This window comes from Balaenoptera musculus, chromosome 1 (genome assembly GCF_009873245.2).
Source record: "Balaenoptera musculus isolate JJ_BM4_2016_0621 chromosome 1, mBalMus1.pri.v3, whole genome shotgun sequence".
Lineage (NCBI taxonomy): Eukaryota > Metazoa > Chordata > Mammalia > Artiodactyla > Balaenopteridae > Balaenoptera > Balaenoptera musculus.
Window position 1 is genome coordinate 144,169,771 of NC_045785.1, and position 233,180 is coordinate 144,402,950.

Here is a 233,180-nt window from a genome sequence, read left to right on the forward strand (position 1 = left end):
TTTAAAATGCGTGTTTTATTATTCAGCCTTCAGCAGAAATGTCACCTTTCTAAAGCAAGCTGTTATCATGCGCTCACCGTGCCAAACAGGCGCCTCTGAGGAGCAGGATTTTATCTCAACATTTCTCGTGATTTGTGTTTCTCTTTCAAGGAGCTCCATGCCTTAAGGCACCTGAAACACTAACAGCACAAGAAGGTGAGGTTACAGGAGGTGCAGACTCCAACAACATGAAACGGGGATTTTTGCAAAACAGGTCCAGGATCAGCATCAAAGCTCTAGTCTGCAGTCACCCTGCCCAATAATTCATGTCCTCTCCGCGCAGTTCATTGTTTTCTGGTGGGCTCCTTGGTTGAAACCATATTGTCAAAGAAACTCCGTTTTGTGACAGGGCCCCCATTAGCGGGCTCAGCCACGTGACAGGCCTAGAAGCAGCCAGCACAACTGCCGGCAACGCTTGCCAAGAAGCCAGATGCTGCCACACACTGGCATCTGGGTCCTGGAATCGCAACCACGCTCTCAGTCTGGCTAGGGGACTCTGACCCCAGCTACGGAAGGAGACAAAGGAAGGGAAGAAAGAGACGGAGCAAGGGGAGGGAGGGCAGGCTGGGGAAGAGTCTCCTGGTAATTTCCCTACCATGGGTTTAGAGCTTCCACAACAAAAGACTCGTTGGAAGGCTGCTACCAACGCTGCCATGGGCGGGAGAGGTAGCGATGGGGAGCATTCTAAACCCAGCGAGCTCTTCTGGCACCTGGGGAATGGGGGTGGCTGATTGTAAAGGAGACAGCTGCAGCGGGCCGCCAGCGCTCTCCCCTCGGCTCCCTCACGCCACGACAGCCCACAGCGGAAATAAGCTGCCGGACAGGGCTTCAGTCTGCAGCAGAGGGATAGACAGTGGCAACGTCAGGAGGGCTGTCGCTTTCTGCTTTCTGAGTGCCAAGACTGACCAGCGTCAGAAAGGCCAAAGAAATGGCCAGGGCGAGATCCAGACTGGCAATCTTCAGGGGATCCTTACAGTCAAGAAAGGTGTGATGGGGGTGTTTTGATCACAGGAACAAGGCGCAGGCAAAAAGAAGCCCTTTGCCTTGAAGTGGCCTTTGATGCTAGGGTAATACGAGCCTGAGTGAACTTTCAGGTCCTGCTGGAGTCACGTTAGGTGGAGGTATGACCCGGAGGGGTGAGTTGAATGAGGAAAGTTTAGGGTTTGAAGTGAGAGGTGAGAGAATAAAAAGCAGGCAGCAGATCTTCTTTCTCAAAATACCAAATTCTATCCAGCACCCCCTTTACCCACATCACGCTTGTCGGGAGTTGCTCAGGGCCTTACACTTGAAACACAGGTTAGAGGAGCAAGCGAATGAGAGAGTGACGACACGGTGGGAAGAGTCCGGCCTCTGCGGCCAGAAGACTCGGGGAAACAGCCCCAGAGGACGCTTACCAGCAGGAGGGCTGCTTCTCTCAGGGGCACAGAGGCTTTTTTCTGTTCACCAGATACTGTATTCCCTAACCACAATCGTGTGGTGTGCCTCTGCTCATAATCAGCGGGGAGAAGCAGGTGTTGGGGGAACCTCTGTCTACCAGTGAAAAGACTTGTGCAAAGCATGTCCTATCAATGGCGGCTTAAGAAATAGTGTCATTTTGGGGGATAGGGAGGGTGGGAGGGAGACGCAAGAGGGAGGAGATATGGGGATGTATGTATACGTATAGCTGATTCACTTTGTTATACAGCAGAAACTAACACACCATTGTAAAGCAATTATACTCCAATAAAGATGTTAAAATAAAATAAAATAGATAACCAAAAAAAGAAAGAAATAGTGTCATTTTTAAGAAGGATAGCACATTACTATTGAGGCTGAGTCCAGGCATAGCAAGAACACAGAGACACATGAAGCCACTGCCAACACTGAAACCCCACCTACTGAAAACATGAAATTATCTAAACATCTTGCAGATGCTCATGAGAGGTCAATATATATTTGGTCAAAATATACTTTATTAATCATCTCATCTAATAACCTTGGTACCTTATAAACAAAAGAGCCTTAATTTAAAGTGAAAAATAGGAAAATAGTGGGTCACCCACATTTCCCCCCCGCCAACACACACACACACAAAGCCTTCAGGGAACATTTCATACATTTTACTTTACTCCCGTGAAGCTTGGTGCCCATTTTCAACAGGCCAAACCAAGTCTACCGAGAAAGCATCCCAAGCTAAGTCCCTCAGTTCTAAAGAGAACACTGAGCAGCTCTGCTACCCTTCAGAATGAGATGAGAACATTCTGGCATCTTTCTCAAACTTGGTTTAGATTCTTTACATTCAGATTTTGAACGCAGGGACTAAATACTAAATTTCCACTGTGGCTCTGCTTAAGAATGAGCAAACAACCCAGCAGTATACAACAAGTAATGAAAAGAATTATGACTATAATGCTTATTCTACTTCTAAATGGATGAGTCATTTGAATCTAGTAACTATGACGGAAGTGGCTGAGTCTCTTTGGGGGGACAGAATCACTCCCCACTATGTATGCCTCCCTTTGCCCCCTCCTCTGATGTTTTCTTTATCCAACTGGCTATTCCCCTTGCCTTTTCCCTTCCTCCTTGTTGTCCTCATTATCTATCTTCTCTTGTCATCTGTTCCCATTTATGCAAAAACTGCTTGGGCCAGCCTTCTGGGAAATACGCTAAGTGTTGGGAAATGTCTTCAAACTCAAAACACACACCACAGGGCAGGATGTTTATGTTCATACAAAGCAGAGGCAATAAACTGATGTGAAACTAAGACAGTGGTTCTCAAACTTGATCATGCATCAGAATCACCTGGAAGGGCTTGCTAAATAAAACAGATTGCTGTGCCAGCCCCCAGAATTCTGATTCAGTAGATTTGGAATAGAGTTCAAGAATATGCTTTTCTAACAAGTTCCCAGGTGATGCTAATGTTGATGGTTTGGGAACCCCTTTTTTTTCACTTCCCTAAAACTTTTTTTGGGGGGAGTAATTTCAAACTTAAAGTCACAAGAAAAGTAAAAATCGCTGTATTTCCTTGACCCAGATTGGAATCATTTTTTTTGAGGCCCACTAAGCTAAGCTACAGGTAGGTCAGAGGGGAGAGCAATCACTGACAGGACGCAATGCCTTCTAAGAGCAAGAGCAGAACACCAGCCAAATAGAAAGCAAAGCCAACTGTTTAAAAGGTGGGAAGAAGTGGCACAAAATGATGAAAGAAAGTGAGATGGGACCCAGGGGTTTTAAGCTCAGAATAGTAAACACCGTTATCAACCAACGCGGGAAAAGTGTAGAAGCTCTCCTGGTTTGTCTCTCTGGTGATTCCTTGGAGGTGATTTTACAAACAACAAATCGGTATCTCCTAGTATAAACTGGCTTCATGAAAAAAGGAAAGCAATTATCTGATAGGGAAACTCTACACCTGAGAGACATGGATGAGAGGACGGTCACGTACCCCTCTTTTTTATTCTATCTCCTCAACTTAGGACTTTATCTCTTGCCTGAATTTCTGCAGTGACTCCTAACTGATCTCTCTGCCTCTTATCACTTTCTCTCCAATATTATTCTCCATTCTAACCCTAAAGTTACCTTTTTAACAGCAGGCTGCAGTAATGTCATCTCTCTAAAGTCCCCTACAACTTAGAGAACGAAGTCCAAATGTCCACGTGGCATTTAATCTGGCCCCAACCCACCCTTCAAATTCATATGCCTATGCACCAGTCCAAACACAATACGCCCAGCTTTACATTTTTCCAGCGCCATGCCTTTGTATACAACTGTTTTTTGTTCCACTGGAAACTTTCCTTCTTCCCAAACAAAATCTGGAAAAAAGAAAAGTCCTTATGTTTAAAAATACCATTCAGAGGTCAAGGTTTTGTTCCAATACAGGAAGCCTTCCTGCAGTTCCTCGGATCTCTCCTCTGTATGCTCACCATACTCTATTTGTACCCTGCAACACAACATTCTGCCCTACTTATTATTTATGCTTTATTTCCCGAGTTTTATAAGATCCTTGAAGACAGGTACCATGTCTTTTGTTCAGTGACCAGAGAAACCCATAGGAGGCAGGGTGGGTAGATGAAGAGGTGATGAAGAGAGGAAGACGGAGAAGAATGAGAAAAGAGTAGGAGAGCACAGGGAGGGGACATGTTCAGTTTTATAGTTTTCTTAGGCATTTAGAATGTTTTTGCTGAAGACAGATCCTTCAAATATCTAACACATTTTCTTTCCAGAACAACCCAGACTGAACAGTTGTATAGATTTTTTGTTTTGCCAACACTACACCTCCTTTTCTTCTTATTTTCTATCTATGTCACAACTGAGTCAATTTCATGTCTGTCTCCCATATGATAAGGGCAACATCACACTGCAGTCATTATTTGGGCACTGAAACAGGCTCAAATCCCTTTACATTTGTCAAATCCCCTTTGACATTTGCCTCTTTGGGTGGGGCTGGTCAAACTCCTGCCTTGTGGATTAGCTTTAGGAGGAATTTGATCAACATTCCCAGAAGAGTTCCCTTTTTTTTTTTTTTTTTTTGTTACTTTCTGCTTTATAACAAAGTGAATCAGCTACACATATACACACGTTCCCACATCTCCTCCCTCCCGCATCTCCTGTGCTATGCGGCTGCTTCCCACTAGCTATCTATCTTACATTTGGTAGTGTATATATGTCCATGACAAGGAGTTATCTTTTTGATATGAAAATTTTTTGAGACTTACAAAAGCAGGATGCCAACATCTCTAAGTGTGACTAAAAGCTGGTTCATTTGCCATTCTTCCTTACCCCATTCAATAAGAGGTTTTCCTGCCCAAAGGAATGAAAGCAGCTCTTCGTAGACACTCACCAGCTGTCTTCTGCAAGAAAGCAGAGCTAGAACCAAGTCTGGATAAGCGTGTCATTTAATTCTTTCCAAAAAGTTAGTTCAGCATCTTTTTTCCTGGGATAGGAGGAACAGTTTCAGTTTCTGCCTAACTCTTGCTAGGGGAAGAACAAAGAATAGCACTTTAAATCTAGCTCAAAAAAACATGCTCTCTATTGCTCCAGATACCTGGGCCAACACGCCTGACAAGTACCCTGCTTCACTTTCCTAGAGTAACACTCACTTTCTCTCTTACACCTCCACACATTTTCTCTGCCGCTATTTCTCTCTGAGATAGATCCCTGGATCAAGGGAAGAAGTCATGTGATAGGGACAAAAAATGCAATGCTATGCCATCTGACTACATATCACCACTATTGTAAATCTTCCTAAAAAAGGAAACTTGTTCTCCGGTTTCCTATTTACTGTCCTTGAGAGAATAAGTGATGCCGAGTCACAAAAACCTGTAGTACTTTGCTTCCCATTTCCCTACGGCTACTAAGTTTACAACTTTACTTAGAAATAGCTGACTTCACAGCTTTTGCCATTTAGTAACCCTTCAACATGAGGACTTGATATGAAATCCTTAAAATGAGCTGAGTAGACATCAAATACTCAAAAGTCCAAATTACCTAGACTGGTAGAGGTTAATGTTCTACATTAAATAGGAACAGAAAGTATCAATTTTGTACTCTGATTATGCCTGCCCAATAATTGAGTCAAATAAACACATAAAATATGATAGATGAGGGCAATGGGGGTAGGAAAACTACCACGGTTGTTGAGAAAGGTCTAAGAAGTGAATAAATGTAGGTGTGTCCTACCCTCCTTTCACCTCTGTGTACTTCTATCTGGACTTTCAACTCTCCTTTTCCAGCATAGAGCTGACTGAGAAATAGTCTTTTAATATTTCAATCTATTTTAAATTTTTATAGCCACATAACCACTAAGGGCTATGCTACTGAGTGGGTAAATGGCAGTAACCCAAGTATCTGGGATTACTAAAAAAAACAATGATAAGAAAACAGTTAAGTACCAATTTAAGATTTGCATTAACCTTGTATTTTTACAATGTTGGTTTATCAAATTAGTTCACTCTGAAAAAGAGAAAGGCCACCGTATACTTGGGAAGCTTAGAACTCAACTACCTTTTCATTCTATAGGTGAGGGAACAGGTCTAGAATATTGTTATTTGATTAAAGTTAAAAGAAAAGGCCAGTTAGTTACAGAGACAGGACCAGATAACACTGGTATAGTGTTTTATATAGTTTTATAGTTTTAAAAGACTAAGACTTTCTATTATATTCCACAATGCTCAGAGAAAGAACTTGAAATACGAGGCTTCATTCATTACCCAGAGCATTTAGAAATACCAAAGGTTAAATCAACTACTCTAAGAAGAAAGATAATGCATCTTATGCCTTGGCCTTTGCTATAAAGTAATCCCTAAGTGAGTCCAATAAAGATGCTAGAAAGGGCCCCCTGAGAGGCAAAGAATCTTTCAGTGCTATAGTCAGATTTCTCTCTATTTAGAGTCATAAATTATGAACAAGTGAATTCAACTAAGGCATACTATGTGTAGGGTCCTAACATAATGTTACTGGTCATAGCATGAATATTATTTATAGATTTTAAATTCTTCATTAAATGCACTATATAAAAGCCAAACTCAATCTTGGTTCACAATGACTCTGAAATAAGATAGGGTAGGAAAAGCCTGAGCATCAAAACACAACAGGAAATATAGCTGTTTAAAAAGGTTTAAAAGGCAAGTTTAAGTATGTTAACAGGAGGTCAGTTATTACAACAAGTAAGTTGAAAGGATATATGTTCCAAAAAAGTATTAATCGTATCATAGTTAAAACAAACTGCTAGAATCACGGCATTCTTTTTTACTCTTAGGGAGCTTAACTTACCCTTCTGTGAAACAGAAATGGTAGATTTTCATGCCTTGCCTGAAGATAGGTGGCATTACACCAAGTTATTGGCGACCCACTGGTAAAGCTCTCCTATAGAGAACATAGTAACATAACAGTCAAGGACACTGGTACTTTCATATAAAAGTATAAAATCAAAAGAGAGCAAGGACTCAAACAGATGTTTGAACATCAACGTTCTTAAGGACATTGTTTACGACAGCCAAAAGGTAGAAATGCCCAAATGTCCATTGACTGATGAATGGCTAAACAAAATATGATATACACATACAATGGAATATTATTCAGCCTTAAAAAGGAATGAAATTCTGATATAGGCTACAGTATGGGTGAACCTTGAAAACCTTATACCAAATAAAATAAGCCAGACATAAAAGAACAGATATTATATGATTCCACTTCTGTGAGAGACCAAGAAGAGTCAAATTCATACAGAAAGTAGAATAGTGGCTAGGGGGAGGAAGAATGGGAAGTTATTGTTTAATGGGTAAAGAGTTTCAGTTTGGGATGATTAAAAAGTTCTGAAATGCATAGTGGTAATGGTTGGGAAAAATGTGAATATACTTAATGCCACTGAATTGTATACTTAAAAGTGGTTAAAATGGTAAATTTTATGTTATGTAAATTTTACTACAATAAAAAAAATCAGATGAGAAAAAAATAAAAACAAGTTTAAAAAATCAAATGAGAAATACTAAGTGGTAAGTTCTTCTCTGATTTTGATATTTCTAATATACATCATCAAGTAAAAACAGACTAGGGGCTTCCTTGGTGGTGCAGTGGTTGAGAGTCCACCTGCCAATGCAGGAGACATAGGTTCGAGCCCTGGTCCAGGAAGATCCCACATGCCGTGGAGCAACTGGGCCCGTGCGCCACAACTACTGAGCCTGCGCTCTCAACTAGAGAAAGCCCACGTGCAGCAACGAAGACCCAGTGCAGCCAAAAATAAATAAATAAATAAATAAATTTAAAAAAAGAAAAAGCTTTTCAAAAAAAAAAAAGTAAACACAGACTTGGGTCCATCACCCCAAAGTTATTTATCCTGTGTGTTTATTACTAATATAATTCATGTCCACCATGATTATGAATGATGTATTTACATTAAGCACAATTCCAAACACAGAGAGAGAGAGAGAGAGAGAGAGAGAGAGAGAGAAACTGAAGCAGTGGAATTCTGTCAACACACTAACACAGCAACCATCTGTTAACACTGCCCTTTGAATCCAAGGGACCCAAATCATGTGGTAGGGCTGGGAGCTTCACCTTAGCTGTGAAGTCCTACTTTCATGTCATAGGGCACTTCTGGAAGGAAGCTCTGTAATGGCCAGCTCTAACTACTTACAGATTTCCTACTAGTCCTACACAGGAAGTCATTCTTGTGTCTCACCTGCATGAGTTCCTGTTATGAGGCCAGGGGGCTGGTGAGTTGAAATCCAGTTCCAGGGAGTGATGTCATCTTGACTGAGCTATGATCCTGCTGACCTGCTCCCCATCCCAGTGTTGTTGCAGCACTTCAGCTGGGGTTCAGGTTATAAGGGGACCAAAAAGGAAAATGGGGGAGTAGGATAATAGAAAAAGCAAAAATGCTTGCACATTTCCTTTGTGTCACTAAAGCATTTTCTGCTTCCATTTAATTTGATAGGCAGACCTGGCCAATGGCAGCTGGAAGCTGTACAGATGCTCTTGGAGTAGGGATAGGCTCTCACACAGATCTCAAAAATACAAAGAATTAAAACATACAGAAAACTTTCATTATGTTGTGGCTCCTAACTTGAAAATGGTGACTTATTCTTTCTTCTTTGGATAAAGTTTAAAAAGCAGACATTAACTTACAAATTTTGTAAATTGTTGTAAACAATGCATGACTACAGGAGCTATCTTAGCAACAGAAAGAAATAACGAATACAAGTGTTGGGAGATGTATAAATACTCATGTTCTTTCTATACAACGTCAAGTAGATTAGGAGGTCAAATCTGGAAATCCTGTCAATACATAATAAAAGAGGATTGCCATTCAATCCCATTTAGATGAGATCCTTTGGTTCTTAGGATACTAAGCCAAAAAACTAAAATGAAGTCAAGCATAATAAGAAGCAGAAATTGCTAACATTCCAAAATGAAAGGAAGAGAGGCCTTTGAAAAAAAAGAAAAAAAATCTTAAGCAATTAAATGAAAGAGAGATTTAAATTTTTACCACGTTTATTTTACATGATTCTTTAGTTCTTATTAAGTTGATACAATTTGGGGAAATAAATACTCCCTTCCCTTTTTTGTTGCATATGTATTAATAGGGGTAGGAAGAACAGAATATGACAGAATAGACAAAGGGTGTAGAAAGTGAAAAAATAAAGATGAAGAGAGAGAGAGAGAGAGAGAGAGTGTTCATATGAACCCTTCTGTTAGCAGTATCAACCAACAAAGTAGAAAGTTGACAACATGAAGTGTTTTCTTCTCACGTGGACTTCAGAAAGAATGACTATGGGACCATATTCGACATACATTAATTATATAGCATCGTGGTTCAGTTTTCCTATCAGACATGATGTGTATATTCTTTTTTTCTCACTTTTTAAGCTCCATAGATGACATTATTCATGAAGCACTTTTAGTATATTATTCAGCAAATATTAATTTGATCATATTAAACCAATCTTGGTTAGCAGAAAGCACTGTCAGCTGCCATGTAAAGGTCCTCCTTTCAAGTAACACTTCATTCTACACTTGGAGCTTCATATCAGAGGAAGGTCTTGAAGGGCACTCCTCTTTTAGTTGAGTTTACAACTCACCTGCAACACTAAATGCAGATAAAATAAAGATCACACCTCAGTTAAAGGTTTGTACATAACAGCCCCTTGCAAATGTAGCCAATATCTTGTCCAGACAGTAACTGTAAAGGAATTGTTCTCTCTCAGGCTTTTTCTTTCTCCATTTCCTCTAAAGATCTTCATCCCAATGCTTGGTGCCCCATAATTGAGTGTAAGGCAGAGCTACCTCTGTGCTGGAGACGCCTGTCATAGAGAAGATCAGAACGTGTGCAGAGAACCCTGCATTATGTTCATCTCATTAGTTCTGCCCAATCCACAGGGGTAAAAAATGGATGAGATTTGATATCTTCAACACCAGCAACTCCAGCACCAAGACGCTCCACAGGGTTGAACTGTAAGAGCTAAAAAAGAAGGATTTAGTGAATAGTGGGAATCCAACTAAAGAATCAAAGGAAAAGAAAAATATATGAAAGGAAAGAACTTCTAAATTCAACCCCAGTAACAAATGGACTTGACTGACAGCCAACTGACTATATTTCCTTGAAAGGGAATTATGTCTATGATACCACTCTAGCTGTGGGGTGGTGGGGAACATATCTGAATTTATGACTTTTCAACTGATTTGAAATATGACCTTGAGTAACTCACTTTGTTTCTCATCGTCATATAGTACAATAGGATAGTTACACCTATCAATTTCCTACTCCAAAAGTACAATTATGACATTAATTAGATATTGCACCAAATTCTGAGAGATCCAGTTACTCCTTTCATGATGAGAAAGTTTGGGAGGCACAATAAGTCTTTCAACCCCTAGTGAATTATATATGCACCGGGTCTAAACTTTACCTAAGGTCTGAATAAGCCAATTCATATTCCAGAATTGCTTTCTTTGAAATAGCTGACTCACATGGAACAATTTGATACAATGAGTGAAACGTGTTTCGACTTCTTCACTAATAGGAATCAGGTATAAAATAAGTTAATAAATGTTACACGCAATAGGATTGTTAAGTGTGGGAAAATAAAAGTAGTCATAAACAATTATAGACGACCCTGGGCATACTGAAAGAATGTGTCTTAAGACATTCATGCATCCCCAAATTTTTGTTTTAACAGCTTTACTGAGGGATAATTTATACAGCATAAAATTTATCTGTTGTAATTGTACAACTTAATGATTCTTAGTAAATTTAAAGAGTTGTGCAACTTTCACCACAATCCAGTTTTAGAACACTTTGATTACCCTAAAAAGTTTCCTCATCCTGTTTGCAGTTAATCCGCATTTCAGTCTCCAGCCCTAGGCAACCACTGATTTGTTTTCTATCTCTATAAACTTGCCCTTTCTGGATATTTCGTATAAATGAAATCATAAAAATATGTTGTCTTTTGCAGCTGCCTTCTTTCACTTAGCATAACGTTTTTGAGATTCATCCGTGTTGTAGCACGTATCAACAGTCTGTTCCTTTTTACTTCTGAACAGCATTCCACTATTTGGATATAACGCATTTTGTTAATATATTCACCAGTTAATGGACATATGGACTTTCCAGGTTACGGCTATAATTAATAGTATATATGACTTCCTGCTGACACATATTTTCATTTCTCTTAAGGACATTCCTAGGAGTGGGACTGGTGGGTCTTGTGTTAAGTTTATGTTTAGCTTTTCAAGAAACTACCAAACTTTTCTAAAGTATCTGTACCATTTTACGTTCCCGCCAGCAATGCATGAGAGTTCCAGTTTCTCTACACCCTCATCGATAATTGTTACTATCTTTTTTATTACAGCCCTTCTGTGGGTATTAGTGGTATCTTATTATGGTTTTAATTTATATTCCCTAATGACTAATGATGGTGAGCATCTTTTCATATCCTTCTTAGCCATTTATATAGCCTCCTTGGTGAACCTTTGCCCATTTTTACACTGAGCTGTCTGCTTACTGTGTTAAAAGGTTCTTTACACATAGTGAAAACAAATCTTTTATCAGTTGCATGATGTGCATATATTTTGTCCCAGTCTGTGGCTTGTCTTTTCATTCTTTTTCTGGTATCTTTTGAAATGCAAAAGTTTTTAATTTTAATGAAGCCCACTTTACCAATTTTTTTTCTTTTATGGATCATGTTTTGGTGTCATATCTAATAATTCTTTTCCTAACCCAAGGTCATGAAGATTTTCTCCAATTTTTTTCCTACGATTTTACAGTTTTAGCTCCCACATACAGGTTTATGAGCTATTTTGAGTTAATTTTTGCATATGATATGAATTAAGGGTCTTAGTTCATTTTGGTTTTAGCATGTGAATATTTGATTTTCCCAGTACCATTTGTTGAAAAGATTATTTTTTCATCATCGAATTATCTTGGCACCTTTACTGAAAATCAATTGACCATAAATGTAACAGTTTATTTCTGAACTCTCAAGTCCATTCCATTGATCTATATTGCCTATCTTTGTTCTAATACCACAGTAATTAAGTAGTTACTGTGGCTTTATACTGACTGGAAATTGGGAGTGTAAGTACTCCTTCTTTGTTCTCTTTAAAAATTGTTTTGGATACTCTAGGTCCCTTGCCTTTTCATATTCATTTTGAAGTCAGCTAAAGGTTTCCCAATTTTGCTGATCTTTTCAAAGAACCAACTTGTGATTTAATTTTTCTCTTATTTTTCTCTTCTATCCAATGAAGATTTTCTCTTTCACTGATTTCTGCTTGCTTTCTTTCTTCTGCTTGCTTTGGACTTATTTTGCTTTTTACAGTTTCTTTTTCTACTTTCCTCAGTTACAAGGTGAGATTTTTATGTGAGACCATTCTTTTCCTATACAGATGTCTAAAGCCATAAATTTTCCCCAAGAACTGATGTAGCTGCATCCTATAAATTTTGATATATCATGTGTTTGTTTTCATTCCATTAAAAACAATTTCTGGCTTCTCTTGGCATTTCTTCTTTGACTCAGGTTATTTAGAAGTGTGTTGTTTAATATCCAAATATCTGGTATGGATTCACCAGATCTCTTTCTGTTGATGATTTCTAATAAAAAGTTGTTATGGTCAGAGTATGCTGTATAATTTCAATCCTTTTAAATACTGAAAGTTGTTTTATGGCATAGCAAATGATCTATCATGGGGAATGTTCCATGTGCATGTGATAAGACTGTATTCTGCAATCATTGTTCTATATATGTCAGAGTTGTTTGATAATGTTGTTCAAGTCTTCTCTATATCCTTGCTGATTTTCTATTAATTATCAAGAATGGGGTACTGAAGCCTCCATTTATTATTATTGGATTATCTATTATTTCCTTCAATTCAATCAGACTTTGCTTCATATGTTTTGAAGCTGTTATTAGAGCATATACATTTATAATTGTTATATCTTTCTATGTATTGATCCTCTCATCATTATAAAACATCTTAGTCCCTGGTAATTCTCTTGTCTCCACATCTATTTTGTCTGATATTTAATAAAACCACTTCACCTCTCTTATGGTCACTGTTTGCATGGTTTATCTTTTCCCACCCTTTTTCTTTCAACCTATTTGTGTTTTTAATTGAAGTGTGTCTCTTGCACACAGATAGTTGGAACTCTTTTTTATCCAGTTAACAATCTTTGCCTTTTGTTTGGCATGTTTAGACATTCACACTGAATGTAATTATTGACATGGTGGGTTTACGTTTGCTAATTTGCTACTTGTTTTCTATGTCTACTGTCTTTTTTCATTCCCCTTTACTGCCTTCTTCTGTGCCAAATACTTCTTACTGTACTATTTCAGTTCCTCTATTAATTTTCCTTTACTATTTTTTTTAGTGGTTGCTGTCAAGATTATGCTTCTTAATTTATCACAATCTACTTCAGATTAATTCCAGTGACATGCAGAAATTTTGCTCCACTATAGTTCCATTCCTTCTGTCCTCCTTTGTCTTTTACTGTCATTAAATACTATATGTTATATCTATATACATTATAAACCTACGAGCACAGTGTTACAAGTATTGCTTTGTACAGCCTTATGTCTTTTCAAAGAAGCTGAGCAGAGAAATGAGAAAAAACATATTTAGTGTTTTCTATTAACTCATATTTATCATTCCAGCACTTTTCATTTCCTCCTATGAATTTGAGTCACTATCTGGTAACTTTTAGCCGAAGGACTTCTTGTATTATTTCTTGCAAGACAGGTCTGCTAACAATGAATTCTCTGTCTTTACTTGGAAATTTCTTAATTTCATTTTCATTTTTGAAGGATAATTTTGCTGGATATAGAACTCTTGGCTGACAGTTACTTCCTTTCAACACTTTAAATATGTCATTCCACTGTCTTCTGTCTTCCATTGTTTTTGATGAGAAGTCAGACATCAATGTTCCCTTGGATACAATGAGTTGTTTTTCTTTGGCTCCTTTCAAAATTTTCCTCTTTGTTTTTGTCTTTCAACAATTGGACTACAATATCTCTATGTGGATCTCTTTGTATTCTTCCACATAAGGTCCACTAAGCTTCTTGGATGCATTTCAATGTTCTTCATCAAATTTAGGATGTTTTCAGACATTGTTTCTTAAACATTTTTTGCTGCCCCTTTCCCTGTGTCCTCTTTTTGGAACTCCCATTATATTGGTATATTTAATATCATCTTACAGGTCTCTTTATCCCTGTTCATTTTTCTTCAAATTTTTTAATCTGTTTTTCAGATTGAATAATTTACTATCATGTTGAGATGCTCCAGTGAATTTTTTTTCCCCTACTTAATTCTTCACTTCAATTATTGTACTTTTCAACTTGAGAATTTCTATTTGGTTCTTTTTTTCCTTTTAATATAATTTCTATCTCCTTATTGAGAATCTCTATTTGTTGATTCAGTATTGTTTTATTTTCCTTTAATTCTTTACACATGATTTCCTTTAATTTTTTGAACATATTTATAATAACTGCTTTAAAGTCTTTATTAAATCCAAAAATCTGGGGACACTCAGAGTAATTTCTATTGACTGTTTTTTTCCCTGCCTATGGGTCATACTATCTTGTTTCTGTGGATATCTTACAATATTTTGCTGAAAATGAGACATTTTAGATAATATATTTTAGTGATTCTGGAGTCTTATTTTTTTCTCAAGAAGACTGTTATCAATTGCTGTTGGTTGGTTTATTCTTTGTTTGATAACTTGTTCAGCTAGATCTGTAAATCTGCTTCCCCCACCCCACTGTAACAAGCAGAGGTTGATATCTCTGCTCATTTTTTTTTCTTTTTTAAGAAAAAAGTTTTAAGTTTTCCTTTTTTAAGCTTGGTTTCCTAAGGGTCACCACTGTGTCTGCATAGCTTAGTGGTCAACCAGTGACTGAAAAGGGGTTGCATTCAAATACCTTAGCTACTAAAGCTTCCATCCTATGCCAATGGGCAGGAGAACATATTCAAAATTTAGGCCACTTTCAAGTCTGTCCTGGTTTTTACTTTCCACTGAGATCTTTCCCTGCACATGCATACAGCCTCAGTGCTGGTCTTCATGGCCTACCCCAACCTGGGAGAACCTTCACACCTGACCAAGCAGGGAAGAGAGAATGCAAGTAGCCCCAGGCAAGAATGCCACAGAGTCTCACAATTCTTTCCCAAAGTTCAGCTATTTTTCAAGCAGAAGTACTTTCCAGATTGTTGCATCCCTTTGATCAATTTCCAGAGCACAAAGATGGTTATTTTTGCCAACTCTGTCCAACTTTATAATTTCTTTTTTTGAGAAGAGAATTTTCCATATTTCTCATATGGCTATAGCCATTCAAATTTGAGAATATTCCTATAGCATATAATTTTTTCCACAGAATTTAGTCAACTGCAACTGAAATATTTGGATGATTACATTAATGGTTCTATACCTATAGGAAATCCCACTATTCAAATCAAACCTAAACTTTTATTTCTTCTTTTTCCTTTATTTCTATTTTTCTACTATTCACTAATAATTAATCATTTATATAAAAGCATCAGTTGATTTCCTATTATGTGCCAATCCACTACTTTTTAGACCTCTTCAACCTGTATCACCAGCAGTTGCCTCACTCTCATGTTAGCAGCCCTATACTATAATCCAACTATATGCTTCATCAAATTATAAATTACTACATGTCGTGAGCTTTCAACGCTGCCTTATCAATAATAATAATACAAAACATTTATGTGACACTTACTGTGTGCCAGGCATTATTCTAATTGCTTAACATAGGTTAATTCATTGAACTCAAAACAACTCTATGAATAGCTACTATAAATATCTCTGTTTTATAGATGAGAGAACAGAGACTCAGAGAAATTAAATAACTTGTTTAAGATCATATAGGTAGTAGGTAGCAAGGATATGATCTGAATTCAGGTACTCAGTCTCCAGAATCCCTGCTCTTAATCACAACATTACACTGCTTTATGAGTGCGTGATCTGCAAATGCCAAGAATCTATTACTTCACTTTGATATCACCAAATCCACAAGGGGAATGAAGCATATACTTCAAAAGACTGTACTCACAGTCTTTTCACTTGAAATTACTGTATCTAGCATTCAAAATGACTACTTTTTATCAAAGTGAACTGCTCAAAGAATTTTTATATTAGAAGTTGCTAAACTGTGTTAAGAGAAAAGCTGCTACTATAAAACAAACAGCATAAGCATACCCTAAATATATCAAATCCATTTTCAAAATCAGACAAGTCATGCCCACTGATTGAAATGTGGAAGGCATTAAACATTTGAATACAAATCTAAAATATCAAACATTGATAAGAATTAACTATAACTATAGCATGTTTTTTAATGTTTCAGGAAACATATAAACATATAAGTTCTTTCTTTCTTGTTAAAATTGGCTTTCCCACCCCCATTCTTTCCAAAACATGACCTCATTATGAAATTCCAATAAAAGTTCATATTTTGACTTTTACTAAAGTCAATTTACCTTAGTTCATGGACTCTTCGATAATTTTGCAAGTGTAAATCTATAGGCAAAAGTATAATTGTTTACCCATGACTGTCTTGCTTATTCTGCCATTTTAAATACTCTCCCAGGCCTTCTGAGAGATCACACAAAGATTCTATTGCTAAAAGAATGTGTCAGCCAGTGGCAAAACCAAGACAGTCACTGCCAACCTCCTTTTTCCTAAAGAATAGGCAATAAAGCTGAGCATTGGAGGCACAGAAATTTGTTTTGAAGGTCTTTTTCTCATATAATATCTTTCAACTGACAAAGCGATTGTGTCACAAAGAACTAAATGTCCACTGTGAAGTACAAACATCCATGCTCTGAGGATCTGTAAAATGTAAATATATTTTTTTAAAAACTGCATTTAAAATGTAACTATGTTTACTTTAGCACCATTCACTTGGACTGAGATGACTAAACCATGGGTACAGGGAATTATGAAATCTAGGAAGAAAGCAAGGAGCTGCAAAGACCAAAGAGGGGAAAATCTCCTCAAAGTGGAATAATTCTTTCCACATAAATCATTTTGTGATTTTTTAAAATAACCTTTATGAACCATGAGGTAGTGGAAGAGGAAAGTCAAAATGACAAATTGCTAATCATGCCAAGAGACCCCTTTTCCCTTTCCTGATGATGTTTCCTCAACATGAGTGGTAGTTTCCTTAGGCAGGCCAATGACAGAATGCTGCTTTAACTATATAAGCTATACATATCTGTATTTGGGAACTTAACATATCTTAAGCTCAGACTCCTTTACAACATAAATTCTGATACACAGGAGCAACAGACCTTTATTAATTAATGTGGGGAATTCTATTCTCAATATTATATAATAACAACTACTTCTTTAAGAAAGAGAAACAAAAAATAGCAGTTGCTAGCCTTCCTTAAATTAATAGCCAAAACAATACTTTGAATTTACCTTGCTGTGCCACAACAAAGAATATGAAATCAAATGAGGAGTTGTCCTTTTTGCCCATTAGAATGAAATGTTTTATGTGTCTTTGCATTACCTCTTAATCCTTTTACAAAGTGCTCAGGGTACTCTCATCTCACTATTTCCAACCTGATTATGTTTCTTTAGACTTCACATACTCTGGGCAAATTAATCTTCCTGAAGCACGACTCTGAGCCTTTCACTCTTGTGCACAAAAACTCCAAATCTCAATTTTTTACTGAATTAAATACTATCATTCTCCCCTGGTGTTCATGATAAGAGAGCCCCAACTTCTCTTTCCATTCTCATCTACTTACTATTACTCATCCTTATATTCATCCTTGTACTCTAGATAAACCAAACTTTTGATTTCCCAAATTGAGTCTTTCTGACTCCTTCCTTGCCTTTGTCCAAGCTTTTCATTCCACCCAGTTATTCCCCCACATCCAACCTTGCAATGCCAAAATTCTGGCTAAGGCTCCGCAAAAATAACACTCACTACACAAAAACTTTCCTAATACCACCACTGCATCAATTATTACACCTCTTTATCCTGACTCGCCAAAGTACTTTTTAAACCTCTCTGATAGCCTTTATTAAATCCATCTGTGATATAATTATTTGTGAATCTCAAGTTCGTAGCTTATGACACTATGCCTTACATATATTCGTTGAATGGAACAAAAATCACTGCTCAAGAGAATACTAGGTAATACTCTTCTTAATATATTCTCCCCTCCCCTTTTCTCTTTCTTTTTTTTTTTTACAAATTTTGTTTTCCCTGATTTAAAAAATAATTCATGTTTCATTAAACAAAACTTTTAGTTCTTCATCTTTTTCAAATAACTTTTCCCTTGATATTTTCCCAAAAGCATAGGGGATCACAGTCCTGACAATTCTTGCTGATTTGCTGTGAGCCTATCACACCTCAATGCTAACAACCCTCAGTGTACTCATCAAAACTTGCTCTTCAAAGCTAGATGAGCATTTTACACATGGCGAATCAATTTAAGGAGCTCACTAGAGTTCCAAGCCTACCTCTGGGATACTGAACTTTAATTATCAATAGTCTCTTTCTTCAAAGCCACCAGAAATACACCAACTGACACCAATATTCAACTTCCATGAATGGATCTACAAGTGATCTAACTTGGCAAGATTTTCTACCACTTCTCTCCTAAGTAGCCCATTCCTATGTTTATAAATATAGCCATTCACCATATACTATCTCGAGACTAGCTCTAAGGAATAAACTCTTTGAAAAGTTAAAAAAAAAAAAAAGAAAAGAAAAGAAAATAGCCATTCACATATGGTTACAAAATTTAATAGAGCAGCTCCAGACCAGCTAAAAGCAATACTTAAATCTCACACCTACACAGATATATGGAATTGACTAAACATTAGCCTGGATTTAAAATAAATAAATAAATAAATAAATAAATAAATAAATAAATAATACCAACAAGCTTTACCTATTCTCTCTGACATCACCAATACTCAGATAATAGTAGAAGCCTAAAGATATACAGTAGTAGTTCTGAATTTGTAATTAGTAAAGGGTCCTTCTTGTCCGAAACTAATTTCTTTAAGGTTTTGGAGCCGTGGGCTCTGCTAATTTGCATGGTTGATATACTTGGCCAATAGGTCAATTAAATTACCTGTTGAATGAGTGAGCGAGCCTCTTCAGAGACACATTCTGGCATGTTCAAAGTAGTGTGAGTATTTATTCCTGCTGGATGGCACTCAACCAGAGTCTGAAACAATCAATCAGGTACACTTCTTATCCCAAACAACATCATATTCTGTTCCATCACAGGGTTTATGGACAGCAAATACAGAAAGCTCAACAACCACCTTAACTGGAGGTGCAGTAATCACCACAGTACCCTCTAAGCAGTTTAGGACAAGGGCTATGAGCCCACAGAACTCTAACTGAAATACAGGCAGTCATCAAAATCACATCATAAGCTTAGGCCACTCACCCTTTTCCCTTAGTTATAAAGAGAGTGGCTCATAATAGAAAAACTTCCATTATACCCAAAAACTAAACTGGGATTTGATATCTCAAATTTTTTAATGTTCTTAAAAACCTTCAAAGTTGAAAATTTGTCAATAATAATGCTTTATATATGTATAGCACTTTATGGTTTAAATGTATGTATAGGTGACTTGTATATTCCACAACCATGTTAGGCGCTCAGTATTAACTACATATTTAAGGTAGATGACTACTTACAAAGGTATGACTGTTCATTTCCTCTGTTTTCATCCCAGGAGGCAATCTGCACAATACTCTATTAAAATCTATTAACTATTAATCTCAAATATCTTACTTAAAAGTTATTGATCAGAGAGTATAAATTCTCTCTGATCAATAACTCTCTGTTAAGCCAGAATGGACAGGAAAAATTACAGTATTGAGAAAAAAGATAATACTACCTTTAATATCTACATTAATTTTCTAAAATGATAATTCTCTCCTGGTTTCAGACAGGTATTTAAAACATACAGAGAATTTAAATACTTACATGGACCTTACAGATTTAACTCTGTTAAAACTGACTCACAGAAAAAGAAGAGAAAGAATGTGTAGTCTTATATCTCACTATGGACTAACAGTGTGACATAACAGAATTTTACCATCAATTTATTCAATGTAATAGAAGTCAACTTTTTAAAAAATCTGGAATCTTGATAAACATGCATTTTTCTGCCCATCCCCCTTTTTGGTATCAAGGTTTTCTTACTTAGTACCTGACCTAAAAACTAAAGGCAAAGGCTAAATATTCTCAATTTGAAATCAAGGTAGCATCTGGATAAACTTAATAAACCTCCAGGTCACTGCTTACCTTGCCAGTGAGAAGCTCGAAGAGGACAGCACCCAAACTCCACCAATCACAGGCTTCAGTTTCTTCCGTGATTGCTCCAACCTCTAAACACACCAAGAAAGGTTGATATTAAAATTCCAAAGGTCAATTAAACTCTCAAAATTAACATGTATTAGCAAGGTGACCTTTTTAATGCTGAGAGAGCACATACTAAATACTACTGGGTTTTCAAAATTCCTGAAAGTTACTTATCCTTTTGGTCACCTACTGTGGTTGCATTTTTTTATGCAGTCATATATTAAGCTGAGACATTTGTTCTTTAGTTGATAGAGGGACACCTTCAAGATGCTATACTTAAAAGTTACATGAATCTACTAGATCAGCATTTTGCTTAATTTTTCAAATTTGAGAATGTACAGCCAACCCCATCTCAGGGGTCATTTTTTGTTTTAGAAATAAAGACTCTAGGTTTCAGAAGGAACTTCAAAAATTATCTAAACCAGTATTAATTATCCTTTGAGTTACAGACTAGAAACCAGAGAGGTGAAATGCCTTGTCCAATGTCATATAGTAAATCAGAAGCAGAACTAGGACCTAGTTTATAGTATGATCCCTCTCCTAAATAATCAATTGTTTTCAACTAAAGAAGGAGGATGTGAAATGCAAATTTACCCATTTTACTATTTGGAAGTACAGATAGATATGGTGTTTTAAGCCACAATTGAAACTACTGGCTAAGATGAGGGCTTTTAGAATATCTCCAAATTGCAGTTTTATCTGTGTTATCCCTATCTCTCACCAGCACAAGTTCCTGAAATGTTATATGAGTTTTCAGGTGTCATCCTTCAGTTTTCTTCACAAATCAGCAATAACTCCTCATTTCACCATTTTTGAGGCTTTTAGCTCTTAAGTCATGTTTGATGTCTTCTTGTCCTTTCCTAATGACATTCAATTAGTCACTAAGCCTGAATATATCTGCCCTTTCATTTCCATTAAACTGACAAAACACGTTTATTATTTGTCTGCAGGCAGCCCAAAACTCACAACAATCATGTTGAAAAGGTTTTAAGTAGTTAGGTTGGAACTTGGACAATAATAAGTGGAAGTGGTGCTCAGGCGCCCCAGCCTTTTAACCAATACTTAGTGAATCTACTGTGTTGGAGAACCAAAAACACTCATAACAGAGCTCGAGTTTTAAGTCTTGAAGCAAAGGTCATACGGATCAGAAAAAAGAAAAAAAGAGCCATTTCTATGCAAAATACTGAAATTACTCCACTTCAGCAACCTCCTTCCTTATCCCTGCACCTACCGTATTCTGGGTTCCACAAGGCCTATGTACAACTACACCCTTCACACCAGCTCCTACCCATCTTTCCTCTCCTTATTGTGCTACCTGCCAAATCCCAACCGCCATTCTCTAACTTAGCTGCTCTCAGCTAGGTGGTAAAAAGAAAACATAGATATTTAACTAACTCATATTATTGTGTGAATGATCAAAAGTCTTCTAATCCTCCGAGAGCCACCTGCATTCATAAAATAGCAGCTTGTTTGAAAAACTGAGAACTATCTTACTATCTAACAATAGAGGTTTAATTATACATGTTTTGACACATGAATTCAATGAAATATTACTACATAAGCATTTTAAATGATGTATTCACGCAAGGTTTAGGTATGTAAGTAAATGTCTGGATATATTAAATTAAAAAAAAACAAGCTATAAAACAATAGAATCCTAATTTTAAAAATACATATATTTTTAAAAGACTGGTGAGAAAATGTAACAAAATGTTTTAGTGCTTTGCCTCTGGGATGGTGAGATTTTTATTTTCATTCTTATACTTATTAACCTACACGAATAACTAAGTGGTACAATTTTAAATGTATAGTAAGATGGCATGAAAACATTCAGGCTTGTTGGAGCAGGAAAGATGAAGCTATATAGGCCAGTCCTCCCTAAGAGTCTGTTTGCCTATAGTTTCCTCTACAACTTTACACTTGATCTTAGCCAAAAGGCCACGAAGCGATCCTCTACAACTTTAATGTATCGTATATTAGAGACAGCAGTGCACTAGGAATCAGAAGTCCTGGGTTAAGAGCCTTGAGGAATTCACTTGATCTCATCCATAACACGAGGATGAGATCTGAGGACCTCTAGGTTAAATTTAGCTCTATAATCTACGATTCTGATACTTAAGGATTCCCTAAAACAGTGATTTTCTTGAAGGACAATTCCTTGGGGGCTCTCATTCAAAGTGCTTATGTTACCCCTCCCAGATTCAAATACACTGACCCCAACCCCATTCCCAAGCTCCCCACAGAAAGCCACCATCACCTTTGGAAGTGTGCTCCAGAAACTTTAAAAAGGCTGTGTGTTCTTAGAAACTTCAGAAAAGTAGAAGAAATTTATCATAGCCCTGTCATCAAATATAACCTTTTGCACATTTCCTTCCAGTCTAAGGCAGGCAATGGATTACGTCACTTCCCTGTTCGAAATTCTGAAATGGCTTCTCACTGAACATTAAATAACATTCAGATGTCTTGCTTAACCAGGCATGTATATATATTCAGGCCTCTATAATGAGGTCTCAACCTATCAAGATTCATTCAAACACGTATAAGCAGTACAAACTAGGTCCCCTGCTAGGCACTATTCCTCCACAGAACACTATGTACTCACCACATTGCTAAATGATGTGAAACTAAAATCAGTTTTCAGAGTTAATGGCTTTATTTTTAAATATCTTGCTCAAGAATTTAAGTTATGTCATTTTCTTTAATCACAAAGCAAGCAGTATATACTCCTTAGTTTTAGAAAGCTGTTACATGTTCACAACTCAAGACCCCAGATTATTGATCAGCCATCTGTTTTGAATATGCAACCTCCAAGTCTCACTTTCCATGTCTGAAGGTCGCTAGTAGGCACATATTGTAATAATGATAGTTGCAGCAACAAAACAGTAGCTAAGATCCGTTGACTGCTTACTATACGTAAGGAACCGTGTTTAACATTGTACATGAATTATTTAAAATTTCCAAGCATCCTTACGGAGAACTTACTTGGGTAGAATGATTTTGGAGGAGAAAGAACACGTATTTGTTGTGTTCAGGGAAAAGAGGAATGCCTGACCCAGTCAGCTCAGAGAATGTTGTGAAGATCAGATGGTTTTATAGGATCTAATAACACGCCCTGAGGAGCTCTAGACTAGAACCACACCCCAAGCCCCTGCTCACAAAGGTTTCCTGTCAGAATTGAGCAAAGGGTTATTGTGATAAGTCTATGCAATGTAATCAATGACTAATATAATTTATAAAGGGAGCTTTCAAATTCACCAAAAGGTCCAAAGTGCCGTCACCAGCGTAGCCTAGACCACCAAATGCTACACGTTGTGCATGCTTCCCATATCACTGCTGGGAATGTGCGCTGGGGGTGAAATGTGTCAGAGCGAGAGAGAGCGAGAGAGAGAGCGAGAGAGAGAGAGAGAGAGAGAGAGAGAGAGAGAGAGAGCGAGAGAGAGAGAGAGAGAGAGAGAGAGGGAGTGTGTGCGCGCGCGTGCGTGTGTGCACGTGGGCGCGAGGTGGGGGGAGGTGGATCTCTGATGCTACCATAAGCACAGTGCATCCTCCTGAGCATCAAAGATTTTTATATGTGTGGGAGGTGGTAGGATGTTGTTTTATTATTAAAAGAAACACAGACCCATTATGGAACAGAACGTAAACCTTGCATGGATCTGCAAGATAAAAAGACTTCAAAGAAACTTCAGGATCATATTATTAGTCTCGGAGGTCCCCATTTCATGTCACCTCTACAGTCAGAAGTACTTTGGTAGAAAAGTTTGAGAGGCACTTCAGGAGACAGACAAGGTGTTATTCCTTTTTTGGTTTCTGTGACCTTGCTCAACTAAGGAGTCTAAGAACTAGGTTCACTGGTTTTTATGCTGCTTTGAAATCCCTCACAATTTTCTGCCAGAGTCCTTAACAGGTAGATAATGACCAACATACTGCTTCAAATGTCGATGCTACAGTGTCTGACAAGCACCAGTCTGAACGTGAGGCAACACAGACAGTAGCAAGAGACACAAGCAGGCCCTAAAGTTAATTTAATTCCCATTTTCAGTTGGCTCGCTTTCTGGTCCAGGATGCAGGGTGTACCACGTGGCACCTGATGTAACTGCTGGTGACATCCTAGCACCATCAACCTTAGTCTACTTCATCCACTCCCCATTTCTTTTCCCATCTTTCCTTGATCTTCCCCTCTTCTTTCTTCCACTGACAGCCTGCTTCTTTTCCCCTCCCCTTATTCTCTTTTTCCTCCCCACTCTTGGCTGTCATTGGTTAAGCTTTCTAATGGCACTTGGGCCTAAAGAAACTACTGATCCCATCTAAGAAAAACTGCTTCTGAAAGTCTGAAGACAACTAGGCTGAATGTCATCTTTAATCTGACTGGGCTAATAAAGAAGGATAGCAACTCTGAAAAGTTAATTTTTTTCTCATGGAAATCTGGAAGAAAGACACTGAACAAGTTTTAAATCCATCCCCTTAACAGTGCAGCTTGAATCACTTCAAAATGACTTTATATTAAGGATTCATTAATTAATGTGAAACTGACATCATGACCAACTGTCCTTGATTTTAATAGATGACTCTGAACTACAACAAAGAGTTCTATATTTAGATAAGATACAAAGAAGAACTTCCAAACGGCTAAGGAAACTTAAATATTAGAACAACTGGAAGAAGATACTTACATAATTTCTTCTTTAGGGTTTTAAAATAGAATTTCACTTTCTTTTAATAATCAGAATGAAAGATTTTGATTGTCTTTTCAACATCCCTTATAGATCAATAATTCTTAGATTAAAATTTTAAAGATATACCTTGAAATTGCATTGCCAAAAAGAAGACTGAGGTTGTGTAGCTGTCAAAAGCAATACTCTAAAACTGCTTTACTTGTAAAATCTATACAAAATTTTAAGCATAAACCAAGAGTACTGATTCATATATAAAGCTACATGATAGCTACTACAAACACCAGGTGAACAGTCAGGTATGTTGTGTCCAAAGTCAAAAGCACAGAATATAAAGAAATACCAAATAAATTTGTGAGGGTTCTTTTAAAGTATAACATAGTAAAGCTGAGAAATCCCTTTAAACTCCCTACCTTGAATTTTTTAAATCTCTGGTGGGAAAAAAAGCAGAAAAAAATTTTAAAGGATAAATTCTCCACTGCTTTGTCAATTTTCAAAATATTTCCCCTATAAAACCCAATGTATTCAGTTCCCATGCATGCCCCTTCCCCTGACACTACATTCTATACTTGCAGTTTCCAGGGTGGTAAAGCAGTATCCTTATTCTCCACAAGGACAGCAGGGCTATAAAGCATTAAGCAAAGGGATCGGGGGAAAAATAAACTATTCCCTAAGAAAACAAACAAATCCTCAGATTATTCCCACAAAAACTCAAAAAGAGACAATGATATCAAAGAATTCTGAATTTTTGTCTTTGAGTCAAAGAGATGTATTGACAGGGCTCTAGTTCTGCTACTGTTTGAGCCTGGCTGGATATTTTAGCTTCTCTGAAAATGAGGACAGCCAGACCTCTAGCATTCTTTTTACCTGTAATTTTACGATCCTGAAAGTGTTTTCAAAAGCACTCATGAGCCTTTCTCATAACTTCTTCTCCCTCCATTAACCTAAGATGCCCAAAGAGTGGGATTATGCTAAAATGAGCCAGCATTCCACATTCGTCCTTCTTCTCCTTTCCACACACAGCCACTCTTCCTTTCCCTAAGAGACCTGGTGGCAAGCAAAATGAATCAGTGTCACTAAATCTAACCGTTACCATCTTTTAATGTAATGGAGACACAAAATCAGCTCCAGATTAGATTTCAACTCATCCAAAATTTTTGGAGGACGTCAAATATGTGAGAACAGTTTAGTAAAATTCTAGAAATCCCATTTTAGCGCTATCAATCCTCATACTCTAACACAATATAGAATTTTATGGATTCATACTAATGATTCAAACTATCATAATTCACAAGTGAATAAACAAGTTTAAATAAAATAATAAAGATACCACAAGATAAAAATGTGTCTTGCCTACCTTTGTTTTACTCATGTTTAACACCTCATAGAACACTCTTCAACAAGCCAGGACACCTCTCAGAAAAATAATGCTGCCATACTGTCAAAGGGCTTGCTAAAACATAGACTAAGAGAGTTTTATAGTCCTATGATAGTCAGAGTTTACTAAGTCTCCCTCTTACAGCCAAAAATAATAATGTTAATCTGACCCCAAAACTGTACTATAATAAGCCTTGCTCCTGAAAAGTAAAAGAGCAAAAAAACAGAAAGCCTGGACTCAGGAAACCGTAAAATGTCTCTATCTGTATGAGAAGTGAAGGGAAAGAAGCAAAGTATACACTCTTAGACTTGAGAAAGTCTGAAAGACACTGGAGAGACCATTCGATCCCAGCATTACTGAGATCATGACATATACTATCTACTGGCCCAGGCCCTGCCTTTTAGGGCTATATAGTTTAAGCCACATGGATTTGTCAAAGACGTGACTCAGAAATAACTGTAGATAATACTAAAACTATGCTGGAAATTGTACAGAGAATTTTAAAAGCTAGAAAATGCGTCTCAAACTCAAGCTTTATAAATGAACACCAACCTTCCTATAAAGCTTTATAAAGATGAATCACCCAGCTCGGTGCTTTGTGACCACCTAGAGGGATGGGATAGGGAGGGTGGGAGGGAGACGCAAGAGGGGGGAGATATGGGGGTGTATGTATATATACAGCTGACTCACTTTGTTATAAAGCAGAAACTAACACACCACTGTAAAAAATTATACTCCAATAAAGATGTTAAAATAAATAAATAAAAAATAAAAACAAAGAAAAAAAAAAGATGAATCACCTTGCATTTTAAGTAACTGTGAATTCCCAAATTCAGAATTTACTTTTCTTTAAGAGACATTACTGTTATGGTGCTTGATAAATAAGGGAATATGATATTCTACATTGAGCTCTTTGATGGATTTGTTAAGGCACATTTTCAGACTGGTGACATCACTTGATTCTCCACTAAGGGAGACCCACACAGGCCCTCACATCCTTCCTCTTACCTCTACTGATCACAACAAATAGCTACCCATCCCCATTCCAAAAATCTTTAGAGACAATTCCATGACCTCCCTCTGGCAGTATGTTCTACTGTTGCTGTCTTCCTTTCAGGATATGATAGGAAATACAGTAAGTTCAGAGTTTTCTTAGAAGAGAATTTCACATATAGAGAATTTCTACTTTAATTTAGAGCAAGTATTTAAATACTTCTCTCAAACTCTTTTCCTTAACTATACTTTTTTAAATAAATAGAATCTTAGATGCCTCATTTCTCTTCACTTTCAAAGTTATAGTAACCCTGGAACTGTTATTAAGAGGTCATATAAAACTCAATGAAAAAGCAACAATTGTTGCAAATCATGTGTTTATATAAGTCAAATTAAACCAACATTTAGATGTTGAAAGAATTAGTCACATAAACGATAGAGCACTTTATCCAAATATCAGAATGACGGAACAATTTTAAAGCCACAAACCTATAGAATACATTAAAATGATAATTAGCAGTAAGTATACTTTCGGGGGGGGGCAATATAGTTTCTAAATGCACAGGGCTTTTTTTCCAAAACAATATTTAAAATTTTGATGTTAAATACCTGATCTTAAGGATTCCAACTCTCTCTTTTAGGAAAAAGAAAAGAAGTAAGAAAAATACATTAGCTTTTAGAATAAAAGAGAGCTCTTTGGTGAATAAGACAATATAAAAATTAAGCCACATTCTTATAAACCTTAAAACTAAGCACCATATACCCTTTTATAGTATCAGAAAAAAAAACTGTGGTGTCTATATCTTCCATAAATTCTGTAAGTGTTCAGTAAGATTTAAAACACTATTACAATTAGTTTGTTAACTTTCTTCCAGGGGAGTCAAGACTTCATTAATGGCCTTAGACAGTTTTTTTTTTTTTTAAATCTGATCTATCATTAGTGACATACTTGGACCAAGGGTAAAAGAACGTCTTTCTTCTGCAATGAGCATTCCATGTTAGCTAGAGCATGCAAACATTAGTCCTGTGTTCCTACACAGTCTTTCCCTGCAACATCTGTTGCTAATTGAAAGGGACTAGAATTACAAAATTCTAGTCAATTTCTCTCACCAGCTCTTGCTGTGTATAAAGATTTTCTATGCAGGGGCTGAGCATTAGTCTTCCACTACAGCTGATGACTAAAGAGCTAAGAGAAAGAAACACAGAAGAAAGCATTTCTTTTTTCTTTATATATCCAACAATACATGGAACTAAACTGTGAGAAGAGGGACAGCTAAGCATATCTTATGTTAGCTTAGTAAATTACAATTCTGTAAACATAACTATTCACCTATAAAGTCTATTAATGTCCTAGTTAACCAATTGTGTATGTCTTCTGTTTGGACAGTCTCTTCTTTTTATACACATCTTCAAAAGGAACTGTCAATATTAAACCAATTATGTCTTATTTCTAGCTCCTAGGCATAATACCTGGCACACAGAACGCACTTAATAAATGTTTGTTGAACAACTATCTCCATCTTGTGTTTTGTAGCACGGTGCAATCAAAACACCTCCAAAGGCCTCATCACATGCATTTTCTTTAAGTCTACTGAGCACAGAAATCTACATCAAGTCCTTCTTCACCTGTACATGTGGTAGGCCAGAAAGTTTTCAACATTATCTAAAGCATACTCTGGCTGCTGGATGAAACGCCAAGAATGGAGGTCAGTCAGCTGAGGACTGCAGGAGTCCAGGCAAGAGATGATGGTGGCTTAAAATGAGGTGGTCGAGTGGACACCTTCCAGGGCTCCCCTCTGCAGAGCACAATGACTGCTACAGTCTGTCCTGGCACGGATGGCATGTGGTAAAGAAAAGAAGCTGGAAAGCCCTGGGAGGAGGAAGAAGACAGGACTGGGAGATAAATCAAGGTTTCCCCTGTCCCTGTTCAATGGAAGGAATCTAGACACACAATTACATGAGATGTGCTCCAAGTGGGTAAGCTGGCGATAACATCTGAGTAACTCTAGAGCCTGGAATCTGCATTTCCTAGCCCATCCTTTCAAATGGGCATTTTGCTCCTTTTTTCTTATTTTATATTTATATTCATATAGTTCTATTTACATTTCAGAAAATGCTGGCTGCCCAGTTATCTGTTCCACATTCCATAAAGTCCTTCAGCATCGTACTCAATCGAAGATTCAAATGCTTTATTGGTCGAGTAGAGAATATGAACTGTTTAAAAGCTGCTGGTATCACATTGCTCTAACTCATGAGAGTGTTATCAGGGAAGACCAGCAACAGGGGCGAGCACTCTCCAGAGGGGAGAACCTGCAGCAGCTGGGGCTCAGCGCTCCTGCGCACGCCCCCCACGGTGATGGGGGAGAGGCGGTGCTGCCCCCCTTTCACACGCCTGCCTTCTTGGCTCATCCCAGTCTCTAGGCTTGCTTCCTCCCGCCACCACATGACTAATTCAGTTGGTTTTCAGGTAATCGAATTATATGAAACCCGGGGCCTTGGGTTGTACTGCGGAGACATGAACGTAAGTACTAATTCAGGCGAGGTTTAACAAAATTCTGCTTCTCCCACTACCCAGCTTTTAATTCCTTGTTGTCGTGGTGACCTGGCAACCATGTTCTGAGCTTTCCTGCAATTATCTGCACAACTTGGGTCAAAGATCCTTGACTTAACTAGATTCAGCATTCCAGAGCCAAAAATTACTTGTTCGAGGAAGTTTATAGGTATCATGACTATACAGTTTTCTTGTGAGATAAACTAAGAAACAGCTAACTACCATATGACTTCTGGTTGACTGATTATAATTCTGAGCTCTATACAATCTTGCTTACTCTCACCCTGCGTTTCTGGTAGGAAAAAAACCAATAGCATGCTCCATTTTCCATTGATCATATCACAACTCCATTCTGAATAGCCATCGGGTGTCACAGTGTTACCCAACCAAAGCCATTACAGTTGATTGATGAGAAAAAGGCTAACTGAAAATTGTGAAAATGACAGGCGCAGTTTTCTCTCTCTCCCCGCTGCTCTGTTGTCGTGTTAGGCAGGCTGAGCTACATGCACTGCTATTAACGGAGCTTCAGGAATTCTATTTGTTTTATCACCAATTTTTTAAAACCTTAGCATTTTTAAACATTTATTTGAAGGAAGTATTTATAAATAATTGTTTAGAAGGAGTCAGCCCTGGTTACTTCCTGGAGATTCAAACTGACAAGATTCTACATGGTATAAAAACTGATGATTTGGTCAAAGTAGCTAGCCAATAGTTCTGGTACATAATGTTGAACTCAGCATTACATCTTCTTTGTTAAATATCACAGGTAAAAGATAGTTCACTTCCTTCTTTATAATAATATGGTGGTGAGACCAATTAAGTGAACAGTTGCCAAAAATCCATTTAGACCTTAAAATTAAGAAGCATTACACTGCAGCTCTTACTTAAAACAGTAAGTATCTAATGTTGTGTTCCTCTTCTAAAAAAGAAATTTGTCCAAGATCATAAAGAAAAAGATGTAGAGTAAATAAGAAGTTAAAATTAACTTCCTTTTAACAATCTAAAGCTTGAAGTAAACCCCCTATTCCCCAATACCAGGTAGTACTAGGAAATGTACAGAGATATTGTTTTTATACAGGAGGGGTGAAATACAGTATCAATTCTTTCACCCTTATCAATTTTCTAGTTCTAACAGCTCAAGAATTTCTTCCCTTGAGAGGAATTAATGTGTTATTCACTAAGGTGCCAAATAACAAGGACTGAATACTCTATTACTCTGTCTCATTCTCACCACTAGAGACAAATCACATTCTGGCCTGATGAGAAGTATGGTTTCAGAATGGGTCTATTTCAATATGGAGTGACCTTAATGCAGAGGGGAAGGTGACTGGCCCATTTTTAGGGGGTTTGTGAGGACTCCAGGATATACCCTACCTAGGGATGGATCCCAAGGTTTCAGACCCTCAAACATGTATAAAGGAACCCTTTAATCTTCTTTCCATCAGAAGGGTCTTGCCCTTCTGGACAAGGTTAAGACTTGACTTGAACCTCTTTTTGCTTAGCCTAATATACTCATGGCACAAGCTTCATCAGTATACAGGGGTGGAGCGCAGCAGGGAATTTTCCTCAGTGTAAAATTTCCGCTATTCTATGGCAAACTTGAAAAGATACTGGTTCTCTCAAAGAAGACATAGAGTTAGTTATATAACATTAGGAACTAAAGGCAAAAGATTAAAAGTACTTGCTAATCATTCGAGGAAAACATTAAAACGTTTACTATGTACATGGGAGCTACTGTTGGAAGTTTTGCTTAAGGGTAAATCAAACAAAACAGTTCCTGTTTGAAACATAACGTTTAAATATTAACCACAAATATTTCACTCTTTTAAAATTATTTCTATAGCTCCCTCTTGCCTTTTTCTTCCTTCTCCTTTGGCGGGGGTGGGCGGGGGGGAGACTGAACCAGGGATGTAGCCATATTTCCTGGTGATAACATTATTATTTCAAAATATACATCTATATTCATTTGCTTTCTCTAACAACTTCACATGCCTAAAATTAGATTCCTCACGCATGGTGAAGTTACCCAGGACCCAGAAATTCTCAGATTTAAATGATTCTTTCTTCTTTTAAACACCTTTGTTTGTTAAAAATCTTGGCATTTAAATTTCACCCTACTCAAAAGTTGTCTTGGCTTTTTTCCTGCAAATGAAAATAGTTTCCATAAATTCCTCATTTCCATATTATATACTTTATGTACAAACTATAAATGAGTAAAAAGAGAATACTGAGAAAGTCCTCCAAGTGAAATAATTTTTTTAACCTTACTGATGTTAGACAGGAAATCAGTATTTATGTCTCGGCAGAAAAGTTCTTGCCCTTAATAAGATGGACTTGAATTTTGACATCTGTGACCTTCTTAACATTCAACAAATCTGTTTCGGATAGATATATGATAAAGCAAATATTATAGGATGTTAACTGCAGAATCTAGGTGATGGGTAAATATGGGTGTACAACTCTTCCGACTTTTCTGTATGTTTGAAATTTTTCAAAATAAAATGTTAAGAAAAAAGTTCTTAAAAATCTATTTTACTACTGGTAAATTAAGGCCTAAAAAGTCTTAAATAACTTGCCCAATGTCATGCAATGAGTTAATGGCTGATGTTAGAAAAAAATTGAGTTTTGGTAATTCTCAATTTCATCGTAACATTCTAAATCTTAAACCTACGACGCCCTCATGGTATTTTTAAACCATCCATGGTCTGAGTCCTAGATCTAATTATCAAATACATAACTATCACACAGAGCACCATGCTTAAAAAGCAACTAATCGTGTGTAAAGCATGCGTATGAAGAAAGGCAGGGGAGACTATGCCCCAAAAATATATTCATGGATTATTTGATAAAGTCAGGCTAGAAGAGCAAAGAGTAGTAGTAAATAAATGTTATGCTCTAAAACTGAATTTTGCAGACAGTTATCAGCATGATTTTTCTATGTTTCACTTTTCACCGTCAGCTGTGAGCTGTTTCCAAGTGTGAAATCGCCTAAGAGAGGAAGCAAAGCTGTCATTTGACATCTGGGAGCGTGGAGATTGGGCTGCGGTAAAAAGCACTTTGGACTTCTTCAATTTACACACATATTCACCTATAAATTCTCAAGTGTGAAAAGTATTCAATGAGAAATATCAATGTAAATTTCAAGCATTTATAAAGGCTCATAATCGGGTGGAAACTAAAGGTGAAGGACACATTCATAGGATACCATATCAACTTGTTAAGACTAGAATGGGAAACTTAAGTGATTATGTTCGCATAATAACTAACATATAAACAATTTTATTCACTTGTCTTAGATTGCATATTAAACTTTCAAATCCAGTCTTTTGTGTTTTATGTGCTTAATAAGTTCTATTTTCTAGCTGCTTTTTTATGATGAGAGACAAGACTGCTAAGAAAAAAATACTGGTAAAAGAAAAAATAAATACTTTCTTGACATTTTATTTTTCCTTTATACTTAAAATACTATAACAAAAAATTTATTCTATATTATGATAAATTAATAGTTCCAATGATAAAGCACATTAAATCTTCTAAATACATGGGTGTTTGTGTGTATATACAAATTGAAGTAAAATCAGAGTAACTACAAGGAAGTCCTCTGGAGAAGAATAACCAATTAACTCCAGTTATTCTATAATTCTCCAGATTATTCTATAATCTCTCATAACAAAAGAACAGAAGAATCTGTCTAAACATCTCTTAATAAAATATCTAAAACTCTCCTCATATGGAAACTAGACAGTGTTATATTTATATCGTCATGCTATATAATCTATTCCCACTTTGGGGACTATTTCTTTGCTCTTTCTTTCCTGAACTCCGTTCTGTGTTTCTGTGGTATGAAAGGGACCCATTTACCATGAATGATGTTTATTTAAAATAAAACCTTTCTAGAGAATCATCCTAGATAACCTAAGGATACAAAATGAACCTAAAAGGAACGGCTTCTACTTTGAAAACAGGGCTGGGTTTGATCAGTGAATTCGTATTCTCAAGACCCTCTTGATGGGTCTGCAGCTGCAGCCATTTATTTGCTGGCTTTTTCACAGATGTAGACAGAGAAAAAGCTCCATGGTTTTTGTCTTTTTGTTGTTGGATTTATTTTCCTTAATATAAAAAAGTGGCAACTTTTTTAAAAAAGTTCTTCATTTCACTGTAGAAACTTGTGAACATCGGACATCCTTGGTAGTACACATCGTTGAAATGACTATGACTTTTAAAATCTAAGATCGCAAAGTTGGCAGAAACTACACTTAAATAACAGAAGGTGATCATTTGCATTTCAAAATTTATCTATCTTGCTTTTCCCCTTAATTAGACCAAAACATGTTGATTCACAGGTTTCTGTGTGTGTGTTTTCTTTTTTAAACTTATTTATAGAGCAGAATAATGGCCCCCCTGCTAGTTTGGCATTTGCTCAAGTTTCTGTCCATGTAAATCGAATCTGTTACTGGAAAATTTTCTCAAAATATAAAGGCACATCATCCACAAGATAAAAAGATACACTGCTGATATTATAAAGTACAGGGCAGGTGGATAATGTTTTTAGGACAAATGTGTGATAAGGATTCCCAGGAGGGAGGCGTGGTAGGGGTAGAGGTTGCATGCTGTTCAAACAGAAGTGAATCGTTCTCATCATAATCTTGTGACAACTTTACTTTCTAACCAAACATCAGCTGCTTAACAGTTACTTGGACAAAAATACTAAGGTTAGAGTTGGGAAACAGGAGGGCAAGGGGATGTGGGAGGAGAATTACTTCAACCCTCAGTATTGCAAACGACAGATCAAAAGATGACTTAGTACTCTATGTCCCCGTGTGTTCATTGATTTGTGATTTTTAAGCATTGAAACATTAGCTTCTTATCATTGCTCCCACCCCTTTGAGAAGAGGAGCAAAGTCTACTTTTATTTTTATCAGTAGCACTGCTATTCAGTTTTGAAACAAACAGTAATTCACAAATTTTTGTTCCAATTCCCTTTGCATTATAAGCAATGGGCAGGAGTACACACACTTAACTGAGCTCTGCAACTCTAGGTTTAAGACCATCTAAATTAGAACACCAGCATCACTTTTCAATTAAGGTCATTACTGATTGAGTTTTATACTGTTGATAAAACAAATTAATAGGCCCAAGGAATGGAGAGACTTCCCACATTGTTCAATGTATGCCATAATACTAGAACACTTTTGTAACTCACAAAGCTTGAAAGTACAATTCTTTTATGCAAATAATTAAAACAAAGCCCTTCTTCAGACTACGGCTTTTTGCAAATGTTAGTGAAGGACAACCTGGATGATGACAGCAAAAATCCATTAATGGTAGACTGCCACCTGCTGGTAAACTATGAGAATTGTGATATCTGGGAAAAGGCTTAAAAATTAGAACTTGCAAACTGATCGCTATTAAATTCAGTACACAAAACTGTATTTCAGCACACAAAGTTGAAAGTATGTATTTGCTGATGTATGTAGTATGGTTTTATTCCACATATATTAAAATTCTCAGGAGGTCAACATGCTATGAATGTTAAAGTGAACATGCCTATAGTTTGAAGAAAAATAATCTGCTAGAAAGCCAAAGTACAACCTTACAGATAGTTTTCAACAAGAAACTAAGAAGAAAAATAGGAAAAAAAAGAGTCAGTTATAAACATTAAACTGCCCCATAAACATCTGGTTTTGATGTGAGGTTTATACTGCACTTGACTTCAGGATTTAACAGGTTTTACTTAAAAGAACTCCCAGATTTAATTTTGATCCTAAAACCCTGAAATTTATTATAATTAACATATACTTATTTACATACATTGGTACCTAAAATGTTATTTATAATCAAATTAGAAAGGGGAAGGGTCTGTTAAAAAATAAACCATAAAAAATTAAAAATATAAATAAATAAACCAGATAACCATAATAAAGTGATTTCACTATGAAATTTTTTTGTTATCCCATTAACTAAATCATACTAATAAGATTTCAAAAGCCAGCATAATATTATCTATTTGAGAAAGAAAAAAATGTAGGCATGCTCTATCACCCCTAGGAAGAAATAAAATCAAACAATCCTAATTTGGGGGACGAAAGAGGAAAGAAAAGAGTATAACAGTAAGAAGAAAATCTAAATCATTGTTTTCAGAAAATAGTTTTAGTATATTTGCTTTGCAGATTGAAAAACTGTGCTATTTCTCAATACAGAAATAATTCTTAACAATGAAAATTGTAACTAAGAACAATATAGCTCTTTGCATCCTAATTATAATCATTTCCCATTATGCAGGGAAACAATGTTAGCATCAATAATAACGCTGGTTTGCTAGTAAGCATTAAATACTGTATTAATCAACAACTAAGCGTATCATGTCAATACAATCAGCTTGAACCTCCTCTGAAAGCCAGAGGGTGACAAGTGAAGCAACTTTGGCCATTCAAAGAGGCTGAATGCTAGGCAAAAGGTGAACAAACTTTGGATTCAAACACAGCCCCATCTGCACTGATGACAGACAGAAACTAACTAAAATCCAATTCATATGCTTAAGAGACCTATAATTATCAGCAAAGGATCTAACACCCCCAGAAATAAATCTCTAATTTAAAAAAACAAAGACAATACAGTAAAAGTAAGAGAAACCTGTTGTGTCAAATATTTGGTTATTTCTAAACAAGAAGAATATGCTTCCTAAAATTTCTCAAATATGGAAAGAACTCTTTAAAATCTGCTCTAAAATGCCAGGATGGCGCATCACTGAAATCACAACATTGCATTTTTTTTTTATTTCAAATTTTATCCATTTTTAGCCTTAGGAATTTTACTCTTTTAGCCATCTACCTCTCACATCTTAAAAATCATCCATTTACTGGGTTTCCCTAGTGGCGCAGTGGTTAAGAATCTGCCTGCCAATGCAGGGGACAGGGGTTCCAGCCCTGGTCTGGGAAGATCCCACATGCCATGGAGCAACTAAGCCCGTGCGCCACAACTACTGAGCCTGTGCACCACAATTACTGAAGCCCACGTGCCTAGAACCCGTGCTCCGCAACAAAAGAAGCCACCACAATGAGAAGCCCACGCACCACAACGAACAGTAGCCCCCGCTCGCCGCAACTAGAGAAAGCCTGAGCACAGCAACAAAGACCCAACTCAGCCAAAAATAAAATAAATAAATAAGTAAGTAAGTAAGTAAGTAAGTAAGTAGACAGTCCTCTGTGACTATGAATGGATAAAGAAGATGTGGTACATATATACAATGGAATATTACTCAGCCATAAAAAGGAACGAAATTGGGTCATTTGTAGAGACGTCGATGGATCTAGAGACTGTCACACAGAGTGAAGTAAGTCAGAAAGAGAAAAACAAATATTGTATATTAATGCATATATGTGGAATCTGGAAAAATGGTACAGATGAACTGGTTTGCAGGGCAGAAATAGAGACACAGATGTAGAGAACAAACGTATGGACACCAAGGGGGGAAAGTGGCGGGGGTGGTGGTGTGATGAATTGGGAGACTGGGATTGACATGTATACACTAATATGTATAAAATGGATAACTAATAAGAACCTGCTGTATAAAAAAATAAAATTCTAAAATTTAAAAAAAAAATCATCCAATTAAAGAGGATACTTAAAGGTCCTTTTAAACACTAAGAAGTTGACATTTCTACGAATTCATGGCCAGTTCTAAGAGAAGTATAAACCCATTTAACATCATATACTAACAAATATACATACACACATATACTATGGATTATATAATGATTTTATCCCCCAAATTATCTTTTGTAAAGGGTTAAAGAGATAACCAAATCCAACATATTGTCAACTGCTAGTGAAAATACAACTTCAATAAAGAAATGAGAGCTGCCAAACTACTTTTCCAAGTGAAACATTTTAGGAGATTGCTCTAACCTGGGGCACAGTACATTCTCTCTATGGCATCGCTGTCACAGGAATCTTCAACCTCACTCCACCTGCTAAAATACGTTAGCTGAATGTGTCCTAAAAACAAAACGACAGGAGAAATCAAAACATTTTTCTCTTCCATTTTCTGCAGAAGTGAACTGTAATTACTCCTTTTGTAGCTAAAAACAGTATCATTAAGAATAATGGCATCATTAAGTACTAGAAGCTATTACTGGGGGTGAATTTGCTGCACTGATAATGAAGCTCTAGACAGGAAATGAAGATACTAATTACAAGATAAAACGCCTACTCAGTTAATTGGAAGCAACAGCGAATAAAAAGAAATGCATTTGCAAAAGTTCCTGACCTCTATCATTCAATAAGATGTTGTTTGGGTTCAAATCGCGGCACACAATTCCCTCTCTATGTAAAGCATCAAGGGCTACCACCATTTCAGCTGCCCATCTTTGAATACAGCCCTCTGGGATGTAAAACCTGGAGTTTAGTGCTAATTTTTTATCAAGGTCCTCAAAAATCTGATGTATTTCCTTGTCTCCTTCTAGTGCTAACCCACTCTCTGCCTTAGTCTCAGAGTCTCTCTGAAATACAGTCGGCTCCTCTTTAGCCAAATCATCAGTTTGATCTGTAAACAGCAATACTTCTTCAGTTTTTAAAGTGTCTGTATTTACGTTATATTCATTAGCACCTGAGAGTGGGTCAGAAATATGGAATAAGCTTTCTTTTGCGTTGTTTGTTGTTACTGCCGATGCAACCAAGCTAAGTCCTTGAAACTTAGGATCTGAACCGTGTAACAAAGACATGTCTCCCGCATCACTATGATCATCAACTGCTACAAATAACATCCCAAGATCTCCCTGTGCGTAGTGTTTCTCTGTGATACTATGGGATTTAGGCCCACAGGGATCACTCAGTTCCTCTGTGCCTTTTTCTTCACGTGCTTGGCACTGTTCAGTACTAAGCCTGAGGCATAAAACATCAGGGGTTTCCAACAGTTTACTTTCTATTATGCCTATATTAGTCTGTGTGAACTTAGTAGGTCCCATTGCTGCACCATCTTTCATTGGCTCCAATTCACCAGGTAGATTTACAAGAAGATCAGGCCTTCCTTCATCAGTACCACTGACATCATCAAAAGCAGCATCTTTAAAAGAAATAACCGGGACTGAGTCATCTGAGCCCCTGCTAATGGTGTCATGAGCTATAAACTCTACCTTGCTTTCACTAGTACTAAAACTCCTGGAAGTGCTGTCTCCATCAGAAAGAGTGAAGAATGGTTTCAAAGGTTCTGACTTTAGACTATACAATTTTTCTCCAAAATCAAGTCCTAAGAGTTCACTAGTGCTATCCTTACTATCTATTCTAAAGAATTCCATGGGGCTGTTTTTAGATCTACTGAGGGAATCTGATGTTCTTGGAGAACTAACTGCTTCCAGGCCATCATCCTCAGGAAAGAACTTCAGCTCGTGGGCTGTCAGCTGTGTGCTGGGGCTCTCACTGTCAGCAGCAAGGTGGGCTGGGAAGTTTTCTATAGCTTTGGTATCAACATCATTCCTTTCAGTCTTTATGAAAGGCTCCTCATTCAAAGACCCTGGTTCAATCTTTTCTTGCCCATATTCATTGCATAATGTTAAATAACTAGTAGTACATTCTTCTTCTGAACTTGAGCCAGAATCTGGCCATTTTGGAGAGCTGTCTTGCCCATCATCATCTTGGTTGCTATCATCTTGAGAGCTTGGAGTAAGACTGGTCTTCAAAGGCAGAACTTTAAGCATGGCTCCACCATCACTTTCTCTGGATTCAAAGCTGCTGCTGTCCTGAGGACTAGATGTTGGCTGTTGCAGCTGAACTTTAGCAAGTGAAGATTTTTTCACTGCTTCGATGTCAAAGCTTTCTTCAGGACTTCTGTTTAGAAACTTACTGATATATGACCAGAGTTTGCCACCTGTGAATAAGCATAACCAAAAACAAAAAAAATTAAGAACACCAAATTAATGGTTATTTATTGAAGCCATTATAAAAAAAAAGTATTCTAATAATCAATCAAAAGCAAGTCAATGATACCCATTAATGTCAAGTATGCTGTAAGAAGCAATTTAATAAAATGCCTTCTTGAAGAATAGGCGAGCTTGGATTTGGGATTCACGACAACAAAGAGTCTAAATAAAATTTTTGCAATTAAAAAAAGAAACTAAATAACTAAATAAAATGCTTTCTTATTATTGCTGACTGGTGAGTACAGTTTCAAGCATATCTCCTAATATCAATTATTTTTAAAATGACAACCTATTTCTTCCTTTGAAGAGAAATTGGTTATAACAAATACTAATATGAAATTTCACAGCTAAAATTCTACTTTAAAGTTAAACATAATTTACTCTAGAAAAGTCTATGTTCTGCTCTGTTTATTAATAATTTTTTCAAGCATGGCCACCGAAGCTCTACTGACTAGAAACAGTATTACAAAAAAAAAAATAAGAATAATTAAATTTGATTCAGAAATCTTAAAAACAGTAATTGTGGGAGCATACTTTGTAAAGACATAACTATTGCTCCCCAAAATAGGAAATAATACATCAAAAATGAAACCCTGTACTAATAAGGAGAAAGCAATTTTTTCCAGCACATTCTTAAATGTCATTATTAAACATCATATACCAAGGAGAACTAAATCTTAGGGGAAATAATCACTGACAGTCAATTATATGTGTAAAAAGGTCAATGGAAGCATCCAAAATATCTTTCTCTCCTTGGCATTTCATTTCATTTAGAGGAACTCAATAAATACATAAAGCGCCCAATACTGTGCCCAGCATAGACTAATGCTATAAAGGGTAACTGCATAATATTAATCCTAGGATACTCAGACATCTTCTTCTATCAGTGATCTAGCTAACAATCTTATCCCATTTTGATAATAATTAGTGGTATAGAACATTGTGGTGTTTAACTTCCCTCTTGCTTCTTCTTAGCTAACTTTCTGTCATCACTAGCTTATAGTCAGTATCTCATATTTCTCCATATTCAAACTAAAGTTTAAAGATTCATATATGGCTTTGAAATTCACTCACTCACACGCAAAAGAAGCTATGCATCGATTCCATCTTTTTTGATTCTTTTGACAACAATAACCACATTCCTCTTATCACAAATACCTCCATTGTGGCACATTAACAGTAATGCCTGCCCTGAAGCTGGGGTTCTTGTATGCAGTCCAAATAAAATGATGTATATTGTTCAACTGTCCTACTGTGAGGACAGGACTAAGTCTTTTTCATCTTTATGTATCTACTGCTTATACAGTGTGCAGGACATGATAGGCATTCACTCAATGCTTGTTAACTCAAATCATAACTTATCAGAATGGGATACTCCATCACAAAGGAGACACTATCTATAGCTATAAAGTTCCAGTGATCAGCAAGGAACAATACCTAGTAAAGTTCTAAGAAAAGTTGCATTCATTCTTAGGCTAATTCAACCTGGATGAGCTGCTCAAATCTAAAATTGAATGTGCTAAAATTCTTTATTTTTGCTCCCCAAATCACTTCTTTCTGAATTCAGAGCTACTGAGGCACAAAAACTTGGACTATTTTCTCTCCTTTGTTCTTCCTATATCTGACAAGTTTCCAAGTCCTATAAGATCTACCCATGTTTCCCACAGTCTTCCTCTTCTTTTAATTCCTTTGACCACTCTGTGTTTCTTGGAATAACGTTATAGATACAACTAGACCAGTACTTTCAGTCCTTCCTGTATCACTCTATCATACTAACTGCTGCCCAAGTAATCTTCCATTTTAGCACAGATCTTATCATGTCATTTCTCCAAGAACCCAAACCCTACCCCCACCCCGCCCACCTACTGAACAATGCACCAACTCCATATAGGCATTTGGACCCTTAGTAATACAGTATCAACCCATAATTTGTTCCTCTCCCTCAACTCATCACACATTTCACCTGAATAGAATTTCTCCACATATAACCCATGCTGGGCTTTTGCTCAAACTATACCTACCACTTAGAATTGTCTTTCTTATTAGTTTCGCCAATATCTGCTTGCCAAAATCCTACCCATTCTTGAAGGTCCTTCAGAATCTGTTTTCTTTTATCAGTTTTTTTTACATACCCTCACTGTATACAACTCCTATCTTCTCAAGAATCCTCTGTATCACTTCATCCCTCTTATGACATTTACAACATTCTATTTCATACTAATATTACTTTTATGCTTTCATTAGGTCTTTTACCATACTGCAGGGTCTTCATAACTGCAAGGAGAGGATTCTGTCTAGCATGTAAAATAATAGGAATTAAATATTTATTAAATTGAATTATAAAAAGATGACATCTTTACAAATTTTTTGAAAACCTTTCAAGGAAAAGTTTATACAAATTAAAAATGTCATTATTTTTGGTCATACTTTCTTCTTATTCTAAAACAGATACATGGTTCTATTATTTTTTTAAAATTTAATATAGAAAAGGACACAGAACAGCAAAAAAATCAGAATATATATATCACACATAAACACTATTAACCATTAGACTATTTATCTTCTGACTTTTCACAACTAACATCTTATCATAAACATTTTCTAGGGCTTCCCTGGTGGCGCAGTGGTTGAGAATCTGCCTGCTAATGCAGGGGACATGGGTTCGAGCCCTGGTCTGGGAGGATCCCACATGCCGCGGAGCAACTGGATCCGTGAGCCACAATTACTGAGCCTGCGCGTCTGGAGCCTGTGCTCCGCAACAAGAGAGGCCGCGATAATGAGAGGCCCGCGCACTGCGATGAAGAGTGGACCCTGCTTGCCGCAACTGGAGAAAGCCCTCGCACAGAAACGAAGACCCAACACAGCCATAAATAAATAAATAAATAAATAAATAAATAAATAAATAAATAAATAAATAAACTGAAGTGGAGTGATTTAAAAAAACAAAACAAAACATTTTCTAATTTCATGAGAATATGAACTTGAAAGGCTATATAGCATATCCATAAGATAGATAGATATGGTGTGTTTAAATGTTCCTCTATTGTTGAACATCTAAGTTGCTTCTAGTCTTTTACTATTAGAATTAAAATAATGTATACTTTAGCTTACAAATACTTAACACCTCTGATTATTTCATCAGGACACAATACCAGAAATGAAAGTGCTAGGTCAGGAAGTATAAATATCTTTAATGCTTCTGATATGTGTCATTAAATTGCTTTATAGAAAAGCTGTACCAGAATCCACTCCTACAAGCAACGTGTATTAGTGCCATCTTCATAGCATCTTACCTATATTGGATATTAGCAAGTTTACCAATTTGATTAATCAAACATGGCATCTTATTTAATTCCATTCTTTTCATTATTAGATTAAAAAATTTTAATGTAATTGTTGGCATTTTCTTTATGGAAATTTGTTACTAGCCTAAAAAAGTACTCTAATGTGAAGTATAAAAACTGTGCATTTTCAAGAGAGGAAAAAAAACTGTTTTAGCTCTTTCCATTCCTTTTTGGGGGCCAAGTTAGATTTAATGCTCAATGTGGAGCTATAGAAACAAAAATTTGGTCCTGTGATATACTTTTTTCAATTACAAAATCATGAAAACCACATAACTTACAAAAATACAAAATTCCCATGAAGTTTCTTTCCACAGAAGCTGAGTTCTACTTTCTACAGAGTTAAGATCAGGCCTAATACACAAACTTACACAAATGTCAACATTATTATTGTAACATTAATAATATTAACCTAAAAAAAATCCTGTTATTGCTAAATCACAAAATATAAATAGAAAATATCTAAAATATTTATAATTTTTAATACTCTAAGAATATAAATGACACTTTTCTAAGCCCTGTTGAAGCACATAAAATTGCATATATTAGCTACTTTAAGCTATGAAAATAGCAATCCATAAGGTTTAATAAAAACTCTTTTTGTCTCTCTTTAGATTTTCATCTATTGGTTTTCTGCAGGATTACAAAGAAAATTTTTTCAATTTACTTGACCAGAACTGGAATTTTAATTTAATACATATGATAAAATATTGATGGATCCATGATCAAAAATCATCTTTTGACCCAGCAATTCTACTTCAAGAAATTTGTCTTACAAATAATTCTCAAAACAAAATAAAATAAAACAAAAATGCACATATATAGGGACAAGTACTGGAAACAATTTAAACAATAGTAGACAGGGGACTACTTAAATCAATTATGGTAAATCTGCACAACCAAATACCTTGTATCTATTCAAAAATAAACAAACAGAAATATTGCAAACACTTAGTGTTTACCATGTACTAGGCACTATTATAACTGCTTTACGTATACCAACTATTTAATCTTCACGTCTACCCTCACATCTACCCTATGTAATTATTACAGTTAATTACATAATTATTATGTACTTCTTATTATCCCTGTTTTACAAATAAGGAAACAGAGGTATAGAAAGGCTAAATAATTTGCCCAAGGTCACACAACTAGTAAATTGTGAGCCAGCCTTCAAGCTAACATAGTCTGGCTCTAAGATCCTTCTTTTTTTTCCCCTTAATTTTTATTTAATTATTTATTTATTTTTGGCTGCATTGGGTCTTCGTTGTTGCTGTGCGCGGGCTTTCTCTAGCTGTGCGAGCAGGGGCTACTCTTCGTTGCGGTGCGTGGGTTTCTCATTGCCGTGGCTTCTCTTGTTGCGGAGCACAGGCTCTAGGCATGCGGGCTTCAGTAGTTGTGGCGCACGGGTTTAGTTACTCCGCGGCATGTGGGATCTTCCCGGACCAGGGCTCGAACCCATATCCCCAGCATTGGCAGGTGGATTCTTAACCACTGCACTACCAGGGAAGCCCTAAGAGCCTTCTTTTTAATCACTATACTATACCGCCTCTCTCAGTGGACACCTATATGTACTGATAAGGAAAGATGTCCAAAGTACACTGTTAGGGTGGGGGGAAAAGCAAGCTACAGAACAATATGTAAAATCCATTTATGCTTTTAAAAATCAGGGACGTTCCTGGTGGCACAGTGGATAGGACTCCGTGCTCCCAATGCAGGGGGCGCCAGTTCGATCGCTGGTCAGGGAACTAGATCCGATGTGCGTGCCGCAGCTGAGGGTTCATGTGCCACAACTAAGGAGCCCACACAACGCAACTAAGGAGCTGGCAAACTGCAACTAAGGAGCCCTGGAGCTGCTACTAAGGAGCCTGCGTGCTGCAACTAAGGAGTCTGCCTGCCGCAGCTAAGACCCCACGCAACCAAATAAATAAAAATAAATAAATATTTTTTTAAAAAATCAGACAGGTATGGGGGAGATGTATATGTTTATATACACAGGAAATTTCTGGAAACGTTCACCCTATTTCTAGAGAATAGAAATGGGCATTAAAGTGAATAACGAGGAAGAATTTTTATTTCTACTTTATATACTTCCATCTAGTATGAATTTCTTTCTATATTAGTTTTATAATTTTTTTTTAAAACTAGTTAATAAAAAGAGAATCATTTCATCCCTTTGGTCCCCTCTTAACTTGAGGAGAAACTCTTTCCCATCCCCCACCCATCTGCTTGGAAGCTTTTCCAATCACTTTCTTGTAACCTAGTCATTCATCTTTTCTTAGTCAGTATTGAGCAATTATACACTGAGCACCTTCTATGTACCAAGCATTCCTATAAATGCTGGGATATATATATATATATATATATATATATATATATATATATATATATATATATATATACATATATATATATATGATGAATCATAATCCTTAGTCTTAGGAACTTAAAGTTTTAATAACACACATAGCACATATTGACTGAATACATTTGTTTCTCCTACCTTTTCTTCTTCAAACAGAGTTAAAATAAGAAATCCATTAATAGGAACAATAAACATTTTAAACCTCTCTCCTAAAACCCTGTCTGGCATATCCAACTGACTACTCGACACCACCTGGAAATTTAATAAGCATCTCAAACTCACATGTCCAACAATGAATCTCTGGTTTTTCCCTCTAAATCTACTCCTCCCACAGTTTTCCTCATCTTAGTAAATGGAAACCATTCTTTCAGTTATTTAAGCCCAAAACCATGGAGTCATACAAGGCAGAATCATGTCAGTTCTACCTTCAGAATGCATTCAGAATCTAATAAGCATTTCTCACCACCTCCACCACTAATGCTTTGTGGAAGCCAGCGTCGATTTCACCTGGAGTGCTGCAACAACCTCCAAACTGATCTCTCTGCTTTTGCCTTTGCCCTCCTAGATTCTATTTCCCACCAAGCAACCAGAGTAATCCCTACCTTGCCACTGCTCTGCTCAATATCCCCCAGGGTCTTCCTATCCATTCAGAATAAAAACTATGTTCTTAAAGTGGCCTAGAAGACCACGCCAGATCTGCCCACCTGCCTCCCCACTTCTCTGATACCATTTCCCACCACTCTTCCCATTCTGCTCCAGCCACACTTGACCTTGCTGTTTCTTGTACAGCAAATACACTCTTGTCTCCAGGCCTATGTACTTGTTCCCTCTTGCCAAGATACTCTTCCCTCCCATGTCCACATCTGCTCTCTCTCATTTCCCTCAGGTCATTGGCCAAATGTCTCCTTCTTAATAAGGTGACCACTCTATATAAAATAACAACCCCCAACTCACCCTTCTGGCATTCCCTCATATATTTACTTATATATTTGCTTATTGTCTGTTCTGCCTCTATACTGCAAGCTCCATGTGGGCAGAGTCTTTATTTTGCTCACTGCCATGTTAGAACTAAGCCTGTATCCCAGAGAGCACTCCATATATTTCTAAATGAATGAATTAAAAATGTTACGAAAATTAGTCCAAGAGACTCATGTGAATCATGAATAGTTCTGTTAAGCAAAGGGAAGTTAAAGCCCAAATCATAAATATTCAAGGATTCATATTATGGAGAAAACAATTCTTCAGTGTTTACTTTTTCAGTAATAGCTATTCACGTATATGAAAGTGATGTTTTTATGATATATGCACAACCTCCTAATTCACAGAGGTAACAAAGAAAGTACCACTGACATGTAAAAAGATAACACACTGTCCATCAGCCAGTTCACTTGACTGCTCATGCCAAATCCAGGAAATTATCCTAGATTCTTCTCTCCCTAACCTCAAATCCATCCCAGGTCCCACTGACTACCCTCAGAGCAACTCCACAAGTAACCCAGAAGGCCATGCCATCATCATCTCTTGCCCAGACTACTTTATTACCCTTCATTGCCTCTCCTCTTGCCTTTCTATAATCCATTCCACATACAACAGTCAGAGTGATTTTCTTAAATGTAGATCAGACATCGTCACTGCTTAAAATGTCCAATGGTCTCCCAATGCACTTGAATGAAAGCCAAAGCCCTTACTGTGCTCCTGCCTGCTTCTCCAATAGCTTCATCTACCACCACTGCCTTCACCTACCAGACTCCAACTGAATGGTCTCCTTTCTTGTTCATCAAACATTGCAAGTTTCTTTTTGCCTTCGATTTCTTACACTGATCCCTATACCTAGAATGGGTTTCCCCCTTACATCCAAACGGTTATTTCTTTTGTCATTCAGAACTCCTCTTAAATGTCACCTTCTTAGAGCGGGCTTCCTTGACTAGTCTAAAGTAGTCCCCCAGTCATTCTCGATTAGAGCTCTCTGTGTTAAAGATGAGTATGGTCCCTATTATTAGCCAATATTATCACGCTTTTGTTTTTCTGTTTGACTCTCCACAAGAAGAATGTAAGTTTCAAAAAGTCAGACTCTTTTCCTGTTTTGTTCACCTAAAAGAAAGCCTAATAGATAGTACATGCTCAATAAATTTGCTGAATATTTAATGAATCCAGAGTCCCTATTTACACCATAATCCAATATATTTGTATTATAAAATCTTCTTAAAATTAAACAATAAACACCTGAAATGAGTAGTCAAAAGATATTCCTGCCCACCCCCCCCAAGTTTAAATAATCCAGGACAAATTCTATGGTCACGTAACCATTCAAAGTCAGGCATGGTCAACAATAAAGGAAAGAGACTTGGTAAAGATAATCTAAAACAGTGGAAAATTTGAAAGCCAGATGTCTATGGCTTTAAAGCATATTATAAACATTTTCTATAGTAGCAAAGTAAAATCAGTTGAAATATCAGCTTTGGGAAGTATAAGAGAAGGTGAGAAGATGGCCCAAGAAAAAATGAAGTATTGTATTTGGAGAAGGAAAAGGAAAAACAGGAAGAAGAAGCTGCAAATAGCAGAGGTACAATAGGATTGAAAATTTGCCACAGATAATCTCCAACATGAGTAATCCACACTGGGTAATAGAATATTGACTATAATTACATTCATCCTACTGACCTTGTTCTAAATTATTATGGATTATTACCACGCAAGTTATTTTGTTCCACACCAGAGGTGGCTGTATTTCGCTATCAGATGACATGACCTCTAATTCAATAATGTCTGTAATGCACTGGTATCCTCGGATAAAAGCTGTCTATAATATCTGAACAAAGGTGAATTAGTTATCCAATTCACACACGCAATTAACTCTCTTAATACCTGAGAGACCATGGAGCCCCTTCTGAATTTCCTATCAAATACTACATATGGAGGTCTTCCCTCCATCTGTAGTTATCTTGTGCTGTACTTCATAATAAACAATATTAATAGTTTATTGCCCCCGCCAAAAATCTTACATTAGTTATCATACGAGACCTCATTCCACAAAGCAATGACTCATTTTCCTGGGAAAATGCATTCAATTCAAATGTTATGCCTGTTACTAAAGCACAGTAGTTCTTTATTCTCAGTAATGTTAAAATAATAACAACACCTTCATGAAATACGGAAAATAATTTAATTTTCTTTACTATTTTAAGAACACCTCTCAAAAGCCAAAAGGCAATATTTATTTTGTGGATTAATATTTATATGCTGTGTTCATTCTACATAAAAGACTATGTATTTAAATTTAGGTGTTAAAGGGCAAAAACAAACCAAAATATAGTATTTTTTTGCCACCTGTTCCCTTTACTAAGAGCTGAAATTTCACAGTTTGAAGGCAGAGCACTGTGCCTTTGCTTTGTACCCATATGTGATGCCAATGGCTGTATTCGTAAAAACCCAGATCAGAATAACTAGGTAATGTCAAATGTTAAGCAAATACCTATGCCTTCTAAAAAAGGAGGTAATTAATTAATTCTACAGGGGATGCTCTTCATTTTGTCATCTAACATTAGTGTATCTTCTCAGCAGAAAACAAGAGAAATCCCTAAAATAAAACTTAGTTCTCTTAGCACACATTCGCATTAAAGTTCTCATCATATTGGACCAATCCTAGGAGTGAGTAAGTAGTTAAGTATATCTAAGAATGTTACTACAGTTCAAATGAAATCTGCTTCTCGCCTGGGCTTTCATTCTCCCTCACAACTCCAACTAGGGAGGGAGAGCAGAGGAATAAGGAAACAATTTCTCACACGTGTTTCCTATGTTTTATCCGCTCAAGTAATGACAGAAGTAAGAAGGACATTATAGAAACTAAAAAGCTAAGCAGGTGACATTCTTCACTCCACAAACAATTTAAACTACAAACCAACCTTCCGCATGCTGCAGCACAAGAAATACCGACTCCTCAGAAATGATGTACTTGTGCAGACACACCATGTTGGGCACACAGCGGGGGATGATGGTCTTTCTGTTCCTGCTGTATTCACTGCTTTTCCTTAGACCCTGACAGAGAACAAAAAGGTCAGTTGTACCCTCCGTTGCCTTTGGAGCCTGCTGTGCTCTGTGTTTATCAACCAAACTAATCTATCCGAGTTACCCTGGGCTTCAGAGAAACCACTCATCTGCTGCTCTATGCCCCTCAGTCCCTGGAGGCTCTGCTGATGGCATCTGGCGTGAATCCAGAGAACGGAAGATGCCACAAAGCTGCCATTAAAATCAATTACGTGGGTCAGTGTTTTTATTAGAGATGCTCTCAAACTAAGTCATCAGGATGACACACAGTTATTTCTCTATGACCTTTTCTTAAGTTTTATTTTACTTATGTATATCTTTAAAGCAGGAGACATCGTGAGATCAATTCAAATTCCTGAGACACAAAAGGCAATCCTAGATTAAACGGGCAGTTTTAAAATTCTATTCCAAAAAAGTACAAAGATCATTTTAAGTTTTCTCCAAAGGAACAAGGTATGTGTAGTTTCTGCTGTCATATCCTGGTTTAAAAATCTGAGAAAATGCCAGTGATAAAGTATACTCATAAAAATAAATTTATTTCAGTATATGTCAATGTGACCAACTGCCATGCTGATAAGTAAAAGAAAAAATATCAGAAGAATATAAAACTAATCTGAAATTCATTAATTCTGGATGCTGTGGAAATGCTTAAATTAGGATACTTTTAGAATATGTACTATCACAATCCACTTCAAATATGATTTTGAAATTACAAAATTGAGGGGGTTTTCTTCCTTTATTCATTTAATTACAAATTGAGTAATACAGAGAATCAAAATTGAATTTAGAAAAAAGACAGGGCCAGGGTTGTAGATAACACTTTCCCAAATACCTGCAACAAAGACTTTAAGGCAAAATTTCAGCTCTTAAGAACTATAATCATAATCAAAGGTATGATTGCGTGTGGTCTTCACATACTATGCAAAATGTACTAGAGATGTACTTAAATTATACACTATACATTTAAACAGCATAAAATGAGTCTTCAACTTATCCAAATTATTTCCTCCATACTCTATAACCTAAGCCTCTTTTTAAATGTATGCTATAGAGTACTTATCCACTGTGATGGAAGGACACAAAGTAAAATACAGATCACTGCAAACATAAAAGAACATTCAAACACCCAGAAAAAAATTAAATATTTTCTTTCAGAAGCATAGTTTGAAAATAAATTTCTAAATTCATTAAACAGAAAAATTCTACTTACTTTTAGAATGAATGTCTGTTCTGTCCTTGTGTCCATTACAAGTAAAACCTACATAAAAGACATGAGTAATAATCTCTTTACAATACAATGAAACATGAACTCATAACTTTTTGAAACTATACTTTAAAGGTTTGGGGGAAGTGCTGAAACTGACTCTGCCAAAATTGTTAATTTCTGAATAGATTTTTTTTTTTAAGTCGCCAAATCACAGGATTAAAACAGTCTTATCTAAAAGTGTGTTTCCTTTCTAAAAATGCCATATTTTAGAAACACTACTACATTTTCCTAAATTTATTTTAAAATATATTTCTTAAAAGGAAGAATTATTTTAGAAAAAGAACTTTTCCTCATGAAACATATATGGTTTAAAAAAAGTTAAAAAAAATTTTTTTTACAGAAATTGAAGTCTCAGTTTTCTTCCTAAAACCTATAATGTAGCAACTTGCTACAATGTGATCTCAATAACCCAGGCTCTAACCCAAGGCACCCTTCTGGTGCTACTTCTCCATCCTGGACTCATCCTTAACTCCTCTTTTCCCATCAGCAAATCCTGCCAGCTCTATCTTCAAATTGTTTCCAGAATCTGAACTCACCTCACCACTTCCACAGCTATTACCCTGAATGAAACAAAGATTTACCTGGATTATAACAATGGTGTCCCAACAGATTTCTCTCCTTCCATCTTTGCTGCCCTATGGTCTATTCTCAAAATAGCAGGCAGGGTTTTCTTTCAAAAACATAAGTTATATCATGTCACTTCTCATTCAGAGAAAAAGCACACATCCAAAACAATGACCTCAAGACCCCTCATAATCTCACACATTGCCCCCTCAAACTATCCACTCCCCCTGCACCCATCCTGGTGAAAAAAGAGTGAATAGAGATAGGGGATTATGCTACCATATTAATATTTATATTTATAGTTTATATTTTATAAACATTTTAATATTTATATTATATATTTTATATTATGTTAATCTTATCATTTTGGAGACACTATAGCAGAGGTTGGCAAACTTTTCCAGGAAAGATGCAGGTAGTAAATATTTAAGGTTTTGCAGGCCCACACGGTCTCTGTTGCAGCTATTCAACTCCGCCGCTGCAGCACAAAAGCAGCCAGAGTCCGAAATGGGCCATGGCGGGAGAATTTACACCACAGAAATCTGCAAACACTGTAAACAGGGCTTTTTTTCCCCACCCCCTCCAGAGAGCTGGGAGTCGACGGTAAAAGAAGATATTAAGCTTAGAAAAATAAAAGAATGGTTAGAAAGAGAAAAACAAATACCATATGCTAACACATATATATAAAAACAAAAAAAAAAAAAAAAAAGTGTTCTGAAGACCTAGGGTCAGGACAGGAATAAAGACGCAGACGCAGAGAATGGACTTGAGGACATGGGGAGGGGGAAAGGGAAGCTGAGACAAAGTGAGAGAGTGGCATGGACACATATACACTACCAAATGTAAAATAGATAGCTAGTGGGAAGCAGCCGCATAGCACAGGGAGATCAGCTCGAAGCTTTGTGACCACCTAGAGGGGTGGGATAAGGAGGATGGGAGGGAGACACAAGAGGGAGGGGATATGGAGATATATGTATACATATAGCTGATTCACTTTGTTATACAGCAGCAACTAATACAACAATGTAAAGCAATTATACCTCAATAATGATGTTAAATAAATACATACATAAATAAATACATAAATAAATAAATAAAAGAATGGTGAGAAGAAACGGGAGTTACAAAGAGGAACCCGTTTAAGACCTGATGAATTTGAAGTAATAGTGACAACTTCATCTTTGACCCCTCTTCTGAGTGCTTGACCTAAACTATTTAACTCCATTTAATTTCAATTGAATATTCCCACAGATACCTCCTAAACTCATCCCTTCCTCTTCCCAAAGCCCTGTCCCCACTAAAACTAAAACAAAACTCCGCTTCACCTCTTACCACATTGAATAATACCACCACCCATGGAACGCCCCAAATCAAAAAGCTCCCTAAGTCTCCGTGAATTCTCCCCTGCCCCCCACCTTCATAACCAGTGACCAAGTCCAGTCAATTCTACCTCCTAAGTATTTCTCTCCTCCACCTTCTACTCTCTTTCGCCTACCATGTTTTAAGTGTTTAATATGTGCTATGTTTTAGTCATGTGTAATCATTGTTAATTCTTTCAATTACCCAATAAGATAGTTTTACCATTCCTACTCCACATGTGAAGATACTATAACTTCATCTGTAGAAGCTATAATGGTAGATAATAATAGTATCTACCATTTGTGAGAATTTCAGTGAGATAACCTTTAAAATTGTTTGGTACAGCCAGTTATTACTATTATTGCTATCACTATTATTGCTTCTTCTCCCTGAAACGTTCACCCAGCCCCTTATCAAACAAGCACTTATCTTTCCATATTCAGCTCAAATGTTACTGACACTTTTCTTCCTTTGTTCTCCCACTGTATATGGTACCAGCCTCTTCAATTTGGTTTTATTTGGTCACTTGTCTATATCCCAACCAGATTTCAAGCTTTTTATCAGCATGTTGTAAGCAGAATAACAGTCGCCAAAGACACTCATATCTTAATCTCCATAACTTGTGAATGTGTTATGTTACCGGCAAAAAGGACTCTGCAGATGTAATTAGGGTACAGACCTTAAAACAGATTACCCTGGATATCTGACTGGGCTTAATCAAATCATATGACCCCTTAGAGAACTGTCTCTGTCCAGAACTGGACAGTACAAAAATGATACGGCAGAAGGGGAAATCAGAGGGATTCGAAGTATGAGAGGGACGTGTTGTTGCTGGATACAGAGGTCCACATGTAAGCACTGGAAAGAGCCCTCTAGGAGCTCACAGTAAGCATGAGAAGGAGCAGGCAGCTTCTAGGAACAAAGACCAACCCTTGGCTTAGAGCCAGCAACCACAGTCCTACAACCACAAAGAAAAGAATTCAGCCAACAACCTGAATGAGCTTGAAAGTGGATTTTCTCCCAGAGTCTCCAGTAAGGAATGCAGCCCTGCCAGCACCTTGATTTTAGCCCAATGCAACCCATGTCAGACCTCTGATCCAAAGAACTTTGACATAATAAATTTAGTTGTTTCAAGCTGCGAAGTTTGTGGTAATTTGTAATGCAGCGATAGAAAGCTAATACAGGGCAGAAATTGTATTTCCTCCAACACATAACCTATCCGTCTCCCACAGTAATTGTTCAATAAACATATGCGAATGAATTTAGGTGTAAAAGTTTGGAAGATAGACAGCAATTTGGGAATGGAGCTTAGAAAATAAGTCAGGACTAAAGATGTACAGTAACTGAGCAATCTCCATAAAAATAACAGCTAAAGACATGAGGAAGTACCCCAATGGAATGCTCACTTTATAGCAGGTACTGTGATAGGGTTTAAGGAATTAAATCCCATAATTCATTCAACAATCCAATGAGGTAGGTATACTTTTTTTTCTTCCTTTTTGGCCACGCCACACGGCATGTGGGATCTTAGTTGCCCAAGCAGGAATCAAACCCGCGCCCCTTGCAGTGCAAGCGCAGTCTTAACCACTGAACAGCCAGGGACGTTCCAAGGTAGGTATACTTTTATTAACCAATATTACAGAGGAGAAGACAAACATAAAACTGTTAATCTGCCCATGCTCACAAAGCTAAGACATGCTGGAGGTGAAATTTAAACCCAGCAATCTGGCTCCAGGGCTCTTCCTCTTTAACTGCTAAACTATACTATTTATGTCTGTGTATACATAGCTGGAATACTGAGGGTATATAACACAATAACAACCAAAAGTACAGTGAGAAATACACCAAAAACCCCAGAAAATATAGTGGTTCAGACATCAGGAAAAGAGAACGCTTAAAATGAGAGTAATCACCTGTGCCAAACAACAAAGACAAGCCATGAAGAATGAGGACTAAGAAGGGACTACTGCCTAAGGCAGTTAGGAAGTCACTGATAGCTTTCAATACTACATTATGCAGTCAACTGGTGGGGACAGAAGCCAACCACTCTGAGTTAGTAATGGGTGATAGGAAAATGGAGGCAACATATACATGTCTTTCCAAAGAGAAGTACGTCAGAAGAAGGAAAAACACTAAAATGAAAGAGTTAGTAGGATCATCAGGTTTGAACTATTTTCAGAGAGGGTAGACCTATTTGCCCATAATTTCCCTCGGAGCTATATTCACCACCCATCTTGAACCTGGTAGGCATGGAAGCACATCCAAAGAACTTGAACCTTGACAGTTAAATTAACATATCATGAGTGCAAAAGGGGGCACACCTCTGTAAAGGAAGGCTCAATAAACATCTACTGAGTCTGTGAAGACATTCAGTATTCCTTAAATCTCATCTGTTTTCACATCAAGTTGTGACTCTTTTAAGCTATTCATCAGATTCCAATCCTAATTTAAATAACATACTTCTATGTGAAATAGAAAACGTTTCACTAGGTAAAAGGTAAGGAAGCTGCACAAAGCAAGGAACTTTTTTCTACCAGAAACTTCTTAATCGACTGAACAGAATGTACCTGCATAAATCAGGAGTGATATCTCTTTGCTGGTCTCACATAGCCATGAAGCATGAAGTGGATCAGATAAAAAGGCCAAATTAAGATCGATAAACATGGCTGAGAAGGGCTGCTTTGTTTACATTTACTTTCTTCTCCTATCAAGTTTGTCTGCAACTAGACAATGTTCACATTGAGGCAATAAACACAAGAACATATGTGATTTTTTTCAAATGTGCCCTTTGACTGTCAATTTCTCCCAAACAGGTGTTGGCTAAATGATTATAAATTGGCCTCTGGATACACCTCTTCAACTGAGCCGTACAGGGCTGGTGATAATATAATTAGACCTAAAAACATCAGGCTGGTGAATGCTTTCCATCTGTTTGGCAATAATGTTTAGTTAACAGTAGTCTTTAAAAGAAGCACCTTCAACTTCAGTTCTTTAAGTTATTTATAGAGCCATTCTTAACACACCAGCACTCCTGCTAACAAGAGCTTTAGCCACTTGGAAATTATTAGCCATACGGCTGTATACAAAGAGAAACGACTGCATTTAACATCTGTATCTTTCCAAATTTACACGCTTCAACCTCATTTAGAGTCATTTCTTAATGAACAGTGCTACGGCGCTGCATTAATATTATAGTTGCATGCACAAAGATCATAAGGAGCCAAACATTTTTTTAATGCCAACAGTAGGCCGATCTGTAATGAAGCTGTCAGCATAAAGGACAAAATAATAGCTTCTTTAACCCTCAAACAGAATTCGTTCATTTGTGGACTAGAACATATCAATTTAAAAACTGCTTCATGGGTTTGCTCACCTTTATAAAGACAAAAATCTAATTTGGTACTAATTTGATACAACTGTCTTTCCAATAAAAGACTCCTAAAACCATCTTTTATTTCATGATAAAACAAGTACTATAACTAAACCTGTCATGAAATAATTATCTTGGATAGCATACCTTATTGAAAGAATACAATTAATGTATTTTTCCCTTTCATTTTTCACACTTACTTATCAGCACGATATTAGCATATGGTCTAACAGGAGAGATTACTTCATCTTTGCCCGTGGTAATATACAGAATCACTGCTCCTAACTGGGAAAAAAAACACAAAAAACAAACAACTTATCCCTTCAGGATTAGCCTCATCTGCTCCTCAACTCCACCAGCACAATGAGACTTGCCTACTCTTCTTTCGCAACAGTAGCAGGAAAAGCTCCAATTGATTATAAGTCAACTTTGTTAACTAGAATGGGGAAGGCCCAATATTTAACTAGGTACCACCTCTGGAAAGATAGCAGAGGTTGCGGAATATATCAAAAGTATCAAATGATGAGGTTTTTTTAAGCATATGAAAAATAAATTTGGAGAAAAGAAAAGAGACAAATAGCAATAAAGACACTATGATTGTGGTGAGGAATCATGGATAGTTCCCTTCAGTGAAGATTATGGGCCACCCATTTTTTAATTTTTTTAGATACTTAATTTAAAGGTTGACATTCAAAGTCTGTAAGTCTCTAAAAGTAAATTCAACTCCAATTCCTTTAAAAAGAAAGACTACCTGGGTTATCTGAGGGAATATCTATCTCTACTTTGGTGCCAGTTACTTCACAGGACTCCAGAACAATTAATAAAAGTGTTTTTTTTAATGTTTAAGAAAAGCTTACAGAGATAGCCATACCAGACAAACAGCGTTTCCCTTAACAGTGTCACAGTACCATTCGTGTTGACCGGATGTCATCTAAATGGACTTCAATTGTGCAAGTTATACTGCTGGGAATTCACACATAAACAAACATACCAGAAAAGAACGGGATCAACATAATAAAGAAGCCAGAGAAAACAGAGAAGCCCAATTCCACAAGTTAGAGAGTCTTTTTCAACATAGTTCCAGATAAATAAGATTATACTTACTGTACTCTCTTTTTTAAAAAAGTCCACACTTAACTTGACCATTATTAGATGAGTTATTAACTAAACTCATCTTGGCAGCATTATAGGAGCTAGTAATGTTATTCTTCTGTAGAAATGGTTTTGAACAACAAACCTAAAGCACTAAACCTTTGCTCTCCCTGTCAATACCACATGATGATAATCAAATGTTATTTATATTTATTGCTAAAACCCATCTCATTTTATATGCTTAGAATATTCAAAATGTATTTCTACTGTTGATTATTAATTCCATACCTTATGCTCATGAGACAATCTTATAAAAAATTTAACTACCAGAAAACAAAGAGTACTAGGTGACCTTTAATACCAACAATTCTCCCCACTGGGGTCTAACTTTCTCTTTCTTTGACATCAGAAGGCTAGCAATCAATGTTCCCTGTACCATTGCCCAGCAACTCCAAAAGCAAAAGATACTCAGCCTACCACTTCTGTCCATGAGAAGCTGCAGCATCAGGCGCATCAGCATGAACAGACTGTGTAGAGGAACTTCTCACCTGTTATGCCATGAAATCAATCTGTTCTTAATGGTCATATGCTCACAAAAGTTGTTTCACTGATAAGAACTGAAGTATGAAAAGTAAAATTTGACATGGATACTTACAACTCTATCCTAAAGGACATTTTCATTTACTACACTCAAGAATCTATTTTCAGCAAAGCATAAAAGGTACCCCTGTGATGTAAAGGGAACAGAAAAAAATTATTTGGAGTCTTACCAGTGCTTTATTTGTGCTAGAACTTCCAACATAGCACAATGTCATGAACTAAGTGAACAAACAATCAAAAAGGGTACTGCTTTGTGGACTGATAGCAAAGCCAAAACATCACGGACCAACTTAGAGCAAGGAGAAATATCTTTTGAAGCGGGTTAAGTCCTTTAGGCTTCTATATAACCTAGAAATATCTTCAAAGGTAGGAACAACAGAACTAATCTACTAGGATTGTATGGATGTAGTACGTAAGATCCACATTTCTTTCCAATTATTAAATTCCAAATTACCACATTGTAAAGCAATTATACTCCAATAAAGATGTTAAAAATAATAATAAAATAAGGAAATGTAAAATTATATATATATATACTTTAAATGTTTGTCCAAACACATTTAACTCCCAAAAACGTCCCAATTCAGTTTACCTAATTCTTTTATCTGCCTTAACTACAAGCATATTGGGGCAGGGGCAGGGGAAAAGAACCACAGTAGGACTAGCAAGCAACACAAATCTAAGCTGGTGGTAAATAACGAATTCCTGTATAAGAAAACAACTAATTTTAGATTTCTTTAAATGCCCAGACATTTACAAAGGTTTGAGTATGCTAATTTTTTAATTAAAAGATATTTCAGCAGCGAAAGCTCTTTCATATGCACTACTGATTCTTCATCAAACGTTAACTTTCCAACTTAACACCAGTATAGCCGGTGGCAGCCTGAAGGTTCACCATCTGCTGCTACCCAAAGTCACTGTGGCCACCTTCAGAACATATGCATCAAAGCCTGGAGATAAGAGACTGAAGGAATACCGCGTAAGTCAGCATAAGGGTGATGACAAACCTAGAGGCAGGCAACAGGCAAGCTACCAGAAAATTCAGAACATCACGAACCATCAGTCACCTCTTAGAACACATACCCAAGGTCACAAGGGACTCTAGTGGCTGAACAAAAAGACAAGAGAAATACTACCTCTAATGGAATTTACTTAAGTAAATGTGATGATTTTTCCTTTAAAAAAAGGGGAGAGGTGGCTAGTTTTTTTAAATCCCCTATAATTTTATACAAAGCAAGCATACAATAAATAAAATGAAATATAAATTGAAGGCGTGTTCAGTCTATGAAATAATAATAAAGGTATATATATTTTTTAGGTAGTCATAAAATAAGGTACGTTGGTTTGAAAGGTTTGTTTTCTGTGTACCATCATATCCACAATCCAAATGTTACCCAAGGTAAATGCACTTTGAGATGAGGTTTTATAAAATCCACAAAATAGCAATTAAAAATCCTGATTTCTGGCTACTCAAAAATGTCATTTATTTAAGGTAATGGTTATATTCACCACAGTACCTCATGTAGAAACAAAATACTGCGGTGTCTTTTAAATTACTACAAACAGAGAATCTCAAGAACCTGCCTATATATTCATCTTAAAAGAAATGCACTTATATGAAATTTTCTTATACATCATCTTTGATTCCTGGGTTAGTTTTTTTGGTATCTTAAATGTAGTTAGAAGAAAAGCAATATAGAAAGTATTTTTTAGAATATATAAAGCATCTTTTAATTCTTGATTTTAAAATGGCAGCAGATACATTTAGTTTGCATTCATTCTAATCTTAATCCTGATTTTTAAAAATTCTTCCAAGCTTCCACAGTGAATTAGTTATACATTAATTTAAAACTAGGGCATTATTAAACATTCATGTACCCTAAGAACTGTCATAACAAAGCCCATTTGTCCTGACCTCTATTTAAATTGAATATAACCTGTTAAGCACAACTATCTACAGTTTCTATAATCAAATACAATACTGTTGTGAGTGTATGCTCCACGGGAACACAATTCATGCCTCTGTATACTTAGCAACTTCAATAATAATCGTGATGATTTTTTAAAAGATCACAGTTTGTCACTGTGATAGCTAAAAGTAGAGTAAATGTTACCAAAGTAACTTTATCTTCCAAGATGTTATGAATATATTATGAATCAGAACGTTAAAAAAAGAAAATAAGCATATTTTGGTGGTGCTAAAAGAGATGTGCAAATACAAGTAATTTACTCAAAATTCAAAGGCCAGTCATTCCCACATTGTTTCATTCCTCCAAGGGGCATTGAAATATGGTTGGCAAAGATTGTTTTATCAGGATCAGAAAAGATAAAAAGGATTTTAAAGATGTTCCTCAGGACTTCCCTGGCGGTCCAGTGGTTAAGACTTCACCTTCCAGTGCAGGGGGTGCGGGTTCGATCCCTGGTTGGGGAGCTGAGCTCCCACATGCCTTGTGGCCAAAAAACCAAAACATAAAAACAGAAGCAATATTGTAACAAATTCAATAAAGACTTTAAAAATGGTCCACATCAAAAAAAAAAAAAAATCTTAAAAAAAAAATGTTTCTCTGAAAGTCACTTGGCCAACACCTGGATTATTTACCCTTAGGCGAATAGCTAAATCTAGTCCTGCCCTAGGGCAATGCAAAATACATGTGATTCTCCAGAAAATAATCCAGGGAGTAATTATTTCAATCACAAATATGAATTTTAAATCTCATATTCCTGTTAGCCAAATGTCAATGAATGTGAGCCATTCCTCAATGATGTCTCATACTAGGATGTGAGGTTAATGATTTAGTGAACAATAAAGCTATCACAGAAATGTCTTTTTTATATATATGAAAAAAGAGTTTTACTTTGTATAATTTTTCAAATCCTAGGCCTATACATCTATTACTTCATAAAACATGCTTCCAAAGGACATGGTGTGTCTTTGTAAGAAAACAGGATATAAATATAGCAGAAGGCAGAATATAAAAAACAGAGAAATCGAGTTTAAAACAGAAATGCTGAAGAGCTAGGAAAAACATCCACTTAGGAGGCTCTTCTCAGATCCAAATGCTTTAAAAGCTAGATCTCTACACCTTTGTCATCCTCATTTTGATTGTCTGTTTTCTGTTTCTGCAAAGCAACTTGCCCAAGGCCACAAAGAGATTATGCTAAAGAGAGGTAAAAACTCTGAAGTTCTGGGTTTATAGGCCCAAGTTCAGTTTATGTCATTCAATACCATAATGAAACCATTTGTTCTGTTTCTTTGGTTTGAATTCTGAAGTTCACTTGGGATAATGACTTGACACTGTTAAATTTAGATGAAAATTAATTCAATTATAAGTATAGTCCACTGTATTTAGCTTTAGATCCTTCTTATTTGCATTTGCTAGAAACACCTAATACTCTGGTGCTGATATAAACTACGTCCATTCATACTCTGGTTTAATATTTTCATTCTGCTGCTAAGTGTGTTCCATAAATATGCTCAAATAAATTTATAGGCCCTGGAAACTGAAATAAGTCCCTAAAGAGCAGCAAATATGTCCACATAGTTTTTATATAGTGTTCAAAATTGGTGCAGTGTGTACTCAGTAAATGCTATCATAAGGATAACACACGGACACAGAGGCTACATCTTCAAGTCAATCAATACATATCCAACTAAGTTGCCAATGTCAGAGACAGCCTGATTCCAATTTGGAAGAAAATGCTTCAAGGGCAAGAAAGCTTTAAATGTTATTACTTTTAAGTGTTTTAAATGAGTTTTGTAGCAGATGGAGTTGAAATTCTGGTACTGGTCAAAATTTAACAACGTTTTAATATGACTAGAAATTTTATTTAGTAGAAGAATACAATGTGTTGATGTTCTAAAAAATTCCAAAATATTTTAAAGCATATATGAAACACAAAGACACAACACTCATTCTCAAATTGACAATTTCATCGACTGCAACAATTTCCCCGCCAACAATCTACAGGTGTATTCTGTGAGAGACGGTGAAAAAGGGAGGAGGATGAATGTTTTGACAGTTTTCAAAACTACTCTTCTTGCTCTGATCCTGAACGTGTAGTATATTTTGAGGTGCAGACTCACAGAGTATTTGAAATCTTGAAACACATGTACTATCTCTTTTTGTCCCCTTTATAACTATTCAGCAAGCATTTGTTAAATCCTTACTGCATGGACAGCACTGTATTTAGTTAGGCATTATCAGAGAAAATGAAGAAGGATAAGTTATAGTTTCTGCCCTCTAGGACAGGTTAACAAGATATTTAAGGCAACTAAAGGCATACAAGCTAAAATAATACACAACTGAATGCTAAGTTGTGTTAATTCAAAGAAAGGAAAGACGAGTATTACAGTCAAGGCGGAGATAAGCTTTCAGCTTAAGTCTTGAAGAATGGACTAAACATAGGTGGGCAGGAAGGAAAAAAGGAAGAATTCAAAGAGTTGAAGAAGCTAGAAAGAAAGCATGCTCTGAGTCTCCCACAATTCCTTTAGCCTGAAACACTATTCTAGGAGCTAAACCCTACTCATTCCTCATGTCTTTGCTTTGCTTCTAAGAAGCCTCTGGAGAGCCCCAAGCTAGGCACCCCTCCTACATGTTCTCACAATACCCTAGTGTACTTCCTTCACCCAAAGCAGTTTCACACTGTATTGTAACTGCTATTTCCCACTGAATTATAAACTCTGAGAGGGTAGAGATTAGGTGTTTTATTCACCATTGTATCTCCAGTGGCTATTATCACACTTGACATATAGCAGGAGCTCAACAAATATTTGCTGAATGAATGAATGAATGAATAAATGGGAAAACAGAAATGGAAAAGACCTGGAGAGAAATGGTGAGGAGGCAGGCCAATTAGAATAAATGGTTCCTACCATTTTTAAGATAATGTGAGTAGAGAGGTATCATTCACTCATTCATTCATTTTTTTCAATACATATATATTGAGTATCTGCTGTTTTTAAGTCACTATGCTAAATGTTAAAAATACGAAATTAAATAAGATATAGTCACCAAGCTGGTGTTTGACATGTTATAGAGGCTTATTCTCTAAAGACACATATCTTCTGCATAGGATTTAGACTATCTTTTCTATCTAATAGATGTCTGTGAATACTGTACCAAAATATATAAAAATGTTAATTTTTAGGAAAGAAGGAGGAAAATACTTGGTATTTGAGGCATATGAAGGCTTGTTGGAGGAGGCATAGAAATAATATCAAAAACTACCATACAATATGGATGAATGCTATGACAGATAGGTTCAAGGCATTAAAAGGATACAGCAAAAGATATTTACATTAGACCGTAGAGGTAAGTAAGCAAGGGAGCCTTCCAAAAGAAGACAATAATTAAGAATGAGACAAATTAAGTGAAGAAGGAAAGGTAAAGTCACTCCAGGTAGAGGGGTACATCATGTGTAAAACATGACACCTTGTGTAACGTACAAGTTCCACAGGGCTGTAACCAAGCATGTTGAGGTGGTCTGGGAAAGGTCTTTGTAGGCTTAGCTAAGAAGTTTGGACATTATCCTAAAATTCTATGTGAAGGTATTAAAGACTTTTAATCAAGAGAGTTATTCGTTTTAGAAAAATCACTTTCCTAAAGCATCAGTTTTATGAATTATTCTGGCAACAGTGTTGATAATGAACCAGAGGAAAATGAGACTAGAGGCAAATAACAGTATGTCTTAAAAGGGGGATAAAGAGAATAGTGTATATCTTTAAACTTACAAATAACTTGGGATGCCTAAATTTTGATTTGAAACAGCTGAGGGAAAGATGGGTTAGTTGTAACTAGCAGTACCCAGAAGGTATTGGGTCAACCTGAAATAATTATTCTAGCTATATGTCATCTGCAGGATTCTTTGTCCTATTTTGTTGAAAAAAATTTGTTAAAAACTTGAAAAAGGTCAACAAAGACATGTTGATCAAAATTATGGATGCCATGAAGCTGAGAGGACTACACAATTGTGTTAAATTTAGCATTCTCTGAAATACAGATCACTATCCCCTAGAGAAACTGCATTAAATAACAGTAAAGAAATGTTTAAAGTTATATAATAATGACTACAAAGAAAACAAGAGAGGAGATGAGAAAAGATGGAAAAGTTTCAGAAGACAGAAAACAGAATGAATCAGACAGATACTACAGACAGCTACAGGAGGGACTGAAGAGTGCTACTGAAAACAGGGGCAGTATATGAAAACCTAAATGCCAAATTGATGAGGACATCAGTCCTCCTTCAACCACTGGGCTCCCAGAATGCTGGTTGGTCTAATACTAGATCCCTTGGTAAGAGATTTAAAGGTTCTTTTCTAAGAAAACCAAATAGCCTAAAAGATAAGGCACGTAGATACTGACATTATTAGGTCTCCTAATAAAACATCTGGATTATTACCCAAATTGAAGGTCACCAAATGCCCAGCTCAACAAATGAAAAAAAAAAAAAAAATCCCACCAAACAAATCATTGTGAAATTTTAGAACAGTAGGGACAGGGAGAAGAGCCTATAGGCCTCCAGCGAGAGAAAGGGAGGAAGAAAAAAAATGGGTCGGGAATTGGAATGCAATATATTGGACTGGCCAAAAAGTTTGTTCGGGTTTTTTATGGAAAAACTCAAACAAACTTTTTGGCCAACCCAACAGAAGACTGATGAAGAGAATTCCCACAGTGACAAGAAGTGGAAGTGTGATGAGGAAAGCTAGGCAGAAGGCCAAGAGAACAAACCAATCCATACGTAAGCAGAACAAGGAAGGAATCCAAGAGAAAAAGACTATGAGAAAACCACTGATCTAATGTACTATCTGAGGTGTCTGACTGCATTGAGACGTTTTAAAGTTTTATCAGAGAGTTTAGTAATAAATAATGCTAGGGACAGAGAAAAAAATAAGCAAATGGGGGGAAACGAGGCAATTTATTAACTCTAAGAAAAAACCAAAAATTTGTACATGGAAAGTCCAAAGATATTTCAACAGATTGAAAGGCCAAATTTAAGCAAAATAAAACTAGAAGAAACAAACATAAAACACTATCAATTGGAAAGACAACACACTGTGTTGAAATATCTAAAAACTGGTTATTGGAGAAGGGCAGTACTAAGGACTAAAGAGGCAGCATTCGGCTCAAGAGAAAAAAGGACTTTCTAAGAGTTTCAATTGTGTAAAACGGAATGACTGACTCTGAGACATTAAGTAGCTCTGTCTTTATTCACACTTCTTTACAGTCCCTTCCATGCTGTTTTAGAATTTACATACTGACCTATATCTCTCCTGCTAGACTAAAGAGAAGAACCATGTCTTATATAGCACCTAACACAGTGCCTGCTACATGGTAGCATTCAAAACAAGTTTGTTAAATTAATAAATAAAAGGCCCTGAAAAAAATAATTAATAAATAAATAAAAGGCCCTGAAGCTCAACAGCCATTCAACGGGGCACTACAGATGGGCCACAAGATCTGTAATTCACTGGGTCAGATGACCTTAAAGTCCTTTCTAACCCTGAGATTGTATACCCCAAGCCATTAGGAGGTAAAATGAAACTTGTCCCTTTATTTTGAAATTACTTAGGTTCTCCTATTATAAAACTGACCATACAAATATATTATATATTATACAATCATACTTTAAATACAAAAAGAATTTGACTTCTTTGGAACAAAAATACTCTATTAGCCCAATATATTAACATTAATATCGCAGATAAAGGGTTTTGCAAGCATAGAATTCATTTTATACTCTTAATTATAACTAAGATGTGAATTTCAACAATAGAGACAGAGTAAGATATTAAAACACTGAACATTATGACACATAACTAAAACTCATGTGCGTGTGTATCAAACACGTGGTTGTCCCTTGTTTTAAAAAAACAGGTATATTAGATGTGGTTCCTTAAAGATGATATTATTAATTATAATCAAAGCCTATTTTGTTTCCTTATATAAAAACTATGGGTAAACTACATTCCCTTAAATTAAGTTTGTGGTTATTAATGTTATCTGCACAATCTAGCTCTATTGTTTACTACTCCTTATCTTCTTGAAGCAGTTTTTGGTTCACAACAAAATTAAGCAGAAAGTACAGAGTTCCCATATACCTCCTGCCCCCAAACATCCACAGCCTCCACTTCTATGATCATCTTGCACCAGTGGTACATTTGTTGAAACCGATGAACTTATTACACTGACACACTATTATCACCCAAAGTCCAAAATTTATATTAGAGTTCACTCGTGGTGCTGTACGTTCAATGGTTTTTGACAAATGTCCAAGACGTATCCACCATAATAATATCATGCAAAATAGTTTCACTGCCCCGCAAAATTCTGTCTCTGCCTATTCATCCCTCCTCCCTCCTCCTAATTCCTTGCAATCACTGATCATTTTACTCTCTCCATAATTTTTTGCCTTTTCCAGAATGTCATATAGTTGCAATCACACAGTATGTACCTTTTTCAGATTGGTATCTTTCACTTAGTGATATACATTTAAGGTTCCTCCATGTCTTCATGGCTTGATAGCTCATTTCTTTTAAGCGCTGCAATAATTTTCCATTGTCTAGATGTACCACAGTTTATTTATCCATTCATCTCCTGAAGGACATCTTGGTTGCTTCCAAGTTTTGGAAATGATGAATAAAGCTGTTATAAATATACACATGTAGATTTTTGTGTAGATATAAGTTTTCAACTCATTTGGGTAAAAAACTAATGAGCACGACTTCTGGATTATATAGTAAAAATATGTTTAGTTTGGTAAGAAACTGTCAAACTGTCTTCCGAAGTGGCTGTACCATTTTGCACTCCCAACCAGCAACGAATGAGAGTTCCTATTATTCCACATCCTCGCCAGCATTTGGTGTTGTCAGTGTTCCAGATTTTGGCCAGTCTAATAGATAGGTGGTGGTATCTCATTGTTGTTTTAGTTTGCACTTCCCTGATGACCTATGATGTGGAGCATCTTCTCATATGCTTATTTGCCATATGTGTGTGTATCTTCTTTGGTGAGGTTCCTGTTAAGGTCTTCGGCCCATTTTGTAATTGGGTTGTGCATTTTCTTATTGTTAGGTTTTAAGAGCTCTTTGTATATTCTGGGTAACATTCCTTATGATATATGTCTTTTACAAATATTCTTCCCAGTCTACAACTTGTCTTCATTATCTTGACAGTGTCTTTCACAGAGCAGAAGTTTTCAATTTTAATGAAGTCCAGCTTATCAATTATTTCTTTCATGGATCACGCCTTTGGTTATATCTAAAAAGTCACTGCCATGCCCAAGGTCATCTAGATTTTCTCCTATGTTGTCTTCCAGGAGCTTTATAACTTTGTGTTTTCATTTACGTCTATGATCCACTTTGAGTTAATTTTTCTGAATGATGTAAGGTCTGTGTCTAGGTCCCCTTTTTTCATGTGAATGTCCATTGGATGTGGTGTTCCAGTACCACTTGTTGGAGCAACTATCTTTTCTCCATGGTATTGCCTTTACTCCTTTATCAAAGACCATTAGACTATATTCATGTAGATCTATTTCTGAACTCTCTATTCTGTTCCATTGATCTATCTATTCTTTCACCAATCCCATACTGTCTTCATTTCTATAGCTTTATAGAAGTCATGAATTCAGGTAGAATTAGTTCTCTGAGTTTGTTCTTTTCCTTCAATATTGTGTTAGATTTTCTGGGACTTCTGTTCCTCTATAAAAAATTTACAGTCATTTTCTCAACATCCACAAAATAACTTGCTGTGATTTTGACTGGGATTGCACTAAAGGTATAAATCAAGCTGGGAAGAACTGACATCTTGACAATAATGAGGCATCCTATCCATGAACATGGAATATCTCTCCATTTATTAAGTTCTTCTTTAATTTTTTCATTAGAGTTTTATAGTTTTCCTCATATAATGTTGTACATATTTTGTTAGATTTCTATCTAAGTATTTCATTTTTTGGAAGTGCTGATGTAAGTCATATTGTGTTTTTAATTTAAATTCCCCTTATTCACTGCTGATATATAAGAAAGTGATTGGCTTTTATACATTAACCATGTATACTGCAGCCTTCCTATTATCGTTTATTAGTTTCAGGAGATTTTTTGTGCTTTCTTTATATAGACAATCATGTCACCTTAAAGGAAGTTTTCTTTCTTCCTTTCCAATTTTCATATTTTTATTTTCTTTTCTTGTCTTACTGCAGTAGTGAGAACTTCCAGTAGGATGTTGAAAAGGAGGGATGAGAGAGGACATCCTTGCCTTGTTCATGATCTTAGCGGGAAAACTTCAAGTTTCTCACTATTAAGGATGATGCAAACTATAGGAGTTTTGTAAATGTTCTTTACCAAGTTGAGGAAGTTTTCCTCTATTCCTAATTTGCTGAGAGTTTTTATCATGAATGGGTATTGAATTATGTCAAATGTTTTTTCAGTCAATTGATATGATGATGTGATTTCTTCTTTAGCCTTTTGATATGCTGGATTACATTAACTGGCTTTCAAATGTTAAACCACCCTTGCACACATGGGATAAATCTCACTTGGTCATAGCGTATAGCTCTTTCTATACATTATTAGATTCAATTTCCTAATATTTTGATTAGGATTTTTGTATCTATGTTCATGAGAGATACTGGTCTACAGTTTTCATTTCTAGTAATATCTTTAGTTTTGGTGTTAGGATAACGCTGGCCTCTGAGATTGAGTTAGGAAGAATTCCCTCCACTTCTATCTTCTGGAAGAAATTACAGAGAATTGGTACAATGTCTTCCCTAAATGTTTGGTGGAACTCACCAGTGAACCCATTTGGCCTGATGCTTTCTGTTTTAGAAGCTTATTAATTATTGGTTCAATTTCTTTAATAGATATAGGCCTGCTCAGATTGTGTATTTCTTGTGTGAGTTTCAGGAGACTATGTCTTCCAAGGAATTGGTCCTTTTCATCTAGATTATCAATTTTGTGTACACAGAGCTGTTCACAGTATTCCTTTCCTACCCTTTTAATGTCCATGTGTGTAGTGATGTCCACTCTTTCATTTCTGATCTTAGAAATTTGTGTCATCTCTCTTTTTTTCTTAGTTAGCCTAGATAAAGGCTTATTCATTTTATTTATCTTTTCAAAGAATCAGCTTTTGGTTTTGTTAATTTTCTCTACTGATTTCCTGTTTTCAATTCCTATGATTTCTGCCCTAATTTTTATTATTTCTTTTCTTCTGCTTACTTTGTATTTAATTTGCTCTTCTTTTCCTCATTTCCTAGGATGGAAACTTAGATGACTGATTTTATATCTTTCTTCAATTTTAATATATGCATTCAATGCTATAACTTCCTTCTAAGCACCACTTTCACTGCATCTCACAAAGTTTGATAATTCGTTTTTTCCTTTTCATTGAGTTCAAAATATTTTGAAATTTATCTTCAGATTTTTTATTTGGCCTATGTGCTATTTAGAAGTATGTTGTTTAATCTCCAAGTATTTGGGAATTTTCTAGTTATCTTTCTTTCACTGACTTCTAATTTAATTCCATTGTGGTCTAAGAGCAGATATTGTAAGAATTCTACTCTTTTAAAGTTGTTAAGGTGTGTTTTATGATCCAGAATGTGATCGTGGTCTACCTTGGTGAATGTTCCATGTGAGCTTGAGAAGAATATATTTTATGCTATTGTTGCATGAAGAAGTCTGTAAGTGTTGATTATGTCCAATTATGTTAATTGATAGTGCTGCTGAGTTCAACTATGTCCTTAATGATTTTCTGCCTACTGGATCTGTCCATTTCTGATACAGTGATGTTGAAGTCTCTAACTATGATAGATTTACCTATTTCTCCTTGTAGTTCTATCAGTTTTTTGCCTCACGTATTTTGATGATCAATTATTAGGCACGTACACATTAAGGATTGTTATATCTTCTTGGATAACTGATCCTTTTATCATTATGTAATGCCTCTGATAATTTCTAATAATTTACCTTGCTCTGAAGTCAGCACTGTCTGAAATTACTAAAGCTATTCCTGCTTTCTTTTGATGCATGTAAATATGGTAAATCTTTCCCTAACCTTTTACCTTTAATCTAATGTGTCTTTTAAAGTGACTGTCTTATAGATAACATATAGTTGGGTCTTGTTTTTTAATCTACTCTGACAAGTTCTGTCTTTTAAATGGTACATTTAGACCATTGATCTTTATGATTATTTACTTCTATTAATTGTCCTGCTTATTTTTCCTATTTTTTTCCTCCCACTCTTCTTCTACCATTTGTGGCTTTAATTGATCGTTTTATATGATTCCATTTTTTCTCCATTTTAGCAAATAAATTATACCTCTTTTTTTACTTTAGTGCTTGCCCTAGAGTTTGCAATATACATTTACAACTAATCTAACTCCACTTTCAAATAAAATTATACTACTTCTCAGGTAGTACAGGTATCTTATAATAGCAAAATATTCTTAATCCATCTCTCTCATCCCTGGTATCATTGTCATTCATTTCACTTATACAGAAGTACATATAAGCATATATATACATACATGACTATACATAATTGGATATACTGTTTCTATTAATATTTTGAACAAGCTGTTTTTTCTCTTTCCAGTATTCTGATTATGCTTATATTATGCCTTTTATAGTTATACCACAGTTCTTAGATATCCTGTTCCATTTTTTTTTTAGTGTTTTTTTCCCTTTGCTTTTCAGTTTGAAGTTTCCACTTACATCTTCTCAAGTTCAGAGATTCTTTCCTCGGACCTGTCCAGTCTACTAATGAGCCAATCAAAAGTACCCTTCATTTCTGTATAGTATTTTTTACCTCTAGTTCTCTTTCTTATTCTTTCTTAGAATAAAATTCTTTCTCTCTGCCTACATTATCCATCTGTTCTTGTATGTTGTCTACTTTGTCTATTAGAGCACACAGTATATTAGTCATAGTTGTTTTTAAATTCATGTCCTGATAATTCCAACATTCCTCCATATCTGAGTCTGGTTCTGATTCTTGCTCTGTCTCTTCACACTACGGGTTTTTGCCATCTAGTATGCCTTGTAATTTTTTGTTGAAATCTCTACAAGATATACTGGGTGAAAGCAACTCCAGTTAACACTTTTTTAGTAATGTGGTGGTAAGATGTCAGGAGAGGGGAGGAATTCTATAGTCCTATGATTATGTCTTAGTCTTTTAGTGAGCCTGTGGCCCTGGACTATGAATTTCACAAGTGTCTATCAGCTTTTCCCCAGCCCTAGATGGAACCAGATGGCTACAGGGGACTGGAGTTGGGTATTTCCCTTCCCCTACACGCAAAGCTAGAGCCAAACTGGAGTTTGGTATTTCCCTCCTGCCAAGTCAGTTAGGCTCTAATAAGAACAGAATGCTCTGGTGTATTTCAAAATGTCTACTTTTCCCCTTCCCAGAAGTCTGAAGGGATTTTTCTCCAATATTCACTGTGAGAACCTGGTAGAGCTCCAGGAGATAAAACTCACAAAAGTGAGGGTACACCCCCTGGAATTTTTAGCTCTCAGACTTGTCCCTATTGGAACTCTGGCAATTTGTCAGTTACAGTCCAGTTTTATACCCTGGGACTACTTCCCACAGAGGTTTATGCTGATGGGTTTCTACTTCAGTAACCTGTGATTCTCTGTATCTGATGTCTGTCTCTCCAATGTGGGGGGCAACTTTTGGCCCTATGACTTTACTTCTCTGGTAGATCTCAGAAGAGTTCTTACTTTTTCAGTTTGTTTAGCTTTTTACTTGTTGTTAGGATGGAGTGGTGCCTTCCAAGATCCTTACATGGCAGACCAAAAGCAAAAAAGTACTATAGTGATTTTTAAGTATTTATAAACATAGGTTTCAACAGCAACATCATTAGTACTATGATACACACAAAACCATTGTGATGAATTACTTCATTATAAATACATCTACATCTATAGTACTGCTGAATATACTATAATACACTGAAACTATGATTATATTGTATTAGCAGGTTCTAATTTGAGAATCGTTACTCTATTTTTACAATATACTATATATTTGAACTACATACTAAAAATATAGTAGTAAAGTATATTGTTGTCTTATATATGTGAAAATTACTCTACATTTACTATAAATAATATTCACAGCAGTGATTTCTTAAAAGTTGCAACAGAATAATAAATTTGTCAAAAACAATATGAAAGCATATTGGATTATCTCACTTTTGTCGTAATATGCAATCAATAAATTATAGCAATAATTATTAATCCTTATCTAGTTTATTAGTAGTTTTTAAAATGTCTTTATCCTATATTACCCCGATTCGTAAATAGAATGAACTATGGGAAATGAATAAACTAGGAAAAATATAATTTTGTGACCTTAAGGATGATATATAAATGGAATCATAAAACATATATTTGAGATTGACTTTCTTAATTTTTGAATTTTATTTTAATTTTTTATACAGCAGGTCCTTATTAGGCATCAATTTTATACACATCAGTGTATACATGTCAATCCCAATCGCCCAATTCAGCACACCACCATCCCCACCCCCCCATCACTTTCCCCCCTTGGTGTCCATACGTTTGTTCTCTACTTCTGTGTCTCCATTTCTGCCCTGCAAACCGGTTCATCTGTACCATTTTTCTAGGTTCCACATATATGCGCTAACACACGATATTTGTTTTTCCCTTTCTGACTTAACTTCACTCTGTATGACAGTCTCCAGATCTACCCACGTCTCTATAAATGACCCAATTTTGTTCCTTTTTATGGCTGAGTAATATTCCATTGTATATATGTACCACATCTTCTTTATCCATTCATCTGTCGATGGGCATTTAGGCTGCTTCCATGACCCGGCTATTGTAAATACTGCTGCAATGAACATTGGGGTGCATGTGTCTTTTTGAATTATGGTTTTCTCTGGGTATATGCCCAGTAGTGGGATTGCTGGATCATATGGTAATTCAATTTTTAGTTTTTTAAGGAACCTCCATACTGTTCTCCATAGTGGCTGTATCAATTTACATCCCCACCAACAGTGCAAGAGGGGTCCCTTTTCTCCACACCCTCTACAACATTTGTTGTTTGTAGATTTTCTGATGATGCCCATTCTAACTGGTGTGAGGTGATACCTCATTGTAGTTTTGATTTGCATTTCTCTAATAATCAGTGATGTTGAGCAGCTTTTCATGTGCTTCTTGGCCATCTGTATGTCTTCTTTGGAGAAATGTAAATGTCTATTTAGGTCTTCTGCCCATTTTTGGATTGGGTTGTTTGTTTTTTTAATATTGAGCTGCATGAGCTGTTTATATATTTTGGAGATTAATCATTTGTCCGTTGCTTCATTTGCAAATATTTTCTCCCATTCTGAGGGTTGTCTTTTCGTCTTCTTTCTGGTTTCCTTTGCTGTGCAAAAGCTTTGAAGTTTCATTAGGTCCCATTTGTTTATTTTTGTTTTTATTTCCATTACTCTAGGAGGTGGATCAAAAAAGACCTTGCTGTGATTTATGTCAAAGAGTGCTCTTCCTATGTTTTCCTCTAAGAGTTTTACCGTGTCCAGTCTTACATTTAGGTCTCTAATCCATTTTGAGTTTATTTTTGTGTATGGTGTTAGGGAGTGTTCTAATTTCATTCTTTTACATGTAGCTGTCCAGTTTTCCCAGTACCACTTACTGAAGACACTGTCTTTTCTCCATTGTATATCCTTGCCTCCTCCGTCATAGATTAGTTGACCAGAGGTGGGTGGGTCTATCTCTGGGCTTTCTATCTTGTTCCATTGATCTATGTTTCTGTTTTTGTGCCAGTACCATCTTGTCTTGATTACTGTAGCTTTGTAGTATAGTCTGAAGTCAGGGAGTCTGATTCCTCCAGCTCCGTTTTTTTCCCTCAAGACTGCTTTGGCTATTCAGGGTCTTTTCTGTCTTCAAACAATTTTAAGATTTTTTGTTCTAGTTCCATAAAAAATGCCAATGGTAATTTGATAGGGATTGAAATGAATCTGTAGATTGCTTTGGGTAGTATAGTCATTTTCACAATGTTGATTCTTCCAATCCAAGAACATGGTATATCTCTCTCCATCTGTTGGTATCATCTTTAATTTCTTTCATCAGTGTCTTATAGTTTTCTGCATACAGGTCTTTGTCTCCCTAGGTAGCTTTATTCCTAGGTATTTTACTCTTTTTGTTGCAGTGGTAAATGGGAGTGTTTCCTTAATTTCTCTTTCAGATTTTTCATCATTAGTGTATAGGAATGCAAGAGATTTCTGTGCATTAATTTTGTATCCTGCAACTTTACCAAATTCATTGATTAGCTCTAGTAGTTTTCTGGTGGCACCTTTAGGATTCTCTATGTATAGTATCATATCATCTGCAAACAGTGACAGTTTTACTTCTTCTTTTCCAATTTGTATTCTTTTATTTCTTTTTCTTCTCTGATTGCCATGGCTAGGACTTCCAAAACTACGTTGAATAATAGTGGTGAGAGTGGACATCCGTGTCTCATTCCTGATCTTAGAGGAAATGCTTTCAGTTTTTCACCATTGAGAATGATGTTTGCTGTGGGTTTGTCATATAGGGCCTTTATTATGTTGAGGTAGGTTTCCTCTATGCCCACTTTCTGGAGAGTTTTTATCATAAATGGGTGTTGAATTTTGTCAAAATCTTTTTCTGCATCTATTAAGATGATCATACGGTTTTTCTTCTTCAATTTGTTAATATGGTTTATCACATTGATTTGCTTATATTGAAGAATCCTTGCATCCCTGGGATAAATCCCACTTGATCATGATGTATGATCCTTTTAATGTGTTGTTGGATTCTGTTTGCTAGTATTTTGTTGAGGATTTTTACATCTATATTCATCAGTGATATTGTTCTGTAATTTTCTTTTTTTGTAGTATCTTTGTCTGGTTTTGGTAACAGGGTGATGGTGGCCTCATAGAATGAGTTTGAGAGTGTTCCTTGCTCCACAATTTTTTGGAAGAGTCCGAGAAGGATGGGTGTTAGCTCTTCTCTAAATGTTTGATAGAATTCACCTGCGAAGCCATCTGGTCCTGGACTTTTGTTTGTTGGAAGATTTTTAATCACAGTTTCAATTTCATTACTTGTGATTGGTCTGTTCATATTTTCTATTTCTTCCTGGTTCAGTCTTGGAAGGTTATACCTTTCTACGAATTTGTGCATTTCTTCCAGGTTGTCCATTTTATTGGCATAGAGTTGCTGGTAGTAGTCTCTTAGGATGCTTTGTATGTCTGTGGTGTCTGTTGTAACTTCTCCTTTTTCATTTCAAATTTTATTGATTTGTGTCCTCTCCCTCTTTCTTTTTTTTTTTTATATACTTATTTATTTATTTATTATTTATTTTTGGTTGCGTTGGGTCTTCATTTCTGTGCGAGGGCTTTCTCTAGCTGTGGCAAGCGGGGGCCACTCTTCATCGCTGTGCGCGGGCCTCTCACTATCGTGGCCTCCCTTGTTGTGGAGCACAGGCTCCAGACGCGCAGGCTCAGCAGTTGTGGCTCACGGGCCTAGTTGCTCCGCGGCATGTGGGATCCTCCCAGACCAGGGCTCGAACCCGTGTCCCCTGCATTGGCAGGCAGCCACTGCGCCACCAGGGAAGCCCTCCCTCTTTTTCTTGATGAGTCTGGCTAATGGTTTATCAATTTTGTTTATCTTCTCAAAGAACCAGCTTTTAGTTTTATTGATCTTTGCTACTGTTTTCTTTGTTTCTATTTCATTTCTTTCTGCTCTGATCTTTGATTTCTTTCTTTCTGCTAACTTTGGGTTTTGTTTGTTCTTCTTTCTCTAGTTCCTTTAGGTGTAAGGTTAGATTGTTTATTTGAGATTTTTCTTGTTTCCCGAGGTAGGCTTGTAGAGCTATAAACTTCCCTCTTAGAACTGCTTTTGCTGCATCCCATAGGTTTTGGATCATCGTGTTTTCATTGTCATTTGTCTCTAGGTATTTTTTGATTTCCTCTTTGATTTCTTCAGTGATCTCTTGGTTATTTAGTAACGTATTGTTTAGCCTCCATGTGTTTGTGTTTCTTACGTTTTTTCTCCCTGTCATTCATTTCTAATCTCATAGCGTGGTGGTCAGAAAAGATGCTTGATGTGATTTCAATTTTCTTAAATTTACTGTGGCTTGATTTGTGACCCAAGGTGTGATCTATCCTGGAGAATGTTCCGTGCGCACTTGAGAAGAAAGGGTAATCTTTTGTTTCTGGATGGAATGTCCTATAAATATCAATTAAATCTATCTGGTCTATTTTGTCATTTAAAGCTTCTGTTTCCTTATTTTCATTTTGGATGATCTGTCCATTGGTGTAAGTGAGGTGTTAAAGTCCCCCACTATTACTGTGTTACTGTCGATTTCCTCTTTTATAGCTGTTAGCAGTTACCTTATGTATTGAGGTGCTCCTATGCTGGGTGCATATATATTTATAATTGTTATATCTTCTTCTTGGATTGATCCCTTGACCATTATGTAGTGTCCTTCCTTGTCTCTTGTAACATTCTTTATTTAAAGTGTATTTTATCTGATATGAGTATTGCTACTCCAGCTTTCTTTTGATTTCCATTTGCATGGAATATCTTTTTCCATCCGCTAACTTTCAGTCTGTATGTGTCCCTAGGTCTGAAGTGGGTCTCTTGTAGATAGCATATATATGGGTCTTGTTTTTGTATCCATTCAGCAAGCCTGTGTCTTTTGTTTGGAGCATTTAAATCCATTTACATTTAAGGTAATTATCGATATGTATGTTCCTATGACCATTTTCTTAATTGTTTTGGGTTTGTTTTTGTAGGTCCTTTCCTTCTCTTGTGTTTCTCACTAAGAGAAGTTCCTTTAGCATTTGTTGTAGAGCTGGTTTGGTGGTGCTGAATTCTCTTAGCTGTTGCTCGTCTGTAAAGCTTTTGATTTCTCTATTGAATATGAATGATAACCTTGCTGGGTAATCTTGGTTGTAGGTTCTTTCCTTTCATCACTTTACCATGCCACTCCCTTCTGGTTTGTAGAGTTTCTGTTGAGAAATCAGCTGTTAACCTTATGCGAGTTTCCTTGTATGTTATTTGTCGTTTTTCCCTTGCTGCTTTCAATAATTTTTCCTTGTCTTTAATTTTTGCCAATTTGATTACTATGTGTCTTGGTGTGTTTCCCCTTGGGTTTATCCTGTATGGGACTCACTGCTCTTCCTGGACTTGGGTGGCTATTTCCTTTCCCATGTTAGGGAAGTTTTCGACTATAATCTCTTCAAATATTTTCTCAGGTCCTTTCTCTCTCTCTTCTCCTTCTGGGACCCCTATAATGCGAATGTTGTTGCGTTTAATGTTGTCCCAGAGGTCTCTTAGACTCTTAGGCTGTCTTCATTTCTTTTCATTCTTTTTTCTTTATTCTGTTCCACAGCAGTGAATTCCACCATTCTGTCTTCCAGGTCACTTATCCGTTCTTCTGCCTCCGTTATTCTGCTATTGATTCCTTCTAGTGTATTTTTCATTTCAGTTATTGTATTGTTCATCTCTGTTTGTTTGTTCTTCCATTCTTCTAGGTCTTTGTTAAACATTTCTTGCATCTTCTCGATCTTTGCCTCCATTCTTTTTCCGAGGTCCTGGATCATCTTCACTATCATTATTTTGAATTCTTTTTCTGGAAGGTTGCCTATCTCCACTTCATTTAGTTGTTTTTCTGGGGTTTAGCTTGTCCCTTTCAGTGGTACATAGCCCCTCTGCCTTTTTATCTTGTCTTTCTGTGCATGTGGTTTTTGTTCCACAGGCTGCAGGACTGTAGTTCTTCTTGCTTCTGCTGTCTGCCCTCTGGTGGATGAGGCTACCTAAGAGGCTTGTGCAAGTTCCCCTGATGGGAGGGACTGGTGGTGGGTAGGCTGACTCGAGATTGACTTTTTTATTCAGCATAATGCCCTTGAGATCCATCCGAGTTGATGTGTGTATCAGTAGTTCATTCCTTTGTATTGCTGAGTAATATTACGTGGTATTGATGCACCACAGTTTACTGTTCACTTATTGTAAGACATTTTGGTTGTTTCCAGTTTTGGGCTATTACAAATAAAGTTTTCTAATAGGTGTATAGTGATGCCTCATTGTGATCTTATTTTGCATTTCTCTAAGACAGGGTGATGTTGAACATCTTTTCATATGCTAATTTTGCCATCGTTTAATCTGGTGAAATGGCTTTTGTATCTTTTGTTAATTTTCTTGTTGTATTTTTTGGGTTTTTTTAATGGTGGCTTTCAAGAATTCTTTATAGATTCTAGCTGAGTCCTTGTCATATATGTGGTTTTGCAAAATAATTTCTCCTAGTCTGTAGCTTGTCTTTTCATTCTCTTAATGGGTTTCCACAGACCAAAAGTTTTAATCTTGATAAAGTCAACTTATCAATTTTTCCTTTTATGAATCATGCTTTCAGTGTCACGTCTAAAACCTCTATAAACCAAGGCTTAGCTACTGAAGATTTTTTCCTCTGTTTACTTTGAGAAGTTACATAGTTTCACATTTCATATTTAAATGTATGATCCATTTTGAGCTAATTTTTGTATAACATATGAGGTATAAGTTAAGGTTCATTTTTTTGCCAATAGACAATCAACTGTTCCAGCATATTATTTAAAAAGATGATTCTTCCTACAAGGTCTGCTTTTGTACCTTTGTGAAAAGTCAGCTGGCCGCATTTGTGGGGCTATTACTGCATTCTCTATTCTACTCCATTGATTATGTGTCTCTCCTCTACCAATACTACACTGTCTTGATTCTATATAGCTATAAATGATCTTGAAATCAAGTAAAATTGTACCCACTTATTCTTTTTTCAAAGCTGTTTAGCTATTATAGTTCCTATACTTTTCCCATGTAAATTTTAAAGTAAGTGGCCTATGTATACAAAAAAAACTAGAATTGACAGAAATGTGTTAAAATTGTGTATAGATTTGAGGAGAATTTACATCATTTCCATCATTTCTATGTGGAGTCTTTCAAGCCAAAAAACATGGTACGTTTCTCCAATATTATTTAGACCTTTGATTTTTTTCATCAATGTTTTGTACTTTACAGCATAAAGTCTTGTACATATTTTGTTATATTAACACCTGAGTATTCAATATTTTTGCAGTGATTGAAATGATATTGTATTTTTAATTCCAGTTTCTATGTGTTCACTGTTAGTATATAGAAATATAACATTTTGTAAGCTGATATTTTATATCTTGCAACCTTGCTGAATTCACTTATTAGTTCTAGTTTTTTGATATTTTCCATGTTTCTATAATGTGTAGAATATCATGTCTCCTTCAAATAGAGTCAACTGTTTGCTTTCTTCCAATTCATATGCCTTTTATTTCTTTATCTTACCTAATAGTACTGTCTAGAACTTCCAGTACTATGTTTAATAGATGTGCTGGGGCTTCCCTGGTGGCGCAGTGGTTGGGAGTCTGCCTGCTAATGCAGGGGACGTGAGTTTGAGCCCTGGTCTGGGAGGATCCCACATGCCACGGAGCAACTAGGCCCGTGAGCCACAATTACTGAGCCTGCGCATCTGGAGCCTGTGCTCCACAACAATAGAGGCCGCGATAGTGAGAGGCCCGCGCACCGCGATGAAGAGTGGCCCCCCGCTTGCCACAACTAGAGGAAAGCCCTCGCACAGAACGAAGACCCACACAGCCAAAAAAAAAAAAAATTAATAATTAATTAAAAAAAAAAAAAAAAAAGATGTGCTAAGAATATGCCTTGTTCCCAACCTTAGGGTAAAGCATTCAGTCATTCATCATTAACTATGGTATAGCTGTGAAATTTTTATAGATATTCTTAACCAAGTTGAGGAAAGTTCCACTCTATTCCTAGTTTTTAGAGAGATTATTTTTTTAAATCATATATCGGTGTTGAATTTTTCAAACGTTTTTTTCTGCATCAATTGGTACACTCATACAATTTTTCCTCTTGTTAATGTGGATGGATTACACTGATTGATTTCAAACACTGAACCAACCTGGCATCCCTGAAATCAACCCCACTTGGTCATGGGACATAATTCCTTTTACATACTGCTGATTTCTATTTGCTAATATTTTGTTGAGGATTTTCTGTATCTATGAATATTTGGCCTATAATTTTCTTTTTTTGTACCGTCTTTGATTTTGGTATTAGGACAATATTAGCCTCATAAATGAACTGGGAACTGATCCACCTTCTTCCATTATCTGGAAAAGAATATATAGAATCAGTGTCAATTCTTTAAAATTTGGTAGAATTTCTCCAGTGAAACCAGTTGAGCCCCAAGATTTCATTTTAGGAATTTTTTTTTTTATTGTAAATTCAATTCCCTTAATAGTTATAGGGCTATTCAAATTATCCATTTCTTATTGGGTGATAGTCTACACTTTTCTATAAATTGGTGCATTTCATCTAAGTTATTAAATTTTTTCCCAATAGCAAGCCAACCCAAGAATTCTACCTAGCAAGCATCAGATAAAGTTGGGAAGCTATCTCAATTACAAAATGCCAAGGCACTTGAAGTAATAGTTTTAGGTTTACACTATGTGGCATCTCTTATAACAGTGACTTATAAAGCATCCCACTGAAGCTGTTTTTCAAGGAGTGGCAATGTATTTGGGCAATCCAACCATACCATCCTCACTGGTTAACCTTGTAAACACCATACACACACCACATGCAGAATGACTCTCCAGCTACACACAAACTAGAAGAGTTAACTGGATGTGAAGGGATCACATCTTGGTATTTTTACTCTGATGTTCAAGTCAGTGTTCCTCCTAGCCTTTTTTTTTTTTTTTTAACTCTGTTTAAAACTCAAAGAAGAGTAGCAAAAATAACAGAGTCCCATGTACCGTTCACCCAGCTTCTCCTGATGGTGACATCTTATATAGCTATAGCACAATATCAAAACCAGGAAACTGACATTAGTACATTACTAGATTATAGATTCCTTTATCCTTTTTATAGATAAGCTATATTATAGTGAACTTTCTCAGAAACTCTCCCAGCACTTGGGCATCCTATTAGCAATCAAACTACCAATCCAGACTTCTAATTCAACTGAAAACTACCTATATATAAACAATCCTTCTACACAAACATATACATACTCTATATATTCATACCTCACAGACAGAAACACAAAAGTTTGCATCCACACATGCACAAACTTATATGAAAACAATAGCAATCCCATCCTTCTTATCTGAGTACTGTATTTCACTAATTTCTACTTTCCCTAGCTATTACTACATGAAGACTATGTGTAAATGAGTCTGAGGGCTAAAAGAAATCTTTAAAAGTTATCTAACATAAAAATCCATCCAATGCTTGATTCCTTGTACAACATCCTCATCAATGATCCTTCAGCCTTTACTTGAGTATTTCTACTGACAAGCAACAAATAAGATATGAAGGAATCCAATCCACCTTTGGTCAATCCTAATTCTTGAAAGGTATCTCTAATCATTAGCCCAAAACTTAAAAATCTGTACTCATTTACTTCTAGTTGTATCCTTTGGGGGATATGAACAAAAAAGGCTTATCCCTCACTGCCTTTCTCCCAGGAAAGACAGATGCCCTATTTTGCCTAAGATGTCCTAGTTTGCATCTATTGCTCTGGCATACTTAATAACCCCTTTTACCCTCAAGATCTGAACAGAACATTATATATTCACTCTATCTTGTATAGCCCTCAAAAATATGAAGACCACACGTTTTTATTAGGTTAACCTCATTTTTCAGCTCTTCTTTGTATGATACAATTTTGAGGGCCTTCACTAGCCTTATCATTCTTGCTTCTGAATGCACACCAGCTTATTGATATTCCAAGAGCTTAAGTTCCTTGTCCCATATATATATTAATGAAAGATTTTCTAATCACAATTAAAGAACAGAAAGTCACTTACACCCCTTTGAATTCTAGACCAAGATACAGCATTGCAATTACTGTGCCTCTGGGTAAAGACATCTGAGTGTCTTGAACCATGATACTAGGTAGCAGTCTCACATTATACCAGTAGGTGTCACTCTATATATGATATATTTAAAGTTATTTAAGTCTCAATTTCATTCATTCAACAAATTTTTATTAAGCATCCATTATGTGCCAGGCATGATTCTAGGTGCTATGAGATTATAGAGGTGAACAAGACACGATCTTATTTTCATGGAGCTTACAGGTTAGATATTAACGAACAAATCTGCTTTATTTACTTTATATATAAAAGTCTATAAAATTCTATTCCTAGGGAAATTTTATTTTCCTGAGTTGTTAGATAATAACACTCAAAATAACTCATGAAGAACATATTAATGAAACAGAATCAGAGCGGTACAGGTGAGATTAATGTATCCAGTGTATTTTCTAGCTGTTTGAATTGATACAACGCTTCTCTTCCAAACTTCAAGTTTCTAAAACCCAAATTTTAGGTATCCCTCATTACAGTGGGGAGGAATTTATCTTAAAAAACAATTCAAAACTAACACAACATTGTAAAGCAATTATACTCCAATTAAAAAAAAATTCAACTTTTAAAAAAATCTACCTATTCATGTTTTTACAAAGGAGAGACTGGTATACAAATTTTTAAAGATTATTTGTAAAGCTTATTAATTCCCAAGTTCATATTTCCTTGTTTCTACTTAGAAAAGTTAAAACGTCCCCTTCTAAATACCAACATACCCCCCAGGTTAATAGAACAAAGACAGTAATGAATTATGCCTCAGCACAGAATTTAGGAATTCTTCCACTGTCAGCATCCTTATTTGGATACATGTGAGACTCACAGCTATTATCAGGACTTAAAGGTGACCTACTCATGATTAGAGCAGAGCAATGAAAGGTCACACTTTGTCAAAATAAACAGATCTAAGAGAAGGAGGAGACATTGTACATCAAAAAAGTATATTTGCCTGCACAGAAATCCAAGAACCTTTCATTAATCCAAGAACTATTTAATTGCTATTTTACTTCTCTGTATTCTCAAATAGAATGTTCTCTAAACTGGAAAGGCTAGGAAAAACATGGTTAAGGAAATATTTCAGGCTCAAAAGTCCTACTGCTTAGAATTCTTTAACTTCAAAATTCAGTCAAATAAATCTATTTGAGAAAAATGATGCTTATAAGAATTTAATAAGACCTGAGAGCTTCATGCAATATCCAACCTACTTATTTTGAAATACCTCAAACTCTTATTAGTTACTGTTCAAATTACCTGAAATATACTGCATATTGTTCAATTTTAGCATGGACTCACATGCATACTTTAGAACACAAGAAGTACTCAATGAACATGAAGTTATAAATAAACACTAAGGTGCTTCATAAAACATGGTTAACATAAAAAAGATTAATTTATACCTAATATTAAGGCATTTTCTTTCACTTTGAAAGGTAAAGTGGTGGTTGACCAAATATATGTAAAACACAGTTTACTGTGTATGATTTTTTAATTACATTTGTAAACTCTCTGACAGGCTCAGTACTGTTAATGTCTGGCATATCTGAGATGTCACCAAATTTGGGGAAACTCAATGGCAGAGACCTCTGTTATCGCAGTACTTTTATTCCAAATATAAAAATGTGTGTGTGCAAAAGGGGGTTTAGTGTATTGGAAAAAGCATAGCTTTTGGTGCCACAACGATCTACGTTTGAATTTCAGTACCACCCTAAATCACCCTAGCTATGTGATTTCTGGGCAAGTTACTTAAACTGTTCTAAGCATCGCTTTTCTACCAACATGCAAATAACAGGTTGGATAGGATTAATACATTGTTTATATTATATAAATGCCTAATACATGGTTTGATACATAGCAGGTACTCAAGAAATGGTATTTATTAGGAGAATGTCATTTTTTTTTTACCATTAGATTGACTATACCAGTTAATGTTGAACAACTACTGACTCACTAGTTTTTATAACTATAACAGGCTTATAAAACCAAACCCCTTACTAGATTGAATGCCAACAAATAAGCACCTTCTCCTTTAACACAAGTATATTTTGCATGACCTTACATGAATTGCTTAGATAAAAGCTTTTTCTCTTCTCTTTTGTTATTTTAAAGTGCAGATGCATTTGAGTCATTTTCTCCTTTTGTTTCATATCCTTAAGATCCAAAGCTTCAAAGACATAATGTCAGCATGCATCGATTTATGACTGAACTCTTGAAGAGACACTGAAGAATTACCTTGTCAATCACCCCAAGGACTCTGAAGGCCTTCAGCTCCTCGGCAGGGCTCCTTAGGTTCCAAGGGGGCCTTGAACTTAGTGATCCTGGAGGCTAATGGAAGATATCAAAGATTATACATCAATCAGGGAGGTGCTTGAAGGAAGACTGCCTGCTGAAGCAAATGCCAGGCCAAAGGAACTAAATTTATCATAAATCAGAGAATGGAAAGATGAAAGGAGGAAGTTTCTATTTGTCTGTAATGTAAAATAAAAAAATAATAAAATCAAAAATGAAGAAAATAAAAATTAAGAAAATAGTTGCAAGTAAATAAATCATAACATTGAAAACAAAATTTTTAAAAGAAAAATTAATGAGCTGATATAGTTTCCAGAGCAAAAATGCAATTCAGAACTGTACAGCTGTAATAAAACTTTGTAACAAATGGCTAACTGAGCCAACAATCAATCACAGCCTTATATTTACCCCAGAAGGCTCAAGAGTAATTTAGAAGGAGGAGACTAAAATAAATGTAACAATAGATAAACTTGGGGAGGGAAGGAATATAAGTCATTTTCTCTCATCATAAAACTATAGTCCTTTAATGTTACTTTATAAATATATACTAGGTATGTTAGGGATTGGCAAATTCAAGTTCAATCAGAATTGCCAATAACAGTGAAAAATTAAGAAACTCTGTCATATAACCAATAATTATTAGAACTGAGATTGTGTAAGCCTAGAAAAGAGATGATTTACAGAAGAAAGAAAATATTTTTTAATATTTGAACATCTGTGATGTGGAAAACTTAGTCTGTTCACCACAAAAAGGAGTCCAAAAAAGATCAGTGAATAAGGAAGGGATATTTCAGTACCACATACAATAAAAGAATAATCCTAACTTTCCATCCATTGGTCTTAGTTTTTCCCTATCAGTAAAGTAAAACATTAGACTAGATAAACTCTAAAGACATCTCCATTTGGCATTTACAACCAGAAAGCAATGCTTTATTAATCCTTATATTAAAATGGTGATGCTGCAAAGGATGACAGGACACAAAGCGCCTTATTATACCCTCAAAGCAGACCTTTTTGTTGTTAAAAAATCTGTTAGAATATATAGGAAACATTTATCACCCCCATGAGTAGACGATAAATATCCTGGTTAACCAAATGTCATGATTACCAGAGTTACTGAGTTACGTTTTTGATACTTCAAGTCCTAGTGCAGCTCAGCATCACTAGACAAGAAGCTCCTTGAGAACAGGAAGTATGCCTTATTCGTCTTTATATTCACAGTGCCTAGCATGTTGGTTAGAAGCAAAGAGAAAGAGCAGAAAAGAGAGGAAGGAGGAAGAGAGGAGGGTAACAAGTGAGGGAGGTTGCATAGACAAATTAGGTATCTTTTACAAACGGGGAAAACTGTCACTTTGTGAAATTTTCTAAAAGCAGCAATCCTAATTGCTTTCAAAATAATTTCTTTTTGTTTTTAGGTTTAGTAAGCAAATACTAACTTCAATATGCCTAAAGAGGTGGTATTTAATTTTTTTTTAAAAAGACAACTTTTTATTTTTTAAAGAGACTTAACTTGAGAATGCTGGTGACAGTGGCAACTGGACAGGATAATAATAATCTTTTCTTTCTTTTAAAGTACATTGCTCTTTTTTTATGTTTTTTTAAATTTATTTTATTTTACTTATTTATTTTTGGCTGTGTTGGGTCTTTGTTGCTGCGTGCGGGCTTTCTCTAGTTGCGGCGAGCAGGGGTTACTCTTCATTGCGGTGTGCGAGCTTCTCATTGCGGTGGCTTCTCTTGTTGCGGAGCACAGGCTCCAGGTGCGCGGGCTTCAGTAGTTGTGGCATGCAGGCTCAGTAGTTGTGGCTCGCGAGCTGTAGAGCTCAGGCTCAGTAGTTGTGGCGCATGGGCTTAGTTGCTCTGCAGCATGTGGGATCTTCCCGGACAATGACTTGAACCCGTGTCATCTGCATTGGCAGGTGGATTCTTAACCACTATGCCACGAGGGAAGCCCAATAATAATCTTTTTAAATCTATTTAATTTCTACTTCTAGGATATGTTTCCAAAAAATTCCTTTTTAATCTCACTTTATTAGGTGCTGAGCTAGATGACATAAAACAAAGATACATCTCTGCCTCCCTAAAATCCAAGGGGAATTTTTAAGGACAGAAAAACATTTAGCAGAGTATTTTAATAGACATATAACAGAAATAGTCTCTTCTCTCTTAGTCTATATTATTTTATCTTCATACCTCACACTGGCCTGAGTGTAGTACTTACAAGAAGTTATTATTATAATCCCCATTTTACAGATAAATAAAAGGAAGTTCAGAATGGTTGGGTGTTTACCGTCAGAAAGAGCAGTGAAAGATCCTAGGCTAGACCCCAACTCCTTACTCTATTGCTTGCAGTCCTTCTGCTACACAACACATTCTGATAATTAAGAATTCACCTCCCCCTACTCTATTACCAAGTAAGAAACCACTGCTTGTGATTTTGGTGAAAGGAATGATTAGGAAAAGTTATAGGAGGAAAAATAACACTTTAAGTGATAACTTATCCGTTACATTCATCTTTGAAAATACGGCCAAACACGTCCAACATCCCTATCTCCTACTTATCATCCCTCTTATTCAGTGATGTCATTGGATCTTTCAGTTTCCAAAGAAAGTTATCAGTTCACTTTAGCAATCCCAACAGCAAAGACAGCAAACCACAAAATCTCTACTGTGCCTTTCAATAAATTACTGTGTGCCCACTATGTGCATGATAACTGAAAGGGATATAAATCATCAAAAGACACCGTCCCAGGACTTCCCTGGTGGTCCAGCAGTTAAGACTCTGAGCTCCCAATGCAGGGGGCTCGGGCTCAATCCCTGGTCAGGGAACTAGATCCCGCATGCTGCAACTAAGAGTCCACATGCCACAACTAAGAGCCCGCATGCCGCAACTAAAGATCCCGCACGCCGCAACTAAAGATCCCGTATGCTGCAACTAAGACGTGGCACAGCCAAATAAATAAATATTAAAAAAAAAAAAGACATGGTCCCTAGCTTCAAGAAGTTTACAACTCACCTGAGGAGATAAGCCAAATACATGAAAAGTTAAGTAACAATAAGACATTTTTTAAAAACATAAGACAATAGAGATAAGTCACTAGTTTATCACATGTATGATAAACTGTGGTCTCAGAAAGAAGTGGAATCAAAGGGGATTTTAAATGTTATGTAGGAATTAGGTTAGGAAAGGATATTATACATAGGATTGGGGGAAAAAAAACTCTCTTGGTGGGGAAAAAAATGTTCAAATTGTAGAACAAAGGAAAATAAAATTGCACTTTTAAGGTTGGTCAGTTTTATTGACTTTAACAGGCCTTGAATGCCAGGGGAAAAAGTCTGGACTATGTTTTCCAGACTGTAGAAAACAAGTTTTTGTATGAGAAACAACCCAACAAAAACAGTGATTTAGTAAGGTTACTTTTGCAAAGACAGGAATGGTGAAATTGTAATGGGGAAAGACCAAAGGCGAAGTGATCATTCAAGTTCTCTTTCTACTTTAACCATCTATAAAAGTTTAAGATCAGAGAAATGAACAAAGAAAGATCATGAAATAAAACCATCAATAAAAAATCCTGTATTTCTGATATGCAGTGTTTAAATTGGGTAGAATCCCTATAGATCTATTCCTTTTTTAGATGGCAAAAGGAAACATAAATCCACAGAATTTTAAGAAAAGAAAGAGACCGAGATCAAGTCCAACATTTTTTTTTTTCAGATGAGAAAACTGAAAAGCAGCAAGGTTAAGCAATTTGTCTAAGATGACAAAACTAGGTAATAGATAAGAGGGGATTAAATCTTACTTATAAAATAATATAACATTGTTTAGGAAAACTTCAGCCACTGCTATTGGGGCAGGGTGGGGTGGAAATATTTCTAGGCAACATGGCTGATTTCCTTAAAGAAAAAAGTGAAAATTTCACTTATTTGTATTGGCTACTATATCAGAAGATGCCTAGAGAAACAAGGAGTTTAAAACTTAAATACAGAGGGTGAGGAGAAGGGAAAGGCAAGAATATATGATAATCCAACAACCTTCAAAACCAAAGATGGCAAGTATATATATCACTCAACTGCTCAAGCCAATGGCAGACTCTATTAGTCCCACACTCTGTCTTGCAATACAGCCACTACCAGTGGACTAGAGTTAGCACACTAGTAAAACCTATTTACTATTTCTGTTCAACATTGTCTAAATGGTTAAGTGAACCTTACCTTTGTTTTCATTTTTGGGGTTTTTTAAAGCTGTTGTTTATCCTGCCCAGAGTCTCTTTCACTCGGTATTATTACCTTTTCTCAATGAGAGCTATCTCAATTCCTACCAATCTGTTAGTGAGGTACTTTTCAAACTTTAACATGTATGCACATCAACTGAGGACCCTGTAAAAATGGAGATTCGGATTCAGTCAGTCTTTGGTGGAGCCTAAGATTCTGCATTTCCAAGAAGCTACCAGGTGATGCTGTGCTGCTGGTCCACCAACCACATGTGGAGTAGGGTTAGCTACTCATCCTTAAATAACCTGAGAGTAAGTCAGCATTATTTGGGAGGGAACAAGCAATCAAGGACAAAAGGAAAGCTCTACAAAGAACATATCAAGAATGCACGCTCTGAACCATGATAGCTAACTACACTAGTTTCTGAACTTGGCTTCATCTGTAGATTTTTGGCTTTGCCGAGACTTTCATTGGCAACCTATTAACCCTCAATACTCAGTTTCCTAAAAAAGTCTCTCTTACATCACATTTCAAGCACAACTCTTAACTGCAGTCCTATTACTGATTTGGAATGCACCTGATTTCTATCTTTGCTTTGCCCATGTCTCACTAAGGGTGACACAACACTCATTTTAAAATATTTGCTAAAGAAGAATTGAGAAATACCAATAATACCAGTAAACAAAATGCACAACAGAGAAATATTTTCAACATTATAGCAACTATACTCAAAATCCACAAAATATTCAGGAAAGCCATACATTCTACAGTTGTCCCTCAGTATACACAGGGGATTGGTTCCAGGATCCCCACGAATACCAAAATCTGCAGATGCTCAAGTCCCTTATTTAAAATGGTGTAGTATTTACATAGAACCTACACACATCCTCCCATATACTTTAAGTCATCTCTAAACTACTTATAATACCTAATGCAATGTAAATGCTATGTCAATAGTTGACAACAGGTGCCAAATTCAAGTTTTGTTTCTTAGAACTTTCTAGAATTTTGTCTCCCCAAATATTTTCCATCTGCAGTTGGTTTAATCCACAAACGTGGAACCCATGGGTACAGAGGGCCAATTGTATTTTCATTCGTACCTTGTAATTGCAAACAAAAAAAGGTATTCGTGCTTTAAAAGCTACACAATCCTTTATGTCCTAAACTTAGACCATTTACTGTCTTTTTCTAAATTTCATTGATCTTAAGTTTTAAATGCCTAGAGCTAAAAATAGCAAATAAGCTATTTCAAGTCTTTTCCAGAGAAATCCCCTCTAATACCAATTCTTAAATCATTCAAAGTCACCAACAATTTAAAAAAAAAAAAAGGAAAAGAAATCCATGTCCTTTAGTTAAAACTGCACCTTTAGTTCAAATAAAGCTCATTTCCTTTTTTTCTCAGACTTGCTCCTTAAGTTTCCTTGGAGCCTTTTAGCAATGAAGTAATGACGAAAAGAAAGAGTAGGAGAGTACTTTTGCTCCTTTCTGTCCTTTTTTGAAAAGGATATTATCACCAACGACGGGGAAATTTGGAACTTTTTTATTTACCACATAAGAGTCTCAAATAAACTCAATGAAGCAAAAGCTTGAACTACCACAGAAAACTCAGGTAAAGTGAGTCATGACCTAGACTGCACCAAAGGGAAAAACAGTAATCAACAAAAAATTTCAAACCCAAAAAGGATTCCTTTATTTTCTTAATCAACCAGACAAGAAAAGAAATATTTGCACATGTATTCAAGAAAGAAATAATATCTGCTCTGCACAGAATTTAAGATTTGCTAAAAATCATTTATATCATTCTCTCATTGTGTTGGTTGAAATTATTGCCCAAAGATGGTTAAAGAAGAGAAATAATAAATTCACCAAGCTCATCCAGAACCTCTAGAAGACATTTAAGTTAAATTACAGATAAAAAATAATCAACCATATCTCTGACCCAAATAAGGGCCAGATTTAATAGAGTAAAATACAAAAGTGAAAATAAAAAGCAAATCCTTACCCTAAAAGAAAAACATCTTGCTCTATCAAGAAAAACTCTTCTCTAACCTCTTTGCCTAAGAACTGAAAAAAAATCCTAGCATATCAGATCTGATTCACTAGGTACCCTTTTTTAACCCTTCCTGATACAAGTTTCCATTATTCTACATGGCTCTTACAATCCTCTCTAACTTTTGTTTCCTCAATTACGTACATATTTTGGGTCCTCAATTATGCTTTAGGGTTTGCAAGAGCAGAGACTGTGCCATATCTTTAATATAACTCCAAAGTATATCTAGTTTGATACTATATACACGCAGAGTCATAACAGATGCTTAATGAATTTATATAAATCTAATACAATCAGTTTTCCTATACTAGATCTCTTTTGTTTTATTTTCATTTGAAGCTATGCTTGAAGGAAAATTCTGACTGCTATACTTCATGGTTCCTTTCTCCAAGTCAAAAGCTATACAGCAGGCTTTATATATTTATTTGCCTAATAAGTTATTGCTCCATAAAATGATTGTGGGGAACTGTAACAGCGGATGCATAAATAGGGAGTTTGAATGAGTAAGTATAAGTAGAACATTCAAAGTTAACATTAATAGAAAGAACAGAATACTGCTGATTTTAACTCCCTAAAACTTTTAGAATACGGTTATCCCTTGAATAACACGGGGTTGGGGTGCCAACCCTGCCCACAGTTGAAAATCCTAATATAACTTATAGTAGCCCTCTGTATCCACAATTCCTCCTGTATCCATGGATTCAACCAACTTCAGATTGTGTAGTACTGCAGTATTTACTGCTGAAAGAAATCCACATGTAAGTGAACCCACACTGTTCAAACCCATGTTGTTAAAGGATCAATTGTATTTATATACAAGATGGATTTAGTAAAAGTTCATAGAGGCGCATCCTATTTAATGCATTTATGAGTATCCCCAAAAATGGATGGAGAATATACACATCAGGATAGCACACAGGGTAGGCTGCCAACTCCACAGAAAATAAGAATTAGATTCAAAGTAATGGTTAGACAAATATTCCATTTAAAAATGATAAAATTCAGGGACTTCCCTGGTGGCGAAGTGGTTAAGAATCCGCCTGCCAATGCAGGGGACATGGGTTAGATCCCTGATCTGGGAAGATCCCACATGCCGGGAGCAACTAAGCCCGTGTGCCACAACTACTGAGCCCGCATGCCACAACTACTGAAGCCCGCGCACCTAGAGCCCGTGCTCCGCAACAAGAGAAGCCACTGCAAGGAGAAGCCCGCGCACCACAACAAAAAGTAACGCGCGCTCGCCGCAGCTAGAGAAAACCCATGTGCAGCGACAAAGACCCAACGCAGCCAAAAATAAATATATAAAAAATAAATAAATTTATTTTAAAAAAAGATAAAATAAAAAGATAAAACTTAATCCTGCCATTTGCAAAATGAATGGACCTAGAGGGTATGAGGCTAAGTGTCAGGGAAAAACTTTATTGTATGATTCCACTTACATGTGGAATCTAAAAGACAAAACAAATGAATAAACATAACAAAACAGAAACAGACTCATAAATACAGAGAACAGACTGGTGGTTGCCAGAGCAGGTAGGAGGTGTGAGTGAAATAGGTGAGGGAGATTAAGAGGTACAAACTTCCAGTTACAAAGTAAATAAGTCAGCGTAAGGAATATAGTCAATAGTATTGTAATAACTTTATATGGTAACAGATGATAACTAGACTTATCATGGTGATTATTTTGTAACATATAAACATATTGAATCACTATATTGTACACCTGAAACTAATATAATATTATAAGTCAATTATACTTCAATAAAAATAGTTTTTAATTTTAAAAATTAAAAATAAAATTCAATAGTGAAGCATTAAAGGAAATAATATAATTGAAACAACGATGAAAGAAAACAGGAAAAGATTAGCAAACAGAATACAGAGAGTCACAGTAATTAACAATCTGAAAATGAGTCAGTAGCTATCTTACTTATATACATTTATTATGTTAGAACAAGTAACAAAAGTATATTACTTCCAAGTTGGAATATATGTTTTTGTTCTAAGAAGATTGGCCAAATGCTTAACAACAAAATTTCTTATACTAATAAGTACAGTTCTGATAACTGTATATTTTAAAAGGTCACACAGAAAGTGAAAAGGGCTCAGAAAAGCAGCAAAAAAAGTTTTAGTTGTCCAATGAACCAAGATTAAATAATGGGCTATTTTTAAACTAGAAAATTGAGACATTTTATAATTTTCAGAAAGTATAAAAAGCATTTAAAAATGTGGGAAAAGGTATATAAAGCAATATATGAGGGGAGATGAAAAATAGGGCTAATGCTTATTAAGCTAGTCTTAAAAGCTTGGCTTATAGGCTGGTCTTTTTATGAGGTAGGCACTTGAATGTTTACGTGTGTGTGTGTGTGCGCGTGCATCCACATATGAGTGATTTTTTTTTAACTCATTTAATCCTAACTACAACCTAGCAAGGAATTACTATTATCCTCATTATTCAGATGTAGAAACTGAAGCTAAGAGGTGGAGTTAAGTATCTTGTCCAATCTTCCATGGCTTCAAGGGAAAGAGTTGAGACGTGAACAAGCCTGCCTGCCTCTTAGATCAATTAAGAAAATAAACACTTTCTCCCACCTCTAGAAGGTATAACTCTTAAATTGCATCAGAAAAAAAAACTTAGTTTCATATAAAGAAAAAAAGAAAAAAACAGAAAAATTTCTTCCAGAAATTTGCCAAATCCAGATGGACATAACATAAAAACAATAATGATAAACCAAAATGTCTCTAATGTTTTAAACATTCACCTGCTTTCCAGACAAAACTAGGTGTAGCCCCAAATAACCTAAATATCCCTGTTAGAATTATACCTTTATAATTCTAGGTGATCTATAGCTGCTACTTGTAGGACTTATGCTTAAATAATTAGTTTTAGCATGAATCAATGAACGGTGCAGGAATGGTAACAGAATCATAACTTAACTTTAAAATTTTCAAATAAAATTCAGTATAAATTGCTGTCATTCTACACACGGTGATATTAGGTATGGAGTAAAGAATAAAGGGCCGAGAAAGAGAAGGAGAAAGTGAGTCCCATTTTATTCCACTTTTGGTGGTTTGCTTTAATGCTTTTCTTCCCACCAACACCTTGTAAGAAAATCACTGATAAAATTCCAAAGACCAAAATGCTCAAACATTATAGTTAGAAATAAAACTGAGTGACAAAACAGCAAAAATGGCTAAAGAAAATACAAAATGAAACATAAGACATACCTGAGATACATCATCAAGTTGAGGCTTCACATAAAGGCTAGAGAGACTCTCTGCTCGCATGAGATATTCTGCGGTTCTTCTCTTCACAGCTTCTCGACGAGTAGGGCTTGACTCTCCTAAAAGGAATAAACAAAAGTCAGGACATGTGAAAAATAAATAAACTTTCTTTTATCCAAACTGTAACTTCCTTTTACCCAACTTACCACTTGTTCACACTTCTAACTGAAAAGAAAAGAGAAATCAAAATTGGAACAGACATCAAAGTTATTTAAATTCTGAAACGCCCCTATTTAAATATGTATAGAGAACTTGATGTATTTTATAAGAGGAGCCGATATATAAAGAACGTAATGTAAAAAGCTCTGTGGACAAGAGACTAGCCTAGTCCAAACAGTATACGGTTGTCCAACTCAACAAAGAGGACTAAATGCAAGAGACATTTAATAAAAGCTGTGACATGGATGTGATAGGCTATAAAAGTACCACCAAACTGGAGAATAAAATTATTTAGGGTAACTCTAAATTCACTCTGATTTTTGTAAGCATCAGGGTTTATTCATTAATAACAAATAGTCACCCACCTTACAACTGAAAACAATAATGTGATTTAAATTCTTGTAATATATTATGTGAAAGTGAACAAGGATCATTTACCCTGTCTGGCTCTCAGTTTCCCTAAGGAAAGGGTATTCAAAGTGGCCTCTAAGAACTCAAGATCTCAAAAAGGAGGTGTTACACTCCTGGATCTCTCCTCTCCAGAGTGGGATGATCCTATGCTTTTACCCATCTTATATATATACTTGACTATAATATAACATTTCATTTGAAGAAAGGATTCCATGGCTGAAAGTCAAAAAGTCTGAAACCACTGTACTATATGATGTCTAAGGTTCCTTTCACAAATAATATTCAATACTATTCATGACTCACTTTTATCAAAGCACTTAATACACAGTACTGTTTTTATAATTCACCCTATGCATCTTCTGAATGAAGTTAACCAAAATGTAAGTATCACACAATGGAAAGTACCCTGGATTACATGCCAGAAACCCTGGTTATCTGAATTCTGGCTCTGCCTCTTGTTAGTCATGTGTCCGATGATAAGTCATCTCAACTCTGTGAACCTCTTCCTCATTCTCTAAAATGGAAATATATAGCTCAAATGACTGTAGAGATTAAAGGAGACAACATACATAAAAGATACTACAACAGAGCCAGTGCTATAGGAAGCAGTAAGTTGTAAAGGTTTTCAATCTTGGTTTTTCTCTCAAAACCAAATCCTACATAATAATGTCACCTGGTTTGTTGAATTAGAAGTGAACTGAATTACAATGAAGGAGATATTTTCCCCCAAAAGATTACAGGTGGAAAAACCTCTTCTTATTTCTGCCTGGAACAACATCTTCTATTTCTTCTGTTAAATGTCCCTTTCTCCTTCCCTTCATACTCCTCCACCTCTTCCCCCAACCACTACCAACCCTTAACAACATGGTTTGAATGAAAGCTGCTACCTGACTTCACATCTCAGCCCCTCTAGTCACTACTTGTCAGCCAAGGGTGAGCCTCCCTGTCACAGCAGGGCCAACCATAGAACCCCATCCTCTTGGCCACAGTTGGAGAAGGGAGAAATTGGCCCAACACAAACTGGACCAATCAGTCCTTCTGTGTTACTGACGCTGGAAGTAAGAGAGTGGGAACTGCCAGCAGCCATAGTTTCCGCCAAAGCAAAAAAAGAGACACAAATATGAGAGACCAAAAAAGAAAACCTTATGTGACTGGGGTCCCTGATTTCAGCTGAACCTACAATCCTGCCATTCGTTGCCTAAGCTAGTGGATTTTGTCACATGTAAACCAAAGAAGCTGAATGAATACAGACCTCTAAGAAAAAGTGCAGGGACTTCCCTGGTGGTCCAGTGGCTAAGACTGCACTCCCAATGCAGGGGGCCCAGGTTCGATCCCTGGTCAGGGAACTAGATCCCACATGCCGCGACTAAGAGTTCACATGCCACAACTAAAGATCCCGCATACTACAACGAAGATCCTGCATGCCACAACTAAGACCCAGCGCAGCCTAATAAATAAATAAATATTTTTTAAAAAGAAAAAAAAAAGAAAAATTTCAACAAAGTTGGGATTGCAATTTTGCTTAAATACCTTTCCTTTCACAGCTTTTATCTTACAATTCCATCTCTTTTCTCCTTTATGAGTAGTAATTCACAAATATAACTGGTCTTGGTGAGGGATGAGGATCTCTACTGCCTTTTAACTGTGGAACAATCTATATTTATTAACACACCAACTCCTCAAACCTCAAATAAAATGTCAGTATGCTTCCTGCCTCTGTCCTTAAAATTTACTTAATTTCTAAACCCAAGGTTTTTATTTTTACTCGGTTGAAAAATGGATATAATCTGTGAAAATCACCTGACTATAACATATTTTGAAGATAAAATGTGCCACATAAATAAGAAACATTCACTATTTCGACATACTGCTCGTTCTTAGTTTTGAGCTTATTGCTCATAGACTCCAACTGCTACTCCCATTATCATTAGCTCTTCTCATTGCAGGTTATACCTTTCAAGCCCTAATTTAAATCCCCATTTAGAATTTTTGGTTCTTCTTAGGCTCAACTCTAATAGAAACTATGGCAATTTAGGTTTTTTTTTCTATTTAATTCAGTGTCATTAAGCTTTAATAAAACTTCAAATTTTTCTTTTTTCAAAAAAATCAACTTGAAATTCAAAAATGTCAATTATAAAACACCTAATTAAAGCTAGAGTTAAAACCATATTTTGTAATCAAATTGCTGCTTTTTAAACTTTTGGTACTTCTGTTGCTTTCGAGGCAGTCACCATAGTAACAGAGAAACAAGAACCGGAAGCCAGCAGCTGAAATGGACTCCTGCTGATGATAGTGGTTCCGCTTCCATGGAAACAACAAGGAAGTGATGGAAATACTGGAAGGCTTTTTAAATGTAACCTTAAATATACATACTATGCCTCCTTCCTTATCAGCCCCTTAAAAGTAGGTCACAAGCACTGCTGATCAATAGCAGCAGCCAAGGATGAAAACCACCTCTTGCAGATTTCTGCTGCAGGATACTTACTGAGGTTTTTGACTACCAGAGAGAAAAGATTCATCTATCGATTTCCAGAATAATTCCAAGTAATCAACTTATTCACAAATATGACTTTAAACAGATTTTACTTGATCAAAATTTTTGACTCTAACCTTCTTAATTTCTTAATCTTCATTTTAAGACACACACGCAGCATATAATGATTATTTTTCAAGGAAACTAGGTTACCTGGAATTCAACTTTTAATCCCATATTAGGTCATGTAGCTATTATTTCTTCCGTAATATATCTAGGTAGACACTTAATAATTTTTAAAATGGATATGTATTTAACATTCTACCTAGGGACCTCCCTGGTGGTCCAGTGGTTAAGACTTCGCCTTCCAATGCAGGGGGTGTAGGTTCGATCCCTGGTCGGGAAGCTAATATCCCACATGCCTCGGGGCCAAAAGTCAAAACATAAAACAGAAGCAATATCGTAATAAACTCAATAAAGACTTTAAAAATGGTCCACATCAAAAAATATTTTAAAAAAATAAAAATTCTATCTGAAGATAAACCAATACCTTCAATAAGTTCTCTACATTTCTGTTAATCATTCAGACAGAACAAGAATTTCCACTGTGCTTTGGCATTCAAAAGAGAAAAACTGCTTCCATTATTTATTTACTAACCTTTATGTCAAAAAGTTCTGGTGTACCATAAAAGATGTCTTATAGTTATATATTGTGTCAACCCATATTTCTTTACCTCAGATCAAGAGAAAGAATAGAATTAGGATGATCATAAAGCATGATTCATGAAAGAAGAGAGTGTAGCTGAACAGAAATGAGCAATTTCAAAGTTGTCATTGAAAATTTTAGAAAACTGCTATCCAGCAGTCCAGAACACAAACCCTGACTCAATTTACTAAGAGAAGTTATTATAGAAGGCAGAATCTATAGATAATAGAATTGTGAAATTCTAATTTACCCAAGAAATCATCACCATTTGGTACTCCTTCACTATATCAAATTCATTTAATATATTACCTTCCTTTTATAACTAAGGAAATTGAGGCTCAGGGATGTGAAATGCCTTTCTCAGTCACAAAGTTAAATAACAGCCTAAACCTAAACCAGATCTTATGCTACCACACTTCAGGTAACTGAATTTGAATTAGATTATTCTACTGTTACTGAGAAGAGCAAGAAAAATACAGAGCACAGGACAAGTACAAGCGAGCATGGGAACAAAGATGAAGAGAAAATAAAGGTAAGGAGTTGAGGCAGGAGCCTATCAGACAAGATAGAGTAGAATAAGAGAGAAGGAAAGACTGAAGAAGATAGACAGGCACACGAGAAAATCAGAGCTATGAAGAGGTATAAATTTCACACTATGTAAAAGAGAATGGGCCTCTCTGAGAAAAACTGGGCTCTCAAACATCCTTGTAACCCAAGGATTTCCTTGGAAAACAAAGGTCCTTATTCATTTACCCATTTAAAAAAAAAAAGGCATTTTTATTCACAGAAATAATGAAAATCAGTTTCACGAACTAGAATAAAAAGTTAATTCTTCCAATTCTGTTATTCTACCCTTAGTCACTAAAAAGAATATAGCTACTGCCTCATCACTGATTCAACAAAAGAAAAGCAATGTTAAAGGAAGAACTGGCCACGTCAGACTTCTTGAAAGCCAGTATGTCTACGTTTGTACTTTATGGGAAATTTTAAGGGATTTTCAAGAGTATTTTGACCATACTTGATTGTCTCCACATGCACAGAATTTAATCCCCCTATAAGACTCTACTTAGTCACATCTTATATTCCTATCTCTACTCCACACTCTCCAATAGGCCCTATGTCACTTTACTCTTGGTCCAGCATGCTTGGTTTTCATTCAGATTTATCACATTAGAAAGAACATCCAAATCAACCTGGGTTTGCTGGGATAAGTTTTTGTTTGTTGGTGCTTCCTTTTTTTTTTTTTTTTAAACAACTTCAGTCACATAAAAGAATATGCCTGTTTGAGATGGCCTTGGTGGTTAGAGTTTTTTTTTAAGTGCTGATTTATTATATTCAATGGGTTTTTTGTTCTTTTCAGGTAAAGCCTACCATTTCTGACTTATGCTAAGTGTTCTGACAACAAAAGGCAACCTTGAGAAGAACTGTAATTTACGGTTCTACACATCACCCACAAATCTACAGCCATCAGCCTTTCCGTGAATAACAAACCTGGTCAGTCAGGGAATCTCCTTCCCATTTGCATTTAACCAACCCCCTATTAATGTTTTTTCTAAACTAAGTGTTATGTGAACCCTAGAAGTTCAAAGAGTCACCAAAGAATAGTAAAAGCAAGAGTCACAATAATATTTGTGCCCAGGCATTGCCTCAACTATAATTGCTTTCAATGTTGTTTAAGCAGTTTTTCTGCCATTAAAAAAAGAAACAAACAGCCCAAAATGGAGCCACTAAGCCCATGTCACCAAACTTTAGAATACCTAACTTAATCGCAGTTTCAACCTTGCCCAGGACTGGAGTCTTAACCAGTCAGCCTGGAACCTCCTCGTCAGCACCAGGGAGGTAACCAGACAATAAACGTTTTTGTCTCCCAGAGGAAGGTGTCTTGCTCAAAATAATCTTTTTTTGTTTGTGACTTCCTTGTCCCATCCCCTCTCTGGCTTTAAAAACCTTTCCTTTTCTGGAGCTCCTTGGAGCTCCTTTCTACTTGCTAGATGGGATGCTGCCTGGTTCAGGAATCAATTAATAAAGTCAATTAGATCTTCAAATTTACTCAGCTGGGTTTTGTCTTTTAACAGATATGGTGTCAGTGTCAGGGTCCAAAGTGGACAAACTTCTGATGGATGGCATTCGAGGACAAGAAAGACAGGTGTGGTACCTGTGAACCCCTTTTTGCGTTCACTGTCTTTCTTTCAGCGGTAAGTTTCTCTCAATTCTGAGCTCCTTTCTCTTTGCATCAGGCTTCAGATACAACTGGCTTTCCTTTACAGAGCAAGACAGCTTGAGCTGGTGGACAGTTCTGCCCGGGACCCAGGCCCCTAGCTTTATCATGGACTGCAATTCCCAGGTTTTTGAGTGGAACCCCCAACCCTTAATTCTGTCCCAGGATCCACTTAGGCACTGTTAGTGGCAATATGCAGTTCCCTATTTATGTGGGGCCCCCAGGCCACAGCCCGCATTTGTTGAGATCTGCTGGTTCAATGCTTCCCCCAGTCCAAGGTCCCACATCCCACACTGGGGAATTGGTATGGTACACACAGGGCCTTTTCTTGGTTAGGACTCAGTATATATTAAGGTACACATTTTTTTGCCTTACTTTATGTAGATAAAGGCTAAATGCTAATAGGAATCTCAGAAGTCAAAACAGCCTCAAAATTGATGCATAAGGGTTGAGCATTTAAGATCTGTTAGAATACCCACCGCCTAACTCAAAGACTCCCATGTTAGGATAAGTTGGTCACAGAACGGGTTACTGACACTCAGTCACTTGCCAACCTTAAGAAAATTTCCACGCATAGAAGTACACTGTAAAACACCACATAATCCCTAACCCTATGACACACCCCTCTTAGGTATTAGTTTGGCTCCAAGAGACCCAAAGGCCTGTCTAAAAAAATAAAAACAATAATGGGATCCTTAAAATCCAAAGAGTTAAGCACACCCTTCTGGCATACCTGCTTATTTTATGTCTAACAACTGTAATCCTGGAAACTGTAGATATCTACAAAAATGGCAAAATCTTACTAAAAACAACCTAGAATTACAGTGGCCATTATGGGGAACATTCCAATTAGACAAGATCATTCACTTAAGAAGTGCACTTAAAAGTAAGAGTTCCCCAATTAAACAAACAGAATAGGATACATATTTTAACTGGTATGCAGAAGCTTCCAAAGGCTTCAAAATGCCAAAAGAACTTTATTGAAAGTTTCATTACAAAAAGCTAACAAAAAATTAAAGACACAAGAGGTACCTAAAACAAAGGACTATAAGACACAGGACTTCCCTGGTGGCGCAGTGATTAAGAATCCGCCTGCCAATGCAGGGGACAAGGGTTCGAGCCCTGGTCCGGGAAGATGCCACGTGCCATGGAGCAACTAAACCAGTGTGCCACAACTACTGAGCCTGCGCTCTAAAGCCTGCGAGCCACAACTACTGAGCCTGCGCGCCACGACTACTGAAGCTCACACGCCTAGAGCCCCTGCTCCGCAACAAGAGAAGCCACCACAACGAGAAGCCCGTGCACCGCAATGAAGAGTAGCCCCCGCTCACTGCAACTAGAGAAAGACCGTGCACAGCAACGAAGACCCAACATGGCCAAAAATAAATAAATAATAAATAAATAAATTTATTTAAAAAAAAAAGACAGACACAACTCCTACTGCCCCCTCTGTCTTCCTTTATCAAGTACTCATTCTAGTAATCCTCTGTTTGAATTGTCTTTCCACTCTGAAGAGACTACAAGGCAATAAACAAAAGTCCGTCAAGTTAATGGCCATACAGGAACCCCTATACCTTTGAAAGAAAGACCCTGTAAGGATCTCTCTCAGAGGTAAGGAGACTGAGGATTTTCTGGTAAATTGCTACATCATTCCCTTAAACAACCAAGGGAAAACTGAAATTAAAAATTAATTTAAAACCTTGCCAAATTCTGGTAAATATCAGGGATACATTCTCCACTTAAACCCCACTCAGACCTTGCAGGTGGGATCCTGGAAAAACTGGCAGAAGCCAGCTGAGGGTGAGAATTATTACCAGAGTCAATTCTGGATCTCTGTCTGTAGTACCCAATAAAGAGAAAAATAAAGTATCTTTTGCACCCAATTAGGGGATGCCTCTTAAGTCCAAGGGGTTGTTCAATACTGCCAGAAATATTTACTGTTTATCTAAGCTGAAAACTGACAAGATTTTTTTTTTAATTTTAAGTAGCTCTGTGGTCAAAAGTTGACCAAACTGGAAGCTAATATACAGAGTCTGCTAATAACTGTTTTTTAAGGCCTTCTCCCCTAAACTAAAATAATGTACCCAGCAGGAAAGAAAAAACTTCTAAAGCCCTTATAAAAGGACTTATGGGTGGATCAACCTATGATGTCATTTAAATAACAACCCAATTCCTTGCGTAACTGAGAGCAACTGTCCTTATCTTACAAATCTTTGCAAAACTAGAAATGCAGCTCTAGAGGCAGTCCAAAATTCACCTATTCCTTTTTCCAATCCCAAAACCTCCTCTATTTATCTTAAAAGACTTGTAACTTGCATTCTTTTCTTGTGTCTTTGAGATGTAAATATTAAAGTACAAACTTCAGAGAGGTAGTCCTTATCAGTTAAAAAAAAAGGGGGGGGAAGGGGGACAGAGGGTAGGTCATTTGGAACTTGAGCAATTGAGAAATCCTAAGTGTACAGAAGCTATGAGGTCCCTGTTCACATCTGTCTACGTGTTCACATGTGCCTATATACATGTGTTATAGATATATTTTCTACCTCTGGATAGTATTGCCAAAATTAACTTATAGAAGAGCTCTATTTAACTGGCTTACAAAAAAATTAAGTGCTTATATAAATCATGTATTCATAAAATTCTTAAAAATATAAGAAAAATTAACCCAATGCTTTTGAGGTTCATTCGATCTGAGATAATCTTTAGTAAATAAAAGCTCATTTTAAGTTTGTTGACTTAATTAAAACAGACATGTCTTTAAAGTTATCATACTGGGGCTTCCCTGGTGGCGCAGTGGTTGAGAATCTGCCTGCTAATGCAGGGGACACGGGTTCGAGCCCTGGTCTGGGAAGATCCCACATGCCACGGAGCAGCTGGGCCCGTGAGCCACAACTACTGAGCCTGCGCGTCTGGAGCCTGTGCCCCGCAACGGGAGGGGCCGCGATAGTGAAAGGCCCGCAGGCCCGCGCACCGCGATGAAGAGCGGTCCCCGCACCGCGATGAAGAGTGGCCCCCACTTGCCGCAACTAGAGAAAGCCCTCGCACGAACCGAAGACCCAACACAGCCAAAAAAAATAAAATAAATAAATAAAGTAGCTATTAAAGTTATCATACTAAAAATAATGTTGATATACACTTTTTATTCAGCCTAGGCTAACTAAAGATCAAATAAGTTCATGTTATCTCTTACAAAATTTGTCAGCAAGAAAAATGGCTTGGGATGAAGACTGACATTGTCTAATGTCTCATGAAGTTTTTGTGGGCAGTCTAAACATAATTGTTAAAAACAAGTAAATGAAATAGATGTCAGTAGGATAAAAAGTTTTTAGGTGAACTTTCCAATAGTTTCTCCAAATCTTTTTGGTAACCTGAAATTTTGTTAAGTTAAATTAAAGGATAGTCATTAAGTATCTAGATCACTTCCAAACAAGGTAAAGTACTGAAACATTAATTACTGAACACAGGTTTATCTAATTTTTGCTTCCTTTTACAGAGAAATTAAAGGCATTTGGGTCTATTAATAAGCATGTTTTATGCCACACTGAGAAACTGTCTATGAGAAAACACATTTCTAGAAATAATAAGAAGTATTTATGAATCTGCCAATCCACAGAATGCTAATGTAAAAGATAGTTCATAATTGCTTACTTCCCAGTTTTCAGTAGAAATTAAAGGTTTCTAAGGGTTAAAAATTCTCATGTAGGTAATTAAAACTACTAGAAATAATAAGGAAAAGGAATTTTATGTGTGATCAGGACTGGCTAAGATTAGAATGAATGTGATTAAGTTTCAATACCAAAAGTAAGCTGGTGTAAAATTAGAATTTGAGTTTCTCCCTATTAAAAGGGACAAAGTTTTCTTGGACTACTGGTCTGCTTTTGATAGTAAGAGATTATAAAAGGTTTTCTTTTACCTTTTGAACAATCTGCCAGGGCCAGGGAGGAGGTGGAGGACACAAAGATCTTGTGTCCTGTCAAAATAATCACCTATGTTCCCTGTTGTCTTTATCGGGTCTTTGAGTTCTTAAACCTAGTCCTCTGGATATTAAAAGAAGTAAGTTTTGCTCAGAACTATGTAACCTGTATTTGCCTGCAAAGTCTTTGCCACTTTGGTTAAATATGTAAGCATTGTTTCGTAGTGCCCTATGACCCTATTTGACCAAGTGTTTTTAAACCGTTTGATATTTTTTTACAAAATTCCCAAAAATCAAATTCTAAAAGAAGTCTTTCTGACCTCAAACTAACTTTGGGATTTTTCCAGAGGGCCCCTGGCATATCTCAAAAGATTTGTTCTCTCCTCTCATAAAAAATTAGATGTTAAACTAATTAGACTTATTTGATATGTTAAATTACATGTGAAGCATTGAGAAATAAAAATACTAGTCCTTCTTTATGTTCTATTTATATAGGTATATAAGTATTCTAAAAATTGTATGAAGTTCCTAGAAATCTGATATATGTTAATATCTGACAGTGTTATAATAAAAATTATAATACATATAATGACATTATATTTATAGTAATAACACAATAATAAATCTGATAATGTTATCAGTCATAATTCTAGTTATTGTCCTGGAGTGTTGTGTGTCACAGAAATAACCAAATTTCCTTGTCAACTGCGCTGTAATCTAGTCTAATCTTTAACCATGGGCATTTTAAGTCTTTTTTTTAAGTCTTTTGACATTTACAGACGGTTATTGTTTTACTCTTATGCTTTTGCTAAAGCGTTCCTACAAAAGTGTTTCTTCTTCAGAGAAATTTCTAGAAAGGATTCTGACAAGTACTCTAGGATACTAGTTTCTGGTAACTTTCAGATCATAACACCAACTGGTTAAGAATTTATAGAACTCTAAGGAAAAACTGGATTCATAAAACTGCTAACAAAAGATGAAGATCAAGAACTAATTACAGTGTAAAGCAACTATACTCCAATAAAAATTAATTTAAAAAAAGAAATAATTACATAGAACTGAATGAACTGATGAAGATGATTATAATTTTTTATGACTTTTTGCTTAAAACATTGCTGGTTCTTTTGTTTTTCCAGGTTTAAGGAAATCCTTTTATCTCTTCTTTTAAAGCTATCAGCAATTTGGTAATATACATTTGTGAACTAAAGTGGAACATTTACTTTTTCTCCCTACTTGATCCCACCAAAATTCAGAAACTCCTGAGTATTCTCTTCACGGCAATAAAGTTCATTATTTGCATAAGTTCAATAAGAATCTGTTCTCATTATAACAGAACACAATTGGAAACACTGGCTATATTACCAAGACTTTAACTAGAATGTCATATTTGACAGAAATGTGTATACACTCAGATATGACCAGACAGCTTTAAGGAACTGCTTGGAAAAATTGGCCTGGTGCCTTACTTACAGGGTTACCGTCAGCCTTACCAGATGAGTATGGAAGGTTATACTTCCTGACAGGCCCAGGAACCTTGAAAAGAGAGGACTTCACTCAAACTGTAGGTATTGCAGGTAAAATCTAGTGATGACCCTTGGATTGGCTTCCTAGCCTCAAAGGCTTTTAAGAGTTCAATCTGAGATCCCCTATGAAAAGTTCCACCAAAGCAGTCTTACAAAGAACTTATACAATCAATCACTATTCTTGCTGCACTTATGTAAATAAGCAGGCCAAGTCTAATGCAAACTGATTAGTTTTACTGTAATTATCCTTAAAAAAAAGAAGTGGGGATAACTGTAGGGAGGAAAATCATGTCTGCACCTTTGTCTATTTTAGAGTAACCCTGTTAACTGTCTTTGAGGTTTGGTTATACACCTATAAACTGAACTAGATCCTAAATTCTTCTAGTTTCCTCAAATATCTGGCTACAACTCTCCAAACTAACATTTCTAATTTTCTCCCACCCTTCTAATTTAAAGTCACTAAAGCCTCTGTTTTAAAGGCTGCCATTGAATCTCCTGTAAGAGACTACAAGCGACTATAACCAGATCCTCTTCCTGCCCAGACGGCAGTCAAACTTCAGAGACTTGAGCCTCGGATATACGTCTCACAGCTGAAGAAGGCTTCACCTGACCTCTGGTCCTGTACAGACACTAAGGACCTCTGAACCAAATTGTCAAGGAAGAGAAGTAGCTGACATCAAGGTAGATTGCTTCTGCCCATGATGCTGGATCAAGACTTCATACTTTAACAAACATGAAACCCTTTATTCTTGTCTTTCTTTCATTTACTCTGGAATTAGCCTGGAAAAACATTTCCACATCTCCCAGTCCAATGCTAAGCAGAGTAACATCTCAGACTGCTGGATTTGTCACCAAAGATTCCGATCTATCCATGATACTAGAGATCTCCTGGTCCTCCCTGTGACCAATTTTTCTTCTATTCCCAATGTCACTGGAAACTATGATCAACACCCTACTCACCCCCTCTTAGTAAGAAGTCTCTTACCAAGTTCAACTCTTGTGGCCAGAATATGAAATACCATTTTTTACCTTTCTCCAATTATAACTGTACTTCCTCAATGAGACATAATTACCTACATAATTTAGGTCATTTGCCCCCCCACATTCCCATGATTATCTAGATCAGATCTGTCCCCACTCACTAAGAGATCTCACCAGCAGCACCCATCTTTGCAAGGTGGGTGACTCTTTATTTCAGACTAAAAGATTTTCTTTCCGTATGCACTGAAATCCTAACTGACCCCTGGCTTGAACGGTAAACACAGCAATCCCTGTGAATGGTCCATTAGCAGCATCACTTTAACGGGAATGGTTTGTGCCCCAATAGGGTTTGTCTTTGTTTGTGGTGGTTATCATTCTCCTTGGACCTATGAGTGCCTAGATGGCTAGCGTACAACTGTGCAATGCCTCTTAGGTTATCCAACTGTACCCCTAACTTTCCACAAATGAACTAGTCACCTCATTGGTCAACTCCCATGGATTTACATCAGAAAGTTAGAAAAGACCTACCAGGAGATGTTCATGACTCAGAATTCACTTCCTTTGGCAAGGCCATGCTTCCCTGGTCAAAAGTAAATGTAACTGAGAATGTGATTTTAAAATTTTCCTTAATTCGTGAAGATATTCTGTTATCTGCTACTGAAACAATAGCTGCCCCCCAAAAATCCTTAGACTCTCTGGCCAAAATTTTTCCTCATAATAGTATAGCCCTTAATTATGTTTTAGCTGAGCAGGGAGGTGTCTGTGCTGTGGTCAACACCACTTGCTATGCCTGGATCAACACTTCTGGGGAAGCTGAAACTCAATTACATAAAATCACTGAGCAAGCCACTTGGTTAAAAAGCTGACTCCTTCAGCAGGGTTGTTCTTTGACTTATTTGATTTTGATTGGTTTGGATCTTGGGGACCATGGCTCCAAAATGCACCCCAAACATGAGAATTATCCTGCTTTTTTATAATCATAATAATCTTTAAACTTTGATCACGTTTCTCAGTTAAGCTAAGAGTTTGATCAAAAGGGGAGAATTTAAAAAAAAAGAAAAAGAAAAAGAAACAACATGTCCAAAATGGAGTCACTTGTGCTAATCCCATGTCACCAAACCAAGACTTAATACCTAGTCTAACTGTAATTTCAACCTTCCCCAGGATTGGAATCTTAACCAATCAATCTGGAATTTCCTAGTCAGGATCAATGAGATAATATGCATGATAAACCCTTTTGACCCCAAAGGAAGGTGACCTTGCTCAAAATAATCCTTATTTTTATTTATGACTTCCTTTTCCCACCCCCTTTCTGCCTTTAAAAACATCTCCTTTTCTGGAGCTCCTTAGAGCTCCTTGCTACTTGCTAGATAGGATGCTGCCCAAGTCATGAATCCATTAATAAAGCCAATTAGATCTTCAAATTTACTCACTTGAATTTTGTTTTTTAACACTGCTATCAGTAATACTGTGTGAAAACTAACACATCGTTAGACCATAGGGTGTTAAATGCCTACAGAGATAGTCTTCTCTTAGATTCAACAATTTCTTTCTGCTCCCTAACCTATTTTTGTTTTGCATTTTTAAAGGGGAGAACCCAAAAGACCAATCATTCAATTCCTTCAAAACAACACTGCTTGGACAGTCTCTTTCTGACAATAAACTCTTCTAAGTAAGAAAGTAAATAAATAAACAATCCCTTACATGTTCCTTATGATGATGATGATAATTATCCCCTAAGTGTCCCGTATGTTCTAATCAAATGGCTTCTAAAAGATTAAGATAAAAAGATTAAAAGGAGCTAGAGACATATTGAAGGAAAAAGGAATAAAGAATTAAAACCAAAAAGCTAAATTTTGTCTTATAAGATGGAATAAAAATAAGATAGGGAAAAATCTGGAAAGGAAACTCCACATAAACTTACAGTTTTTTATCTGCCACACAGATAAATATGGAAAGTCCCCCAAACCATACAAAAGCTTTTGCTCATTTTTCACTAGTTTTAAGAGACATCTTAAGAGAAGCAGCAAATCTATGGAAGACTCAGTTCAACAATTGTTTTCTTGATGTCATGATATGGAATCACATTTCCTTTGAGAGGATGTAAAATGATCAACAGAAATACTGATTATAAGCAGTTAACTCTTCTCAATTCCGTAAGTTTCATAGCCTCCATTAATGCGTCCCCACCTTAAAAATTAAATTGCCTTAGTGTATACTAGAATTAGAAAAGACTCCATCCCATCTTTCTTCAGACTGATTTAAGGTGAAAATTACATATCGCCACACTTAAACAATTCAAAGTATGTGTCAAGCACTACTCCCAGAGTATATCACATGTGAAGCCCATTTCAAGATAACAAAGAAAATCCTCCCAGCAACTGGCTTTCTTTAAGTAAGGCACAAGAGTGAAAAAGTTCTCCATACCACTTATTCCTGCCTCTCCTACCCCTTTCAGAAGGAAAGATGTCTAATAGTTACTGAACATCTATTATGTTCCAGACACATAGTCATCTCAATGTTTATGGTCATTTCAATGTTGTCATAGGACATTACATATAGAAGACTATCAATAAAATTTTGTTAAACAAATGAATGGAAAAGTAAATGAATGATTTTTCACCAATATTACACAGTCTGATTACAATACCTTCACGCCTAGAGATGATTCAATTATCTCCTTCTATAACTTAGTGCCTTTCATAATAGTCACATAAAATCCATGTCAGAAAATGTATATAATTATTGTCTTTATCATCTGTGCAGATGAAATGCATAAAAAAGGAATATAGCATAGAAGTGGCATGGCTGGACTAAAAAGAGAATCTATATTTGGTTTAATTTTATGAAAAATTATCATAACAGTATCCGTGAGGAAAATACAACACAGATAGTCTAAGTAATTATAAATCACTGTATAAAATAAAATGAAGCCTATGAACTCTATCGTTTGACAATTACAATTTTGGAAAATGTGTTTCTTAACAGTTTGTAAAAGTATGATACAGTGATCTGGTTATTTTTCAAATGAAACACACTTTGAGACCACTAAGAGAAATACAGTATAATCTTCTGAGAAAAAGCAGATATACATTTTTAATACCTCCTAAAAGAGAATAAATAAGCTGGACTTCCATGCAATTTATAACTAGCTCAATGTTTAGTTAAGATATAGCTTAAGCTGTAAATTATGTAAAAGTATGTAACTCAAGTAAAAACAAAATAATGATTAAATCCTTGCCCAAGTGCCTAACGACCTGCCAGCACTGAAATAGCAGTAGTTTTTCACTTAGGGTATTTTAGTTTTGTTTGGTTTATTTTAAAATACTCGTAGATATCTACATTTCTTCTGATCAGAATCAAGGTTTTTTTCAATAATCACAGGGATTAAACCAACCCTCTCATTTTATGTTTTTAAACTGTGCTGCTGAAGATATTAAAATGTGGTGATACTGATGACAGAGACCATCTAATAAAAAACCAAAAAAAAACTCGAGAATCCTCATCTCTCTTTTGCTATAGAGCAGCTGTGCCTCACACAGATTCACATGAATGAAAATATTTAGACGAGAAACCACCCACTTAGTTTATTTTCCATATGACTTTCCTGTAATTATTTTGTAAACTGTTCACACAACAATACATAAAAACATCTGCAAAAACAGGTAATTAATGTGTCAAGCCAAACTAATGCATTTTTTATGGTGTCCATGCTTCGTCAACTGTAATTATAACTCTTTTTTAAGCAAATGATGATGTGTTTGTTGCAATGTGCAAGTGGTTATTTTAGATGCTCTGTTTACTCTTCATACAATCTGAATATAAAACTCCACAGCTACTTTACCCCACATCAATGCTTTACCTAGCTTTTTGCAGAAGCAGGAAAGTGGTTCTCTTTTCCAGGCTATAATTTCCAGTGAACACTTTTGTCATTAAAACATGAAACTCTCAACATAAAAGTCAACACCAAAATAGCCAACAATTCAAGAAACATATGCCAGCAGATGATTCATCCAGACTTTCCTCCTTCAGTTGTAACCATGTGGAAAGGCAGCACTTTATGCCCATCGGCTGCAGTACGTTGAGCCTCCTGATCATCAGAGGTTCAGAAGGTTCATTATTTTTTGAATGTATGATATTCATTCCATCTAGACCACCAAACACATATATCTTTGACATGAGACCAACAAATGAAGAATCAAAACCTGTCCAAAGCATACTGCTTCATATTCAATTTATCCTGCTTGAGTTCTAACTACATGAAAGATCATCTTAATTATCATTATTACTATTATTATACATTAACAATATTGCATATCAATAATCATCCTCAGATGGATATTATTCTAGGCCCAAGGTATGTGATCTCTAAAGTTCTGTTTCCAGAGGTAACAAAATCTGAAATTAAGGAAGAAGCACAACCCTATAATATTCTTATAGTGTCTCTTCTCTTTCTAAAAAGGGCAACTTTTAAAACATCTATGGTGAAAACCTGTAGTATTAAAAAACTGTGGTAATAAAGAACTCTTAGGAAACAAGGTTTTTCTGTTTATTTTCACAATCAAAATTTTTAGAGCTAATGTAGAATTAGCCCTTCTGGGTCCAAGCTTATATAACGCTTTATTTTGATACAAATATTTCTAAACTGAGTTACTCCATTCTTCCCCTGATTATTAGCTACTGTGATATGCTACAGGTGTCTATTCAGCTGCTAGAATATAGTATAGGTGTTTGTCTATCCCTACCTTGTTCCCAAAAAGAACATGAGAAAAGTATTAGAGTAAATCGCATGACAGTTTCCCAGCTGCCAAGTTTGCATTTTAGGTCAAATGCTAATTCTGGACAATCTGGGGTTGAGTCTAATCAAAACAGAATAGAGTCCTAGTTCCCAGGATGCTGAAATAGGAAAGACAAGACCAAGACAAGGAAAGGAACCAAGACAGAAGCTTATTTACTAAAGCTAGAAATCAAACTCAGGGTCATATTAGCAAGAAATAACACGGAGTTCCCACTACTTAAATAGCTACAAATATAAATGTAATAATGCATATAATTAATGTCATTTCAAATGGCTGAATTCTACACCTTGTCAAACTTTCGGGACAAATATGCTGATGTCTATGTGGAGTACTGATGTGCCTACAGGAGTCATGTTAAGCCTATTTGACATTTTCACAAGCTGCCTTAATGCATACTGGCTATTTACTGCACATACTTTAAGATTTCACTTATTTATCACCTCCTCCAGAAGCCTTCCCTACAAGCTTTCTCCTTCCCCCGGTCAAGTGCCCATTTATATGTATCTATAGCATTATTCTCATTCAAAAATATTTATAGAGGATTTTCTATGGAAAAGCCACTATACTAGAAGATACAATGATGAATGAGAAAATTCCTTGCATTCAAGGACATTACAAGTAAACAAAGAGATATTCATTCAATAAATAATTGCATAAATAATTATTTCATTGTAAATATGATAAGTACTTGAAGCAAAACAGTGTGCAATGACAACAAGATTCAGGAAATCTATTCTGGTCTGAATAGAGGTGAGGAAAGGCTTCACTGAGGAACTGTCATTGAAACTGAGACCTGATGAACAAGGGGATATCAACTGAAGCAACACAGAAAAGCACTCAAACAGAGCACAGCTTATGTGGAAGTTCCAACACAGAAAAGACCTTAGTGCTTGCCAGGAGGTAAAAGGCGGCCACTGTGGCTAAAGAAGAATAACTGAAGAGGAGTGGTTCAAGATGAGCCTGGAGAGGGAGGAAGAAGCCAAATCATTCATAGCCTTGTAGACCATAGTATCTTTGGATTTTATCCTCAAAGCAATGAGTTTAATGCAAGAAACTGGCATGATTAGACTATTTTTAAAAGATCACTCAGACTACTCTACTGGTAGAGATAGAATGGATTAACATCAAGCAAGAGCAGATCAGGAAAAAAATTATAAAGTTGTTAGGAAAGCAACAACAGAAGGTAGGACTTCCAGGATATCAGAGAGAGGAACTGGAGAAAACCTCTTCCCAGACAAAACTGGTCAAAATTATCAAAAACAACAACTCTGGAAACTGACTACAGACATAAAAAAAATTAAGAAATATTTATATAAGAAAAAGTACTGAACTGCAATAGAGAAGCAAGGGTGTTTTAACATGCAGCTACTCCTACCCAGCCCTAGCCCAATGTCGATAGCAGATGTGAGGATCAACAGCCTTCCTGCTGCCGACGGGGGGCTAGTCTGATATCCACTGAAAAAAGTTCCAGGCTATTGAAATCAACAGCAAACAGTGACAACAGACAAGCCAAAAATTTAACAGGAAAATCTGAGAAACAAGATAGTCACAGCGTGCTTTGCTAAGCTCCCATATATATTCGTGGGGATCTTGAAAGTTATACACATGCACAGAAAAGACCACAGAGGGCCACAGCTATCCTCTCACTCTTGGTGAACAGGAGACCATGCAAAAACAGAGAGTAAAAACCAGGGAAGACTCATAAACCACCTGAATTTTGAATGCCCTAGCCCACACACAGACACTCTCAGCAAATGGCAGAAGCCTCACTGACTGAGGCAGTTTAAGCATAATCTCTAAAGGATCACTGTCTGACCACAAACAACAACAACAAACAACCCTAGAAAAACAGAGGGGAGGAGGTAGAATCTTACAGTTGCTATAATATATTATCTAAAATATCAAGTTTTCAACAAAAAATATGAGACATGTCAAGAAACAGGAAAAGTATGGCCCATAAACAGAAAAAAGAAGCAGTCAGTAAAAACTGTCTCTGAAGGGACTCATATGTAAATCTTAGTAGACAAACACTTCAAACAATTATTATAAATACGTTCAAAGAACTAAAAGAAACCATGTTTAAGGAATTAAAGAAAGCACAAAGACAATGAATCAACAATACAGATTAACAATGAAAACACGGAAATTGTGAAAAAGAACCAAATAGAAATTCTGGAGTTAAAAAGTACTCAACAGCACACTGAGCTGACAGAAAAAAGAATCAGCAAATTTGAAGATAAATGAGTAGACATTATCCAGTCTGAATAAAACTGAACAATAAAAAAAAAAAAGAGGGAGGGTGTGGGGGAAGAACCAAATTCAGACATAAAGCACACTAACATACAAATAATGCAGTCCAAAAAATAAAAGAGGGGGGGAAAACGGAAGAAAGGAATATTTTAAAGAAATAATAGGTAAGGGACTTCCCTGGTGGTCCAGCGGTTAAGACTCTGCGCTCCCAATGTAGGGGGCCCGGGTTCAATCCCTGGTCAGGGAACTAGATTCCACATGCCACAACTAAAACAGCCCACATGCCGCAACTAAATGAGCCCACATGCTGCAACTAAAAGATCCCGAACGCCACAACGAAGATCCCGCACGCGGCAACGAAGATCCCGCATGCCACAACTAAGACCCAGCACAGCCAAATAAGTAAATATAAATATATATTTATATATATACATAAATATTTTTTAAAAAAGAAAGAAATAATAGGTGAAAATTTCCCCAAAATGATCTACATATCTAAGAAGGTCATCAAATACCAAGGATACAACAAACATTAAGAAGGATAAATGTAGAGATTCACACCCAGATATATAATAGTCAAACTGTCAAAAGCCAAAACAGAAAATCTTAAAAGTAGCAAAAGATAAACATTACTTATCACATACTAGGGGATTTCAACAAAATTTAACACCTGACTTATTATCAGAAAAATGAAAACCAAAAGGCAGTGGTATGGCATATTCAATATGCTGAAAAGGAAAAAAAACAGTCAACCAAGAATCCAATATCCAGGAAAACTATCTTTCAACAATAAAGACAAAATAAACATTCTGACGTAAACGTTAAGAGAATTTGTTGCTAGTAGACCTGCCTTACAAGAAATACTGAAGAAGGAAAAAAAAAAAACCACAAGAAAAAAAGAAAAGGAAATGACACCAGAGAATAACTGAAATCCAAATTTAAAAAATAAATAAATAAAGAGAGTAAGGAAATTACTTAGGTAAAATTTTAAAAAGACAGCATAAATATATTCTTTTCATTTCTTCCCCAAACTGGTTTAAAAGACAAGTAAATTTAATCAATAATTATAAAACTGCATTGTAGGGCTTTTATATAAAGATGTAACATATCTGACAATACTAGCAAAAAGTAGAAGGAAAGGAAGGAAGCTATACTGAAGCAAAGTTTCTCTTTATCACTAGAATTAAGGTAGTTTTACTCTGAAGTAGAATGTTTTAAGTTAAAATGTTTATTACTGTAATCTTCAGAAAAACCACTATGGAAAATCATAGTCAAATCAAAGTCAAAATGAGATAGCCTAGAAAAAAAAACAGATAATAAAGGTACCCTAGAAAAATATCTACTTACCACAGAGGAGGTAGTAAAAACAAAGAAGAAATGAGACATATAGAAAACAAATAGTATGACAGCAGACATAAATCCAATGATATTATTAAATGTATATAGATTAAACATGCCAATCAAAAAGCAGAGGTTATAAGACTCAGGTTTTTTTAAAAATAAGGATCTAACTACATCCTGTCTACAGGAGACAGACTTTGATTCAGACAACCAGGTTGAAAGTAATAGAATGGAAAAACATATATCCTACAAAAAGTAATGAGAGAGGTAGATAGCTATACTAACATCCAACAAAAAGATTTTAAGAAAAAAAAAATTTTACTAGAGACAAAAAAGATTGTAATGTTAAAAAGTTAAATTAATCAGTAAGATATAACAGTTATAAAAAAATTATGTGGCTAATGACGGAGTCCCAAAGTAGATGAAGCAAAAACTGAAAGAAATAAAGGGAGAAACAGACAATTCAACATTAGTCAGAGCTGTCTCAATAACTGCTAAAACAGAAAAAATCAGCATTCATTTTTTAAATATACTTTCACTGGGTACAGAATTCTCAATCAACAGGTTTTTTTTATTTCCATTATGTTAAAGATGTTAATCAGTTGTCTACTTATTGTCTGATGTCACTCTTTTCTTTGTTCTTCAGTTCATGTTTGTTTTATTTTTCCGGCCTGCTTTTAACTTTAAGATTTTTCCTTTATCACTGGTTTTGAGCAATTTGATTATAATATGCCTTAGTGTTGCTTTCATGTTTGTTATGCTTGGGGTTTGTTGGGCTTCTTGGACCAGCAGAATGTTTTAATTGAATTTGGAAAGCTTTTAGGCATTACTGAGTTTTGTTCTGGGACAGTTATGTTTCTTGGAAGCAGTTTCATTTTGACAGGTCTTACTTCTAAAGTTTGTTAGGGTGGGCCTAGAGCTAACTATTACTCCACCCTACTGGAGCAAGACTCTTCTGAGTATTCTACCCAATTCCCCATGGTTGAGGTTTTCAAGACTACCTTTTAGGAACAGACACTATTCCCAGCCCTGTGTGAATGCCCAGAATGTTTCCCCTGATCCTTTCAGGGAATCTTTCCATGACTATGGAAAGTTTCTCCACATCCGTGCACTAATCTGTACTCTGCTAAATATTCCAGGGGACACTCTGTAAATCTATATACGGTCATCTCTTCTCTAGATAAAACACTAGACATCAAGTAATGACCCTGCAAGCTCTAACTGCAAACTCTAGCTTTGGCCTTTGTGGACTCTCAGCTCCATCACTTCAACTCAGAGGTTTTGCCATGATCCATCTGGCTTCCCTGTTCCCTGTCCTTGAGCCTGGAAACTCAACACAGTAAGCTGGACAATCATAAGACTCATCACATATATTTCCTGTACCTCAGAAAACACTGCCCTTTATTACTTAATATCCAGTGTCTTGAAAACCATTGTTACATATACTTTGTCTGGTTTTTTAGCTCCTTCATGAAGGAGAGTAAATATAGTTACCCTGTTACCCATATTGGCCAGTAGTGGGAGTCCTAGTTTTAATGCGGCTAGTGGAAAAATTTAAATGTGTCTTACATTATATTTCTATTATACAGTGTTACTGTAGATAGTCTCCAAAACTATGTAATGCTGAAATCATCTAAGAAAGCAGGGTAAGGAGCTTAAGAAGGTTAACAACCAAGAATCAACAAACTTCAACAGTTAAATGCCAAATGGAAAAGAAGGAGCTGGCAAAGTAGATTAGAAAAGGCAACCTAAGAGAGAAAATGAAGAAAAGTGCGGTGTCACTGGAAAAGTAGAAGAGATTTAGGAAAATCAGAGATTGTATGAAACACAATCACTGCAGAGTGTATAGATGTGAGTTAACCAAGGAACATCAAGGATAAGTAACATTATTGAGGGCCCAGTTAAGATTAGTAACAATGAATTCATTTTGGTTAGCAACCTCTGTAAACCAGAAATATGGGAAATTCATGGATACTCCAAAACAAGTGGATAACTTAATCCATAGCTGGGGATCTGCCAGGTAAAAGTGATGTAAGGTCAAAAAGCAAGGGAGATTAAGGTATCTGCCAAAAGACTTTTTGAAATGATGGCTCATGAAAACTAAGATAAATACAGAAATAGAAACAACTGAGAGGTGCTAGAAAGAAAAAGTGGATAGGTTAGCCATCAAGAGGTACTAATAAAAGTAATTTGAAGACTAGGAAAGTACAAAGTAATGGCATTTTTTAAATTGATTGTTTGCCATTCTCTGCCCTCTAATAACTCATCTTTGCCTCTTCTCATTTTTTATTCCTTCAATTATTGCTTCTTGTTGCTTGGATAAAGATGGGCCTTTTATTAGCACTGCAAGTCAAGGCACTGTTCCCCCTCCAAGTACCAAACCAATCAACTACAACAAAAAATCCAATTTGGGGTACTTTGTTTCTAATCTCTGATCCAGCAAACAAGTTTATCCTTTGAGCTTCCTGACACTTGAGTAACTCTCATTCAAAGGAATAAATCAATGGTCAAAACTGTTTTCTAAAGCACTTGAGTATATGTCATTGTGACTGCACAGAGACTAGCCACATTCATAGAGCCTGGACATGTTCTAGAACCAACCCTACAATTCTGAGCTAATCAAAGTGACTCAAAGGAAACCTAGAAGTGTATGTAGGTTTATGGTTTCTCCAGGAATTCTATTCCTCACTGTGGGAAAGAAAAATAGTCAAGACCCAATAAGAGACGAAGAATGACATAGCAGTAGTACCACAGCACACTAGGTCAGCTTTTGAAATATGTCTGAACATCCCTGAGAGCCTAGCACACATAGACCCAGGTATGGGGTAAACTATAAAAAATGGTTTGGTACTGCTTATTATACCATTTACCAGGATGAAAATTGCAGAAGATGGTTTGCATCTCTCAGCTAAGTAGCAACATCATAAGTAGGCTCATAGGTCAAAAATATCAACAAGTTTGACAAAAAATTAGATACCAACAACATCCAGAAACTCTTTTCATCGTGATATTCATAATGTATGCAGGAGATTTAAACAGAAACAGGAGAGGGGAGGGATGGAGAGGGGAAGGGAACGGAGAAGAAGGGATGGGCAGAGAGGAGAGGAGGTCTCATTGTTCAATTTTATATTTTTATAAAAAAACACTGTATATTCACTATCACAGTACCTGGTACATACAAGTAGTAAAAGCTTGTTGAATGGTCAACTGAATGATAGGTGGTTGACTGAGCAAAGAAATAAATGGGTAGAAGGAAAAAGAATAAATATGCAAAGTTTCAAAGACACAAGTCTTCTCCAGGAAACTGGAGAAGACTTGTGTTTCCATTTTAAAAAGCTAATTTAATTATGTGTGCGAAGTAGCATGGCAGAGTGGAAAGAAGGCAAAATTTGAACTCAGACCTAGATTTAAAGCCTGGCTGAAACTTTTACTGGTTTGTGTTGCTGAGCAAATTGCTTACTTTATATAAGTCTTAGTCTTCTCCACCTGTAAAATGGGGATTCCAGTATCCACCTTACAAACACAATAAACCAGCAATGTTGGCACCTAGAACAAACTGAACAAAACCAGCTCTCAAATCAACTCTGTAATTCATAATGTAGCCCACAGATGGGTGTTACTAACAATGCTCGCCATCTGGTAGCTTCCTGTTTTAAATAATTATTCTTGCTAACTAGGTGCCAAGCTTTTAGAATCATTATATTAAATGTCTGCACCCTCTAAGTTTTGGTGTCCTTAGACAAAGCCCAGCATGACCAGCCATAGCTCAGCTTATAGGTTTGCTCTGAGGATTAAAAATAACGTTAAGAAAAACCCCTTGTACAGTGACAGGCATGTATTAAATAATAAATTATTGTTATTTAAATATTTTGTTAATACCTTTATGTCATCCATTTGCCACTCTACATTATCACAATTATTCCAATAAGCCCACACTAAGAATACAGATTAGTCATATCAGCCACTTGCAGAATATATAAATAAGACAGAAATGAAAGGTTATGTACTGAAACATTCTCTTCAAAGATTCAAGTTGATTCCTTCAATCTTGACTTTTGGATTTTCCCTCTTAAATCCATAAAAATCTCTTCTGGACTGAGAAGAGTAGAGGGCACCTTAATTTCAAGAGCCATTTCTAGACTGAGGAAATAAGTGTCAGATTCAAAAGGAGAATTCAAAGTTACCACTATCAGGGTATGCTTTTTCTCTGCTGGATGGGCAAATAGAACTGCTGCTACTGTGTTTTGCATCTAACCTCAGCTGTGCAAACACGAATTAAGTAAGAAAAACATCAAGCCATCTTTATCAGATCTCCAAACAACCTAGATAAATTCCTTTAAATGAATAGTTTAGTTAGGATGAATAGTTAGTATGCAGAATAAAAAAATTTGCAAACTCTTAAGAACCCCTTTACAAAGCACTTCTACTTAGCTCTGAAAGATTATTTCTCTGGATTATCAGATATCCAGAAATAGTTATTTTATTAGAAAGCATGCCAATCCAATCTAAGGTCACAGGTAACAATTCTCACAGCAAGAGTTAAATCAAAATGACTCATAGGTATAACTGGTTATAGTGATGTCTCAATAAGTTTCTCCAAGGACATCTCTTCTGCTCCTAAATGTCAAGTTAGCTCACAAGCTGGAGCCCCCAATTTCCCCACAAATTAAAGAATAAAGTCCATTATACTCAACATCACTCGACAGTGATAGGCTGAAACATTCTCCTCTAAGATCAGGAACAAGACAAGGATGCCCACTTTTGCCACTTTACTCAATATAGTACTGGAAGTCCTAGCCAGAGCAATTATGCAAGAAAAAGGGAAGAAAAAAAAAAAAAAGGCATCCAAATCAAAAGGAAGAAGTAAAACTCTCTCTTTTTGTAGATGACATGATATTAGATAGAGAAAATCCCAAAGACTCCCCCAAAAACTGTTAAACTAATAAACGAATTCAGTAAACGTACAGGATACAAAATCAATATACAAAAATCAGTGTTTCTACGCACTAACAACAAATTATTAGAAAGAGAAATTAAGAAAACAATCCCACTTATAAACGTATAAAAAAGAATAAAATACCTAGGAATAAATTCAACCAGGAAGGTGAAAGATCAGTACACTAAAACCTACAAATAACTGATGAAAGTAATTGAAGAGAAAAACAAAAGATATTCCATGCTCATGGATTGGGAGAATTAATATTGTTAAAATATCCATACTACTCAAAGTGATCCACTGATTGAAAGCAATCCCTATCAAAATTCCAATGGCATTTTTCACAGAAGTAGAAAAAAAATTCTAAAATTTGTATGGAACCTCAAAAGACCCTGAGTAGGCAAAGCAATCTTTATTAATCTTAATTTCAAACTATATTACAAAGCTATAGTAATCAAAACAGTATGGTAAGCCAAAGCAATCTTGAGAAAGAAAAACGGAGCTGGAGGAATCAGGCTCCCTGACTTCAAACTATACTACAAAGCTACAGTAATCAAGACAGTATGGTACTGGCACAAAAACAGAAATATAGATCAGTGGAATAGGATAGAAAGCCCAGAGATAAACCCACACACATATGATCACCTAATTTATTACAAAGGAGGCAAGAATATACAATGGAGATAAGACAGCCTCTTCAATAAGTGGTGCTGGGAAAACTGGACAGCTACATGTAAAAGAATGAAATGAGAACACTCCCTAACAGCATACACAAAAATAAACAAAATGGATTAAAGACCTAAATGTAAGGCCAGACACTATCAAACTCTTAGAGGAAAACATAGGCAGAACACTCTATGACATACATCACAGCAAGATCCTTTTTGACCCAGCTCCCAGAGAAATGGAAATAAGAACACAAATAAACAAATGGGACCTAATGAAACTTAAAAGCTTTTGCACAGCAAAGGAAACCATAAACAAGACCAAAAGACAACCATCAGAATGGGAGAAAATATTTGCAAATGAAGCAGCTGACAAAGGATTAATCTCCAAGATTTACAAGCAGCTCATGCAGCTCAATAACAAAAAAACGAACAACCCGATCCAAAAATGGGCAGAAGACCTAAATAGACATTTCTCCAAAGAAGATATACAGATTGCCAACAGACACATGAAAGAATGCTCAACATCATTAATCATTAGAGAAATGCAAATCAAAACTACAATGAGATATCATCTCACACCGGTCAGAATGGCCATCATCAAAAAATCTAGAAACAATAAATGCTGGAGAGGGTGTGGAGGAAAGGGAACACTCTTGCACTGTTGGTGGGAATGTAAATTGATACAGCCACTATGGAGAACAGTATGGAGGTTCCTTAAAAAACTAAAAATAGAACTACCATACGACCCAGCAATCCCACTACTGGGCATATACCCTGAGAAAACCATAGTTCAAAAAGAGTCATGTACCAAAATGTTCATTGTAGCTCTATTTACAATAGCCAGGACATGGAAGCAACCTAAATGTCCATCAACAGATGAATGGATAAAGAAGATGTGGCACATATATACAATGGAATATTACTCAGCCATAAAAAGAAATGAGATGGAGGTATTTGTAATGAGGTGGATGGAGTTAGAGACTGTCATACAGAGTGAAGTAAGTCAGAAAGAGAAAAACAAATACAGTATGCTAACACATATATACGGAATCTAAGGAAAAAAAAAAAAAGGCCATGAAGAACCTAGTGGCAAGACAGGAATAAAGACACAGACCTACTAGAGAATGGACTTGAGGATATGGGGAGGGGGTGGGGTGAGATGTGACAGGGTGAGAGAGTGTCATGGACATATATACAGTACCAAATGTAAAATAGATAGCTAGTGGGAAGCAGCCGCATAGCACAGGGAGATCAGCTCGGTGCTTTGTGACCACCTAGAGGGGTGGGATGGGGAGGGTGGGAGGGAGGGAGATGCAAGAGGGAAGAGATATGGGAACATATTGTATATGTATAACTGATTCACTTTGTTATAAAGCAGAAGCTAACACACCATTGTAAGGCAATTATACTTCAATAAAGATGTTTAAAAAAAAAACAACAACAACAACAACAACCCAATCCAAAAATGGGCAGAAGACCTAAACAGATATTTCTCCAAAGAAGATATACAGACTGCCAACAAACACATGAAAGGATGCTCAACATCACTAATCATTAGAGAAATGCAAATCAAAACTACAATGAGGTATCTCCTCACACAGGTCAGAATGGCCATCATCAAAAAATCTACGAACAATAAATGCTGGAGAGGGTGTGGAGAAAAGGGAACCCTCTTGCACTGTTGGTGGGAATGTAAATTGATATAGCCACTATGGAGAACAGTATGGAGGTTCCTTAAAAAACTAAAAATAGAAATACCATACAACCCAGCAATCCCACTACTGGGTGTATACCCTGAGAAAACCATAATTCAAAAAAGAGCCATGTACCACAATGTCCATTGCAGCTCTATTTACAACAGCCAGGACACGGAAGCAACCTAAGTGTCCATCAACAGATGAATGGATAAAGAAAACGTGGCACATATATACAATGGAATATTACTCAGCCATAAAAAGAAACGAAACTGAGTTATTTGTAGTGAGGTGGATGGACCTAGAGTCTGTCATACAGAGTGAAGTCAGAAAGAGAAAAACAAATACTGTATGCTAACACATATATATGGAATCTAAAAAAAAAAAAAATGGTTATGAAGAACCTAGGGGCAGGACGGGAATAATGATGCAGATGTAGAGAAAGGACTTGAGGAAACGGGGAGGGGGAGGGAGAAGGGTAAGATGGGACGAAGTAAGAGAGTGGCATGGACTAATATATACTACCAAATGTAAAATAGATAGCTAGTGGGAAGCAGTCGCATAGCACAGGGAGATCAGCTCAGTGCCTTGCGACCACCTATAGGGGTGGGATAGGGAGGGTGGGAGGGAGACACAGTAGTGAGGAGATATGGGGATACATGTATATGTATAGCTGATTCACTCTGTTATAAAGCAGAAACTAACACACCATCGTAAAGCAATTAAACTCCAATAGAGATGTTAAAAAAAAAAACAACAGTATGGTATTGGCATTAAAAAGACACAAATATCAATGGAACAGAATAGAGAGCCCAGAAATAAACCCATGCATGTACAGTTAACTAATTTTTGACATAGGAACCAAGAATATTCAATAGGGAAAGGATAGGCACAATAAATGGTCCTGGGAAAACTGGGCATCCACTTGCAAAGGAGTAAAACTGGACTCCTATCTTACACCATACACAAAAATCAACTCAAAATGGATTACAGACCCGAATGTAAGACTTGAGACCATAGAACTCCTAGAAGAAAACATAGAGGGTAAGCTCCTTGACATCAGTCTTGGCAATAATTTTTTGGATTTGAAACCAAAAGCAAAGGCAACAAAAGCAAAAATAAACAAGTGGGACTACATCAAACTAAAAAGCTTCTTCTGCACAGCAAAGAAAACCATCAACAAAATGAAAAGGCAGCCTACCAAATGGGAGAAATATTTGCAAATTATATATCTGATAAGAAGTTAATATCCAAAATACACACAAAATTCTCACAACTCAATAGAGGAAAAAAAATTAATCAGATTTAAAAATGGTCAGAGGAAGTGAACCGACATTTTCCCAAAGAAGAGATACAAATGCTTAAAAGGTATATGAAAAGGTACTTAACATCACTCATCGTAAGGGAAACCCAAATCAAAACCACAATGAGATATCACCTCACACCTGTCAGAATGGTTACCATCAAAAGGACAACAAATAAATGTTATCAAGGATATGGAGAAAAGTGAACTCTTGTGCACTGTTGGTGGGAATGTAGATTGGTGCAGCCACTATGGAAAACAATATGGAGATTCCTCAAAATATTAAAAATAGAACTACCACATGATTGAGCAATTCCACTTCCAGGTATACATCCGAAAGAAACAAAATCACTACCTCAAAGATACATTTGACCTCCATGTTCGCTGCAGCATTATTTACAATAGCCAAGACATGAATCAACCTAAGTGTCCATCAACAGATGAATAGATAAAGAAAATGTGGTGTATATATACAATGGAATATTATTCAACCATAAAAAAAAAAGAAAGAAATTTTTCAGGGTACTATGCTAAGTGAAGTGAGTCAGAGAAAGACAAATACCATATGATCTCACTTATATGTGGAATCTAAAAAGAACCAAACTCATAGAAACAGAGAACAGACTGGTGGTTGCCACAGGCAAGGGGTGAAGGTGATCAAAAAATACAAACTTCCATTTATAAGATTAGTAAATCCAGGGGATGTGACATACAACATGGTGACTATAGTTAACAACTGTATTGTATATTTGAAAGTTGCTAACGGAATAGATCTTAAAAGTTCTCATCACTAGAAAAAAAAAATTTACAACTATGTGAGGTAATGTATGTTAACTAAACTTACTGCAGTAATCACTTCACAATATATACATATATCAAGTCATTATGTTGTACACCTTTAATACAATGTCATATGTCAATTATATCTCAGTAGAACTGGAGAAAACATTTTTTTAAAAATAATGTCCATGGGGGCTTCCCTGGTGGCACAGTGGTTGAGAATCTGCCTGCCAATGCAGGGGACACGGGTTCGAGCCCTGGTCTGGGAAGATCCCACATGCCGTGGAGCAACTAGGCCCGTGAGCCACAATTACTGAGCCTGTGCGTCTGGAGCCTGTGCTCCACAACAAGAGAGGCCGCGATAATGAGAGGCCCGCGCACTGCGATGAAGAGTGGCCCCCACTTGCCGCAACTAGAGAAAGCCCTCGCACAGAAACGAAGTCCCAACACAGCCATAAATAAATAAAGAAATAATTTTTAAAAAATAATAATAATGTCCATGTGTGGTGACTGGTATACTTTTAAACAGAATCCACAGACTAGAAGCACTGCCCTGACATTACATTTAACAACTAGTTAAATGTATAACCATGGGCCTCAAACAGAAGTTATTTTACATTTTGGTTAAAATTAGAATCCTGTGATTGTGGTTCCCACAGTTTGTATGAATAAAATTGAACACATTATGAATAAACAATAGAAGGTTACAAGCAATTAGTTGATTATAACTTTTTAGATTTGATGGCATATTAACCACAAAAACTAATCCAGGCAGAACTGGAGATTGTGCTTTCAGAGAGACAAGCGTAAGTTAAATAGGACAAATATGTTTAAATAGTAACACTCCTTAAGCTAGAGGTTTAGTAGGTTTGGTATCAAGTTCCAGTGGAGAAATAATTCACCACCATGATCACAAAGTAACTAACTAAATTATGTACTTTTTTTGTTATTGGCTGACATGCATCCCTAATTCTCATTTTGAAGCAAAGATTTTTATTTTTCTGGTGCCATCAAGTGGTAACATTATGAAGTGTTCTAAGGTTAAATGCAAGTAACTTTTAGACAGAAAAGTATCACACTGATGTGTTTTATATCAATATATATCAATTTTGTGTTTCAGCACAAAATTATATAGAAAGAAAAGGGCAAAATATCAGAGCCAACTGTTTGGAACTCATCCCCATTTTAAACTCCCAACCCCAAATGAAATTTAAGACAAAGAAGAAAAATGAGTAGATCATTAAGACCAAAATGCTCCACTAGCAGACAAAAAAAAACGCAAAAGACTATGAAACTATTTGAAAAACAAAAATTTATATCAAAATGATATATCAATCAAACCATAAGAGATGCTCCCTCCTGAAGTTCCATTAATGTGGCAGTAAAAAAAAAAATTATTTTTAAGGCAAAACCCTGTAAGAACAAAGAGACTGAGAGAGAAAATAGCAGCAACAAAATTTTAGAAGCTAAAAAGTAGATGGATGAGTGGTTATTGACTTGGGCAACTCAAGGAAGCTGCTTGACTTACACAGCACTTTAAATCTGTCCAAAATTTCAGGAACTAGTGGTTTTAGGTAGCTGTGGAAGTTGAGTGTGAAGGCTAAAAACAAGAGAATTCATCAAAATCCTGGTTAAGAAGTAATTAGGACACTACTACACACACTCCCTCTTCCACTCTATACAGTCAAGTATTCATCTTTAAACTACATTAGAAGACGGAAAGTTTATACTCTAGGAAGAGTAAACAGAAATCTTCTAGACTATAGGACACCAGGCATAGTGAGGGTGGGAGTACTGTGGTAAAAAAGTATTAGTAATCCAGGAGACTGTGGTAATCTAAATGGTACTAACAAGTCAAAGACTACAAAACAACGATAATGACGATTTTTTTGGACAGAAAACCACTGGAAGAAGGTCCTATCAACTTTTGATTACTGTGTCCAGAAAGTCAGGTAACGAATTGAAGTATGCTTCAATCTGCTTCCATAAAGAAAAGGCAAATGATAAAAATTGATGCTTAAAAAATAAGTAAATAAAATGCTAAGTTCTACTTACAGACATTCAGCAACATTCAGCTCTACATGTCCCATATCACCCACATTAATTATCTGAGAATTTATCACAACTAACAAAAACAGAATAGTAGGCAAATCCAAGAACCCTTTACACTCTCAGTTTAAAAGCTCATTTCATCTTGTCTCTTCGGGCCGAGAGTAGATGTACTAAAGAATCTCTGTGAATACTCCTGAGATAGGTGAAGGCTGGTGAACATGTCAGAAAAAAACATTATTATTCATACAAAAGACTTAGAGCCTTCATTTTTTTTAATTGTTTTTGCTGATTAATTGATCAAAGCAGAACTTAACTACCTCTGATACTGTCCTCCATTTCATGTAACTAAAAGTGTATGTCCATATTTAAGTCATTTAATCTCCAGTAATTTCTCCTTTTCAGTCTTGTTTTTACATAGGATTATACACAAGCAACAGTTATACATCACATACTTTTTCTTCCCCAGATACCAACACAAGAACATGCCAAAATACATTAATACAGATAAAATTGTACCTTGAACACCTTCTAGGAGTAAGTCAACTCCCTTCCTATAAAAATCAGAAGCAGCTTCATAGTCATTTTCTTCTTCCTTTTTTAAAGCCAGCTTTATTAATTCTCCTGCTTTCTCCAAATAATCTCTCTTGCCAAGCTTGGATTTTAAACTGCCAGGAAAGAGGCCACGACTTTCCCGTTCTTCTTCTGTTTTACTCTGTTCACTGTCAGAAGCAACAGCCCCTAGTGCTGAAGAATCCGAAGAAAGACTGAGACCAAAAGTTCTAATGGGAGAATTTTGATTGGAAGCCATTCCATCATCCAACTCAGCAAGAGAATCCACATCAACAGTAAGAGATATTAGATCACTGTCACTGGAGAAGCCTAGAAATATGATCACAATAGTAAACAGATATTAAACTGAGAATCAGCCAAAAGAATACAAATCATACTGACTATTCATTTTTTCATACTACCCATGTCAATCAGGAAGGGTGTAATTTACTGATGGAAGTCAGTGTCTAGCAATTTGTTTCAGCTTAGTTCATTCTTTTTTTTTTAATATCCTTATTGGAATATAATTTCTTTACAATGTTGTGTTAGTTTCTGCTGTATAACAAAGTGAATCAGCTATACATATACATATATCCCCATATCCCCTCCCTCTTGCGTCTTCCGCCCACCTTCCCTATCCCACCCCTCTAGGTGGTCAGAGCACCGAGCTGATCTCCATTAGCTGATCTCCATTAAGCAGGGATATGCGGCTGCTTCCCACTAGCTCTCTATTTTACATTTGGTAGTATAGTCAATGCAACTCTCTCACTTCGTCCCATCTTACCCTTCCCCCTCCCCGTGTCCTCAAGTCCATTCTCTACATCCACGTCTTTATTCCTGTCCTGCCCCTAGGTTCATCAGAACCATTTTTTGTTTTAGATTCCAAATATATGTGTTACTATACGATATTTGTTTTTCTCTTTCTTAGTTCATTCATTTTTGTGCCGTCTCCCTACAGCTCTAGAAGACAGTCTCCTTGCCTTAATCATCAAACTAAAACTGAGACAAGTCTTTATCTAGCCTTGTTGTCAAAAAGAGCCCTTACCACAAGATCTTGTAAACTATTTATAGAAGGCTGATGCTTGTATACACAGCTGCTGTGAACAACAGCATTATGATAAAAGGAAGAGTAAGAGCTTTAGAGTAAGACAAAAAAGAAGTGCCTGAATCCCCGCTCTTTAAAACTTACTGTGTGACCAACAGCGAGTTACTTAATAATATAACTTATCATGCAGGGCTTTAAATGAGGAAAAGAGTTAATGGATATAACAGGCTATCATTAAATTATAACTATTATAGCAATTACATAATAATTATTTTACAATAATATAATGTATCCTCAGAGGTGTGCTTTTAAGTAACCATCCATATCTGGAAAATGTATGCCACTTACGGTTTTTTTTAACTGAAGTATTTTGAAATTTACATTTCAGCCTCTTCCACAAGCTTTTGGAGGAATCTTTGGTCTGTATTTGCATCTTAGTTTTCTGACATAAAGTGAATAATGGGTGCTACTGAAACATTTAAGCAATGAAAATTACTTCTTCCATTTCATATAACTGACTTCATGGTAAGTGAAGTCATTCTTAAAAATGATTAAGAACCTCAAACAGCTTTTGTTTATATGGATTGTATCTGTAAATATTTACCAATCTTGATATTTTAAAAACAGACTGAATTTTTTTTAACACTAAAGCCCATTACATGTTAACATACTGTTTTTTCCTTTTTTTTTTTTTTTTGTTCATTCATTCTCCTGTTACAGGACCTTTTTATCATTTCAAGTTTGTTTTTTTTTTTAATTTATTTTTGGCTGTGTTGGGTCTTCGTTGCTGCACACTGGCTTTCTCTAGTTGCGCCAAGCAGCGGCTACTCTTCATTGCGGTGTGCGGGCTTCTCACTGAGGTGGCTTCTCTTGTTGCGGAGCACGGGCTCTAGGCACCCAGGCTTCAGCAGTTGTGGCACACAGGCTCAGTAGTTGTGGCTCATGGGCTCTAGAGCACAGGCTCAGTAGTTGTGGCGCACGGGCTTAGCTGCTCCGTATCATGTGGGATCTTCCCAACCAGGGCTTGAACTCGTGTTCCCTGCACTGGCAGGTGGATTCTTAACCACTGTGCCACCAGGGAAGTCCCAACATAATTTTTATAAAAATAACTAAGAAGTGCCATTGTGTTGCATTTTTGCAAATCTTGTTAACAGAAGATGGCTGCAGTCTCATGACTAATTCTGCACTCAGTCTGTTGTCAGATGTTTTTCTGGTTGGAAAATTTGAAGAAAATGTCACATGGGTAAGTAACTGAAAATGGGGTGAATATTTTAATAGCCTTTTCAAATAATTGTGGCTATTGCTTTTTTGATACTACCAGAAAACTTAACAAAGAGTAGTTTCTTAAAGGTTAGCTTACATGTGGAATATAAATTTCTATCAATGTAATTTCTGTTTCTGTTACATTCAAATCCATGGGTCTGTCTTACACACTGAATGGATCTTTTATCATGCATGAGTTTGTAACATCACACCCTGGTCATTTTGAAAATATTAGTTCCCTGAGTTACACAGATCCTCCAAATGGTGACAAATTTCATTATTACAATATCTCCAAGAAAATCATATTTGCTACTTACCACCACCAACATCATCAAAAAATTCTTTAAGTATTGGAAACTGTGAGGCTCAAAGTGGCTGATACAGGTTCTCCAAAATTCTAATTTGGGACTGAAAACTAGAATTTTATCAGTATTTGGCAACAAATACTGTTAGCTGTTTTGCTCAAAGTGGCTGATACAGGTTCTCCAAAATTCTAATTTGGGACTGAAAACTAGAATTTTATCAGTATTTGGCAACAAATACTGTTAGCTGTTTTCCTTGAAGTGTCAGCTCACTTCATTCATTTTCAAAAAAAAACATTTGCTAAATACCCAAGTCTGAATAATGATAGTTTGTATGTCAATCATTCTTTCAAACAAAAATGGGGTCCCCAGGAAAAAGTAGCTAGTTTATGGCTCAATTGCACAAGTGCTTTTTCTCAAGGCAACCATGGTAGTTCAGTATGCAAAGTGTTTTATGTATACTTCCATGTCATCACACAGAATACCAAGAAGACATGTACCCAAGGGTTGAGATTTAATAAAATTAACAGTTTTTACTGCTTTATCAAGGCTTTAATTCCTAGGTGAAACTACCATTGGTATTACTGCAAGTATGTGCAACAATTACTGTTACAGTCTCGTATCACTGTCTTGATTCATGCTCAAGTACATCAGTTTTATCCACCATTGCTTTTGGATCATCAAATGTCAGCAGAGTGGAAACAGCAAATAATTTCCTAGATTATTATGAAAATAGTTTCTGCCTTGGGCATCCCCTGAAAAACATATCAGGAATACCCAGGGGTCTGAAGACCATACTTTGAGAGCCACTGATTTATATCATTAAATAAGATTGACAATAGGGTTAGGCAAAACTTAGGTCTGGGAACAACTATGAGATCTGCATCTCCACTGAATACTGACTGCCAAGTTTCTCATAAAGGAAAATATATTAAGAAGAAAATGATCTCCCCAGGATCATATACTAAGTCAAAATTAAAGGTGGATTTGAGTGTACAATTCTAGATCAGGGACCAGCAAACTTTTTTTCTGAGGGCCACAGGGTGACTATTTTAGGCTTTGTGGGCCATATGACCTCAGTCACAACTAATCAACACTGCTGTTGTAGCATAAAAGCAGCCACAGACAATGCCTACGTGAAAAGTGTGCCTGTGTTCCAATAAAAACTTCTTATATGGATGTTGAAATCTGAATTCCATATAATTTTCACATGCCACAAAATAGTATTCTTTTGAATTCTGTCAACCATTTAAAAATGTAAAAACCATTCTTAGCTTGTAGGTCATATAAAAACAGGTGGCAGGCCAGACTTGGACCATGGGCCACAGTTTGTCAACCCCTATTACAGACTCAAATTGCTTACTTCATACGGAATAAAGTAAGTTAGGGTAAAAACATTTACTGGCAGCTAAGCTCAAATTTCAAATCAGCTTTAGACACTACTTTGGCACTCTGTCAATATATCCTGTTTTCAGGGATTTTTGGTTTTTTTTTAATCCTTAGAATGCTCATAAAGTACTAATTTTGTTCCCTAAAAGCAACAGATTTCATTAAATCCACAATATCAGATGAAATTCACTGGACCTAGTGGAAATCTTTTCAATTCTCTGACATTTCAACTGTATAGACAGCACTTAAAATCAAAATCTCTTTATAGCAATCTACAAAATTATTTATCCACTGCTCTGAGCAATATATAAACTTTACAAGAGATTTTTTAAAATAGTTTTTAAATATTTTAGATATTCAATACAAATTTATTTCCTTAAACAGTTATCATTATATAACCTGGTCCATTGAAATTAATAAACAGACAAAGAAAAAAAATGTTGTTTATACAGCTAATCACAAAACAAAGGAAATGTTATAGATCTTTTGTCTGCTCTCTGATGTCTTGTCACTATAACCTCCACATCATCTATCACATTGCACTGTTTCATGCTTTGCCTGATTTTCCTTCCTAACAAGAACAATAATACCAAAGGGTAAGAGGGTAGAGTTATGTGTATTCAGTTTCTTGGCTTTTGACCATAAACATCTAGTCACATAGACATATTTCCTCTTACTTTTCCAACCTTATTTTATTAGCAAAGGAAATTATGATTAAATGAAATTAGATCAGAAAAGTAAGACCATCAAAACACCTAGGGAGAAAGTCAGATAGTAAAATAAAGTAAAAAATAAGTATTCTATACAAATTGTTTCCTTTTCAAATTCTACCTAATTCTAAATGAGTGCGCTTTTTTTTTTAATAGATCTTTATTGGAGTATAATTGCTTCACAATACTGTGTTAGTTTCTGTTGTACAACAAAGTGAATCAGCCATATGCATACACATGTTCCCATATCCTCTCCCTCTTGAGCCTCCCTCCCACCCTCCCTATCCCACCCCTCTAGGTGGTCACAGCACTGAGCTGATCTCCCTGTGCTATGCAGCTGCTTCCCACTAGCTATCTATTTTACATTTGGTAGTGTATATATGTCACTGCTACTCTCACTTCGCCCCAGCTTCCCCCTCCCCACCCCGTGTCCTCAAGTCAATGCTCTACATCTACATCTTTATTCCTGCCCTGCCACTAGGTTCATCAGTAACATTTTTTTTTTTTTACATTGCATATATGTGCGTTAGCATACGGTATTTGTTTTTCTCTTTCTGACTTACTTCACTCTGTATGACAGACTCTAGGGCCATCCACCTATAAAGGAGGAATGTTTCAAAATAAGCAAACATAAAAACTAGCAGGTTAGGAAGAGGAAATTTTTTAGCCTAAACGGGAGAAGCAAAAGGAAACAAAAAGACTTGTTCTGGTTTAACCTTTTTGGAGGACAACTTGGCAATGCATACCAGATGCAAAACATGCTGGTATCTTTGGCCCAGAAATTCAGCAATTTATACCAGAAATAAACAGAGACATGAAAAAAAGATCCATACATAAGAATATCCATCACAAAAATTAGTGCAATTGGAAATAACAAATTCCTAATGATAGGAGATTATGGCACATCCTTATGATAAAATATTATACAGTTATTAAAAATTATGTTATAGAAGAATATTTAATGCTAAAGCATTCATGCTCTATTAATCAAAAACAACAAACTGCAAAGCAGTATATATATACTATAATTCTAGTTTAAAACCACAAACACAGAAAAAAAGTCTAGGAAGGTACACTAAACATTAACAGTACTTTTCTCTGTATGCTGGGACTGCAGGTGACTCTTATCATATTTGCTGTATGTGTATGACAAGTTCTTAAGGCTCTGTATGTGAAGGATATCAAAGAAGATATAGCAAGAGCTAAAACTGGGAATTTGTTTGTAAATAAAGATATGTTATACAGACATAATTTATAAAATGTAGGCCTGTGTGAATCATGGCCAGCAGCCAGTGCCAAGAAACATCTAACTTAAGAGAGAAGACAGACATGATTATAAAGACAGATCTGTATAAAGCAGACTAACCCCTGACACTTCTTCCTTGCTTATTTTCTTCCTTTAATTCTCCTCTTAAGATGTACCCTAATATACCTGAAAAACCTAACCTTATCATATTTCCTCAACCATACACTGCAACTAATCTAGTATTATCTGATATGTTTCTCTTCCATATTGAAGCAATTTCTACCTTCCCTTCTTCTCAATGAAGGGAATTCCCCAATCAGCTCAAGAAGAACACTCCCCGTCTACCACCTCAGCAATTAATATAAAAATATAGATAGAGGTATGCAAATACTCAGTACCTAGTTTATTCATCTTATATCCTTAGTAAATCTACTTAATACAGTGCTTGCTCAACTCCCTGAAATCACAGTCCTGTCATTTAATCTGTTTTTTTACAAAGCTACACATATAAATATCACATGAAATGGACACTAGCTCCCTGAAACCCAGAAAGTTAACAAGTAAGATAGAGAGCTGCAAGCAAGAAAGAGGTTCTCATTTAAGGTGAGTAGCAAGAACACTGTGGATAAGGCAGGGCAACAACTGACAATACAGAGACTATTTGTCAAAAGTTAAACCAACTTGAAGTCAATCCATGTTTAAAGGGGCCCTCTGGGCCATCATGAGAGTAAAAGGTGCATCCTTTACCAACACCATCAAGTCAAAAACCTAAGCCTTTTTTGGAAAGGGTGGGGGGTGGAGGGGAGTCAAAGGTTCTATGAAAGCGTTCTGCCTCCAGGTTCATATCACAGAGATTCAAGTCTCAGGGCTATTAGAGGGCCCCAGGCGACTGGTTAAAAAGCAGCTACAACAGTTCACCTACCTACCCTCACCTTCTGTGCTTTGAACTGCTCAGAGTAGGGCAGTGTAGTGTAATCTGTCTAGGACACCGTCTCTGAAAGACAGGCACCAGGGGAAAAGGCTGAGTTGCCATAGAATAAATCTTTATACTATAAGCTATCAGAAATCTGTATTTGAAGACCATCTGCAAAAAAGAGATCAGTTTCCTTTAGAACAACAGGTGGTCTCTCATGGCCGACTATATATAAAATACATGGCCTCATTATTATTAGCTGATAGCTTTCACTGAGCCCTGAGGTTCAAGTATTGCCATAGTCAATGAAAGGGAATTTCTACTTTTCCTAGCAGCAATGACTCAAGCTTCACACACAAAGCAAGATTTCTCACGAGCAGAACAAAGGTCACCCTGAGGTAGAAGACATATATATCAATCTCCATTAAGAAACGAGCCCTTATAAATATGATTTTAAGTGAATACCTAAAACTAAAAGTTGATGTTAGTCAAGATTCCTGTACTTGAATAAAGACGCAGACGTAGAGAATGATCTTGAGGACACGGGGAGGGGGAAGGGTAAGCTGGGACGAAGTGAGAGAGTGACATGGACTTACATACACTACCAAATGTAAAACAGATAGCTAGTGGGAAGCAGCTGCATAGCCCAGGGAGATCAGCTCGGTGCTTTGTCACCACCTAGAGGGGTGGGATAGGGAGGGTGGGAGGGAGATGCAAGAGGGAGGGGATATGGGGATATATGTATATGTATAGCTGATTCACTTTGTTATACAGCAGAAACTAACACACCATTGTAAAGCAATTATACTCCAGTAAAGATGTAAAAATAAATAAATAAATAAAAATTAAAAAAATAAAAACACCCACAATAAAAAAAGTCTGTACTTGATTACCAACTCATCATTCAATAATAGCTATTGTTACTAAAAAGAACCATTCCTTTGACATTTCACATTTTTATAATGTCCTCGATACATGTCTTTGCTTCACCGTTGAAATTTTATAAAAAGAACATCAGAATATCTACTGCATATTTGCTTTAAAAAAAGAGTAAACTCATAAAACAATAAATCAATCACAATTACAACCCTAATACTGTTACCTTATCATGAACAACAAAGATCTATGAGTTCGCTTCCATTTCTACCTAATGAACTTTTTCTGCTGCTACTCTCCATAATCTACTCTGCAAATCAAACCTGTTACCAGCACATAAGTAACTCACACTGAGCTTTCTATACCAAATATGTATTCTCACTGCCTTCCCCTACATAAAATTAAATCTCATTTCAAAATACAGTTCTGTGATTGCTATTAAATATCAGGAGTGCCGTGACTGCCTTAGGCACCTGGCTTAACTTCTCTGAAATTCCAATTTTTAATTGCAAGATAAGAGATTTACCTATATCATTCCCAATGTTCCTTCTATTCTAAAACCCATTCCCACAACATATTAATATCATGAATTTTTTATTTGCCCCACCCGACTGCTAAACTCTTAATATCCAACGTTATCCTCAATAGCCCTAGAGTTGTTAAGGGTCAATACTTAAAATTTGTGTCATTTGTTTTATATGCACACATAACCACAATGACACATTCTCATTTGTGCTTATCTTGAGAATAATAACTTATTCTTTTTTTTCCTATTTATTTTCAACTTCTCCACCAAAGGAAATTCAACTAATAATGGACAGTGAATAAGAGTTAAGTAGATAAGCACTTAAGAGAAAAAGGAACTTCAAACTGAATAAGCACACTCGAAAGTAATACAGGAGGGCCTAGAATTAGCCCAGTAACAAGATTTACAGTTCCCATGGTGCCACCTAGTGGACATTTGCACTAAATTCTACTTTAAATTTAAATTACTTTTAATTAGGCTTTCTATATTTTGTCATCTTTGTGCTTACCTACATAATAGAAATTATTACCCTGCCACCAAATAAATACACAAATCTTGAACTGAAAGTGATTTTAAGAGGTCCCTTACATAGACTAGCAATAGATGCTATTCTCAAAATATACATCTCATTTACTCTAAAAATAGTTAATTCAAGACCACTTAACAGATCCTTTCTTGTGTCTACAATTGTTACAATGAGCACTTAGGGAGCTCATACTCCACAACTTACAAGCAAAAAGAAAAAAAAAGGTAAATTTGACTACTCCAGGAGACATTTAAGAATATTTATTCTTAAAGATATGCTACATTTAAAAAGCGGATCTCTCCAGTGGTTATGATCACCTAATTATTTTCTCTTATTTGCTGCATACACCTGGAAAATGTCCCTCCCAAACTGCAAAAGAAGTCAAGTAATGTACTAGGAAGAGGAAATGACACAGTTTACCAGATGAGCTTATACCAACATCAAAGGCTCCAGTACCAAGGCCAACATGGCAGTAAAGCAACCTACATCCTTCCAACAGGCCAACAGATGAGAGAAACATATCAAGAAGCTCAATTCCCATGCACCATTTTGGCCAGGTTTCCACTAACGTCACAGTAACTTTATAGCTAAGTTTAATTCAACAAAAAGATGGAATTTTAAAAAGGAAATAAGATGTTAACAATCAATTAAATCTTCTTTCATCTTTGAGAAAATATAGTTTAATTTCACTGAACAAAGGAGATAAAGAGCAACCAGCATTTCATTTTAAAAACATAAAACATTAACATTTTATCTAAAAACCTACTGAATAATTTTATAATTTTCAATTTCATATTAGATAAAATATATCTAGCAGTTAATCACCAAATTATTGGTTTTATGAAACCTTAAAGAGGTTTCTTCTATCATACTATACTATAAAATAATGAAATTTTTTTTAAATCCACTAACCCAATTCTTTACGTTTTCCTTAGAAAACTTTCTTTCAAGGTAAATTAAGTAAGACCTGTTGATTGCATTTTATGATACTAACAAAAATGATGATCACTTAGCCTCTACATATGTTCTCTGTCACTCTAACTCTAACTGAAGGACCTTGGCACAGCAGACTATATATTAAGATTTGCCCTTCTGGTTCATTCCACTGGCAAACTAAATCACAAGTATGAAAAATGAATCCACCTTCAAAACACCATTTAAAATACCACACTCAGAGGAGCTGTTATGGAGAAAATCACCTCCTCACATTTTGGCTCTGAATTCAAATCTCAAGCATTTGCCACCACAATCCCTCTACAACCTTCCATTTCACTGCATACCTGTGGGGCTTGGCTGGCTGCCAGCTTTCCGTGCTCTTTTTCTACTAGAGGACCTCTCCCTTGGTTGTCTCTGTGGTTTGCAGACCTTTTGGTATGAAAGTAAATCTTCCACTTGTCTAGTATGCCAGACAATCTCATGATATTTAAAAGTCATTTTTCCTCTCAAATAACAATGAATTTGCAAGTTGTCTGACACTCTGAGCTGTATTTGTCAACAGGTATCTTTCAGCAGGATTAATTAGCCAGGCATAGAGGCTTTTAAAGGGAGGGGGTAAAAAACATATACATTAACAGCATTTCCAGTTCCATGTTTTTCATTCTTCAAGGATCACAGTGTGTTTTAGAGATGGTAATATAGTTAGAAAACTAAACTATGCACTGAAAGGATAAAATTTCAGTATTACTTTTAGGTACCATTAAGTCTTTTTCTGTGTTTTTAACAGAAATGTTGCCCCCAATTTCCCTCATAAAAGCATATTCCTAAATGATAACTGCTTCCAAGGAAAACTCATCTTTTTGAAGCGTCAAAGATAAACCCTGAAACAAATATACTCTACCTCTGCTGTAGGTAGGGTGGCCCATTCACCCAGTTTGCCCAGCTTGTTGGTTTATGCTTGTTGTCTTGGCGTACAATAAGTACAGTAGCATCTTCTTTAATTCTCAGAAGTGTCTCAGTTTGGACAATAAATTATAAGCTCACCCTAGCTTATAAAGTTAGAGCTATAATCTACCTTAGGTTATATCTCCTTTAATATCAATACAGCCACCTTTTTATTCCGAACAGCTTCCACATTTTACAACACCATCCCAAGGAAAGTCATCCTAATAATAATGCTCCTCCCCGTCTCTCCTAAACTAAGGCAAAAGACCTCTGCACCACTCCCATCCCTGATTACCTTATACTCAAATAGGCTTCTGGGACACCCTTCTCTCACCATGGTTGACTCCTACCTAGGTAATAAAGACTTATCAAGGATATCAAAGAATATAACCATCCCCAAATCAAATACTCTTCAATTTCTGCATCAAAAAACAAAGAGAGAAAAGAAACATTCTGTAATTTTCAAGAACTGTACTCCTCACTGAATACTCTCCCACAAATCTTTCTAACTCTCCTACTTGTCCTCTCTTGGACGTCACCAAATCAGCACATTTACAGGCAGAAAATGCCCTCTCCCTCTTTCTCAGGAGTAGGAGTGTATCTCTGAGGCAACACCCAGATCAGGTTATCCCAGGAAAGTCACCCTCCAAGGAAACTAGTTCTAGAAACAGAGTCACCTTAGGAACTCAAGCAGTGATTAGATTTTCCAAAGCCTAGCAAGGATCTCAGATCAAAATAGGTCGTGGAGAATAGATTTTTTTTTCCCCCAACAAACCTGATGGACTATAAAATAAAATTACTATCAACAATGTTTTTCTATGACCTTAGCTGATTCAGGACGGAGTCAAAGATATTGAGGACCCAAGGGAGACCCCTGGGCCTAAGGTCCCCCATACATTTCACAGAACAGTAGGTGTAAGTTAATGGACTGTGCTTTTAAGTCAGTGCGAGCCATCGTGAAAAATAAGAAAAGCTAATCACTTCTCAATGTGGTACCACCAAAAGAAAAACAAATTTTAAGTGCATCAGCCCACACAATGGATGGGAACTTGTTGTTCCTACCAAAACATGATGGGAATTACTGCAATATATCTATGTCAATTTGTCTGTCACTGTATGACATCAGTACACATCCCCACAAAAACATCACTACAATGAGATCATGGCTACCTCCCATGTTACAGTCATACACCATTCTCCTCTACCATAAATTCTTACTCATGAAAGAGATCAAGAAATATTATCTAGTCTATGATTTTTCTTTTATATAAACCAAACCTAAGCCACCTCAAACAAATCTAATTATGTATTTTTAAAGACTCTTCCCACCCTATCCCCAAGTCTCTCTCTTTTTTAATTCCAAAATATTTTCTGGAAGAAAACTAGCTAAGGAAATTCAAAGACCAAAACATGTATTTTAAATCTTCATAAAAATTCAAAGATGGCTTAATAGAGGAATAAAACAAGAGATTAAGCATTCTTGAATTAAAGTGATTAAAAGTACAAAAACTGCTTTGGTTTAGGCTCATGTTATTATAAAATATATCAAAAACACTAAAACTGCCTTAGATTTATTCTTTCTGGTGCATGACTAAACTTCTAAAGCCAGTCTTGGAATTTATTGTCTGATAGTCAGATGCTGCTAAATAAACTTTAGCAAGGCATTCTTATACTAGACAACACAAATTCTGAACACTCATTATACCACATTTCATCAAATCTAAGAAGCCATTAATTGTAGGACAAATCATTATTTTATACATCACTAAGAAAGAAAAAAGCTGTCTATTAAATGTAAGATATCATCAACCCAGTATTATGTACTCAATATCAGTGATGTAAAAACATCTTAGAATTAGTGAAATACTCTCAAATTCCTATATTCATCTAATTTTGGCAATGTAGCTATGATTTATAGTCTGTTGCAATCAAAACCACTGAAATGAAAAAAAAAATTTAAATCTCTTACCTTCTGTAGTACATTCAGGAAAGCTATCAATGAGGGAATCCGAATAAGCTTCAACGGGACCAATCAATTCAGAACCATCATTGATTATTCCACCCTAAAAAGACCAAAGTAACTGTGCTTCACTGTCGATATGAGTATTTTAAAAAATCAGTAATGAGAACAATGGTTATCTCATCTATGTACAAGAATTACAAAAATGTTCATCTATTAAACTAGATTACAATTGCTTTTAAAAAATCAATAGGAATATCAATATTGGTTCATCAAATGTAACAAATGTACCACACCAGGGAAAGATGTTAATAATAGGGGAAACTGTGAGGGAGAAAGGGGAATCTATGGGAAAACTCTATACTTTCTGCATAATTTTTCCGTAAACCTAAACTGTTCTAAAACATAGCCTATTATTTAAAAATTCAACAGGAATTTTACAATGTTTTTAATAATGTGTGGCTTTTTATAAAAGCATGTTATTTTTCAGGATTGACCAAGATGGCGGAGTAGAAGGACGTGCTCTCACTCCCTCTTGTGAGAGCACCAGAATCACAACTGGCTGCTGGACAATCATTGACAGGAAGACCCTGGACTTCACCAAGGAGGATACCCCACGTCCAAGGACAGAGGAGAAGCCACAGTGAGATGGTAGGAGGGGCGCAATCAGAGTAAAATCTAATCCCATAACTGCTGGGTGGGTGACTCACAGACTGGCGAACACTTATACCACAGAAGTCCACCCACTGGAGTGAAGCTTCTGAGCCCCACGTCAGGCTTCCCAACCTGGGGGACCAGCAATGGGAGGAGAAATTCCTAGAGAATCAGACTTTGAAGCCTAGTGGGAATTGATTGCAGGACTTCGACAGGACTGGGGGAAACAGAGACCCCACTCTTGGAGGGCACACACAAAGCAGTGTGCGCATCGGGACCCAGGGGAAGGAGCAGTGACCCTGGGGGAGACTGAACCAGACCTACCTGCTGGTGTTGGGGGGTCTCTTGCAGAGGCGGGGGGTGGCTGTGTTTCACTGTGGGGACAAGGATTCTGGCAGCGGAGGTTCTGGGAAGTGCTCCTTGGCGTGAGCCCTCCCAGAGTCTGCCATTAACCCCATCAAAGAGCCCAGGTAGGCTCCAGTGTTGGGTTGCCTCAGGCAAAACAACCAACAGGGAGGGAACCCAGCCCCACCCATCAACAGTCAAGTGGATTAAAGTTTTACTGAGCTCTGACCGCCACAGCAACAGTCAGCTCTACCCACCACCAGAGCCTCCAATCAAGCCTCTCAGACAGCCTCAACCACCAGAGGGCAGACAGCAGAAGCAAGAAAAACTACAATCCTGCAGCCTGTGGACCAAAAACCACAGTTACAGAAAGACAGACAAGATGAAAAGGCAGAGGGCTATGTACCAGATGAAGGAACAAGCTAAAACCCCAGAAAAACAACTAAATGAAGTGGAGATAGGCAACCTTCCAGAGAAAGAATTCAGAATAATGATAGTGAAGATGATCCAGGACCTCAGAATAAGAATGGAGGCAAAGATTGAGAAGATGCAAGAAATGATTAACAAAGACCTAGAAGAATTAAAGAACAAACAAACAGAGATTAACACTACAATAACTGAAATGAAAAATACACTAGAAGGAATCAATAGCAGAATAACTGAGGCAGAAGAACGGATAAGTGACCTGGAAGACAGAATGGTGGAATTCACTGCTGCGGAACAGACTAAAGAAAAAAGAATGAAAAGAAATGAAGACAGCCTAAGAGACCTCTGGGACAACATTAAACGCAACAACATTCGCATTATAGGGGTCCCAGAAGGTGAAGAGAGAGAGAAAGGACCAGAGAAAATATTTGAAGAGATTATAGTCGAAAACTTCCCTAACATGGGAAAGGAAATAGCCACCCAAGTCCAGGAAGCGCAGAGAGTCCCATACAGGATAAACCCAAGGAGAAACACGCCGAGACACATAGTAATCAAAGTGGCAAAAATTAAAGACAAAGAAAAATTATTGAAAGCAGCAAGGGAAAAACGACAAATAACATACAAGGGAACTCCCATAAGGTTAACAGCTGATTTCTCAGCAGAAACTCTACAAGCCAGAAGGGAGTGGCATGATATACTTAAAGTGATGAAAGGGAAGAATCTACAACCAAGATTACTCTACCCGGCAAGGATCTCATTTAGATTTGATGGAGAAATCAAAAGCTTTACAGACAAGCAAAAGCTAAGAGAATTCAGCACCACCAAACCACCTCTACAACAAATGCTAAAGGAACTTCTCAAAGTGGGAAACACAAGAGAAGAAAAGGACCTACAAAAACAAACCCAAAACAATTAAGAAAATGGTCATAGGAACATACATATCGATAATTACCTTAAACGTGAATGGATTAAATGCCCCAACCAAAAGACATAGACTGGCTGAATGGATACAAAAACAAGACCCATACATACGCTGTCTACAAGAGACCCACTTCAGACCTAGGGACACATACAGACTGAAAGTGAGGGGATGGAAAAAGATATTCCATGCAAATGGAAATCAAAAGAAAGCTGGAGTAGCTATACTCATATCAGATAAAATAGTCTTTAAAATAAAGAATGTTACAAGAGACAAGGAAGGACACTACATAATGATCAAGGGATCAATCCAAGAAGAAGATATAACAATTATAAATATATATGCACCCAACATAGGAGCACCTCAATACATAAGGCAACTGCTAACAGCTATAAAAGAGGAAATTGACAGTAACACAATCATAGTGGGGGACTTTAACACCTCACTTACACCAATGGACAGATCATCCAAAATGAAAATAAATAAGGAAACAGAAGCTTTAAATGACACAATAGACCAGATAGATTTAATTGATATTTATAGGACATTCCATCCAAAAACAGCAGATTACACGTTCTTCTCAAGTGCGCACGGAACATTCTCCAGGATAGATCACATCTTGGGTCACAAATCAAGCCTCAGTAAATTTAAGAAAACTGAAATCATATCAAGCATCTTTTCTGACCACAACGCTATGAGATTAGAAATGAATTACAGGGAAAAAAACGTAAAAAAGACAAACACATGGAGGCTAAAAATACGTTACTAAATAACCAAGAGATCACTGAAGAAATCAAAGAGGAAATTAAAAAATACCTAGAGACAAATGACAATGAAAACACGACGACCCAAAACCTATGGGATGCAGCAAAAGCAGTTCTAAGAGGGAAGTTTATAGCTATACAAGCCTACCTAAAGAAACAAGAAAAATCTCAAGTAAACAATCTAACTTTACACCTAAAGAAACTAGAGAAAGAAGAACAAACAAAACCCAAAGTTAGCAGAAGGAAAGAAATCATAAAGATCAGAGCAGAAATAAATGAAATAGAAACAAAGAAAACAATAGCAAAGATCAATAAAACTAAAAGTTGGTTTTTTGAGAAGATAAACAAAATTGATAAGCCATTAGCCAGACTCATCAAGAAAAAGAGGGAGAGGACTCAAATCAATAAAATCAGAAATGAAAAAGGAGAAGTTACAACAGACACCGCAGAAATACAAAGCATCCTAAGAGACTACTACAAGCAACTTTATGCCAATAAAATGGACAACCTGGAAGAAATGGACAAATTCTTAGAAAGGTATAACCTTCCAAGACTGACCCAGGAAGAAACAGAAAATATGAACAGACCAATCACAAGGAATGAAATTGAAACTGTGATTAAAAATCTTCCAACAAACAAAAGTCCAGGACCAGAGGGCTTCACAGGTGAATTCTATCAAACATTTAGAGAAGAGCTAACACCCATCCTTCTCAAACTCTTCCAAAAAATTGCAGAGGAAGGAACAGTCCCAAACTCATTCTATGAGGCCACCATCACCCTGATACCAAAACCAGACAAAGACACTACAAAGAAAGAAAATTACAGACCAATATCACTGATGAATATAGATGCAAAAATCCTCAACAAAATACTAGCAAACAGAATCCAACAACACATTAAAAGGATCATACACCACGATCAAGTGGGATTTATCCCAGGGATGCAAGGATTCTTCAATATACGCAAATCAATCAATGTGATACACCATATTAACAAATTGAAGAAGAAAAACCATATGATCATCTCAATAGATGCAGAAAAAGCTTTTGACAAAATTCAACACCCATTTCTGATAAAAACTCTCCAGAAAGTGGGCGTAGAGGGAACCTACCTCAACATAATAAGGGCCATATATGACAAACCCACAGCAAACATCATTCTCAATGGTGAAAAACTGAAAGCATTTCCTCTAAGATCAGGAACGAGACAAGGATGTCCACTCTCACCACTATTATTCAACATAGTTCTGGAAGTCCTAGCCATGGCAATCAGAGAAGAAAAAGAAATAAAAGGAATCCAAATTGGAAAAGAAGAAGTAAAACTGTCACTGTTTGCAGATGACATGATACTATACATAGAGAATCCTAAAACTGCCACCAGAAAACTGCTAGAGCTAATTAATGAATTTGGTAAAGTTTCAGGATACAAAATTAATGCACAGAAATCTCTTGCATTCCTATACACTAATGATGAAAAATCTGAAAGAGAAATTATGGAAACACTCCCATTTACCATTGCAACAAAAAGAATAAAATACCTAGGAATAAACCTACCTAGGGAGACAAAAGACCTGTATGCAGAAAACTATAAGACACTGATGAAAGAAATTAAAGATGATACCAACAGATGGAGAGATATACCATGTTCTTGGATTGGAAGAATCAACATTGTGAAAATGACTATACTACCCAAAGCAATCTACAGATTCAATGCAATCCCTATCAAATTACCAATGGCATTTTTTACGGAGCTAGAACAAATCATCTTAAAATTTGTATGGAGACACAAAAGACCCCGAATAGCCAAAGCAGTCTTGAGGGAAAAAAATGGAGCTGGAGGAATCAGACTCCCTGACTTCAGACTATACTACAAAGCTACAGTAATCAAGACAATATGGTACTGGCACAAAAACAGAAACATAGATCAATGGAACAAGATAGAAAGCCCAGAGATTAACCCACGCACCTATGGTCAACTAATCTATGACAAAGGAGGCAAAGATATACAATAGAGAAAAGACAGTCTCTTCAATAAGTGGTGCTGGGAAAACTGGACAGCTACATGTAAAAGAATGAAATTAGAATACTCCCTAACACCATACACAAAAATAAACTCAAAATGGATTAGAGACCTAAATGTAAGACTGGACACTATAAAACTCTTAGAGGAAAACATAGGAAGAACACTCTTTGACATAAATCACAGCAAGATCTTTTATGATCCACCTCCTAGAGTAATGGAAATAAAAACAAAAATAAACAAATGGGACCTAATGAAACTTCAAAGCTTTTGCACAGCAAAGGAAACCATAAACAAGACGAAAAGACAACCCTCAGAATGGGAGAAAATATTTCCAAACGAATCAACGGACAAAGGATTAATCTCCAAAATATATAAACAGCTCATTCAGCTCAATATTAAAGAAACAAACACCCCAATCCAAAAATGGGCAGAAGACCTAAATAGACATTTCTCCAAAGAAGACATACAGACGGCCACGAAGCACATGAAAAGATGCTCAACATCACTAATTATTAGAGAAATGCAAATCACAACTACAATGAGGTATCACCTCACTCCTGTTAGAATGGGCATCATCAGAAAATCTACAAACAACAAATGCTGGAGAGGGTGTGGAGAAAAGGGAACCCTCTTGCACTGTTGGTGGGAATGTAAGTTGATACAGCCACTATGGAGAACAATATGGAGGTTCCTTAAAAAACTAAAAATAGAATTACCATATGACCCAGCAATCCCACTACTGGGCATATACCCAGAGAAAACCGTAAATCAAAAAGACACATGCACCCAAATGTTCATTGCAGCACTATTTACAATAGCCAGGTCATGGAAGCAACCTAAATGCCCATCAACAGACGAATGGATAAAGAAGATGTGGTACATATATACAATGGAATATTACTCAGCCATTAAAAGGAACGAAATTGAGTCATTTGTGGAGAAGTGGATGGATCTAGAGACTGTCATACAGAGTGTAGTAAGTCAGAAAGAGAAAAACAAATATCGTATATTAATGCATGTATGTGGAACCTAGAAAAATGGTACAGATGAGCCGGTTTGCAGGGCAGAATTTGAGACACAGATGTAGAGAATGGACATATGGACACCAAGGGGGGAAAACTGCGGTGGGGTGGGGATGGTGATGTGCTGAATTGGGCGATTGGGATTGACATGTATACACTGATGTGTATAAAATTGATGCCTAATAAGAACCTGCAGTATAAAAAAACAAACAAACAAAACAACTAATACTAAACTTTCATTGGGTTATTTGTATGGAAATATGTTAATATAAATGTTTCAGACATTACATGAAATTTCTAAAATTCTTATATTTGTATTTGTATGGAAATATGTATGGAAATATGTTAATATAAATGTTTCAGACATTATATGAAATTTCTAAAAATCTAATATTTGTATTTGTATGGAAATATGTATGGAAATATGTTAATATAAATGTTTCAGACATTACATGAAATTTCTAAAAATCTTATATGTTCTGGTATAATGTTATAAGTAATAATCCTAGTTATTACTTTAAAATGTATATCTCAGAAATAACTAATTTTCTTGTCAACTGCATTATTATGAACTTTCATCAAATCTTTAACCGTGGTCATTTTTAAGTCTTTTGTCATTTACAGACAGTTCTCGGTGTACTCTGATGCTTTTGCAAATATGTTCCTATAAAAGGGTTTCATCTTCAAGAAATTCATGGAAAAGACTCTGACAAGTACAGGTTTCTGGTAACTGACTGTACTGCTGAACTGAATGAATAAGCATTTTCAGAACTCTAATGAAAAACTGATGAACTCATAAAAGTGCTAACAAAAGATCAAGATGAAAAAAAAATTAATTACATGGGACTGAGTGAACTGATGAGGATGAGTATAATTTTTGTGACTTTCTGTCTGAATTAAAAAAAAAAAAAATCCCACAAGGACTCAGAGGCAAAGAATATACAAATCAATTTTCACTGCAAAGTAAAGGAGCTGTTACAGTGGAGGATTACTGGACTGAATGTCAATATTATGACACAGTATGAGTGTGTTTCATGTTTGGTAATTGCAATCATTGTTGCTTTTGTTGTGGTCATCCATGTACAATGCTTGGTGTCAGTCTATTTATCTCTTGTAAAAATAAAATACAGTGTGTGTGTGTGGAAAAAAAAAAAAAAAGCATGTTATTTTAAATCTACCAGAAGTACTCATTAAAAAAAATGCAGAAAAAGAAAAAGCCCACCAGCTAAAGTGGTGGGTATTACTCAGTATCCTTAGTAGTCACTAGTCTTTCTAATTAATGATAAATGATGGACTCCATTAGGAAGTCATTTAATTTTACCAAATTAAAAACTACAACATACAACACAGCACCTCAAGTGATCCGAGAAGTGCCTTATATTCGAGAATCATTTGAATGCAATGTACATAAGACTAAATAAAATTTAAGATATTTTATTAAAGAGATACATTTTTAATAAATATAAAACTGATTTATCCATGTGACCATCATTTTAATTCTATATTTAAGTTTGAAAATTCAGGCCTGAAAAGATTATTTTCTCTTACTCTGTGTGCAACTAGAGAATGCTCTATCAGGCAAGTGGTGTGGTGTGATTTTGTGCTGTGGCTTTATGGACTGAATGCTCCAATCACATATATAAAGGTTTATAACACTTAAATAACTATAACTAATTAAAATAATAGCTCTTCTGCTCTTTAACATATTTCCTTTTACCTTCCACCAACAGTTCTATACCCCCAAACACTATTACCAGGATAGCAAAACCCAAGAGAAATACAAGACCCCTATTTCCTCTCTGTGTCAGCACAAAGAACTCAACAACTATCCTTCCCCCGCCCCTAACAACTATCTTTACCTAATCAAGTCTCCCTGCCAGTTCATCTTTAAGGAAGAGAAATTTGAAATGGTCCCTCTCAAATGATCAAATTTTACTTCCCTGAGTTTTAAGTGAACTGAAACTTTGAAAACAATTATTTTTAGAAGAATTTTTATCACATTACTCTATTTTTTTATTAAAATATTCAAATCACAGATTGTAACTGAATTTTCCTCCAAAAAGAGTATCTATTCTAGACTAATCCATCCTTTAAACAATATCCAAACCAAACCCTAAGAAAATGTAAAAGTATTCCTGAGAATTTTAATAGGCAAATTTGATTTTAGGTATAATCTCACGTAGTAGAAAGTGCCTTTCAACTACTAACTACCTCTTCCACTAACAGGTATGTGACTTTAAGTTACCTACCTATAAAATGGAAATAATATCTACATAACTAACTCAAAGAGTTGTTAGGACTAAAAGATTTCACAGATGTAAAGTGTTTAGAACAATGTAATAAGCACTCAAATTTTTATTTGTTATTACTAGCTGATACAAGATCTGCTCATAAGATAAAAACAAAATACTGAAGAATGCAAGAAATGTTTTAGCTCATAATCCTACAGAAATTTTACTTACCTAATTTAATAAACAATATTATACAAAATAGATAATAAAGAATAAATCTTTAACGAAACAAAATAATAACAAAAACTGTTCTAGAGGAACTTAAGGGAAGTAGTAGGAAAATATGCCACAATTCTACTTTAAATCTCTAGTTCAAAAACATTAACCTTTTAGTGTTTCTGAGTATGCAGTAAAAAGAAACTCTTATTATACAGCATCTCAAAGGTTTTGATTAATGAAGAGTCAGTCTGGGGGGGAAGGAGTTCAGATATGCTGGAACATCCAAATATGGTGGTAAATCAGCAAATGCCCCCCAAAAGGCAATGATGAAACTAGAGAAAACTGTCAAAACAATTTTACATTTCAGAGCTCTGGAAATTAACCAAAAACATAAAGCAAATGAATAAGTGGCTACTCATAAAACCACAGAAGCCCGGGTGAGAATTCTGGGGGTCTGTGACATTCTTGCCTGAGGTTGTTCCCATATTCCCTCCCAGCTGGATTGCCATGGTAATTATACAAGGGAAGACAAGCCTTAAAAACAAGTAGATTCACTTGCAGAAGAGGCTGGCATGATTTAGACTTAAGCACAGAAAAAAGTCCCCCCCCAAAACAGTGTTATCAATAATAGTAGCGATCTTAGTACCAAACAAATGGCAAGAACAGTGGCTCAGCAAGCATGAAGTTGTAGTAAGCAAAGGACCAGCACGTTAGCCAGACATTTAGCAGGAAGATCCAGAAAATAACATGGCCATAAGGGTTCTTAATAAGTTCTCTACCTATCCATGCAGGAAAAACCAGAGACAGATCAAGCTATCTGCAAATCCCTGGCAAACCATGAGAGGGTGCGCATGCAGAGAAATGCAAGAGATCCCAAAGGAAAACAAAAGCCAGGGCAAACTTTAAAACTGCTTGAACCTTGAAAACACACAAAGAATCATCAGCATAAGGGAGAAGCATATAATGAAACAAAGTGTACAAGCAAAGGCCAATCACTGGCTGACCCAAGCTATGCTTATACAAGGCACCCAGCCAGGTTTAAAAATACAATAAAGATTTTAAGCTGAGCAGAGATATTAGCAGTCACACACTGTACATCAAACAGACTACACAGATTTCGTACAGACATGTTACGGAACACACTAATAAAACAATGGCAACAACCCTCAGGGGAAAAAAATTAGAACATAGAGTTGCTATATTATCCAAATTTTTCAGTGTTCAAAAACAAAATTATGAGACATACAAAGAAAGAGTAAAGTGTGATGATGAATGGATACACAGAATGTGGTATATTCATATCCACTTAATGGAATATTATACAGCCATCAAAAGGACTTAAGTACTGATACATGCTACAACACAGATGAACCTTGAAAACATTAAGCTATGTGAAACAAGTCAGATGCAAAAGGCCACATACTGTATGATCCCATTCATGTCCAGAATAGGCAAATCCATCAAAACAGAAAGTTAGTGTTTGCTAGGGGTTGGGGCAAGTGGGGTAGGAGGGGCGAATGCTAACGGATATAATGTTTCTTTTGGGGTGATAAAAATGTTCTGAAATTAGATAGTAATAATGGTTGCATGACCTTGTGAACAAACTAAAAAACACTGAACTGTACGCCTTAATTGGTGCATTTTATGTAATGTGAATTAATCTCGATTTTAAGAAAAAAAGAACCATATGAAAATCCTAGAGGTGAAAAGTATAGTAACAAAATTTTAAATTCACTAGAGAAGTTCACCAATACATTTGAGAAAGAAGAATAACCAAAGAACTTGAAGATCAACAGAAACTATCCAATATGAACATCATAAGAAAAAAACTGAATAATAACAGAGAACCAGGGAGAGCTGTGGGATAATAACAAGCATACCAACTTACATGTAATAAGAGTACCAGACATGAGAGAGGAAAAAGGGCTGAAAAAAAATATTTGAAGAGGTGAGGGCAGAAAACTTCCAAAATTTGACAAAAATATTAATCTACAAACACAAGAAGATAAATTAAACCCAAAATAAAATAAACAGAAACAGATCACCAGCTAGTCACTGTTGAAAGACAAAGGCTAAATTCAGAAAGAAGCAACAGAAAAAGACTTATACAGTGGAACTACAGTATAATTAACAGCTGACTTCACATAAAAAAACAATAAAGGAAAAAAGACAGAGGAATGATAAATTCAAACTGTTAAAAAGAACTGTCAATCAATAATTCTATACATCCAACAAACTATTCTTTTAAAATGATGAGTAAATAAAAACATTTCCAGACAAGGACTGGGAGACCCTATTGCTAGCAAACCTGCCTTGCACAAAAAAAGAAACTACAATCCTTCAAGATGAAAGGAGATGACAACATATGGTAATTCAAATCCACCTGAACAAATAAAGAACACCAAAGAAAGGAAATATGAGGGTAAATAAAAAGACTACATAAATATATGTTCTTCTTTTTCCTCCCTTAACTCTTTGAAAAGACATCATAACACTGTATTGCTCAGTTTACATTTGAGGTATACGATAATATAACAAAAAAGGAGGAGTAAATAGAGCTCTGTGGAGCAAACTTTCTATATTTTACTGGAATTAAGTTAGTATTCTTCTCAAGTAAATTGTCATAAGTAAAAGCGCATATTTTAATCCCTAGAGCAAACAGTAAGAATATAACTTTTAAAAACACACACCCAAAAAAAAAGAATTTAAGTGGTATAATAAACAATACCTATTTAATACAAAAGATGGTATAAAGTAGAAAAACAAAAGAACAAAAAATATGAGACATATAACAAATAGCAAAATGGCAGACAAAAATTCAATCTTATCAATAATTAAATATAAAAGGACTAAATACCACAATCAACAACAGCAATTTGCAGACTGAATAAAAAAACAGGATTAAACTATATATAGTGCACATAAGAGTACCGTTTAGATTCAATAATACAAACAGACTGAAAGCAAAAGAATAAAAGAAAGGTACCATGCAACTGTAAGAAACCTTGGGTCTTACTACTAGATATAATATTACTAGAAAGAGGGGCATTTCATAAGGTTAAGAAAATCAATTCATCAGGAAGATATAACCATTCTATGCCAAAAAAGCCCCAAAATAAAGTAAAAATTAACATAACTGAAAAGAAAAATAGAAAATTCAACAATAGAGACTTCAATACTTCAATCTCAATAATTGCTAGAACAACTAGACAGAAAATTAACAAGGATAAAGAAGACAACACTATCAAGTAACTTGAATTAACAGATATTTACATAAAACTCTACCTGACAACAAAATATATGCTCCTTTCAATGTTGCTAGGAAATAAATCAGGTCTCAGTAAATTTTAAAGGAATGAAATCATACAATGTATATTTTTTTTTCTTTTTATAAATTTCTTTATTTTTGGCTGTGCTAAGTCTTCATTGTTACGCGTGGGCTTTCTCTAGTTGTGGCGAGTGGGGGCTACTCTTCATTGCGGTGCACAGACTTCTCATTGCGGTGTCTTCTCTTGTTGTGGAACACAGGCTCTAGGCACGTGGGTTTCAGTAGTTGTGGCATGTGGGCTCAGTAGTTGTGACGCACGGGCTTGGTTGCTCCATGGCATGTGGGATCTTCCCAGACCAGAGCTCAAACCCATGTCCCTTGCATTGGCAGGCAGATTCTTAACCCACTGAGCCACCAGGGAAGTCCACAATGTATATTTTCTGACCACAACCACAAGAAAACAAAATTAGAAATCAACAACAGATGAAACTTTAAGAAATCCACAAGTATTTGGAAATTAAAGAACATGTTTCCAAATAACCAATGGGTCAACAGAAAAATCATAAAAGTAATCAGAAAATACTTTGAACTGAATAAAAGTGAAAATAAAACAAAAGTTTATGGGATGAGGCTCAAACAATGCTAAGAAGAAAATGTATAGCTGTAAATGCCTATGTTAGACAAGAAGAACCATCTCAAATCAATAACTTAAGCTTCAAATTTAAGGAATTAAAGAATTAGATAAAGAGCAAAGTAAACCCAAAGCATGCAAAAGGCAGGAAACAGAGTTTAGAACAGAAATCAGTGAAATGAAATAGAAAAATAGAGAAAAAGAATCAGTGAAACCAAGTTGATCCTTTGAAAAGATCAACAAAAATATCAAACTTTTACCTAGACAGGTCAAGAAAAAATAGATAAGACACAAATTACCAAAATCATGAATGAAAGAGGGGACATCACTACCATACCTATAGAAATTAAAAACATTGTAAGGAACACTATGAACAAAGTATAGAATTTAGATGAAAACTCCTAGGAAGATACAAGTTAACAAGCTGATTCAAGAAGAAAGAGAAAATTAGAATAGACCTACAACAAGAAAATGAACTGAATTAGAAATTTAAAATCTTCCCACATCAATTCCACTCCTAGGTATATACCTAAGAGAAATGAAAAAATATGTCCACACAAAAACTTATATGCCAGTATTCATAACAGCATCATTCATAATAGTCAAAAGGAGAAGACAACCTATATGTGCATCAACTGATGAATGGATAAATAAAATTTGGTATATCCATGGATCCATACAAAGGAATATTATAAGAAGTATAAAAAAAGGAATGAAATATGGATACTGGCTATAACATGGATAAACCTTTAAAGTATAATGCTAAATGAAAAAATACAATTCCATTCATAATAGCAACAAAAGAATAAAATATTTAGTAATAAATTTAACAAAAGAAGTGCCAGACTTATACCTGAAAATGGCAAAACATTGCTGAGACAAATTAAAGAACACAAATAAATGGTGAGTTATTTCATGTTCAGAGATTAGAAGACAATATTGTTAAGATAACAATTCTCCCCAAACTGAACTACAGATTTAATACAATTCCAATCAAAATTTCATCAGAATTTTCTGTTGATATGGACAAGCTGATACTAAGACATTTTATGAAAATTCAAAGGACTCAAAATTGCCGTAACATCTTTGAAAAAATACAAATAAAGTGGGAAAACTTACACTTTCTGATTTCAAAACATATTATAAAGCTACAGTAATCAAGAGAGTACGTACTGGTAAAAGAACAGGCACATAAATCAACAGAAGATGTCAAAAGTCCAGAAATAAAGCGTTACATGTATAGTCAATTCTTTTTCAGCAACAGTGCCAACATACTTCAATAGGGAAAGGATAGTCTTTTCAACAAACAGTGCTGAGACTATTTGATATTCAAGTGCCAAAAGATTAATTTAGACTGTTACTTCACACTATACGTAAAAATTAACTGAAAATGGATCACAGACTTCCAGAAAGGAATGTAGGAGAAAATTCTCTTGACTTTGGGTTAATCAAAGAGGTCTTAGATATGACAACAAAAGCATGATTCAAAAAAGAAAAAAAATGGTAAATTATACTTCATCAAAACTAAAAACTTTTGCACATCAAATGACACCATTAAGAAAATGAAAAGACAAGCCATACATTCAGAGAAAATATTTGCAAATCACATATCTAATAAAGAACCTGTATCCAGATTACATTTGGAACTCATTAACACAAACAACTCAACCAAAAGATGGACAGATTTTAATAGACATTTCACCAAAGAATACATATAGATAAGCACATGAAAACATGTTCAACATCATTAGCCAAACTGAAATTAATACTACCGTGAGATACCATTATACACATACACATAGTTATGATTTAAAAATCACACAGGGACTTCCCTGGTGGCGCAGCGGTTAAGAATCTGCCTGCCAATGTAGGGGACACGGGTTCGATACCTGCTCCGGGAAGATCCCACATGCCACGGAGCAACAAAGCCCAGGTGCCACAACTACTGAAGCCTGCGTGCCCTAGAGCCCACGCATCACAACGAAGAGTAGCCCCCGCTTGCTGCGCCTAGAGAAAGCCCACACCTAGCAACAAAGACCCAACACAGCCAAAAGTAAATTAAAGAAAAAAAAAAAAATCACACAATACCAAGTGTTGGTGAGGTTACGAAATTGAAATTAATACTACAGTGAGATACCATTATACACATAGTTATATTTTTTAAAGCACACGATACCAAGTGCTAGTGAGGTTATAAAAGAACCAGAGCCTTCATACATTGCTGGGGAACGTAAAATGGTAAAGTCACTCTGGAAAACAGTTTGGCAGTTTCTTAAAAACATAAACTTACCATAAGACTCAGCAATTCCACTGCTCAATATCTATCTGATATATGTTTTCTTTTTTTTTTTTAATAAATTTATTTATTTATTTATTTTTGGCTGTGTTGGGTCCTCGTTGCTGTGCACAGGCCCTCCCCAGTTGCGGCGAGTGGGGGCTATTCTTTGTTGTGGTGCGCAGGCTTCTCACTGCGGTGGCCTCTCTTGTTGTGGAGCACGGGCTCCAGGCGCACAGGCTTCAGTAGCTGTGGCGCGCAGGCTCAGTAGTTGTGACGCACGGGCCTAGCCGCTCCGCAGCATGTGGGATCCTCCCGGACCAGGGCTCGAACCCGTGTGCCCTGCATTGGCAGGCGGATTCTCAACCACTGCACCACCAGGGAAGCCCCTGATATATGTTTTCTATATGAAATGAAATTAGAACGTTTTCTCACATCACATACAAAAATAAACTCAAAATGGGTTAAAGACTTAAATGTTAGACTGGAAACTATAAAACTCCTAGAAGAATACACAGGTGGAACATTTTTTGACATAAATCATAGCAATATTTTTTGGATCCATTTCCAAAGGCAAAGGAAACAAAAGCAAAAATAAACAAACAGAACCTAATTAAACTAAAAAGCTTTTGAATAGCAAAGCAAACCATCAACAAAACGAGAAGACAACCTACTGACTGGGAGAAAACACTTGCAAATGATATGACCAATAAGGGGTTAACATCCAAAATACATAAAGAGCTCATACAACTTAACATCAAAAAAATAGTCAACCCAATTAAAAAATGGGCAGAAGACCTGAATAGACATTTTTCCAAAGACATACAGATGGCCAAAAGGCACATGAAAAGATGCTTAACATCATTAATCACGAGAGAAATGCAAATCAAAACCACAATGAGACATCACCTCACCCTGTCAGAATGGCTATCATCAAAAAGACCACAAATAATAAATGTTAGCAAGGATGTGGAAAAAAGGGAACCCTGTGCACTGCTGATGGAATGTAAATTGGTGCTGCAACTGAAGAAAACATTGTGGCGGTTTCTCGAAAAACTAAAAACAGAACTACCATATGACCCAGCAGTTCCAATACATCCAAAAAAACCAAAAACATAATTCAAAAAGATATATGACTTATGTCATAGAGTGTTCTGCCTATGTTTTCCTCTAAGAGTTTTATAGTGTCTGGCCTTACATTTAGGTCTTTAATCCATTTTGAGTTTATTTTTGTGTATGGTGTTAGGAAGTATTCTAATTTCATTCTTTTACATGTAGCTGTCCAGTTTTCCCAGCACCACTTATTGAAGAGGCTGTCTTTTCTCCATTGTATACTCTTGCCTCCTTTATCAAAGATAAGGTGACCATATGTGTGTGGGTTTATCTCTGGGCTTTCTATCCTGTTCCATTGATCTATATTTCTGTTTTTGTGCCAGTACCATACTGTCTTGATCTGTAGTGAGGTGGATGGACCTAGAGTCTGTCATACAGAGTGAAGTAAGTCAGAAGAGAAAAACAAATACCATACGCTAACACATATATATGGAATCTAAAAAAAAAATGGTTCTGATGAACCTAGGGGCAGGACAGGAATAAAGACACAGACATAGAGAATGGACTTGAGGACACGGGGAGGGGGAAGGGTAAGCTGGGACAAAGTGAGAGAGTAGCACTGACATATATACACTACCAAATGTAAAATAGCTAGCTAGTGGGAAGCAGCTGCACAGCACAGGGAAATCAGCTCAGTGCTTTGCGACCACCTAGAGGGGTGGGATAAGGAGGGTGGGAGGGAGACGCAAGAGGGAGGGGATATGGGGGTATAAGTATGCATATAGCTGATTCACTTTGTTATACATCAGAAACTAACACAACACTGTAAAGCAATTACACTCCAACAAAGATGTTTAACAAAAAAAGATATATGCACCCCAATGTTCAGAGTAGCATTATTTACAATGGGCAAGATATAGAAGCAACCTAAGTGTCCATCAACAGATGAACAGATAAAGAAGATGTGGTGTATATATACAATAGAATACTACTCAGCCATAAAAAAAGGATGAAATTTTGCCATTTGCAACAACATGGATAGACTCGGAGGGTGTTATGTTTAGTGAAATAACTCAGAAAGAGAAAGACAAATACTGCATGATATCACTTATATGTGAAATCTAAAAATAAAGCAAACTGATGAATATAACAAAAAAGAAACAGACTCGGATATACAGAAACAGTGATTATGACTGGGGAGAGGAAAAAGGGGAGGAGCAAAATAGGAGTAGGGGATTCAGAGGTACAAACTACTATCTATAAAATAAATAAGCTACCAGGACATATTGTACAACACAGGGAATGTAGCCAATATTTTATAATAATTATAAATAGAGTATAACCTTTAAAAATTGTGAATCACTATGTTGTACACCTGAAACTTATATAATGTTGTAAATCAACTATACCTGAATTTTTAAAAATATATATACGTGGAAAAAGAAACTTTGTTGTATGAGACAAATAAACCCTTTTCTTGTTTAAGATAATATGGTGAGTTTTGCTGTTGTTATTGTTTACTTGGAGCTAAATAACCTTCAAAGACCATATTTACTGATCTCTATGTAAAGAAACTAAGCATCACTGTTGTGATATTACCAAATCAGTATCTCTCTCCTGCCAAGCACACTGCTTAAGATATTTCCAAATATTTTCCAAGACTAGCTTGACTTCTCTTAAACTGCCCGATTTTTTCTTCCTTTCCTTTTGTTTCTCATTCCACAAAGCCTAAAAATAAGTGTCTTCCAGCAACAGTTACAATTAGGAATTCCCAAACCCAAAAGAAATAGAATGAGCAGCTAGCTTTCATTTAAATTGTTCAGTCTATGATCTGACCTCTATATCCCTTTTTTAGCCCTTGGCATGTGTTAATTTCCGAGACTGCCTTTCACAATTTCTATAGAGCAATATTCTTCTTGCTTAGTAATGTTGCCATGGGATTTCCCTGGTGGCACAGTGGTTAAGAACCCACCTGCCAGTGCAGGGACACGGGTTCAAGCCTTGGTCCGGGAAGATCCCACATGCCACAGAGCAACTAAGCCCGTGCACCACAACTACTGAGCCTGCGCACTAGAGCCCGGGAGCCACAACTACTGAGCCCGTGTGCTACAACTACTGAGCCCATGTGCTACAACTACCGAAGCCCGCGCGCCTAGAGCCCGTGCTCCGCAGCAAGAGAAGCCAACACGATGAGAAGCCCGCACACCACAATGAAGAGTAGCCCCCGCTCGCCACAACTAGAGAAAGCCCACGTGCAGCAACGAAGACCCAATGCAGCCAAAAAAATTAATTAAAAAAATAAAATAAATAATGCTGCCTTTTTCTAGAAGCATAGACTCGCTGCCACATAGAAACAGCTGTATTTAGTAAAGAGCTAAATACTGTATCAATTTGACTTGACTTGGCCTTTTATCCTAAATATCTGCATTAGGTCATGAGCAGAAGCCAAATTTATCATCTCAGCTGCATTTGCAGAGTAATGAAAAATTAAGCAATGAAGTAAATCAGCAAGAATCTTATTGCTACTACAAACTTTTCTACTACTATTTCTAAGTCATAAGTTTATAATATCTTTCAAAAGATCAACTTCCTTCAGTAAACTAAAATAGGTCATAAAAAATAAATTCCTTTTGTAGATCCTTTGGTATATCCTTTTGTAAGATCCTCATATACCTTGCTGCCTATATGGTCTAAGAAATGACATATATACAATTGAGTAGATTTTTAGTTAAAGAAGGGAAAAAATAATTATGGCACAATCATCTAGCTTTTTTCTAGAGAGCTAAATGCAATAGGAAAAGACATTAATATTATAAATAAAGACATTGATATTAACCGACAACTAGCACAGGTTCAATACAAAATAAGCTAGAAAATTATTATTTAAAATGATAATGAGGGCTTCCCTGGTGGCGCAGTGGTTGAGGGTCTGCCTGCCAATGCAGGGGACACGGGTTCCAGCCCTGGTCTGGGAAGATCCCACATGCCGTGGAGCAACAAAGCCCGTGAGCCACAACTACTGAGCCTGCGCGTCTGGAGCCTGTGCTCCGCAACAAGAGAGGCCGCGATAGTGAGAGGCCCGCGCACCGCGATGAAGAGTGGCCCCAGCTCGCCGCAACTAGAGAAAGCCCGCGCACAGAAACGAAGACCCAACACAGCCAAAAATAAATAAATAAATTAAATGATAATGAACTCAGAATGAAGGCATTACATGTCAAGAAACTTAAAACACTACTATCCAAACATCTGTGGTAATACAACTTGTACTAGTCTACCTCTTTAAGTTGTACGGTGACTATTTCTGTTCTATCTTTACATAGCTTAGTCTAATTAGAACAAATTTAATATAGACTAACAGAAAAGAAGTCTACTACTGAAAGACACCTCAAAAAGTGAAGATAACTACTGGAGTTTCATCATATTTAAACATTTAAATGTATTTGAATTATGATGGAGTGAATTAGATAATCTCTAAACCCTCAGCATCAATTTTTTTTAAATCTGTGAATCGAAAATTATATACAGTTCTACATGAGAAATAGAAGACATGCCATAGACATTGTTATTTAGCTATTAACTTCTACTCATTTCAGTGAATAATGAAATTCAAAAGTAAATGACATTTTGTTTTAAAAAAACCTTGAATCTTGCTTTACTACAAATTAGAAAACAAAGACATTTAATAAAATACAAAATATTCCAGAAAGAACACCAAACCTTGAAAAAATCTTCAAGCTGTTTACTGTTATAAAGAGCAGGAATATTGGCAGAGAACTGTAGCAGATCTTCAGCACACTGTCTCCTCTCTTCAATAACAGTTTCATCAAATCGTCCTAGAATTAAATAAGAATCAACACTTAAGAAAAGAAAGATCAAACACTGATTTATGTTAGTTTATGTTCACAATTTAGAAAGCAGCAGCAGGCCTATCACTGCCTACTTGCTGTGCTTATCAGGCAACCTCCTGAAGTCAAATCTAGTCTCTACAACCGGAATCAGTAGTGCTCCCACCCAGAAAAGAAAATAATGTTTCTGATAAAACAAGAGGCAGAGGTGTCAACTAGCAAATAAATAATGCAGTCATAATCTAAAGCCTGTCAATATAAAAAACTTACCATTTAAGAAACTGGTAATTTGAAACTAAAGTTGAAAGGAGAATTAATAAAGAACTCAAATGGTTTTCTATAGTAATTTAATACTGTCATTACTCATATAATTTTCCCTTTCCCACTCTTTTTTGATTTATAAATGGAGCTGAAGAGAGAAAATTACGAGAACATCTGTATGTCAATGGGGTCAAAAACCTCAGCTTGAAGCAAAAAGCTTTCAAGCCAAACTCCATGTGTGATGCTGTCAGTGTACATGAAAGCACAGTTGTGAGAAAAAAGAGAACACACACAGCACAGTGAGCTCTGGTTTGCAAGGTGATCGAAAGGTGGTTTTCAAAGAATTTTTTTTAATGATATATACAATTTGAATGATGATAAGACATTTTCAAATATGACCATTTTGTACTACTCTCAGATAAGATTACCAGCTGGCATCTGTCACATGCCATGTATCATACTGATTGCAATTTAGGTTTAAAAAAATACAAAATCAAAAGAGTACCACATCCCATACTTAAGTGGCTTTGCAAAATCTTAATAGAAAACTGAGGTATAAAGAGATTCCTAGTTATAGGCACCACAACTTATTGGAAATAAGTCAACTTCTTTGCAGTTATCACTACAAAGAAGCAAATGAAAGAAAGGGAGGAAAAAAAGAAACAGATGGATTAAAACAGAGCCCTCACTTGCTTTAGTCAAAGCATTAAACTACATCTGAGAGTACAAAGAGAAAAGAGGTTACTTTTGCAGTGCCACACTTCTTGCAGTAGCTCAATAAGTATTTAATATAACTATAAAGTACGGAAATTTATTTTTTACTAACTTTTTAAAATATCACCTCTATTTTCCACCCACTCAGAAACACAAATAATGATTAAATTTTGGTGTGCTAACTAAATTTGTGCCAACTCTCTACTCTCCCTTGTTTATGGGGAAATCTGTTTCAAAATGCTCAACTCTATTATGAAAGTACATAATTACAAAAAAGATGTTCTAAACTAGGAAATGTCACATCTAATCCAACATACTTTAATTTAAAACCAGCCCTTATGTGTAAGATTATACTATATCCCAGCTAACAAACTTGATATAGTAATTAGACTTTGTGGAAAATAATAGATTGAGGTTCAAGCATTTTGATTTTAATCATGATATCACCTTAAAATGGTTAACAATGTTTTATAGAAAGTGAACAGGTTTTTAAAAGTCTATGGAATGTAAATAAGCAAGGTAGCATGATCACATTAAAAATGCTTATCAACCTAAAGATAAAAAAGAGAGAGAGAGAGATTCCTAGTTATACTACCCACGGCAAGAATTTGAAACTGAACCACTAAATACCTCAGCTCAATGTGTCTCATGCTTATGGTGAAATGTCTACTTCATGATGACTAAAATAAATGGTTTTAGAGCTAGACTTGGGTTCAAACTACTTGCTCTATCATTCACTAGCTATAAAATCTTAGGCAGATTATTTCCTAATTTACAAAACGGAGAAAATGAGCAATGTACTTAAAATGAGCAGTTCCATACCAGGCACATAGTAAGCACTTAATAAACCAATCATGGTGTCTTTAAATCTTCAAGGACCATCATAGTGTTTGGCATACAGAACATGCTAATATATTTTTGTTGACTGTATAAGTGAATAATAAAAACGTAGAAATACTTTCTAACACAAAGAACTATCTTACAGTGGAACATTCTATCCTAAAAGATAGTCATCTTTCACAGATAAGAAATTTTAGGGACTTCCCTGGTGGTCCAGTGGTAAAGAATCCGCCTTCCAATCAATCCCGGGTGGGGGAACTAAGATCCCACATGCTGCGGGGCAACTAAGCCGTGCGCCACAACTATTGAGCACGCGTGCCACAACTAGAGAGCACGTGTGCCACAAACTACAGAGCACATGCGCTCTGGAACGCGCGTGCCAGAACTACAGAGCCCACGCACTCTGGAGCCTGCGTGCCACAACCAGAGAAGAGAAAACCTGCACGCCACAACTAGAGAGAAGCCTGTACGCCACAAGGAAGATCCCAAGTGCCGCCAGACCCGACACAGCCAAAAAAAGAAAGAAAGAAAAAGAAATTTTAACAGTGCGTCCATAAACAACCCCCTATGCTTAATGGATGGGTTACAACAATCCTACAAAACTCCACACATATGTCCACAGGTACATTTTTCTAGGGAAAAGATCTGTAACTTATATCAGCATCCTCAAAGAGCCCAGGCCCAGTAAAGGTTAGCAGGCAAGTGGCAATCAATTAGAGGATTCCTAACATTCAGTATGCTACTTCATTTACTTTGGGATAGCCAGTTGCTATCATATCTGTTCTCGCCTTCTTTCTAAGTAAAATAATCCCCAATTTCTAACTAGGTACATGGCGGCCCAGGGGAAAAAAAAACTATAATTTCCAGCTTGCCTTGCAGTTACATGTGGACACGGACTAAATTCTGGCCAATAACATATAAACAAAAGTTATTTTGCAGATTACCAAAAATCTCTTTAAGAGACAACTGATATACACCCTCACCTCCCCACCTCCCGCTTTTTCTTCTATCTCCTTTTCCCTTTCCAAGAAGGACTATGATGTGGGAGGTTAAAAATGATAAAGCAACAAGGCAGGAGCTTGGATTCCTGATTACTGTGGAGCTGCCCTGCCTCCTATGCTGCCCTGCATAGGCTACCTCCAGAGCTTATGCCACGAGAAAAAAATTGACATCTATCTGGTTTTAAGTTTTGTAACAAGTAACCAAACCTAATATAATCCATTATGCTAAATCTGCTTTCCTATTAGTTCCCAGTTCATATGCAACAATTACATTAAATTAAATTCTTCCAATGACAAAAAACACATCTAAAACGACGCTGCTAGCATACGTATCAATAATATTATCTGGAAACAAACTTCTAAGAGCCCTAACACATAGAGCAAATCCTGTGGCCTGAAAACAATCTAAGATATTCAATCTTGGGAAAAAAACCGTAGGCCAAACAGGTTAAAATGACAGCTAAATGTCCATTATTCCTTGTTTTGCCTAAATAAGAAATTAAGTATGCTTCGGTGCTTATGATTACTGTCCAACATATTTATCCTTTAAACAAAAAAGTAAACTGCAGGACCTGGAAATTAGTATTTATGTGAGCATCTGCAATCTCAGAACAGAAATCCAGAAAACGCACACATTATATTATGCTTCAACCCACAAGACCACCTGATATTATCTTTAAATGAACTAACAACTTGTTGAAAAATTTTAATGAAAAACTTCCTAATATTTGATGACATCCTAAAAAACTCTCATTTACTGGCTGAAACAAATACATAAAAATTTAGCTGCTTTAATCCTAGTGTGATCAATGACTCATCCCACCTCTCTATTAAACTAGATTTAAATGCTTAAGCAACAAGCATATCACTTCTAAATAGAATAAACATGTCAAAAGTGTGTCTTTGTTATATTTCTATTGATCTATGCATTTCTATTCCACTAAACTTGGACAAGCAGAGATGAATTAGAACATTTTTCAGAATGGAGTAAAACCAAAATTAAAGGCTAATGCATTAAAAGGTTCAATTACACTGAATCCTATCATCAGAACTAATATGATGAAAGAACATGCTCACTTCTTTGTTCCTAAGATATTTCAAAATAACAACAACAAAAAATAGTATTGGCAGCACAAAGAGAAGCAGATGAATTTTAATGCAGTAACTACTGGCCCTAATATATGTTACAAAGCCACCTAATTTGAAAATTAGGTTAAGAGTTAGCAAGATCCTAATGGTAGATAACACACTAGTGGCTATTCTCAAATTGTTAATCTTTTAATATCATCAACCTCCCTTAAAAGGCAACAACAATGAGAAATTAATAAACAGGTGCTTCTCTTATCAGTGCTTTAAATTTCCATTCACAGGAATGGAAATTTTTTTATTTTCCTGTGAACAGAGTAGAAAATTTATAGGTAATTGTGATAGAAAATGTAAAATAAATTTTTCCTGAGGTTTATTATACAATATTACATATTACATACTATATTATTTGTGTGTGAGTATGTATATATTATCTTTAAGCCACTCCACCACCTCCAAATTACTGAACAATGGTTTGCTATTAAAAGCTGCAAAAGGAAAATTAAACCAAAACCTTCTAACAAAGCTGGTAAAGCGTCGGAAATAACGTCTCTCTCTTTGATTTATAAGCTGCCTTTGAGATTTTTCTCTATGTTTTTTTAATTACGTAGAACAACTCCTGAAAGCAGCGTTCACAACTTTTTTAAAATGCAAATGTCGATGACCATAAACTGATTATACAAAACTAAAAGTTATCCTTGACCAGTAAGAAACTAGCCAGAAAAGCTTGGTGCTAATTCTTAACTGTATTAAAAATTCATTCACAGAGGAAAAACAGGGAGGCCAACGTTCTCAGGTGTGAACTCCCTCTAGTCAACAGCACCAAGAATATACCTCTAGTTAAACAAGCTCGATTTAAGACTCCGAGAAAGTATACTATGGGGAACCCTGAGGCATTTCACTAAGAGGGTGTTAGAAAGGACTTACAGGATTTGAGCTTGTGTTAGGTGCTTTGGGGAAAGATTCAAAGAAGTGGGGCTTTGTTTGCCCTGGCTTGGATGCTGTCAGGAAGTGGGAGTAATTCTATGATTCTGTTAATTCTATCTAATTCTATGATTCTATGATTTTAATAAATCTTACTATAAGGCAAGAAGAATGAAGAGAGGCTATAAGGCTGTGATTTACAAGAAAAAAAGCTGTAGTCATCACAATAGCCAGGATGAAGATACGCTTGATCATTTTTGTGACTTGAAAAATGTTTTTGTCTGTGTTCAGACATGATTACAGAGGGGTCTCGTTTTAGTCTTGATCCAAGGACACAGAGTGGCCTTGTCTAACGTTCCTGTTCTGTGAAACTGCTTACGTTCAACAGAAGAACAACACAGCTTAGCTGTGAATGCCAGGCCAACTTTAAGAAACACCAAAGTCAAACAAATAGGTAGTGTCGGGCCAGTTCTTTCTTAGATCTGTCAGGAACTGCTTTGCCTTTCTCACAGGAAATCATACTGTGAGGAGAGATGTAACAAAGCAAACAAAAAACAATGATCTAATCATGAGAAAACAATCAGATCAAGACTGTGAAACCTAAAAACAACTGTCTCACACTCTTTAAAAATGTCAATGTCATGAAAGACCAAAAAAAATGCATAAGGAATAGTCTAGATTAAAGAAACAAACCTAGAGGCATAACCCTGGATCCAAAAGAGAAAAAAATCTAAAAAAACCATTTTTAGAATAAATGGAAAAATCTGAATATTGACTACATATTTGATAATAGTATTATATCAATGCTAAATTCCTTGAGTGCTAAATTCCTTGAATAATATGGTATTGTGACTATAGGGGAAATATTGGAAGTAGGGATGAAATGTCACAATATCTGCAACTTATTCTCAAGTGGTTCAGTAAAAAAATGATACACACACACACACAGAGATACAGGAAAATGTGGCAAAATGTTCATCAGTGAACTTGGACAAAAGGTATGTAAGTGTTCACTACACTATTCTTTAGGGTCTTCTGGTAAATTTGAAAATTTTGCAAGTTAAAAAAGTTGGAGAAAAATAAAATGAGTTAAGTGTCATATTGGTGAGATGTAGAACCACAAGGGGAAAACAACTAACTCAGCCTAAAGGAAACAGAACTTCCTAGAAGATGAGACAGCTAAAAATCTTAAAGGCTAACCAGAACGTTCTCAGTGGAACAGTGCAATACTGAAGAAGGAGACAGAGAAAGTGTGGTACATTAGAGGAAAGGCAGACCGAGCAACAGATGAGAGCTAACAGTAGCTGACGTGTGTCAAGCACTGAGCTATACACACTACAGATATGATCCTCAGAACAGGAAGCTATAATCCCTAACTCACCAATAACAAAATAGGCTCAGATGTTAACTTGTACAAGATCATACTGCTAAGTAAATAATGGAGAGAAGATTTGGGCCTAAATCTATCTGACTGCAAAAGGCATGTTCTTTTCACTGTAACACTAGAAGAGTAACTACATATCCAATGGTTCTGTAAATTACAATAGGACTCTCTTTTGCAGCTGAGGCTTATGTACTAAAAATGTGAGAATAGCTACAAGACAGATGATTAACCAACACTTCCCTCCACACAACCACAGCTGCTGCCTGCAAGGTTCACTGCAACTATAAGTATTACAAATGGACTGTACCATTTATTGAAAGAGATAAATTGCTCACTTACTAAGATTAATAAGAAAATTTCACTCTTTAATATATAAGGATGTGGAGAAAAACTGAAAATAATCCACTAGCAACAGACAATAATAGCTAAGAACCTCAACCAATTCAGAAGCCACTCCCTTTCACCCAGTGACAAGCTTATTGTTTAAGAAGCCGGGCTGTACATCTCCCAACATTAAAGTTACAGCTACTTGGGTGCAGTTGAATTCCACAGTACAGAACGTATAGGGCAGAAAGTAAAAATATCCCTCCACCCACATCATCATAGGTTATACACATTAGGTATGACTTCACACAAATATGTATGTCTATTTAGACACAGATGGGATCTTACTAAGCATATTGCTATGCAACATTTGTTTTCTGTATCTTAAAAGTATATCTTGGACATCTTTCTATATCAGTGTATCTCAAATAGCTGTAGAATTCTATTAATTGGCTAAATTATGGCACATCCATAGAATCACACAGTGAGAAAATTCAGTGTCAGTATTGAAAATGCTGCCAAGGAAACCCATGTGTATATACATATATGTGTGTTCATATATGTGCTGTGTGTTCTCAAAGTTTGGTCCACAGACTGCTGTGGGTCCCCCCGAGGGCCTTTTAAGGTATCAACAAGGTCAAAACCATTTTCATAATAATACCAAGACAGCAGGTGCATTTTTCACCACATTGACATTTGCACTGATAATCTAAAAGCAATGGCAGTAAAACTGCTGACCTCTTGGCATGAATCAAGACAATGACACCAAACTATACTTCCTAGTACTCATCATACTCCTTATTGCCACTCACTCATATTAAATTTTTTTAAATGCCAGTTTCAAGAGAGAATGTCCTTGATGAAGCAGTAAAAATTATTAACTTTATTAAACCTCAATCCTTGAGACCAGTTCTATTTTTTTTTCTTTATTTTTGGCTGTGTCGGGTCTTAGCTGCAGCGTGCAGGCTCTTCGTTGTGGTGCGCGGGCTTCTCTCTAGTTGTGGTGTGCAGGTTTTCTCTTATGTAGTTGTGACGTGCGGGTTCCAGAGGGCTCTGCAGTCTGTGGCACGTGGGCTCTAGTTGAGACGTGAGAGCTCAGTAGTTGTGGCACGTGGGCTTAGTTGCCCCGTGGCATGTGGGATCACAGTTCCCTGACCGGGGATCGAACCTGTGTCTCCTGCATTGCAAGGCAGATTCTTTACCACTGGACCACCAGGGAAGTCCCTGAGACCATTTCTTTTTAAAAGTCTACGGGTAAAAGAAAACTATAACTACTCAGACTTGGATATTTGACAGATATTCTCAAAAGTAAACAAACTGAGCCTAACACTTCAAGTAAAACAACCAATGGCATTGTTTTCAGTGATGAAATTCAAGCTGTCAATTCACTATAAGCTTGACAGCTTCGCAATACTTAAAAGATTTCCTTTAGAGATCTGTGATGATATTAGCAATTTTTGATATTATATAATGAAATGGGTCAACATTTTCAAGATCTGCATAACTCAAGGAACCAATCTTTTTCAAATGATCAATGCATGATGTTACAAGCTCATGCATAAGTAAAATACCCATTCAAATCTAAGACAGACCAGATGGATTTTTTTTTTAATTTTTTACGCTTTTTCTTTTATTGCCTGTATTGGGTCTTCGTTGCTGCACATGGGCTTTCTGCAGTTGTGGTGAGTGGGGGCTACTCTTCGTTGAGATGTGCGGGCTTCTCATTGTGGTGGCTTCTCTTGCTGAGGAGCACGGGCTCTAGGAGCGCAGGCTTCAGCAGCTGCAGCACACAAGCTCAGTAGTTGCAGCATGCAGGTCCTAGAGCGCACGGGCTTCAGTAATTGCAGCGTGTGGGCTCAGCAGTTGGAGAGCACGGGCTCTAGGGCATGTGGGCTTCAGTAGTTGTGGTGCGTGGGCTCAGTAGTTGTGGCTCACAGGCTCTAGAGCGCAGACTCAGTAGTTGTGGCCCATGGGCTTAGTTGCTCTGCAGCATGTGGGATCTTCCCGGACCAGGGATCGAACCCATGTCCCGTGCCATGGCAGGCAGATTCTTAACCACTGCACCACCAGGGAAGTCCCCAGACCAATGGATTTTAAAACAACAAAGTACCAAAGGTTCAATGATAGGGTTTCAGATTCCATAATGCAATTAAACCTTTAAGAAATTACTGCTGTGGGGGGCAGAGTCAAGATGGCAGAGTGGGAGGACGCAGAGTTTGCCTCTCTCCACAACTAGGGCACCTACCAGATGCTGGTGGGGGACCTCAACACCCAACGGGACAGGAGGAACCCCCAAGTGACAAGGTAGGACGTAGGGGGGAGCAAGGGGGGAGGAGAAGTAGAGGCCAAACGGGAACAGCACCCCTGAGGGGTGGCTGGGGGAGGGAAGGGGTTCCCAAGCCTTCAGAGACCCTTGGGGGTTCGGAGGATCAGAGGGGAAAGCGGCTAACATTTCCCCTGCCCAATGGGGCCCTGGGAAGCCTGCTGGGGTCCCAGGCCGGGTCCTCTGCCCTCCGGGGCCCCTTCTGGCCATGTGGATCCTGGGGGTGTGGGAGAGACGGGGGGAAAGAAGAGGAGAGGCAAATGGGGAGGGACCCTCAGGGATCGGAGGATCAGGGAGGGAATGCAGCTTGCGTTTCTCCCACCTAGGCAGGCCCCGGGAAGCCTGCTGGGCTCCCCGGCCTGGTCCTCTACCTTCCAGGGCGCCCTCCGACCGCGTGAGTCGTAGGGGCATGGGAGCAAGTGGTGCAGGGGAAGGAGAGGAGGAAGACAAGGGACCCTCCAGGAATGGAGGATCGGGGGGAATGTGCCTAGCATTTCCCCTGCCCACTCGGGCCCGGGGAGCCTGCTGGGGTCCCAGGCCTGGTCCTCGATCATCCAAGATCCCCTCCAGCCACGTGGGTCCTAGGGGCATGGCGGGGGAAGGGGGGGAGAAGAGTAGAGTCGAACGGGGAGGGACCCTCTGGGATGGGAGGATCAGCAGGGAGAAGCACGGCTAACATTTCCCCAACCAATCAGACCCCAGGGACCCTGCTGAGGTCCTGGGCCTCATCATCCACACTCCGAGGCCAGAGGCACTCCAGGGCCCCTCTGGCTGCACTGAGCCTATGCCCCGCCCCCATCTACCCAGGGCCCATGGGTCCTAAACCTAGACCCCGCCCCTGCCTAATCCACACCCCTGCCTAAGCCCCACCCCCACAGCCAAGGCCTTTTCTGGTTGTTTTTCTTTTCCCTCTTTCTTGCTACTGTGGTTCTGTCTTACCTTCTTGTTATTGTTTCATCTATATTTTTATTTTTTCTAACACATCTGTTAGTTTTCTAATCTTATTTTATTTTTTACTCTTTGTTATTGTCTCCTCCCTTTTTTTTTTCTTTGCCACCCCGCATGTCTTGCGGGATCTTGGTTCATGGGCCAGGGGTTGGGCCTGAGTCCCTATGGTAGGAGCTCCGAGTCCGAACCACTGGACTAACAGAGAACCTCAGACCCCAAGGAATATTAATCAGACTGAGGTCTCCCGGAGGTCCTCATCTCACCACCAAGACCCAGCTGTACCCAACAGCCTACAAACTCCAGTGCTGGAAGCCTCAGGCCAAACAACCAGTAAGACAGGAACACAGTCCCACCCATCAAAAAAAACAAAAACAAAAAACAAAAATGAGACGACAAAAAACCATGTTACAGATAAAGGAGCAAAGTAAAAACATATGACCAAATAAATGAAGAGGAAATAAGCAACTTACCTGAAAAAGAATTCAGAGTAATGATAGTACAAATGATCCAAAATCTCAGAAACAGAATGGAGGCACAGATCAAGAAAATACAAGAAATATTTAAGAAAGACCTAGAAGAACTAAAGAACAAACAGAGATGAACAACACAATAAATGAAATTAAAAATACACTAGCAGGAATCAACAGCAGAATAACTGAGGCAGAAGAACAAATAAGTGAGCTGGAAGACAGAATGGTGGAAATAACTGCCCAGGAGCAGAATAAAGACAAAAGAATGAAAAGAATTGAAGACAATCTCAGAGACCTCTGGGACAACACTAAACACACCAACATTCAAATTATAGGGGTCCCAGAAGAAGAATAGAAAAAGGAAGGGTCTGAGAAAATATTGAAAAAGATTATAGTCAAAAACTTCCCTAACGTGGGAAAGGAAATAGCCACCCAAGTCCAGGAAGCACACAGAGTCCCATACAGGATAAACCCTAGGAGAAACACACCAACACACACATTAATCAAACTATCAAAAATTAAATATAAAGAAAAAAATATTTAAAGCAGCAAGGGAAAAGCAAAACATAACATACAAGGGAATCCCCATAAGGTTATCAGCTGGTTTTTCAGCAGAAACTCTGCAGGCCAGAAGGGAGTGGCAGGGTATACTTAAAGTAATGAAAGAGGAAAACCTACAACCAAGATTACTCGACCCAGCCAGGATCTCATTCAGATTTAATGGAGAAATTAAAACCTTTACAGACAAGCAAAAGTTAAGCGAATTTGGCACCACCAAACCAGCTTTACAACAAATGCTATAGGAACTTCTCTAGGTGAAGAAAATGACCCACAGAAACAAACCTACAATAATTAAGAAAATGGTAATAGGAACATATATATCGATAAATACCTTAAATGTAAATGGATTAAATGCCCGAACGAAAAGACACAGACTGGCTGAATGGATACAAAAACAAGACCTGTATATATATGCTGTCTACAAGAGACCTACTTCAGACCTAGGGACACATACAGACTGAAAGTGAGGGGATGGAAAAAGATATTCCATGCAAATTGAAATCAAAAGAAAGCTGGAGTAGCAACAGTCATATCAGATAAAATAGACTTTAAAATAAAGACTGTTACAAGTGATAAGGAAAGACACTACATGATGATCAAGCGATCAATCCAAAAAGAAGATATAACAATTATAAATATTTATACACCCAACATAGGAGCACCTCAATATATAAGGCAAATGCTAACCATAAAAGGAGAAATCGACAGTAACACAATAATTGTAGGGGGCTTTAACACCCCACTTACAGCAACGGACAGATCATCCAAACAGAAAATAAATAAGGAAACACAAGCTTTAAATGACACAATAGACCAGATAGATTTAATTGATATTTATAGAAGAGTCCACCCAAAAGTGGCAGAATACACTTTCTTCTCAGTGCACACAGAACATTCTCCAGGATAGATACATCTTGGGTCACAAATCAAGCCTTGGAAAGTTGAAGAAAACTGAAATCGTATCGAGCATCTTTTCCAACAACAAGGCTATGAGATTAGAAATCAATTACAGGAAAACGACTGAAAAAATCACAAATACATGGAGGCTAAACAGCGTGCTACTAAATAACCAAGAGATCACTGAAGACACCAAAGAGGAAATAAAAAATACCTAGAAACAAATGACAATGAAAACACGATGACCCAAAACCTATGGGACACAGCAAAAGCAGTTCTAAGAGGGAAGTTTATAGCAATTCAATCTCACCTCAAGAAACAAGAAAAATCTCAAATAAACAATCTAACCTTACACTTAAAGCAACTAGGAAAAGAAGAACAAAGAAAACCCAAAGTCAGTAGAAGGAAAGAATTCGTAAATATCAGAGCAGAAATAAATAAAACAGAAACGAAGGAAACAATAGCAAAGATCAATAAAAGTAAAAGTTGGTTCTTTGAGAAGATAAACAAAATTGATAAACCTTTAGCCAGACTCATCAAGAAAAAAATGGAGAGGGCGCAAATCAAAAAAATTAGAAATGAAATAGGAGAAATCACAACTGACACTGCAGAAATACAAAGGATTATAAGAGACTACTACAAACAACTATATGCCATTAAAATGGACAACCTCAAAGAAATGGACAAATTTTTGGAAAGGTACAATTTTCTAAGACTGAACCAGGAAGAATTAGAAAATATAAACAGACCTATAACGAGTACCGAAATTGAAACAGTAATCACAAATCTTCCAACAAACAAAAGTCCAGGACCAGATGGCTTCACAGGCAAATTCTACCAAACATTTAAAGAAGAGCTAACACCTATCCTTCTCAAACTCTTCAAAAAAATTGCAGAGGAAGGAACACTCCCAAATTTTTTCTATGAGGCCACCATCACTCTGATACCAAAACCAGAAAAAGATATCACAAAAAAAGAAAATCACAGACCAATATCACTGATGAACACAGACACAAAAATCCTCAACAAAATACTAGCAAACAGAATCCAACAACACTTTAAAAGGATCATACACCATGAACAAGTGGGATTTGTCCCAGGAATGTAAGGATTCTTCAATATATGCAAATAAATCAATGTATACACCATATTAACAAATTAAGGAATAAAAACCATATGATCATCTCAATAGGTGCAGAAAAAGCTTCTGACAAAATTCAACACCCATTTATGATAAAAACTCTCCAGAAAATGTGCACAGATGGAACCTACTGCAACATAATAAAGGCCATATATGACAAACCTACACCAAACATCATTGGTGAAAAACTGGAAGCATTTCCACTAAGACCAGGAACAAGACAAGGATGTCCACTCTTGCCACTCATTCAACATAGTTTTGGAAGTCCTAGCCATGGCAATCAGAGAAGAAAAAGAAATAAAACGAATACAAATTGGAAAAGAAAAGAAGTAAAACTGTCACTGTTTGCCGATGACATGATATTATACATTAAAAATCCTAAAGATGCCACCAGAAAACTACTAGAACTAATCAATGAACTTGGTAAAGTTGCAGGATACAAAATTAATGCACAGAAATCTCTTGCATTCCTATACACTAACAACGAAAGATCAAAAAGAGAAATTAAAGAAACAATCCAATTTACCATCGCAACAAAAAGAATAAAATACCTAGGAATAAACCTACCTAAGGAGGCAAAAGACCTGTACTCAGAAAACTATAAAACACTGATGAAAGAAATCAAAGATGACATAAACAGATAGAAGAAATATACCATGTTCTTCGATTGGAAGAATCAGATTTGTGAAAATGATTATACTACCTAAAGCAATCTACAGATTCAATGCAATCCCTATCAAATTACCAGTGGCATTCTTCACAGAACTAGAACAAAAAATTTTACAATTTGTATGGAAACACAAAAGACCCTGAATAGGCAAAGCAATCTTGAGGGAAAAAAACATGGAGCTGGAGGAATCAGGCTCCCCGACTTCAAGCTATACTACAAAGCTATAGTAACCAAGACAGCATCGTACTGGCACAAAAACAGAAATATAGATCAGTGGTACAGGATAGAAAGCTCAGAGATAAACCCACACACATATGGTCACCTACTTTATGACAAATGAGGCAAGAACATACAATGGAGATAAGACAGCCTCATCAATAAGTGGTGCTGGGAAAACTGGACAGCTACATGTAAAAGAATGAAATTAGAACACTCCCTAACACCATACACAAAAATAAACTCAAAATGGATTAAAGACGTAAATGTAAGACCGGACACTACAAAACTTTTGAGGAAAACATAGGAAAAACACTCTTTGACATAAACCACAGCAAGATCCTTTTTGACCCACCTCCTAGAATAATGAAAATAAAACCAAAAATAAACAAATGGGACCTAATGAAACTTAAAAGCTTTTGCACAGCAAAGGAAACAATAAACAAGATGAAAAGACAACCCTCAGAATGGGAGAAAATATTTGCAAACGAAGCAACAAAGGATTAATCTCCAAAATATACAGACAGCGCATGGAGCTCAATATCAAAAAAACAAACAACCCAATCCAAAAATGGGTGGAAAACTTAAATAGACATTTCCCCAAAGATGACATACAGATGGCCAAGAGGCACATGACAAGACGTTCAACATCACCAATTATTAGAGAAATGCAAATCAAAACTACAATGAGTTATCACCTCACTCCGGTCAGAGTGGCCATCGTCAAAACATCTACAAACAGTAAATGCTGGAGAGGGTGTGGAGAAAAGGGAACCCTCTTGCACTGCTGGTGGGAATGTAAATTGGTACAGCCACTATGGAGAACAGTATGGAGGTTCTTTATAAAACTAAAAATAGAACTACCGTATTACCCAGCAATCCTACTACTGGGCATATACCCAGAGAAAACCGTAATTCAAAAAGACACATGCACCCGAATGTTCATTGCAGCACTATTTACAATAGCCAGGTCATGGAAGCAACCTAAATGCCCATCAACAGACGAATGGATAAAGAAGTTGTGGTACATATATACAATGGAATATTACTCAGCCATAAAAAGGAACGAAATTGAGTCATTTGTTGAGACATGGATGGATCTAGAGACTGTCATACAGAGTGAAGTAAGTCAGAAAGAGAAAAACAAATATCGTATATTAATGCATGTATGCGGAACCTAGAAAAATGGTACAGATGAGCCAGTTTGCAGGGCAGAAGTTGAGACACAAATGTAGAGAATGGTCATATGGACACCAAGGGGGGGAAAACTGCGGTGAGGTGGGGATGGTGGTGTGCTGGATTGGGCAATTGGGATTGACATGTATACACTGATGTGTATGAAACTGATGCCTAATAAGAACCTGCAGTATAAAAAAACAAACAAAACAACTAATACTAAACTTTCATGGGGTTATTTGTATGGAAATATGTTAATATAAATGTTTCAGACATTACATGAAATTTCTAAAAATCTTATATTTGTATTTGTATGGAAATATGTATGGAAATATGTTAATATAAATGTTTCAGACATTACATGAAATTTCTAAAAATCTTATATTTGTATTTGTATGGAAATATGTATGGAAATATGTTAATATAAATGTTTCAGACATTACATGAAATTTCTAAAAATCTTATATGTTCTGGTATAATGTTATAAGTAATAATCCTAGTTATTACTTTAAAATGTATATCTCAGAAATAACTAATTTTCTTGTCAACTGCATTATTATGAACTTTCATCAAATCTTTAACCGTGGTCATTTTTAAGTCTTTTGTCATTTACAGACAGTTCTGGGTGTACTCTGATGATTTTGCAAATATGTTCCTATAAAAGGGTTTCATCTTCAAGAAATTCATGGAAAAGACTCTGACAAGTACAGGTTTCTGGTAACTGACTGTACTGCTAAACTGAATGAATAAGCATTTTCAGAACTCTAATGAAAAACTGATGAACTCATAAAAGTGCTAACAAAAGATCAAGATGAAAAAAAAATTAATTACATGGGACTGAGTGAACTGATGAGGATGAGTATAATTTTTGTGACTTTCTGTCTGAATTTAAAAAAAAAAAAATCCCACAAGGACTCAGAGGCAAAGAATATACAAATCAATTTTCACTGCAAAGTAAAGGAGCTGTTACAGTGGAGGATTACTGGACTGAATGTCAATATTATGACATAGTATGAGTGTGTTTCATGTTTGGTAATTACAATCATTGTTGCTTTTGTTGTGGTCATCCATGTACAATGCTTGGTGTCAGTCTATTTATGTCTTGTAAAAATAAAATACAGTGTGTGTGTGTGTGAATAAAAAAAAAAAAAAAAGAAGATGTGGCACATATATCTACAATGGAATATTAGTCAGCCATAAAAAGGAACGAAATTTGGTCATTTGTAGAGATGTGGATGGACCTAGAGTCTGTCAGTCAGAATGAAGTAAGCCAGAAAGAGAAAAACAAATATCATATAGTAACGCATATATGTGGAATATAGAAAAATGGTAGAGACAAACCTATTTGCAGGGCAGGAATAGAGACGTAGATGTACAGAACGGACATATGGACCCAGGGGGTGATGGGGAAGGTGGGACGAATTGGGAGATTACGACTGACATATATACACTACCATGCGTAAAACTGATAGCTAGTGGGAACATGCTATAAAGCACAGAAAGCTCAGTTCGGTGCTCTGTGACGACCTAGATGGGTGGGATGGGGTGCGGGGGAGGGAGGTCCAAGGGGGAGGGGATACAGGTAGACATACAGCTGATTCACTTCATTCTACAGCAGAAACTAACACAACGTTCTAAAGCAATTATACTCCAATTAAAAAAATTTTAATAAAAGAATAAGAAATTACCGCTGTCTACTCAGTCATAGAAAAGAATAAAATTTTGCCATATGTAACAACATGGATGGACCTGGAAAGTATTATGCTTAGTGAAATAAGGCAGAGAAAGACAAATACTGTATATTTTCACTTATATGTAGAATCTAAAAAATAAAACAAACAAATGAGTATGACAAAACAGAAACAGACACACAGATACATAGAACAAACTAATGGTTACCAGTGGAGACAAGGCTGAGGGGAGGGGCCGTATAGGGGTAGGGGATTAAGAGGTACAAACTACTAGGCATAAAATAAATAAGATACAAGGATGTAATGTACAGCACACAGAATATAGCCAACATTTTATAACTTCAAATAGAGTATAATTTATAAAAATATCAAAGCACTATGTTGTACACCTGAAACTAACATAATATTGTAAATCAGCTAGACTTCAATAACAAAAAAAGAAGGAATTTACCACTGTCAAGCTCTGATGTATCAAAGAATATCTTCAATTATCTGAAGAGCTATTAAAATACTCCTCCCTTTTTCAACTACATCATCTGTGTGACCCTAAATTTTCGTCATATACTTCAACCAAAACCATCACCACAGACTGAATCCAGAAGCAGATATAAGAATCAGCTGTTGGGACTTCCCTGGTGGCGCAGCGGTTAAGAATCCACCTGCCAAGGTAGGGGGCACAGGTTCGAGCCCTGGTCCAGGGAGATCCCACATGCCGCAGAGCAACTAAGTCCATGCACCACAACTACTGAACCTGCACTCTAGAGCCCGCAAGCCACAACTACTGAAACCTGCGCGCCTAAAGCCCGTGCTCCGCAGCAAGAGAAGCCACCACAAAGAGAAGCCCACACACTGCAACGAAGAGTAGCCCCTGCTCGCCGCAACTAGAGAAAGCCTGCACACAGCAAGGAAGACCCAACGCAGCCAAAAATAAATAAATAAAACAAATAAATTTATTAAAAAAAAAAAGAATCAGCTGTCTTCTTTTAATACAGGCATTGGAGGTTCGCAAAAGTAAACTAATACTACTCCTCTAGATTTTTTGCTTTGGAAAAATCATTTTTCATAAAAATATTAACATGTTAAGTGTGTTTTTATTCTTAATTTAGTACAATAATATTTTTAAACTTCTAGTATGGTAAATATTAAGAGATACAACCAAATAAACAACAGTTCTTCAAGCTTCAATAATTTTTAAGAGCGTAAAGGAGACTTCTGAAGCCAAAGCGTCTAATAATCTGATAAATATCTCCTATGTAGACATGAGAATAGATGTGTAGTAAAATTTACCAAAAACAGGAAAAGGTATATTCCAAATTGTCCTCCCCAAACTGGTCAAATTTCTACTCTTCCTGTATCTATTTCCCCATAGTAGCTATAATCAAACTTTTAAATTTCTGCCATGAGACTGACTTTTTTTTTTCTTTTTTGGGCTTCATTGGGTCTTCGTTGCTGCACGCAGTCTTTCTCTAGTTGCGGCGAGCAGGGGATACTCTTCGTTGCGGTGTGCGGGCTTCTCATCGCGGTGACTTCTCTTGTTGCAGAGCACGGGCTCTAGGTACGCGGGCTTAAGTAGTTGTAGCACGCAGGCTCAGTAGTTGTGGCTCGCGGGCTCTAGAGCGTAGGCTCAGTAGTTGTGGCTCATGGGCTTAGTTGCTCCGCCGCGTGTGGGATCTTACCACACCAGGGCTCAAACCTGTGTCCCCTGCATCGGCAGATGGATTCTTAACCACTATGCCACCAGGGAAGCCCATGACTGACTTTTAATATCATTGCCTATAACTACTCCAACTCTTAAATCTTAACTCATTTTCTTTTTGCTCAATTTATTTTTCAAGCATTTATATGTTAGGCATGGTCCTACATGCTGAAGATATATCCATAAGTAAGAATAAAGCAGTCTCTAAACAACACAGCTTAGGGTTGAAAGGGGGAGGAAAAGACAGTTAAGTACAACATGAGGGAGGATTCTTTACTTTCAGAATACAAAAAAGAAAAACTTTTTGATGTGGATTTAGAAGTATGATTCTTAAAACTCCTCAGATTAGTCAATTTTTTAAATTATTTGCATCTTCATAGTAAAAGTAGGGTGTCACAAGATTTAAAAACTTGACAGTAAGAATGCCACATCCTAAAGCACTTCTGGATCATGATGCTCACTTCAACTATGAGACTCTAAGTTTCTTAGAAGACAGAGATTGAGTCATTGTATCCACAGTGCTTATTTCTAAAATGTTTCTTGAATTAAATGTGCCTATAAAATTTCCAGATAATTAAGAGCTAAACTGAAATTAATCAGAGAAGACTCCACTAATAACAGATTTGTGGCATGTAACCAGCTACAACTTTAATCAGGACAGGTGTCAAGAAAAAAAGTAGGGAACCATAGATCCTGGATAGTAACTATGAACAAAAGGCAACAGAAATGTGGAGTACCAACAGAATGACTGGACTCAAAGGCCAAAAGCAAGCAGTCAAAGGTTAATAGCCTACGATAACAAAGAGTTTGTGGATCCCCCTAATGCTTAGTAGGAGAAGGGAATGAATGGATGGACCCATCAGGACTAATGGTTCTATTGCTAGTGACGAGTTGCCCACATCCCTCAATTGTTTTTCACCTTTTTAATTATGCATCCAAGATACTTCTTGCTATTACTTATATTTCAAAATATCACTATATATCATAAATTGTTAATATTTAGTATTTATTAAAATTAAAGAATTGTAGCAAGAAGCTTTCGATGACCACTTTATTCTGGCATAAATGCCACTGATGTTGCTATACTATATAAGATTCTCTGCATCTTGTGCCCAGATCTCAAGGAGCTGTTAAAACGTGCTGAATATCCTGAGGAAGCAGGTGTGAAGCTCAGTTAGTACTGTGGTCCTGCAATCAAATCAGAATGAAGAAATCCCTGTGCCACGTGGACTCTTAGCCAATGGAGACAAGATAACGTCAGATCATCCAGAATTCTTCTAAAATGAAAGACAGACAGTAGGGTTCAGTCAAGAGATCAAAACCACACAGTAACTGGAACAGGAAAAGTTTAATATAAAGAATTATTAACCATGACAATGGAAAAATGAGAAACTCTAGAGTGAAAAGAGAACTCTAAAGAATACCCCAGGGTACCCAAGGAAGAAAAAAATTGGAAGGGGGAAGCCCTCTCCAAGGTTAGGACTCAGATCTTCTTGGAAAAGGTATGGTTACAGCCACTGGATGGGGGAGACATTTGCTGGGTTCCCCGGGCCAGAACTGGTCCACAGTTGCCAGGAAAGACCCCTGCAGACTTCAGAAGGGACAAGTCTGGCGGGTGGGCAACGAGAGAGTCACAGCGCTGGGAGCCCACTCACAAGCAAGGTAATGCAAGGCCTGGGGCACACAGTGGCAGTGTCGGGAAGGCCACAGGAAATGACTTTCTGAAGTAATAAAGGCAGGCCAAAGCTGTCAGACATGCATGCAGAAGGAGAGGGGCATCAAGAATCTGTTCGCCTGCAGGGCAACAAGGCCTTAGGTCTACAGTGGCCCTGTCAGGAGGGGTACAGGGTGCTAGCAGGCTGAAGCTGAGAGGCAGGTACACAGAGGAAGTCAGAGAGTCTGAAGCCCATTCTCCAATAGGTCTGGGGGACCTTGGTGTGCTTAGCTAAATGGCCATCAATTGGCTGGGGCTGCAAGCTTATCAGGAGCCTGGGCTCTAGGTATACAGCTGAGGCAGATGCCTCTGGCAACGGTGCAGCAAAAGCAAAATGAAAAACAAAGCCCACAGAACACTGGAAAGAAGAAGAAAAGACCTGACCCTCCCACAATGCCCCTCCAGTGTCCTCTACTGTGAAGCTTAACTGCATACTCACTGTAAAGGAAAATGCTTACGGAGTCCAACCCATTAATGCAGAACGGAAAATGAAAGAAGGGACCTGAAGGGAACTCCCTGGAGGTCCAGTGGTTAGGACTCTGCGCTTTCACTGCCGAGGGCACGGGTTCAATCCCTGGTTGGGGAACTAAAATCCTGCAAGCCGCGCAGCATGGCCAAAAAGAAAAAAGAAAGAAGGGACCTGAAGCTAAGAGGTAATAAATGGATAACTGGCATGGCTTCTTAAAACCAAGAAGCACCAATGTAAGAGCCCCAGGAATTCCAGGATGATCTTGAAAGGCAGCAATTTCTCCAATGTTGATGAGAAATATAGCTGGTATCAGAACATACTCTATAAAGTCATTATACGAAAATCAACATGGTATAGAAACAGGAATTAATGTAAGAAGAGACAAATAAATGCCACAAAAGAAAAAAACCTTTAATTCATGGCAATGCATATGAAAAGTATAACAAAGATTTCACTAGGAAAAATATGGATTATTTAATAAATGATCTTGTAACAGATACCTAACCATCTGAAAGAACAGTAAAATGGAGCATCATCTGACATCCCATTCAAATATAAATTCCACATGGATATTAAAAAGAACTTTTTAAGCTATAAAAATCATCTTACAAGCAAATGTAGGTATGGGAGACCTCTCTAATCAGGACCAAAACTGAAAAATCTTGGCAGGGAGGTTAGTGGAGGGGCATGCAAGAATAGACCTGAACATATAAAAATTTGTTTGGCAAAAGCTATCATAAACAACTCTGAAATATGTATATGTACATGTACATGTATATAAAAATATATGTGTACATATACATGTATATATGCAGGTTTGTATATGAATGGAAGTATGTATTATGTATGCATTGTAATATGTATATACATAAATGCATTGTGTTTCCCAACTATAGCAGCTGAAAGAGCCTAAAAGCAAGCGACCATGAGCTTATCTACTGCCCAGGCAGTCGTCTCTTTCGTCTCTGTGGCAGCCAGAGTCCAGCCAAAAAATGGAATCCACACAGCAATTTGAACAGGAAAAGTCGTATAAAGAATTATTAACTATTTACACAGGATTAACTACTAAGAAGGAATAAAAGAGAACTGTAAGGAATATCCTAGGGTGGAGAGAGAAAACCAAAGGCAGTACTAGTAAGGGGTGCCTCGTCCCCAAGGCTGGACTTCAGATCTCATGGAGACAGTGTGGCTGCAACACACTGGGTAAGAGAAGTTAGCTGGGCTGCCCGAGCCACACCTGTTCCATAGTAGGAGGGCCAAAGTCGGTGCGCAAGGAACTGCAGGCTGGAACTGACAAACAGGAAACTTTGCTGTGGTGTCAGCAGGCCAAGGGTGGAAGGCAGGAAGCCCCAGATAGGAAACGGCAACAAAATTTGCTAGAGGGTGAGCACACTGGGCAGCCCACACACGCACATGCCACTGGCAACACAGCAAGCAGGAACAGAAGTACACCCAAACCCTATCTCCCACAGGGTCCCTCCAACACCCTCTGCGGATTAAGTTTATACATGCCAGTTGGAAAAGTAGGTCCAATAAGGCAATAAAAGGTGGATTTGGAGCTAAAATGCAATAAATTGATAACTAACATAGTTTCTAAAATCACTCCCCACAAAAAGCAACCAGGGCTCTGTGAAAAGATGGCTGATTCCAGGGCTGGAGCATAATAAATTCAAGATGAGCAATGAACATCTTCTTATGCCTAAAAGTAAGACGTTCTTTAAAAAAAAAAAAAAAAAAAATTTGATAGGAAGAAGTTACAAGGACAGAAAAGCCAGAGTAAAAGGTCTCCTACTGGTCAAAACTAGGACAATTTGAGCATCAAAATAATTAAGTACATTAATGAATTCTAAACTATTAGGGGAAAACAATAGGTATATGTGTCCAAATAAATAATGGATAGATGGATAAATATACAGACAGATACAATACACAGACATATAGCTGTATAGACAGATAAACAGATACAAGCAAAAAGAAGAATAGTTAACAAAGATACACAGATAAAGTGAGAAGGGAGGATAATCATTAATGTGGAAGGGGTGCTGGAACTGGAAAAATCATTATTTTGTAGCCATCATGCAAACATTGGTTCATGCAAGAATCAACGGATGCTAAATCTAAGAGGCAGTTTTGTAGAAGAGCAGGATATATTCATGATCTTAAAAGTTCTGGAAGAAAGGAAGGAAGAAGGAAGGGAGAGAGGGATGGAGACATGGAGGGAGGGAGGAAGGTGAATATACGCGATAGTCTAAAAAATGACCCCAAAGATACCAGGTCCAAATTCCTGGAACTTGTAAATGATATGTTATTTGGACAAGAGTCTTTGCACATTTGATTAAGGATCTTGAGATTATCCTGAATTATCAGGGTGGGCACTAAATGTCATCACAAATGTTCTTATAAGAGAGAAACAGAGAGAGATTTCACAGAGAAGGCAATATGAAGATGAAGCAGACAGAGGTTTGAAGATGAGGGCTTTGAAGATTGACATGATGCTGACACAAGCCAAGGAACACACCCAGTCACCAAAAACTGAAAGAGGCAAGGAACATATTCTTCCCTAGAGGCTCTAGGCCCTGCTGACGCCTTGATTTCTGCCCAAAGATACTTATTTCAGACTTCTGGCCCCCAGAACTGCAAGAAAATAAAGTTCTATTGTTTTAAGCCACCACAAAAACAATCCTTCCTTTAATTTCTCTCTCCTCTCACATTTTACTAAAAGCAACAAGAAGAAACCACACCATACTTATTAAACACTCTGGTTGGAAATCTCCTTAGCTACATTACCCTCTTCTTTGGTACATTTTCTACTTTCCAAATAACTGTATGCAACCATGTGGCTAAACTTTCTGCAACTACATAAGAAGGATCCACTACCTTCCTCTAATGTCCAGTAACAGTTACCTAATTTTCCTGCAAACTCTCACCTGCAGTCTTATCAACAACCGTGAGGCTTCTATGAATAGCTTCTTCAAAACACTTCAGGCCCTCACACTCTCCTCAAAGCCCGTGGCTCATTCCAAAGCCACTCTCCACATTTTTTGGTTTTTGTCATAACAGCACTCTACTTACAGGTTAAAAAAAAAAAATCTATTAAGTAGTCATTGCTATGAAACAAACTACCCCCAAACTTAGCAGCCTACAACGATAAACATTAGTATCTCACACAACCTCTGATAGTTAGGAATCCAAAAGTGGCTTGGCTGGATGGTTCTAGCTCAAGGTCTCTCATGAGGCTGCAGTCAAGCTGTCAGTCAGTGTTGCAGTCATCTCAAAGTTCTACAGGGACTGGAGAATCTGCATCTAAGTTCATTCACATGGTTGTGCCAGGTGTCAGATGCCTGCAGGGTGTTGGCTGTTGCCCTCTGTTCCTCTCCATGGGGGCCTCGTCATAGGCTGCATGAGTGTCCTTACAATATGAAAGCTGGTAAACCTCAGAGCAAGTAATGGAGAGAGAGGGAGGGAACATCCCCAGGAGAGAAGCCATGGCCTTTATAACCTAATCTCAGAAGTGACACACTGTCACTTTTCCTTATGCTACTGGTCACAAAGACCAATCCCTGGGAAGAGAATACACAAATGTGTAACTAGCAGGAGAGGAGGATTACAGGTGGCCATCTTGGAGATTGTCTACCACAAAAGGCATGGTCCAAATATTTAGCAAACTAGCATGCAGCATGAATTTGACTTACCTATGTAGTATAAGGAAAAAAGACTCCATTAAAACTACATTGTCCTAAACGTAAGGCCAGACACTATAAAATTCCTAGAGGAAAACATAGGAAGAACACTCTTTGACATAAATCACAGCAAGATCCTTTTTGACCCACCTCCTAGAGAAATGGAAATAAAAACAAAAATAAACAAATGGGACCTAATGAAACTTAAAGCTTTTGCACAGCAAAGGAAACCATAAACAAGACCAAAAGACAACCCTCAGAATGGGAGAAAATATTTGTAAATGAAGCAACAGACAAAGGATTAATCTCCAGAATATACAAACAGCTCATGCAGCTCAATATCAAAAAAACAAACAACCCAATCCAAAAATGGGCAGAAGACCTAAACAGACATTTCTCCAAAGAAGATATACAGATTGCCAACAAACACATGAAAGGATGCTCAATATCACTAATCATTAGAGAAATGCAAATCAAAACTACAATGAGGTATCACCTCACACAGGTCAGAACGGCCATCATCAAAAAATCTACAAACAATAAATGCTGGAGAGGGTGTGGAGAAAAGGGAACCCTCTTGCACTGTTGGTGGGAATGTAAATTGATACAGCCACTATGGAGAACAGTATAGAGGATCCTTAAAAAACTAAAAATAGAACTACCATATGACCCAGCAATTCCACTACTGGGCATATACCGTGAGAAAACCATAATTCAGAAAGAGTCATGTACCACAATGTTCACTGCAGCTCTATTTACAATAGCCAGGACATGGAAGCAACCTAAGTGTCCATCAACAGATGAATGGATAAAGAAGATGTGGCACATATATACAATGGAATATTACTCAGCCATAAAAAGAAATGAAATTGAGTTATTTGTAGTGAGGTGGATGGACCTAGAGTCTGTCATACAGAGTGAAGTAAGTCCGAAAGAGAAAAACAAATACTGTATGCTAACACATATATATGGAATCTAAAAAGAAAAAAAAAAGGTTCTAACGAACCTAGGGGCAGGACAGGAATAAAGACACAGACGTAGAGAATGGACTTGAGGACACGGGGAGGGGGACGGGTAAGCTGGGATGAAGTGAGAGAGTGGCATGGACATATATACACTACCAAACGTAAAACAGATAGCTAGTGGGAAGCAGCTGCATCGCACAGGGAGATCAGCTTGGTGCTCTGTGACCACCTAGAGGGGTGGGAGAGGCAGGGTGGGAGGGAGACACAAGAGGGAGGGGATATGGGGATATATGTATACATATAGCTGATTCGCTTTGCTATACAGCAGAAACTAACACAACATTGTGGAGCAATTATACTCCAATAAAGATGTTAAATAAAAAAATTTTTTTAAAAACTACACTGTCACAGTAGTCATCACAATTAAACTTAGAGAACAAAATGTAATTCTGGCACACTACCTGACATAATAATGAACAATATTTACATAGTCATAATAATACAAATGTTACAGATGATGTCTATTAAATTCCAGATTTGAAAATCATTCTACAGATTAAGTATGGAATCTTAATAATGATTATTGAACAGAATACAAATACTATCACCTTTGATAAACGTTAAAATACGCTGAGTGGTGAAAGGGGCTAAAGAAGTAAAAGAAAGGACAAATATGCTCTTAGATTCATCTTACAGAGACAAATGGTATTGTCCATAGTTATGGAACAAGAAATAGAGATGCAGTCAATAGAGGAACTAAAAATATTATGTAATAATACAAGGGAACAGGGTAAGTCAAATTCTTACCTACCAGAGTAAAAAGTCGAAAGACATGTCATAAGCTGTTATGTCAAAGAAAAAAAAAGGTATAAACTTACTATTATAGATATGGAATACACACTTAAGAAATGAAAAATAAAAAAGATAAAAGTCAGTTCTCTCTAGAAGCAAAACTGGAAGATTGGTAGAGCGGAAAATTATTTTTTTTTTTTGAGGTAACGTTGGTTTATAACAATAAATAGGTTTCTTGTGTATAACATTATAATTCAACTTCTATATACACCACGTGTGCTCACCACAAAAGCCTGGTTTCCATGCATCACCATGCATTTGATCCCCTTTACCCTTTTGGCCCTCTCCTCACTTCCCTTCCCCTCTGATAACTGCCAGTCTGTATCTATGTATTTGTTTTTGTTTCATTTAGTTCCTTTTGTTTTGTTTAGATTTCACATGAGTGAAATCATACGGTATTTGTCTTTCTCCATCTAATTTATTTCACTTAACATAATACCCTCTAGGCCCATTCATGCTTTTGCAGATGGCAAGATTTCATTCTTTTTTATGGCTGTGTAGTATTTGATTGCATATATATACCACATCTTCTTTATCCATCCATCTATCAATGGCATTTAGGTTGTTTCCATATCTTGGATATTGTAAATAATGCAGCAATAAACAAAGGTCTGCATATATCTTTTCAAATTACTGTTTTCATATTCTTCAGATAAATACCCAGAAATGAAATAGCTGGATCATATGGTATTTCTATTAATTTTTTGAGAAATCTCCACACTGGTTTCCACTGTGGCTGCACAAATTTACCTTCCCACCACCAGTGTATGAGGGTTCCCTTTTCTTCACATCCTCTCTAACACTTTTGATAATCACCATTCTAATGAGCATGAGGGGGTATCTAATTGTGATTTTGATTTGCATTTCCCTAATAATTAGTGATGTTGAACATCTTTTATGTGCCTGTTGGACATCTGTATGTCTTCTTTGGAAAAAGATCTATTCAGATTTTCTGCCCAGTTTTTAATCAGGCTGTTTGGTTTTCTTTGTTGTTGAGTTGTATGAGTTCTTTATATATTTTGGATATTAACCCTTTACCAGATATGCGATTTGCAAGTACCTTCTCCCACTCAGTAAGTTGTCTTTTCATTTTGTTAATGGTTTCATTTGCTGCACTGAAGCTTTTTAGTTTGATGTCATTCCATTTATTTTTGCCTTTATTTCCTTTGCCTGAGGAGACATATCCAAAAAATTATTGCTAAGACTAATATCAAAGAGTGTACTGCCTATGTTTTCTTCTAGGAATTTTATGCTTTCAGATCTGACATCCAAATCTTTAATCCATTTTGAGTTAATTTCTGTGTATGGTATAAAATAGTGGTCTAGTTTCATTCTTTTGCATGTGGCTATCCAGTTTTCCCAACACCATTTATTGAAGTGACTTTCCTTTCTCCACTGTACTTTCTTGGCTACTTCGCTGTAATTAGTTATCCATATATGTGTGGGTTTATTTCTGGGCTCTCAATTCTGTCCCATTGATCTGTGTGTCTGTTTTCTGCCAATAACACGCTATTTTGATTAGTATAGCTTTGTAGTATAATTTGAAATCAGGGAGTGTGGTATCTCCAGCTTTGTTCATTTTTCTCAGGATTATTTTGGCTGTTCTGGGTCTTTTGTGATTCCATACAAATTTTAGGATTTTTTGTTCAATTTCTGTGAAAAATGTTGAGATTTTGACAGTGATCACATTGAATCTGTAGGTTGCTTTAGGTAATATGGACACTTTAACAATGTTACTTCTTCCAATCCATGAACATGGGATATCTTTCCATTACTTTGTGTCTTCTTCAATTTCTTTCAACAATGCCTTACAGTTTTCAGCGTACAAGTCTGTCACCTCCTTGGTTAAGTTTATTCCTAGGTATTTTATTCTTTTTGTTGGGATTACAAATGGGACTGTTTTCTTAGTTTCTCTTTCTGCTAGTTAATTATTAGGGTATAAAAATGCAACAGAGTTTTGTACTTTGATTTCTTACCCTGCAAATTTACTATATTCATTTAATATTTCTAATAGTTTTTTGGTGAAATCTTTAGGGGTTTCTATATATAAAATCATGTCATCTGCAAATAGTGACAGTTTTACTTCCTCCTTTCCAATTTGGATGCCTTTTATTTCTTTTTCTTGACTAACTGCTCTGGGTAGGACTTCCAATACTATGTTGAATAAGAGTGGCAAGAGCAGGCATCCTCATCCCACTGACAGAAGATACCTTTCAGTTTTTCACCACTGAATATGATGGTAGCTATGAGTTTGTTATATATGACCTTTATTATGTTTAGATACGTTTATGTTTAGGTACATTTCTTCTGTACCCATTTTATTTTATTGAAAGTTTTTATCATAAATGGATATTGAAAACTGTCAAATGCTTTTTCTGCATCTATCGAAATGATCATATGATTTTTATCCTTCATTTCATTAATGTGGTGTAGAACGTTAATTGATTTGCAGACACTGAACCATCCTTGCATCCCTGGAAGGAATGTCACTTGATCTTGGTGTATGATCCTTTTAATGTATTGTTGTATTCAATTTGCTTAATATTTTGTTGAAGATTTTTGCATCTATGCTCATCAGAGATACTGGCCTGTAATTTTCTCTTTGTGTGTTGTCCTTATCTGGCTTTGGTATCAGGGTAATGGTGGCCTCATAAAATGTGTTAAGAACCATTCCCTTCTTTTCAATTTTTTTGGAAGGGTTTGAGAAGGACAGGTATTAAATCTTCTTTGAATGTTTCATAGAATTCACCAGTGAAGCCATCTGGTCCTGGACTTCTGTTTTTTTGGGAGGTTTTTGGTTACTGTTTCAACCTCTTTACTAGTGATCAGTCTATTCAGATTTCATACTTCTTCATGTTTCAGACTTGAAAGGTTGTACGATTCTAAGAATTTATCCAATTCTTATAGGTTGTCCAATTTGTTGGCATATTTGTTCATATCAGTCTCTTATATAATCCTTTGTATTTCAGTGTAACTCCACCTCTTTCATTTCAGATTTTATTTATTTGAGCCTTCTATTTTTTCTTAGTGAGTCTAGATAAAGGTTTGTCAATTTTGTTTACCTTTTCAAAGAACCAGCTCTTAGTTTCACTGATCTTTTCTGTCATTTAATTCTCTATTTCATTTATTTCCACTCTGATTTTTATTATGTTCTTCCTTCTACTGACTTTGTGCTTCATTTGTTCTTTTCTTCTAGTTCCTTTAGCTGTAAGGTTAGATTATTTGAGATTCTACTTGTTTCTTGAAGTAGGTCTATACTGCTATAAACTTCGGTCTTAGAACTGCTTTTGCTGCATCCCACAGATTTTGGTATGTCTTATTTTCATTTGTCTTTTTTTGATTTCTCTTTTGATTTCTTCATTGACCAATAGCTGTTCAGTAGCATGCTGTTTAGTCTCCACATATTTGTGAACTTTTCCAGCCTTCTTGTGGTTGATCAATCTTCTTAAAGAGACTTGATATTTGTCCCAACATATGGTCTATCCTTGAGAACACTCCATGTGCACTTGAGAAAAATGTGTATTCTGTTCCTTTTGGATGGAATGTTCTGTATATATCTATTTAATAAGTCTAGTCTTATGTTTCATTTAAGGCCAATGTTTCCTTGTTGACTTTCTGTCTGGATGATCTATCCATTGATGTAAGTGGGGTGTTAAAGTCCCCTACTATTATTATGTTGCTGTCAGTTTCTCCCTTTACAACTGTTATATAATTGCTTTATATATTTTGGTGCTATGTTAGATGTATACATTATTAGTAAATGTCATGTCTTCTTGACGGACTGTTCCCTTTATCAATATAATGTCCATCTTTGTCTCGTTATTTTTTTGACTTGAAGTCTATTTTTGTCTAAGTATGGCTACACCTGCTTTCTTTTGGCTGCCATTTGCTTGGAGTATCATCTTCCATCTCCTTACATTGAGCCTGTATTTGTCTTTAGATCTGAGTATCCCAGAGGCAACAAATAGTTGGGTCTTATTTTTTAACCCATCCGGTCACTCTTTCTTTTGATTGAATTCAATCCATTTACATTTCGGATGATTAGTGACATATGAAGACTTAGTACTGCCATTTATTTATCATTTTCTGGTTGCTCTCTATCTTCATTGTTTCTTTTTTCTTGTGTTTGTGTCTGCCGTTTTAGTTTGGTGTTTTTGGGGTTTTTTTTTTAAGATTTTTTTATTTTTAATATTTATTTATTCATTTATTTGGTTGCAGCTCGCCAGCTCCTTAGTTGTGGCATGCGAACTCTTAGTTGTGGCATGAATGTGGGATCTACTTCCCTGACCAGGGATCGAACCCAGGCCCCCTGCATTGGGAGTGCAGAATCTTATCCACTGCACCACCAGAGCAGTCCCAGTTTGGTGTTCTTCTGTGATGTTTTGCTCAGTTTCCTCTTTTTTATGTTTCATGTTTCTGCTCCAGATTTTTTGTTTTGTGGTTATCATAAGGTTTGTATAAAACATCTCATAGATAAGATAGTCCTTTTTATGCTGATAGTATCATATCTTCATTTGCCTATACAGTTCCATCCTTGCCCTCTTCCCCTTTTATGTTTCTTTTTTCCCCTTTTATGTTTTTGTTGTCACATATTATCCCTTTTTTTTTTTTTTAAGAAATTCACGTTCTTTTATTTATTTATTTATGACTGTGTTGAGTCTTCGTTTCTGTGTGAGGGCTCTCTCCAGCTGCGGCAAGTGGGGACCACTCTTCATCGCGGTGCGCGGGCCTCTCACCATCGCGGCCTCTCTTGTTGCGGAGCACAGGCTCCAGACGCGCAGGCTCAGTAATTGTGGCTCACGGGCCCAGTTGCTCCGTGGCATGTGGGATCTTCCCAGACCAGGGCTCGAACCCGTGTCCCCCGCATTGGCAGGCAGATTCTCAACCACTGCGCCACCAGGGAAGCCCTATCCCCTTTTATGTTGTGAGTTAATTACCAAGTTGAAGTAGCTAGTTATTTTTAATGCTTTTTTTCCCTTTAACCTTTATGTCACAATTGTGTTTAACAATCTATTCCGCCATAGAGCTGTACTTTCTGATTCTATCTATTTATCACCTTACTCGAAGTTTTGTGTACTTTTGCCTTTTCATTTCAGGTAGAAGAGCTCCTTTCAACATTTCTTATAAGACAGGTCTAATGGTGATAAATTGCCTTAGCTTTTGTTTGTGTGGGAAAGCCTTTATTTCTCCTTCATATGAAGGACGACTTTGCCAGATAGACTATTCTTGGCTGACATTTTTTATCTTTCAGTATTCTGAGTATGTCATCACACTCTCTCCCAGACAATAGTTTCTGCTGAGAAATGTGCTGAAAGCCCAATGTGGGGGGGTACCTTTGTAGGTAACTATCTTTTTTCCCCTGGCTGCCTTTAAAATTCTTTCCTTATCATTGATTTTTGACAGTGCATCAGTGGGATCACATGCCCTGCTGCATGGTCCCCTGTGGCTGCAGGTGCCATTGCAGCTGGAAGGCCAGAGTCATGTGCGCTGCCTCCACTGCTGTTACCGCATTCTCTGGGGCTGTGGACTCAGCCACCATGGCCAGGGGGCTGGAGTTGCAGGTACCACCTCCACTGTTCCCCTGGTTCCACCTCCTCTATGTGCTCAGTCCACTCACCTTCAGATGTAAAAATGTGTGGATCTCTCCAGCATCCTGTTCTGTTAGGCAGAGGAAACTTTGTTGAGTTGTTTTACTAGTTATAGACTGAAGGGGAAAGAAGGGATCATCTCATGCTGCCATGATCCTGACGCTGCTCTCCAGGAAACTACTGCTTTTTATTGAACATTCTTCTATTAGCTTTGTTTTGTGCTTTGTTTTTCTATTTTCTTAGCCATACACCTGCATTACTTCGACTTCTGAAGTTATTCCAATGTATAAAGAATACTGATGTTAAAATTATTTGAAAACAATAATGCAATATGCATCAAAAGTCACAAAAATATGCATACCCTTTGACCAAGCAATTTTGCTCCCACGAATTTATCCTAATTAAATAATTGTACTTCTGCATAACAGTGTACAAATAAGAATATTAAGTAGTGTTGTTTATAACAGCAAAAAAACTAAAAATAATATATGAGTAAAAGTGGTTAATAAATCATGGTATATACAAAAACTGAAATACTATGCGTCTATTAAAATTAATAATGTAGATTCTTTTCACTGATATGAAAAGACAATCACAATATACCACTGTATGAAAAAGAGGTTTCAAGACTACATTTAGCAATACTTCAATTTTGAAGTTTATATGTACAGAAAGGTAAAGAAGCATGTGCATACTCATATGTACACACAAGCACAAGCACACATAGACACACACACACACACAGAGTCTAAAAATTATGCTAAAATGTTATACCATCTAGGAAATGGTATTAAGGTTGAATTTTTATTTTAAATAGTTTTCTGTAACATCTGAGTTATTTGCATATGGTACTTTATAACCTGAAAAAAAAACTGTCTAGTTTGAAAAATAACGTCCATGTACTTTGATTCTACAACTCCACATGCAGAAATTGATTTTTAAAAAAAACAGGATGGGACTTCCCTGGTGGCGCAGTGGTTAAGAATCTGCCTGCCAATGCAGGGGACATGGGTTCGAGTCCTGATCCGGGAAGATCCCACATGCCATGGAGCAACTAAGCCCGTGCGCCACAACTACTGAGCCTGAACTCTAGAGCCCATGAGCCACAACCATTGAGCCCGCTGGCCACAACTACTGAAGCCTGCGTGCCTAGAGCCTGTGCTCCGCAACAAGAGAAGACACCACAATGAGAAGCCCATGCACCACAACGAACAGTAGCCCCCACTCGCCACAACTAGAGAAAGCCAGCGCACAGCAATGAAGACCCAACACAGCCAAAAATAAATTAATTAATTAATTTTTTAAAAAAATAACAGGATGAATATAAAGCTGTCCATACAAGAAAATTTATGGTAAAGTTATAGAAGAAACAAGAAATAACATTCTGTACTCTATTGGTCAAGGTCCAGTCAAGGGATTAAAAAACATATCAATTATTTTAACAAAGAGAATTTTTTTAACAAAGAGAATTTAATATAAAAAAAGTAAACCAAGTATGTGAAAACGAAGGCACAAAAAGGAACACCAAGGTATCAAAATAACAGAAAATAACAAGTGTTAGCAAGGAGGAAGAGAAACTGGAACCCTTATGCACAGCTAGTGGAAATGTAAAATAGAGCAGCCACTATGGAAAACAATATGGTGGTTCCTCAAAAAATTAAAAATAAAATTACCATATGATCCAGTAATTCCACTTTCGGTATATACCCAAAAAAATTAAAAGCAGGAATTGAACTGATATGTGTACACTCATGTTCACAGCAGTATTATTTTTAATAGCCAAAAGGTAAAAGCAACCCAAGTGTTCACTGATGGATGAAAAAATAAACAAAATGGTGTCTACACAGACAATGGACTATGTTCAGACACAAGAAGGAAATTCTGACACATGCTATTGATACAACATAGGTGAATCTTGAGAAATAATGCTAAGTGAAATGAGCCAGTCACAAAAGGACAAATACTGTACGATTTCACTTATATGAGGTGCCGATCCACAGTTGGTTGAATCCATAGATGCAGAACCTGCAGATCCAGAGGGCTGACTGCACAACACCATTTTATATAAGGGACTTGAGCATCCACAGATTCTGGTATCCACAGGGGGTCCTGGAACCAATCCCCCACAGATACCAAGGGACAACTGTATAAGAATAATTCAATGTCACCTCATGTTCCTACAGGGTTTTTCTATTTGCTTCATCGGTTAGAGTTTGAGTTGTTGTTCTGGTGCTGTTTTTTCATGAAAGAAAGGAGTAAATGCATTCTGAGTTAACAAAACCACAGCAAGAACATGAAAAAACAGGTGACCTGAAAGGCATGCAGTTTGGCCTGCCATGTTCCTCTCCGTGGGACTCAGGCCCACGCGGCCAGCCTCACCGCCCAGTGGGGAAGACATATAAGGAATTTGCATAAGACAGCCATGCAGAATGGAGCTGGAGGAGCCTTATTTGTGCAGAGAGATACTCCTGAGAAAAACCCATATACTCCATTTGATTTCACACCAGAAAACTATAAGAGGATAGAGGCCATTGTAAAAAACTACCCAGAAGGGCATAAAGCAGCAGCTGTGCTTCCAGTCCTGGATTTAGCCCGAAGACAGAATGGATGGCTACCCATCTCTGCTATGAACAAGGCTGCAGAAGTTTTATAAGTACCTCCAATGAGAGTATATGAAGTAGCAACTTTTTATACAATGTATAACAGAAAGCCAGTTGAAAGTATCATATTCAAGTCTGCACTACTATACCTTGCATGCTTCGAAATTCTGACAGCATACTGGAGATCACTCAGAAAAAGCTTGGAATAAAGGTTGGGGAGACTACACCTGACAAACTTTTCACTCTTATAGAAGTGGAATGTTTAGGGGCCTGTGTAAATGCACCAATGATACAAATAAATGACAACTAATATGAGGATCTGACACTTAAGGATATTGAAGAAATTACTGATGAACCCAAAGCTGGCAAAATCCCAAAACCTGGGCCAAGGAGTGGACGATTCTCACGTGAGCCAGCCAGAGGTCTTACCTCTTTGACTGAACCACCTAAAGGACTTGGCTTTGGTGTGCAAGCAGGCCTTTAATTTATATTCAACAGTAAATATGTCACTGGAGAAATAAAATAGGAATCTCCTATCTTAAAAAAAAAGAACATGAAAAAACAACTTCAATTGCTTGAGGCATGATAGGAATTATCTTAATAGGGGCTTCTGACTTCATGGTACAGTGTTTCAGTGTTCAGTATATATACATAATTAGCTAATCATCACTTTTCAAAATCACAATTTCAAAATAATCACTTACCAAACACTATTCCTTTAGCAAATGGAGGAAACAATTCTGAACGTCGGAATAAGTTTTTGTGAATTTGCCATAGTTCTTTGTGTAGTTTCTTAAAGTCACTATATCTCTTCCATACAATTATCTAAAGAGAGAAGATAATTAAATGTGTAACTCACAGTGAAACCATAGATATCTGAACAACAATCTTTTTATTAAAGTGCTCAAAATTGTCATGCAAAGGCAAACATATATGTTCTAACCAATATGGTTAACTGTCTAAAATTAACTAATAATATTTGATTTAAAAATATAAAGCAGCAATTCTTCCTCAAACTGTTGTTCTGTTTGGGTTTTTAAATTTCATTTTAAACAAGTACTGTTCTCTTCATACTAGAAAAATATCAACCTGGTACAAAAAAGGTTTACACTACATAAAATGTCACTTAACCTCTTCAAACATTAATTACTATTACCCTGGAAATGAGTTAGATGTCAAAATATATATTCATCTCAAAAAAAAAAAAATATATATATATATTCATCTCAAAAACAGCATGTTTATAAACACAAAGTAGTTTAGACAATTTTTAAACATAAAAAACATACTCAGCACTTGCCTAAAAGGATAAATAATCTGAAAAACACTGAAAAAAAAATGGCTTTGTAGCAAATAATTAACCTAAACTTTTGCATTTCATAAATCTCAATAAAAATAGTAACAAGATTTCTGGACGCAAGGTAAATTCTGATCAGAATACCACTAAAATTAGGATATTTCAAAAAACAAAATAACAATCATTTAGATTATATAACATGTAAAAGTTTACCTTCATTAGTTTAAATTATTGTCTAAACTTATTTAGATTAAATTAGAAAGAAAAAAACATTTAATAAAGAAAAAGAATTTGACACATGGCCTTGATGTCGCTGATTCAGCCCCTCAGTTGCCACAAAATAGGGTAAAACTGAGTTTTAAATTCCATTACCTGGTATATTGGGGCCTTTACTTCTGAAAAACCTAATTATTTCACTTCTAACAAACTCAACAGTGTAATGCTAATAAGCAAATCTTAGGCCAAAGAGGTAACCAAGTATGATTTAAGAGACTTGTCAAAAAATCTACTCCTGCATATAAGAAATTCTTCACTAAACTCTGCCATACTATCAAAAATTCTACCATGATTACTAAGTGTCTTGCTTTAATATAGGAGACTTGTTTTTAATCCTAGGAGACTAGTCAGACTATAACACGAATTAATTTAAACAAACTGCTTCCTCCTGATCCTTCCTTTTATTCATTTACTTGACAACAAAAATAGTCATCAAAACAAATATTTTCATGAGCCTACTTTATGCTAGGCACTGTGTTGGCACAAAGGATGAAGAAATGAGAAACACAGTCCCTCCTTTAAAGAGTTCCCTGTCAAATTAGGAAGAATAAGTCAACACAATAACTACATCACAAGACAGCATGATAAATGCTTAAAACAGCAGCCCAAGCGTATTATGGAAGGAGCACCTACACAAAGTATTGCCTTAGGTGGGCATACTGAAGGGACATAATAGCTAGAACAAAAAAAAAAAAAAGAGAGAGAGAAGTGGTTGGGAATGAAGTATTTAAAAGGAGAGTGAGATGTCAAATATAATTACTAAAATTTTGGCTTTTGCAACTGGATAAATGGTAGTGTTATTCCCTAAGGTAAAGAGCAAAGGAGAAAAAGCTGTTTTGAGATAAGAACGAAGTTCAATTTTAGACATATTTTATTTAGGTGCATGTGAGGCATTTAATTGGAGTTGCCCAATAGAAAAGACAGGTTTGGAGTTCAAGAGCAAAAACTAAACAAGATGTATTAACTGGAGAGTCATCGGGAGAGAGGTGGTAATCACTCAGAAAACATTTCTCAGCATTTGTAACAAGATGAGGAATCTAACAACTGAATGATGGGGGTCAGCCAGAAGTAAGGAAGAAACCAAGCACAAAGTAAGTATTTAAGAAGCACAGCTATGCCATGACAGAGGACACCTGGATGGAAGAAGAGATTTTATTTTAAATGGAAGTAAACAAGACAAATGCTGACAGCAGAAAATCAACAGTTCCAGTAAAAGACACAGTTAAGAGGAACTGAGAGAGCCAAACCAACACTCGAAAAGTAAAAGGTCTCGGACAGTCAGTGAGATTACAAGTGATTTTAATTTTCATATCTTGCTTCTCTGTAGTTTCTAATTTTGATCCATTAACATAATTTTGTCATGGGAAAATAGCGTCATTTTTATATTTTTTAAATAGATCAAATTATGGTGCTACCACATTTGCCAAGGGCTTAAGGGGGAAATGGGTGGTGGGCTCATGACAGTAATCTTTTTTTTTTTTTGGCTGTGTTAGGTCTTCATTGCCGCGCGCGGGCTTTCTCTAGTTGCAGTGAGCAGGGTCTACTCTTTGTTGTGGTGCACGGGCTTCTCACTGCGGTGGCTTCTCTTGTTGCAGAGCACGGGCTCTAGGCGTGGGGGCTTCAGTAGTTGCAGCACGTGGGCTCAGTAGTTGTGGCTCGCAGGCTCTAGTGCGCAGGCTCAGTAGTTGTGGCGCATGGGCTTAGCTGCTCCACAGCATGTGGGACCTTCCCGGACCAGGGCTCGAACCCGTGTCCCCTGCATTGGCAGGTGGATTCTTAACCACTGTGCCACCAGGGAAGTCCTCTGACAGTAATCTTACATAAGGTAAATGCAATCCTTAAAGCCATTATAAACTAGACACAAGAGCTATTCAAAAGACTGAACCTCATGGAAACAATTCAATCTGCAGATAAAATTTATATTCTAGTTAGGGTCATTTTCAGATAAAGTCAGAGTAACTTAAAGGGCAAAAGTTAACAACTGAATCACAATAAGAATAATAATACCATGGCATATAAACCAGTAGATAGTCTGTCACAGCAAAAATTAGAGAATCTGTGTTTCTTCACCATGCCCTAATTTATTCACTCATATATTCCTTATTCTGGACTCTAAGACTGTAGAAGTGAAATACCTAAGAGCAAATATAAACCCTCAAAAAAGGGAGGAAATCAAAGCATCCCAAAAATGTCACCATCTACTGCCTCCTTTCTTCTTACTCCTTTTGAGCTTGGACATTTCTAGTAATCTTCAAAATGGAAATGTGAACAAAAGCACACGTCCATTACATCAGCAAGTATGGATGTCTATAACTGGACTATACAAAGTCCCAAAAGATACATGCAAAACATATTTTTTCTAATAATCAATTCTTTCCTATCAGGAAAAAAAAAAGTTATATTAACAGCTATTACTCTGCAGAACCAACCCTGCAGAAATTTCCTATTTATTATAGTTACTCTGAATAAAATTCCTCAATTAAATATTAATTCAGTGACAATCATAATAGACTACAAATTTAATAAAAGCTTAATTTTCATTAAAAACACTGCCTTAAGTACTTTTTACATAAAACAAATGCTTTCTTTTCAGATAATTTCTCTTAACGATACCAAAAAAACTTTAGATCTTTTACAAAACCACTCAATTCAATTAACTTTGTCCTTTTAAATACTCTCATATAGTATTTAAAACTAGCTGGATCATCTTTTCCTGTAACATCACTACCATACTATCTGCTTACAGATTTTCTTTCCTCCCCTTTTGAAGAGCTTTTTCTTTCCCTTGACACATTTCCGAATGTGCTCAAATAGCTTTTCTAAAACTATTTTATTTATGAAATGACTTCAACGTTAGAGATTTCTGACATGATACATAGAAAGTTCTATTTTGGTTCTCCTTTCCCACATTTCCCCAGTGAAATTTACTACCTAGAGAGAAACAGAGCTATAGGTTACTTTTTTTTTAAAAGGTGGGGGAAGGAGGGCACAACATCTCCATCTTTTTCTTTACCTTCTGCAAGTGTTCAGAGGAGCGGTCCCCAACCTTTTTGGCAACAGGGACCAGTTTCGTGGAAGACACTTTTTCCAAGGACTGGGGTTGGGGGTTCATGCGGTAACGCAAGCAATGGGGAGCGGCAGATGAAGCTCTGCTCGCTCGCCTGCCACTCACCTCCTGCTGTTCAGCCCAGTTCCTAACAGACCACGGACCAGTACCAGTCCGTGGCCCAGGGGGTTGGGGACCCCTGCTCTAGAGAATCTACTGAACAAGAGGCCACATTAACTATTGCTGTCCCCCTTAAGATTCACCCATGCTGCTCTTAATAAATAAAAATTTAGAGGGAATTTTTAAAAGATAAAGAGAAAAAACTATCCTGGATAATTTTAAATTATTTACTCCATGTGAGTATTTTGGCATCCTTAGGAAGAAAACAGAGCTATCTGGTAGCATGCACCAAGGGGTGTGTGTGTGTGTGTATAAAAGAGCTACATATCTCCACTTTTATAAGGATACCATATTATTAGCCCTATACTTGCTTAGACAAGCAGTACATCTACTGACCTTCAATAGCACTTGTGAAGCATGACTAAATTCTAAGCAATAACTAAATGAATCTGTTAACAGAGAAAGAAAGTGAAAAGAAAGGAAACAGAAACAAATTCTAGGTGGTAAAATTCCTCTCCTAAATAAGAATTCCAATGTTTAAATGAAATACGTGGGAAACTAAAAAATGTTGCCATAACTTCAAGGTTATTCTATACTTCAAGAAGCAAGCTAAACAGAAGACATTCTTTTTAAAATTTTATACCATTTCTAACAAAGGACCATGCAATCATCTAACTAAAGGACACTTACAAGAGTTTTCTGATGAATGGTTCACCAACAGTTGTTATTATAAAAGAGATTTCCCCAAAAAAGGATTAAGGAAATGGCAGAGAGTATGTTCATGGATAGGTTGGTTCAGGATTCTCCCTGGAAAAGGGGAACATCAAGCTACAAACTACAGCACAGCAATCAGACAATGTATTCAACGGAAACACAACCCATTTTCAATTCTAACAGAGTTGTAAATTTTCAAAAGCAGAATAGCCTGGTATTGACTATTAATTCAACATAATTAATAGAATTCTAAGGAATAGTTCATACTAATCAACTGACACTTAAGTAGAAAGAGTACTTTATCAATCAAAGGTACAAGTTATTTTCACTGCCATTTTGAAAGGAAAGAGATATATAGATACAGATCTAGACATAGATATAGATATAGCCTTTTCTTCCTAAATAACAATATTACAATATTCTTTTCCTGGCTATTGGTGGGGGGGTGGGGTGAGATATCTTAAAACCCCTAAGGAGAAAGTATGAAATCGTTTTAAAATGTGTCTTTTATTGAACTCTTTTTAACAACAGGACAAAAACAAGTATCAGATCAGATATAGCAAGAAATGGTAATATATAAAAGTTAAAATATTATCTAAACATGTGTCACAAATTCAAACCAACTGGTAGCAAACAATCAACTTAAATCTATGAATCAAGCCAGGTATGTACAGTAAGGAGTAGTGGGACTTGTGGCTAAATAGATAGTATATAGCCCACCTGAAGACATTAAAATGCAATTTAAAAAAATAACTTGCAGAATCAAGACTGCCAATTTACAACATCTGTTTTAAACACTTTAGTAGGAAGAAAAATATATATATAGATATAGATATATGCTCTTCTAATCCTACTGTAAATAAGCAAGGACCAAAATGAAAGTAAATTTTAAAATGTTAAAAAAAAGCTAACTCCTCACAGTTAGGATTCCTAAAGGTATATAACAAGGATAAAGTAATTACAAATAGAGAATTCCATAGTTTTAAGCAAAAATATAACAAGCTGTTATTTTAGAAAAAAGGAAATAGTCTGTAAAAGAACTACAAAATTTTAAAAAGAAACATCTACACCCAAAGCAGTTTTCCAACATGTCAACATGCCAACTCAGTATAAAAATGAAAGTAGACAGAAACACATAATTTATTATTATGATCTTTAAAATTAATACTAGTTACCAAATACTTTCTTTTTTTTTTTTTTTTAACCAAACAGCCATCATGATTTTGAAATAGGTAAAGAGGGGCCCTTAACTGATACTGAAATCTTATGAGTGGTAGTTATCAGAAAAATTATCACATTATTAAACGGCACTATAATTCCTGAAATTCTTATTTATATAACTTAACACCTACTGAAACTTAACATGTACTTAATAGGTCTGAAATAAGATACTTCAGCTATTGTTTAATGAATTGCAGACAATCTCCAGACAAACATACAAATACAAAACTGACATACAAATAATTGTTTCCTCAATAAAGCATTTAATTAAATTTTTGTCAAATACATAAAATAAAATTTTCATATGGATAAACATGTTACCTCCTGGACATCCTCTGGATTTCTTCGTGAAACAACCTAAAACAAAGCATACACATAAATCATTGCATTACTTTCAACAGCATTTGTATGAAAAATTCAATTTGCTTAAAGAAAAAGAAATACTATATTATATCACTTACACAGAACTCATTTATATAATAACTTCAGTATCTGAAACACATACTAAAAAATTAAGCAAAAAGGCAACTAAAATAAAGTCCACACGCTAAAGTTCATGTACTATTACATTCACAAGAGAATGCCTCATGTTTTCCCTCTTACTTGACATAATTCTAACAGCTTGTCTATGTCCCTTTCCAGCCTACATATAAATCAGAAGCATAAAAAGCAGCTGCACCTGGACAAAGTATACAAAAGGATAGCAATGTTTTATTTTTTTCTTTTTTCTTTTTTTTTATTTTTCGTTTTTTTTTTCTGTATTATTTCTTACAACTGTATGTGAATCTACAATTAGCTCAATAAAAATTTCAAGTTAAAAAAAAAAAAAACAGCAACCACAATGCTCCCATACACCACTATCTGTTAGAAGTAATCACTGACCTCCGAATGGTGAAGAAGAAAACAAAAGTAACCCATAAAAAATTATATACATCATCCTCATCCTTAAGGAGCTCCTGGTTGAAGGCATAAAACAGTAAACATGATACGATGGCCATTCTGTAAGTACAGACTGAGATAGGAACAGGGATGGAGGTGCAAATAAATCAGACAGAAAAGGGAAAACATCAAAGATGAAGGACGAGGGGGAGGAGAGGATTCCAGACACAAGAGAAGGAACGCTGGACAAGCTGGAATGGAAGGAGCTTTAGGGTCGCTTGCGAGCTGCATTTTACAGTTAAATTCAAATTTAAATTCATAAGACTGACTGCATATGGGCCTTTAAGGTGTGATTGGCACCTGGCATCATCCCTTACTATCCTGCAAGGCCCCAGGACCTATCCCCATTACCTCTTGGACCCCCACCCCATCTTTCCAACTACACAGATCTCTTTTCCAGGAGGTCAAATTTATCAAGTGTATCCCCACCCCTACCTGAAGGCTACCATGCTCACTGTTCCCTTTGCCTGAAATGCTTTTCCCCTCAGTATTTTCATGGGTTGTTCCTTCATCTCTTTCAAATCTTTACCCAAATGTCAATTTCTCAGCGAGGACTTTTCTGTCCTTCCTATTTAAAATACAGCTCTACTCACACCTGGCATTTTCTATCCTTTTCCCCTGATTTATGGTTTTCAAAATATTATGCCATGTATTTTACTTGTTATCTATTTTGTAACCTGTGTGTGGGCAAGGACTTTTGTCTGTTTTGTTCACTGCTATACTCCCCTGGCCAGTAATCGACTTGTGGTAAATATTCAGTAAATATTCAAGGATTAAATTTTAAAAATTATATACATCATTTGGGGACAAATAATCCTATCAATATTCCCTGAGCAAGGGGGGTGGGGGGGGTGAGGCGGTGGATTCTTTCAGACTTCTCTAATGACAAAAGCCAAAAAGTCTAACACCATTTACAAAGAATTCCTCACAAAATTTACAAAAAAGAAGAAGGCTGGGAGGCTGGGTGCTTAAATCATCAAACAGCATTGTAGAGTGGGAAAATCTCACATTAGATACATAGTACCCTCTATGCAAATGTAAAAATCATGAATTTGATGCTATAATATGTATTTTGCAGAAACAAAAAGATATATCAAACATATTAAAATGGTTGCCTGTGGATGAGAGGAAGAAAAGTCCTTGATGACTGGTGACAATGAACTGGGAGATTACGATCAACTCAACACTACTCCTGAGGCCCAAAACAAAAACAAAAAGTATACTATTTAAAGTCAGACAAACCTGGGTTCAAATTATAGTTGCTCCACTTACAGGTTTGATCTCCTCTGTAAAATGAGGATAATACTCTCTAGGTTTTATCTCCTCCGTAAAATGGGGATAATACTCCCTGCCTGGCCTGGCTGTAATTGACATCAAATAAGAACAGAGCAAGAACTCCATAATTAAAAAGTCATCTCCCTCTCTCTCTTACTAGAGAATTTAACACAAGAATGCCAACAGAGGGACCTCCCTGGTGGCAGAGCGGTTAAGAATCTGCCTGCCAATGCAGGGGACACGGGTTCGAACCCTGGTCCGGGAAGATCCCACATGCCACGGAACAACTAAGCCCGTGCGCCACAACTACTGAGCCTGCACTCTAGAGCCCATGAGCTGCAACTACTGAGCCTGCATGCCACAACTACTGAAGCCCACATGCCTAGAGCCCGTGCTCCACAACAAGAGAAGCCACGCACTGCAACAAAGAGTAGCCCCCGCTCGCTGCAACTAGAGAAACCCTGTGCGCAGCAATGAAGACCCAACACAGCCAAAAGTAAATAAATAAATTTATAAATAAATAAATTAAATTTAAAAAAAGAATGCCAACAGAAAGGTTTTCAATTTCTTTCCACTCTATTCTCCAATTTTCAGGATATAAAATTTGGTGAAATCTCTTAACAATTTTCGTTAATTTACAACAGTGCTGTCCAATAGTACTTTGTCTGGTGATGGAAGGAAATGTTCCCTATCTACACTGTTCAGCACAGTAGCCTCTGGCCACATGCTTCTGTGTGGCTCCTGAGCACTTGAAATATGGCTACTGCAACTGAAGAACTTAATTTTTAATTTTATTTCATTTAAATTACATTTAAATAAAAGTAGCCACATATGGCTAATGGCTACCATATTAAACAACAGAGATTTAGAGTAAGAGGTTAGAAAGGTAACTAACAACCATATATTATTCAAATACTGGATTTTAGCTATTACTTTCAAATTCCAACCCTCCCCGAAAAAACTTTCCAAAAGTTTCTGGAAACACACACACCTTTCCAAAAGTATGGTGTTTCACATAATTAAATGATTTAATTTTGCCTCCTATAATTTTTTCGTATATTTTTGTAAAATGTGGTAACAAGAAGAAAGTTAGAGATAATCAATCCACTAATATCCACCCACCAAAAATAATCAACATATGATCATTGGCAATAAGATTTATTCAGGTGTTCCTTACATTCTAAGATGTACCTTTCTGAAAATTTACTAATTTCCTGAATTTACAACTCAATCATTTTATAAACAGACTAAAGTACCTTGCTATTTTAAATAATCTTTTTTTACACATGCAAATGATCTTTTTGTGACAAAAGAAATTATTTCCTGGTTTGGTGTATGTATCAGAAGTATCACATTTTAGATTTTCCTCAGGTAAGCCATTCCAGAAATCAAATATATGTGTACTGCAATAAGCAAAACTACATTAGTAATCCCCTAACAATATCCACAATTTTAAAACCATTTCATCAGAAATAACCAATCTGATTATGATTCCTCATCCACACTCTTACTGGCTCACATACTTCTGCTGTGTGCTGGGGCTACAATGGAGAGCAAAAGAAAGTCCCCGCCTTCACACCTCCCAGAGCTCAGTCTGGTGGTGCGCAAGACTGTAGCGTGCTAAGCAACAGAGTAAGAAGTGCTTCATCCTAGACGCTTCCCATGATACTGAATGCTTGCTGAATTCTCCTTGTCCAGACCACAGTGGCATCCCAGAAGCAAACAAGAACAGTTTAGTGACTTAAGACCTCCAATGTTTTCATAGTAAGTTACTCATGGTTATTACAGAAAATCAAAGCCTAAGTACTCAAACTACCTAAGTGAAGGTCTTTTTTTTTTAATATTTATTTACTTATTTACTTTATTTTTGGCTGTGTTGGGTCTTAGTTGCAGCACATGGGATCTTTGTCGCAACATACGGGATCTTTCACTGTGGCATGCAGGCTCTTCATTGCAGCACGGGGGCTTTTCTCTAGTTGTGGCACGCCGGCTCAGCAGTGTGGCGCATGGGCTCCAGAGCACATGGGCTCTGTAATTGTGGCACATGCGCTATCTAGTCATGGCTCGCATGCTCAGTAGTTGCAGCATGCGGGCTTAGTTGCCCCGCGGCATGTGGGATCTTAGTTCCCCGACCAGGGATCGAACTCGCATCCCCTGCACTGGAAGGGGGATTCTTAATCACTGGACCACCAGGGAAGTCCCAAAGGTCTTTAATTTTAAGCTCCCAAAAGGAACTTCTCTTCACCCTCACATACTTCTCATATGAAGGGGGGGGAAATTTACTTAGGCAGAGTTCAGAAAACTAAGTCAAAAGCTATTTCCTGAGCATTAATTATCCTTTTCCCAAACAGCATAAACAAAGCTTAGTGAAAATCATGTCTGGAAAGTAGAGGGCCTGATTCTCCTCTTTCCTCTTTGGTTTTTTTGCTTCTCTTCTGTAGGTTCTTCTTCCTCCTTCTACCCTCAACACTCTGTAATCACTCCAAGAATCAGTCCTAACTCTGCTTCTTAGCCTCCTTTTTAGTATTAAGAGAGAAAGTCCATATCTGTGCTAATACTGTTCAAGGCACTGTGCTAGGCATGTGGGGGGGGGGGGGACCTTGACTTTGTACATTTACATTTGCAAAGCATTTTATTGATATATCAGTGTTTCATGTTACTCTCTCAGCAACCTATGAATTAGGCAAGTGCTTATTATGAGTCCCCGTTTTACCCAACAAGGAAGAGATCCAGAAACTTGTGCAAGGTCACATGGCTATTCACCTTCAGACTGGAATGAGAACTCGGAGAGTCTGACTCCTGGTTCAGTGCTCTTTCTGTGGTACTCTACTGCATCCGTCCATTCGTCTGCAGTATTTTTAGCAATAACTAACTTTACTTACTTCCAGAACACCCTTCACTATTAAGTTTTATTTATTCTTTCTCTTACTCATTCAACAAATATCAGTGCCTACTCTGCTGCTAGGTACTGAAGCACAGTAGTGAAAACACTGGGTCTGATTCCTACATCACATTATAAAAATATAATCATTTGCCAAATACTTTACCAAGTTCAACCACTTGGTATCCCACTATAAGGGTTCGGTATTCCCACGTGTGTAATCTCACTTAAATGAGTTAACAATGTGTCCTCTGAAATGAAAACCAAAAACACAAATGTATTAGGATAACATGAGTTAAGCCCAAATATCCTTTAGTAGTAACTCTAACTAAATAATTCTCTTCAGCGGGACTGCCAAACTGACAAAAAATAAGAATATCAAATCAGAATCTGAAGAAAAATATGATCATACTGAAAATGAACGAAACTGAGCCCTCAGACCCAGATTTCTATAACTCTTAAAACTATATTAGCAATTATCTCAACAAGTAATATCAATTCCAAAACAAAAATACTGTAATTTCACCCTGATATAGATTGCTAGCATTTAGTAATTTTTTTCTGGGAGAATTTCAATATTTTGTCATAGAATTCAGCCTATAATTTCACAAAAGTTAGAATTTAAAGCAGTGATTGTTTTCATTTAAAGTTCATAAATTTCCATTGCAAGCGTTAGCTACCACTGGCTCAGTAAGTACTATACATATCTTGAAAAGCCTTTTGCTATAGAGAATTATATCACCAAGTCATCCTGAAAATTATTATGCTAAAGCTGTGCTTCACAAGCCATGCTGCCACGGAATACGGATATTCTTTAATAATCAGTGCTCTCAAAGAGGCTTAATGGTCAACTCAGTTTACCTTTGTTTTAAAAAAAAATTTTTTTTTTTACGGCAGAATTTCTCAAGGCCTGTAACACATTATTGTGCCTAGTAAATCTCCAAAAGGAAAATATATAGTATTCCCCAAGGTCATTTATCCACTCAACTTTTTATTTTTATCATAGGTTGTTTATTTATTATTATTTGATTTATTTAGTGCAACACCTACTAAAATTTGAAACACAGTTGGGAAATGTTACTGCAATGTTTGTAGTCCATCTGCCTCGGTTAATGCCAACGACAAGTTCTGAATTTAGGAAAACAAATAAGGGCTCACAGTGAAGGTTAACTCTCTCTCACTGTGCTAAGAAATTAAATACTTTATTTCATTCAATCAACAAGACAATCTTGCCTAGTAGAATGAGATAACCAAGGACCAAGAGCATATATTAGCATACTAATACTAATCACATTAATCAGTAACAGACAGGAATGGGTCTCACAACTCTGTGATTCCAAACAAAGTGCTCTTTCCAGGACATAACATATCTACCCTCCTAGAGATTAAAATTCCAAGTAATAGTCCTAATGCCTGTTAGGTAAACCCATTTGTCTTTCACAAAGAAATGCAAGTAAACCAAAAAATAGACATTGAAGAAGCACTTCGGCAGATCAGAAGGATCAAAGAAGAGAGTCTGAATACCAGCTCTGGCACTAGCTATAAACTGCTTTCTTGCCAGTTCAGCGATAAACCAAAGAAAAGCAACCTTAAAATGAGCCCTCTTGCCCATCTTTAAAAAAAAAAAAAAAAATCAATGTTGTGGCTTGGCCTAGCTAAGGCCCATAATAAACAACAAAGCATGCTGTCATTAGGTCCTCTAAATCCTTTCCAGTGCTAACTTACTTTACATACTTCTGAATAAGTTTTACCTGGTTTCCTTAAAAGTCAAGTGAAAAGCACTCTTTTATCTAATTATTATCATCATAATTCATAAGAATGATTTGAAATCAACCACTTAACTCAGACATACACAAAAGAATTGTCTTCTTCATAAGATTAAGAGTAGCTACTGGAAAACAAAACTACAAAATTTATTCAAATCTAGCTATTGTATTTCCTACCAAAAATGATCACAAAATAAGTCCCTTTAGAAACAAATGGAAATCAGTTAAATATAAATTTTAAAAAGCTACTTTTATGAGCAATTTATTATAATCAAGTCTTCTGATGGCCACTTCACTATTACTATTCAGCTGCTAGTTTACGGTAATAGCAGATCTAAGAGGATAAAATATTAACAAAAGTAACATACTAAAAAAAAAAAAACTGTCAACATACAAATAATCAAACACAACGAAAAAAAAGAGACATGCCCACTCTTTTCATTTCTCAAAGATATGACTTTCCACACCTACAAATAAACCTGACCAAGGAGGTGAAAGACTTATACTTGAGAACTATAAAACATTAATAAAGGAAATTAAAGAGGATTCAAAGAAATGGAAAGATATCCGATGCTCTTGGATTGGAAGAATTAATACTGTTAAAATGGCAATGCTACCCAAAGCAATCTACAGATTTAATGTGATCCCTATCAAATACTCAAGACATTTTTCACAGAACTAGAACAAATAATCCAAAAATTTATATGGAACCATAAAAGACCCAGAATTGCCAAAGCAATCCTGAGTAAAAAATTAACAAAGCAGGAGGCATAACTCTTCCAGACTTCAGACAATACTACAAAGCTAGAGTAATCAAAATAGTGTGGTACTGGTACAAAAACAGACATATGGATCAATGGAACAGAATAGAGAGCCCAGAAATAAACCCACACACCTATGGCCAATTAATCTTCGACAAAGGAGGCAAGAATATAAAATGGGAAAAAGACACTCTCTTCAGCAAGTGGTGCTGGGAAAGTTGACCAGCTGCATGTAAATCAATGAAGTCAGAACATGCACAAAATAAACCAAAATAAACCAAAAATAAAATAAACCAAAATAAACCTCACACCATGCAAAAAATAAACTCAAAATGGCTTAAAGATTTAAACATAAGACCTGACACCATAAAACTCCTAGAAGAGAGCACAGGCAAAACATTCTCTGACATAAATTGTACCAGTGTTTTCTTAGGTCAGTCTCCCAAGGCAATAAAAATAAAAACAAAAATAAACAAATGGGACCTAATTAAACTTACAAGCTTTTGCACAGCAAAGGAAACCACGAAAAATAAATGAAAAGACAACCTACAGAATGGGATAAACTATTTGCAAATGATGCGACGGACAAGGGCTTAATCTCCAAAATATACAAGCAGCTCATAAAACTCAACAACAAAAAGAACAAAAAACCCAATCAAAAAATGGGCAAAAAGACCTTAATAGACATTTCTCCAAAGAAGACATACAGATGGCCATTGGGCACGTGAAAAGATGCTCAACATCACTAATTATCAGAGAAATGCAAATCAAAACTATAATGAGGTACCACCTCACACCAGTCAGAATGGCCATCATTAAAAAGTCTACAAATAACAAATGCTGGAGAGGGTACAGAGAAAAGGGAACGCTCTTACACGTTGGTGGGAATGTAAACTGATACAGCCACTGTGGAGAACAATATAGAGGTTCCTTAAAGATCTAAAAATAGAGGAAACCTCCACATGCCTCATAGAGAGCCTCATCCACCAGAGGGCAGACAACAGAAGCAAGAAGAACTACAATCCTGCAGCCTGTGGAACAAAAACCACATTCACAGAAAGATAGACAAGATGAAAAGGCAGAGGGCTATGTACCAGATGAAGGAACAAGATAAAACCCCAGAAAAACAACTAAATTAAATGGAGATAGGCAATCTTCCAGAAAAAGAATTCAGAATAATGATAGTGAAGATGATCCAGGACCTTGGAAAAAGAATGGAGGCAAAGATAGAGAAGATGCAACAAATGTTTAACAAAGACCTAGAAGAATTAAAGAACAAACAAACAGAGATTAACAATACAATAACTGAAATGAAAAATACACTGGAAGGAATCAATAGCAGTATAACTGAGGCAGAAGAACGGATAAGTGACCTGGAAGACAGAATGGTGGAATTCACTGCTGAGGAAAAGAATAAAGAAAAAAGAATGAAAAGAAATGAAGACAGCCTAAGAGACCTCTGGGACAACATTAAACGCAACAACATTCACATTATAGGGATCCCAGAAGGAGTAGAGAGAGAGAAAGGGCCCGAGAAAATATTTGAAGAGATTATAGTCAAAAACTTCCCTAACATGGGAAAGGAAATAGCCACCCAAGTCCAGCAAGAGCAGAGAGTCCCATACAGGATAAACCGAGGAGAAACACACTGAGACACATAGTAATCAAACTGGCAAAAATTAAAGAAAAAGAAAAATTATTGAAAGCAGCAAGTGAAAAACGACAAATAACATACAAGGGAACTCCCATAAGGTTAACAGCTGATTTCTCAACAGAAACTCTACAAGCCAGAAGAGAGTGGCATGATAAAGTGATGAAAGGGAAGAACCTACAACCAAGATTACTCTACCCAGCAAGGATCTCATTCAGATTCAATAGAGAAATCAAAAGCTTTACAGACAAGGAAAAGCTAAGAGAATTCAGCACCACCAAACCAGCTCTACAACAAATGCTACAGGAACTTCTCTAAGTGAGAAACACAAGAGAAGAAAAGGACCTACAAAAACAAACCCAAAACAATTAAGAAAAAGGTCATAGGAACATACATATCGGTAATGATCTTAAATGTGAATGGATTAAATGCTCCAACCAAAAGACACAGGCTTGCTGAATGGATACAAAAAAAGACCCATATACATGTTATCTACAAGAGACCCACTTCAGACCTAGGGACACATACAGACTGAAAGTTAGGGGATGGAAAAAGATATTCCATGCAAATGGAAATCAAAAGAAAGCTGGAGTAGTTATACTCATATCATAAAATACACTTTAAAATAAAGAATGTTACAAGAGACAAGGAAGGACACTACGTAATGATCAAGGGATCAATCCAAGAAGATATAACAATTATAAATGTATATGCACCCAACATAGGAGCACCTCAATACATAAGGCAACTGCTCACAGCTATAAGAGAGGAAATCGACAGTAACACAATAATAGTGGGGGACTTTAACACCTCACTTACACCAATGGACAGATCACCCAAACACAAAATACATAAGGAAACACAAGTTTTAAAAGACACAATAGACCAGATAGATTTGATATTTATAAGACATTCCATCCAAAAACAGCAGGTTACACTTTCTTCTCAAGTGCGCACGGAACATTCTCCAGGATAGATCATATCATGGGTCAAAAATCAAGCCACAGTAAATTTAAGAAAACTGAAATCATATCAAGCATCTTTTCTGACCACAACGCTGAGATTAGAAATGAATTACAGGGAAAAAAACGTAAAAAACACAAACACATGTAAGCTAAACAATACGTTACTAAATAACCAAGAGATCACTGAAGAAATCAAAGAGGAAATCAAAAAATACCTAGAGACAAATGACAATGAAAACACGACGATCCAAAACCTATGGGACGCAGCAAAAGCAGTTCTAAGAGGGAAGTTTATAGCTATACAAGCCTACCTCAAGAAACAAGAAAAATCTCAAATAAACAATCTAACCTTACACCTAAAGGAACTAGAGAAACAAGAACAAACAAAACCCAAAGTTAGCAAAAAGAAAGAAGTCATAAAGATCAGAGCAGAAATAAATGAAACAGAAACAAGGAAAACAATAGCAAAGATTAATAAAACTAAAAGCTGGTTCTTTGAGAAGATAAACAAAATTGATAAACCATTAGCCAGACTCATCATCAAGAAAAAGAGGGAGAGGACTCAAATCAATAAAATTACAAATGAAAAAGGAGAAGTTACAGCAGACACTGCAGAAATACAAAGCATCCTAAGAGACTATTACAAGCAACTCTATGCCAATAAAATGGACAACCTGGAAGAAATGGACAAATTCTTAGAAAGGTATACTCTTCCAAGACTGAACCAGGAAGAAACAGAAAACATGAACAGACCAATCACAAGGAATGAAATTGAAACTGTGATTAAAAATCTTCCAACAGGGCTTCCTTGGTGGCGCAGTGGTTGAGAATCTGCCTGCCGATGCAGGAGACACGGGTTCGAGCCCTGGTCTGGGAAGATCCCACATGCCGCGGAGCAACTAGGCCCGTGAGCCACAAGTACTGAGCCTGCGTGTCTGGAGCCTGTGCTCCGCAACAAGACAGGCCACGATACTGAGAGGCCCGTGCACCGCGATGAAGAGTGGCCCCCACTTGCCGCAACTGGAGAAAGCCCTCGCACAGAAACGAAGACCCAATACAGCCAAAAATAAATAAATAATAATTTTTAAAAAAAAAAAATCTTCCAACAAACAAAAGTCCAGGACCAGATGGCTTCACAGGTGAATTCTAGGACCAGATGGCTTCACAGGTGAATTCTATCAAACACTTAGAGAGGAGCTAACACCTATCCTTCTCAAACTCTTCCAAAAAACTGCAGAGGAAGGAACACTCCCAAACTCATTCTATGAGGCCACCATCACCCCGATACAAAAAGCAGACAAAAATACTACAAAAAAAGATAATTACAGAACAATATCACTGATGAATATAGACGCAAAAATCCTCAACAAAATACTAGCAAACAGAATCCAACAACACAGTAAAAGGCTCATACACCATGATCAAGTGGGATTTATCCCAGAGATGCAAGGATTCTTCAATATACGCAAATCACTCAATGTGATACACCACATTAAAAAATTGAAGAATAAAAACCATATGATCATCTCAATAGACGCATAAAAAGCTTTTGACAAAATTCAACACGCATTTATGATAAAAACTCTCCAGAAAGTGGGCATAGGGGTAACCTACTTCAACATAATAAAGGCCATATATGACAAACCGACAGCAAACATCATTCTCAATGGTGAAAAACTGAAAGCATTTCCTCTAAAATCAGGAACAACAGAAGGACCACTCTCACCACTATTATTCAACATAGTTTTGGGAGTCCTAGCCACGATAATCAGAGAAGAAAAAGAAATAAAAGGAATGCAAATCGGAAAAGAAGAAGTAAAACTATCACTGTTGGCAGATGACATGATACTATACATAGAGAATCCAAAAGATGCCTCCAGAAAACTACTAGAGCTAATCAATGAATTTGGTAAAGTTGCAGGATACAAAATTAATGCACAGAAATCTCTTGCATTCCTATACACTAATGATGAAAAATCTGAAAGAGAAATTATGGAAACACTCCCATTTACCATTGCAACAAAAAAAATAAAATACCTAGGAGTAAAGCTACCTAGGGAGACAAAAGACCTGTATGCAGAAAACTATAAGACACTGATGAAAGAAATTAAAGATGATACCAACAGATGGAGAGATGTACCATGTTCTTGGATTGGAAGAATCAATATGGTGAAAATGACTATACTACCCAAAGCAATCTACAGATTCAATGCAATCCCTATCAAATTACCAATGGCATTTTTTACGGAACTAGAACAAAAAATCTTAAAATTTGTATGGAGACACAAAAGATCCCGAATAGCCAAAGCAGTCTAGAGAGGAAAAAACGGAGCTGGAGGAATCAGACTCCCTGACTTCAGACTATACTACAAAGCTACAGTAATCAAGACAATATGGTGCTGGCACAAAAACAGAAATATAGATCAATGGAACAGGATAGAAAGCCCAGAGATAAACCCACACACCTATGGTCAACTAAGCTATGACAAAGGAGGCAAGGGTATACAATGGAGAAAAGACAGTCTCTTCAAAAAGTGGTGCTGGGAAAACTGGACAGCTACATGTAAAAGAATGAAATTAGAACACTCCCTAACACCATACACAAAAATAAACTCAAAATGGACTCGAGACCTAAATGTTAGACCAGACACTATAAAACTCTTAGAGGAAAACATAGGAAGAACACTCTTTGACATAAATCACAGCAAGATCTTTTTTGATCCACCTCCTAGAGTAATGGAAATAAAAACAAAAATAAACAAATGGGACCTAATGAAACTTCAAAGCTTTTGCACAGCAAAGGAAACCATAAACAAGACGAAGAGACAACCCTCAGAATGGGAGAAAATATTTGCAAATGAATCATCAGACAAAGGATTAATCTCCAAAATATATAAACAGCTCATGCAGCTCAATAATAAAAAAACAAACAACCCAATCCATAAATGGGCAGAAGACCTAAATAGACATTTCTCCATAGAAGACATACAGATGGCCAAGAAGCACATGAAAAGCTACTCAACATCACTAACTATGAGAGAAATGCAAATCAAAACTACAATGAGGTATCACCTCACACCAGTTAGAATGGGCATCATCAGAAAATCTACAAACAACAAATGCTGGAGAGGGTGTGGAGAAAAGGGAACCCTCTTGTACCATTGGTGGGAATGTAAATTGATACAGCCACTATGGAGAACAGTATGGAGGTTCCTTTAAAAACTAAAAATAGAATTACCATATGACCCAGCAATCCCACTACTGGGCATATACCCAGAGAAAACCAGAATTCAAAAAGACACATGCACCCCAATGTTCATTGCAGAGCTGTTTACAATAGCCAGGTCATGGAAGCACCCTAAATGCCCATCGAGAGACGAATGGATAAAGAAGATGTGGTACATATATACAATGGAATATTACTCAGCCATAAAAAGGAATGAAATTGAGTCATTTGTTGAGACGTGGATGGATCTAGAGACTGTCATACAGAGTGAAGTAAGTCAGAAAGAGAAAAACAAATATTGTATATTAACGCATATATGTGGAACCTAGAAAATGGTACAGATGAGCCTGTTTGCAGAGCAGAAATTGAGACACAGAAGTAGAGAACAAACATATGGACACCAAGGGGGGAAAGCGGCGGGGGGGTGGGGGTTGTGGTGAGGTGAACTGGGAGATTGGGATTGACATACATACACTAATATGTATTAAATGGATGACAAATAAATAAATGAATAAGTAAACATTAAAAAAAAAAACTAAAAATAGAACCTCCATATGATCCAGCAATCCCATTCCTGGGCATATACCCACAGAAAACCATAATTCAAAAAGATACATGCACCCCAATGTTCACTGCAGCACTATTTACAACAGCCAAGACATGGAAGCAACCTAAATGTCCACGAACAGAGGAATGGATAAAGAAGATGTGGTACATATATACAATGGAATATTACTCAGCCATAAAAAAGAACAAAACAATGCTAGTTGCAACAACATGGATGCAACTGGAGATTATCATACTAAATGAAGTAAATCAGAAAGAGAAAGACAAATACCATATGATATCACTTATATATGGAATCTAAAATATGGCACAAACGAACCTATCTACAAACAGAAACAGACTCACAGACAGAGAGAACAGACTTGTGGTTGCCAAGGGCAAGGGAGGTGAGGGAGGGAAGGACTGGGAGTCTGGGATTAGCAGATGCAAACTAGCATATATAGGATGCATAAACAAAAAGGTCCTACTGTATAGTACAGGGAACTATATTCAATATCCTGTGATAAACCATAATGGAAAAGAATATAAAAAAAAGCATGTCAAAAAAAAAAAAGACTTTCCAAATGTGGAAGTGAAAAAATAAGATATACAGAAATGTACAGCTACACTATACTGAACATTTCCCACTGTGGTGATTAGGTTAACTAAATGGTACATCCATCAGTGTAATGCATGCAATCCTGACTTTCAGACATTTGACTTTCATAAACTCCATACTTTCATATAAATATACTGACATCTTTAAACTGCATTTCATATACACACACAAACTCTGGCAAGAAGAACAGGTATCTCAAAGCGCCCAGCTCACATAGGCAAGCATCCACTTACCAAACTCAACCTCCCTCCCACCCCATCACCTGCATCTCAGCTCCTCTCTCTCTGTTTTCCCTGCAGAGCTGCAGGTGTCACTGGTTGGCAGGAATATTTGGGCTAGTTAATCACTTGCCAGCCAGGTAGTCAGGACCCAAGAAGCAGCACCTGCACAAACCACAATTAGATATTTTACAATATTTTTTTAGTACTCTGGAGTAAAAGAGCTCCAGATAAAATAGATAAGTCAATGCGAAAAATTTTAGACATTCAACTTTCTATTAAGCTCTTATGAAAGTAATATGTTGAAAGTAATAAATACTTTCTACATTATTAAAATCTCAAAATCTAAAGAAGAATAAAAGAAACTATCACAGCAAGTTACCTTTGTATACTCAATAAATGTTTGCTAAAGTTTCTTTTCTCACTTCAAATTTTACCAATTATTATAGCACTACTCTAAGGTAAACTATTTTCCAATCAAAGTTCAAGGAAAGTAAAAATCCTGAATCTTAAAGTTAATGTAAAAATCCTTAATATTAAAATCTTAATATCTGAGCATGTAAGTTGTCAATAAACAAGACGAAAAGAGGCATGGTTTACAGTTTTTAAAACCTGATGTCAATAAAGAGATTTTAGATATTACACTAAAAGCCCAATTTTCTTCCATAAAAGAAAAATATGATAAACTAGACTTCACCAAAATTATCAATAAAAATTTTTACTTTGTGAAAGACACTGTTAAGAGAATGAAAAGATAAGCTATACACTGGGAGAAAATATTTGCACACCACATATCTGACAAAAAACTTATATTCAGAACAAATAAAGAACTCTCGAAACTCAACAGTAAGAAAACAAACTACCCACTGAAAAAATGGGCAAAAGATGGTCTCAATAGGTAAAATACTCTATGATACTCTTTATAAGACATCCTCAAAATGACAAAAGTATAGTGGTAGAGAGTGGATCACTGGACTAAGGGGTGCCAGGGACTAAGGCGTGGGGAGAAGAGTGTAAAACAGGGAAAGCAGAGGGAGTTTTTGAGGCTGATGGAACTGTTCTGTTCCCTGATTATGGTAGTGGACATATGAATCTATTCATGTGTAAAGATTCATAGACTTATACAACAAAAAAAAGTCAATTTTACTGTATGTTAATTTAAAAAGTAACACAAAGGAAAATACTGCCTCTTTCCAGCCTTCTATCAAGTCCCTACTATAGTCCAGGCTCTGTGCTAGGCACCAAGAATACAAAGTTAAAAAGACAGAGTTTGTCCTCAGAGGGGGAGGCAAAAAAGCACAATATGATACAGGCTTTAATGGAGGAATATACAATACACACAGAGTTCCACACTTAAGAAAGGCTTCCTGTAGAAATCAAAAGCTTTACAGACAAGCAAAAGATAAGAGAATTCAGCACCACCAAACCAGCTCTACAACAAACGCTAAAGGAACTTCTCTAAGTGGGAAACACAAGAGAAGAAGAAAAGGATCTACAAAAACAAACCCAAAACAATTAAGAAAATGGTCATAGGAACATACGTATCGATAATTACCTTAAACGTGAATGGATTAAATGCTCCAAATAAAAGACACAGGCTTGCTGAATGGATACAAAAACAAGACCCATATATATGCTGTCTACAAGAGACCCACTTCAGACCTAGGGACACATACAGACTGAAAGTGAGGGGATGGAAAAAGATACTCCATGCAAATGGAAATAAAAAAGAAAGCTGGAGTAGCTATACTCAAATCAGATAAAATACACACTAAAATAAAGAATGTTACAAGAGACAAGGACACTACATAATGATCAAGGGATCAATCCAAGAAGAAGATATAACAATTATAAATGTATATGCACCCAACATAGGAGCACCTCAATACATAAGGCAACTGCTCACAGCTATAAGAGAGGAAATCGACGGTAACACAATAATAGTGGGGGACTTTAACACCTCACTTACACCAATGGACAGATCATCCAAACAGAAAATATATAAGGAAACAGAAGCTTTAAATGACACAATAGACCAGATAGATTTAATTGATATTTATAGGACATTCCATCCAAAAACAGCAGGTTACACTTTCTTCTCAAGTGCGCACGGAACATTCTCCAGGATAGATCATATCATGGGTCAAAAATCAAGCCACAGTAAATTTAAGAAAACTGAAATCATATCAAGCATCTTTTCTGACCACAACGCTGAGATTAGAAATGAATTACAGGGAAAAAAACGTAAAAAACACAAACACATGTAAGCTAAACAATACGTTACTAAATAACCAAGAGATCACTGAAGAAATCAAAGAGGAAATCAAAAAATACCTAGAGACAAATGACAATAAAAACACGACGATCCAAAACCTATGGGATGCAGCAAAAGCAGTCCTAAGAGGGAAGTTTATAGCAATACAAGCCTACCTCAAGAAACAAGAAAAACCTCAAGTAAACAATCTAATCATACACCTAAAGGAATTAGAGAAACAAGAACAAACAAAACCCAAAGTTAGCAGAAAGAAAGAAATCATAAAGATCAGAGCAGAAATAAATGAAATAGAAACAAAGAAAACAATAGCAAAGATCAATAAAACTAAAAGCTGGTTCTTTGAGAAGATAACAAAATTGATAAACCATTAGCCAGACTCATCAAGAAAAAGAGGGAGAGGACTCAAATCAATAAAATTAGAAATGAAAAAGGAGAAGTTACAGCAGACACCGCAGAAATACAAAGCATCCTAAGAGACTATTACAAGCAACTCTATGCCAATAAAATGGACAACCTGGAAGAAATGGACAAATTCTTAGAAAGGTATAATCTTCCAAGACTGAACCAGGAAGAAACAGAAAATATGAACAGACCAATCACAAGGAATGAAATTGAAACTGTGATTAAAAATCTTCCAACAAACAGAAGTCCAAGACCAGAGGGCTTCACAGGTGAATTCTATCAAACATTTAGAGAAGAGCTAACACCCATCCTTCTCAAACTCTTCCAAAAAATTGCAGAGGAAGGAACAGTCCCAAACTCATTCTATAAGGCCACCATCACCCTGATACCAAAACCAGACAAAGATACTACAAAAAAAGAAAATTACAGAACAATATCACTGATGAATATAGATACAAAAATCCTCAACAAAATACTAGCAAATAAAATCCAACAACACAGTAAAAAGATCATACAGCATGATCAAGTGGGATTTATCCCAGGGATGCAAGGATTCTTCAGTATACGCAAATCAATCAATGTGATACACCATATTAACAAATTGAAGAATAAAAACCACATGACCATCTCAATAGATGCAGAAAAAGCTTTTGACAAAATTCAACACCCAGTTATTATAAAAACTCTCCAGAAAGAGGGCATAGAGGGAACCTACCTCAACATAATAAAGGCCATATATGACAAACCCACAGCAAACATCATTCTCAATGGTGAAAAACTGAAAGCATTTCCTCTAAGATCAGGAACGAGACAAGGGTGTCCACTCTCACCACTGTTATTCAACAAAGTTTTGGAAGTCCTAGCCACGGCAATCAGAGATGAAAAAGAAATAAAAGGAATACAAATTGGAAAAGAAGAAGTAAAACTGTCACTGTTTGCAGATGACATGATACTATACATAGAGAACCCTAAAAATGCCACCGGAAAACTACTAGAGCTAATCAATGAATTTGGTAAAGTTTCAGGATACAAAATTAATGCACAGAAATCTCTTGCATTCCTATACACTAATGATGAAAAATCTGAAAGAGAAATTATGGAAACACTCCCATTTACCACTGCAACAAAAAGAATAAAATACCTAGGAATAAACCTACCTAGGGAGACAAAAGACCTGTATGCAGAAAACTATAAGACACTGATGAAAGAAATTAAAGATGATACCAACAGATGGAGAGATATACCATGTTCTTGGATTGGAAGAATCAACATTGTGAAAATGACTATACTACCCAAAGTACTCTACAGATTCAATGCAATCCCTATCAAATTACCAATGACACTTTTTACAGAACTAGAGCAAATCATCTTAAAATTTGTATGGAGACACAAAAGATCCCAAATAGCCAAAGCAGTCTTGAGGGAAAAAAACGGAGCTGGAGGAATCAGACTCCCTGACTTCAGACTATACTACAAAGCTACAGTAATCAAGACAATATGGTACTGGCACAAAAACAGAAAACATAGATCAATGAAACAAGATAGAAAGCCCAGAGATAAACCCATGCACCTACGGTCAACTAATCTATTACAAAGGAGGCAAAGATATACAATGGAGAAAAGACAGTCTCTTCAATAAGTGGTGCTGGGAAAACTGGACAGCTACATGTAAAAGAATGAAATTAGAACACTCCCTAACACCATACACAAAAATAAACTCAAAATGGACTCGAGACCTAAATGTTAGACCAGACACTATAAAACTCTTAGAGGAAAACATAGGAAGAACACTCTTTGACATAAATCACAGCAAGATCTTTTTTGATCCACCTCCTAGAGTAATGGAAATAAAAACAAAAATAAACAAATGGGACCTAATGAAACTTCAAAGCTTTTGCACAGCAAAGGAAACCATAAACAAGACGAAAAGACAACCCTCAGAATGGGAGAAAATATTTCCAAACGAATCAACAGACAAAGGATTAATCTCCAAAATATATAAACAGCTCATGCAGCTCAATATTAAAGAAACAAACAACCCAATCCATAAATGGGCAGAAGACCTAAATAGACATTTCTCCATAGAAGACATACAGATGGCCAAGAAGCACATGAAAAGCTGCTCAACATCACTAATTATTAGAGATATGCAAATCAAAACTACAATGAGGTATCACCTCACACCAGTTAGAATGGGCATCATCAGAAAATCTACAAACAACAAATGCTGGAGAGGGTGTGGAGAAAAGGGAACCCTCTTGCACCACTGGTGGGAATGTAAATTGATACAGCCACTATGGACAACAGTATGGAGGTTCCTTTAAAAACTAAAAATAGAATTACCATATGACCCAGCAATCCCACTACTGGGCATATACCCAGAGAAAACCAGAATTCAAAAAGACACATGCACCCCAATGTTCATTGCAGCGCTGTTTACAATAGCCAGGTCATGGAAGCACCCTAAATGCCCATCGAGAGACGAATGGATAAAGAAGATGTGGTAAATATACACAATGGAATATTACTCAGCCATAAAAAGGAATGAAATTGAGTCATTTGTTGAGACGTGGATGGATCTAGAGACTGTCATAAAGAGTGAAGTCAGAAAGAGAAAAAGAAATATCGTATATTAACGCATGTATGTGGAACCTAGAAAAATGGTACAGATGAACCGGTTTGCAGGGCAGAAGTTGAGACACAGATGTAGAAAACAAACGTATGGACACCAAGGGGGGAAACCACGGTGGGGTGGGGATGGTGGTGCGCTGAATTGGGCGATTGGGATTGACATGTATACACTGATGTGTATAAAATTGATGACTAATAAGAACCTGCAGTATAAACAAACAAACAAAAAAAAAACTAATACTAAACTTTCTTTGGGTTATTTGTATGGAAATATGTTAATATAAATGTTTCAGACATTACATGAAATTTCTAAAAATCTTATATGTTCTGTTATAATGTTATAAGTCATAATTCTAGTTATTACTTTAAAATGTATATCTCAGAAATAACTAAATTTCCTTGTCAATTGCATTATTATGAACTTTCACCAAATCTTTAACTGTGGTCATTTTTAAGTCTTTTGTCATTTACAGACAGTTTTGGGTGTACTCTGATGCTTTCGCAAAAATGTTCCTATAAAAGGGTTTCATCTTCTAGGAATTCATGGAAAAGACTCCGACAAATACAGGTTTCTGGTAACTGACTATACTGCTGAACTGAATGAATAAGCATTTTCAGAACTCTAATGGAAAACTGATGAATTCATGAAAGTGCTAACAAAAGATCAAGAGGAAAAAAAAATTAATTACATGGGACTGAGTGAACTGATGAGAATGATTATAATTTTTGTGACTTTCTGTTTGAATAAAAAAAACAAAAAAAATCCCACAAGGACTCAGAGGTAAAAAATATACAAATCAATGTTCACTGCAAAGGAGCTGTTACAGTGGAGGAATACTGGACTGAATGTCAATATTATGACATAGTATGAGTGTGTTTCGTGTTTGGTAATTGCAATCATTGCTGCTTTTGTTGTGGTCATCCATTTACAATGCTTGGTGTCAGTTTATTTATCTCTTGTAAAAATAAAATACAGTGTGTGTGTGTGAGTTGTGGGGGAAAAAAAAAGGAAACTTTTAAATTCCTGATTCTGGTTTTGTACAACTGTGTAATTAATGGTGATGATCATACTATAAGGGCAGATTTATATGTGTTGGGGAGGTGGTGGTGATGGGGAGGCCCAAATAGAAATTACAAATAAAGGAAATAAAATTCAAAAAAAGAAAGGCTTCCTGTAGAACACAGGGCAGGAGGAGCTAACACTTGAGATGAGCAGGGACTGCCAAGACAAAAGGAAAGAGCATTCCAGACAGAGGAAACAGCATCTAACAGAGAGGTATGGAAGAATGCAGGGTACCAGCATACTTAGAAAACTACAAATAATTACCTTCCCAAGCACAAGCAGGCCATACAAGAATGTGCTCAGGAATTGAAAGCAGGTTCCCTCTAAGCAATACAAATAGCGCTTGAATATGAAGCTTTGGAAATGGCAGCTTTCAGATTCGAGTCAAGCTGAGTACTTCTATTCATTCCTTGCTCCCCTTTGTTCACATCATCCTAATCACTGTAGTATACTTGCCTCTATCACTTTTGCCAAGCTACAGTACAGCCACAGCCTCTAACGAAATATGTTTAGGTATTCAGCACAGCACTGGGATTAAAAACCCAGTCTACCAGGGTTCAAATCTAGACTCCACAATTTGCTAGTTGTGTGACCCTAGGCAAGTTATTTAACCTCTCTGTGCTTCAATTTTCTCACAATAAAGTGAGAATAATAATTGCAGCTGCTCATCGGGCTGCTATGAAAAATGTGCTAATTTATATAAAGTGCTTAGAATAGAGCTTGACTCATAGAAAGCACCTCAGAAGTGTCTGCTATTAATACTCAGTAAACATTAGCTATGTAAAATAAAGACATGTATTCTCACAGTTTGAAAACAAACCCAAATTACTTTAAGTATGTGCAAGACCTGCACACTGAAAACTAGAAAATATGGTTCAAATTAAAGAGCTAAATACATGGAAGATGTGCGTTCATGGATCAGAAGATTCAATACTGTTTAAAGATATCAATTTTTCTGAAATTGATCTACATTCTCAATGTAATCCCAATCAAAATCTGGGTAGGCATGTTTGTAGAACTTGACAAGCTGATTCCAAACTTTTTATGAAAATGCAAACAATCTAGAATAGCCAAAACAATTTTGAGAAAGAAAAAGAAAGAGGACTAAGACTACCAGATTTCAACTTAGTATAAAGGTATAGTAAACAAAGCTGTGTGCTATTAAGAGAAATAAAAGCCCACATTTGTACAGAGACTTGTATATAAATGTTCATAATAGCTGTATTAACAGCCAAAAACTGGACACAACCCAAATGTCCATCAACAGGTGGATAGATTAATTGTAGTATAACCATACAAGGGAATACTGGTCAGCAATAAAAGAGCATAAAAATACACAACATACGGGACTTCCCTGATGCTGGAGTGATTAAGAATCCGCCTGCCAAGGCAGGGGACACAGGTTCGAGCCCTGGTCCGGGAAGATCCCACATGCCACGGAGCAACTAAGCCCATGTGCCACTCCTGAGCCTGCGCTCTAGAGCCCGCGAGCCACATCTACTGAAGCCCGCGCCTAGAGCCCGTGCTCCACAACAAGAGAAGCCACCGCAATGAGAAGCCTGTGCACCGCAACGAAGAGCAGCCTCCACTCGCCACAACTAGAGAAAGCCCGCAGCAACGAAGACACAACGCAGCCAAAAGTAAATACATAAAAAATAAATTTATTAAAAAAAAATACACAACATAGATGAATCTCAAATAATCATACTGAGTTAAAGAAGTTGGATCCCCCCCCCCAAAAAAAAGCACTGTATATGATTCCTTTTATATAAAATTCTAGAAAATACAGCCTAATCTACAATGACAGAAAACTGCCTAGTGGTTGCCTAGGGACAAGGGGTGGGGAGAGGGGACTGACTGCAAAGGAGCATGAGGGAACTCCTGCAGTGATGTCTGTGGTGGTGGTTACACAATTATAGACATTTGTCAAAACTAAACAAACTATACACTTAAAATTGGTGAATTTTACTGTATATAAATTATGTCTCAATATAAACAACATAAAGTCATAAGGCAAACCGTCTTTTAAAAATAAAAGCGTGGGCTTCCCTGGTGGCGCAGTGGTTGGGAGTCTGCCTGCCAATGCAGGGGACACGGGTTCGAGTCCTGGTCTGGGAAGATCCCACATGCCGCGGAGCAACTGGGCCCATGAGCCACAATTACTGAGCCTGCGCATCTAGAGCCTGTGCTCCGCAACGAGAGGCCGCGATAGTGAGAGGCCCACGCACCGCGATGAAGAGTGGCCCCCGCTTGCCACAACTAGAGAAAGCCCTCGCACAGAAACGAAGACCCAACACAGCCATAAATAAAATAAATTTTTAAAAAAATTAAAAAAATAAAAAATAATAAAAGCGTACCTTTTTCTTTCCATGACACAGGCAAGAATTAACATTCACTTAATATTGTTGAGAAATCTATATTACATTATGAGAATTTTGTAAACTTAGCATGATGAAACAACCAAAAAACACTGTTAATGGTTCTTTCATATCTGTGTCTCCTTTAACTAAAGAATCAATGGAATTCTACAAGAGAATTTTCCAATCCTGAACAGAAGTACTTATTCTAGTTGAAAATTAATAAGCAACACAGAGTTTAACTAGGAAATCCATTAGCAAGTTTGTAACTGGCCATAAGGTTATCTAAGCCTGACAGGTTCCAGAGAATTGAGAAAAAAAAAAAAAAAGGATAAAGGAGATTTAAGAACATGAAACAGCTCTTATGCTACTCAAAATTTAGCAATGGTACTCCGCATGATTCTAATTCTACTCCTACATAAAGAACCCTGCAAGGATCAAGAATATAGAGATTGTTCCTTAAAGCTAGAAGTCAGTCAGTAATAGGAAACATAAAGAAGACATTTTTATCTCATGAAGTTCTCTCAGGGGAGCACTACTTACCTGATTAATTCTCCTGAGTTAAGCTGTTTTTCTCCTTAAGTCTCAAAAAATAACAAATATTTTACTTATTTTATAATACTAAGTGGTTGTTTTTTAAGTATATATCAGTATTAACCCTCAATCCTTAAAATTAAAAACAAAATCTGTACAATAAGTAATAAATGACGTAAATATTTACAAGGAGAAAAAAAGGCAGTGTAAGCAATTTTCAGTTAAACAACCAAAGCAATACGTAGCATGCATATTATATGGATTTGGTTAAAACAGGCAATGTGCTACTTTACCTTCTAATTTATGTTGTCATGTAAGTTAGTTCACAGCTTAAGGTATTTAAGATCTCAATTAGGTTAACCTTTCCTTTTGTAAAGTAAGAATACAAGTAATAATCACACTCAGTGCTTCCTATTCAAGTTCCACACACATTCACACCTTCAGGCCTTAATGGGCTCTATTCCTTCTACCTACCCTTCTACCTACGAAGCCCTCTCCATTTATCCCACCCATCTAGATTCTTCCCATCTCTCACCACCTATCTTAATTGGTACATGTTCCCTGATCCCTTGAGCCAGAAGCAATCTCTCTGTCTTCTAAAATCCCATAGCTCTTTTCTGTAGTCTCTTATGGCATTTAACACTTTCTACCCTGTACTATACTTCTTTAAGTTCAGCAGGAGTATCCTTTTCTACTAGGAGTATCCTTGAAAGGAAGGTCCACACTTTATTCAGCCTTGTATCCCTAGGAGCACGTAGTGCCTGAAACTAAACATTTATTGGGTGTGTTTAGAGAAGAAATAGAGAGGAAAACATTCAACAATATTTTTTTAGGCATTCTGTGCCCCACTGCCTTAGGAGATATAAAAGGAAACAAATACCAATGATAGAGACCTGCTCTAAACCTACTAAGAGACATAGACATGTAAAAAGATTAATACAATATAACTGTGATAAGTGTTATAATAAGAGATAAACAGGGTGCTGTGAGGGGAACATTACGTATGTTGAAGATTGTTCTAATTCCACAAACTATGTTAGGAAACCAAGTCTAGATTTTTGAAGGGCCCAAAGACTAGAAAGGTTTCAAGAGTGGTATAACAAGAGACCCCTTAATCTTAAAAATTTTTCTTAACCTGAAACTAACACTCCACCTATATAACAACCTTACTTGCAAACAGGTAGTAACAAATTTCTCTCTATTCTTGGTACAGTCCTCTGCAATAACCAGGCCTGGTCTTACTATATTTACACAAATTTGCTCATCTCATCTTCTCACACTTTTCTGAATTGTGCACCCTTTCCATAAGGCATGTGCCATTCCCATGCCCCAAACTCAGCTTATCTAAATCTATTTAACCTTTAAGGTTCTTCTGAAAGCCCACTTCCTAAGCTATCACCCAAGATTACTACATCCCCCAAATGTATATTGTACCATTACTACTATCTATACCTCTCTTTTTTAACAATTAATGATAATGATAAAGTTAATTCTTAACATTTTATACAACTTGGAGTTAAACAGAACTGATCTCAAACCTCTTTTGTGCTACCACCTTGCAACGTGAAGTTGGGCAAGCCACAACACTCTCTTGAACCTTAGTTTCCTCATTATTAAAATTAGTATTAAATTGGGTGATGTGTACAACATATACAACAATATACACATACATTCATACTACATACATGTATATAGACATTTAATTTTAATATTCTTATTTTATATTTAATATTCATATTTAACTTTATTACTATTATTTTCCAAGAAGGGAGACGCAAACTGTCTCTAAAACTCAAGGCAAGAGCAATGAAACATGAACAAAGTGGGTACTAAAAACTGGATCAATTAGTTGATGTAAAGGAGCCTCACAACTTTTAAATGTGCCCTCAAGACAACTCACACAAGACACCGTCAGCAGAATTTCTCATGTCTCCTACTGAAAACCATGAAAAACTCAGAGGCAGAAAGACATAGACAGATACATAGGTCTTACGATGGTGGCCCTACCAGACATACTTCCCAAGAGTTTATCTTCCTCAGTGCAACCCTGAAGCTGTATAAAAGGTCAAGGGAAGAAATATCTTCTATTACGTAAATCAAATAGTACATAAATTTAACATTTTTTTTAACCTGCATTATCCCTCGGAGGCAAGCAAAACCACTTCTGCAAATTTCAGACTCAGAAGAGAAAGTCCAAGTGGGATGGGGCTGAATCATCAATTTAAAATGATCAACGTTTGCCCCACCCTGGAATGGGGACACTACCGCGACCGTTTCCAGCGTTGTCCGGGACATCCCACGCTCTGTCCCCGCCCCATCCTTCCTTAAGTCCTCACCTCCGACGCTTGTCCGGGCACTAGGCACAGCCAGTCCCACCCTCGGCTCTGACCCGGTGTCAGGCATCCCCACACCAGGGTCCACACCCGTCTCTCGTCCCAATTCAGACTCTTACCCCAGCCAGACAACTGCACTCACCCGGGCGGTGACCTTATACACCGTGTAGCCCCTCGGGTGTCGCTGGGGATCGGTGACAGTGTAGAAACGGGCCAGGTCGGCACCCCGCTCTCGGGGAGAGGTCATCCTCCCGCCGCCTCTGCCGCCGCCGCCTGCCGGGGATCATCAGTGCAACCCGACACCGCCGCGGCCCGGATTCTCTAAGAAGCTGCCAGGCGGCGAGGGGGCGGTAGCTCTGCGGCGGCGCCTCCGCCGCAGGGCTCTGCTTCCGGGTTGGCGGGAAAGCTTCCGGGTCAGGCCGGGGCCCCAATCCTGGGGAAGAAGAGATTTCACCTGAGATACGGATCCTAATTAGGGCCTGACCCTGGTAAATGGGCTGGAATCAGGCAGTAGAACCGCCTGTAACGGGATGGAGGGATACCCGAGCCTAGCATCTTCTTTCCTTGCCTACTGACGACCCATCGGTTTAAATACCCACAACACCTGAACTCTCTCCCTGACATAACTCTTCCTTCTTTCTAAGACAAATCCCGTCCACCTGTGCATATGTCTTTATACCACCACAGCAAGCCCCCAAATGTTAAAAAAAAAAAAAAAATAGAGCCTGCCTGTTAGAGTTTTACAAGGATTAAGTTGCGACCCACTGCAGTAGCCCACTGACAGTACGCCCTGCGGGGAATTCAAGCTGGGGAAAATTAGGACGTATTCCCTGCTTTGGGTATACTAACCCTTAGATAGTTAAGATGCATATCCAAGGGAAAATTTCACAGGTTCTTGCACCTTTCCATACATAGAAAAGCACTAAAATCATTAACTTGAGATAGATGTTCTGTGTGATTAGCAGTAATCTTTTGATGCTTGACTTCATGTTTTTCCCAGCAAAAAAAAAAATCATATATAACCTGGCTCCCCCCTTACCTCTTTGGAGCAGTTTCTCAGAGCTATCTGAGAGGCTATCTCCTGAGGTATAGTACTCAAAGCGGTCCCTGAATAAAACTGAAACTCATTATTCTCACATTGTGCGTGTTTTTTAATTGACACAACCCTATATCAGTTTTAAACTTCATCCTCTCATATTCTAAAAGCTGGAATCTGTGTCTGGCTGGGGGGGTGGGGGGGAGGGGGTGGGAATCACCTGGCCTCAGAAAGCTACTAGGAAGATAGTTTCCTATCTCAATTCCTTGCTATCCACTGCTTGGCAGTTATTCTACCTTCCCTTGATCAAGATTTTCTCATTCCCCCATAACATTCATTCCAAGCGTTTGCCATTCTCCTCAACTCTCTATTCCTCTTCGTCTTGCCTCCCTACCCTTTGGCCCCTCCATCTTTACAGGGGGAAAAAAATTCTTAGTACCAACCCCTCCATCTTGACACATTTCTATTCCAATCTGAGATATAGACATATCCCTACCTCGTTTTTCAGGACTAATCACTTTTCCTGTGCCCTGATATCCATCCTCATTGGCAGACCTAAAGACATTGTTCCATCGATGACATCCCAACTCTGCTCTCTGTACCTTTAATCTATTCCTTATCACTGGCTCCTTCTTCTCATCCCATGTATGCCTAAATCTATCTATCATTCATTCATTAAACCTGAATTCACCACCTACTATATGCCAGACATCATGCTAATTAGGCATTGGAGTTACAAAGTCCCTGCTCTTAAGAACCATCTAGTAAGAAAAAACAGAGAACAATTAAACTATATTGTTATAAATAGTATAACAGATGTATATATGGAGTGCTACAGAGCACATCTAATTAATATTGGAAGATTAGCTAAGGTTTTTCTGATACAGGGGAAACTATGGCTGAATCTTGAAAGAGAGATAGGAATTAGCCAGGCAGAGAAGAGAATAAAGGACATCATTCATGTTGTCTTTTCCCCTGCTTCTTTCTTTCTCCTTCCCCTCTTTGTCAAAGTTGTTTAAGTTGTTTTCAAAGTAATCTGCATCAATAGTCGAGTATTCATCACACATTCATACATTCATGAATATCATACATTCATTCCCATATTCACTTCACTACTACACTGCTACTGTGAAACTGCTTTGAAAAAAGTCTCTAATGACCTTATCTTACCCAATATTTTCAGACTTTGAACGTTTCTGATCATTTCCACCTTTTCAAAACTCTTCTATGTCCTTAGTATAGGAGTCAGCATTCTCTTGCTTTTTTCTTTTACACTCTGAGTCATTCACTCCTTTTCAATCTCCTTTGTTGATTTCTCCTCCTTCTGGGAACCTTTAATGTTCTTGTTCCTCAGAATTTTGCCTTTGATCCTTTGTTCTTTATTCCCATTGACTTACAAATCTATATCTCAAGGAGTATCTATTTTCTAGGATTTGACACATTTTCTGCACGTCTTTACCTATATATCCAAATACCACTAAAAAAAAACAGATTAAAATCTGAGCTTTTGGGCTTCCCTGGTGGCGCAGCGGTTGAGAATCTGCCTGCCAATGCAGGGGACACGGGTTCGAGCCCTGGTCTGGGAAGATCCCACATGCCGCGGAGCAACTAAGCCCGTGAGCCACAATTACTGAGCCTGCGCATCTGGAGCCTGTGCTCCGCAACAAGAGAGGCCGTGACAGTGAGAGGCCCGCGCACCGCGATGAAGAGTGGCCCCCGCTTGCTGCAACTGGAGAAAGCCCTCGCACAGAAACGAAGACCCAACACAGCCATAAATAAATAAATAAAATTTAAAAAAAAAAAATCTGAGCTTTTTTCCCTCAAAAGCCTGTTCCTGTCTCAATGACTGGCTTTACTCTCCATTTAGTTACATTAGCCAGGAATCTAGGAATCACCCTTAGCAACTTCCTCTCCCACTTTCTCCAAATTTGTTTAATTCAGCAACAGCCATTGGTTAAAACTAAAAGAATGGAAAAAGATATATCATGAAAGCACTACACAGAAGACTTTAGAAGAAGACATATTACCAGGTATAAGGAAGAACAAAACTTAATGATAAAGGGTTCAGTTTGTAAAGAAAAAAAAAAATGTTGCCTGCCATTCCAGTTCTACAAGAATCAAGCCATTTGCCACTGCAGTTGCCCACTGACAGTGCACCCTGAGGGGAATTCAGGATAGAGAAAAACTGGAAACATTCAGCAGTGCTTTGGATATACAGGCCCTTAGATAGTTAAGATGCATATCTAAGGAAATTTTTCAAATGACCCCAGGTTCTTACATCTTCCCATACATAGAAAAACACTAAGATCATTAACTTGAGATGTTTATTCTTTGTGATTAGCAGTAACCTTTTGATGCGTGACATCATGTTTTTCCCAGCAAAAGAAACTCATGTATATCCTGGCTCCTCTGTTACCTCTTTGGAGCAGTTCCTCACAGGTATCCTAGAGGTTCTCTCCCAGTCAATAGTCCTCAGTAAGGTCCTGAATAAAACTTAACTCACAAGTTTTATGTTGTGCATTTTTCTTTCAGTCGACAAATTCATCAAGAAGGCATGATGATTTTAAATGTGCATGTGCCTAATCAAAGAACTTAAAAATGTATAAAGCAAAAACCAGTAGAACTAAAAGAAGAAAAGGACAAATCCATGATAGTAGTTAAGACATTAACACTCCTCTCTCAGTAAGTGATAAAACAGGCGGACAATAAATGATATTTTTAATTTAATTTTTTTTTTTTTTTTTGGCCGTGCTTGGGATCTTAGTTCCCTGACCAGAGATCAAACCTGTGCCCCTCACAGTGGAAGCATGGAGTCTTAACCACTGGACCACCAGGAAAGTCCCAAATCAGTTTTTTTTATCTGCAGGCATATAAGAAAATCTCTGTCCAGTCATTAGCTGACCACTAAGCTAACAGAACAGAGACTTCAGTGGCCACACACGACAACTAATAGACTTTACAAAACAGTTCAGAAAATGTACTAAACAACAACTACTACAAGCAGTAACAATGAACTCTGAGGAGGGAAGAGAATCTGGTTTTCAGAGTTGTCACATTATGATACTCAAAATGTCCGATTTTCAACAAAAAATTATGAGGTATCCTAAAAAATAAGAAAGTATGGCCCCTACACAGTGAAAAAAGAAATCAATTAAAACCAAGTCCATGAGGAAGCCCAAATGTAAATAAACTATTTTAAATATGTTCAAAGAGCTAAAAAACAAAACAAAAAATGTCCAACCAAAACTGGCTCAAGAAGCAACAGAAAATGTGAATAGATACATAATGAATAAAAATATTGAATCAGTAATTTTAAAACTTGAACAAATAAAAAGCCCAGGATCAGATGGCTTCACTGGTGAATTCTACCAAATACTTAAAGAAAAATTAACAACAATCTTTCTCAAATTCTTCCAAAAAAATAGATGAGAAAACAATGACTCATTTTATGAAGCCAGTGTTAACTGAGTATCAAAGCCAGACAAAGACATACCAAAAAAAGAAAACTGCAGTCCAAAATCTCTTAGGAATATATGGAAACATCTTCAACTAAATATTAGCAAACCAAATCCCACAGTATATTAAAGGAATTAAATAACATGACTAAGTGGGATTTATCCCAAAAATGCAAGGTTGGTTCAACATATGAAAATAAATGAATGTAATACACCATATTAATGAAATAAAGGGGGAAAACACATGATTATCTCAATAGATAGATACAGAAAAAGCATTTGACAAAATCCAACACCCTTTTGTGATAAACACAAAACAAAGTAGGAATAAAATAGAATTTTATCAACCTGATAAATGGTACTGATGAAAAAATCACAGCTAACATCATACTCAGTGGTGAAAGACTGAAAGTTTTCTCCCTAAGATCAGCAACAAGACAAAGAGGTACACTCTTTCCACATCTATTCAACATTGTACTGGAAGTTCTAGCCAAGACAATGAGACAAGAAATAAAAAGCATCCAGAGTAGAAAGGCAGGAGTAAAACTGTTTTTTTGCAGGTGACATGATCTCATATACAGAAAACTCTAAACACACACAACTGCAATAAAACTGTAATTGCAGGAAATAAGATCAGCACAGAAAAATCAATTTTATTTCTATACACTAGCAATAAACAATCTGAAAATAAAATTAAGAAAATAATTCCATTTACAATACCATCAAAAACAATAAAATATTTGAGAATATATTTAAACAAGGAAATGTAAGACTTGTACACTGAAAACCCTAAAAACCTCGTAGAGAGAAATTAAAGCATACCTAAATAAGTAGAACGTCATCCCATGTTCACGGATTAGAATATTGTTAAGATGGCAATACTCCCCAAATTTATCTACAGATTCAGTGTAATCCCCATTAAAATTCTGACCACTTGGTTTTTGGTTTTTGTTTTCTTTTTTCGGAAATGGAAACTGTTCCTAAAATTCATTTGGAAATGCAAGGGATGCTGAATGGCCAAAACAATCTTGAAAAAAAAAAAAAGGATTCATTTCCTGATTTCAAATTTTACTACAAAGCTACAGTAATCAAAAGAGTGTGGTCGTGGCATAAGGGTAAACATATAGACAAGTGGCATGGATTTGAGAGTTCAGAAATAAATCCATACATTTATAGTCAAGTGATTTTCAACAATGATCCCAAGACCATTCAATGGCTGAGAAGGGTGGAGGAGGGTGGGGAGGCATAGTAGATAGTCTTTTCAACAAGTGGTGCTGGAAAAACTAGATATCCACATGCAAGAGAATGAATTTGGATCCCTACCTTACGCCATATACTAAAGTTTCTTAAAAATTAACTCCTGCTACATGCATCAAAAAGGATAAATCTGGGAATTCCCCAGTGGTCCAGTGGTTAAGACTCCATGCTCCTAATGCAGGGGGCCCAGGTTCGATCCCTGGCCAAGGAGCTAGATCCCACATACCGCAATTAAGAGCCCGCATGCCGCAGCTAAAGATCACACATGCTGCAACTAAAAAGACCCTGTGTGCCACAACGAAGATCTCGCACACAGCAGTGAAGATCCCGCATGCCACAGCTAAGACACTGCGCAGCCAAATAAATAAATAAATAAATTTTTTTAAGAGTTATTCTCTTAAAAAAAAAAAAGGATGAGTCTTATGCACGTAATGTTCAGCATAGAAGCCAGACATAAGATAATGTACATACTCTATGATTCCATTGATATAAAGTTCAAAAACAGTTAAAGCTAATCTATAGTGATAGAAGTCAGAATAGTGGCTATCCAAAGACGATGGGGATGGGAGGTGCAAGGTACAATGGGTATTGCCTGAGAACCACGTGAGAAACTCTTCTGGGATGCGGGAAAGGACCATGATCTGGTGGTTAGTAGTTATATAAGTGTATACATATGAAAACACCAAACTAAACATTTACGATTTATTCACTTTACTGTACGTATGTTGTACCCTAATCAATAAGTTAAAAAAAAAATTTAAGGAAGTAAAAGTCCCCTGGTCTCCCTAGTCCCTTCCAATCCACCTTTCATATTCCCATTAAAATCATCCATTTTAAAAGCTATGGCATTATGTCACTCCTCTGTAAAATTCTTCAGTGGGTCTTACTGTCATAATTTCTCTGTCATAGATTTTTAGGATCCATCATGCCTGGTCCCTGCTCACCTGTCAGTTTCATTTCTCTGAGTTTCAACCAAATCCTTTGCAATTTTACACCTCCAGATCTTCAAACCATTTGTTTCTCTTGAAATCTCCACCACTCCCAACCAGCCTTCAGGAATCAGCTCACTCAAGGACTAATGACTTTCTGAAGCCCTCTTTCACAGTAACTATCTTCCCTTTCAAGGAGTAGTAGGTGCTCCTTCTTCTTTGCTACCACATCTCTATTCTTCATCTGTACTACACACCTATTGCAGGGTAGAGATATGTTGTGTGGGTTAATTTAGGGCTGAAATGTTTTTATCCCACTACACCGTGAACTCCTTAAAGGCAGTCCTCTTTACATTTCCTATTACTGACTGACTTCTAGCTTTAAGGAACAATCTCTATATTCTTGATCCTTGCAGGGTTCTTTATGTAGGAGTAGAATTAGAATCATGCGGAGTACCACTGCTAAATTTTGAGCGGCATAAGAGCTGTTTCATGTTCT

The 233,180-nt window shown here is 36.6% G+C and overlaps 1 protein-coding gene and 1 pseudogene across 5 annotated transcripts; one reads left to right on the plus strand and one right to left on the minus strand.

Moving 5' to 3' along the window:
• Nucleotides 1–8,991: 8,991 nt before the first annotated feature.
• RPS6KC1 (ribosomal protein S6 kinase C1) lies at nt 8,992–226,362 on the minus strand. Of its 5 annotated transcripts, XM_036825167.1 has the most exons (15): nt 226,147–226,362; nt 199,884–199,919; nt 193,593–193,713; nt 158,570–158,685; nt 139,033–139,126; nt 126,354–126,716; nt 93,577–93,692; nt 84,033–84,125; nt 50,837–50,884; nt 49,485–49,617; nt 38,229–39,824; nt 37,868–37,957; nt 20,311–20,393; nt 19,120–19,215; nt 8,992–9,973 (listed from the first exon to the last, which is right to left on the minus strand). In XM_036825167.1, the coding sequence occupies exons 1-15, from the start codon at nt 226,249–226,251 to the stop codon at nt 9,863–9,865; spliced, it is 3,201 nt and encodes a 1,066-aa protein (XP_036681062.1). In that variant the 5' UTR covers nt 226,252–226,362; the 3' UTR covers nt 8,992–9,862. The 5 variants fall into 5 exon arrangements, with proteins under 5 accessions (XP_036681062.1, XP_036681072.1, XP_036681090.1 ...); XM_036825177.1 differs by lacking the exon at nt 126,354–126,716; XM_036825195.1 differs by lacking the exons at nt 199,884–199,919; nt 226,147–226,362 and adding an exon at nt 198,318–198,334.
• On the plus strand, nt 192,567–193,372 carry LOC118880963 (annotated as a pseudogene).
• Nucleotides 226,363–233,180: the final 6,818 nt, after the last annotated feature.

Bases quoted from the DNA above. Each gene is read 5' to 3' on its own strand.
- RPS6KC1 (XM_036825167.1), bottom strand. From the start codon at position 226,251: ATGACCTCTCCCCGAGAGCGGGGTGCCGACCTGGCCCGTTTCTACACT. The intron at 158,686-193,592 runs GTAAGTGATTAT...ATTTAATTCTAG, and splicing joins TGCTAAAGGAATAGTGTTTG to GACGATTTGATGAAACTGTT. The intron at 20,394-37,867 runs GTTAGAGCAATC...TGGTGTGTTTAG, and splicing joins GAGAATGTACTGTGCCCCAG to AGGTTGGAGCAATCACGGAA.